At 42.9% G+C, this 285543-nt stretch overlaps 1 protein-coding gene across 5 annotated transcripts; it reads right to left on the bottom strand.

Moving 5' to 3' along the window:
* Positions 1-60175: 60175 nt before the first annotated feature.
* Positions 60176-239758, bottom strand: cdc42se2 (CDC42 small effector 2). 5 transcript variants are annotated; one of them, XM_080189667.1, is made up of 6 exons: positions 239479-239758; positions 136126-136222; positions 110482-110773; positions 76781-76885; positions 65459-65579; positions 60176-61238 (listed from the first exon to the last, which is right to left on the bottom strand). In XM_080189667.1, the coding sequence occupies exons 3-5, from the start codon at positions 110533-110535 to the stop codon at positions 65478-65480; spliced, it is 261 nt and encodes an 86-aa protein (XP_080045793.1). In that variant the 5' UTR covers positions 110536-110773; positions 136126-136222; positions 239479-239758; the 3' UTR covers positions 60176-61238; positions 65459-65477. The 5 variants fall into 5 exon arrangements, with proteins under 5 accessions (XP_080045793.1, XP_080045794.1, XP_080045791.1 ...); XM_080189668.1 differs by lacking the exon at positions 239479-239758 and adding an exon at positions 223940-223960; XM_080189665.1 differs by lacking the exons at positions 136126-136222; positions 239479-239758 and adding an exon at positions 122589-122880.
* Between the last annotated feature and the right edge of the window lie 45785 nt (positions 239759-285543).

Below are 285543 nucleotides of genomic sequence, written 5' to 3'. Positions count from 1 at the left end.
CACCCTCACTGTGCAAATAAACATTCTGCGTACATCTCCTTTAAACCTTACCCCTTGCACCCAAAACTCATGCGCTTGAGAAGTTGCCTCAAAGTGAGTGGAGGAACGACAGATGCTAACTTCTTAATGGCAGCCCGACCATGCTATCACCAACAGCTCACATCTCCTCAAAGCGGGTGAGGACCCGGAGGTCTGGCTTGTCTTTGCCCTCTCATGGATGTTATGGTCGGTCTTCTCCTGTGGAGACAGAAAGAAAGTCATGAAAGAAATGGTGGTGTGACTCTTGCAGAGTATCCCTTAGAGGGCAAGAGCAGAGGGGCTCTTGGGGGGAGTAGGAAGGAACTGTTTAGGGGTCAGGAGCTGGAAGCATGTAGGATGCTGGGGAGGGGAGGATTTGGGGGAAATTTGGAGGAAGATGCAAGATGCAGTTCAGCACTCATCTTTGCTGCCGGGATGAGATTATCGACTTTTTTCAGCATTGCTTCCTGGTTCAGGGGCCCAGTGCCCTGTCATTGACTGAGGCAGTGACTGCTTCCCAGACCACATTTCCATCAGCCCCCCCTGGGTCTGCGTCATCCAGGGGGGAAGAGGGTGCCCCGCCTCACCTCTGCTGCATCCAGGAGCCTCCCCAGGTCACCCTCAGAAAAACGGGAGGGTGGGGCGCTGCTTGTGCTCACATTGTCCCGTACTTCCTGAGTTTTTTTATGGAGCTGCCCCTTGTTAGGGCAAATCAGCTGGAGGCAGTTTGGTAGAGCATTCCAACAAGTTCCATGCAGTTTGCTTGTTAGCATTGAGGGGAAGGCAAGTAAGCACTTATAGGTGTGGCAGGAGGGGGAGGGGGTGTGCTGGTGGAGGGGCGGATGAGTGCCTCAATGACTGGGGGCAAGGGAGAGAAAGGGAGGTGTCACACAGCCATCGGAGTCAGGAGGAGATGGGGGCCTTATGCAGGAGGGTCTGGGGTAGGGTGACGGGGATCACTCTGCCTCAGGGTGGAGGGGGCTGGGTGGATCTCTCTGCCTGAGATCAATGGGGGTGACGGAGGGTCCGCTGCCACTCTGACTGAGATCGGTGGAGGGGGAAGGGAGGGTCCGCTGCCACTCTGCCTGAGATCAGTGGAGGGGAGTGGGATGTCTGCTGCCACTCTACCTGAGATCGGTGGAGGGGAAAGGGAGGGGCCATGATCGATCTGGATGGCGAGGGAGTGGGGGGATAAAGAAGTCAGTAATGTTATGGGGGGTGGGGCAATGTAGGGGGTCCGGGGAAGGCATTATCCGGCCCGGGAAAGGTGTGTCATGGAGGCATTATGCTATAATTTTTTTGTCTGCGCATGCACAGTTAGAGGCACAGATCAGAGCTGCAGGGTTTTGGGCATATTAAGCCCCGCACACAGGCTTCAGCAGCGCAATTTAGAATCGCTAATATTTTTGCAGACAGCGTGCCTATGGGAACACCTCAGAACCATAATAAATATAGGCGGCATAGTAATAACGCTGAGGGGCTCAGGCTGTGAGTATGTTCAATACATTAAATGTTTGAAGTGGAGACCATGCCAACATTTAAGAATAGGTTTGGTAGGTGGTTGAAGCAAAAGGAAATAACAGAATATGGGAACAGGGCATGTAGCTGAAAAAAATAAGGACCAGGAGGTCAACTGCTCTACTGCCCCATGCACCTTTAAATACAGATCTCTTGTTTGGTCTGCAGAGGAACTATTGAATTTTTCACTCTTCCACATGAATTGCATGTTCCATGCATGGGTCACTTGATGTGTGTGATATTATAGAATCGTGACAGTGCAGGAGGCCATTGGGCCCATCTAGCTTCACTGACAACAATCCCACTCAGGCCCTATATCCATATCCCCATGTATTTGCCCTGCTAATCTCCCTCATACTAAGGGACCATTTAGTATGGCCAATCAACCTAACCTGCACAACTTTGAGTTGTGGGAGGAAACCAGAGAACTCAGAGGAAACCCATGCAGACACAAGGAGAAAGTGCAAACTCCAGACAGACAGTGACCTGAGGCCAGAATTGAACCTGTGTCCCTGGCGCTGTGAGGCAGCAGTGCTAACCAATTTGCAGTGGTAAACACTGTGAAAATTGGCTTTAGTATTTTAGATATAACCTCACCAATACCTTATACAGAGAAAAGATCAGAATTTTGCTTCATAAGAATTTTCCAAGCAACAGAGCTCTTCACTTTCACAATGATCAATGGTGGGTGAACTGAGTTTATGGTAGGAGCTGATGATGACGGCTTTGATCTCCTCAATGCCTTGCTGGAGAATATTAAGGTTAATCTAAGATTGGATGTTGAGAGCACTTTGAAAGCACAGAAGCTTTAAAGGTGGTGAGAGAGCTGATCGAGTCGGATATCAAAAGCACACATATAAAAGCTGACTCCAGGTTTTCAGATGCCATCAAGAATCATAGAATCATAGAATCCCTATGGTGCAGAAGGATCAAGAGGGATCAAGTAGAAGAGGGAGAGTTAGCAGCATGATATGGGAAGTGGCACCAATGCTAGAGATACTGGCTACAGTCAGATAGATTAGAGCTGCATCAAGCAAGAACATTTGCAAAATGGTGTTTTGGAGAAGGACAGTGTGGTTGACTGTGTCAACTAAAGCTGGAAAGAGGTCTCACAACACCAGGTTAAAGTCCAACAGGTTTATTTGGTAGCAAAATCCATTACCTTTCAGAGCGCTTGCTGCTCCTTCGTCAGGTGAGTGGGAGTTCTAGTCAAAAACAGGGCATATAAAACAGGGCATATCTTTATATGCCCTGTTTGTGAATAGAACTCCCACTCACCTGATGAAGGAAGAGCAAGCGCTCCGAAAGCTAGTGGCTTTTGCTACCAAATAAACCTGTTGGACTTTAACCTGCTGTTGTGAGACTTCTTACTGTGTTTATTCCAGTCCAACGCTGGCATCGCCACATCATGTCAACCAAAGCTACACAGGATGATGAGAATGAGGAAAGATAACTTGTCAACTTCAAATTGAACACAATTTATGGGGGGGGAGGTGATGGCCTAATGCTGTTATCACTAGACTATTAACCCACAAATTGAGCCCTGGGGGCCTGGGTTCAAATCCCGCCACAGCAAATGGTGAGATTTGAATTCAACAAAAGCTGTCTGGAATTAAGAATCTACTGATGACCATGAAACTGCTGTTGATTGTTGGAAAAACCCATCTGGTTCACCAGTGTCCTTTCGGGAAGGAAATGTGCCTTTCTTACCTGATCTGGCCTATACATGACTCCAGAGCCACAGCAATGGGGTTGACTCTCAACTGCTGTCCAAGGGCAACTAGAGATGGGCAATAAATGCTGGCCAGTCAGTGAAGCCCATGTCTCACGAATGAATTTAAAAAACTTATACGTTAGGGTTATTACCATTTTAGAAGAGACCAAAGAGAATTGACAAAATTAAAACAGAAAAGATAGGCAAGGAGATTAGAGATGGCAACAATTACAAGGATCTTTGAGAAGAAAGGGAGGCTGCAAATGGTGCAGCAGTTACTGACAGATAGACCATGAGTACGATTTTCTATCGGTAAGCTCGTATTAGAAAAAGTTGTGTAGGGGTGAGATCTCCCTCCAGCCCTTTATGAGTTAAAGATTCCAACCTACTGCTTTGGAAATTCCTCATGTTTATTATTTTTATCCTTCGGGGGCAAAAGAGGTGACCTCATGATTAGCAGGCTAATCAACATTTCAATTCCCTAAAGCTTCAAAGACTGCAAGGTTTCTCCTTCTGGAATTGATTCAGTCCTCATTAATAAAAATCTATTTTAGAAAATCAAAATAGCAACACTATTAGTGTTTGGCTATCATTTGTACTTTGTGTTTTTGGTTCTTCACATAACATGCATAACACACCATTTTGGAAGAACTAGTTTCGTGGGAAAACATAATCCGAAACATTCTCTTCTATCGTATCTCCCCATTATGACATGAAATATAAAGCTAACTGCACTAACAAACGTCAGCATAAGATTACAATTCACTGCAAGCTGAAATCAACACACAATCTTTCAGATAGAACATTTTCACATCAGCTATCAACATTGGGTGCAATTTTTGAAACATTTAAAGTTTAAAGTTGATTTATTAGTGCCGCAAGTCGACTTACATTAACACCGCAATTAAGTTACTATGAAAATCCCCTAGTCACCCACACTGCAATGGCTGAGGGAGAATTTAGCGTGGCTAATGCACCTAACTAGCACGTCCTTCAGACTGTTGGAGGAAACTGGAGCACCTGGAGGAAACCCACGCAGACACGGGGAGAACGTGCAGACTTCAATAGACAGTGACCCAAGCTGGGTTCAACTGCAACTAGTAGAATCTTAAAGGGGCAATGCCTTCCTGAAAAAATATTTGACAAATCTTTTCTCATCTGTTTGGGAAAGGTAAAGACACAGTTATTTTTAAATGATAATATTATCCATGTGTGATACAATGGTAGGTTTTCATACATTTTGATCACCATATTGCCTATAAACAAAATGCAAGGTACACTTTAATGAAGAAGGCACCCCTTTAAAATGATTGCGTGGGATTTTTTGAAGAACTTTCACAAGGCAGCAATATCCTGAAGTCTGCAAGATGTCAAGATTGGAATCCAAAAGGTCACAGTCAGCCAAAAAAAAACCCTGGCTCAACATTACTGGAATAAAGACTTGATAACTTTATTGCCATCCAAATCCCAGACTGTCTTAACCATAGACTGTGATGTTTACTGAGCATGTCAGCAACATAATTGTAACAGTCAGGAGATCAGGCTAAACAATAGTTGAACATGACAGTTGCAGATATACTGGAAAATGTTCAGCATCTTATCTGACTGTAGCGCCAAATAATGCTTCAATTTTATCATTTACCTGGACATCATCTTTCGGATTAAATGCTTATAGCTAAGATCTAGTAGGTTGCTCTTAAATGTAGTTTGTTAAATAGAATGAGAATAAGAAACATAAGAAATAGGAGCAGGAGTAGGCCATCTGGCCCTTCGAGCCTGCCCCGCCATTCAATAAGATCATGGCTGATCTGTCGTGGCTCAGTTCCACTTTCCCGCCCTCTCCCCATAACCCTTAATCCCCTCTCTTATCAAAAACCCATCAACCCGCTTCTTGAAAATATTTAGCGAGGCAGCCTCCACCACTTCAATGGGTAGAGAATTCCAGAGATTCACCACCCTTTGAGTGAAGAAGTTCCTCCTCAACTCCGTTCTAAAACGCCCCCCCTTTATCTTGAGGCTGTGCCCCCTAGTCCTACTGTCTTTTTTCAGTGGGAAGAGTCTCTCCACCTCTATCCTATCCATCCCATTCATCATCTTATACGTCTCAATGAGATCCCCCCTCATTCTTCTAAACTCTTAACGAGTACAAGCCCAGTCTATTCAGCCTCTCCTCATAGCTCAACCCCCTCAACTCCGGTATCAGCCTAGTAAACCTCCTCTGCACTCCCTCCAAGGCCAAAATATCTTTGCGCAGGTGTGGCGCCCAAAACTGCACACAGTACTCCAGCTGCGGCCTCACCAATGCCCTATACAGCTGCAGCAAGACCTCCCTACTTTTATATTCAATCCCCTTCGCTATGAAGGCCAGCATCCCATTCGCCTTCCTGACCACCTGCTGCACCTGCAAGCTGGGTTTTTGCGACTCATGCATAAGGACCCCGAGGTCCCTCTGCACCGTCGCCTGCTGCAGTTTACTTGCCTGAATTTTATGCTGTGAGACAAGGGAGTAACTCGCTGTCCTTAAAACAGTCACGAAAAGGAAGCAGTCACAAGATCTAAGGTCATGTCCATCAACAGTAATTCATAAGTAAAGTAATCTGTATATATTAACTGAGCCTCTCTAATGTCAGTTTGTGGATTATGTCAATTAAAAAGATTTTTAATTTCTGACTGCAGCACGCTATCAGGTGTTAGATTATATAATTTAGCAAAAAAAAATTGCAAGAACCAAATGTTTCAATGATTTGACAACATTTGTTTCTTCAATAGGAGGCCGCCAGCTATGGAGGCAGTCTTCCTGTGGCCTCCTATGTGGTGGGCAGGGAATTGCCATTGGACTTGGAGTCAAGGGCTCCAAGGACCAAGAAGAGGCTGCTGGAGGCAATGCCACTCCAAAGATCTCAACACTGCTGCTGGCAATGATCCCCCTCCAAGCACCAGGACCTTCATGCTTGGCCCTAGTTTAACAACTGAATTGAAGAGGATGGTCACCATGGTAGGAGTCTCCTGCGCAATGAAAGGATACCCTTCTGTTTCCATGGCACTCGGCAGAATCATGGAGGAGAGGTTTTCCCCATCAGAAGCACCCTGAGAGATGCTGTCCATTAGCATCAACAGCTGCGCATCTGCTGCTGTAAGATTGATTTGCCCGTACCTGCTTTCCTAAAAGGGACTAGGGTTTGGGTGTGACTTCAAGCTCATCATACTCTGACCCTGTGACTGGGAACTCTGAGACAAGGGAGTGGAATCTGGGCAGAATGCATAGCTAGTATCCCATAAATGATCTGCTGGGTTTGGCCCTTCCAGACAGTTGCCACGCAGACAATGGAGGAAGCCATGTGTTCTGTAGACTGGGTCATCACTGTGTTTATTGCCTGGATGGACTACTCCAAAGTCCATGCCAGAGTATGCAATCTCTCTGGTAACTCTGCTACATCTCCATGAAACTGTACGACCGGTATCTGCCACCTGACGGATGAATCCAGAGACTCACCATCAGCCTGGAGCTCAGTTTCAAGATCACCTGCCGCCTTCGTCCAAATGTCAGAGGCCTGATCCATCTCAGTATCAAAAACTGTACGACTGTGATGTGCTCTCACCAGTTTGTCTACCCATTACAGCCAAATGGCGCATACCCACCTCAGAGCGTGGATCTGCGCTGATGCGAGGTGTGGAACAAGGGTGTGATGCTGCACCCTCTGAAGCATCCTCCTCCCCCTTAGAGATTAAAATTGGCACCTAGAGGCAATTGCCTGAAGCTGTCGGTATTGCATTAGTGGGGGAAACAATAAGAAGGAGAGATGGGGCAACTTCATCCTTTGATATAGTTTGCTCATACATGCATCCTCAGCACTGGAACGATTGGGAGATGTGAAGCATCCCTTCAATATAAAGGCACACCTTCTGACCACATGACATGATGTGGAGATGTCTGCATTGGACTGGGGTGGGTACAGTAAGAAGTCTCACAACACCATGTTAAAGTGAAGTTTTTTTGGAATCATGAACTTTCGGTGCAATGGTTCTTCATCAGGTGAGTTGATTCTTCTCCATGAGTCCAAAGGAAGAAAATATCATCACTGTATTGGTATATGCATTTGTTGAAGGTCCTGTGCAGTGAAGAGGCCTTGTTTGAACTTGTTTTCCAAATGTTGCTGGATTCCAGGGAAGTGCCGGAAGATTGGAAAACGGCTAATGTTATGCCGTTGTTTAAGAAGGGTGGCAGGCAAAAGGCAGGGAATTATCGGCCGGTTAGTTTAACGTCTGTTGTAGGTAAAATGTTGGAATCCTTCATCAAGGAGGAAATAGCGAGGCATCTTGAGGGGAATTGCTTGATAGAGCAGACGCAGCACGGTTTTGTTAAGGGGAAGTCGTGTCTGACAAATTTATTGGAGTTCTATGAGGATGTGTCTATGGCGGTGGATAGAGGAGAGCCGGTGGATGTGGTCTTTCTTGATTTTCAGAAGGCGTTTGACAAGGTACCTCACAAGAGGTTATTGCAGAAGGTAAGGGGGCATGGAGTTGGGGGTAGGGTGTTAGCGTGGATAGAGGATTGGTTGTCAAATAGGAGGCAGAGAGTGGTGGTTAATAGGTGCTATTCGGATTGGCGGTTGGTGACTAGTGGAGTGCCCCAGGGGTCAGTGCTGGGGCCTCAGCTATTTACCATTTATATAGATGATCTGGAGGAGGGAACCGAGTGTATGGTGTCGAAATTTGCTGATGACACCAAGGTTGGTGGAACGGCAAATTGCGAGGAGGGTGTGGAGAGTCTGCAGAAGGATCTAGATAGGCTGGGCGAATGGGCCAGGAACTGGCAAATGGAATTTAATGTTGGCAAGTGCGAGGTGGTCCACTTTGGTAGGAATAATGGTAGGAAGGACTATTACTTACGTGGCGAAAAACTGCAGCAGGCGACGGTGCAGAGGGACCTCGGGGTCCTTGTGCATGAGTCGCAAAAACCCAGCCTGCAGGTGCAGCAGGTGGTCAGGAAGGCAAATGGGATGCTGGCCTTCATAGCGAGGGGGATTGAATATAAAAGTAGGGAGGTCTTGCTGCGGCTATATAGGGCATTGGTGAGGCCGCAGCTGGAGCACTGTGTGCAGCTTTGGGCGCCGTACTTACACAAGGATATTTTGGCCTTGGAGGGAGTGCAGAGGAGATTTACTAGGCTGATGCCGGAGTTGAGGGGGTTGAGCTATGAGGAGAGGCTGAATAAACTAGGCTTGTACTCGTTAGAGTTTAGAAGAATGAGGGGAGATCTCATTGAGACATATAAGATGATGAATGGGATGGATAGGATAGAGGTGGAGAGACTCTTCCCGCCCAGAAAGGACAGTAGGACTAGGGGGCACAGCCTCAAGATAAAGGGGGGGGCGGTTTAGAACGGAGTTGAGGAGGAACTTCTTCACTCAAAGGGTGGTGAATCTCTGGAATTCTCTGCCCGTTGAGGTGGTGGAGGCTGCCTCGCTAAATATTTTTAAGACGGGGGTTGATGGGTTTTTGATAAGTGAGGGGATTAAGGGTTATGGGGAGAGGGCGGGAATGTGGAACTGAGCCACGACAGATCAGCCATGATCTTATTGAATGGCGGGGCAGGCTTGAAGGGCTAGATGGCCTACTCCTGCTCCTATTTCTTATGTTCTTATGTTCTTGTGCATGAAGATGTTGGCATATTGAGGTGCGAATTTGGTCCCCATGGCTGTTCTGTGTGTCTGGATGAAGAACTGGCTGTTGAAGGTGAAGACATTGTGGTTCAGGATGAAGCGGATGAATTGTAGAATTGCGTCTAGAGATTGGTGTTGAATACTGAGGCTGTTGCAGCAATGCTGTCGTCATGGCAGATGTTGGTTTAGAGTGACGATATGTTCATTATGACAAGAGGTGTTCCTGGTCCAACTAGTCCATGGGTGCTTTGTTTCTGTAAGAAGTCCGTAGTGTCACAACAGAAACTGGGGGTTCCTTGTACGATGGGTTTCAGGATGCCCTCAATGTAAGCCTATTTATAAGCCTTCAAATTCTCAAATCATCAATGCTACCTTCTTGCCAGCTCCCAACATTCACGCACCCTATGCTCCTCAGCTCCTTCAGAACTGTTTGCTGGAATTATAAAAATGTTTCCTTGGAATCTCACCATTCCAGGCTTTCCTCCTATCCTGCCTCAACTTATGGCTTGGCTCAATTTTTGACAATTAACTCCGGGATCACTTGCCCAATGGGTGTCAGGATGGCCAAGTTTGGTGGGCCACCTCCATCTGATGTTGTTGACCAGCTCCGCACTGGTGGCTTTTAATTGACCACCAAGTTTATTATGCAATGTCCCAGATCTTCTGGCCCTGCTGAGGTCTATGGCATTTTGTATGGCTCATCCTTCCCACTGCCAGGGAACCTGTGATGGGGAGTCATCTTTGGCAGGACTAGAAGATCCCAATGGTGGGAAGAGCTGGAAAATCCTACTCAAAGGACAGAAATTTCCAGCTCTTCACACCAGCAGGATTCTCTGCCCCCGCTGCAATGAACAAAAATTTGGCTGAGTGCCAAACTCTCCATCCTCGCTTGCAGCGGCAATGGGGCACAAACAGCTGGAATATTCCGGCCAATGTTTTTCAAAGACCATCCACGCACTTCTGGATCAGATTCCTGACCATTGCCGAGGTGCATAGATTTCAGTCCCAAGATTGTCTGTTCTCCCTGCGTTTGCATGTGTTTCCTCCAGGTGCTCTGGTTTCCTCCCGCAGTCCAAAGACATGTGGGTTAGGTGAGTTAGCCACGCTAAAAAATTGCCCCTTAGTGTCAGGAGGATTGGCGGAGTAAATTAGTAGGGTTCCAAGGATGGGACCTGGGTGGGATCGTTGTCGGTAGGCCAAACGGCCACCTTCTGTAATGTAGAGATCTATGAAGTGTTAAATTCAGGGGATATATATAAACTAAGTTGTTTCCTTGGAATTTAGAATACTAAGAAGTAATTTGATTGAAGTTCTCAAAATATTAACGGGAACAGCGCAGGTCGATAAAAAGAAACTAAATCTGTTGGTTTGGGTGTCCAAGGCAAAGAGGCACAGTTTAAAAATTAGAGCCAAATCACTCAGGTATGAAATTAAGAACACTTTTACACACAAAGGGTGATAGAAGTTTTGGAACTCTCTTCTGCAAATGGTAAATGATGCTAAATCAATTGTTCTTTTTAAATCTGAAATTGATCAGCTTTTGTTAGTCAAAGGTATAAAGGGATATAAAGAGGTGGATATGGAATTAGGTTGCAAATTAACCATGGTCTCACTGAAGGGTGGAACAGGCTGAGGAGGCTAAATTACCTACTCATTTTCATATGTGCCTCCGAGCACTGTCAAATGCATAATATCATATTCCGCATTGTTTATCTCCGGCCGTGGCTATGCGTGCTAGCTATTGGGAAAAATATTCCCATTTTCCAAGAAGTGGTATTCCATAATCCATTTAATTCACTGTTTGTTCTTCAGGTTATGAGGCAGCTGGGTCAGATATGTATATGAATCTGGCGAATAAATTGACTACCAGACTTGAACTTGGTTAAAAATAGAAATAGGTTCCTACACAGCACAATGAGTAAGCACATTTTCAGATACTACCTTGGCTGTCTTCTGTGTAATCGTTCAGAAAAAAATACAGCAACGTCTGTAGTGACGTGCAAAGAATACACTTCAGCGAATGATTTTAAACACTACCCATCAGTTCAAAACCAGGTGGCTGAGCGGTTAAAATTACCCAGGTCACTTGCTGACGCTTTGAGCTATAATTCAGTTGACTATGATTTCTTCCTTTAAGTGTGAGGATCTGATGAATGAGGAAACTGCTGCCATTTTCATACCAGGCTAAACCAGGTCAGATGAAGAATGGGGCATTAAGAGGCCGTGATCGGTCAGTTTTTCAATGTTCACTGTGAGTCCAGGAGAACCACAGCTTTGCCTCTGAGTTAGAAACACAGAAAAACTGCAGCACAATACAGGGCCTTCAGCCCACAAAGTTGTGCTGCGCACATCCCTAGTTCTGCCCTGAATGCCCCCCTCTATCCCCACCCCTTCACTCCCATGAAACACTGCATACTGGCAAGCAACCTCAACCAATCACATTTAACTAGTGATACGGTCCTCAAGTCTTGGAGTCAGTGCTGACGAAGGGTCATCCAGACTCGAAACGTTGGCTCTCTTCTCTCTCCACAGATACTGTCAGACCTGCTGAGTTTTTTCCAGCGTTTTCTGTATTTATTTCAGATTCCAGAATCCATGGTATTTTGCCTTTATCTGGGAGGTAAAATGACCTAAGTCAGATTTCAGGAGCAGGTGAGTTTCCAGCTCACCTCAGCCCACACAAAATTTACTCAGAGTTAAAATTGAAAATGCTGGAAATGTTCAGCAGATCAGGCAAAATCCGTGGTCAGAAAGGGAACCAACATTTCAGGTTGTGGTGACCCTTCATCAGAACTGAGGAAAGTTAGAAATGTTACAAAAATGGCTTTGAGGACAAGTAGAAGGGGGAGAGGGTGTGGAATAACAAAGGTGAGAGATTAAATGACAAAAGGTTTCACGGCACACAAGTCATAGAGAGTGATAATGGGTAAGGTAAAGAATCAGGGATGCTTACAGATGAGGTGTAGAATGTGTGCAGCTGTCTGAGTGCAAAGCAAAGAGATGAAGTAAAAACAAAACACCAAAAAAAAGTGAAGTGGAGACAGTGGACGTGATCTAAAATTGTTGAACCTAATGTTGAGTCAGAATGCTAGAGAGCGCCAGGATGAGAGGTGCTGTTCCCCAAACCAGCACTGAGCTTCACTGAGACATTGTTAGAGGCAAGGACAGAAATGTCAGAGTGGAAACAAGGTGGAGAATTATAATGGCAAGTGACAGAAATCTCTGGGTCATGCTTGCAGTCTGAATGGAGGTTCTCTGCAAAGTAGTTGCATTTGATTCTCCTATTATAGAGGAAACCACACTGTGAGCAGCAAATACTGTTGACTAAATTGAAACTAGCTTGAGTACATTGTTGCTTTACTTGGAAGAAATGTTTGGGACCTTCAATGGTAAGAAGGGAGGAAGTAAATGTGCTGTGGGGAAGGGAAAGAGTGTTGAAGGTGACTGAGGAGTGGATCAGTGTTCCACAGAGAGAACAGCTCCTTTGGAATTCTGAATGAGGAAGAGGGTGATTCTCCCAGCCCGCTGAGCTGCTCGAGTAGCGCAGTGGGCTCAGAGACATCAGTGATAGCCATTTTGCGGGATTCCTGCTGGCTGGGCCTCCAAGTATCTCCCAGCCTACATTTTCAATGCCAACTGATTTGCGCTGAAAATCAGCTTGGCAGCAATTTACATGTGTTACCATAGCTTTACACATAATTAACAGGTCTGAAACTGAATTCAACCCCACTTCCCCTGTTAGCGTTTCCCTGCCTCTCCAGCATGACGTCATGCAGGCAGCTTTTACAGCTGCTCTATAAAATTCAGGACTTGGCATGGTAAGAGGAGCAAAGAGGTAAGTGTTATGGAGCTGCAGCCCACAGAATGCAGGAGAGGTTGGAGGCAGGGGCTGGAAAATTTGTGGATGAGGTGGGGAAGTTCATTGAGTGCTGGAGATGCTATTCCCAGCTCAGAGATGTTCCTTGTTGTCTCTGTGGGATGGGGTGGGGGACTTTACTGAGTGCTGGCAGGCTGCTGTCCCCAGGCACAGGAATATTTCATTGTTCTGGCTGTCGGCTGGGGTGAGGGACTGCACTGAGTGCTTGGGTCTTAGGGAGTTGGGGGGGTGGGGGAGGGGGCACCATGTGCTGTTTGAGGGCTCATCATTCCAGACAGCTGGTGCATCAAAACGGGACACTCATGTTAATACAGACACTCAGACTGCATGTACTCTGATTGAGATCCCATATTGTGATATTTAGGAGGCGGTTCCTGCCCCTGTAACACATGCCTGGAAAGGAATGCTGTAGTAGCACATATGGCAATGGCTCAAGGGTGTGTAATAAATGCTCTCCCTGTCTGCCGTGTTGTTGGGGAGGTGAGGTCAAGGAGAACCCCATCATGATTATCATGATCCTGGGAGTGAGTGGAAGGAGTGAGAGCAGAAGTGCGTGAAATGATGATTGCGAGTTTCGCTGACTCATGCATAACAATACCATTCTGATCCCTTCTCTTCCTCGAATCCCAGTTCTTGTTAAGTATTCACTAAACTCTTGCATCTTCTCTCTTCTTCTCTCTGGTTCTGAACACTCAGCAAAGGCCTCACCCTTATTCCTCTTCCTGAATGAATTTTGAGCTTGACATGACACTTAGCCCTTCTTCCATCACCTCTGCCTCTGCGCCCACTTGTTCTGCCAGGAGTCTTCCCCTGCTTAGCCTTTTACCCACATCCAATATTCTCCCCCGCACCTCTACCACTCCTTCTGACCCCTTACCTTCTCTAGGGCTTTTCACTCAGAGCTGTCAGCATGACATTGGTTGTCTTCATTTTCTGCTCTTTTCACACACTCCAATCGGTCTCCCGCTGAACTGGTAGCAATCTGGCCTCTCAGGTCCAACCCTAACATGGTCAACAAAGCTGCTGGCAAGAGTGACATAGTTGGTACCTGGAGGACTGCCTTCAGCAGAGACAAAATGTCATAACTGACAGGGCCATTCCTGCTATTTAATCCCTTTCACACACTTACTCCCATTCCTTCTCCTCCCTCCCAGAATCATGATTGAACATAAGAACATAAGAAATAGGAGCAGGAGTAGGCCATCCAGCCCTTCGAGCCTGCCCCGCCATTCAATAAGATCATGGCTGATCTGTCGCTGCTCATTTCCACTTTCCCGCCCTCTCCCCATAACCCTTAATCCCCTCTCTTATCAAAAACCCATCAACCCGCGTCTTAAAAATATTTAGCGAGGCAGCCTCTACCACTTCAACGGGCAGAGAATTCCAGAGATTCACCACCCTTTGAGTGAAGAAGTTCCTCCTCAACTCCGTTCTAAACCGCCCCCCTTTTATCTTGAGGCTGTGCCCCCTAGTCCTATTGTCATTTTTGAGCGGGAAGAGTCTTTCCACCTCTATCCTATCCATCCCATTCATCATCTTATACGTCTCAATGAGATCTCCTCTCATTCTTCTAAACTCTAACGAGTACAAGCCCAGTTTATTCAGCGTCTCCTCATAGCTCAATCCCCTCAACTCTGGTATCAGCCTAGTAAACCTCCTCTGCACTCCCTCCAAGGCCAAAATATCTTTGTGCAGGTGTGGCGCCCAAAAATGCACACAGTACTCCAGTTGCGGCCTCACCAATGCCCTATACAGCTGCAGCAAGACCTCCCTACTTTTATATTCAATCCCCCTCGCTATGAAGGCCAGAATCCCATTCGCCTTCCTGACCACCTGCTGCACCTGCAAGCTGGGTTTTTGCGACTCATGCACAAGGACCCCGAGGTCCCTCTGCACCGTCGCCTGCTGCAGTTTTTCGCCCCGTAAGTAATAGTCCTTCCTACCAAAGTGGACCACCTCACACTTGCCAACATTAAATTCCATTTGCCATTTCCTGGCCCATTCGCCCAGCCTATCTAGATCCTTCTGCAGACTCTCCACACCCTCCGCACAATTTGCCATTCCCCCAATCTTGGTGTCATCAGCAAATTTCGACACTCTACACTCGGTTCCCTCCTCCAGATCATCTATATAAATGGTAAAAAGCTGAGGCCCCAGCACCGACCCCTGGGGCACTCCACTAGTCACCATCCGCCAATCCGAATAGCACCCGTTGACCCCCACTCTCTGCCTCCTATTTGACAACCAATCCTCTATCCACGCTAACACCCTACCCCCAACTCCATGTCCCTCGACCTTCTGCAATAACCTCTTGTGAGGCACTTTGTCAAACGCCTTCTGAAAATCAAGAAAGACCACATCCACCGGCTCTCCTCTAACCACCGCCCTAGACACATCCTCATAGAACTCCAGTAAATTTGTCAGACACGACTTCCCTTTAATGAAACCGTGCTGCGTCTTCTCTATCAAGCAATTCCCTTCAAGATGCCTCGCAATTTCCTCCTTAATGACAGATTCTAACATTTTACCTACCACAGACGTTAAACTAACCGGCCTATAATTCCCCGCCTTTTGCCTGGCACCCTTCTTAAACAACGGCGTAACATTAGCCGTTTTCCAATCATCCGGCACTTCCCTGGAATCCAGCGACATTTGGAAAATAACCACCAAGGCATCCACTATCACCTCCGCCATTTCTTTCAGAACCCTCGGATGCATTCCATCCGGTCCTGGGGACTTGTCCACAATCAGCCCCTCCAGTCTGTCGAGCACCGCCTTTCTAGTAACAGTAATGTCATTAAGACCCTCCAGTCCTACCACCTTTCCATCGCTAACACCCGGCAAATTATTCACGTCCTCCTCCGTGAAGACAGAAACAAAAAAGTTATTCAATACCTTAGCCATATCCCCATCCCCTACCACTAGGTCCCCTTTCTCATCCTCTAAAGGACCAACATTTACCCTAGCCAGCCTCTTCCTTTTTATATATTTATAAAAACTCTTGCTATCCTTTTTTATATTAAGCGCTAGCCCAGCTTCATAGTTTCTCCTACCCTTCCTTATCAACTTCTTTGTCAATCTTTGTTGACATTTAAACCTCTCCCAATCCTCTTCCCGCCCACTACTCTTAGCTACTCTAAATTCCTCCGCTTTTAGTTTAACACTTTCCTTCACCTCCTTCGTTATCCACGGCTTATTACCTCTCCTCCTACTATCCTTTTTGACCATCGGAATAAATTTCCGTTGAGTACCAAGAAAGATCTCCTTAAAGATCCTCCACTGCTCCTCAACAGATCCTCCCTCCAACGCGCTCTCCCAGTCCACATTCGCCAATTCTTCTCTCATCCTACCGTACTCCCCTCTATTCAAACAAAGTACGCGTGTCCGGGAACCCACTTTCTCCTCCTCCATCTGCACCAGAAACTCCACCGTACAATGATCACTCTCCCCAAGAGGATCCTTCACCACAAGGTCCCTAATTCTACCCGCTTCATTACATAGCACCAGATCCAAGATAGCTCGCTCCCTCGTCAGCTCCAACACACACTATTCGAGGAAACTATCCCGGCAGCATTCCAAGAACTCTTCCTCGAGCCCCCCACGTCCAACATGGGTCGACTAATCAATATGCAGATTGAAATCCCCCATAACTACGGCCGTCCCATTCCTGCACGCCGCACTTATTTGCGCGTTAACAGCCCGCCCCATCTCCAGATCATTATTCGGGGGCCTATAGACATTGGGTCCCGCTGTTCTCACCTTCTGCCCCACCTGCCTCTGTATTCAATTGATTTTCTGCTGATGTCTCCAGCACTCCCAGCACGATGCCACCAACAAAACACCTCTTCCCCTACCCTCCTCTTTCATCATTGCAAAGCGACTGTTCTGTCTGCAACAGCCTGGTCTGCTCCTTGTAATCCCAAACACCTTGTCCCTTTCCTATGGCACCATTTCATGTAAAGCCAGATGCAATGCTTGTCTTTATAACCACCTGTCTCATCATCCAAGACCCCAAACACTACTTCCAAGTAAAACAGCTATTTACTTGTGCTTTTATACTGTTCATAATATGGTCTCCTCTGCTCTGGAGAGACAAAGGCAGACTTTGGAGAACACCTTTGCTCAATCCACAAGCATGCTCCTGAGTTCCTCCTGTCTGTGTGGGATTTCAATTCTCCATGTAGCTCCCACTCTGACCTTTCTGTCCTCAGCTGCTGCGATTTCCAATGAAGCTCAACGCAAGCTCGAGGAACAGAATATCATCTTTCAATTCAGCACTTTCCAACCTCTCTCAACATTGAGTTCAAAAATTTTACATCATAATCTCTTCCTATATTTTGTTTCAGTTTTTTTTGGCTGATTTAGTTGGGCCTTTCTTTCTTTAGTCCTTTCAGCTGGCTGCTACATTGTCATTCACACCTCACTACAAAGTGTCTTTTCACCATACCCATTACCATTCCCTTTGACTCTTGTACCATGAACCCTTTGATCATTTAATCTCTCCTGCACTCCACCCTATCACAGACCTTACCCTTTGTTCTTCCACACTCCTCCCACTTCCAATAACTCGAAACCTATTGAATTTATAACTTTCCTCAGTTTTCATGTGGGATCACCACAACCTGGGAATATTAACTCTGTTTCTCTCCACAGGTACTCTCTGGTCTCTTGATTATTTCCTGTTTTCATTTTAGACTTACACATTTTGCCATATTTTGCTTGTGCATTGGTGTTAAAATTGGAGGCATATTTGAAGAATACTTACTCAAGGGATGTCGTGGGGAGGGAGGGGCTTCACATGAGGGAGTATCAGTATTGTTAATGATAACCAGAATGTAATGTATTAAATGGAGAGGAGTTTTGAGGGCTGATATGGTCTACTCCTATAGTCTATGTTATGTCCTTAAGACCTTCCAAGCGAACCAGGCGATATAAAAACAGAAAATGCTGGAAAATCTCAACAGCTCTGGCAGGATCTGTGGAGAGAGAAACAGGTCAACATTTTGATTCTGTATAGTTCTTCTTCAGATCAAGCATTTCCAATAATGATCAAGTTAACGATAGCCCCGAATTTCTTCCCCTCTGGTTCCTTCCAGGGATCTTTCGGTGACAACTGTAGGATTTCATAATCTGCTGCCATCAAATACATCTTCCAAGTGACTGGTGTTTACCAATTGCTTCCACTTAATTGCTGATGAGGCAAGTTAGAATGAGAGGACCCTTGGGATCTGCTGTTCTGATTGGATTACTGTGAGTATAGGAAGTCATCGAGTGCACTCAAGGCACTGTTGGATGAAGTAGAAGAATACTATTACTTAAGGTTCAGCTGGAATTAACCACTGGAAAATTATCGTGCATATCTGTGCATAATATTCAAAAAGCTAGCATAATACCTACATTCTGCACCAATCAATTCTGCCACCAATCTTCCCATCTCCACTGTTAGCAGATGACTCTTTGGAGGCAAGTTCTACTCTCTAAGAACAGGACATTTGAAAGGAACCCGACCACAGATGCACAGAAAAGGTACAGCCAAAGTCACATGAGCAAAAGAGTGGTCATGAAACAGGCTACACTGATGCTGAAGATGTGATTCTGATACCAGGAAAGCTCTGGGGGTGCTGATCAATCTACAGAGTGGTTTACAACATGTTACAAAACATAGGGCTACAGAGAGAACTAGAGAGCTGCAGGTGGAGAAAAATGATGACACTTTGCATCTTCATAGGAGGAAAAGAAGGAACAACAGTGGAAATGGAGGAGGAGGAGGAGGCAGCCGATGCGTTCAGGGTCTCTGCAGCCATTCACTCAGCTGTCAGAGATGCTTGGCCCAGGCTCATATAGGCACTTTTGGCTAACCTGAAACTGTGAAGCTAATTGGAGAGCCAATGTAGGCATGATGGGCTGAATAGCCTCTTTCTGCACCATAGAACCTTTGCGATTCTGTGATAATTCTGAATCCTATGGGCACTGTCCACGTCCTCACTTTGCCCCCAGAAGAAAGCATCCCCATAGTCAATAATGGTGAGGCAAGAGTAACTGCCCTCAACACCAAGGCAGCATTTGACTGGCATTAAGAAATCTTGCTAAAATTTGAGTTGGTAGGAATCGGCGGGGGGGAGAGTCTCACTAGTTGGAGTCACAGCAAGCAAAAAGGAAGACCACTAAGGTTGTCACTGTTAGAGTTAAATCACTTCAGTCTCAGAACATCATGCAGGAGTTCCCCATGGTAGTGTCCTGGACCCAACCATATTCAACTTCATCATCAATGACCTTCCTTCAATCAGAATATCAGAAGTGGGGGTGTGTTGACTGTACAATCTTCAGCACCATTCACGACTCCTCTGATGCTGAGGCAAACTGTGTCCATGTGTAGCAAGACCTGGACAACATTTAGGCTTGGGCTGATAAGTGGCAAGTAACATTTGCGACACACAAGTGCCAGGCAATGACCATCTCCATAAAAAAGAGAACACAATCATATCCCTTTGACATTCAGATACCTCATCATCACTGAATCCCCCACACCAATATCCTGGAGGTTACCTCTGACCAGATCCTGAATTGGATTAGCCATATAAATACTGTGGCTAAGAGAGCAGGACAGAGGCTGGGAATTCTGTGGAGGGTAACTCACCTCCCCACTCCCCAAAGCCTGTCCACCATCTACAAGTTACAAATATGATGGGATATTCTCCACTGGCTTGAATTATTTTGCTCCAACAATACTCAAGAAGCTCAACACCATTCGGGATAAAACAGCCCTTTTTGTTTGTATTCCATCCACCATCTTTAACATCTGCTCCCTCCATCACTGGTGCAGAGTAGCAGCAGTGTGTACCATCTACAAGATACACTGCTGCATCTCACCAAGGCTTGCAAACCCATGACATCTACCAGCTAGAAGGATAAGGGCAGCTGACACCTGGGAACAACATCAGTTGGAAGTTCCCCTTAAAACCATACTCCATCCTGACTTGCAAATGTATCACCGTTTCTTCGCTCAGTCAAAGTCCTGACACTTCCTTCCTATCAGCATTGTGGGTGTACCTATACAACATGAACTGCAGCTGTTTTAGAAGATGGCTGATGACATCCTTCTCAAGGGAAATTAGGGTCGGACAATAAATGCTGGTCTCATCAGCGACACCCACATCCTGTCAAAACAAAATAATGCTTCCACCTGAAGGACATCCACTGCTTATCTTGTATACCTGTCACATTATTTAACACAAGGCTCGATGGCCATTTAGCAAGCGAGAAGTACGTTGGAGATTCCCGGCTAATGAAGATTTAAAATAAAGTTTATGGTACACTGACAATAAGAGTGTCAATCTACCACACATTTAAATACCCATGTGACTTCTCTTGTGAAACTTCAACGTTTCTCTTTTCATAGAATCATAGAATGGGTACAGCACAGAAGAAGACCATTGGACCCATTAAGCCAATGCTAGTTCCCTATAAGACTAATTTAGCTAGTCCAAGTGCATTCTGTCTCATTTATTGCTTAAAAAGATCTCTCTCATGTTGCCTTTCATTCTTTTGCCAATCATTTCAAATCTATGTCCTCTGTTCCTCAGTCCTTCCACCAATGGGATCAGCTACACCCTGATGCTGTTTGGATCCCTCTTGATGTGAACAGTCTTATTAAATATCCTCTCAATTTTCTTTTCTCTGAGAACAATCCCAACTTCTCCAGTCAATCCACATAACTGAAGTTCCTCATTCCCAAAACCATTCTCATAAATCGTTTTCACACTTCCTCTAAAGCCTCCACATCTTTCCTGAAGTAATTGGACACCACTTACTCAACCTGCCCTACTCTTTCCAATGACTTGTGTACATGTGTTTCCAGGCTGCCTGCATTGCCTTTCCTTGAGCTTCCTATCAAGATGTACTCGTTCTATATATATCTGTGTTAGATTTCATTTACTAATCTCTATTCCACCAGCTTGTCTTTGTCCTCCTGGAATCCAACATTGTTCTCCTCAAATCAGGTTCTGTTTGGACGATTGGACAGTAGGTCTCTGCCCCCAGAAGACCTGGGAAGCAGTGGCCATTGCCGGGTCTCAAAAAAAGAGGACCAGGAAACAATTGACAGGTAATTTGTCAGCGAGGAGGTGGGAGGAGTGGTTTTCCAAAGGGCAGAATAGGACACTGAGGGGGAGCTAAGGGGGATGGGGGGAGGAGTGGAGGGGGCTGGGGTTAGGTGTCCAGGCCCAGGGCAGCAAGGAAGCCTGTGAAGGTGGCACTCCCGCCTTTTCTATCTAAGGCCCAACCAGGTATATCTGCCATGATTCCCAACTGGACCATAAGAGATGAGTTGGAATCTGCCTTCCCTGTCCAGCCTGACATCTTTGCTTACAAAAAAAAAATCCCTTCCCTAGCTGCCAGTGGGAGACCACCCGCATTTATCTGGTGGCCACCTAACCCGCATGGCAGGGGGTGGGGGAGCAGGTCGATCCACTGTTGGCAAAGAGCCAATGGCCCAATATATTCATATTTGAATTGGCCATCCACTATCTTGGAACTGGTTACGATGAAATGTCATCAGCCTGAAATGTTAACTATACTTCTCTCTTCTTAGATTGTGCTGACATATTTCCAACACTTTCAGTTTTCATTTCAGATTTCCAGTATCCACGGCGTTTTGTAAGAAATGTTTCACTTTGTATTCTTGGAACATAACTTTTGGTAGAACCCAGAACAGAGCCAAGTGATAATATTTATCCAGAAGTTTCATTGAATGTCCATAGAATCACTGTAGTGCAGAGGAGGCCATTCAGTCCAATTGAGCCTGCACTGACCACTATCCCACCCAGGCCCTATCCCCATAACCCCATGCATTAACCCTAGCTAGTCCCCCTGACACCAAGGGAAATTTAGCATGGCCAATCCACCTAACCCATGCATCTTTGGACTGCAGGAGGAAACCAGAGCACCCAGAGGAAACCCATACAGACACAGGGAGAATGTGCAAACTCCACACAGACCCAAGGTTGGAATCAAACCCAGATCCCTCGTGCAGTTAGGCAGCAGTGCTAACCACTGTGACACATGACACCAATAAAAGTATTCATTTCAGGAAGAGATACTGGAGGTGCTATTACAGGAAGTATAGGAAAAGGGAGAACTATTCATAGACCATAAAACCCTACAGTGCAGAAAGAGGCCTTTTGGCCCATCGAGTCTGCACCGAACACAATTCCACCTAGGCCCTACCCCCAAATATTATACCCACTAATCTCCTCTAACCAAAACATCCCTGGGCACTAAGGGGCCATTTCTTAGCATGGCCAATCAACCTAACCCGCACATCTTTGGACTGTGGGAGGAAACTGGAGTACCTGGAGGAAACCCACACAGACATGAGGAGAATGTGCAACTCTACACAGACAGTGCCCCGAGCCAGGAATCGAACCCAGGACCCTGGAGCTATGAAGCAGCAGTGCTAACCACTGTGCTACCATGCCGCCCCATTGGAGCAGACAGTTAACTCTCCGACAAAACAAAGATGCGAACCGCATAGATTAAACCAGTAGATCAATAGAGTCTACATGGTCTATAGCGTCAGGATAAAAATAAAGGAAAGGTTCAATGAAATCCTGAAGCATGTCAAAGTAAGTGTCACCTTTATGTTCTGAATTAATATTGGGGCAAAGTATGCATGGCATGAACCAAAAATGTTTGTTGCAGCACCCTCAGGAAGGTACCACGCAATGTTAATAAATAAGTTTTCTCCTTTCCAGCAAAAAGTACAAAATAACTGCAGAACACAGATTTTGCTTGGTCCTTAATTTGCAGAGTGGCATAATTCACTCGAATGCTACTGAAGCCTGGAGTGTCAAAGTCTGATGCATAAATGTAATCCCTTGAGTTTAGAAGGTTGAGGGATGTTCAAAGGATTTGATAGAGATCAGAATCAAATTAAGGGTTTTGTAGATATGGAGAAAATAAGCATGCCCATAATCTCAAACATGTTATGTTTCAAAGCTGGGGCTTTGTGGCTTCTCAGGCCTCAGATCTGCAATGGCGATAACACCAAAAAGGTAGTTCCGATACCCAATTATTCCAGCAGCGAATAATGATCATGGAAAGCACAACTTGGGGAAGTCTGAGCTACGTGTCCACAGTATGCCACTTTATGGAATAGGACATTGGCAACTGCCCAGCAAATTAATTCATGGAGCATTACTTTCCATCATGTTATGAAATTTGGCAATGCCCAGTGCCAAATTTCTCAGGCAGCCTCAAATGAAATCCTTCGTTGCAAATAAGACAGGATAGGAATTTCCCTATGTTACCTCCTATAAAATTGTCGTAACAATAAATTCTTGGAGTCTTTTTCTAATTACTTGGGATTTAGGATGGGCTTAGAGTTTCCACATGTGTTCCAATCTCCCACCGTAACTTGAGGAAGATCTCAGAAGAATGGTGTGAATGGATGCTTACCTATTTTTTTCCAGACTTCCAGCAAATCCTCCACTGAAGGTTTGGTGAGAGATTGGGATTATAACTGATGTTAGTTTTGCACCCAGAATGATTTGATTGTTTACTACATGTGTATTAGGGTTGCCAAAGTAACCAGGACAAACTTTCTGTAATTAGATCCTTATTGTTGCAATGAAGTCAACATATGCATGAATCATGCAATTGCATGAAATCTTGAAATAATTATTTTCTTTGAATTAAAGTAAACTTGCAACTTTGTAGTACTTTCAGGGGATGGGGGAAACTTTATCCATGGAGAAGTAAACCAGAAACTGATTTTGTATTGTTTCCAGTATTGGATTTTTATGGCAATGTACTTTTTTATTCATACCAATAAAAAAAATTCTTATCATCCCGCTCCACTAAATGTTCTTGGTGAAACTGAAAACAGAATATAGCCTTTGTATGAATCGCATTAGTACAAACTAAAGGAATTCTTAATGCATCCCTGTGTTACACAGCAAGATAAATCAAACTGAATTTTATTTGGCACTTCAGCGCAAATTTTTATCTTAAAATCATTTTCTTTTAGGCAGCCCATGCAAATACTCTATTATAAGTGAGATATATTATTTTCCAAAACAATCCAACACCTAACAAATTCCTATCAGACCATGCCTTGCCCAAATTAGTTCTTACATCACAGCAGTAATTGCGCTCAAAAAGTACTTCACTGGTTGCAAAATCCTTTGCCACAGCCTGAGGTTGATACTGTGTAAATTGAAAGTCTGTTCTTCCATTTCATTTTTATAGCAAATTCGATCAATCAGCAACAAGGAGGAAACTTTGCAATACATGGGGATAAATTCAACTTTGGCGAATCTCTTGACAGCCTGCACACCTTCAATAGAAAGGAAAATGGGTGAGGTCTAAAATGGACATCTAATCACCACCTGTCTTCTGCACCCGACCAAAGTTGAATTTTATTCCTCATAACTTTCAGACAATCTTGTCATCAAAACACAATATCGAATCACAGCAGAATCTTGCTTTCCAGGAGATTAGGACAATCTGGGATAATTGACACCCAAAGCTCCACATGTATGCTGGATTTCTGATGGCAGGAGTCTCATATTTGTTGTGGGTTCATAGGCCTGTGCCTTTATCTACCCCGTTTTGAGATACGTGAAAGGCCTGAGGCATTATTTTGAAGCTTTCACCAATTTTGCACAAGCCTATATGTCACCGTGTCATCAGATAACTGCCAATGTCCTGTTACCCAGCAGATTAATTCATAGAGCATTACTCTCCATCATGTTATAATTCCCAGCCAATCTCACACTTTCAGTTCAAGCCTCTAATGTGAAAAATAAGCTGCTAAGTCTTTCGCTAAAATAGAATAGCAGAAAATAGCAAGACAATGGTTGCTAAATTTGGCTTTTCACTCATAGGGCTATTACTGCAGAGAGATGGAGCAGAGAGAAGACGTGTGCAGATGGAGGGGGAGGAAGGTTCTCAGTAGATAACCGCACACACCTAGAATCTTCAGAAAGCATTTCTCACACTCCCACGTAAACCAGCAGCAGTGTCCATGATCGCCACATGTCATCAAGGAAATGTTCATTGATTTGCAGCCACACATCAGGGCAAGGTGAATGAAATCACAAAGCTTACCATCGCCTCCAATTTCTATGCTTCAGGAGCTGTCCAGGGTGGAGCCAGTGGCATCATCAACATTTTTCAATTTGCTGTACATTGGTGGATCAGGGACATAATTAAGTCTCTGTGCGCAAGGTGAGAGGCGTTCATTGTTTTTTTATCAAAGTGGAGAGAAGCAGGGTAAGCAGATATATAGCTATGCCAGGAGGGTGGGTCTCCCAATGATGTAGGGAGACTTTGACTGCATTATGTGGATGCCATATATAGAGGGGTGATTTGAATTTGAAATATAATTCATTAATAAAGTATTAAATATCATTCCAGCTTTTGTATTATCAATGCTATTTTTTAGATGGAAATTATCTAGAAACACCCACTCATTAATATGAATGTGATAATTCCATCATGATTGGTTTGCAGATGATGCTCAGAACATAAGACTATGTAATCTATATAGTAGATCTTTTCCACAAAGGATATCTAAATATTTTAACATTGACAATAATATTGCTGCAGATATCCCAAATCTACAAAATATAAACATAGATTTGTTTTAAGAACTCTACTTTCCAAGTGCAATGTAATCCTTAAAAATGATAACAAGATAGCTGATTGTCCACCAAATACTTTAACCAAACAGCTCATTGCCCTCTGATATCACAGTGGGAAAACCATTACTGCATTCTTACCAAACTCAGCTGTGGTTGAAATAGCCATGTGAGTCTAGTTAAAGTATATACTAAACCAATAAAGTATACTAGAGTGTAATTTTCTCCCATAATTGGTGGAATTCTTTCTCTCAGATCACAGCACAATTTCCTTTTGATTAGGCACACTTCCAGCGTAAGTCAACCCAAGTGAGCTCAGGAAAATCAAATGTAATGCAGATAGACTGGATACCAGCCCAAGAAGCCAGTTTCCAAGCAGGAAGAATCTCAAATTTCCCCAAATATGGACCATGATGGCAAAAGCGGTCGTGCCAAGAAAAGGGATTTTCTGAACTAACAGTAGCCAAAGATAGAGGATGGTTTTGAGTTACATCTGAGCAACAATGATCTGTTTGATTGCTTTCTGAAGTGACTTTGAAATCCTAAGCCCCCTTCAGTCTCAAACAGTTGGCAAACAAGAATATGTCCTGGACTTACTTTGAGTTGCATTCAGGAGTCTGATCCAAGGGCATAATAAACATTTTATGGTTGTGAAGCACGCTTTTCCAGGGTGAACAAAATAATGATGGGATTCTAACTGTTTCAAGGTGCATTTGGAAGCTTTTTACTGACTTTACATCCTGCGTCACTACAGAACTGGTGCAAGCTTATGGGAGTATTGACACAGATAGTTTCAATGTGGCAAGGCAGTCATTAGTAAACATGGCATACATAGACCTTCACAAAGAGTTTATAGTGTGGATAAGAGGAAAGAACATATGTTATCCTCTATTCAGATGAAATCACAATTACTAGGAAGTAATACTTTTTGTGAGCTGTGTAGATATGTAATGAGCCAGATCCAACAGTATTTTAATTGGTTACTAAATCCAATTACTGGTTACAGCTTAGTTGATTGGTGGATCAGCACTTACTGGCAAAGGGCAGACCCAGCACATTTCCTTAAACTGTGGGTATACTTTGCTTTGAAGAGCCAGTTTTAAAGACTTCTTGTAACCCAAAATTACAGTGATCAGAAAGTAAGGGTCAATCACCACACTGCCTATGGCCTCTTGAAGTCTTCTTGCTGTTCACAAGGGTCATACATCATAGAGTTCCATATCACAAAAAGGCCCTTCAGCCCATGGTGTCTGTTCCAGCCATTAAACATCTATCTATTCTAATCCCATTTTCCAGCACTTGTCTATAGCCTTATATGCTATGGCATTTCAAGTGTTCATCTAAATACTTCTTAAATGTTGTAAACGTTCCCACATCTACCATCCTTTCAGACAGTGAGTTCCAGCACCATTTGGGTGAAAACCTTTTTCTTCAAGACCCCTCTAAATTTCCTGCTCGTTACTTTAAATCTATGCCCCTCCGAATACTTCCAGGTTTTGTGTTATCTGCAAATTTCAAAACTCTGCCCTGCGCTCTCAAGTCTAGGTTATTAATATAGATGAAGAAAATTCAGCCTGAGTTACTGATAAGAGCAGTTGTAGGTCTTGACCATTCAAAATACTTGCATTGATTAGGGGTTAGTTTGCAAAATCAAGGTGCTTCTATTTATATACGAGTATGGGGACTAATTCACTGAACTTCTGTAACCAGAGATGTATGTGCCCTTTCTTTGTAACAAATGGAAAACTATGGTGTGTATGGATACAAATTTCCTTGTATATTCTCTCAGTGGGAATACTGTGCATGAGGAGAGAGTTTTTGGAACTTCAGAAATTGTTGTCCTTATTGTTAACTAACTTCTGGGAATTATATTGCTGTGTTAGCTTGTGATGAAATATGGGCCCGAATTTGACGTTTCGAGGTCAGATGCACACCCAGCATGAAAATTCAGGCTGTGATAAAAATAAATGGGTTAATATCCCTGTTAAAAAGCAAAGGAATTTTACATGATTGTGTTAAGCGTTTAACTAAGATCAAAGAGAGATATCTCAACTTGAAGCAAAGTGTGAATAAAATATATGTGAAATAGCTAACCCAATCTGTAAAGTTATAGGTTAAATTAAGAGCTAATTATGCCTGCAGTTAAATGCCTTAAGTAGGTATGTTCTGGTAAAATTGACACAGTATAAAATACCTAAGCTTCATTAAGCGATCTCGTGCAAATACTGTATACCTGTACAATTGCTGAACTTAATCAAACCACTTATAAGCATTTCTAATACAAAGCAGCCATGAAGCCAGAACACAGTTGTATCCGATTCCCTTGGTGTCCGTTATATAGTCATTAAACAAATAATATTGCAGGAAACACACTTGCCAAGAACATTTCACTTGTATTCATTAACTTTACTTGTCAATTACTTTTTCTTTTAAATCATGGAAGCCTATTTTAACTTGAAAAGAGAATGTGGAAAGAAAAGATGCCTCTGGCCAATTCAGTGCTTCGATCAAGTAAGGTAAAATTATTAAAGTTTAGAGGCAAGGAACACTCATTAAAGTAAGTAACATTGGAAGATCATGGGAAGTATTTCTGTCATGCAGGCTTTTCCTTGTGGGCATAAGAAAGCATGATGTAGTGGTATTGTCACTGGGCTAGTAATCCAGAACCCCTAAAGATCAGGGTTCAAATCCCATCATGGCAGATGGTGAAATTTGAATTCAATAAAAATCTGGAATCAGAAGTCTATTGATGTCGATGAAACCATTGTTGTAAAAATCCATCTGGTCCTTTAGGGAAGTAAATCTGTTATCCTTATCTGATCTGGCCTCAAATGTGATTGAATTTTAACTGCAATAAGTGCCCAGCCAGCAACATCTGAACAAAAAAAACCTAAACATTTACTGTCATATTTCAATGTTAATGGAAAATGTAATGTAGAGGAAATGGGGTTGGAAATACAGCTTAGAGTGAAATAGTCTGTGATCCATCTGGGACAGTCTGAGATGGGGCCAGAGTAACAAATGGAATAGATGGCAATAATATGGGGGGAATTAGACCCATTTTGAGAGAAGAAATGGTCATGTATAATTATCCTGCACTCAATTCCATTGAGACAGGCAACACAGACACTTTGTGCTTCCTTCTTATTCCAAGGATTACAGCTTGCAGCCCCATGCAAAATACACTGCTGATTGGCACAGGGGCCCTAGCAGCATGTGTGCTCAACATGGGGCTGAACTTTACAGCTTCTATTGTCCTGAAACTGTCAAATGCCACCCAAGATCAACAGACCTTCCAATTGTTCGCCCCTCACCTGTTCCGATTCCCATGGCGGGTGGGGCAGTAAAATTCTGACCACAGATTTTAGCAATATCATAAAGTCAACCTGGTTCTCTTAAAGGGAAGCTGCACATATTGAGAGATGATGAAGTTTGTTCCTGGTCTACAGGGTCTCTGTTAGGTTCCTGCTGCAGTGATGCAGTATCTCTGAATGTTGGCCAAGTCACCTGCTCTTGCCTGGAAGGATCCACTTGCAAGGAAATTGGAGGTGGCTGTGATGTTGATGGTCACTGGGTAGCAACATCTTCTCCCTGCTGTGTGAATGGAGCTTCCATTGAAAGAGGTGAGATAATACAGTGACTGCCTTTGGCTGAATTTGAAAAACCTCAAGCAATGCTGCCAGCTGAGGCTGAGGTCGGGCGTTGCAGCTGGAAGACCTTCGGTGGTTAATGCCTTCCTCCCGCTTCCTCTGCACAGTTTCCTCTACCTGCTGCCAATGCTTTATGTCACTTAGAGGAACTGAAAGCACCTTGTCTACAAGTTGCTTGGCTGATCCTTTAAGTAGTGCGAGTGTGGAGACCCTTGTGCAGTTGAGAGTGTTAATTGGACATGTGTAGTCCAAGTTGGCAGAAGATATGACATGTCAGCCACAAAAATATTGGGCGCAACAGTCTGCTCACTCTCCATGTTCCCAATGCACGTGTGGCATGCATGTGTTAGCACCCTTGAGCAGAAGGAAGCCATTTGGCCCACTCTGCAAGAACAATTTATCTATTCCCTTTCTCCTATTCTTTCCCCATAGCCCTGCTTATTTTTTTTGCCTTCAGGGGCTTATCCAAATTTCTTTGGAAAACCACAATTACCATCCTTATTCCAGATCCTAACCTTTCTTCACGTCATGTTTGGCTCTCTTAACAATCAAAATCTGTGTCCTCTTGTTCTTGACCCTCAGCTTTTCTTGAAAAATTCTGCCTGGACCCTTTATGATTTTAAACATTTCTATCAAATCTCTTAAACTTCTCCAAGGAGAACATTCCCAGCTTTTCCAACCTATCCATGGAACTGAAGTTCCTCTTCCCAGGATCCATTCATGTGAATCTTTTCTGCACTCTCTCTGAAGCCTTCACATTCTTCCTAAAGAGTGGTGTGCAGAATTGGACCCAATACTCCAGTTCAGGCTAAAGCAATGTTTTAGAAAGGTACAACATAGTTTCCTCGCTTTTGTATTCTCTGCCACTACTTACAAAGCCAAGTTCCCATTTGGTTCTTCAATCACTTTTTCAGCATGTCCTTCCACCTTCAAATATTTGTGTACATGCACCCAGTCTCTCTTTTCCTGCACCCCATTGGAATCACTTCTTTTATTTAATATTACCTCCTCCTTCTTATTACCAAAATGTATCACTGCACATCTCTCTGCATTAAAACATCATCAATCATGTGTCCTCCATTTCACCAGTCTATCTGTGTTCTCTTGAAGTCTATCACTATCCTTCTCACTGTTCACTTTGAATTGTGCCCTGCGTACCCAAGTCTATGTCATTAAAACCAGTGCCACTGATTCCTGCAAAATCATATGCCATTCTCTAATTCAATAAACATCCATACAGCACAATACTCTGTTCCTGGTGACTCAGCCAACTTCGTACCCATGCTAGCATGTCCCTTTCACCCTGTGGGCTCTGACTTAGCTGACCAGTATACTTCAAGAACTTTTTGGAAGTCCATCCACCTTCAGTAACCCTCTCTATTACCTCATCATAAAACGATGAAGTTAGTGAAACATGATTTATCTTTAACAACACATGTTGACTTTTCTTATTTACTTCACATTTGTTCAAAGGATTGTCCTACCACCAAGCTTGAGTATAGCATAACAATATCAACATAGTTATGTTTTCTCCCTGAAACCCGGACTTTCACCATGACAGACAGCCATGGCAAAATGCATTGCGGCAAAAATCCCAAAAATGGCCAAAAACCCAACATTTTCCAACTTTGCAGGGGCAGGAGGAGTGGAGTCGACCCAGGGTTCTTGCATGCATGATTTCTGCAAACAGTTGGCCATTTGCATCATCAACTGCCTCCATTGAACAGGGATTTAGATAGTTCAGAAATATGAATGTGCAGATTAGACCAAGTAAGAACAGGTTTGAACTTAGTAGATTTGTTTGGAAAGATAAGGGACCACTTTGGATAATGTCCTGGGACATCTTTGGGAGAGGTAATGCACCATTTGGGATTGTTTGAATTAAACACAATTATGTACTTTTATTGCAAACCTCAATGGAACTTTCAAGCTGTCGAAGAATTGTCTATCTGCTCAGCTATCGAAGAACAGTCAAGGATGTGTCCAAGGATACTAGGTGAGTTAGTACAGAGGGTTTAAGGATAAAGCAAGATGGGGGGGTGGGGGGGGGCATAGGTTGGGAGAGGGTTTATGAGAGGCGCAGGGAATAGCTGAACTCATGGGTTGTCATAGGGCTGGCATTAACGGGGCATCATGAGCATGTGGGAGGCTGAGGGGATGACTGGTGAGGGCTGGAGGAATTCTTTTTGTTTTAATCTTTTATTTGTTTATTTAAATGCAATGCAGGTGCACAGAGACAGGCCTTCCGCCCAGCCTGCCTCTGCAGACATTTCTCACATTTCCGCCCAGCCTCCACACATTTCTCACATATTCTGACTCTATTTTCAGCTGATCCACCACTCCCAACGCCACGACCCCCCCCACCCCCACCAACAATTGACCTGGGGGCAGATGTTTTTAAAGGTTGGATTCACAAAGCCAGGTAATCTCCTGACTCAGCAAATCTGACCTGGGAATGAAAATCTGGGCCACTGAAAAAATATACATCATAAGCCTTTTGCAAATTTGTCAAACAGAATTGTAAACTTTTTCCTTTAGATTGCTTTTCCAATTGCTTAAGAAATGATGAATTCAGGAAGTCTTCTTGCAATGTTTATGAGGTTGCACAAGAAAGAGAGGAAACATTGTGTTGATATTTAAACCTATAGATACAAAAACATTCTTCATCCATTTTATGTTTTATGATTTTTCCGTGAATCACCTTGCTTATACTACTTTAAAGGTGCTATATAAATACAGACAGAAAATGCAGGAAAATCTCAGTGCATCTGGCAGCATCTGTTGGGAGAGAGAATAGGGTTAACATTTCGAGTGCATTTGACTCTTCATCAAAACTGTGAAAGAAAATCTATTGAATATTATACTGCAGTTGGAGGAGATTGCTACAAAAGTGTAAAAGATGGAGGAGAAAGGCCAGTGTAAAGTTGTTCAACTCAATGGTTGAGTTCTGAGGGCTGTACTGTGCCTAATCGGAAGATGAGGTCTTGTACCTCCAGTTTGCATTGGACTTCACCAGGGCATTGGAACAGGCCAAGGATGGACATGTAGGTATGAAGACAAGGTGCTGAGTTAAAATGGCAAGCAACAGGATCCCTCTTGTCCTCGTTTTCCACCCCACCAGTTTCTGCATTCAAAGGATCATCCTCCAACATTTCTACCAACTTCAGCATGGGGAAAATGCCTCCACAAAACACATCTACCCTCACCACCCCCTCCATCAGCACCCTGCAGGAACTGATGTCTCCATGACATCCTGGTCCATTTTTCCATTTCATCCAACTCTCCATCCCATCCCCACGACACCTCCCCTTGCAATTGCAGAAAGTGCAACATCTGCCACTTTACCTCCTCCCTCCTTACCACTCAAAGCCCCAAACTCTCCTTTCAGGTTACGCAGTGTTTCACTTGCGCCTCCTTCAATTTTTATTTATTGTGTTGGCTTTTCCCAGTGGGTTCTCCTCTACACTGGGGAGGAGACGAAACACAGATTTGGTGATCACTTTGCAGGACACCTTCACTCATTCTGCAAGCCTGATCCCAATCTTCTTGTTATATGCCATTTTAATTCAGCATCTTACTCCCATGCCCACATGTCCAGCCTTTGCTTATTTTATTGTGTAAATACAAGTTGCTGTTATAATTTTTACTGAGTTGCAATCAGTAAGTGTGTGCTATGGTTAGCCATTGGCCTAGAAATTCAGCCATGCAGGACCTGTGGATGGCACGGTGGCACAGTGGTTAGCATGGCTGCTTCACAGCGCCAGGGAGCTGGGTTTGATTCCCGGCTTGTGTCTGTGCGGAGTCTGCACATTCTCTCTGTGTCCCCATGGGTTTCCTCCAGGTGCTCTGGTTTCTTCCCACAGTCTGAAAGACGTGCTGGTTTGGTGCATTGGCTATACTAAATTGACCCTCAGTGTACCCAAACAGGCAACAGAATGTGGCAGCTGGGAAATTTTCACAGTAACTTCGGTGCAGTGTTAATGTAAGCCTAGTTGTGACAGTAATAAATGAACTTTAAACTTTCTTTCAGATATTAAACAGACATCCAATCTTTCAATATGGTGGGCATGAAGCACATGCTTATAACAGACCAGCGAGATGTCCCCGGTTATATTGGCGGAGGAAGATGGATTGACATCAGATGGGGATGCCTGGATTATGTTAACAGCAGAACACATTCGTATAAGACCAATTTCTGTTTTCTAAATTCTTCAGCTCACCATTCACCATGTGCTGAACATGTGCACAGTGCAGCACTAGCTAACACAAAGGACATAAACTTTCTGAATGTGGAATCAGGAGGAACAGTTCCCAACCTCATGTTAAAAGCTCACAGGCCGCTTTCCCCAGCCCATCTCCCCTCAGAGTCAGCGGTCACCCAACCCCAGCCACTAATCGGCTTCTTTCAGCCACTGATCATCCTTTCCCAGCCACCAAGGACTGATCACATATCCCTGGGCACCAAAGTGCCCACACTGCCACTCCAATACCCAATCTCCCAGAGGCCACTGTGACACCAGCTGTGGTCTGAGCTTCAATGACAATTCAAGGGCAGCTCGGCGCAGTTTTCTGGCTCCATGGAAATAAGACCTGAGGCCCAATATCAGGAGCACCCAACTGGGCCACATCGTTCAGGCACTGGGCCTGCGTCCATTTGCTCCACGCGTGCCCAGTAATGAGCATGTGTGCATTTCTAGGCCAATATTTGAGTCTGCTGCTTTTTAACCTTTTTACCGATAGTAACTGCAGTCATCCACAACAAATTGCATTTGTTATAGAACCTTTAATACAGCAAGCATCTCAAGGTGGTCATTATCCTCTCGCAACAGTGTGACTCAGATTAATAACTCAGCAAGGAGAGCCAGTTGAACCTACTTTAACCTGTAATGCACCACTAGCCAAATCCATTTGGCAACTCTTTAAAATGACGGATATCCTCTCAGATTGCCCAATGGCCTATAAAAAAATGACAATGAATATCTAATTTTTCACTTGGCTGGAGCTTATGATTTATATTCTATTTAGGGCAGCTGTGTTACTAAATCTGAACTACGAAGTTTCTTTCAATATTATGTCTTAAACAGAGTACAGGTTTGTGATTGATGGCAGAGGGGTGCTAAGATTGCGACATTTATCTTGTTACAACTCTAATGCATTTATTGCTGTTATTACAGACTCAGTGCAGGAATGCCCAAATGTCCTTTCATGTCTCTGGGGTTAATTTAGCCTAACTCCCCCAGCAGGAAACTGCTGCCTACTTTATGCCCTGTCTGATTATACTTTCTATTGATATCAATATCCCATCAGGAAAGTGAGGTTAACCCCAGTGCTTCAGTTATTTTGGGCGAAATACAGTTGTCATATTCTGACAAGATATAAGAGCATTTCTAGAACATATTTATAATTTTTACCATTACCACCTGGGCGATATTCTGATGGAATGATTATCTCGTATGTTGAAGAACATCCCACTGTTCTGCCTACCCAAACAGCTCTATGGGTGGCACGGTGGCACAATGGTTAGCACTGCTGCCTCACAATGCCAGCAACCCAGGTTCAATTCCCAGCTTGAGTCACTGTCTGTGCACTGTACTCCCCCTGTCTGTTTGGGTTTCCTCTGTGTGCTCCAATTTTCTCCAACAGTCCGAAAGACATGCTGGTTAGGTGCATTGTCTATGCTAAATTCTCCTTTAGTGTACCCGAATAGGCACCAGAGTGTGATGACTAGGGAATTTTCAGCGTAACTTAATTGCAATATTAATGTAAGCCTACTTGTAAACAATAAATAAATACACTTAAAGTGCTGCTCCTTCTGTAGGGCAATTTATGGAACATGCAGCAAATGCTGACAAATTGGGCAATGCTATATGACAATATGCTTCCAGACCCATGTAGATGGTAGAGCCTCTGTTTCAGAATCAAATCATTTGTTTCATCCAAGCTGAAGAGATGTGTGTATTGTCCCTCTGCACCTCAGATCCAGCTCTTATTAAGTGTCAGCGGATAACCCTAGCACTTTAGCTAGCCTGACATCTGCTGTCTGGTCTTGAGGAGAGGGGGATGAGTACTGGCATCGAATAAAGGTGAACAACTGCCAGGAAAGCAGGTGCTTAGACCTCCATGATGTGCTTCGACCTGTCATTTCAATGGTGAGTGAGTGGAATCCTTTGCCGTTGTTGTTCTTCACCATGAAAGGCATGGTGGGTCAATTAAACTCCACACCCAGGTGATGTCTGTGATGCTAGTGACCCTCCCAATGGGACTCCTACCTGCCCCCTGACCTGCCCCCCTTCACATTCCCCAACATGCGCCCCTCATCATGACCCCCAACACGATCAACACCTACATGACCCCACAACAGAGCCCTCCCCCAGCATAATATTCTCATCATAATCCCCCTATATAGTCTCCCTGCATAGCCGCCACATCATGGCCTCCACAGGCAACGCATTTTAAATATCATTAGTGGGCCCAGGATGGAAATCTCCCATGGATGTGTCCCGCGTTTGTTTTCGGAGGAGATCGGTCATCAACTCATCAATCGACAATTCTGATGCGCCACAGCGAAAAACCACACTGACCTCCTCAGAAGACAAACACAGGACACAGCGGACAGAGTACCCTTCATCGTCCAGTACTTCCCTGGAGAGGAGAAGCTACGACGTCTTCTCTGGAGCCTTCAACACGTCATCAATGATGATGAACATCTCGCCAAGGCCACACTCCCACTTCTTGCCTTCAAACAACTGCACAACCTCAAATAGACCATTGTCTGCAGCAAACTACTCAGTCTTCAGGAGAACAGTGACAACAAAACTACACAGTCCTGCCACAGTAACCTCTGCAAGACGTGCCGGATCATCAACATGGATGCCATCATCTCACGTGAGAACACCATCCACCAGGTACACGGTACATACTCTTGCAATTCAGCCAATGTTGTCTACCTGATATGCTGCAGGAAAGGATGTCCCGAGGCATGGTACATTGGGGACACCATGCAGACTCTACGACAATGGATGGATGAACACCACTCGACAATCACCAGGAATGTTCTCTTCCTTTTGGGGAACACTTTTGCAGCCACAGGCATTCAGCCCCTAATCTTCGGGTAAGCATTCTCCAAGGCGGCCTTCATGATACACAACAACACAGAATCACTGAGCAGAAACTGATAGCCAAGTTCTGCATACAAGAGGACGGCATCAACTGGGATTTTGGGTTCATGTCACACTATCTGTAACCCCCGTGACTTGCCTGGGCTTGCAAAATCTCTCTAACTGTCCTGGCTGGAGACAATACTCACCTCTTTAACCTATGCTTAACCCTTTCTCCACTTACATTGTCTGTATCTTAAGACTTGATTACCTGTAAAGATTTGCATTTCAACCATTATCTTGTAAGTTGAGTTTGTCTTTATATGCCCTATTTGTGATCACAACTCCCACTCACCCGATGAAGGGGAAGTGCTCTGAAACCTTGTGGCTTGTGCAACCAAATAAACCTGTTGGACTTTAACTGGTGTTGTGCAATTGTAGGTTGTGCTTGTGGCAGTGTGATTTATAACTGTGGGAATGCTCTGCGCTGGGGAATTGACCTGATGAGGCCAAGGGGCCCAGGTTGGCACTGCCAAGTGGCAATGTCCAGGGGGCACTCCCGATGCCCAATCCCCTGGGGGGCCTTGATTACCACCTTCACTCCAGTGAGGTTGGGCATTTAGCTCCTCGGAAGTGAACCACTCCTAGCGGGGGGAAGGGAGAGTGCAAGGAAAGAGATGCTAGCAGGCCTGGGGATTTTCGTCCTGGGCCCACTAATGATATTTAAAAAGCATTGACATGGTAACTTAAATAATTTATGCAGCTCTGTGCCGATTTCTGGCGCAGAGCTGACGGCACTGGAAATCCGCAGATGTGTGGAAGCTGCTAAATGCCCTCTGTTTGAGTCTCCTGGCTCACTGTGCTACAAAAGCAGCGGACAGGACTGGAAGGATTGCCCCCTATGCCTTTTTGAGGCCCTTAGAGGCTTTTGGGGCAGCCAAATGTGTGGCTGCGACTGCTCTGGGAACATTATTCTCAAACTCCTCCTCTTCATTGGAAGATATTTTGTGGACTGCAGCTTCCTTTTTCTGAAGCTCCAATCCTCTCCTCTCTGCAGCACAATACTGTGCAAGGTGCAGCCCTCTACCACCATTTGGGGTACCTTTGCTGGTGCATTCTGAAGAGACCCTCCAGATTTGTCAAGGCTCTGAATCTCAAGTCAAGATCGGCTAAGGCAAGAGCTCTGTGTATCTTACTGGCCTTGTTCAGCAATTGTCCTTATGGTGATGTAGCTTTTGTTGTATCTCTCCATGACAGGGCTCCTGACAGGTATTGTCATCAGCCAGTTCCTCAGGTCTTAACCTGTGTCTCCAAGCTACCTCAGCCTCGGTCTCAGTCTGATTGGAGATGCAAACAATTGCGATAGACTTGGCTAGCACAGGAGGTAGGAGTTTCAGCAATATTCAAGAAATCTTGCACACGCACATTGTGTATGATACACCTATGGTGATTACAATTGATCTGCACATTGAGGGAGTGGAATTGTTACTGGTTAATGAACACTGCAGGATTATTTGATGGTACATTGATTGCCAGATGTATGCAATCAATACTCCCTAAAATCTGTGGAAGCCCAGTTGCTGCAGCAAAGATAAGAGCTTTCTGCATCTTAGTGGTCTCATCACTGTCAAAATGCACATATCAGGCAACGTCGACAAACATAGCATCTGTGACCGCAGATTGTAAGATACTGCAGATGTCTCCAGCTGATATTTAAAAGGTGCCATGGGCAATGAAATTCTGGTTGTCGTAACCCTGATAGCCAATGGCAATGCATGCCACCTGGCCCTCACGGAAGCGGGTTTGATGCAAAAAGGATGCTAATGTCAGCAACCAGCTGCCGTAAGAGCTGGTCTCCTGAGGCTCTGCTCCTTAGTCAAGTTGAGGAAGATACTAACTGCAAATTCTGAGACTGTTGGCATTGTTGCCTCTGCTGCTGCTGTTGGTACTTCTGTTCTTTTTCAGAGCTCAATATAGTGGCTACTTAAGCTGCTCCGACTCTGCAGTAAAAGCTAAGAGCGGTTAAGGGAAGTAAGGTGTAATCCAAGTCAAATCATTTCCAAAGAGTTATTCTTGTCCTGTAAATCAGGGAAATCACTCTCAATAAAAGCGTACAAGCCTTTCCAAAGGCATGGGGGCAGCGATTCAGTTTCACTATTTAAGTGCTTTCTAGCATCAAGTTTGATGCTTTCTAGAATGTCAGTTTTATTATCAATGATTTCCTGCTGAGCTCTTGACTTATGCAACCTGATGAAATGCACATGGATTGGAAAAGCTGTGTGATAGCTACGAAAGACAGGGAGAATGGGAGATTAAATTGCAACTTAACTGGTATTTAACATATTGATCTAACCCACTACCATCTAGAGTGTTTTCCTACTCACTTCCAAATGAGACCCTGTTAAATGTGGGTGAAAGTGGGAACATGTCAGGTTCCTCATCATTTGTTACAGCTTTACCTCTCATCCTGTACATACCTGAGTATGCCCACCTCTTCACTTTGGGGTATGGCTATAGGTCTTTGTAAAGTGCCCGAATTCACAGCATAATTGGTACAGACCAACATAAAACATACTTAATGTTGTTGATTCCTTCCACTCTTTAATTTGGACATCCAAGTTTTATCAACTGACAACATCATAGAATCCCTACAGTGCAGAACGAGGCCTACGGCCCATCGAGTCTGCACCGACTCGGAATTGAACCTGGGTCCCTGGCGCTGTGAGGCAATAATGCTAACCAATATAAGTTAGTTTTTGTCTTCACTACAATTCTGCCTTTAAAACTTTGTGGACAAATGCCTTACATATTGTCGGAAGTACAGTAATACACATCAGCTCGTGAAAATACACAAACATTTCATACCTCATCCCATGAGGTTGCTTGAAATACAGAACTGCTAATCTCGCTTGCCTCCAGAGAGTTTTTTTTAACCGATCTGATGACAACTTCCAAAGATATTTAATTTCAGTATGATTCAACAAGCTTGAAATCTGAGTCATTTATTGGTAACATGTGACATGAAAATGAACTCAGATTAGATCCCTGTAGAATATTGAAAGAAACAAGTTAATCCATGATTTCATTTTTTGCCATGAAACTCAAGACTGCTTTCAAAGCTGCTTCAGAGACTTTAAGAGAATTTTAGGGATACAATGAAATTAAAACCTTGAAGTATTGCCAGTTTCTTTGTAAAGGAAGCACAAGGGCTTCATAGTTGAAGTAACCTTAAAATTCTACACTCTGATTTTGCAGTTGTTGGGAAATGTAGTAACAATTTTAAACCATTTTGAAACTGCAATAGTTATAATTATCACCCAGGACGCAATAAATACATCTAGACCCAAATTGTTTTCGGCTACAGTGGTATTGGTTCAGTTGAATTGATTTATTATTGTCACATGTATTAGTATACAGTGAAAAGTATTGTTTCTTGCACGCTGTACAGACAAAGCATACTATTCATAGAGAAGGCAATGAAGGAGTGCAGAATGTAGTGTTACAGTCATAGCTAAGGGTGTAGAGAAAAATCAACTTAATGCAAGGTAGGTCCATTCAAAAGTCTGATGGCAGCAGGGAAGAAGCTGATTTGATTTTCTGCTGAGGATTAACCACTACCATAATCAATTAGCGAGCACTGGACTGGATTTTCATAGAGGTGTGGAGGCGCCTTAGCAATTTCACACCACCAGCTGGCATGCCACTCTGCCAGCATATTCCCATCTCTGGCCTATTTTGAGCAAGGCTGAAATGATGGGTTCACAGCTATGTTCCTGCCAACAACAGACAGCATATTGAGGGCATTTTTCACATGCCACCTAGAATTTTCCAGATGACATTTCCAGGTTTTGATGAGGAAATCCCTTGGTGCCAGACCTAAGGGCCAGCAATGACTCATTAAATTCCTGTTTTCTCTCAGAGCTGCAATTGCTGGAGTGCTGTAACTGCGGCCACAGGCTGTCTGTGGTGGTAACTTCCCTCTACATTGCTGGGCCGGCAGACGTGACCACATTTTATTCTTCAAATATTGAAAAGGTTTCAAGATGCATGCATATTGAGGAGCCCAGCAGCACCCAGCTCTGACAGTGGAGTTGCTGATATTCCAGTGTTGGATGACCTCCTATTGACACTTCAGGTTTGGAGCCTGCTTGCTGTCCTTAATCAGACAGGATTCCCGGAGGCAATCACTTAATTGGACGCTTCCTGCAAAATCTCCCTCTGGGTCTTGCTGCCAGTTCTGTGGCTTTGTGATCAACATTTTGACTTGATTTATTATTGTCATATGTATTGGTACACAGCAAAAAGTATTGTTTCTTGCGCGCTATACAGACAAAGCATACTATTCATAGAGAAGGAAAGGAGAGAGTGCAGAGTGCAGTGTTACAGTCATAGCCCAGGGGGTAGAGAAAGATCAACTTAATGCAAAATAAGTCCATTCAAAAATCTGATGACAGTAGGGAAGAAGCTGTTCTTGAGACGGTTGGTACGAGACCTCAAACTTCTGTATCTTTTTCCCGATAGGAGAAGGTGAGAGAGGGAATGTCCGGGGTCCTTAATTATTCTGGCTGCTTTGCCGAGGCAGCGGGAAGTGTAGACAGAGTCAATGGATGGGAGGCTGGTTTGCGTGATGGATTGGGCTTTATTCACGACCTGTTGTAGATCCTTGTGGTCTTGGGCAGACCAGGAGCCATACCAAGCTGTGATACAACCAAAAAGAATGCTTTCTATGGTGCATCTGTAAAGTTGGTGTGATTTCATCCCTGTGATGGGACTGAAGCCAGGAACAAAAATTCTCACCATTGACTAAAGCAACAATTATTAGTAGGTGGGCTTGATCAAACTAAACCAACAAGCTAGTTTCTGTAAACATTAAGTCCATTAAATATTTGAACCCCATTCTGACAGAAGCCCCTGTAAACCCTGCAGGAGCCAGTCAGAATGATAGCAATTCACTCAGGGTGCAACATTTAAGTTTACACAAAGATTGGAAGCATTGTCAACTATCATAGAATCATACAATGCAGAAAGAGGCCATTCAGCCCATTGAGTCTACACCAACCATAATCCCACCCAGACTCTATCCTACATATTTACCGACTAATCCCTTTAACCTATGCATCCCAGGACACTAAGGAGCAATTTAGAATGGCTGATCAACCTAGCCCACACATCTTTGGACTGTGGGAGGAAACCAGAGCACCCAGAGGAAACCCACGCAGTCACAAGAAGAATGTGCAAACTCCACACAGACAGTGACCCGAGCCAGGATTTGAATCCAGGTTCCTGGAGCTGTGAAGCAGCAGTGCTAAACACTGTGTTACCTTTGATGAGGACAGATGTGAACTTCAAAATGGCATTGGCATATTGGGCAGTCAAGTGGCAGATGCAGTTCAAGGCATAGAAGTGTGAGGTGACAGTATAAAAAAGGGAGAAACAACATGCACAAACAAGGGGACTTTGGTATCTACGTACATAAGTCACTAAAGGTGGCAGAGCATGTTGAGAGGGCAGTTAATTAAACACATGGTATCCTTGATTTTATTCAAAGAGGCATTGAGTACAAGAATAAGGAGCTCACATTGAACTTGTATACAACACTCTATAGGCCTCATCTGGAATACTGCATCCAGTTTTGGGGACTCTACTTGAGGAAGGAATTGAAGGCATTGGAAGAAGTACAGAGCAGATTCACAACAATTATTCTAGAGATAAACAACTGTAGCTGTGAGCATAGATTGGAAAGGTTGGGTCTGTTTTCCTTGGAAGGAACAGAAGGCTGAGAGGTGGCATTCAAGATCCTGAGGGGTACTGACAGAGTAAATAGTGAGACACTGTTCCCTCTCAAGAGTACATCAAGAACTAGAGGGCACAGATTTAAAAACTGGGCAAAAGAGAAGTGATATCAGTGATAAAAGAAAATCAGTCAGAGGGTGATTTGAGTCTGGCATGAACTTAAGATTGATGGAGGCATTCAAAATGGAATCGGATTGCTAACTGAGAAGAAATAATGTGCAAGGTTATGGGTATAAGGCAGGGGAGTGGGGAATTAGGTAGAACGCTTTTTCAACCAGCTGATGCAGGTTTAATGGGCTGAGTGGTCTCCTTGTACACTGTAAAGATTCAGAGGAGACAGTGGCCTGAATCTTCTGAGTAGCAGCAATGTTTGGCATATTGCCGCTCTGTGTAATCATTCTCCTAACCAGACCTTGCTGCACTATTCTTCCAACGTCTTCCGATCCTGGCTGTCAAAGAAATGCACAACTCAGCTTCCCCTGGGGAACTTCAGCGGAATGGAATAGAAACCGGGAAAGAGGACATGCCCTTTTTACAGGTAATCTGTTAAGTATGTAAAGTCCAGCCTTTTAATGAATGAATGGGTGATTGAGTGAATGTGTAAATGGATGAGTGGGTGAGGTTGGTATATGGGTGATGTTTGTAGTAGGGAAGTGGGTAGCTTGGATGGGTGGATGAGATGGTTAAGTAGGTGATGTGTGGTAGATGGGTTTGGTGGGATAGGTAAGGTGGGTTGTTGAGTAGAGGAAGGTTTGTGTCTGGTTGGTGTGATAGTCAGGTCTAGGGTGTAGTTGGGACTAGTTAGGATGGTAGTTATCAGGTAGGGGGGAGGGAGTTGTGTTGCAATCAGGTTGGGGTTAGTCAGGTCTCATCGGGGATTTGTCACATTTTTGCAGGGGGAATAATTGTGTGTCTGGGGGGGTAGTTGGATTGGGTTGGGGACTGTCAGGTGATTGGGGCTGGTCAGAGGTAGGCGGGGCTAGTTTACTAGGTCGGTAGTGTATTTGGGCCGGGGGGATGGTTAGATATTGGGTTGGTAGTTGGGTGGTTAGGCATGGCAGTTCAGATGTAGTTGGGTTTGTGGAGGGTAGTTGGACCAGGGGGCTTATTAGTTGTGGGGTGATCTGGTCTGGTCTGGGTAGTTGGGTGGTCAGGTCTGAATGATGGGAAGTTCTGAACGAAAGTCATTTTGGACTCAAAATGTTAATTCTGTTTCTCTCTCCACAAATGTTGCCAGACCTTCTGAGTTTTCCCAGCAAATACTGCTTTTATTTCGGATCACCAGCATCCAAAGTATTTTCCTTTAGTTTAGTGGAATGCAAAGCTTTCAAAACTGGGTCTCTCCACAATCTTGACCTTGTGACTGATACGTCTCTTCATGATTTCACATTTAACCTTGATGGCTTCGCCAAAATTGCCCTTTTAAATAAAATTATTTGGCTTCAGGGTAGCAACATTCCCTTTGTGGTTTCTCTCCTCCCACCTGAAACTATTTCAGAGGAACCTGATTCAATTGTTCCTTATCCGCGACACTAGTGCTCCACAAAGCTGTGTTCTCAGCCCCCTACTATAGTCTTTATACACCTATGGCTGTGTGGTCAAATTCCCCTCTAATTCGATTTTCAAGTTTGTTGACAACACCACTGTAGTGGGTCGGATTTAAAACAATGATGAGACAGAGTACAGAAATGACATAGAGAATCTGGTGAACTGGTGCGGCAACAATAATCTCTACCTCAACGTGAACAAAATGAAGGAAATTGCCTTCGACTTCAGAAAGCATAAAGGAGAACATACCCTGTCTACATCAACAGGGACAAAGTAGAAAGGGTGAGGGCCTCAAGATTTTTGGTGTCCAGATCACCAATAACCTGTCCTGGTCCCCCCCATGCTGACACTGCAGTTAAGAAAGCCCACCAACACACCTGCTTTCTCAGAAGACAAAGGAAATTTGGATGTCAGCTACGACTCTCACCAACTTTTACAGATGCACCATAGAAGGCATTCTTTCTGATTGTATCACAGCTTGGTATGGTTCCTGCTCTGCCTAAAACCACAAGGATCGACAAAAGGTCGTGAATAAAGCCCAATCCATCAAGCAAACCAGCCTCCCATCTATTGACTCTGTCTACACTTCCCGCTGCTTCGGCAAAGCAGCCAGAATAATTAAGAACCCTCCACACCCATGCTGTAAACCAACACCCTGGACATTCTCTCTTCTACCTTCTTCCTTCAGGAAAAAGATACAAAAGTCTGAGGTCACGTACCAACTGACTCAAGAACAGCTTCTTCCCTGCTGCAGTCAGACTTTTGAATGGACTTACCTTGCATTAAGTTGACCTTTCTCTACATCCTAGCTACGACTGTTAACACTACATTCTGCACTTTCTCCTTTCCTTCTCTATGAACAGTAAGTTTTGTCTGGATAGCATGCAAGAAACAATACTTTTCACTGTATGTTAATACATGTGACAGTAATAAATCAAATCAAAGAACAAAAGAGAAAAGTAGAACATATTTTTATAATTTATACATTAAAATTTTACCAAACACATCTTCTGGTTTATAGATTTTCCTCATTCGGATTTATAAATGAACAGAAATTGGGTCAGTTTTTGCAAATCCGATATATAACACTGGAGAAGTGAGGCCTGATGCTCCAAAGTCCCTCTGGCTGTGGGTGTGGATCAGGAGTTGAATCTTCACCTGATTTGCAAAACGTTACATGCTAAACTCCGGGGACAAATTTTCCATACCTTGGTAACATTCAAAGCAGGGGGAGTGAGAGAGAAAAATTTGCTGGAAAATGTAACACTGCGCTTGGCTATCTCAAAGCCACTTTTCCTAGATTGAAAAATGAGAGCAGTCCTGTGAAAATTAGAAAGGGGGTTTCACACCTAATGTGCAGTTGTAAAGAGCTGGATTTAGTAAAGTGGCAGGTATGAAAAGTACAGGGAGAGATGCAATAGTGAAACAGATACAATACACACCTAATCTGGAAAGTCAAGGGTCGTACAGCACCAATGGTGTTCTTTGTCTAATATTTTTTAGAAGCTATTGTGGTTGAATTGCATACAAACCAATAGCCAAAAACTCAGATGAAGGAAAATAAAACCTTCAAAGGGATGGAACTATCAATCTGTAAAGCAAAACAGCTGGGTAATTGAGCATGGTGGTAGTAACTGTGCTACAAAACAGATGTTCTAACAAGTATCACTCAGCTATAGGACAACCAATTAGTTTCAGTCAAATACAAATAGAGAAACAAATAAATCCTATAAGCATCTCATGATTTTGCGAGTTGTAGCTTTTTACAGTTAGATTGTTCTGAATGGCAGACAATCCATCTTTCTAGGGCTGGATTGCAGCTGGGGGCAGGAACTAGTGCAGGGCAATTTCAAAAACCCATTTCCGGAGGGCAACCCTACCTCATAGAAGTTTACAGCATGGAAACAAGCCCTTCAACCCAACTTTTCCATGAATGCTGTCCAATTTTTACCACTAAGTTAATTCCAATTGCCCATAATCTTCCTATACCTATCTTACCCATCTAACTGTCTAAATGTTTTTTAAAAGACAAAATTCTACTGCCTCTACTACTACCTCTGGCATCTCGTTTCAGGCACTTGTCACACTGAGAAAAAATTGTCCCTCTGGACCTTTCTGTATCTCTCCCCTCTCACCTTGAAAATATGCCCTCCGGTTTGAGACTCCCCTATCGTTGGGAAAGGATGTTGACTATCTAGCTGATTTATACCCCTCATTATTTTAGTGACCTCTTATAGATCTTATAGATTTTATAGATCACCCTTAAGTCTCCAATGCTACAGAGAAAAAAATCCCAGTCTATCCAGTTTTCCTTATAACTCAAACCATCAAATCCCGGTAGCTTCCCAGTAAATCTAATGTCCTTCTGCTACAATTTTCAAAAGGACAGGGGGTTGGGGTTCAGGTGCCATGTGTCATAGCTGAGACAACCTCAGCGGCAATGTGGCAGGTATAGTTTCAGAATCAGAATGGCTGAGGATGCAAGGCATGATGCCAGTGCCCCACCAACAGTTGTTCCCTCATCAGCCTCTTCGACTGCCTCAGCTCTTTCATGTTCATTGTTGGATGAGGCCACCAGATGCGATGCAGCTGACATTCATTGCATGCATCTTTGCACCAGTGATAACATTCCATGCAACAGAGAGTCTTACTTGTTCTGTGCATGTTGGCATGCTGCTCCTGCATGCACTCAGAATGGAAGTGCATATGGCTCACCATGAGAGAGGCCACTTTTTCAATAGAGATGTGCATGGGCTCAAATCCCTGAGCAATGCGCTGCATAGAATCCTCAATTGACTATCCATGGCTCTGTAATACAGCAGGGATGTCTGACAATAAGCATTTCGTCTACCTCTGACTGTTCAGAATAATTAATTCTTGATTGGGACACCAAAGGTCCAACATCTTCATTCTGTGGACTATGGCAGTAGCTGTCCTCCATCCTCTAAAAGGGTCTAACTCACCCTTCTCCTCCTACTCAGATACAATGTACTGCCCTGGTGCTGTTGGCCAAATCGAGATGACTGTATTTGCGTAGGTGGATAGTACGGAGGTAAGATATGACAGTGCAGGTTGTGTGCCGTTTGCCCCTGCCCATCCCTGCCCCTGCTGGGGAGATCAGCTAAGTCTGCATTGTTCCACTCTGAGGTTCACTGGCTGCAGGCCTATAAGAGACAAGAAAAAGGGGCTGATGACAACTCAGCAGGGGCATTAGCACAACTAAACCCATAACTGACAAAAGATGAACCACAGCACACATTGTGTATAAGTCTCAAACATGTCCTTCACTTAAAGGTAAAGTTAACAAATGATCCTGCTTTTTTTTTGGCTTCCAGCCTTGCCATCCCTCATGGCCCACCATGATGACACCACAGCAAAACAATTAGCACCTCCTCCAAGAGCTGATGCAGGTCTTACCACCCCACCTGCCCAATCCCCTCCTGCCTGCACTATCTCCTGGATATTCTGAGCTCCCTTCTGCTGAATGATAGTGAGTAAGTGATGCACAAGTTCATTATCCTCTCTCAGCTCTCACATCGTGAAATTGACTTGAGCTGTTGCACTCCTTGGTGATCCCCTTCTCATTTGTGTCCAGAAGGGAGGAGGCTGGCATCTCTGTGATATGGCAGGGCACTCTCTCTGATAATGTCAGGTAAAAGTAGGGACACACAGTCTCCTGAATTTGTGGATATGATACTTTGTATACTGTTAGAGGCCTGTCACCAAGGTGCCGCTTGTCACTCATCTTCCCATATTTTAGGAGAACATTAATGTTCTTGTGGCAGTGGACCCCACGTGCCCCCGACAGTTCACCTTCAACATCTCCGACTGCAACAATTTGGCCTTCTAGGAGTTCAGCAACCCACCATGGTTGCTGCTTGCCTTGTTCTATGTTTTGGCTCCAGGTTACTCCCAGCGTTGGCAATTGGTCTACCTTGGCACCAGATGAGCTCATCTGCATTTGAAAGTTGCATCGGCATCAGTGAAGCAGCCGTGAGGCAGGGTCAGGACCTGGAACTGCATCAGCAGGCAGCTTCCTGACCCAGTACTGAAACTCTATCCCAAGCCTCTGCAGCCAAAATGATCATCAGTGGGAAGAGAAATTCTAACACTGAAAACTGTAACAGATGCCAGTTGCGGGAGATCCAAAACACCCAAGTTGCGTCAAGTGTCAGGAACAGTGTCAGCTAGAACATAAAAATATCAGTGACGTTTCTCTGTACAGATGGCGGATATTGAAATCTAAGAATAGCACAAATCCATGTTCTTACTGGCACTTCCAATAAATTTAAAACATTGTAAAATCTGTGCAGTTTAACTTATTGCAGCTGAGTGATGTCTGTTAAATGGAAATTGTATAAAATTTCCTTGCAGGTCTCTCATTCATTTCACAAATTCAGAAAGCTAGATTTAGTCATGGTTACAACCAATTGCAGTCCTTCAAAATATACTCAACATGAATTGGTTAACATTGAAACATAGAAGATAGAAGGAGGAGGAGGCCATTCAGCCCTTCAAGCTTGCTCCATCATTCATCACGATCATGGCTGATCGTCCAACTCAATAGCCTAATCCTCCTTTCTCCCCATTAACTTAGATCTCGTTCATCCCAGGTGCTATCTCTTTTCAATACATTCAATGTCTTGGCATCATCTACTTCTTGTGGTAATGAATTCCACAGTCTCATCATTTTTTGGGTGAAGAAATGTCTCCTCATCTCTGTCTTAACTGGTCTACCCTGAATCCTCAGACTGTGACCTCTGGGTTCTGGATACTCCCACCATCGGGAACATCCTTCCTGCTCTACCTGTCTACTCCTGTTAGAATTTTATAAGTCTCCATGAAATCCCTCCTCACTCGCCTGAACTCCAGCAAAAACAATCCTAATCTAATCGATCTCTCCTCATACATCAGTCCTGCCAACCCCGAAGTCAGCCTGGTAAATCTTTGCTGCGCTCCCTCTAGAGCAAAAACATCCTTCCCCAGAAAAGGAGATCAAATCTGCACACAATATTCTAGGTGTGGCCTCATCAATGTCCTGTATAATTGCAACAATATCCTGACCTAGCAGGAGTTATGACAGGAAGGCTGTTTCAGCATTGGAATAAATCTCTACTGGATTTGGGGCTCTAGTTGCAATGGAAACTTTGGCACGTAAGTGAAAGGAAATTCCAAAACAACTATACATAAAAATTTGCATTCCAGATGAAGGCTTGACATTGGTTCAACCACATGAGTACAGACTGATTCCTTCATATAAAACTAGGCAGTGTAAAGTGCAAGACTGAGGGATTTGATGGGATCGTCTTGCCAACAATGATTCCCACCCTGGGTAATGTTCACCAGCTCCCTCCCCACACCACACACACATACACAACCTCTTAGTGCATTGCATGATTGAGAGATGTAGGCATAATGACAGAAAGGAGCAGGTGAGCAAAACATTTTCATTAAGGCCATTAAGTATTGGCTGTTGTAAAACAATCATTGCAGATTAGGGTCAATCTTTTCTTTCTGCAGTTTCTTCTGTGAAGCATTAGGGTTCTGTCCTGAGCCCAATCATCTTCAGCTGCTTCATCAATGAACTTTCTTACATCCTAAATTCAAAGTGGGGTTGTTTGTTGATGGCTGCACAATGTTCCATACCATTTGCCACTCCCCAGATACTGAAGCAGTACACATTCATCCACAGCAGGACATGGACAAGGTTTATGCTGAGAACTGCCAAGGAACAGTCACACCGCACAAGTGCCATACCACAACATCCTCACCACACAGGCAGTGATCATTTTGAACAAGTGAGAATTCAGTTATCTCCCCTAGATATTCAATGCCATTAAGTTTGCTGAATCTCCGAATATCAACATCCATGGGATTACCACTGACCACAAACTGAATTGGATTAATTGTATACTGTAGCAACAAGAGCAGGTTAGAGACTGGGAATTAGGCAGTGAATAACTCACCTCCTGACTCCCAAAGTACATTGTCCGTCCATAGAGCACAAGTCAGGAGCGTGATGGAGTACTCCCCACTTGCCTGGGTAAGAGCAGTTCCAACAACATTCATGAAGGACAACACCATCCAGGTCAAACTTACCTGCTTGACTGGCACACCATCCATCACTTTAAATAGTAATTCTCTCCACCACTGATATACAGAGACATGGCAGCAGTGGTGTACCATCTATAAGATGTACTGCAACAACTCACCAAGAGGCGTTTGACAGCATCTTCCAAGTCGCAACATCTACCACCCAGAAGGACAAGGGCAGCAGATGCATGGGAACACCACCACCTGCAAGTTCTCTCCAAACAAAATACCATCATGACTTGGAAATATATCACCATTCCTTCATGGTCAGTGGGTCAAAATCCCAGAACTCCCTTACTAACAGCATGGTGGATTGACCTACGCTACATGGACTGCTACGGTTCAAGAAGGCAACTCACCGCTTTAACAGCAATTAGGGTTAGACAATAAAAGTGCTGGTCTAGCCCACATCCCGTGGAGGAATGTAGAAGACATTGCTCCACAGTTACATGCCAACACTGAAACTTCTGTAAGTAGCTGGGCTGATGAATTCTGACAGGTCAGGCACATAACTAGGACAAACCAAGGTCGAAATCTTCAGGGTCCTTGAAGGTGATAATGGAGGTGGTGAACCCAGAATACCGTCAGGTGGAATGTCAACTTCAACCAATCTCAGCACTAGCAAGAAAGAGCAGAGCAGGTAGAAGGCAGGGCAGGAATCCAATTAAATGTTAAAAATTTTGCTTACAGCTTGTTGAAGGGGGTTGGATGGGGATATTTAATGGAAGTTGTCACCATCTGAACAGCTGAGAGAAGGCAGGTATACATTGAGGAGTCAATCAAGGCTGGCATCACTCTAGCCCCGGAAGAGGGTTAGCAGAGCAAAGGGGGGGATGTCAGCACTTGGTGGGTAGGTACCCTTGCTGCTGTACAAGTGGCAGGGAGAGTGGACATTCCTCTCCAAACTAAGCTGTCATCCCATTTTCCACTATCCCTTGGCATCACAGGGGCAAAAGAGCAGGAAACAAGGCTGCCAACCACAATGGCCAACTGTCTAAAAGGAAGGCAGCTACTCAGATGGTGGTGGCACACCCATCACTGTTTGGGTCTAGTGACGGTGAGGGGCTACCTACTCTGCAGGAAGCGAGGAACCCTGGGTATCAGGCAGGTACAAGATTGAAAAAAAGAGTGGCAGAAAGGCAACAGAAGCCAAACGCCCATGACAGGATCTAGTGCTGATGATGCAGCTACCTGAAGATGAGCGAGAACCAGTGCCACAGGAGACTGACTTTTCTGGCAGATGGACACAGGCATCAATGTCCTCGTCACCAAAGATCTCATATGTTGCAGCACTGGTTGTAATGTATTGCCAGCAGCCATCAAAGGCACTGTGGCCAAGAACCTCTTCTTCAGAGAACCTCTTCAGAGGATCAGCTGCAGATCTCACTGGCATCTCATCGAAGGGGACAGCTCATTGGCAGAGGAGGTAAGAGAGGCCCAGAAAGAGGCGGCAGAGAGAACTGATGCACAAGAGCCTCTGTGGCCCAAGGTGACTCTTCTCTGGAAAGAGAACCTCCCTCCTCTCCGTTACAGCCTCCAGGATTATAGATCCATGGTAGCATTGATGAAAAGAGAAGCTGCCCCGCCCTAGGTACTAGGCCTCTGGCTCTTCTGTGATATCTTGTTTCTCTTTGATAAAATGGAATGCTTTAATACAAACCGCAAACCTCTCCATCAGGCCCTGTAAACTCAGTGATGGCTGCCATTGGAGTACAATTAAATCCCACATTTCATCGAGCCTGCCTTTGTTCCTCCCCCCCAACCCTCCCTCTCCCTTTGCCTAACTGGACAGAAAACTGGTCTCCACAACAATTAAGGGTTTAATTCTCTTGAAAAGCTGGACTTTAACAAGTTTTCCCCTGGAGGTGGGTTTATGATCCACAACCAAACCCAGCCACTGTTTCTCCATCTCCATGATGGAAATTCAGACCCGTGTTCCTCCCACTGTTGCTATGGCAACAGGAGACATGGTGGATTTTTTTTTAGAAACTTCAATAATTCACACAAAATTTCAAGGTTACATTTAAAATTAATAATTTAACACTGGAAATGCCCAAAGGCAGCTTCCTCCCCCTCCACCCCCCACATAAACCCACTATCCTCAACAAGAGATTTTCTTTAGCCCAGAGTTGGAACTTTGATTTGATCTGAATGCAAGGGTTGCCACTCTGGTTGAGGTCAGCGCACTAGACACAATTAGAATTCAGCAATAATTTTCACCCTGTTCCCATTCGAGTATATTTTCCTGAAGGCATATTTACCACATGGGAACCAGAGGGAAAGCGAATTCTTCAGCAGATTTCCTAGTGACAAAATTCTGGAGAAACAGAAAAAGAGAATACGGAAGGCGATCTAGGGTTTATTCTTATATAAGAATCATATCATAGAATCCTTACAATGCAGAAGGAGGCCACTTGGCCCATCGAGACTGCACCAACCACAATCCCACATATCCCTGTAACCACCCTCGAGTCCCCCTGACACCAAGGGATAATTTAGCATGGTCAATCCACATAATCTGCACATTTTTGGAGTGTGGGAGGAAAACCAGACATGGGGAAAATGTGCAAACTCCATATGGTCCGAGGCCCAAGCAGGAATCGAACCTGGGTGCCTGGCACTGTGAGGCAGCAGTGCTAACCACTGTGCTACCCATAAGAACCGGTCAGCGAATTTATAAGCAGCCTTGAAGTATAAGCAGCAGACAAAAAAATCTATTTTTCAAACATGTTATGCAGCTTAAGCCATTAAAAATAAGTCCTATGCTAAATGTTTGCTTGGGAGGAGATTTTGTGATTTAGTGGTTTGCACTGGGAATGAGCGCATGTTTATGAGGTGACTGGGGACAAAGCTTGGTCCCTGCAACTTGGATGGCAAGAAATTTATCAGTAATCTATAAAACAGAAATAACCAAAGAACAGACATGCAAAAATTTAACCAATGGTTTTGAAAACCATTTTGAACTCCATGCGATATAAAAGATAACAGTGATAAGGAAGGACCATAGGAAAAGAGATAATCAGTCATGGATATATAAAGAAATAAAGGGGGGGGGGCTATCAAATTGAAAGAAAATGCACACAAAGTGACAAAGATTAGTGGGAAATTAAAGATTGGGAAATCTTAAAGGTTAACAGAAAGCCACAAAAGAACTTACAATGAAAAGTAAGATGGATTATGAGAGTAAACTAGCTCAGAAAATAATAACAGGGAGCAAAAGTTTCTATAAATATATAAAATGAAAAAGAGTTTTCGAAAAAGGCTAAGGTAAACATTGGTCCTTTAGAGGATGAGAAGGGGGTGTAATAACTGGAAATGAGGAAAAGGCTGATGCATTGAACAGGTATTTTGTGTCGGTCATCACACCACAAATAACATGCCAAAAATTGATGACAAGGCGGCTATGGCAGATGAGGACCTAGAAACTACTATCACTAAATAGGTACTGTTGTACAAGCAAATGGGGCTTGTTGTACAAGCTCCTGGTCCTGATGGAATGCATCCCAGGGTACTAAAAGAGATGGCAGGAGAAATAGCAAATGCACTAGTGGTAATTTACCAAAATTCACTGGACTGTGGGGTGGTCCCCACAGATTGGAAAACAGCAAATGTGATGCCACTGTTTAAAAAAAGAGGTAGACAAAAGGCGGGTAACTGTAGGCTAGTTAGCTTAACTTCTGTAGTAGGGAAAATGCTTGAATCTATCATCAAGAAAGAAATAGCGAGACATCTGGATATAAATTGTCCCATTGGTAAGAGGCAGCTTGGGTTCATGAAGGAAAGGTCATGTTTGACTAATTTGGAGGAATTCTTTGAGAACATTACATGCGCAGTGGACAATAAGGAATCTGTGGATGTGGTGTATCTGGATTTTCAGAAGGTATTCAATAAGGTGCCACACCAAAGGCTGCTGCACAAGATAAAGTAAGAAGTTTCAGAACACCAGGTTAAAGTCCAACAGGTTTATTTGGTAGCATGAACTTTCGGAGTGCTGCTCCTTCTTCAGGTGAGTGGAGGATTGGGTTCACAAACAGAGCATATATAGACACAGACCCAATTTACAAGATAACGGCTGGAATGCAAGTTTTAACAGATAATCAAGTATTATTTATATGTGCAGACAATGCAAGTGGCGAGAGGGTTAAGCACAGGTTAAAGAAATGTGAATTGTCTTAAGCAGAACAGTTAGTGAGATTTTGCAACACAGACAAGTTGTGGGGGTTACAGATAGTGTGACAACAACCCAAGATCCTGGTTGAGGCCGTTCTCATGTGTGCCAAACTTGGCTATCAGTTTCTGCTCGACGATTCTGTGTTGTCGTGTGTCATGAAGGCTGTCTTGGAGAATGCTTACCCGGAGATCAGAGCTGAATGCCTGTGACTGCTGAAGTGTCCCCGACAGGAAGGAAACACTCCTGCCTGGTGATTGTCGAGCAGTGTTCCTTCATCCAGTGTCGTAGCGTTTGCATGGTTTCCCCAATGTACCATGCCTCGGGACATCCTTTCCTCCAGCGTATCAGGTAGACAATGTTGGCTGAGTCATAAGAGTATGTACTGTGTACCTGGTGGATGGTGTTCTCATATGAGATGATGGCATCTGTGTTGACGATCCAGCGTGTCCTGCAGAGGTTGCTGTGGCAGGGTTGTGTGGCGTTGTGGTCACTGTTCTCCTGAAGGCTGAGTAAGTTTGCTGTGGACAATGGTTTGTTTGAGATTGCGTGGTTCTTTGAAGGCAAGAAGTGGGGGTGTGGGGATGGCCTTGGCGAGATGTTAGTTTTCATCGATGACACGTTGAAGACTCTGGAGAAGATCTCATAGCTTCTCCACAATGGGGAAGTACTGGATGAAGAAAGGGACTCTGTCCACTGTGTCCCACGTTTGTCTTCTGAGGAGGTCGGTGCAGTTTTTCGCTGTGGCGTGTCAGAACTGTCATTCGATGAGTTGAGTGCCATATCCTGTTGTTACGAGGGTGTCTTTTGGTGTCTGTCGTGATCCTCCTCAGCTGAGCAGATCCTGTGTATACGGAAGGCTTGTCCATAGGAGATGCCTTCTCTCCGGCTACGTCAAGGGCATCCTGAAACCTATTGTACAAAGAACCCCCAGCTTCTGTCACGACACTGCAGACTTCTTACAGAAACACAGCACTCATGGAGCAGTTGAACCAGGAAACTCTTCATCACAATGGATGTCTCTGCACACTACACCAGCATCCCCCATGATGACGGCATTGCTACAATTGCCTCAGTACTCAACACCAACAACTGCCAATTTCCAGACACAATTCTACAACTCATCCTCTTCATCCTGGATCACAACGTCTTCACCTTCGACAACCAGTTCTTCATCCAGACACACAGAACAGCCATGGGGACCAAATTCGCACCTCAATATGCCAAAATCTTCTTGCACAGGTTCGAACAAGACCTCTTCATCGCACAGGACTTTCAACCCATACTATGTATTAGATACATCGATGATATTTTCTTCCTTTGGACTCACGGCAAACAATCACTGAAACAGCTTCATGATAACATCAACAAGTTCACCATCAAACTTAACATGGGCTACTTTCCAGAATCAGCTGCATTCTTGGACACACGCATCTCCATCAAGGACAGTCACGTCAACTCTTCACTGTACCACAAGCCCACAGATAACCTCACGATGCTCCACTTCTCCAGCTTCCACCCTAAACACATTAAAGAAGCCATACCCCATGGACAAGCCCTCCATATACACAGGATCTGCTCAGATGAGGAGGATCACAACAGACACCTACAGATGCTGAAAAACACCCTAAGAACAGGATATGGCGCTTGACTCATCGATTGACAGTTTCAACATGCCACAGCGAAAAGCTGCACTGACCTCCTCAGAAACAGACACAGGACATGGCAGACAGAATCCCCTTCATCGTCTTGTACTTCCTCAAAGCGGAGAAGCTGTGACATCATCTCCAAAGCCTTCAACAAGTCATTGACGAAGACCAACATCTCTCCAAGGCTGTCCCCACAATACCACTACTTGCCTTTAAACAACTGCGCTACCTCAAACAAACCATCGTACACAGCAAACTATCCAGCCTTCAGGAGAACGGTGACCACAACACCACACAACCCCACCACAGCAATCTGTGCAAGACATGCCTGATCATTGACACGGATACCATCATCTGATGTGAGAACACCATCCCACTAAGTACATGGTACATACTCTTGCGACTTGGCCAACATTGTCTATCTGATACTCTGCAGGAAAGGATGTTCCGAGGCATGGTACATTGGCGAGACCATGCGGACATTAAGACAATGGATGAGCGGTCACCACTTGACAATCACCAGACCGGAATGTTCCCTTACTGTCAGAGAACACTTCAGCAGTCAAGGGCGTTCAGCCTCTGATCTTCAGGTAAGCATTCGTTTTCCAAGGCAGCCTTGAGGACACGCAACGCAGAATCACTGAGCAGAAACTGATAGCCAAGTTCTGCACACATGATCACAGCCTCAACCAGGATTTTGAGTTCATGTCACATTATCTGTAACCCCCATGACTTGCCTGGGGTTATACACATTGGAATTCAGAAAAATGAGGGGCGATCTTACAGAAACATATAAGATTATGAAGGGGATAAATGAGATAGAGCAGGCAGGTTGTTCCCACTGGTGGGTGAAGCTGTAACTGGGGGGCATTGCCTCAAAATAAGAGGGAGCAGGTTTAGGACTGGGATGAGAAGGAAGTTCTTCACCAAAAGGGTTGTGAATCTGTTGAATTCCCTGCCCAGTGAAGCAGTTGAGGACATCTCATTAAATATTCTCATGTATTTCATTAAGGTGCCATTTAAGGCAAAGATAAAGGAATTATGGGTTATGGTGAGCGGAGCTGACCATAAGTGGGTAAGTGGAGCTGAGTCCACGAAAAGATGAGCCATGATCTTATTGAATGGCGGAGCAGGCTCGAGGGGCCAGATGGCCTACTCCTGCTCCTAGTTCTTACGTAGAATCAATGACCAGAATTCTACCACCTCACCCGTGGCTGGGATTCTCCGGTCCCACCGCAGTGAATGGAGTTTTGGCCTAACATCAAATTCTCCATTCTTGCTGGCAGCAGTGGTGGGGTGAACGAGACCGGAGAATCCCGGTCATTGTTTGGATATGGTCAATACTACCATGATTGAGAAATCAATGTTTTTGAATAGTTACTAGGCTAGGGGAAAACAGGAGAATGATACAAAGCAGTTAGCTCGAGCAAAGAGCAGACATAGACAGCATCAGCTGAAACATCTTCCTCTCTGTCATATCATTGAATGATTCCTCAACTTACCTACTTGAGTGGCAATACTCTTCAGCCAATGACAAAAGAATACAAACACCATACACAAAAATAGACTGCACTCTGCTCAGTCCTTGTGGAAAGAATTAGATAACCTAGTAGCAGGTCCTGTGGTGTTGCTCACTGTTGTCAGGTGTAGCTTTATCCCATTTAGATTGCAGTTTAAGTGCAGTGGTTTGTCCATCAGTGCAATAAACATATTTACCAAAATCAATGAATGTACGCTATTTACACTTTCCTCCTCTCCTAAACCTTTTTCATTTATCTATTGGATAAAAAGCATATTGAGCTCCATTTCTGCTACAGACTTTCTCCCCTAATTCTGATTTAAATTATTTAATCCAATACCCTCTGCATTTTCTAACTTTCATGAAGGGCAACATGGTAGTGCAGTGGTTAGCACTGCTGCCTCATAGCCACAGGGACCCAGGCTCAATTCCAGCCTCGGGTCACTGCCTGTGTGGAGTTTACATTTTTTCCCCGTGTTTGCGCGAGTTTCCTTCAGGTGCTCCGGTTTCCTCCTACAGTCCAAAAATGTGTGGGTTAGATTGATTAACCATGGTAATTTGCCTCTTAGTGTCAGCAGGACTAGCAGGGTAAGTGTGTGGGATTACAGGAACAGGGCCTGGGTAGAATTGTGGTCAATGCAGACTCGATGGGCCAAATGGTCTCCTTCTCCACTGTAGGGATTCTATGATTAAGGTGCCATGTAAATGCACATAATTGGATTGTTCTGGTTCCCCGAGTGGATTTGCAATGTTTGCTTCAGACGGATGTACTTCATTAATTTTTTCATTTTAAGGTTTATTAGTGTCACAGGTAGGCTTACATTAACACTGCAATGAAGTTACTGTGAAAATCGCCGAGTCGCCACACTCCGCCACCTGTTCGGGTACACTGAGGGAGAATTTAGCCTGGCCAATGCAAACAGCATGTCTTTTCGAACTGTGGGAGGAAACTGGAACACCCAGAGGAAATCCATGCAGGCACAGGAAGAATGTGCAGACTCCACACAGAGCTGGGAATCGAACCCAGGTCCCTCATGCCGAGAGTTTCATTACTGAAACTTCCATCCTTGTATTTACCCAATTGGACAGGGAAGTGCCACCCCACACTTCTCCCCAACCCTCCACCACCTCCCACCTTTAAATCTCCAAAGGCCAGAACAAAACATATCGTTGATTATTATGAGCCAGGCCTGGCCAACTGATTGGGAAACCAATGTCTTACAGTCTGAAAAAAATCTCTCCTCTTGTGCTTGGACCTGTGTGTTGTAAATGAGAGAAATATTGCAGGACAATAATCACTCACCTGTACGGAGATCACTCATCCATTTAAATGTCTGTGGAATTTGGTTTAACAGCAGACATTTGGAGCCTGTAAAGTTGCGCTGAATTCCATGAAACTGCTTTCATTTTCATAGTTGAAATATTATAACCCTTCCAAAAGTTGTTTTTGGCTTGAATGATAGAATTATAAATCAGCTTCAAAAAGCATTGACGAGTCTCAGAATCCATGAGTTCCTCATGGAAATAAATCCGTGATCTCGCGCAACATAACCTCAGCAGTAATTTCTATATCTATCAATCTGCAAATTAAGCTTTTGTGTACTTTCCAAGGGATTCCCCCCCCACATCTATTGGAATTGAATAAAAATGATAGAATATTGGTTTAAATTTTGACATTGTCCTCCACTTTAAACCTAACTCCTCTTGTTGAAATGTTGTAAGGCCTTTTTCTGTGGTACGGTGGTTAGCACTGCTGCCTCACAGCGCCAGGGACCTAAGTTTGATTTCCGGCTTGGCTCATTGTCTGTATGGAACCTGGATGTTCTCCCTCTGTGTGGGTTTCCTCAGGGTGCTCTGGTTTCCTCCCACAGTCCAAAAGACATGCTGGTTAGGTGCATTGGCCAAACTAAACTCTCCCTCAGTGTACCCAAGCAGTGGGGCGACTTGGGAGTTTTCGCAGTGCAGTGTTAATGTAAGCTTACTTGTGACGCTAATAAATAAACTTAAAACATATTTCTGGCTGGCTAGCTGATCAACTCTTGTTCATTTCTTTCATGCTGGTCTGTGTGCTTCTACAGCGTCCAAATTCATATATTCTGCTTCTGAATGGGTTCATGGTGCTTCTTGGTTCAATTGCTGAACACACAGCTACAAGCAGAGTTGGAGAATTCTGTTACTGAATTGCATTTGGTAATGCTAGTGAGTTCACTCAATAAAGCCCTAAACTAACATTCAGTCGGTACGTATAATTAGTGGACAATCTACAAGAGATATGCAAGAGCAAATGACACCTTTATTTTAATCTGAAGTCACTTTGAAACTATAAGCCATTATGGACTAAACCGATTTCACTCAGGAATGAAGAACCTTTACAAAACTGTATGCATTATAAAAATATGCTAAATCAACTTTTCAGTTACGCAGCTGACAAAATGATTTGCCTGCACATGAATGATAAATTATATTTCAATTAATGGCTTGGCTACGGCAGCACTAAGTGATGACAATTTGCACACCCCTTTACATAACATTTACCACAGACAGCTTAGAGGACCAGTACTGGGATGCATTCAGATCAATCATAACAACATATCCCAAAGGCAGGCAAGCCACAGTATCCAGCTAATTCATTCAAATAATTATTATACTACGCATTCATAGTTCAAAAATACTTTATATCTTGGTGTCACACATTCTGTCACAATTTGTACTGCACTGCTCCATGTAATAAAAGTTTCCCTATTCTTTACACACACACGTTATCACAGCTTCCTGCAATTCAGTACTGAGCAAATTATTCTGCGTTCTGATGATTTGGCACTAAAATACTAGCTCTAAAATATTTAAACTACTTAAAATATTACTCGAGTCACATTTCACAGAGTACGTTCTTGAGTCAAGCCAATGTTTTGCCTACTGAAAACAAAGTTTTGATGCAGCTCTGCTCTTTAAAAATAAAAATCACCAAACCATGCACAATTATGATGAAACAGTGCAATATTAGTACATCACGAGTGGAATGGGAGAGAAAAAAAATATGCCTTTATAAACCTGAGCAAGATATTTGCTTTCTTATGCTGGACAGTGAAAGCCACCCTGTTGAACAGAATTTTCTCTGGAGTTTGTTCAGACAGCTCACAATATTGCCTTTGGCAACATGCACAATTCCATATCGTTTCCCCCCCCGCCCCGACCCACCACCCCTCCCCCCCAACCCCTCCCCTCCCTCCAATCTCCCAGAAAAAGTTTTTTTTTGTGTAAAAAGTTTAGTATTCATCCAAAGAGCTGCAGAGAAAAGTCTACAAAACTGTACAGAAATTGATGTGGGCTGCACTCTTGGGTGCTGGCAGGTTTAGAAATTCAGAATCCAGGCATTTTTCTATATAAAATAAAACAGCCGTTGCAATTCAATTAAAGGGTGATATGCAGAACATTACCACATCACTGCATTACTGCTGGTCTAGTTCCCTGCTCATGGTCAAATGCATTTTTTTTTAAAATCTGTCCATATAAAACGCAGGAGTATGCTGAATTGCACATTTACCACAGGCCATCTTACAAAAAAATGCCAGTTAATGTCTTTGATTTATTTTTGGGAATTAGATAAATTGAACAAATGTAGAAGTACGCAGGCGGCTAGGCTGAGGGGAATGGGACTTGGGAAGGAAAGAAGCAGGGCACTTGGCGAAGCTGGCATGCTGGCTAGAAGCTTGTCAGCAATAGTATCATCATTCCGCTGCAACAAATACTTTGGCATCGGTGAGCCACTGGACTGAGCTACATTACATGCAGTCATCTACCATGCTGACTTTCTTAGAGGGAGCGCAATAATGTAATTGTGCTTTCAGGTTCCAGACCTTCAGACATCCTTACAAATAAACTGTTATTGCAAACAGATAAAAAAGCTGCAACAAAAAAAAGGAAAATATGCTGCATGATTAGAGAAGGATGGACAACTTCAAAAATATATGGTAATGCTTTGCTCTGGTGCTGGTAAACCTTGAAGAGAAGACCATGCTAAAATTCCATTTGTATTCTTTTTAAAAAAATATGAGAAGCTATGTCCATAACTTCGGCAAAGGCCAAATCCATGCAAGTCACTGAGGGGGTGAGGTAGGGCCACCTCAATAATAACATCTTCAGAGCAGAACACGAGACTCCAATCGAAGAACAGCCACAGAAATGAGTGATGGGTTGTTGTTAGGCCTTTCTCATCGTGAAGAACTCAGAGAAACAGTCACCAAAGTTAAAAGGAGGATGAGAGGAGGAAACACATGAACTCAGGGGAATCTGTGGAAAAGAAAGCAGACGTTGTGTGAGTACGTGTCACTTGGCACAGCATCAACACCTTAGTCAGATTCGATGAATAATTGAGTTGTCAGGGCATTAACAACTTATATTTATATAGTAGTAAAAGTAAAACATTGAAGCTGCTCGAATTCTGAAATAAAAAAAGAAAACGCTGGATAATGAAGGGGATGGTTAGGGTAGAGGTAGAGAGGTAGGGTAGAGAGATTCTTCCCACTCAGAAAGGACAGCAGGACTAGAGGGCACAGCCTCAAAATAAGGGGGAGGCAGTTTAGAACAGAGTTGAGGAGGAACTTCTTCACTCAAAGGGTGGTGAATCTCTGGAATTCTCTGCTACCTCGCTAAATATATTTAAGACGCGGGTAGATAGGTTTTTGGTAGGCAAGGGAATTAAGGGTTATGGGGAGAAAGCGGGAAAGTGGAACTGAGCCACTTCAGATCAGCCATGATCTTATTGAATGGCGGGGCAGGCTCAAAGGGCTAGATGGCCTACTCCTGCTCCTATTTCTTATGTTCTTATAACCTCAGCAGGCCTGGCAGCATTTGTGGCGAGAGAAGGGGAGTTAACTTTTCGAGTCCATATGTCTCTTCTTCAGAGTTGAACACGTAGAAATGTGTTGGATTATATAGTTGGAGAGATGGGTGGAGAAGGTGGAGCAGAATAGAAGGTCAGAGGTAGGTGGGAGCTTAGGTGAGACTGACATGGACACAAGACAAAAGCAGTGCGAATGACAGCATTAAAGACTAAAACATGGTGCTGATAGTGGTGTAAAGGTGAGATAGCAGCACGTGTTAATAGGAAAACAAAGGTCAGTGCTCAGTGAAAGCAAAACTAAACAGTGTCAGGTGGCCCTGTGGGAGAGTGTTTATTGCACTGAGACAAGAAAGACAAAAAAGGGGTCAAGGTGAAGGAGAAAGTTCACAGTCTAAGGTTATTGAACTCAATGTTGAATCCAGAAAGCTGTAATGTGACTAATCAGAATACAAGGTGCTGCTCCTCCAGTTTGCCTTGGGCTTCACTGGAACATTGCAGCAGGCCAAGGATGGACATGTGGGCATGGGAGCAAGAAGCTGTGTTAAAATGGCAAGAGAAAAGAAGGCTGGAGGTCATATCTGTGGACTGAGTGAAAGTGTCTTGCAAAACAGTCACCCAGTCTGCATTTGGTCTCCCCAACACGGAGGAGCTGGCATTGTCAGAAGCAAATACAGTAGACCAAATTGAAGGGAAGTGCAAGTGAAATCCTGCTTCACCTGAAAGGAGCCTTGGACAGTGAGGAGAAGGTGAAGGTGCAGGACATTGAAGGAGTGGACGAATGTGTCATATGGGTGAGATCCCTGCACAACGTGTGTGTGTGTGAGTGTGAGAGAGACAGATTGTGTGTGTGTGTGTGTGTGTGTGTGTGTGTCTGTGAGAGAGAGAGAGAGACAGAGAGATGAGGGGGGAGATGGATTTCATGGTGGCATCATGCTGTAGTTTGTGGAAATGGCAGGAGATGATCGTTCTGAATGCAGAGGCAGGCAGGTTCAAAACAGAGGACAAGAGGTGCCCTGTCATGGTTATGGAGGGAGGGAAAGGGGGCAGGATAGAAGAGGGGGGGATCTTGGTTGAGGCAAAAGGCAAACATGTAAGAAATGCTGTTTTCAAAGGTGGCATCATCAGAACAGTTGCATACAGGTACAGAAACTCAAGAATAGGATGAATCCTTACAGGAAGTAGGGTGTGAGAAGCTGTAGTCAAGGTAGCTGTGGGAGTTGATGCATTGGTAATGAATATTGGTGGTCAATTTATCACTAGAAATGAAGATAGGGAGGTTAAGGAAGGGAGGTTCCTGAAATGGACCATTTGAAGGTGAGAAAGGGGTGAAAGTTGGAAGTAAAATCTATAAATTTTTCCAGATCCAGACAAGGGCATATAGTGTCAACGATATAGTCATTGATTTAATGGAAAACAAATAGTGGGAGAGGGTCTGAGTGGGACTGAAACATGAATGTTCCACATTTCCCATTTAAAGACAAGCATAACTGGGGTCCTTGCAAATATCCACAACCACACCGTTTCTTTGTAGGAAGTGAGACAAGGTAAAGGAGAAATTATTGAGTGACAGAATTCCAGATGAAAGCACAAAGAGCACTTATATAGTGTCTTTAATGTGAAAACGTGCCCCAAGGCACTTCAATGCCTTGAATCGAAGGAGGAAGAGTAACCAAAAACTTGATTCAAGAGGAAGTTCTAGAGGGCTGTCTTGAAGGAGTGCAGGAAGTTGGAGAGTTTCGTGGGAGCATGACCAATAATGGCAGAGTGAAGGTGTGGAGGCAGGAGGATGCACAAAATGCTAGAATTCTAGAAATGTAGCTCGACGGGTGGATGGAGGGCAGTCTGACTAAAGGGGGTTACAGAGGTAGGGATGGGGGTGAGAACATGAAGGTGAGGATTTACACAAGCACAAATGTGATGGCCAATTTCATTCATTGCAGGCTAGAACATGGACAGCAGTGTTCAAAATAAACTGAAGTTCAGGAGAGATGGGATCCAGCCTGAAGATCCCAAAAGAGATTTTTAGCAAGACACAGACTGAAGTGGGATAGAGAGAGCTGTTATAGAGGTGTGAGCTGTTATAGGCGTATGAACTGTTATAAAGGTGGAAATAATCCATCCTTATGAGGAGGATTGGGAACTCAGTTCAGGATTGAATAAACTATTAAATTTGAGGAAAGTATATTTCAACGTGAGACAGTGGCCGGGGGAGGGAGGCAGAAAATGAAACTGGTGATGAGAATACATGGCAAACAATGATGACTTTAATCTCTTCAATGTTTACCTGGTGAGAACTGCAGCTCATCTAAGACTGATTGAGAAGGCAGATGCAGTGAATAAATCAATCAGTGCTATAATTCTTTAATGTCCCAAAAAGGCATGATTAGGTCAGAATGCTGACTCCAAGGCTAACAACTTCCAAAAACGGCACTTCCTTGTTTAAATAGTCTGCCTGTATCATTCACAGGAATTTAAGTTTACAGCATGTCTATGTGGGGTGGGGGCACACAAAAATCAGGTGGGATAGCAGGGGAAACCATACCTCTCAAGAAATACTCCTCCTGTCAGTCTTGCTGGTAAAATACCAGAGGCCGGGATGCCCATGCCACATGGTAAGGTTGTCAAGTAAATGCTGGTGCCTTGGCTATGGGCCTGAATGCGCTCCCCACTGTTCAGCACCCTGTGCCCACAGGAGGAGCTTCCAGTCAAAAGCGCTACCCTTGTTTGAAGTCTCACCCCAGCCTCCTGACTGTTGCCTCCTTACCCTCAATGGGACATGTGACTGGCCCTAGCAAGGCTGCACCATTTACCTACACTGACTGCAGTTCCAACAGTGGCCAACGCTCCCAGTGACATTACAGAGCTGCCAGCCATCTCATCACAAGAAAGGTCTTGGTGGCAGGACATCGTCCCTCATTGGGGTGGAAGCCACAACCACAGACAATTAACTGCCTGATGACCATAAAATACGGTTGTGGTTACCTGGCCGAGTGGAGGTGAGCTCACCTAGGACATTTCAGTTGGAGGGCAAGGCCACGGTCTTTCCGTAAAATCTAGCCGACTCACTGCACTCTCATTTGAAGGATGCCCAATCAAATGAGATGAGAGGCTAAATTTTTTTTGTGCCCAGTATGTATCTAATGAGTCTGTGCTTTTAGCTGAGGTGGTCAAACAATTAGATGAAGGGGAAAAATAATAACAATAGAAAGATAATATTCCATTTTAAAAATATCAAGAGTGTTCAGAGTAAATGTTCAGAATAAACAGGTGTTCAGAATAAATGCTCCATAGCCAATTTTGAGTCAATGTTAAGTTTTGGAACACAGCTACATAAAATGTAATTCCACTTACAAAGCAATGCACATGAAGTCAGTAACTTAACATCTTAAATGAACTTTCAAAGAAGATTATAAATAGCAGACTTTAGAAAATTTCCCTGGGTCGACACCCATTGGACTGAGTTCAGTCTGAAGCAATTGCTTGTTAAAATGTCTCAGAGCGTGCACTGCCGTTTCAGTGTAACACCTTTATCTCAGTTATCCTGCTGAACAATCAAGCTCAAATTGTTTGTGATGGGCAGTTCTCGTCTCCTCACAGGCTGTGTGCCACCCTGTTTAGATAAGGCATTTATGTTCATCCTGGGAGCCAAACGCAAATTTGCACTTACCACAGGTTTTATTTAAACGTTATCCAGCCTTTGTGTCCACAAGCTGCATCTGAACGTTGACTGGGATAGGAGGACCTGCATAACCGCCCTTGGACTGCATTTGGTTTTGAATTGAGCTCACCTACAGATAAAAACAGAAAGAGGTCAGATGCAAATCGATGAGTTTTGACAACACTTGACCGCCACATCTGTCCCCCACCCCCCACGTGTTGTGAGAAGATGTCCATCAGTGAGCTCACTAAAACTTTCACATACTTCTTACTGAGCAAGTGTTCCATTGTCAGACTGCAAGGGTGAAGCAGACAATGACTGACTGCTTTTGTTCTCATCTGATGGTTACAGCTGAAATCAATGGCACAAAAGGCCAGAGATTTCATTAACCTCTGCTTAAGTCCCAGAACTTACAATTGGTCATTTTGAGGCGGAAGATAAATGGAAGCCTTGAAGCTGATGCATTCGGCAACGTGCTGAGGGGATAATGTCTGCCTTTCAGACACATTATTTGGTGCTTGATTTACCCTTTGATGATCGAAGGACTTTTTGACTTCCTCACAAGGGTATGAACAAATGGAATGTGCAGTCACCTTGTGCAATAATCTGTTCACTTTCAAAGCTGCATTGTTCACCTCGGAACATATACCACAGGAGATAATCCGCATATATCTAATGAGGCAATTAATTAACCAAATATATGATTTTGTTATAAAAAAGGCATTCTCATCAAGACAAGTATTTTTTACTGAGGGAAGAATATATATTGCAGTCACGAACCATTCACGCACAAATTTACATTCCAAATTTGAACGATCAAACTTCCCATCGGTCAAACATGCTAAACAGAACTTTAGCAACTTGAGAAATGCAAAAGAAGCATTACTACATGATTTCCCATTTTTTCTGTTATTCCTGCTAACAGAGCTTTTTCACCCACAGAAGAACCAAACTAGCTGTTAAAATCTGTACCAAAGGAACATTAATCTCTTCTCTGAGAAAGAGGCAGATGTCAAAAAAAATCTTGAAACTATCTTGTGACCTGAGATTTCTCAGTAATGGTCACATTCCAGGAAAGGACTAGACTCCTAGTTAATCCGTTTGCCCATTAACCACGAGCATTACAAAGATCAACAGCCTATCGGAATCATTCTGTATCTCTTCTTCCATCCGAAATAAATAGCAGTGAGAAATTTCCCTTTTGGTGAATCAATGTTTCATTAAGTTTAATTTTCCCTTTTCAGGATCTCAACTGTGCTAAGCACTCTTCCCAGGATCAAAAACCTCGGGGAAAGACAGTTGCTCCCAGGCCTCAGCTTTGGCACTCTGGAATGAGATGTTAGGAAGCATGTGGACGCAAGCCTTGGTCTGTTTCCCATCAGACCTTTATCTGCTTCTCCTGACTGCTTAGCCTGTCACTTACATAAACCCAGGTACGACATGCAAATGCACATCCTGACATCGCACTGTGGTCCAATCCACTGTATTTTCATTCTGTATGTAACATCATTAGGTCCAGTGTGCCAAAGGCAGCTGCAATTTGAAAGCTCAGAAAATAAAATGCGTCACAGCCAGAGGTAAGAGATGTTTTACTAAAATGCTGCAGCTTTCCAGAGGGATACCATTTTGAACCACGTATTGTTGGCAAAATGAAATCACAGATCGGAAGTTAATTTTGGCTGTGCCTCCTGCTTCACATTTACTGGTTATTTTTCCAGCTCAGGAAGCATTGAGTACAAACTGGAAATCCATGTGGAGACTGCACTCAGCTCTCCACAGGACAAATCAAATTCAGAAAAAACTATTTAACATCAACTCCCAGCAAGTTTTATCCAAAAAGGGAAGAAGGAATGGAGTTACAAATCTAATAGTGGATGAACATCATTTTCACACGTTATTTTTCCCACAGCCCTCAGTGACAAAACCAACCAACGTCACCCCTGTACATGTGTGTCTTGTATAGAGCAGAGGGCATCATGTACCATATTTCCGAGCCAGGAAAAACAAAGCAGTTTTTCTTGAGTGCGCAGGGAATGAGATTCTATAGCTGTGTCTGTGTTCATACTGGACTCTGAGGTCAACATCTTGACTCACTTTTCCAAGCGTGATTAACTTGAGCTTTTTTTCCCCCTCCCCGATCAAAACAATCAACTTGTTGACTTTTCATTGTTAAATCTTTGAAAGTTAATAACTAATTGGGGCTTCACAGAAATTTGACAATACATGTCAAAATATGAAAAATGCTCTGTCTGATTTATTTTAAAAAAATCTCAGACCTGCCCTTGTCGTCTGACATGTCAGTTAATACGTTCTATTGGAAAAAAGGGAAGCACGAGTTCTTCAGTGACTTTCAGTTGTACTTTGACAATATTGAAAATGCTTCAGCTACATTACTCATCACAGAACAAATCCAACGTCTGAATACTTGAACTGTGACCGAATTTTAAGAGATACCAAAGAAATGTATCTCGAAACAGAATCTTTATTTAAGACGCGGGTAGATAGGTTTTTGATAGGCAAGGGGATTAAGGGTTATGGGGAGAGGGCGGGAAAGTGGAACTGAGCCACGACAGATCAGCCATGATCTTATTGAATGGCGGGGCAGGCTCGAAGGGCTAGATGGCCTACTCCTGTTCCTATTTCTTATGTTTCTTATCTTGACATTGTCGTAGTTCTTTTTACAGATCAGTTTTAAACTTGACAGCTGATGTACTAACATATGTCTTGATGACTGGTCGCTTACTCCCAGACTGCCTATGACTATTTTAGCTGAAGCATTTTTTTTATGGTTAAAAAGTTACAGCACCTCCTTGGGGACAACTCAAAAGTTGCACAGCCTGAGGACTGGCGCAAACTGGAACAAATAAAGGCCAGACCTAATGTATAACATAGTTATGGGTAGGGGAGGAGAGATAAACTGAAATCATCAAGCCCATTCCTGTTTTGCTTATAATGAACGTGTTTTTTGGAGAAGAAGATAGGTGCGATTCTTAGCTCTTGGAGTGTGTGGTCAGCTGAAAGAGCCAGCAATAGACGGTTGTGCGGTTCAACAAAGATCATTCATACATTCAACATGAAAGTCTAAACACTATGTCAATCACTCCCACACACACAAAAAAAGTAGCTAAAGAAGGTGTAAACCAAAAGAATAGTTTGCAGTTTATGCATTGGGCTTGCAGTAGAAGAACAGTCACTGTGGGCTCAAGAAGGAAAGGAGTATATTTCCATTCTTGAATTGTAGTTCAGATGGGTCCAAATTGCTGAAGCCGGACGTCCAATTTATTGCAGGATTCCCTCAAAAAGATGAATGTGCAGCAGCAGGTCACAAAACTGGCCACTTGTGGTTTTCATATCAAGGAGACAATTTCTTTACAAGGGACTTTGGAGTTTTAGAATGAAGTTGGGAAGCTCGTTTTAGATGTGCAGCTTTCTTAGAGGCAAAGACGACACAGCTTTTTGTTACCGCTGCTGTCCTGCACAGGTCTTTGTAGGTCTTAAAACTCATTGTTTTCAGCCAGTTTCAGTCACATGACCAAATTTGGTATTATTCTCTTAGCCTAGTTGAAAGTCATCGCTGTACAATGAGATAATGGATGGGTTCTTCACAGTTACTTGGGATGAATTGGCTTCTGCCCAGTCCTTATTGTTTGGGTTCCAACTCAGATGACATCTGGACTTGTGTTTTTGGTGACTTTCCAAACAAAAACAAGTGTGAATTCCACAAATAGCATTTGTCTTGATAAATTATGTCCTCACCCAGTGTGATGCAATTGGGAACTTTCCAAAAACTTCAGATAGCCTCTGTTACCTGAGATTATCTGACTCTTGATGGCTACCTTAACAGTTCATCACTGTCCATTTAAAATAAGAAACAGTTCCAAAAACTTCAAGATTGATATTTAAAGTTATGAGTATGACAAAACTTTACCGGGCAGAACAGAAATAAAGATATTGTAAAGATTTTATTTTTTGGCTGAGGCACATAATGATGTAGTTTATCTAACAACTTACAACAATCTGAGGACCCTATCTGCTTCAAGCAGATGACCAACATCCCAGTACCTAAGAAAAACCAAGCAGCGTGCTTTAATGACTATCGGTTAGTGACTCTGACATCCATCATTATAAATCATAGAATCGTAGAGCCCTACAGTGCAGAAAGAGGCCCTTTGGCCCATCGAGTCTGCACCAAATACAATCCCATCCAGGCCCTACCCCCATATCCCTACATATTTTACCCACTAATCCTTCTAATCTATGTATCTCAGGACACTAAAGGGCAATTTTTTAGCATGGCCAATCAACCTAACACACATATCTTTGGACTGTGGGAGGAAACCCACGCAGACATGAGGAGAATGTGCAAACACCACACAGACAGTGACCAGAGGCGGGAATTGAACCCAGGTCCCTGGAGCTGTGAAGCAGTAGTGCTAACCACTGTGCCGCCTATGAAGTGCTTTGAAAGGCTAGTCATGGCACGAATCAATTCCAGCCTCCCGGACTACCTGGATCCACTACAGTTTGCTTAGTGCAACAGGTCCAGAGTGGACACCATCTCCCTGACCTTGCACTCAACCCAGAAACATCTAGATAACAAGGACACCTATGTCAGACTCCTACTTATTGACTATGGCTCAGCCTTCCCACAAAACTCATCTCCGAACTCTCTGGCCTGGGCCTCGGCACCTCCCTTTGCAACTGGATCCTGAACTTCCTAACTCACAGACCACAATCAGTAAGAATGGGCAACAACTTCTCCTCCACGATCATCCTCAACACTGGTGCCCCACAAGGCTGTATTCTCAAACCCCTACTATACTCTTTTTACACCAATGACTGTGCGGCCAAATTCCTCTCCAATTCAATTTTCAAGTTTGCTGATGACACCACTGTAGTGGGTCGGATCTCAAACACTGATGAGACAGAGTACAGGAATCAGATAGAGAATTTGGTGAACTGGTGCAGCAACAATAATCTCTCCCTCAATATCAACAAAACGAAGGCGATTGTCATTGACTTCAGGAAGCCTAAAGGAGAACATGTCCCTGTCTATATCAATGGAAATGAAGTAGAAAGGGTCGAGAGCTTCAAGTTTTTAGGTATCCAGATCACCAACAACCTGTCCTGGTTCCCTCATGCCCATACTACAGTTAAGAAAGCTCACCAATGCCTCTACTTTCTCAGAAGACTAAGGAAATTTGGCATGTCAGCTACGACTCTCACCAACTTTACAGATGCACCATAGAAAGCATTCTTTTTGGTTGTATCACAGCTTGGTATGGCTCCTGGTCTGCCCAAGACCACAAGGACCAACAAAATGTTGTGAATGTAGCCCAATCCATTACGCAAATCAGCCTCCATCCACTGACTCTGTCTATACTTCCCGCTGTCTCGGCAAAGCAGCCAGCATAATTAAGGAACCCACGCACCCTGGACATTCTCTCTTCCACCTTCTTCCAGCGGGAAAAAGATACAAAAGTCTGAGGTCATGTAGTAGCCCACTCAAGAACAGTTTCTTCCCTGATGCCATCAGCATTTTGAATGGACCTACCTTACATTAAGTTGATCTTTCTCTACACCCTAACTATGACTGTAACACTACATTCTGCACACTCTTGTTTTCTTCTCTATGAACAGTATGCTTTGTCTGTATAGCGCGTGCGAAACAATACTTTTCACTGTATGTTAATACATGTGACATTAATAAAGCACATCAAATTGTATTGCCATTTGAGGGGACTCTCAATGAGATTTCAATGTGGGACGACCAGTGTTTTAGTTCCTCATATTCATATAGAACATAATTTGCAGAAGGAGTAAACAGTACTCTACATAAACATACCAGAACTAAAAGTAGCAGAAAAAAAGGAAGCATAACTATTATCATGGCAAACAGGATTAAGCTAGCAGCTGTTATACAAAAAAAAACTTGATTTGAGATCTTTATTTAATAAAAGCTAATAGGTGACCATCAACATCCTCAGCTAATTTGAAGCAAAGAAACACTAAGTTCACAATTGGCACGTTATACTTCCAACACAAATCAAATTGGTGACCGTCAGTCCTACAGTAATTAGCTCGATACCAGTTTTCCACAGTATTACAGTTTTTAATGGGAGGTAATCCTTCACATATACAATGGGATCTTATGACCTCACTCAACTCAAAACTGTAAAATCCTGCCCCAGATTAACGAACATTTCCACGGTAACACAAGTACCACCTGAAGGAGCGGTTCTCTGCAGTGTTCGGCTGTGCACCGGATGCAAAAATAAATTTACTGCCTATAGAGCTGGATTAAAAAATCAGGAGGCAATCACATGATCAATGTTTAATCTTAGGATATAACTGTTTTTAGGAAAGAGCTGTGCGGATCATCAGCTCTCTCCTGTGCTTTTTATCTATCTACATATTAGCCCTTTATTAGGAGACAACTCTGTGCTGTTCCTGATGCTCCAAAAATATCCGCAATGCCAAACCAGCACAGACAACATGAATAGTATGATAAACTATTTTTAAAAAATCTGCTTTTAAAAGTAAGGGTCTATTTCTCCCCCCGCCCTCCTTATCATTTTAAATCATACCCTCCAGGTTTTGATGGCATTGATTGCTGCTTGTATCAGTTACAGCTGGGAGAACTGCTCACAGCCTTTATAACTTTACCAATTTAAATGAGCAGTGCCACATACAATGCTGATCTACATCCCTTTACAATTATCAATATCGATATTGGCCCAATGCAGCCTTAGCTGTGGCTGTTGAGTCACACCTCAGCCTTTATAATTGTAGCTGACAGTAACCACTGACTGAGACGTAACTCACATCCAGATGCCATCAGAAACAAATACAAAGGGTTTTCAGATCACTGTTCAGTCCGAGCAAAGCCACAAAACGAAACTTGGCCACTGTTTTCATTTCCTGTTATTTGAAATGTAGGCTGAGAAGTTTGGTGTTTATTAGGGGAAAAGAGATTGCAGTATATTTTGCTTTTTCAGGAGTGAATGTTCTTTTTCATTTGTGTGATACAGGGAATAAGACTACATTGAACACTGCCTTTGCTTGATTCAGACTATAAACTATCCATCTTATTTCTAATTGTACGAATTACATTTGTAGGGGTCGTAACTCTAGGGGGAGAAACTCTCACACCAGATCCACAGCAGTATCTCAGTGACTGAACCAAAATGGGAAACATAGCAACTGGCAGACTGGGGCAATGCATGCCCTTTAATTCAGTGTTAAAGCTGGTTAGAAAAGCTTTGCACACTGCTTGTGGACAGAAGGATGGGATAGAGACAGTGTCTATAACTGGAGCCTGGAATAAATGAGTAGCCTCATGTCACTGGGCTCAGTGTCCCTGCAAAATACTTCGGGTTCCCGTCAGGGTTACGGGGCAGGGGAGCATGGGCCAAGAGACATGTGTGTTGCAGCAAGGTTGCTAACTTACTAATTACAACCATGAATTCACTGGCAGTATTTGAGCTTCACATCATTGATCAGGTACAGGTGAAGCGGGAGCTACAGCTCACAGATTGATGACGTCGTCACTGCCTTTGTGCATGAGCAATGAAGACTTTCAATTACAAAGCTGCAGTGAATGTAAAATTAATTCCTCACAGTCGCCGCATATGCCAAACCTGATACTAATTCAAATTATTTTGCCAATCATATGTCACAGACAGAACGTGCGTGCTGTCATTGTCTTTGTTTATTTTGAATGGAAAGAGGCATGTCTTTCCTTTCCCTTGGAGTGTGTATGCCAATTAAATAACTTAGCAGCAAGCTTTTGTGAACTTAAAATGAAGAGGATTATTTATTCTGTCACACTCATCCTATCATGGATCATAGAATCATAGAACCCTACAGTGCAGAAAGAGGCTCTTCAGCCCATTGATTCTGCACCGAACACAATCCCACCCAGGCACTACCCCTATATCCCCACATATTTTACCCGCTAATCCCTCTAACCTACGCATCTCAGGACAGCAAGGGGAAATTTTTAGCATGGCCAATCAACCTAACCCGTGCATCTTTGGACTGTGGGAGGAAACTGGAGCATCTGGAGGAAACCCATGCAGACATGAGGAGAATGTGCAAACTCCACACAGACAATGACCTGAGCCAGGAATCAAACCCAGGCCCCTGAAGCTGTGGAGCAGCAGTGCTAACCACTGTGCTACCGTGCCGCCCGGAATTAATGTAACATCTCGGCAGCATATATACACAAGATTGCATACAGATGAAGGTGGTGCACTTCTATATACAGAGATTGATTGAGTTTCTAATTTATGATTTCTGGTTTTCCATGTTGCAGGCCTGTGGTTTCTTGAATGGATTTGATGACTTAAAATTGAAGTGAGCATCTTGTAAAGCAAAAGCTTCACAGCAGGTTGCAGGATTTCTTGTAGTTGAATATTTCAGAGATTGGTTCTCAGACGAACTTTGAAATTGGAATAGGTTAAGTACAGCAGTTGTTTGATGACTTGCAACTCGTTTGAGTCTGGTTCTCAGGACTGGCTGATGACTGTTATTTCTGACGGATCTGCGGGGTCCGGGGGTAATAAGGGTGAAATCCTTGAAATCATCATCAATTTACATGTCTGCTGGGTTACATCCAGTCTAGTTGGGGGAGGCCACTGTTATAAAATGAGAAGTTAGTAGTGGCCACCGAGTTTTGATCTTCCCTTTTGTCCAGTGCGAAACAGAGAGACAAGCAGTCTGGAAACTCCATAGAATTTAGGTTTAGTCCATCCTTAAACAAAGAGGTGTGAGAATTCCATAAATGGATGAGAGGTTCCTTCTGCATAGTCTATATATAATTAGGTATTCACTGCTACTGTTTGTAGTCCAAACGACAAACGTCAGATGATTTGTGGCAACCACCTTAACAACTTGTTTGTGTCAATATTTAAAAGCATTGACTGAAAGTTCATATATGCCATGCTAGTACAGGGCATGGCAAAAGCTTTTAAAGGCCTGAGATCTTAAACTTTGAAGGCCAAAACTTCACAACCTCACTGAATTTAAAAGTGATTAGACATCACCAGAAAATATAGTCATTCTCACAATCTTTGAGGCACACTGCAGCCTGCAAGAACTTTTAGCTTGTATAACTATAGCCCCATTCCATTTTTACCAAGGCTTTTTCATTTTTGCCACAAAAAAACTTGGGAGATAATTTATTGGAGAGAATCATAATATCCAAATTCAGTAGTACTGGCCTTTCACCCTTGGAATAAGCATTTGAATCCAGCCCAAATTAATCTGTCAAAGTATCATCTCAATTAGTACAAAATTGATACCAAAGATACAATATTAACCTATATAGAAAACAGAAATGAAGGAATTTTTAAACAGATTAGATAGCTGGGTGAAGAAAATGGAAATGCAGGGACTTGGACACTGAATGGGTACATGAGATGATTTCTATTAATGTGGAGGATAAGTAGCAATGCAGCCCTGTTGCACTAAAAATATTTTGATTTCATGTCATAATTTTTGTGTGTGCTACAACTGGTTTAAAATAATGTGGTGTGATACTGGCTTTGAAATTGTGGTTGCAATGACAGAAAAAATTGTCAGAGTTCATCATCATTACCAGGCAAAACTGAAATTTGCACAAATGTGGTTACATGTGAAAATCTGCAAGCTACTGTCAGAGACAGCCTGCTCCTTCATAGAGTGACACGTTGCTGTCTTTGCATTGCAATTAAAAGCGTAACCAGTTCCATCTTTTATTCTTGCTGCAAGAACAAGGAAGATGTCAAGTCTTGCTTTATCAGCAGCAACTGTGATTTTAACAATTTAGTAACTCAAATTACTGCTAAAACAGCAGTAAACTTACGGACCCAGAAAAGCTATATTTCCAAAGTGTGGAGTGTAATTTCCTTAAGAGTAGGATTTAAAGTATTCACGATTTTGAAAACAATGAAAACTAATGTAGTCTAGTGCCTCCATCATTGCATGTGCGAGTCCCAATCTCTATATTGCTTTCTGCACCATGATTAAAACGTGAATGACAACCCCTACTTTTTACTTCCTGCTTATGAGAATTTTTCAATCTGACTGGCTGTTCAGCCTGCTTGTCCCCTGTGCTGTTTTTGGACACTATAAGTGGTGCCAAATACAAATTTACATTTAAAATAGAGGATGTCTAAGCACGAGAGCTTGTCTAAATTTTGTGGACAATTCTTCTTGAGGTCAGTGGTGAGTGCTGGGCTGGTGACGCGGACCAGAAAATGTGCGCCGGTATTGATAAAGACAGTGGTGCATTGTATTAAATTCTTTGATCCACTCTTTTTTTCTGAAAAGCCAATAACCCAGTTGGATTAAATACATTAATGCCTTCATTAAACTAGCATAGATGCTCATTTCTAGCATTACACCACAATTTTAGCCCAATTATTGGAGTAAAGCAGAATTGGTAAATATCCTGCTTTGAATGCAACTGAGCAATATACAACTAACTGAAGGGAAAAATTAAAATACTGCAGGTGCTAGAAGTCTGAAATAAAATAGAAATGTTGGAAAAGTTCAGCAGGTCCGGCAGCATCTGTGAAGAGAGAAACAGAGTCTGTATGACTCTTTTTCAGAGCTGAGTGATCTGCAGTAACTTCACTGGTCACATTCAGGAAAATGGCAGGATAATAGACTTGCCCTCAGTGATCCCAAGCAAGTTTTTGTTTATTCATTTGTGGGACATGGGCGTCGCTGGCTGGCCAGCATTTACTGCCCATCTCTAGCTGCCCTTGGAGGGTAGCTGACAGTCAACCAAATTGCTGTGGCTCTGGAGTCACGTGTAGGCCAGACTGGGTAAGGAAGGCAGATTTCCTTCCCTGAAGGACATTAGAGAACCAGGTAGGTGAGGAGGAAATCCACAAGGATTTTGACTGCTAATCACTGTAGAGTGATCCCTGATGGAAAGTGATTAAGGGATACAGAGCAGAGGCAGGCAATGGCGTTGAGGTACCGATCAGCCATGGCAAACAGGCCCCGTGTGGTTGAATGGCCTATCCTTTTCCTACGACATTGGATGAGAGCAGGGTCAGATTTGGCTATGACAAATATCTGTCAGCACTCAATTTCTTCATTCACGTATAAAGAATGGGAAGATTGTTGAATTACTGTAGAGGTGATAGTACACATGGGGAACACATGTCCTGAACATGTCTATGCTTTCACGGTAAGACAAAATTAGAAGTGGAGGACAGAAAGGGACAAAAATAAAATACATCGAGATAGATTACATAAAGGACTATTTCAGCCCGAAGTCAAAGCTATCCAATCTGTTTTTTTATATTTACTTCAAAGGGAACTGTTTGTACTCACGGAGTTCATTCCACTATTGAAAACATCTCCTGATCCTACATGGGCCGTGTGAACAAAGTTTGTCGGCTCTCCTATCATGCTTCGGTCAATCCGCCGTCGCCGCTTCTAAAACAGAAGAGAGGGTCGTCAGAATTCTCTCCCCATTACACAGCTCACAACCACAACAAGAAGAATGTTTCAGTTTCCATTATAGTTACTGTACCTGCTTCCAAAAGGCAGCGACATTGAGACACATTCACCACCTTAATAAACACAGGCAAGTGTTTCCGGGATTCTGTTCAAATTCTGCTCCATTATAGAAACTGAAGAACTGCCAAGTCTAAATGGTCCTTGACTTACTAACGGCTTCCATTTTAACCACAACAGTGTATAAACCAGCACACTGATTGTGTGTGTGGTTTGTGTCTAACGGGGAACTGGCTACTAGTGTATTGATGCATATGCTGGTACAGTACAGGGTCTTTGAGATGTGATCCCTTGTCAAAGAACTGCAACACAGAAGCCCAGATCTTAACCTGCAGCCTCCATTTGGGACAGGTTGGAAAGCCCGCAGCCTGGCTTGATCCTGGCCTCCATTTTTCATTATTCTGAACTGCCTCTCCTTCCCCTTCCCCCACCCCTCCTTCCCCCTGCTCCAAAGCCAAAAGGAAGAACACAAAGCTGGTTGGAGGCGACATGTATTTACGCAGAAGCTGGACTCAACGAGTAGCCATGGAAATGGTCCCTTGACATAAAGTTAGTCCCATTGAGGAGAGGCTTCCTAACAGTAACCAGTGCTGGAGGAGAGATTGAGATGGCCAGGGCTGGAAGCTTGAGGCTAGAGTACCTGCTCCTCACAAAATACTTACGTTTCTGGTCACACTATTGCCCATCTTGGAGTTTCACTGAGGCACCAATGCCAAGTGAGCCTCCTCATATCACAAGTTAAAATTGCGATTGTAATATTATTGGGCTTTGACTTTGGAATGATAAGCAAACCCACCTGTGCCCGAATTCTGTTTGATAAAAAGAGCAGGGAAGGGGGCAGCAGGGAAGGAGGGTGCATTACCCCACATCACCATCTTAACATCCCACCAATCCTGTTCACACCAGCTAGGCTGTGTTAAAATCAGGGTTACAAAGACTAATCTTGCTAATGAAATTCCAAATCTGTCTTCCAACTGTTCATAGTCAACTCTGACAAGCAGTTACACACTCTGGGCGGAGTCTTCCAATATATTTTCCAGTGTCAGTTGCAGAAAGAAAACCAGTGCAGCTCTCCAGCTGCAGCACTGGTTGCTGTCGGGGCGACAAGGAAGTCCCGGGGAAGAAGACAACATATAAACACATGGGGCGGCACGGTGGCAAAGTGGTTAGCACTGCTGCTTCACAGCACCAGGGACACAGGTTCGATTCCTGGCTTGGGTTGCCATCTGTGTGGAGTCTGCATGTTCTCCCTGCGTCTGCGAGGATTTCTTCCGGGTGCTCCGGGTTTCCTCCCACAGTCCAACAATGTGTGGGTTAGGTCGATTGGCCGTACTAAATCGTCCCTTATTGTCAGAAGGACTAGCTAGGGTAAGCGCACATGATTGTGGGGATAGAGACTGGGTGGGATTGTCATCGGTGCATACTCAATGAGCCGAATGGCCTCCTTCTACACTGTGGGATTCTACGATTCCATGCCCATCGCACTTAGTGTTGAAAAGTGGCATCGTTCTTTGGTGCTACTGAAATTCTGACCCAGTTTTCTGGTTTGGGGTTCATACTGAATGGTTGATTCCCGATAGCGGAGAGGGGGAATGTCAATGGCCTGGTGCGACAAGTCTTCACAGTAATGCCTGGGATTTCTGATCAGGAGGGCAATGAAAACAGAAGCTTCATAAATAATTCTAAATTGTTGAACTACTCCCAACAGTCATGTCAATGGATTGTTCCATGTATGTAACATAAACCATACAATATTTGATTGTAAAACACACTGTTTGCTGGATTCAACAGGCTTAATTGTCATATTGCGTTGGCCCTGACAGCCACATAGTTAAATTGACAGCCAAGTATGGCACTGAGGGCAATCAAAATCAGGAGGATTTAATTCTCAATCTGATGTTGGACAAAATTGCTGTAATATCTAGCCTCAGTAGGCCTGACCAAGACAGTAGGGATGCTGGAAAGGCTCAAGCATCCATGGCACTTGGGGGTGGTTGGGGAATTCCACAATCTTTTGGCAGTTGTGCATTACAGCACAGATCCACCTTTTCAGCAGAGGAAGATTAAAGGACCCAAGAGCAAGAAACAAAAAGCGTACAAAGCCCACATCACTATTTCCCTGCTGCACCCACATAATTACCACAGCAAAGCACATTTTCCTTAGTAGTCACTCTGTGGGCTGCTACAGTTTATATTCAACTCTATCTTAACGGGCAGATCATAAACTTTGTCAAAAATTGTGCAAATGCAGTACAGATGACAAGCTTGTGTATAGGCCTTTAATTTTGGACTGAAGAATTCCATACGGATTTTTTTTAAAAAACAGAGACACTAGCCCAGGAAATAAAAGCACAGCTATTCACTGAAAGTGGAAATATGTATTTATTCTGTTTAACCTGTGGATTCCATTCACAAATAATTTTGTAAGAGATTTCCTTACATACACAATACCATTTCCTATCCTTTCCTCTGAACTTTGTCATAAGCCTCTAGAAAAGTGGAAAGACTTTTTTCAGTCCTCTGCAATGACTACAAACAGGAAAGTGTGTGGTGCATCTGAATTCTGTGTATTTGGACAAAAACATTCTCCATCAGAAAATTGAGACAGCATAATTGAAATAGCAATAAAATGGATGCATTGCCAAAATTGGCTGATGCCCGGTGAGGTCCTGGCCTTTCAGGTAAGCTTGCCATTTCAAGAGATGAAAATCCTCAACAAAACTGTGTGAGGTAATGGTAAACCAAAGGCCATATAACCCAAGGAATCTATCAGGGAGCAGAGTGGGATATCACCCTAGTAAGTGTGGGCCTTCTGTACCCAGAGCCACCTGAGGAGTTGATTGTAGGCATAAGGCTTCAAGTCCCCTGTATGGTTTTAACCTGTAAATAGAGGAGTTGTGTTTTCCCTAAACCGATGAACAGGCATCTTTACACTTCCTTTGTTCACTATTTATACCAAAACTGAGAATAGAATTTCAGCCAAAAACATCTGTGCAATCAATCTGGACGGAATTGACAAAAGCTGCTCAAAAGGATTGGGGAATTTTAAACCCAAGTTACACCTCAATATATTTGCGTTTTCCACAACCTCTTACACCGGTTTAAGATTAAATTCACTTAGCTCAGATCCCGCCCATAAAATTGTCCACATCTCTTAAAGAATATTCACATGACGGCCCTATGTCATTGAAGAACCAGGATATAGAGCAACATGTGACCTGCAGGCTACTGTTAGTGGTGCTGTTGTATCCCTAGTGTTTTGTTGAAGTCATGTGTAATGTGTATATATACTGGTTCTAGTCTTTAAGTAAATAGAACCTACTTATGGTTTACCAATGCTGCGTGTGAGAGAGAGAGACTGGTGGAGTTTGTGTATAGAAGCCAGAAACACGACAGCCCGCAGATCGACACTGCGAGATTCTACCAATTACGCAAGTTCAGGGAGGCTCTTCAAGTTGTGCTCTTTTCTTGTCTAGGTCCACAAAAGTAGTAAAATTTTGTAAAATGTATTTTCATGTTAAAAAAATTACATATTTATTAAGAAACTGACCAGCGCATGACAATGAAGGTACTATTTAGTACTTAAAAAATATATTTTCAGCAATTTTCAATCAGGTTACACACCATCACTTCTTTATTAAAGAAAGATTATTTGCTTAAAAATCCATCTTCACGGGTATTAATAAAATTATACCTGGTTACCTATCTTGAATACAGTGAGGAATTTATCTTAATGGAGGAAAAACGTCAATTATGTGATATGTGCTAATCCGTGGGAGATTTGCTCTGGGGCTGAAGCAGACTATTCATAAAGTATGTTTCCTGTGACCTCGGGATGAGCTTCAAATGACATGGTCTGTTCTATTGCTAAAACCACCTGGTCCACCTCTGTAATACTGCCCGACTCAGCCCTGTCGCAGGTCATCTTCTCCTGACACCCTCACCTATCCCTTTGTTACCTCTAGCTTTCGGTTATTCTATGAACTTATGGCGTCCTCCATGCTTTACCTTCCATTAACTTGAGGTTATCCTAAACTCTGCTGCCTTTGTTCTTAATGCAACAAGCCCATTCACCCAACACCCTTGTGCTCACTAATCCAACTGGCTCGATTTTTAAAATTCTCGTCCTTGTTTTCAAATTCCTTCTTGGTCTCACCCTTCTCTATCCCTATAATCTCCATCAGCATTTCAACCCTTCGAGATATCTGCACTTCTCTGATTTTGACCTCTTGGGCAGACCAATTTTAATTGCTCCACCAGGGGCCAGCTCCTAAAGTTCTGGAATTCCCTCCCCACACCTCACTTTCCACTTTTAAGACCCTCTTGAAAGCCAAATCTCTGACCAAACTTTTGATCATCTGCCTCAATATCTCCTTCTCTGTTAGGAAGTGCCCTATTTTGTTTAATAATGCCCTTTCTGAAGTGCCTTGGGACATGTTGTTACATTAAAGGCATTATATTTAAATAAGTTGGTTGTCATTGGTGATTATGAAAATTAATTTTAGTGAAAATTTGGACTGTAACTTAATCAGTGCAATTTCAAGAGCGTCTTGGGTGCAATTTCACAACTGAGCCTAATACAGAAACTGTACCCCTCATTCTTTATAGGCAGTTACAATTTTACTTTAATTAGTGACAAGAGGAACTAAATATATCTGGGTGTTTGGGCTGTTCAAGGCAGCTCTTCGCCTTGCCCTCCTGCGACCAGATGGCAAGTTGAGATTACGATTATGTTTGTTTTCTAAAAAAAAAGCACTTTTACACCCACTGTATTCTTGAGTTGGCTGTGACTCCTTGCAATACTTGCAAGATATATGAACCAAAGATAGGCCAAATCCTATCTTTTGCTGCATATACTGTGAAACCTGAATCCTTCCTGGCCAAATCTCACGTTTATTTAATCAGGAGCGTGAACCAATTGGATTCCTGTAAGATTGTTTGACAAGAGGCGAGATTAGACCAATTAACACAAGCTGATGCAACAGGAAAATAAGCACAACTCAAACCAACCCATCCAAGTTTGCATACATGTAATTACAGAATAACAGTGGAACTACTTTGTTTTTAAAGGTGAAGAAAAATACTTGAGTGGGCAAATAGATACTCAAGTTCCTCAGCGCCATGCGAGGTATGGTGCTCGGATTAGGTTTTTGGGCAGAGCACTGGTAACATCTCTTTTAGACAATCAGTCAATGATACAGCACAGAGCAATGTTCAGTTGATTCCAACAGAGAACAATCTTTTCCACTGATTTTTAAAATTCTCACCCTCGCTTTCAAATCCCTCCATGGTCTTGGCCCTCCTGTTCTCTGTAAAGTCCTCCAGCTCTAGGGCCTTCCAACAGGCTTGCATTCCACCAACTCTGGCCTCTTTTTGTATTCCTGGTTTTAATCACTTTACATTGGGAGCCAAACCTTCACCTGCCTGTGCTCCTAGCTCTGGAAGTCTCTCCCTTAATCTTTCATAGATCATACAGGTAAACAGCATAGAAAAAGGCCCTTCGGCCCATCACATCTGCACCAAAGACAAACCACTTAAATATTCTAAATCCATTTTCCAGCACTTGACGCATAGCCTTGTATACCTTGATATTGCAAATGCACGTCTAAGTACATCTTAAAAGTTATGAGGGTCTCTGCCTACCCTTTCAGACAGTGAGTTCCAGACTCCCACCGTCCTTTGAAAGAAATGGCCAGATAATCAGTTTTAATGATGTTGGTTGAAGCACAAATATTGGCCAGAACACAGAGGAGATCTCCCTTTCTCTTCAATGGTGTAATAAGATCTTTTACACTACATTTTACATCCTGGACATATTTTCTTCAACCTTCTTCTGTTGGCTGGAAGATACAAAAGTCTGAGGTCACGTACCAACCAACTCAAGAACAGCTTCTTCCCTGCTACTGTCAGACTTCTGAATAGACCTACCTTTTATTAAACTGATCTTTCTCTATATTCCAGCTATGACTATAACACTACATACTGTACCTTCTCCTTTCCTTCTCTCCTATGTACTCTATGAATGATATGCTTTGTCTGTATAATGCGCAAGAACCAATACTTTTCACTGTTTACCAATACACATGACAAAAGTAAATCAAACCAAATTCTTTTACGGAGGGTCTGTTTAAGGAAATTAACAAGACTAATTAATTCTGGCACCTTTATATAGGTCACTGGGGGCAGCACGATGGCACAGCAGTTAGCACTGCTGCCTCATAGTGCCAGAGGCCTGGGTTCGATTCCAGGTTTGGGTCACTGTATGTGGAGCTTGCACATTCCCCCAGTGTCTGCATGGGTTACATACGGGTCTTCTGGTTTCTTCCCGCAGTCCAAAGATGTGTGAGTTATGTGGATTGGCCATGCTAAATTGCCCCTTAGTGTTAGTGGAACTAGCTACGATAAAAGCGTGAGGTTATGGGAATAGGGCCTGGGTGGGATTGTGGTCGGTGCACACTCGATAGGCTGAATGGCCTCTTCCTGCACCATAGGATTCTATGTTTTTCTACACTCCTTCTATAGAGTTCACAACAATACTACACCATCTGATTCTCCTGATCAGTTAAATGAGCTTCAATCTATTCCCATGACTCAAAGATAAAAACAAATCAAAATGATCTTGGTTTCCAACCAATTATTGCTTGTAATATGCTTCTAAATAAGGTGCAGCAATTTGTTTTCAATCATCTCCCAAGCAGAATGTTTCAGGAATTATATTGAACTTGAAACTACAGACAGTCATCTGTTAAGATAGAGCAAAATGTGACCATACTATAATTCAACACCTCATCCCTGGCCTCCGTCTGCACTGTAGGATTTATGATCCAAAAGAGATATACCTGGTCATGTTGAATCTCCCTGGATGCAGAAAATACAGGAACATTTTTGAGGCTCTCTCACTGGTGTGCAACCTTCCATACCCAATTTCGGTCTATGGTACCGAGGTGATTCAAGATGGTTAAATGCAAATCCAAAATATTGCAGATGCTGGAATCTCAACCCCCTCTCGAACCTTCTGCCTTCTTTTGAGATGCTTTTTCAAACCACTTCTTTGACGTAGCTTTTAGTCATTGTCCTGATATCTCCTAAAGTTGCTCAGTGGTTTTGTTTCATAACGCTGTTATCAACAGCGTTGGTGTATTTTGCGTGCTTTATTACATTAGAGGTGCCACAAGTTGGTGTTATCAGAATTTGAATTGCAGGACACTTGGCCACCAGTTTTACTGAAAAATAATTTTTGAATTTCTTCCTATTAAGCAGCATCTATTCACCAGCACCCAATCAGCCCAACCACAATTCGACCATTTTTTCAGCACTGCACACCAATCTCATATCAGGCTTTCATCATTAGATTACTGACAGGAAGACCCACCTTACAGCGAAGCAAAATGGACAAAAATTGGCTAATCATTGAAACAAAATGCATTCACATTTCCTTCCTACAGAAATACCTGGAGTGAAATTCTTTCGGAGATTGCAGTGTGATTGATAGTCCTCCTACACTTCTACTTTTCCCTGGGGTTTTGCACCATATTGGCATTCCTCACTGCAGGAGAAACAGTCACACTTCCTAATGGCAGAGACAGCAATAATGCTGAAAGACAGCTGTCTGCGAGTGGTTACGTAATGTGGTCTGAGGCTGGATATTTCAATGCAGAAAACAGTACAGCTAATTATAGGAATGTTGAAAACATTCATGATGCCCCCTGAAAAATCACAGCACCAGTACTGACTTTCAGGGCAAGTAAATTGATCAGACTGCTCGCCCATCACAACAGCTATGCAAAGTAATTATTCCGCAGAGTGATCAAGTTTAATAAGTATGGCACCTTGGATGTCATTTCCACTGCTGTTTTTAATATCTATCATTTTTTTCCCCCAAATGGTTTTTGGCGCAATTCTCTTCATTATTGTGCTTTCTGCATGGTTTTATCAGTTTCTATATGCTATTTAAACTAATTTAAATTTACCTAAAATCAAACCTCTTCCAAATATTTTAACAGAGAACGGCGCAATATTAATGAATTGTTCACAGCAACACACAGAACAACCTTACAGTCAATGAGTAATAGTCCCAAGATGTATCGGACTAATAACAAAAATGCCCTGTTAGGAACTCTCTCAGTTAGCCAAAACATGCACTGTCTAACCAGCAGGAAAACTCAGATCTGCAAAATAATTTCTTGAAGTGGAAAGATAAAATGGGAGTTCTCTGCCCGCACAAAGCTTTCCAATTTCCCACATGTTGCATTTACAATACTGACAAGAGGTTTGCACTGAGGCACCTTATTTAAATCTGCCTAATGGGTGTACACAACACTGGAGGCACGCTTTGAGCGTTGGTCAGATACACAATGTAGGAGGGAACAGGAGTGCTGACTCTGTTCCTGCAGTACACGTCAATGGCTTCTTTTAAAAATGGACGGTGCAAAATCTGAAAAATGTTCAATATTTTTGGAGTAACAGGCCACAGCTGAGGATCAGAGATGAATCCCATCATTCCCTGGTCAATAAGCCAGCATCTCTCTTCACTGCATCATCAAATCAGAATGAAGAGCAGAATTTTTTGGATGGAGAGGTTTCCCCACCGTTAATTGGCTCAAAGCGAGATTCCCATCCCCATCTGGCCTTAAGGACTCCTGGCCAATCCTGATTGGCTGGCAGCTCTGTTGTCTCAAGTTCCAGTGCTGCTGGAACCACAGCCAGTCCCTCAAGAAGCTAATGGACACCTTACTAAAATCCGGGGCTATGACAAGGCATGGCCTGCAGGCTCAAACTAGGACTGGTGAGGGGTGTAAAGAGGAATGGGAGGGGGGAGGGATCAAGGGCCCCCAAAGGAGGTAACTCCCCCTCCTTCCCCTGACATCAGTCCACATAGCTAAAGCTGCTATCTGCTTAGTGTTCATATATTTCCCCCTTTTGCTGCTGTGTCATGAATCAAATATAAAGTTGAAATCAAGTTGAAACACACTTTGCATATCAAATCACTGAATGACTGATCTTATGGCCCTTACAGGGACAACTGAAGGCTGCGTGCAAAACACACCAGGAAATGCAGTGCTTACTGTCAGGGTTTGATACATGCTCCTCCTGCCCCCAACTGCTGCCAATTCTTCTGTGCTGCTCCCAACACCCAGTGCCCTACCTAGTCCACGTCCCACAGAGGAGCTGCCAGATCTCACACCCCCCTGATCAGCAGGATGCATCTTACATTCACTCAGTGTTGACAGCTCACTGAAAATACTCCAAAGGCAGCCAACCATGAAAACTGGGCAAGCCTTGTCCATGCAGTCGGGTTTGCAACTTCAAACTTCTGGCAGAGGGACCCGGACGTGCAAAGGTTCAATACCTCCCCACCCCCCACTGTTCATATTATAGACTAAGAGCTGGACTTAGGCCGATGATCCAAGGATTTGAGAAATCACCATGGAAACCCCTGAACATATTCAGCATTATGGCTCAGTGAAAATTACCAATAAACCTCACAGCTCTGCCCTCATTTATCTCCTAGGGTGTGGAAGGTGTGAAGCTGTTACTGATATCACACAATGGACATAATGTTAAGGACACTGTGCTAAAAACACTGGGAAGGCCTGTAATCACAAGCAGACGTCAACTCTGGCACGAATTACCACATTTTATCTTGCTGAGTGTAGTATTTGCCTCTGCATGGAATGTCCCTAAATGTACTTTCCTCGTGCTGGAGAGGTCAATGTGTAACGAAAGCACTAATGTGCTGGAGGTTCTTCTTCCTGTTTAATTCAAATAGCAAGTGGAGCTTCTCAAAAGTACACACATGTATGTCTGCCTCAGTGTGGTTTTTTTTATATGGTTTTGGCAATGGGGACAAAGAAGCAACAGACAAAAAGGAAAAAAGAATCAATTTTCATGCACCCCAATCAACGACAATTACAAGCAACCCTCAGAAACAGCTTATTATCTTGGACCAGATCTTCAATACAATCTGGTTATCGCAGATTCAAGACACTTGCTAAGAAAGTAAAGCCAAAAATAAAGAAAATATTTTCCAATATCTATCTATATCCTAATATTCCCAGTTAAGATGGAATAGGAAAAGGATGGGAATATTTGGTTTTATTTTTGAAACTTAAATGCCTGAAAATAGCGTCAAGCTCATTGTGGATTTTTTCAGTGTTAATGTCATGCATTCAAATTAATTATTTTTTTAGAAGGGCCAATATCCTGCCCCAGACCTTGCGTCGTGTCCGACTGCCCCGGATACATATGAATTAACAGGCTGTGGTCAGCACAATCAACGCAACCTTGGAAGATTCCACTGATTTCTCAATAACCCACCAAGACATCAATAAACAAAAGAGACAAGTAACTTCATTGAAACACTTGTCTATTTCATGAGGCATTCCTTTATTCACCTTTGAAGATCTTTCCAAATGTTGCTCCGAATTGGACAGCCTCAAACACGGTCTACCTAGCAGGATTTCAATCTTGTCTCCCAAGACGACATTCCTCTGGATTTCCAAGCCTGCACTCCAACATTAACTCTCAAGCAGAACTTCAGCTGTGCCGAGCAGTACATTACTGCTCCAAAGGAGAACTTTCACCTTGGCGGCCCACAGCAGGGAGTCAACAAACTTCTGCTGCTTCCTTAGATCTTCAGGGCCTTTTTTGAGCCCCTATTACTTCAAATTTGCCAACCACAGCCCTTGTTCTGCTTGACGTCTCTCTCTGCTGCTCTCTCTTTTAATCAGGACCTCTCCGTGTCCACTCTGCCTATACCCTATCTGCGACTCTACTTTTGGGACCTCTCTCTGTCCTCTCCCTGGGACTGCTCTCAATATGGCGCTCCACTCCCTGGTCACATGATTTGATTTATTTTATTCGCAGGTGCAGCGGGCCCATCCTTGGCCCAAACAACCACAAACCAGCCTATTGCGCATGTGTTGCCCACTCATGATCCATTCATGTGTAGAAGCTCCCAAAGTCTGCCAGGATTTGGGCGTTCCATTCCCCTGCTTGCCAATAAGGTAAGTTTGGAATCACATAACCAGTATATTTGCCTCCCACTGAATAACCCAGCTTTGGGTAGACTGCACTGGACCATAATACCAACTGATAGATTCTGAGGATGCTGACGGAAGCAAGAATCATTTTACTATCTTTTCAAGAGTTTTGCAGGCAGGATATCGGCCCTTCTAAAAAATAATTAATTTGAATGCATGACGTTAATACTCAAAAAATCCACAATGAGCTTTATGCTGTTTTCAGGCGTTTAAGTTTTAAAAATATAAGTAAATATTCCCATCCTTTTCCTATTCCATTTTGACTCAGCATCTCGGTTCGTCTCCTCTCTTTCTGTGGGCAAACATTGAACCTCGCATTGATAGCACAGACCCTGTCACCCCTTCTGGTCAAGACCAATATCAATCATGGATGCAAACTGGTTTTCAACAGCTCCACATCCCAGTTTAGCAGATCAGCTCAGTACACCAGACCCTTGTCACTTTGAATCAAAGAATCTTAAAATCCCTAAAGTGAAGAAAGAGGTCATTTGACCCATCGAGTTTACACCAACAACAATCCCACCCAGGTCCTATCCTCCTAACCCCTGCTAATCCCCCTGGCACTAAGGGGCAATTTATCATGGTCAATCCACTTAACCCGCACTGTGGGAGGAGGCCAGAGCACCAGGAGAAAACCCACGCAGACACGGGGAGAACGTGCAAAAGCCACACAGACAGTAACCCAAGGCTGGAATTAAACATGAGTCCATGGCACTACGAGGCAGCAGTGCTAGCCACTGTGCCACCCTTGAACGGGTTGAACGCCAGTGCTATATCAAGGCTATATACTTTGTTTACATCAGGGCTATAAATTTTGTGGCTCCAATGGTTCTCTTTCTATGCCTTTGCAAATATAGGAATCCTTCCCAAATCTCTAAGCCAGGTGAGCAAAGAAAAATGCAGCGAAAACAAGAGGAAAAGAGACTGAGAAAAGCAGTGGAAAAGAGCAATACGGGATTTCTTTTATCATCTCTTCTTACAGATCATTTGATGCGTTACAACTTACCACTTCTACATATGTTTATGGTTTTAACATGAGACCATGTCCCTGGTACATGGCCTGTGACTGAAACTCTCTCACCCAAGGTCTGTCCAATGTTAACAGTTCAAATTAAACCAAGCTGGACACACTGCAGTGTGCACCCTCAAGCTACTACAGCTCTGGTAATTCTCAAACATCAGTGTGTTGTGCTCGACATGCTTACGCATATTCACAGCAGGGACTGGAATTTTATACTGCCAAAGGGGATGGGAGTTCCGCAACACATCTACGGTTACACAAATCTCAAACAGGAATATGGTTATTCTGTATAGTTTGAGGCCATCATGCTGAAAAGGTAAAGTGCTCTGATCAGGTCGTGGTTTGAATATTGCATTCTGTTCTGATCACAGAGACACAAGTGAGATTATCCAAATTTAGAAATGGTGCAGGGAGGAGCCATAGGATGCTGTTCCTCAGAACTAGTGACAGTTAGAAAAACTGGGATTTTTCAGACTGGAAAGGAGACAAATTTTTAGAGGATTTTATAGATTTATACAGAATACAGAAAAGGTTAACTGTGAGCACTAGTTCAAGTGAAAGCTTCAAAGGTCCTTTAGACTAAAGGTCAAGTTGACATTGGAACAACAGATAAAAGCCAAATTTAGAACCAAGTTTAGAAACGTTTATTTGTTGACAGCGTGATTAATACCGAGAAGAGTCCTCCAGGTAGGAGTAGGGGAGTGAAGGCAAAGACCTCAACTTATTTAAAAGGCAGAGTGATGTTATAATTGGGGGGGGGAGGGGGGGGGGCACAGGTTTTTTGTAGGAGGATGAGCTTTATGGGTCTCATCTGTACTTAATACTGTAAATGTTTGTCACAGTTACATGTTTCCAGATGACAAGAGTGATCATCTCTCTCCCACTTCAGCAAAGTGTTGTTTTAAATCAACTCTTTCAGGGAGAAAAGCCAACAAGCCCTCTTGATAGCTCAATAAGGTCCTGAACCATACAGAGTAGAAAGATTCCAAGTTTGATTCCAAACAGTACCAAGCATCATGCAAACCAGCCTCCCATCCATTGACTCTGTATACACCTCCCGCTGCCTCGGCAAAGCAGCCAGCATAATTAAGGACCTCGTGCACCCTGGACATTCTCTCTTCCACCTTCTTCCTTCAGGAGAAAGAAACAGAAGTCTGAGACCATGTACCAACTGACTCAAGAACAGCTTCTTCCTGGTTGCTGCCAGACTTGTGAGTGGACTTACCTTGCATTAAATTGATCTTTCTCTACACCCTAGCTTTGACTGTGACACTACATTCTGCACTCTCTCATTTCCTTCTTTATGAGCGGTATGTTTTGCCTATATAGCACGCAAGAAACAATACTTCTCAGTGTATGTGTGGAATTCATGACCACAGAAAGCTGTTGACGCCAAAACTCAAGGAGTAATTAGATATAGCTCTTGGGACTAAAAGGATTAAAATATATTGGGGGAGGGGAGGAGGAGGATCAGGATATTGAACTTGATGATCAGCCATGATCAAAATGAATATTGGAGCAGGCTTGAAGGGCTGAATGGCCTACTCCTGCTTCTATTTTCTATGTTTCAATGTTTGTATGTTTTTATCTCATCACAACAAGGAGCTAACATGTTTGAAGCAGCAAAAGAGGAGGCCACAAACTGGTGAGGAGGACTGATTCTTTGTCCCCCGCCCACCCACCCTCAGACATATTGTACAATTTATCCATTTCATAATGTAACAATAAAATGGAGTTCCTTTTATCACTGCCCCCCCACTGTGTGCATGTTGGTGTTACTTCATAAGATTCGCATAACGATTTCATTTTATTTCTGGGAGACTCCTAAGTTCCCACACTAGCTGCCAAGCTTGTAAGTGTGCTGTTCTGAAGCTTAACATATTGTTTTGCTGTAAAGAAATCTGATTTATATTGACCCTGGGAGATGTATATGTGTCATTTAGATTTATATCAGCTATGTGAGGGGCCTACGTTCACCTCCAGCTGCAGCAGGTATAAATATGTGGAGCCCTGGTTCACAGCAGATGCCTGAAAACAATAAAATCACTCAAGTACTTGATGAGATTCAGCTATTTTCAAAACGAAACAGTGGAAATAGTTAGAGGGGGTGGGGAGGGGAGGTGGGAAATCCCTCTGGGCATGGAATGTGTTTAATGGATTAGCTGCATACTTGATGTATGAGAAAGAAAGGGGAAAAGAATGAGGCCAAGAGAGCAAATTCTTGCCCCAATTTTTGGGGCTTAATATATGGTGTTAGGATGGCTGACTGAAACTCCATATAGAAGACGGGTCACAGCCAGCAATGAAACTGACGGTGATAAATATGTCCATCAGGACACTGAGTAAATCAACAAAGTGATTGTGGCTCCATAGGATAAGCTTAGCAATGGGAATGGAGCCTCACAAAAATCAGCCCTTGTCTTGATGAAGAGGGTAAGCTTTCTAGTGCCTCAGTGTCAGGCAGCTGCTTGCATACATGGTTTCTGTGTATAATCTACACAAACTGAGATCAGAGCTGACAGCAATCGTCAATCGTTTCATACAGGACGCCAAGGAGGTTTGTTAAGAACAGCCTCTAACGGTGCTCCATAGAACAGCTGCAGGAGTCTTATTTTGTTGCGGGGTGGAACTGTGGGGTTGTGCTTTCTTCTGAAATGGGAAAATGTACTTAGCCATCAATCTATTTATTTATAATCTATCTCCTATCTATTTAGAAGGGAGTGGGGAGGGCTGAGAACTGTTTAAACATTACTGCTCAGTTACTGGATGTGTGCACTCACTCTTAGCATTAACCTGAAGCATGATTTTGCCAGCAAAAGAGTGAACAAATAATGGGTACAGCGTAAGTTACCCATTTTGCTCTGTTGGTTTTCCATGAGAATCCGCACATATCTAAAATCTTATTCAACATGTAGCTGTGAATCAAACATCATCCACCTATTACTCTTATGCTTAACTTGGTCAGAGGTGTACTGCGCCATATTAGTTAGTGATGTCTTGGGTATCAGAACATTCACAGAATATTCTACGGAGAAATAAGCTGAATTTTTAAAAAATGTTCAGTAATATCGCTGGCACAAGGAGGTTGGGTGTTACATCAGCAGAAACCAGGCTAAATTCTTCCACCCCTGAAGGTTTCCTTTGGCACTTGTTGTTAGTGGCAGTGTTAATCATAGTGATCAATTTTTTCTGCTAAATATTTGAAGCAAAATCTCTTTAGTTTTTCCAATGTTGTCCACAGTAACTTCATTGCAGTGTTAATATAATGGCATAGTGGATTAGCACTGCTGCCTCACAGCGCCAGGGATTCCTGGCTTGGGTCACTGTCTGTGCGTAGTTTGCACATTCTCCCTGTGTCTGCATGGGTTTCCTCCTGCAGTCCAAAGATGTGCGTTTGAGGTGGATTGGCCATGCTAAATTGTCCCTCAGTGTCCAAAACATATAGGTTAGGTGGAATGGCTATGCTAATGAGTCAGAGGAGAAGCTGGGCAGACTGGGATTTTGAGGGCGGCACAGTGGTGCTGCAGTTTCCTCCCAGTCTAAACATGTGTGGATCAGGTGGATTGCTAAATTGTCCCTTAGTGTCAGGGGATTAGCTAGGGTAAGTGTGTGGTGCTGTGAGGATAGGGCCTGCGTGGGATTGTGGCCAGCGTGGACTCAATGGGTTGAATGGTCTCCTTCTGCACTGTGGGATTCTATGATTCTTATGACCCTAATAAATAAATTTAAACTTAATTTATGATATAACTAAAAACAGAAATCTCAGAAATCTTGCCGGCAAGTTTAGGATGTTCTTAACGGTGTTCTCTGGAAGCTTCCCAAATATCACCTTTTATTTTTAGCAACCAGGAGGTCAAAGCAAATCAAAGCCTCCATTATGAATTAAATGTTATTTAAGTGCAGTATACTAATGAGATATGTTACTATAAAACTTTATTGCTTTCTAAGGAACTACAGTTGCTAAATTATCTTGGATGCACCAATGTTTGTTCACCTCACAATCTAACTGAAATATTTTTCAAATAAACTATTTATCCCGTGAAACCTCCAGTAATCCTGAGTCATTGCTCATTGGGCTTTATTGTGTGATATTTCTCACCAGAAGATAAATCAGATTAGCACGCTCCAACTGTTAGTACAGTGAGGACCTTATAGGCAGAATTTGAACTCTTAGTCCCAACCTAACAAGGCAGATGTACTTAGAGGAAACGGCAGGCATGTTGTGATGGCCAGGTCATAGATTGAGAGTTGTAAAAGATTTAATGACTGCACTAAGACCAAAAGGTTGAAGGTTAGATCACCCACAGGTAACATCTATCATTCTCTCACTTCCTTAGCCTTCACTTGTACAGCACCCTTCTGACTAACATATGCTTTCTTTCCTCCCTCAATCTCCATCTCAACAGGCACCACTCAGACTCAACCTCATCCTATTGGCCTTCCGTACCCATTTCTCACAGCCACCCTCCGCAAATGATCTTGTTCCATCCTCATAACCTCATTCCAGTCCTCACAGTCAGAATTCTCTAACTTTTCTCATTGCAGAAGATGGTGCGCAACTTCAGGGAGGGGCACGGAGCCTGGGGTGACGATCCATGTGGAGTCTGCACATTCTTCTGTACCCGTGTGGGTTTCTCAGGGTCCTCCGGTTTCCTCCCACACTCCCAGGATGTGCAGGTTAGGTGGATTGGCTATGCTCAATTGCCTTATAGAGTCCCAAGATGAGTAAGTTAGGGGGATTAGCTACAGTAAATGTGCAAGGTTAAGGGGATAGGGCGGGAGAGTGGACCTGAGTAAGATTTTGTTTGGAGACTCAGTGCAGAATTTATGGGTCAAATGGCCTCCTCCTGCACATTGCAATTCTATGGCAAAGACTTATTAGTTTCACACTGGGACAAACTGTGAAGTGAATCCCCATGTTAATGACATTGTATAAATGCTTATTTCAATGACTGAATAAGTTTTTTTTGAATTCCTCATCTTGCTACAGTGTAGGAGCAAGAGCACAGCGGGTAGTGATTGCTTAATAAAGTCGTCACACTGAGAAGTCGACAAAGATTGAAACCTGTAAACTTGTTAGCCACAGTGAAAGGCCTGTGTTGTCCGGATCACTTCTGTCAGCCTGTAATCACTTGTTTCAAAGCCATTTGCGATTTCATAGAGTTACTTTGAAGTGGCTTAAAGTTTACCAGCCAGCACCTCAACTCTCTTGCTTTCAGCCTTCACTGTAGCATGGGACTAACTAAACAGCAGCAGCCTGGGCCTCTGAGGAGGGGCAGGCATACCAGTAACAACTAAGAAGGACAACAGTAGCACCAAGAGCAGCAACAAAACCTTCTCCATTTACCCTGGATAATAGCCTTCCAATGAATGGGATGACTAGCTTTGAAGAAAAGGAATGGGTATGAATGTGCCAGATCCTCAAAGGGTAATCTTCTCCTCCAGGAAGTCAGTCACTGACTCCCTGTGGTATAGAGAGTACTTGTGACAAACATGACTGCACAGAATAAAGATGTTATAGAAGCAAGTTGATACCTGATGCAGAAATGTATGATCACTTTAAGGTGCTCACAAAATAGCCAGACATTGAGCTGAGGCCATCTTAATGGGATTGAATAGATGTATTGATTACTGCTAGACGTATGGAAATTCTGCCAATTCTGTGAAGCCACCAGTCCCTTAGGTTTAAGTGGATATATCTGTGGGCTAAGGTGAGGTAACTGGCAACATCTTCCAAAAGGAGTTGGTGGCACCAGGCTGTGATATCCTGAAAGTATCTACAGTAAATCACTGGAGGCAGCCAGAGACAAAGAAATTCAGTGTTCTGGTGACCTTGATGGCCACTGGCAGTGTATGCAGTCAGTCTCCTGAGAAAGAGTCTAGTTTTAGGAGGCGACAGATGTCTGTCATGACTGACCGCTCGAGCTTTCATCTTCTGAGGCACTGCTGCTCTGATATATTCAGTAAGCTGCCCATACATTATTGGCTGGAGGTATTGCTTTCTTCTTATTGGGGCTCTCTGCCCATCTTGTTCCTTCCTGGAAACTGAGACTATGGAGTAGGCAGCTGCTGGTGGTTTTGTTGCTGCTCTTGGTGCTACAGTTCTCCTTCTTGCTGCTGCCTGCCCCTCCTCAGAGAAAGGCAGTAAAATGTCTCACAACACCAGGTTAAAGTCCAACAGGTTTATTTGGTAACAAAAACCACTAGCTTTTAGAGCAGCTTTTGGTGCTCCGAAAGCTCGTGGCTTTTGCTACCAAAAATCCTGTTGGACTTTAACCTGCTGTTGTGAAACTTCTTACTGTGTTTACCCCAGTCCAACGCCGGCATCTCCACAACATGATCTCCTCACAGGCCCAGGCTGCTGCTGTTTAGTTGGTCCCATGCTACATTGAAGGCTGAAAGCAAGAGAGTTGAGGTGCCGGCTGGTAATCTTTAAGCCACTTCAAAGTAACTCCATGAAGTCGCAAATGGCTTTGAAACAAGTGTTTACAGGCTGACAGAAGTGATCCGGACAGCACAGGCTTTTCACTGTGGCTAACAACAAACTTACAGGTTTCAATTTTTGTCGACTTCCCAGCGTGACAACTTTAATAAGCAATCACTATCCACTGTGCTCTTGCCTCCTATACCCTGGCGAGACACAGAGATTGTGGGTACCCAGATGCTGGCTGTTACAGCTACAACACTGGGTTAAAGTTCAACTGAACTAAATGAACCCTTTGAAAATTTGAATTTGTTTCCTGAAAGCTGCTGGAGGGGAGGGGTTCGCTCGCTTGTGTCTGAAACTGCCTGGGTGAAACCTGGAACAGCGCAGGATGACCATGTTTTCCCGATCGGGGGTCACTTTTCCAGAACTTCACCCTGCTCTGACCCTGTGTTCACCTCCACTTTCCCATTAATATTCTCCGCTAAGGATCAGTAAGGGGCAGTCTCAAAGCATAAGAGCCTGAACAAGAAACTCCATTCTGACAGTGTTAAAGCTAGCATGTTGACCAGTGGTTTACTGTAACTGCAAATACTTGGTCAAAATACGGAAACCTAACTTAGCAACGTGATTTAACAACCACAAGATGATTGCACCTTCATCACAGAAACCCTACAGAGCAGGAGGCCATTTGATTCTGCACTGAGATCCTATTCCCACAATCCCACACAATTACCCCGCTAATCCCTCTAACCTACATATCCCGGGTCAGTTTAGCATGGCCAATCAACTAACCTGCACATCTTTGGACTGTGGGAGGAAACCCACGCATACATGGGTAGAACATGCAAACTCCGCACAAACAGTGACCCAAGCCAGGAATTAAACCCAGATCCCTGGAGCTGCGAGGCAGCAGTGCTGACCACTAGGCCATTTGCCTTGTTCTTGTTTCATTTCCTCACTTATGGATTCTTTGGACATGATTTTCACAGTAGTGGAGACTCTGGATACTTTACAAAATGGCTATTGGGATCTGGAAGTCCTGCTCCATTTCCAACAGATCCTATTTTTGCTGGGAATGATTGGGGGTGAGATGTGACTTCCACATGTGAGAATTCCAAAACTAACAGAGCCATCTGAACCCAATGTGGAGTCCAAACTGACCCCATTTTCACTGGAGCGAGGACCTTATTCCGCAGCGTAGGAGTGACGAATATTTAGAGAAGTTATAAATATGCTTCAAGTCAGATAAGGTCTGTCGAACTGTCAAGCTGGGAAGTTATTTCAATGACAAGTCCATACAAAAATTGAAGTGGGTGGGGGGAACATGGGTAGGCATGGGTTGACAGGGAGTTGAGGGGGTGTCAGGGCTGTAGAGTATCATGTCTCATAGGTCAGAGGTGGGCCTTTTAAACAGCCCGTCTTGGCACTTGGCAGCCCACAGCTGTTTCTGATTTGTGTCCAGGGCTTGCAAGCTCACTCCATTCCACACCCACCCTTTGGAACCAAGGCCTCACCATTCAGAACTCTTTCCCCCCCAAGAAACTGCCCCCCCCAGGCAAGCCAGGAGATTTCTGACACAATCTAGTTGACTCAGGGATGAAAACCCTTAGTCTGCCTTCTTGCTGGTCTTTCCTTTTTTTCTTGCCTATCATCTCTTTTCCTCTCATTGTGTCCTCCTCCATTCCTCTGGTGCTATGCAAGTACAAGTTATTATTGTACTCTTCGCTTACTGAAAAAGATACAAATGCAAGTATGAATAGTGTTCAGCATAAGTTGCAACACTAATTCTTATAATTCAGTGCCATTCGGCTTCTCGCCCACCAGCTGTGGTGCTGTGGAGGTGGTGAGCTGCCGGGGTAGTTTGATCTCTTCACCTTGGCACATGCAGCAGTGAAGTATTTGCAGCATGCAGCACATATTGGATAAAACTGTCTTTAAAATTCTTTCCCCTGTTTTTTTCACTCTGGGGAGGGGGGTGTTGGGAAGCTGACCACTGGATATTTATGGCCATTTAAAATTCCTGGTAACTGGACTGATACTTGTTCAGCAAAACACAAGCGGCATTCCGTGCCAACAAGGTTGGCATGAACGCTGACACACCAGGGGGGGTATTAAGCTCTTTACCTAATAGGTCACCAGTTGAGTAGCTCTCCAATAAATCTCGCCAACTGGAACACATTTAAATGCATTTTTACACAGCGGGGAAGCTCATGTAGTTTAATAAAATGTAACAAAAAATCATGCTAGTTACCATTTTTGACAGCATCGTCACTTGTGCGGATTGCAAAAATCTGCTTTTGAGGTGTAACATTTTCTGCTTCTCGGCTTTGTACAGAAATGTGACAGTCAGAAGATAAATCATAGTTCAGAAATGAGCTCAGAATAAATAAAATTAGAATGATAACTCACAGGCCATTTTGTACTGGAATCAACATTCAGATACTGACAGTTTATATTAAATGTATGTACAGGTTTTTAGACAATCCTAACAATGGCTTTTGATTCAACGTGTTAATGTCAATTACAATGAAGAGTTATTTCCTGCTTTTGCAACAGACTGTCAATGGGGACCTTATGAAGTTAGTCGATTGGTGATTAAATTTCCGGTCAAATTAATCAATTAAGGAGCTTGGAATAAGTGTTGTCCCGAAGCTCTGGGGCTGATTTCCATCCATGTTGCTGGGTAGGCACAGGGAGCCAATGCATTGGATGGCGTTATATTTATTGGTCTGTTTTCTCTCCCTGTCCCCGTGATATCTGGGTTGCTGCCATTTTGGTCAGGATCTTTAGAGGGTTAATGAGGGTGAAAGGTGTTGGGGCCCTGTTGACTCATGTACATCAGGGTTGTGGAACATAAATTGGACCTTGATCCCATTTTGACACATCAATGAGTGGAGAAATGTCTTCGTGAAAACCAACCTTGAAGCAGGGGCCTCAAGCAGGATGTTTATTTGGTTACTCAAAGGGACGTCACCTATTTCAGATCTGGGTAAAGCTTGCATATTTTTTATTGTTATCTAATACATCAGGCAGTAGGCAACACATGCAAATTTCCTGTCCACCATAATGGGCCCTAGAAGATTGAGCAGCACCTGTTTAGATCAAACTTCTCGGTCATTGTTTCTAATTGTACATACAACGTGCTATTGGAGACGTCAATCCAGATTCTCCACTGGCATGTCAAAACTCTGCACTGGGCATTCTTGTGTTCTTTTCTGAAGTCGAGTAGGGGGAAGATGCAGAAACACCACCATTTAACCCTGTCTCTTAGAACTGGTTTAAAATCAACACAGGAAATGATGCAAATTTAAAGTGACGGCAAATTTATGAAGCACAACAGGATATCTGTCAATGCACTCGACCACAATTCTTCCTCCTCCAGTCAAGTAGCAGAAAACCAGATGCAAAACAAGTGATTTTGAAAAATAAAAATACACCAGGTAGTGATGCACAAGCTTATACTTCTGTTTGCAAACAAACAGCGATCTATAGTAGCAATGCAGGATAATGCTAAACTTCACCCAGGGTTTTAGCACACACCATGAATATTTAACTTATTGTACATCTCTTATCTGCTTCGATTAAGAGAAACAAATTTAAATTGTGTAATACTCCACCCAAGTAATTTCTCTGGGGTTAATAATGCAGTTATCCCAGGTCAGGCTGCTTCTCTCTCTTTATGTCCCATTGATTTAGGAATTGGTGATCAGTGGATTCTACATTTTCCAACCTCTGTACAGGGGGAATTAGACCAGCCCCTGATGTTTTGTCCATCCCATCAGTTAGCCCTGTTCTTTATCTGCCTCTTAGTCCATCACCTTCAACTTTTCTAGACAGTAGCAACTTTTTCTGCAATGCCTGCATCATTTACCCACAATATGTTTGTTGCATTTTTCCCGAACTGTAGTCATTACCAGAAGGGCATGTATGCTTTGGAGAGGGTGCAGAGAAGTTTACCAGCATAATGTCCAGTCTGGGGGGTTTTAGACATGAGGAGAGGTTAGCTAAACTCGGATTCTTTTCACTCAAAAAATGGAGGCTGAGGAGAGACTTAATAATGGTCTACAAAATTATGGGAGGCATAGACAGGGTGGATAGTCAGAGGCATTTTCTCAGGGTGGAAAGGTCAACTACAAGACGACACAGGTTCAAGGTGAGAGGGGGAAAATTTAGCGGTGACGTACGGGGCAAGTTTTTCACATAGAGGGTGGTGGGTGCCTGGCATATACTGGCAGTGGAGATGGTAGAAGCAGGCATGTTAGCAACGTTCAAAACGTATCTGGATAGACACGTGAATGGGAGGCAAACAGAGGAATAGAACTGCATATGGGCAAGAAGTAGTGGGTCTAAATAAGGATTAGGAGTCAGCACAGGCTTGCTGGGCTGAAGGGTTTGTTCCTGTTCTGTAATGTCATCTTTCCTTCCTTTCTTCTTTCTTTATTCTTATCCTGCTAATTTTCAACACATGTAACATCATATAACTGAAAAACTTCTGGGCCTTTTCTTACTTTAGTGCTCAAGATACAACTTTTAGTCAAATTGTGTGTGTTGTGGTGTAGGCAGGTTCACAACATAGATGGCTGTGATGACACCAAAGTAATGAAATAAAGGTTGGAAGGAATACACAAAGTCTGTCCACTTGCAGTCACTGGTTTTACACTATCATACTTGCCACCATCTACCCCAATGTTTCTTAACCAGATTTAGTTATAGTATGAGAAGCTGTAGCTCAAAGCAACCATAAGCAATATAGGCCGCAAACTTCCATCCTCATTTGCGGCTTGGATTTTCTAGTGCTGGAATGCCAAATTTTCCATTCTCGCTCGTAACAGGTCCTGGCATGGACGAGACTTAGAAAATCTTGCCCACAGTGACCAAATTCCCTTAGACAACATATGCTAAAGAATGATATACTAATAAGCATATATATGAACGTCCAAATTAGGAGGAGGAGGCCATTTGGCTCTTTAAGCCTGCTCTATCATTTGATTATAGATCTGATTGTGGCCTTAACTCTTACTCTCCTGCCTACTCCTAGCCTTTGATTCACTTGTCAGTTAGGATTCTATTTAGCTCGACTTTACAAATATTCAATGACCCTGCCTTCACTGCTCTCTGGGGAAGAGAATTTCACATACTAAGGACTCAGCAAAACATATCCTCAAGTCCATCTTAAATCCCTTACTTTTAAACTTCTTAATCATGAGCTGTATCCACAAGCCAACTTTGTGTGATCCATGTACCAGGATATTCTGATTCCTCAGTACCACTGAGTTCTAAATCTTTCTCTATTCAAATAAGATGCTGCCTTTCTATTCTTCCTACCAAAGTAGATAAATTCACATTTTCCCGTACTATACTCCAACCAGCAAATTTTTGCCTACTAATTTTACCTATCTTTACAGATTCCTTATGTCCAACTCGTAACTTACTTTCCTACCTTTCTTTGTGTCATCAATAAATCTAGCAACTGTACATTTCGCTCTTTCAAACAAGACATTTACATAGATTTATAAGTAGTTGAGGTCTCCGGACTGATCCTTGTGGCATTCAACCAGTTGCAGTTTACAAATCTGCAAATTACTCACTTATTCCTACTCTTTCATTTCTGTTAGCTAACCAATCCTCTGTCCACGCTACCAGTACACCGAACATAGTAACTTTTGATGTAGCACCTTATCAAATGTCTTTTGGAATCCAGTAGACCACATTTATAGATTCCCCATTATCCACACTGCTTGTACTTGTTTCAAGAACTTTGATAAATTAATGAAACATGATTTCCCTTTCACAAAACTATACTGACTTTGCCTGATTACACTGAAATTTTTTAACTATCCTGCTTACCTTCCTGAATAATAGATTCCAGCAATTTCCTAATGACAGATGTTAAGCTAATTGGCCTGCAGTTTCCTGTCTTCTGTCTCCCTCCTTTCTCAATAAAAGAGTTGCATTTGCTATTTTCTGATCTGATAGGACCTTTTGAGAAACTAGAGAATTTTAGAAAATTATAACTAATGCATCTATTATTCTTTTAGAGTGTGGCACAGTGGTAAGGCTGCACACTGGTAAAGGCGGCACTGTTAGCACTGCTTCCACACAGTGCCAGGGACCCAGGTTCAATTTTGACCTTGAGTGACAGTCTGGAGTTTGCACATTCTCCCCATGTCTGCATGGGTTACCTCAGGTGTTCTGGTTTCCTCCCACACTCCAAAGATGTGTAGGTTAGATGGTTGGCCATGCTAAATTGTCCTTCATGAGTCTCAAGATATGTATGTCAGGAGGATTAGCGGGGTAAATACGTGGGGCTACAGGGATAGGGCCTTGGTGAGATGCTCTTTTGGAGAGTAGGTGCAGACTCAATGGGCCAAATGCACTGTAGAGATTTTATGCCTTGTCAGCCTTTAGTTCTAATAATTTTCCCAGTGCTCTTTCCCTGGTGATTGTTTTAAATTCCTCCCTCTTCTTCACCTCTTAATTTACAAATATTTCTGAGATTTTTTTTGTGTCTTCTACAGTGAAGATAGACAATGTCTGTTGAACGCTTCCACCATTTTGTTACTTCCCATGATTAATTCCCCAGATGCATTCTCTAGAGGATCCACTTCACTTTAGTTCCTTTCAAAAACTCGTAGAGACTCTTACTATTTGTTTATATGTTTCCAGCTATATTTTTCTCACAACTCTAAATTATCCCTCATTATTTTAGTTTTGTTGGTTTTTAAATTCTGTTCAATCACCTGACCTGCCACTGATTGTTTCAGAATTCTTTTCTCTCTTTGAATCTGATACCAGCTTTAACATCCTTAGTTAGCCATGGAAGATGGATTCTTCACCTAGAATCTCTCTCTCACACTGGAATGAGTCTTTGTTCAGTGTTATAAAATAACTCCTTAAAACGTCTGCCAATGCATCTCTACTGCCCTACCCTTGAATTTCCCGGTTGACTTTATCTGGCTGGCTTCATACCCTTGCGAGTGCCTTTATTTAGGTTTAAAGCGCTAGCCTTCGACCTATTCTTTGCTCCCTCAAATTGAATGTGAAATTCAGTCAGGTTATGATCACTGCTATCTCAAATAAGCAAAAGTGAACCACAGACTGGGTTCTCCGACCTTTCTCATAGCTTTGATTTTCCAGTCCCGCTGCAGTGAACAGAGATTTGGCTGACGTCAAATTCTCCATTTTTTCTGGCAGCAGTGGCAGCGTGCGAACAACTGGAGAATTCTCCCCCACAGCCAGAGCTGGAGGATGTAGGAGAAAGGAAGATTCTGGATATTCTTCAATTCCTTTTATGGATTGACCTCTTTATACAGGGGGCTGTGGAAGAGATATATTGCATGGGCTCTCTCAGAGTAGTGTAGGATAAGGGGCACCTCTGCTCAACTGCAATCAAGTGCCAGGGTTCCCAAACGCATGGGGCAGGCAGGTTCCCAAGATGCACCATCTGTCAATCACATCAGGTTGAGGATACAAACTGGGGACTCAACTGTGCTACAAACTTGACTTCAGTGTTCTTTTACTGCTTGGCTGCCCAACTTTTTACCATATATGTGGGTTTCCTCCCATGGTTCAAAGATGTGCAGGTTAGGTGGATTGGCCATGCTAAATTGCCCCTTAGTGTCAGGGGGACTAGCTTGGGTAAATGCCTGGGTTATGGGGATGAGGCCTGGGTGGATTTGTGATCGGTGCAGATTTGATCGACTGTATGGCCTCCTTCTGCACCGTTGTATTCTGTTATTCCTTCCCACCACCCACCCAAACAGCGGCAGAAAGGCATCTTCAATCCCATGTTACTTTTAGGACTGTCACATTTAAAATTTCCTTCCCAGATTAGTGACCGGGTTACAGGAAATTACTTTTATAAATTTGTATAGAATTTTAAAATGTGAGTTTTAAAAAAATACATTTGTTTTTACACGTTTATGCCACTAACGCTTTGGATTTTGACAATTCTGTGAATAAACATGTTTTAAAATATATTGAAGCAGAAAAGTTCATGTTAGTAAACATATGTAAACCCAAAGCAGTTCCGAGTAGCTGGGAATCCCCAATATCTACAAGGGTCGAACTGTTCTCCTGGATTTCTCAGTATTTACTGGATGTTCTGGAACAATCTGACATATATTTTCACACTGTTCTGTGAGATTTCATGCCACACAGTGAAGATAAGAGGACACTACGCGAATGATTCAGTAAAATAAAATCACATCAGTCTATTTCACCCAGTTTAATTTTTCTGCTAACTTGAATCAGATTAGACGCCATATTTGGGGATTTCAGGTTCCCTTGAATGATTTCTTATTTATACACTGTAGCAAATACAGCCTCAAATAAAGCATACAGGGCAGCATGCTGTTTGTTTGGCATTGCTGTGAAAATATGCTTACTGCACAAATACATTCCTGTGGCATGTCCAGGTAGTGGACATTTATTCTTCCTCCTCGCCACACATTTCAAGACATTAGCACACGAGGCTCATGTTGCATTACTCAGAAAAGTATGGAAACCACATCAACCAGCTGCACAAAATTTAGATGATACACCCACCATACCATAACCACTATCCTACATGACATCAACCACTCTGCAAATGGTTGTATCAGCAGTGCACTGTAGCAAAATTAAATTTACACCCAAGATAAACAGGAACAAAAAACATATATATATTTACAGCTGTCATTTACATACAGAGGTCCCAGTATAAAGATTCACATGTCCTAGTCTAAAAAAGGATTTAATTCCCTCTCCAAGAAACATCCATTAGACTCGCCAATGTACTTCAATCAACTGAAAACTCTTGCCTTGATCTCATCTGTTGTTTAACCCAATAATTTACCAATTATTTCCTACTCAATACCAACCTAGATTTTTTTTTAAACAGGAGTAACGATAAATGTTTATGTAATATAAAGATGGAGTGAATCCTGCAAATGCACATGTAGTTTGGTTTAGGATCACCGTGTGCTTGAGCAACTGCATCATCTGTACATTCTCAGCTTTAGCCCAGATACTCAGAGCCTTATCTATCTCTTATGAGTACCTTCTCTTCTGATTGCACACAAGTACAGGAAACTGGCTGATCAGTAAATTTGCACATACTCTCGGGGTCATTTTGACTTTGACATTGTGCAAAATGGATTACATAAATGTTTACATAAATTTTACCGCCAAAATTTCCACAAATTTAAGAATCGGGGGGTGGGGGGGGGGATGTAAAATGGGCTGCTAGCTCACTTCATCCATTTTACAAATCAATATTTCTCCTCATTTCTTTGTAAAATAAAGTGAAGCTAAGTCTGTGGGCATTCGCACAAAAACAAAACCACCTGGGTTTTCGATTCCAGGCTGCATCACTGATGAATGTTAACGCATATGAATGATACACTATTTTTCCCCCTCAAAAATCAATGGAAATGAAAATTGGCAGAGATGTAAGTCATGTAGTCGACTCGCTATCATCCATTTGACAATATTGCAGAGTCAGGATTACGCTCAACATGTGTAAATCTACTGAACAGCAAATCTACAACGAGAAGCAAAATTAAATCCAGGCAACTGGATCCACTAAAATAATCCAAGCACATTTGACATGTTATACCAGATTGACAGGTCCAATTAATTCCCGCTGGCCCACACTATTTTTTCCCAGCCTCCTTTATAGAGCGCAGGCAGCCCTCTGGTACCTGGTGGCCAGATGAGCACTTATCATGCGTAGGCGTAAACAAGTGGCTATTCCACTATTTCATCAGGTGCAGGAATCCAAAACTGAGTTTGCTTCAACCTTAAGAGTTGATGGGTCAGCAGTGGAGCTGTTAGTGTTGTCCTGCTCAAGATTGAACTACCTCAGTAGAGAAACCTGAATGTGGGATATCTGATCCGTATGTCTTGATGTAGCCCCAGGTGTGGTGCCTTCAGCCACAGCCAATTGAGGAAGCTGTTGAATCATATTTTTAGGGCCACAGCCATATGGTAAGATACATGTTCTTATGCGTTTTATCAAACACAATAAGCTGTGAAGCTCTCCTGATGCAAATGTTCTCTAGTCAAGTGCTTTTAAAGTAACCACAAATATCTTCTAATTAGACACGCGTGCGAACCAAGACTGAAAGGAGAACGCATAAAATTTCCATTTACCACCCCCTCATTTTCTCTAGCTTATTTTGAGCTGTCTTTATGTAGATTTCTCCTTCTGTATCACATCAGGTAGTTCTGAACATTAAAGCGATTGATTTCGCACGACAGATCCCTCAATAGATTGCCAGATTACTGCCCCATCCTGGTTTCTTTCTTATTACAGACAGACGTTGCGGTGGAGGCATGTTGCAGCAATGCTGGCATGTTTTATCATTAAGATGCTGCAAGTGGAAATGTTCCTAACATATCCAGGGGGATTTAATGGCCTAGATTATTAACAATTCCTCCTGCGTGTCAGGACTTTTATGCAGCAGAAAGTATGTTGCTATTTTGATACAGTGGTTCATTAGTTCAACGTGATTCTCTTCTCTGTTAAAAAATCCAGCACTTCCTCCTTTCAGGGCTCAGTACAATTTTCAATTTTATAATACACAGCAAAATTCTTTAAAAAAACTGTTGCTTGCCTTCATGCAGAATGTGTTTGCAATGGAATAATTAACAATATGATTCTACCTATAATCTCTCAGACTAAGCTAATATGATCTATCCTGATTCTGTTATGCGCTAAGCAGCATAAAGTAAACCTATGTGGGCTCTCTGTGGTGGCTGCCTTCCATTGTGAGTGACAATAGTTGGCGCGATTTACGTTAAGCATTGCCGGATGTGGCTCTGGAGCTCTACTCTGACATGTCAGTCTCTGCCTCATTTGCTGCGGGGGAGGTCAGTGGGCTGGGAAGGTGCACAACTCATTGGCCTCTGTTTCCTCTGGGCTTTCTCTTCGGCCTGCTGAACTTTTCGCTTCTACTTGTCCCTTCCAAACGTGCAGCCTCCAGAGACCACGGCTGTCAGCGACCATCTCCCAGTTGTCTGTATCAACGTCCCCCAGCTTCATGTCTCGCTCGAACCATTGCCGAAGTCGCTGCCTTATTCCTTACCCTGACGGAATCTGCATGCTCCAGACCTGAGTTGGTGACCTTCTCCTGGCAAGAGATGGCAAGGACACACTGGGGACACAGCGAAGGTGAAGGCTGTTCAACCTTTTCTCTTGCCCAGCATGTTATCCAGGTCTCAGCACTGTAGAGGAGTGCACTTTGGATGTAAGCTTGGGTAGTCCTCGTCGTTTGGGTAGTCCTCAATCAGGTTGCTGCTGTTCCACACACTGCGCCCTTTGATGATTACTGACTTGTAAATCGCTCACCTTCTGGGGTCTGCCCATCAATGATTTGAGATGCAATGTCATGAGCATTATTCAGAAGAATTTAGAATCAAAGTATTTTCAAATAATACACTTCCAATAATGGGCAAATAAATCAAATTACTTACAAAATGCCATCGCTTTTGAAAGCAGTACAAGCAATTTTCAGTTTAAACAAAGTAAAATCAATGACGTTGAAAAGTTGAACTACCAAGGTGGTACATCCCATAATGCCAGTATGTGATTTCTAAAGATCCTGGTTTACTAGTTAGGACTGGTTGCTAGATGTTAGGGATTGTAATCTGAACCAGTATTCTAACAGCATGTGGAACTTTTAATTGCAAATATTTAAAGTAAAATTTCAAGAGGTCTATGTTTTGCATTAAGAATCTCAAGATCTGAGAAAACAAAGAACTAATCCTTCCTACTAATTACTTTCTGATAAATACTACTGTAATTTTTAATATACGAATTTCAAAAATAATGAATTATGGAGTGGAATTTCAGACCCTGCCCCGATGTGTTTCTTGGCAGCAGGTGGTGGTGTGCCTTTAGCCAGTGACAGGACATTCTGGTCCCAGTGCTGTCAATGTCATTTCCCGTTGAATCCATCCCCCCCAATCTGGGGGTGGGGGCACAGGAAGCTCTCCCCCACCAGCTCAGGGTCTGAAAGTCCCACCCTTTTCTTCTTATTTTAACCCGCCACACCTTATCACAGCATAACGTTGGATGCATTAAAAAGTTTACCTCTGCCACAGAAGTTGGGCAAGGTAATATTTTCATCCTGCTCTGTTAAATATATATTTCAAAAACTTACGGATGGATTTGTGGGCCAAAATGTTTTTGAAGATGTTGATGAGATGGTAAAGGTTAGCAAGAACACCAAGATAAGAGAACCTGTCTGCTTTCTTTCTAACAGTGCCACGCATCTTCTGCATCGGGACAAGACCCTGGGTTTGTCATTTCAGCTAAAGGATGACATCTGCAACTTAGTGCTAGAGTTATCAGTCTAGATAATGGGGTGGATTTTACAAGGGAACAGATAACTTGCAGCCAGTCCCCACACCCAATCTAAAAATGGTAGGCACTGAGTTAGAGAGGGGGAAGCCAGAGTGAGGACACCACAGGCTAAGGACATCATAGGCCTCGCGAGGAAAGTGTATCACAGGCAATGATTGCAAAACTCAAGTTAGATGTTGCAAATATTGAAGGCTTCCTTCAGCACAATATGATATATAAAGATGATCAAAGGGATCAGGCAGATAGGACACCCTTGTCCCTATGCCCAGTTTCTTATCATTGAGACAAGACTGCTTCCAGTGACCATGAGATACCCAGAAACAACTCCCTCCGCCAATTCTCCCTCCAGCCTCTACACAGTCTCCCTGATCAATAATTGGGAATTTCCTGGGGGGGGAAATAAACTGGAATCGTTGAGTGGTACAGAACCGGACATGAAATCTAAATCAAAAAGGACCCATTAGTCTTGAATCAATTTAAAACCAAACCCAAACCACTCTTCCTGTTTCATCTTGAGACAGCAATGTCTGTCAAGCAGGAAATCTCCTAACATCAAAGCGATGGGAAATATATGTTCAGAGTCAGTGCAGGCTTGATGGGCTGAATGGCCTTCTTTTGTCCTGTAGGGATTGCATGGTTCTATAACATCCATGTACTCAGCTAACAACTTGGCAAATTATAAGTAATGGAAGGGAATTTTTTTTTATTTGGAAGTATCCAAAAGTTACATTTCGCAGAAGTTTAAAATGAAATTTTTCCTTTTCTTGGTCTGATGCTTTCTTTGATAAAAGAGTTGGCACAAGGTGTTATCTTCAGCACAGTAACAAGATGGAAGGAGTGCTGGAGTGGCACAGTTCACAAGAGGTCACATCGGAAGCAATGCATGACAGACAGCTGACTGATTTTATTCATCCAGATTGGCCTTAATTAGAAAACGAGTGACTAATTAAGGAATGCATTTGTTAAAAGCTTTTTTGAAGAAAATAGACTCAGTACAATCTTGAGAAAACAGTTTCTGAGAAGATATTGTAGCAAGGATCTGGATAGATTTCTTGCTGTGCAACGCATCTTGCCAAAAGGATTAATCTATGCCTTGTGTTAACAAGTAGCAGTGCACATTCCAGGATATTATATCCTCCAGTCAGCCAGAAGTTCAGCAAGCACTTCGTGGTGTGAAGTTATCATTTCAGTTGGTCTACTGCTATATTTCATGTGCTAACAATAATTGCTTTACTCTGTCCCCACTATTACTTTTGCTTTTGGCCATTGATGGACATGAGGAAGTGAGGAAATCAGACATTGGGGCGGAATTCTCCCAAAAAAATTCTAAGGCCGAATTTTACTGTCCCGCCTGCCACAGGAATCAAAGCAGATGAGGGACAGGCTACGGGAAGGTCTGTTGACCACGGGCAAGATTTTATAGATTTGGGATGAGAGAGGCCATAAAATCCCACCCTAAATCTCGAAAGCTGGAGTATTTCACACTGGTTTTATCAGAGGGAGTTCAGAGAAGAATCTCCCAAATTCTGTGCACTGCAGAGGCCACCAGCATGAATATCAGTAAATTTCAGGGGACAGAATCTATCCATGCTGGAGAGGCTAAATTCAGCACGCTGAGGGGGCCACTGCGCATGTACCAATCTGTTAAGACTGAGATTTGCCCATGCTCAGGTGGCCCTGCACTGATGCCACTCGATTGCTGGGCAGCTCAATCGCTGGCCAGCCCCACGATGACAGAACTCCACCCCTCCTCCCCCCATGGCCCAATCGCTGACCCCACGACCATTCCCGGGCGAACCCCAGCCCCCCACTCTGAATCCCCCCCACCGCAACCGCCCCCCCTCCCCCGACAGTAATCGACCATTCCACAATTCAGACCCCCAGCAGGCACCCCCTCCTCGGCTGACCCCCTCAGCCCCAAGCACACCCTGATCGCTGGCCTTGCTGCTTCCCCCACCGATCCCTCTGCAGAGTTGTAGCATGACTCCACTTGGCTCTGCCTCCATCATACTCCACCCCTTGACACTGCCCAATCCCCAATGGGCTGTACCAAGATGTCCCCTGGGCATCTTGCAGATAATGATGTCAGGCAAGGGCAGCGGCAGCACTGGACAAGGGTGGGGGTGAGGAAGACGCATCTCGCTGGGCAAGGATGGGGGGAAGCAGAGATAGTGCTTCAGACAGTGATGTCAAGGCAGATGCAAGAGGAAATGCTCTGCAGACAAGTGATGCCAGATGGTGGAGGGGAAGTCCACAATGCAACAGGATGCACACCGAGTGAAAGTGTAGTTCAGCACAATGGTTTCAAAAAATGGAGCCTGCTGATTGCTGGATGACTGGAAGCCTTACGGAGATTGTTCTGGCCCATCAAAAGGCAACATATTTACACATTCTACAACGCATGCTCTTATCAAGTGATAGTGAATAATTTGTTTAAACAGGAGTACAAAGGCAGAGTTTCAAATGATGACACTTGACTGAAGTAAGTTCCACAGTACTTGAACTAGAAAATTAGAAAGGAATCAACGTTCCTCCTCACCATATAAGGCCATTGTTATTATTTAAAATGACAAATCTAACATATGCTGACTTTTTCTCTGAAACACTGCTTTGATAAATTGGTTGGTGTGTGGGGAGTGCTTTTTATCAAAATTATGAGAATTAGGTCACACTTACCGGTTGAGGCTGTTCCGCAATACAGCAATTGAAACACAACCAGAATTCACTCATGATTTACAGTCCAACGCCAAAATGTCCTTTCAGTGGCACAGAATCCAGATTCTATATCCCAGCGTGGTCCAGCTGTCCTTCACTGGGCAGGTAAGCGTGGGCAATACTGAGATAGCAAAGTTCCTTCTGGGATAGGCAAGCAGTAAATGGTGTAGCTGTGGGAACGAGCCAGCCGGTCCGTGTTGGAAACTTCACTGAGGATTTGGGTCACCTCACTTCCGGGGCTCAGAATGATGACCTGCAAGAAATTAAAATGAAAGTAAGGGTGAACAAAAAGAAATGATGAACTGTTGAGTGTTAACGGTATGGATTATCATTAACTGAAAGCTCAACAGTCTGTTACACCATCTATACTCACACTCTGCGGCAAGAAAAAGGCAGATAAAACATCACTAGAGAGTGTTTGCCAGCTTGTCTAAATTGGGTTTTAAAAAATCTCAAACATAATCACTATTTCACACGTACCCCCAGTCCTGATTTCAAAACATCAAAGCAGAAGGAAGAGAAAAGCAAGTTGGTGCAACCAAGAAAATGTCTAAAGTCTGGCACCAAACACTTTTTTTTAAACACAGCCTGAGAAATCTCTTTTTTTCCCCCTCTCACTTGGTTGAGTCAGGAAATATTCCAGGTATGAAGCTTCCCTGTAATGACTGACAGCAGCTTGGGCTGGCTATCAGCAGCACTGTGTGGGTCTCCCAGCGAGTGTGTTCAAGAGGGAGGAAGGGCTGTGACTGCACTGCAGCTTGCGAAGAGACGAGCACACGGCAGGTGGGCGGGGAAGAGTAGGCATTGTGCAACTCTACACACCACCCTGAGAAATTAGCTTAGCTTAAGGCAAATCGAGAGGCTGCAGAGAGCAAAAATCTCACCCTGAACGTGGAGCAGCAACATGCTCTGCTTAAAGGCTGCTGCAGTGGCTAAACATGAAGTCATTCTTACATTTGGATGACCAGTTTGGTTACAATTAAACAGGCTCATTACAGAATGATCCCTCCCCCTGAAGCTGCTTCCCTTTTCAACAAGGCATCTAAAAATAAAAGCACTGCGTGACACAGATGAACATATTCTATCATTTTAAATGATTTAAATCTGATTTTCAATATCTGAACTGAGAAATTATTTCTGGAAGTGTTTGATAATTTTGACACTTGTTCAGGAGTACACTTCCAGCTGGAGAATAGGGGCACTGGCTTTGCAAGCCACAACTGCTGACCGCTGTGCTGTTTAGCAGCGGAAATGTTCTTATCAGGGACATGCAGATGATCCCTAGAATCGTGGCTAACCACACAAGTAAAAAGGATTGCTGTTCTCAGATGCATTCTGTTGTAAATTCTTTCCAATTTCTAATCCACACTACAACATTGTAGCATAATAGTATAATAGCAACTCAGATAACAAAAGGAACTATTTCCATTTTTAAATCTTTTTCAATGGTTTTTGAATTACTGAAACAAGGTGACTTATTTTATTTCTTCTATTGATTACAAGCAATTTATAGATTTTTTGAGACAACTTTTGCACATTTCAGACTTTTAATCTGTCCCAACTCTCTTCCCTTTACCTCTTCTATTAATTCATCTACGAATTTGGTAGCAGTCACCAAAACTAGGCTGGCCAGCGTTTATTGCCCATTCTCAGTTGCCTCTGAGAAGGTGGTGGTGACAACTGAGTGGCTTGCTAGGCTATTTCAGAGGGCAGTTGAGAATCAACCACATTGCAGTGGCTCTGGAGTCACACATAGGCCAAACCGGGTAAGGACGGCAGATTTCCTTCCCTAAAAGGCCATTCGTCAACCAGATGGATTTTTCCGAGAATCGTTTCATGGTCATCAGTAGATTCTCAACTCCAGATTTTTTTAATTGAATTCAAATTCCATCATCTGCCAGGGCAGGAATTGAACCCGGTCCCCAGAACATTAGCTGAGTTTTGTATTAGTAGTCTAGCAATAATACCACTGAGCCATCGCCTCCTCATAACCTATTAGTGTTCTTAGATAGTTATGTAATAGAACAAGGCTACAAAACAAAGTCAAGCTATGGCTTCCACTTGCTCCCTATGTCTTTTTGGGCCATTGCTACAGAATCTCTCCCTCCCATAAGAAGCTCTCTTGCCAGTACATGCAAACTCCGCAGAGAAGGTGCAAACTCTACAGAGTCACCCAAGTAGAGAATCAAACCCGGATCCTTGACGCTGTGAGGCAGCAGTGCTAACCACTGTGCCACCATGCCGGCCTCATCTGAAGAGCCTGTTAACAGTTGCTGCACATTCCCGGGGTTCATTTGTCTCTGACTAATCTTCCAATCTTGCTGCCTGCCCGATCTGCTAAAAATGCCTCTGTCCACATTCCTTTTGTGTGTTGTACTGACGCCTGAGCCCCAGCTTGGAACAATCTAGAAAGGCTGCACTCAGAGTCCTTCCCCACTTTGTCACACTACAGAATGTCCCCCCTTGACATTCCTGGAAATGACTGCTTCCCCAGAAGTTTTCTTTTTAAAAATCAGTGGACATTAGATTCAAAGAAGTGTATTTTTCTGGGAAACAAATACTAGCAAAGCCCAGGAGCTTATCCACACACAACACTTCAGCATAATTTACCCACAATGTGGTGGATAAATTGTTGGAAGGTATTTTGAGAGATAGGATCTACAGGCATTCAGAGGTGCAAGGACCGATTAGGGACAGTCAGCATAGCTTAGTGAGTGGAAAATCATGTTTCACAAAGTTAATTGAGGTATTTTTGAAGGGGTAACCAAGAAGGTTGATGAGGACAATGTAGTTGATGCTGTCTACATGGACTTTAGCCACGCCTTTGATAAGATACCGCATGGTAGGTTGTTGCATAAAGTTAAATCTCACAGGATCCAGGGTGAGGTATCTAAATGGATACAAAAGTGGCTTCTTGACAGAAGTCTTTTTACTGTGTTTACCCCAGTCCAATGCCAGCATCTCTACTTCTTGACAGAAGCCAGAGGGTGTTGCAGAGAGTTGTTTTTCAAATAGGAGGTCTGTGACCAGCGATGTGCCTCAGGGATCAGTGCTGGGTCCACTGTTATTTGTCATTCATATTAATGATTTGGATGAGAATATAGGGGGCATGGTTAGTAAGTTTGCAAATGACACCAAGGTTGGTGGCATAGTGGACAGTGAAGAAAATTATCTCCAGTTGCAGCGGGATTGTGATCAACTGGGCCAGTGGGCTGACGAACGGCAGATGGAGTTTAACTTAGACAAATGCGAGGTGATGCATTTTGGTAGATTGAACTAGGGCAGGACTTAATTAATAGTAGAGCATTCGGGACAGTTACAGAACAAAGAGATTTAGGGGTACACGTTCATAGCTTCTTGAAAGTGGAGTCACAGGTGGACAGAGTGGTGAAGAAGACATTCGGCATGCTTGGTTTCATCAGGCAGAACACTGAAATCAGGAGGTGGGTCGTCTTATTGAAGTTGTACAAGACATTGGTAAGGCCACATTTGGAATACCGTGTGCAATTTTGGTCACCCGATTATAGAAAGGATAGTATTAAACTAGAAAGAGTGCAGAAGAGACTCACTAGGATGCTACCGGGACTTGATGGATTGAGTTATGAGAGTCTGAATAAACTGGGATTTTTTTTCTGTGGAGCATAGGAGGCTGAGGGATGACCTTATAGAGATCTATAAAATAATGAGGGGCATAGACAAGGTAGATGGTCAATATCTTTTCCTAAAAGGTAGGGGAGTGTAAAACTAGGGGGCATAGGTTAAAGGTGAGAGGAGAAAGATACAAAAGCGTCCAGAGGGGCAATTTTTTCACAGAGGGTGGTGAGTGTTTAGAACAAGCTACCAGAGGTAATAGTAAAGGCAGGTACAATTTTGTCTTTTAAAAAGCATTTAGACAGTTATATGGGTACGATGGTTATCGAGGGATATGGGCCAAATGCGGGTAATTGGGATTAGTTTAGGAGTTTAAAAAAAAAGGGCGGCATGGACAAGTTGGGCCGAAGGGCCTGGTTCCATCCTCTATGACTATATGACAATCCAGCAAAGCACTAAATAAGAACTAATAATAAACAATTTCTGCCATCTTTTATATATTCTAATTCCATTTTTTATATATTCCTCAAAGGAATTATCAAATCTTTAATAAGTCATCTTTTTTACAAATTTCCTCCATGAAGCTTAGTAGAAGATTCAAACCTACATTAGTGTCCAACTGATGGGCACCCAGCTCACAACATATTTTGCTTCTGATATTACTTTAGTTTGGAATTGCCAATACCAAGGTATTTCCTTGTTTTTTACTTTGTTAGGGGCATAATCCGTGCCCACATTTACACTTAATTTTTTTACTTGTCATAATTTTAATGGGTGGCATGGTGGCACAGTGGTAGTGCTGCTGTGTCACAGAACCAGGGACTCGGGTTCAATCCTGGACTCGGGTGACTGTCTATGTGGAGTTTGTATGTTCCCCTTGCGCTTGTGTGGGTTTCTTCCCACACTCAAGGTGTGTGGGTTAGATTGATTGGACATGCTAAATTGCCCCTTACTGTCAGGGGGAATAGCAAGGTGATGGGGCTTGGGTGGAACTGTGGTCGGTGCAGACTTGATGGGCCAAACGGCCTCCTTCTGCACTGTAGGGAACAAAACGTTACAAATGTTTGTCTCCTTCCTAACCAGTGTCTCAGAAGTCCCTCTTAATACTCTTATAAGAAGAATAATCAATAAATGAAACAATGAATATAAAATGCCAAGAAGAAATGTAACTAATTACATTAAGATATCATTCCCAGAGGTGATGGTGTACCCCAGCTCCGAGGGAGCCCACCGGTTGTGAAAGGTCTGAAGCATGCCAGCGGCCACTGCATGCTCCCTCTCTAAGGCTACTTAGTTGCAAATGTGGCCGTGGTACAGGGGCAAATCTCTCTTTATATATGCTCAATCAATGCCCTGTGTATCCTCAATCTTGATAATACAATTAACACTGAATTGGAGTTCTAGCATCCCTCCAGGTTTCAGCACATGACCTTCAATAAGAAAGGTTTGAACTCGTCACACAAACACTTCAACTTTATTTAAAACCTCAAAGTGCTCTATTTACACAATGCTTAGAAACCTATGTCAGACTCCATATATGAATGATTCATATGTGAGCTTTGCAAGTACTGTACTTCTAGTCTCCTGAGTGCAGTAATGAGACTGAAAAGGACAGCATCATTTCTTGCAAGAGGTATGGATCAAGCTTTGATTTTGTCAGGAAAATCTGTCCTTAGCACAAGAATAGTAAACACTAAAACATCATTTTTGGCGGGGGCTGCTTCAGAAAGGTTTGAAAGATTTCAAATTTATGTTGACAGATACGAGGTGACAGACACAAAGACATCTTCAAGTTAGTGGTGATGTTGCTAATGCGTGCCGTTAACCCCGGAAAAGTGTTATTCAGTTTGGTCCAAATAATAATTCTCTTCAAAATAAGTCATGTGCCATTTGATTGTTCCACATATATATCAGCATTGCAGATTGCACAAAATGGAGCAAACAGATTAGACATGCTGGACAAAAAACTGTCCAGTCATACTAAGGGAATCAATTTGTGTTGGAACATCTTAATCTGCTGAACTCTGCTTTTGTATTTTAATCAGTGCTCGAAATCAAAGATTAGTCCTTTAAGCTAGTCTTTCTCAGATGAAGTGCTGAAATTGGATTATCTGTAGAGACATTATTCCCAACAGATCCAGATGCAATAGGCCCGAAAGATCATGGGCAGCGATCCTAGGAACTACACAGGGAAGGCACCCGTCAGGATTCTCCAATGTTGACTCTACCTATGCAGGGTCAGTGGGACATTTCATTCATGCCAAGCCTTGGAGAGGCTGAAGGTGAGGACACATCCAGCCTGGGAATACCGGTTCCAAATATGCCCCCTCCAAAAAAAAATAAAAGTTACACTCAAAAGGCGTCTTTCAAAACCACCAGATGTTTCGAACTATTTTACAGCCAATGAAATACTTTCGAAGTATAGTTACTGTTATGCTGTAGGAAAAGCAGCTGCCAATTTACACACAACCAGACTCCCACAAACAGCAATATGATTGTGACCAAATATTTGTTTCTCAATGCTGACTTAGGGATAAATATTGGCTTGGACGCCAAGGATAACTCATCTGCTCTTCAAAATAATGCCAATGGATCCTTTACATCCATCTCTGTGAGGACAGAGGAAGGCCCAGTTTAAAGTCTCATCTGAAAGACTGCACTCTACAGCCTTGAATTTTGTGCTCAAGTACTTTTGACTCAGGGCAACAGTTGAAACTACATAAATGCTTTCATAAGGAGATGGAGGTTCTGCTCCTTCTAAAGCTGCACAGGAAGTGGCACATGCAAGCCTGGCTTTTTTTTCCTCCATTTGGTCAGAGCTGTGGCAGGACAGTGCCTGGATTTTTGCTCCAGTCCAGAGTTTCAAAGTTCAATTTAACTACGCATAGAAATTACAACATAGAAATTACTTGCTCTGTCCAAATCAGCCATGTTGTTGTTTTTTCTCCACATGTACAGTAATCTGAATCCCATGTTCCATCTAACCACCTTTCTTTCTACAATAGGCCTGCAGGGCAGCATAGTGGCACAGTGGTTAGCACAACTGCCTCACAGTGTCAGGAATCTGGATTCAATTCCCGGCTTGGACCACTGTCTGTGCAGAGTCTACACATTCTCCCCATGTCTGTGCGAGTTTCCTCTGGGTGCAAAATATTTTTGTTGACGGGTAGAATATGCGGTTTTAAACTCAGATGCAACAGAATGCCAAGGTTTTGGACAACCGTGTCTCTTCTGCTTCCAACTGGTTTCCAAAGGACTTTGAGCCTTTCCCAAAGCCAGTGGAGCTGGTTTTGAGGACCTGAATTCACCAGTATGTTGAAAATTGGTTGAGGTGGAGCTGGGATAAAACTCAAACGTCCTCAATCACTCTCAGTGGATAACAGAACATAGAAATCCCGGATTTGGTGAGTAACTAGACACCGGATTTCAAGCCTGTGCAGGGTAGAAGCAGTGCGTGACTTGCGAGGGATCACACAGGATTTGTTTCCTATCACATGGATTGTTTCCAAAGAACGTAGTTGCCTGAAGGGATGTAAATGAATGGGCTGCCTGTTGCATCTTAGCAAAACGTTTGCCTGCATTTACTACAAAATTCAAAGAGTGTTTAATGTTGGTTAGAAATTTACCAGAGGATTAGCTCAAATGCTTTAGTGTCCCTGTGGTTGCTAATATTCTGACAACTGGTATAACTTCCTATTCAATACCTGCCGCCCAGCTAACCTTCATTCAGGAAGAGGTGAGGATTAGCAGGAAAGTGATCGAGTCATGTTTTGCACTGGTGCCTGGAGTTACCCCACAGAATGTTAGAGTCTTGAAAAGAACAGTAGCCCTGTTTACAGTTGTTCAGGAAGGGTAGATCAGATCATAAAGGAAGTGCTCTGCATCATGGTCACAAATAGAGGTTTGCATGTTGAGATGAATATATCGCAATGCAAATGACTACTTCCATGCAGGACTGAGGGTTTATAAGGTAGCATCCAGTGGCAAACTCACAAACGGTGAAAGGTCTGCATTACCATGGAAAATTAGGTCAAAATCATTAATAGAAAAATATTGCAGTTGCTGGAAATCTGAAATAAAAAGAGAAAACATTGGAAAAACGCAGCAGGTCTGGCTGCATCCTTGGAGACAGGAACAGAGCAAACATTTCAAGTCCGACATGACTCTTCTTCGTAATGCTGGAATACCTCATACATGTGATTTAAACTGGTGAATGTATATTCATGAAACCAAACCATTGGCTTTGTTCACCTTTTAATGCTCCACCCTACTCTACTGACTTAGCAACAATTTCTATCAACCACAACTCATGCACCACATTCATACCCTCACCACACCCTCGTACACTTAGAACTGCTGCACGTTTTACACATTACCAATCATGACAGGCACCTCACCCAACACACTGCACCACATTCACTGATCCCCTCCCTCCTGCAGGACAAGATAGTCTACATGTACAGGAAGCAGCACCCAACCAGCTGCATGTTGTCATTGATGGTGCCCGTCTCATCCATCGCTGGTGCAGTCACGACTAAGCCTGTGACCAGGGTTGAAACCATGGAAGGTGACAACATGCTTATTGATAATTATCCTTCTCACATCCCACTTTGCCCTCATTCCATAATTTCTTACAAGCTGAAGATGCAGTTAGCTCGCCCCTCTTACTTTCCGTCCTTCTCGTCACTGCTGCTCATACCTATGTGTCTTTCTCCTTCCGCATATCCAAGAGTTGTAGTGGTTGAAGAGTAAGAGGTGGAAGAGGAAAAAGTGACAGAAAGAAGAACCGGTCGCTCATCTCCACAGCCACCAGTTCAGACAATGACACTACATACTTTACAGGGTATTGCTTCGATGTGGGATTCGCACATGGTGAGCCACCTGGCATGAGTGGGATGTTGCCAGGACAGGAGAGAAAAGTACCACAGATGCCAGCTTGCTGGAAGGCGAACTCACACAGGATTTCTGCTGCAATGGACTCAGATGAGGGCTTTGATGGAGTGATGTACAGTAAAATGCTGGTGGGCATGCACGCAGAAACGTTTAGAGCATTGCAAACCTATCAGAAAGATTACAGGCATTGTGGAGCATGGAGGAGCTTAGCAGCAATTTTGCATACATCTTTACGTTGAACTTAGAAGCCCTCCTTTTCAGTGTGGAATTGGCAATGAATTCCACTAACACACTTACTGACCAAGTCACGGTGCAGCATCAAAACACAGCACAGGTAGAATCCTGCCAACGTCAGAGTACAGATGCTCAGATTGTTTCCCTCATGGCCCTGAACACCAGTGTACAACGGAGTTTGTGATGACTCATAGCACTCCAGTCATCTGTCCTTCAACACATTAGATTGTTGCGGTCTGGAGCCAGGCGATGTGATTCTATGGGAGCATGAAGCTGTATCCTCTCAGCATGACACCACTGACCCTCCATCAATGTGCCTAATGCTGCTCAGTCAGTCAGCCCAATCTAATTTAGTTCAGTTATTAGTGTCACAAGTAGGCTTACATTAACACTGCAACAAAGTTACTGTGAAAATCCCCCAGTCGCAACACTCCAGTACTTGTTCGGGTACACTGAGGGAGAATTTAGCATGGCCAATGCACCTAACCAGCACATCTTTCCAACTGTGGGAGGAAACTCACTTCCTATCTGACCCTTCCTATCCAGAGTTAGTGCAACTCAAAACTTTGTCTTCTAGAGCCAGAGCCTTGTTTAGATGGCATCTGCAGTTAGCCATGTTGTAGCCACTGCGGTGGCACTGCATTGCAGCACTAGGATAGGAAGTGGCTAATGGAAGATAGGGATGAAGGGAATGCACAATATTAATTAGTTGAGTTTGGTATGGCATATTGGACAGTTTGATTGAAAATATTGGTTTGTTTTGCAATGACTTTTGTTGTAGCAAAATGGCCAAATGGATACTGTAATGGTTAATAACAGAGAGAAGGTAAGGAGTGGGACTCTGGATGAATGGAAAACTGGATTGTGCTGCAGTCAGATGAGTTGATCAGGAAAAGCCGAGTGAGAAAGAGCCACGTTGGTTTCTTCCTCCCTTCCTTCTCAGTTGTTAGCTGTATACCAATGCTGTGCTCTCGCCAGGATAGGGCTGTGTAGGATGCAACAGATGACAATGAATCATAAGGCATGTTTTGAAGAGTCTGCCAGAGCTGCTCCTGAGGAGTCCAGCAATGGAAACTTTACTTAAGCACGCCAATGCTCAGTTCAGTGCTGTTTTGCGTGGCAGCATAGCTCTTGTTACATGGTTGTTGCTCATGTGTGTGTGGATGGTGCACTGGAATCGTGTGCTTGGTGGTTTACGGATAGCTCTCGCCACCCTGTAACCACCTTCTGGTTTCTCATTGTGGCTCTAATGCAGATGCCACAGTGGATTGGTGAAGAATAAAGGAACCCTGTCTGCAGCTAGGATACTGGGCATTGACTGGCATCTTGCCCCTGGACGTAGGGGAAATCGGTATGGTTTTTTATTTGTGTTGTTGCACAAGGCTGCTTTAACAGTGCAATCACGTGATCACTCTGATATCATTGGGTATTTTTGCGAGCTCTGTTTCAGTCAGGATCCAGTCGTTGTACAGCGAGCAGCTCTGAATAAACCTGCTCATTGTTTTCTACAAAAACCACATGCAGCAACTCTTAATTCTGTCAACGTCTAAAGCAGCAGATACAACAGATACCTTTGTGGTTCTGGTATATATCTGCATTTACATATGGCTCCCACAAAATGACAAGTAGGCAGTCAATGGCATCCTGAACCACCAGGGTGCCGGTCGTCCTGGCAATGTCAAGTTCTTGCCCCACCTGCTTCCACCTAGAAAGAGAGAAGCACAAATATTGACAGGGTATCAGTGGCCTCCCTTACTCTGTGCTGAACGCCTAACTACAAGAGGTTACTGATGTCACCTGCTCCAGCCTGGAAGGAAAGGAAAAACAAAACTTACATTTACATCAAACACTTATCATGACTACCAGAGGCCTCAGAGTGTATTACAATCAATGAAGTATTTTTTGCAGTGTAGCCACTGTTGTAACGTAGGAAACTTCAGCCAGTTTCCATATATCAAACTCCCATAAACAAGGTGACCATCGTTTCCCTTTGTCATATTGATTGAGGGACAAATATTGCCCAGAACACCAGCGATAACAGCCCTGCTCTTCTTTGATATATGGCTCTAGACTCCCTTCCATCTGAGGGGGCAGACAAGGCCACACTTTAACGTGTCATCAAAAAACAGCATTTCTGACAGTGCAGCACTCACTCAGTACAGCACTGAAGTCCCCACTTTGATGTTTTGTGCTCAAGTCCTGGAGTGGAACTTGAACATGGGACCCTGTTACTCAGAGGCAAAAGTGCTACCAACTGAGCCACAGCTGACACTGGTGAGGAGTCTGATGCAGAGAGATGCAGGCCACTTCTACAGCTCCTGGCAATGCTGCCCTCATCCAGCTCTGGGCTGCAGGTCTGCCTGCCACAGGTACACATTTCTGTGACCATCTCCATCATCAATGACACACACAAGGTAACTTGCGTGCGTGTGAGCGAGAGCAGGAACATTTAGGTTGAAAGTGGCTCTATTAAGAAATAAGTCAGAGTGTCATCATGAGATGCCGCTACACATTTTGGGCACATACTCGTAACAACAGTGTTAATGACCTGCCCAAAATGGCCTCAGACGGGCCACCACCAGGAGTACATACATGCAGCTCGGATGTTATGTCCAACTCAAAGCGGCACCTACAGTTCCAAAAAAACGGACATTGTGCAATCCAGTTTTACAGCCCCAGTTTCTTCCCGAGATTACAAGTCATAGTGCATCCAAAGTCATCCAGTTAGAATGAAATTGCCAACTCACGAGCTAGATGTGAAAAGTTTTGTGTGCGCAATCAACTTTAGGGAACATACCTGTCTGATTAGGTTGAAGTCATTTGAAGCTGGCGTGGGATTTTACAGCCTCGTTCTCCCCAAAATCGTAAAATCCCGCCTGGGGTCAACGGATCTTTCCAGTGTCTGCCCTGATTCCTATGGTGGACGGAGCGGTAAAATTCCATCCCCTGTCTCAACACTGATGCCACAACTCACTCTCACACCTGAAGCTCCCGGAAGTTACAGCTACTGCCAATTTTCTTTTTTCCAGCCCGTTGTGCCTATCCTATCTAGACAGGATCGGAAGCAACACATTCTTTTCCTCTATATACAGCAGCTAAAAATGACAATACTCAATGCAACCTCTGATATTGCTTGTTTTTATGGTTATGAAGCGCCTGCATTTAAAACTACAGTAATGCACTGTGTGATGATAAACGGTGTCTAGACATGAGAGACGATTCTTGCACAGATGCCCTTTTCATTCAGGTCAGCCAAATGCGGAGCTATAATTAACAATCAAACATACACAGGGACCAGTGTCTTTCCTGCATAGGTCTTTTGATTTTAACTGTTGCTTAAGTAAACTAACCTCAAAAATGTTGTAAAGGCGAGCTTTGAAAAATTGGACACATTTGGCAAGTTCCGTCATTATTCAAATCTCAGCTGCTCGAAGCTGCATCGGAGCGAACAACACTCGGGCTCTTGTTCCCCGTGTTGGGCGCTCTGGTTGCCCATGCCAGCAGTTGGAAGAATCTCATTGGTTCTGGGCTAAGGCCACGCGACACAGAACGATGATTCAGTTTCGTCAAAGAAAGCGAAATGACTGAAGCGGAGCATCAATGCATTCTTTGCAAAGATGTATAGCCAGGTTCATAGCAAATTACTTCAGAACCCTTTTTTTTTATTTCTGATTGATGGAATGCGGTCATTGCTGGCTGGGCCAGCGATTGTCGTCCATCCCTTACTGCCCTCGAGCAGGCGCTGCTGAGTTGCCTTCTTGAACTGCTGCAGCCCACGTGGCATAGGCACAGCCCCCTGTGCTGTTAGAGAGAGTTCCTGGATTTTGAGCCGGTGGCGCTGATGGAACGGCGATACAATTCTAAGTCAGGATGTTGTGCGGTTTTGTAGGAGAACTTGCAAGAGTTCTGGGAGGGAGGTTGCAAGTGGGAGGAGCCGGCAAAACGGGAGAGAAAGAGAGAGAGACGGTGAGTGGGAGGTTTGGCAAGCAGAGAGGGGCATAGAAAGAACCACAGGAAAGACAAGTGAGGACTGGAAGCGACCCATATCATGAATACCATTGTCAGAAGTGGAAACACTCTTGGACTCTTTCAAATGGTATCTCGCATGTATCTGCTGCAGAATAACTATTTGGAAGCAATCACAAACTCAAGTTCCACTCTACTGAGTCCCTGATGCAAGCGTATGGTACATAAAGGTGACAAGTGGGGGCTGCAACATGACAAAATCAGGAAAAGATAGTAAAATCTCAATAATCCTTGGCAACCCCTTTCAGTGCATTAAAGAGGAATTGCTGGCTTTGAATTAAAGTGCAGGGTTGGATACTGAGGAAAGCAGCCACAAAAATAAACTTTTCCAAAGATGAACATTTTAAAAATGAATAGCTTTTCAGCTCAGCCCGTTCTACAGATCATACATAATGTAACATTTCTTTAGGTCCAGTTCGGGAGTAGAAATATTTCTGTGAAGTCAATCATATTGAGTATTCTCTTGGGGGCTGAGTAATGCAGACCATGCAGTGGCATTGTTGCAAATTACAGTAATCAGGACAATTCACTTAATAAATGTACTTATCACAGGAATGCAGCTATAGTAGCTGCCTACTGCTTAGGCTTACTTACACATCACAGTTAACTTCATTACAGTATTAATGAAAGTCCACTTCAAAGTTTATTTATTGGACACAAGTAAGGCTTACATTAACACTGCAAAGTTACTGTGAAATTCTTATTGAATGGCGGGGCAGGCTCGAAGGGCTAGATGGCCTACTCCTGCTCCTATTTCTTATGTTGTTATGTTCTCCTAGTCGCCACAGTCCGGCGCCTGTTCGGGTCAATCCGCCTAACCAGCACATCTTTCAGAATGTGGGAGAAAATTGAAGCACCTGGAAGAAACACACGCAGACACAGGGAGAATGTGCAGACTCCACCCAGACAGCGACCCAAACTGAGAATTGAACCCGGATCCCTGCCCCTGTGAGGCAGCAGTGCTAACCACTGTGTACTTGTCGCTAATAAATAAACTTTATGTCACAGAGGGTTGACAGTAAATTAGAAAAAAACAATGTTCATAATTAATAATAATAATTTAGTGTTTGAAATCGAAACTACAATTTCTAAACATGCTGATGAACCAAATTGGACAGGATAATCACCACTGAGGACAAATGTAACAAACTGCAAAAATAAACTTGCAGTTAACTGGAAAATTAATTTCAACATGGATCAGTGAGGAATTAGGAGGTCAAATTACTTGGAAAATAAGCATCTTAATAGGATAGAGGAGGAAAGGCATCTAGGAGTACAATCACACAAGTCACAAAGTTACATACAGGTCAATAAGGCCATAACAAAAGCAAACCAAATGCTACGATAGAATTAGAAAGTACCATAGTTATGTTAATATTGTATCCAAGCTTGGTTAGGCCACACATAAAATACTCTCTACAGTCTGGTCACCATATGTTAAAAATAAAGGCACTGAAGAATATAAAAGTGATTTAATAAGGATGATCTCAGAACTGCAGGATTATATCTATCAGGAAAGGATGAACAGGCAGAGTCTCTTTCCTCTCAAGCTGTGAGAACTGACCTCAGAATAGAAGTATTTAAAACTATGAAATCTTTTGGAAGAGCTCACATAGATAAGAGCGTTTCCACTTATGACATTGGTATTCACAACATGGGCCTCTTACAGTCCTCACTCGACTTCCCTGTGGTTCTTTCTACGCCTCTCTCCACTTGCCAAACTCTCACTCACTCTCTCTCTCTTCCGCTTGCAGCCCCCTCCCATTTGCAATCTCCATCCCAGACTCACCCATTTGATGGCTCTCTCGCTAGCTTTCTCCAACTTGCTGCCTTGCTCTAGAGACCTCACTCACAGAGAGGGTCGTGAGGGGGTGGGAGCGGGCGTGCGCAGAGGGTGGGGGTGAGGGGGCGGGTGGGGGCAAGGGGATGAAGGAATTTGGGAGAGGGCAAGGAGGTGGTCAGGGGGATGGGTGGGGGGGCTGAGGGGGAGGGCAGGCGGGTCGAGGGGGAGGGCAGGGGTCAAGAGAGGGAAAGAGTGGGGAGAGGAGGGAATGAGTGGGAGAGGCAGTGGCAAGCAGGAGAGAGAGGTGGAGCAGAACCATGTAGAGGTGACATGATTCTTGGTTTCTGGCTGGAGAACCCCACACAAACCAATCCCATTTCACTCAGGGATCAAGTCCCAACATTCTACTGAATGGCTGTGCCCTGTGGATCTGGTTCTGCTGTTGGCACAACAGTCACCATAGTCCTAATATCATCACTGAATCCCTGGCACAGTGAGTGATGGCAGGAGGGAGGGTGTGGACTAGGGGGCTGTGGGGGAGAGGCTTCGACAGCAAAGATTGAGGGTTGCTCTCAACGACACGTCTTTCCTGATGCTGGGTCCCTCAATCTGGCACTGGGTGCCTTTGCAACAACAAGTAGCCCTGCATGGATCTGTTTGTCCTGCTCACCACACAGAGAGACCCTCACCCACTGCTGGGTTAATACCAATTAAAGGTCTCAAATGGCGGAGGGTTAGGAAGTCTGTCCGTAGGCTTTCCCATTATGGACTTCATCAGGGTAAGGGGTAACAGGTGGAGGTTGGGGGGTGGGGTGGGGGAACCACCAAACTCACCACAATGGTGGGCACAAGATCTCACCCTCAGTGGGTGGGAGAGGCTGCAAGCTGAGCAGAAGCTGAAAGATGAGCTGGGCTGAGTGGATAGAGTGAGTGGATTATTAAACACATTAAAAGCAGTCCACTTGGCTGACCGTGTACAGTTACTCATGCAGTTATCTTTCGTAATCAAGTTTTATATTTTGCGCAGCAAGGTACTTTTCTGAAGAAAGACATTGCCATGAATCAATGAGGGTTTTTAAATTCTATCTGCAGCACAGTCTAACATTTCCCAGTATTGTAATTGGCCCTCACTAATTTTCCACTGAATTTCACTGACTTATAAAACAAGAGCGAAACAAGAGACAATCAACTCAAAACAATCACTGAGAAGTCAAACAGGAAATTCAAAAAATCCCCTTTAGCCCAGGGAGTGGAGAGAACACAGAACTTGCAGCTACCTGCAGAGTGGTTCAGGTGAATAGTTGGGATATCTTTAAGGCGAGGTTAGATAAACATATGAAAGTAAAGAGAGGATTACCCTGATGAGAGTTAGAGGACGAGAATGAGAGGAGAGTTGAATGGAGCATATGGATTGGTTGGGCCAAATAGCCCAATTCGTGCCATCTATTTGATACAATTCTATGAAATACAAAAGGCAAATCTTTAGAATTTAATTCTATGCTAATTTGTTCTTCTACCTCTTAAAAAGAAGCTGTTTGAATGTTGTCACTCCATTCACTGGGTTATGGCCCCAGCTTCCTTGGAGAGCATAATTGCAACAAGTTGACAAGATCACTAATTGCTAGGTGTGTAAAGCAATTTGTCCAGATGGTAGGCGGGTAGCTGTTTGAGGTGGTAAGTTGGGGAGGAAGTCTTTTCCGTCATCATTCACTTGTAAAAAGTCTCCTTATAAACATGCAGTTCAAACCCAAGGGTAAATATTGAATAAGCAAGCTCCTGTATCTGGCAGGAAACTGTTGTATACCTAAAAGCACATTTAGGAGCCCCTCTGTGTGACTGTACAAATTCACAAACCAAATGGGCGTTGCTGCTTTTGTTGGCTGGGTGTACTGAGATTCTCACCCCAATTTACCCCATTACCCCAGTCAACAAAGTAATAGAAATGGCCTCAAATGTTATTCTTACTCCTAATTTCAAACAATACGCAATAATTATGATATAGAACATGTCTGTGTATTGTACTAAATAAGCTTTATACTAAATAATACATTGGAGGTCCTCCAGCCGTGACTGGAATACAGTTGTCATGGAGAACTGGTCATATTATAATGTGTGAATCCTTAATGGTGCAGTTTATTCTTATTCCTATAAATACCAACATTTATATCTTCACTTTTACCAATTTTTATATACCCACTTTTTCTCTTCCGCTTCCCTGGTGAAATACATTGTGAACCATATGTCTTCAGGCGCTGCCACTTGCCTTCTGGATAACTGTCATTTCCAATTGGCTGATCATTTTGTTTGGAATAACTTAACACAGATGAACTAAAGGAGACTTGGCATACTGGTACAAGAATACGAAAATTAGCATGCAGGTACAGCAAGCTATTAGGAAGGCAAATATTGGCCTTTATTACAAGGTGATTGGAGTACAACGATAAATTAGTCTTGCTACAGTCATAAAGGGTTTAGGTGAGACCGCATCTGAAGTACGGTGTGACCTTTTGGTCTTTAAGGCAGCCACTTAATAAAAAATATACTTGCATTGGATGTGGTACTGCCAAAGTTCACTAAATTAGTCCTTGTGATGAGGTGAGAGACTGAGCAAATTGGGTTTATTTTCTTTGGAGATTAGAAAAATAAGGCTCTCTCATTGAAGCCTACAAAATTCTGAAGGGGCAACAGGCAGGGTGGACACAGAGGTTGTTTTTATTGGTAGAGAAGTCTAAAGTGCAGTCTTGAACATGATCATTTAGTACTGAGATGAGGAGAAATTTCTTCATTCTAAGGGTTGTGATTCTGTGGAATTCTCTACCCCAGAGGGCTGTGGCTGGTCCATCATTGAATAATTAAGACGAGAGACAGAGAGAATTTTGGGAATTAACAGATATAGGAAGTCGGTGGGAAAGTGGATTTGAAGGTTAACCATGATCGTATTGAATGATGGAGCAGGCTCGATGGGCTGTGTGGTTTACACCTCCTCCCATTTCTTATGTTATGCATGGAAAGAGAGATGCGTTTGGCGGGGCTAATTCCTTTTCTTAGTTTCAAAACGTTCTACAACATGTTTTAGCGGCATTTCTGGACTGTGCACCTCAGGAGAGGCTCTATGATCTACACAAAAAGCCAGCTATCCTCAAAATAGATTGAGCAACTTTTGGACTGTTACAGTTGGCCATTGTAGCATGTATGACATCAATGGTCATTAGAGACCTAAGTTGTTCACTGCGTTGGATACAAAATACACTGTAAATTAAAGAGCCTTTTTTTGTACGATGATATAACGATTATAGTTAGAGTGGACAAAAGGATTTGTTGTACATTGATCACAACCCATGCTGTTGGTTTTGTTCTGTTTGGTGGACTTTCTCAAGTAAGGGGCAAGTCCCCCCAGTACTGTGTTCCTGGTGGGTGCCGGTCTCAAGTAACTGTCCATTCTGGGAAGGTGAGAAAGTCTGCTAAAGACTGGAGGGCACCAAAAGCTCAGAGATGCCACCCTGTACTCCTCTTTGTGCAGGGTTGCCAGAACAAATGCATCCTGCACTTCAAAAGGTTTAAGCTGCACTCAAGACCAGAACTTTCAAAGTGCACCCCCCATTCACTAGTAACCATCGACTGCTGATACTCCACTCAGCCTCAAAATCAGGGACCTTCCAATATGGGAATTCAATATTCCTAGCCTTGAGCCCGTCTGCATGAATGGTTTGTTTGGGCAGTTGGAGGTTCTATCACTATAAAGTCAGACAGAATTTCTATTGCTGATCAAATGCCATATTTATGTTTTATGCTATCACGACAACACAGTAGGACTATGAGAAAGGGAATCATTAATTTGTTCCTCTAATTCCTCAGCTAATTCAATTTCTAACTTTCCTGTAATGCACACTAAAAATACATGGTGTCAGTTTGTGATGGAGACAGGAATGGGACAAGCTGTGATGTGCCATGGTTGAACAATCGAATAACACTCAATGTCTGAGTTTACATCAAGAAGGGACATGTGGGCAATGTGTTGCTGGCACCCAAAGAACCATATGCCAGCATAAATTAGCACCTCCAGGAAAGGAAGGAAGAATGTTGTTGGCCTGCATACCAATTTACACATTATTTCAACAGCAACTCATTGTGTGAACTCCTTGACACATTCTGACATGTAAATCTTCCTGAGCCTCTATACTAGCTGACATTACAAATGATTCTACTTCCTCAGGTGCAATGTCTCTGCCTTTCAAACCACAATCACCATCTCCGCCTCAAAAAAAATCTTTAATCCGCCTCCTTGAAAACTATCTTTCCTTTGCCAACTTCACTTTCCTCCCAAAAGTCATTGAATGTATTGTTGCTTTCCTGAACTGTGCCCATCGCAACACAACTCTTCCGAATGGAAGGTGGAGGAACAGAGTACGTCCAGGGTGCGTGGGGTCCTTGATTGTGCTGCCTGCTTTCCGAGGCAGCAGGAAGTGTGGGTAGAGTCAATGAATGGGAGGCTGGTTTGAGTGATGGACTGGGCTTCGTTCACAACCCTTTGTAGTTTCTTGTGATCTCGGTCAGAGCAGGAGCCATGCCAAGGGGAGCAGCAAAAGGGAGGAAGCAAGTGAGAGGAGTTGTAAGGAGGAGTGCTGGGGAGAAAAGCAACAAGCTGGAGGGTCAGGGAAGGAAGTGGTGAGTGGGAGAAAAGTAGTGAATGCTGACATGGCTTCAGGTTCCAAGAACTGACACGAGGGAATTCTGATTGTGAATCATGCCAGGCTGGGCTCCATCATGAGGGAGGCTACCAGCTTTTTGCCTGTGTGCTCGAGAGGCAGTAAATTTCAACTTGCTACCAGGATATGCATGGTTATAATAATTAAGTGGTTGGTACTTGGACAGTTGGTGACCTCACAGCCTAAAGGAAACACTGGTCCCGGGGTCAAAAGATGGCATGGATGAGGGTTTCAGCAGATGAGCTGAGTGATGGTCAGAGTTGGGTGATGCCACAGAGGTGTTGGAGCAGATCTGTGGTCTGAAGCTTGGCTGAAGGTCAAGCATAAAAAAAAGTTGTGTATGTCTGCTTCAGCTTCAGACTGTTCCCAGAGGGAAGAATGAAGATAGTGGTTAGGAAATGGAGTTTATGGCAGAAAGATTCAGACGCTTACAACTCAAATTTTCTTCATAAATTTTAGGATGTTTGTGGCAATTATTTTTAAAATTTAATGAGGAGCAAATTAAACACAAAAAATAACCTGCAAAGGCCTTGCATGCATGGCCACAAGGTTTAAATCTTGACTGAATTTAATCTGTCCTTTTGATCTAAACACTACCATGGAAACGGCGCAATTATTCAGTCTGCATCATCAAACACACACAGGCAGGTGGTTGAGCTTGTTACAAGTAGCCTCAATTCAAAGACAAGTTACATCAGAACAAACACTCCACAAGGCAAATGCACAACTCTCCACATTACCTGAACCTTGTAGGTCTAACTGTGCAAAGCAGGAAGCTGCAATCCTTTATAAATCACATCAAAAACAATAGAGAACTCCTTCAGAATGACATGTCAGTTCTTAAGAATTGGCTAAATAGTTGGTTAATGATAACAAGAATAAAAGGAGTATGGGAACATGCCAGGGAGATTAAACAGTTACAGTCTGTTTGATATATGCAATCCATGTGATGTTTATCCTCAATATAAGCTACATTTTTTGTTTAATCTCCCTGGCATGTTCCCGTACCCCTTTAGTTTTGTTATCAGTAACCAATTATTTATTCAATTCTTAAAAACTGACATGTTCTCTGCTTCAGTCATAACTCTGGTAGTACATTGCATAGTCTCACAATTCTGCGTAAATAGGTTTTTCTGTCTCAAATGTCCTTTATTTAATTTTACATCGAAATCCCATTGACCTATCCCCCTCAATCACCAGAAGTAGTCAGTTCCTGTTAGTGACCCATCCCCTCATGGCTTTAAACACTGCTATCAAATTATTTCTTAATTCACTTAACACAGCTTTTCTTTAATTACTTTTGACCCTATCCAGTTACACAGCTAGTTACACATCTTGGATACCAGGAATCCTAAATCCCTTTTCCATATCATTTAAGGTGGTTTACTTTAAAAAAAAGCCAAATGGACTGCATCACATTGGGCAGGATTTTCTGGCCACGCTCACTCCAAACTCGGAAAATCCTGCCCAAGGCCTTTGCAAGGTCTGTGTCCCACCTACTAGGGTTCCACATGGATGGGAAAATTATGCCTATTGATTTCCATCATCTTGTCAATATCCCACTGTAATGTCCATTGCTCCTCGTGGGCTTCATATTTAAGTTTAGTCTTTAAATTTGGACACCACTCTCGCACACCTACATACACATCATTGATATACAGAGTGAACAAAAAGAGTCCCAGAGCAGAACCTTGCGGGACACTGCTACCTACTTCCAACTATTGAGAAACTGCTCTCAACTCCTACTCTTTTCCTTCAAGCAGCTTTTAATATATCTCACAACCCTCTCATTACTTCTTTACCCCTTAACCTTCTCCAAGTCTCCCATTTACCATTTTTCTGACTGATCATTAAGGCAAATCTCTAGCTGTATTGCCTGTGTTCTTTACGCAGTACCCTTCAGTAGTGTTTCGATTATATGTGATGTCTCTATATAAAATGAGTTAGAAGCAAGAGGAACCTCGGAAAGCTGATGCAGGAGAATACTTATAAACTTACACATTTCAAGGTTTACCGGTATCAGTTATTCCTGGAAACATCTTTGCCTTATGTGTGTTGATTTCCATGGTCCTACATTAATCTGTATTATAGCAAGCCTGGAGATGCCTGAACCAGATGTCTGTGTCTTTTGTGCATGTATTTCTTCGATGGGGCCATGGGATTGGGTGGGGTTGACATGAATGGTATGGGGAGAGAATGGGGATATTGATGTGTGAGGGGTAAGGCTAGGGGGCCTAATATTGAACGAAAGATTGACCCAGTTTTTCACTAACACCAAACTGCCTTGTTGCAGCGCAGTTACTTAATGAACTAGCGGGTGAAACGACTTTACACTTGAAATCAGTTTTGTAATTCAATTTTTGCAGGAGGATCCATTTCAGCTCATTGGTCATCTTGTGTGATCTGCTGTGCGTGAGAGTGTCTTAAAAGCCCATACATCATCTTGGCAAGGCGGCTCATATCATCTGCTTGATTCCATGCACAAACATATATACAAAGCTAATCCTAGATAAGTATTTCTGAACTGAAAAATTCAAGTTGACTTATAATGTAACTATACTCCTAAATCTGCATTTATTATCTAGAAAATGAGGCGGAGCGAGTCAGCATATGGCTGAGTGAAGGCCTAAACATGTATTTTGGTGTTGAAGAAAGGAGGGTGTCTTATACACCAGGTCGGCTTATATGCCATGATCCATGGTAGTTCACTTTTAAAGGCTTCAGTTGATTTTAATTCCAGTGTTGTTTATGGTAGGACATTGCAATTCTAACAACCTCTGTATAAAAAAATCTTTGTTTCTCCCTTTGTTCTTTTAGTGCTGATTTTTAAGTTATATTCCTGTGACCAACACAGCGACCCGGTGGAAATAGTTTATCCCATTTCACAAAAAATGCTTCAAAACTTTGAACTCCTCTTTTTAGTTTTCTCTGCTGCAATAAAATGAGCCTCTATCTGTCTTGTAACTAAAGTATCTCTTCCCCTGCATTAAAAAATATGCATTATATTGTGTACTTTCATTTCATTGTCAATTAATTGATTTTTAATGCCATCATTGTGGTTATGTATTGTATGGAAACTGAGTGAAGCCCAGATAAAGTAAGTTCTGTAGAATCATAGAATCCCTACAGTGCAGGAGGCCATTCAGCCCATCCAGCCTGCATTGAAAACTCTCACCCAAGCCCTATTCCTGTAACCTCACATTTCCTTTCCAGTCCCCCTGACATTAAAGGTCAAATTAGCATGGCCAATCAACCTAACACTTCTCATCTTTGGACTATGGGAGTAAACTGGAGCATCCGGAGGAAACCCATGCAGAATGTCACCCGAGGTTGGAATTGAACCCGGGTCCCCAGCACTGAGAGGCAGCAGTGCTAACCACTGTCACCCATGGTTATCCACTGTGCTGATTCATGATGGCTCACACATAAAGAGCATGCTCTTGGTTTTTGTGGGAGTGATTCCCAGCAATAGTCTGTACCATCAAGAGTGGATGGGAGAAGAGGGGAAAATAATACAGTGGCATGGATAGAGGAGTCATCCCCTAGAAAGTAAACTGCTTCACGAATTGTTGCACTCAACAAGGTGCAACCTCTCAATGTTGAGTGGACTACATTGCCCATGGTGAGTACGCAGCATCAGAATTATGCAATCCAAAAAGAATAGCAGCAGAGAAGGAGTCTTTCAAATTTCCCTCAGTAAACCATCACAATCAAATTCTGCCAAATAATTCCTTACCGTAAAAGGATGCTTCCAGTTCTGACATTCATTCAGCTCTCCTATGTGGAATTAGCAAGTGGCTTCACATTGTCCTCTAACTCAAAGTTATCGGCCCACACTAGCAACTTGAACAAACTCAATCACTTCACAAAGCCACTAAAGGCAGCAGAGAGCTAATCTTCAACGCCATCACGTGAATTGGAGTCAATTACAATCCTTGGAGATAAAAGCACATTATGCTCAGCAACTGCAAAACTTAGCTTAGTTTAATAAACAATTTTAATAATGTCTTGTGTCTGCACATAATTGAGGCAGATAATTTTAGAACTGGACTGTACTGTATAACTGGATCGAGGGGATTCATTTGAACTATCTATATTGTGTCCGTGCACACCCATGTGTTCCTGGGCAGTCAGCTGTACATCAAAATGGCCTGTCAGAGGATGAGAGATCTGACAATGTCTCCAATGTTTGTTGGAGTGAAAATGGGACTAACTCTGAATGAGAAGATGGAGTCTGCCCCTTTATCCTTCTGTATTATGTAGACTGAACTGTCACATTATAAAAGGCATCTTTCTTTCATAATTTATTGCTGACAAGTCAGTTACATTACACAGAATATTTTGTTCTACGAAATGATCGTTTAAGATGAAACTAAATTTGTCATTGAGGGCAGGAACTGCACTCAACTCTACAGTTTAAAAGATGTTTCAATCACACAATGACCTACTGTACAGAAGCAGCACAGTTAAGTCAGTTGCTTTATGCTATTCATCTGGGAAGTAATTGGCAGCTAAGAATCTGAAAGAGAAGACGACGATGGCAATGTACTTCATTATTTAAGTATTCAAGCAGTAAAACCAGAAGAGGATAGAGCCCATTTAAAGTTAAAGTTTATTTATAAAGTCACAAGCAGACTTACATTAACACTACAATGAAGTTACTGCGAAAATCCCCTAGACGCCACAGTCCAGCGCCTGTTCAGGTACTCGGAGAGAGAATTTAGCACGACCAATTTAGCACATAACTAGCATATCTTTCAGACTGTGGGAGGAAACTGGAGAAAACCCACGCAGACACAGGGAGATTGTACCAATTTGGCACAGACAGTGACCCAAGCCAGGAATTGAACTGATGTCTCTGGTGCTGTGAGGCCACAGTGCTAATCACTGTGCCGCCATGCTGCCCAGTCTAATCTAGAATTTCCCTATCCCTGCAGAAGGTAATGCCCCATTCTAGGAATTTTAGAAGTCCAAGTGGTCCAATATTATCTCACTGGAGTAGCCGTTCTTTGTGTAATCCTGATCAACAAACCTCATCAAACTGTTTTACTGTTGATCCTAATCTCTATTGATGTCTGCTGTTCACACATGAATGTTGTGTCAGGCGAGAAAAGCTGCGTGAAACCTGCTGGATTTATAGCCGCTGTCTCGGCTGATTTAACAGCACTCTGCAATTTCAGAATGCTGGTGGGGTTCGTATAGCCAGCTGGAGGGGTGGGGCGTAAACACACTGGCAAAGCTGAGATTGGGGCACCGTCTCAGTGTAAAATTTAAGCCCCCTCCACCCTTCACAATGGACATCAGGGTGGCAGCACCAGGGCACTGCCCAGCCCATTTCCTGCACCACCCAGTACTACACTGTGCACCCTGGCATGGTCTTCACAATTGTTTTTTGTTTCTGAAAACCAGTAATGAATCGTGCTGGTGTGACGTCATGCTGGGTGAGTGGGAGGACAAGGCTCAGGCAGACGTTACGGTGTCAAGGCCAATAAGTAGATGTTAATTTATTAAAATTTACATTACTGATGGGGGGGAATGGAGAAGATCTCAGACTGCGATCTCGTCAGTACAAATTCTGTTTTTGGCTGCTTGAGAGATTTAGTGGCCGTTGCAGGGATTTGCACTGTTGACCAACAGAGCCCCTAAATCACAGCCTTGTTCCCTCGATTATGAGTCTGTGAAGCAGATTTAGGGCAGGAACCCGGGCTATGTTTCTTAGATGCACTGAGTTCAATTCTGGAGCTCTTACCATCCTATCAACTGTAACTAGTTAACTCAACACCGAGGGATCTCCCTGGTCTTTAAGGTTCAGTTCCACATCCAAAAATAGCAAATCCATCAGATCAATCCTTCAGGTGTTTCTAGTAATTTCTAGCCTTTCCCCTTCCACTCCTGAAGACTTTGACTCTTTACCAACATACTATTCATCCACATGATCGCCACAGTTAAACCTGATCTTAATCTTAACGCAAAATCTAAAGGTCACTAGTGAGGATGGAAGAATATGCAAGACACCAGAGTCAGAGAGGATAATTTGATGAGGGAATTGTAAGCGTGGAGCAAATTTATAGGCCATGAATACTTTGAGCAACAAGGATGTGACTAGATCATAACTTTAAGATTGAATCAGCATTGTCGCTCCCAGCTCAAAGTGAAACAAACATTGAAGACTCCAAATTCTCACACACTAACTTCTCAAACTGAACAGATCTCTCAGTTCACTCAAGGTTGTAAATATACTGTGTTGACCATTAAGTTTGTTACTAAGTAACTTATTTAGTGCCTGCAATAAATGTAGACATGTTCACAACTGGTGAACAGATATAAATAATTAACTTATACAGATGTACAGACTCTGAACTGAAAACTTACTGATTCACAGGTTCCAACAAGCTGATCGGACAGTTTTTACACGGCAGTAATGCTTCAGGAAAGGATCAAGATCTTGGACTCGATTTGCTTCAATTGGCTGAGGAAAGAGAAGTAATAGGTGAGTTAAATGAAAAGCAGAATGTGAAAGCATTCCTTTACAACTGCCATTAGCACAACAATGTCGACTGTAGTACAATGAGGAAGTGGTGTAGAATATGCTTTCTTAAAAAAAACAGGAATTGTGGATTCTGCTGAAAAATGATGCTCAACACAAAGAGATTCCTCCCAAAGAATGAATCACATGCAATCAATCAGCTGAGCTAGGCAGTGGAAACTGCAACGTAAATTGACAGAGATGGCAAACATGGGAATGTGGTCAGCGTGCTGATGAAACTCAGCAATCGGGCATATGAAAGTTAAATGCCTTGGAGTATTTCTGTACTTTCTTACAACCTCAGTGGGAAGGCTTTTGGGTCAGACAGACCTCTTGCTTTGCCACTTCTTGTTCGGCTCACATCCAACCCTTGTTGCCCTTATGAAGGGATGCATTAGTGGTTCTAGTGGTCTAGCCAGGCAGACACTTTAAAACAAAATGGGATATGTTCTTGAGAAGGGCTATCGGGAAAAAGGAGGCAAGTGGGATTAATTGCTTAGCTCTGTTAAAGAACTGGTACATGCACAATATGACTAAGAGGCCTCCTTCTATACTGTATTTAATTCTATGCCTATTTCCACCACTGAGTGCAACCATGCATCTTGTCTAATAAAAGAGTGTAGACAAGGGTAATCCAATCCTTGTTTCTTCCACGGAGTAACATGTGCAAAAATTAGTAAATGTAATCTGACTTTTTCTTTTAGTTATTTCATTTTAGGCGTCCCTGTTTCCCCAAATAGCTCCATCCTCCTTTCTCCAAAGGCAGAATAGACTAAAGATAGATCTCGAAATAGGCCATTGGAAAAGGCAGACAACATCAAAAGAAATGAACAGATGAGAGAGCTTGCGCTGACCACGACAAAGAGGTCACAACAGGAATAGACAATTACTTCATATTTTCCAGCCTACATCGGCACCAGGCTGTCCAAGGTCACAAATAAAGTACCGGTTAAAAGCTGGTTAAAGCTCTATTACTCTGCGTGAATAATTCACTGCAAAATTTATCAGCCATTTTACCAGCTGTCATAATCAATTTTTAAATATTGCTACTACTTTTGTCCATATCACACCAATCACTGTGTTTCAAAGTAGTTAGTTGTGTATCAAGGCCTTTGAGATGTTTTTGGGACATGTAAGGGGGTGAGTAATAGATAAATGCAAGCCTTTTTTATGTACCAAAAGCAAAGCAGCGCGGTGGCAAAGTGGTTAACACTGTTGCCTCATAGCGTCATGGACCCAGGTTCGATTCCTGGCTTGAGTCACTGTGCGGACTCTGCACTTTCTCCCTGTGTCTACATGGGTTTCCTCCAGGTGGTATTGTTTCCTCCTGCAGTCCAAATGACGTACTGGTTAGGGTGCACTGGCCATGCTAAATTCTCCCTCAGTGTACCCGAACAGGCGCTGGTGTGTGGCACCTAGGGGATTTTCACAGTAACTTCATTGCAGTGTTAATGTAAGCCTATTTGTGACATGAATAAATAAACTTTAAACCACAAACCAATGCCAAAATTGAAGGACTTCAGAGTTTTCCCAAATGCTTGTGTTCATTGAAGAAAGCTGACCAGAAGACAGTGCGGCTGCAATATAAGTACTGCCAGCCATTTTAACATTTCTTCAGCCAACTGCCCAACCAGTTGGGGCAGATATATAGAAAATGGTGAGAGAGTAAATAGAGAAAGTGTCCCAGTTGCAGCCATACCAGAGGCACCTACAAATAATACAGGAATTGCCTGACCCGAGAATTCACTAGTGTATTTATGAATTCACTTCACCGTTGTTATGCAGAGTTGCAGGAATTCAGGCCCAGTATGTTTAAGAATCATTGAGGGGCAGGGTCTTACTGTTTGGGAAGTCACGTGCTGTGGCGATTTGAGAGAAACACTAGAGCCGGAATTCTCCAACGTCGCCCGCAGCTGGGATTCTCCAGTCCTGCTGCAGTGAATGGAGTTTTCTCCATTCTCATTGGCAGTGGGGCGAACGAGCACTTGGTTGAAAATAAGTTTTAAATGTTGGGGACAGGGAATGTATGAATAGGGCAGCTGACGCTCATGATACTGCAATCAGGGCTGCTGACAAGTATCTAATATTCCTTCATAGCCATCACGGGAGTCCACGGAGGGGTACTATACGATGGAGCAGGTTACCAGGGACAGTTCTAGATTTATATATGAGAATCAGTGTTTTAAACTGGAGGTGAGGGGAAACCAGGAATGAGTTTAGGACACAGTAAGGACAAGCTGAAGTTTACAGAAGTGATGGGCCAGCTAAGAATGTGGTGAAATAATCAAGTCAAGAGGTGACTAAAAGGCACAGGAGATGATTCAGGGTCAAGACATCTTTTTCCAATTAAAACGTGAACTTTGTGGTCGGGTTATGGGTGAAGCTGGAAGATGTCAATTCAGATCCATTGCAGCATCACCCATCGCTGAGGGGCCTGCAAAGTATCGAATGGTAATGGTAAATATAATAGTGTCCAGGCAGTTTAGGCAGGATTTACCACAGACATAAGAGAATTGCCATGCAGGAAGTGAGCTGTCATAAACAGGAACTGCAAGCAATGACACTATTACACAGCAGGCAATTATCATTAAACATGATATTGCTTAGGATTTCAGATGGTGTGTTTTACTGGGGTAGCCAACCATTGCCAGCAACGAATCCACCTGTCAAGTAAAGGCAGGAGCAATACAGACCAGTACAGTACAAAGCACCACGTACATGCTCTAGTGCAGGGAAAAGTGCAAGCATTTCTGAATAGGGTTGAAACAGGTTATGGATAAACTCATAACATTGCAAAAGATTCATTACCCTGCAAATCATGACTACAAAGTGCAGGTAACCAGTTTGTATACATGCATTCCAGTAGTCAGTTGGCCAACACTATCCCACTTTTGAATTACTGCGGGAAAGTAGATTGCATATTTCTAACCTTTGCTATTCCCTTCTCTTCCCCCGTTTTCTCCAGCCTAGGACAATTCTGATATCTTAGAACCATGGAATCCTACAGTGCAGAAGGAGGCTAGTCAGCCCATTGAGTCTGCACTGATGGCAAAAGAACACCTTATCCAGGCCCTATCCTCGTATTTACCCCATTAATTCCCCCAATCCTACACATCTTCGGAAACAAAGGGGCATTTTAGCATGACCAGTAAATGTAACTTGCACATTTTTATAGTGTGGGAGGAAACCGGAGCACCCGGAGGAAACCCATGCAGACACGGGGAGAACGTGCAAATGCCACAAAGACAGTTGTCCAAAGATGGAATTGAATCTCGGTCCCTGACACTGTGAGGCAGCAGTGCTAACTACGGTGCCACTGTGCCACCCATCTTCCAAAACCCATGGACTCTACGATCTGTAAGTGAAAAGGCTGCAGCCCCAAGGATGTACCAACTGCCAGGTCCTACAACAAGGCATCTTCCACCCTGATTTGGAACTTTATCACCTTTCCTTTACTGCCATCAACTCCTGGGACTCGCACCTGAATACCATTATATGTGTACCTACACAAGACTACAAAGGCTCGAGAAGGTTCACACCTTCACAAGGCTAATTAAAGATGAGAAATAAATGCTGGTCTTACCAGCGAGGGCCACACCGCATAAGCGAATGAAAAGAAGTGTTAATCCTGAACTGTTGTTTGTCTTTTCTTCAGATGTCGAACAACTGTCTTCATTCAAAGACTTATCACCACAACAACAAAGGAAAGGAACTTTATTTCAGAAAAATGTAAATTCCTGCCTCTAAAGATCAACACTTGAAATCAACAGAAATGACGTCAGGGCAGGTGAGAGCAAATTGTGCCTGAAAACTAGAGGCTGTCAGGAACCCAAGGGATAAAGTTGGGCAGCACGATAGCACTACTGCCTCACAGCACCAGGGAACCGGGTTCGATTCCAGACTTAGGTGATTATCTGTGTGGAGTCTACACATTCTCCCCATGTCTGTGTGGGTTTCCACCAGGTGCTTCGGTTTCCTCGCACAGTCTGAAAGTGGAGTAGCCATAGTAGATGTGTGGGGTTATGCAGACAGGATGGAGGGAAGGACCTGGGTGGGATGCTCTTTCGGAGAGTCAGCGCAGACTCAATGGGCCGAATGGTCTCCTTCTGCACTGTAGGGATTTTATACACTCTTGGGACTCAGAGGAAGAGGCCAGGCCAAGGAAACCCAAAGGACAGCTGGTGTGGCCTCCTCACCCTAAATGCTAGTCTTGGCTGCCTGTATTTGCTGTGTGCCAAGTTTCCTTGGCTTCCTCTTTAGCTCCGACATCCAACTCAACTTTTCCTTTCATCCACCTGTTCTGACATTACACCCACTAATTTTGGACAGGGGAATGTCCATGCTTTATTCAAAAGAGTTAAAATAGCTCTGTGCTATCCACATAGCAGCCTCTCCCACCCACACTGTCACCCCCTGGTTGAAATCGACCCCACTGAGTTTGAAATTGGAGATATCTCAGAAGAGTAAACATGTGGACAAACTCACAATTAACTGATGATGACTACATTTGAGGCAATTGCACCTGTCCCCATGATATTGAGCCATTATTGCACAATGTATTTTTAAAACCCTACACACGGTGCTGAATCTATTGTACTTGTAGTGCTTCCTGTATATACTCTTGACAGGAATCCAGAAGGTTCATCTGACAACTAACAGAGGCATTTGCTTCAGCAAGTTCACCAATTCATTAACAGCTCCATTCAAACATCCAAAATCCATACTCCAAAGTACTTCCCAGGGATTGAGAGAGGAGGTTTATTAAGTTGCTGCTTTCTTCCCCAGTTGCTGTCAATGCAGCACGTAGATCTCAATGTTACGAGTACTTCTGGCCACATGCAAAGTACAGGTTTCCTGCTTTGTGCTGCTGACACTTCACTTTTAAAGGTTAAACGTCATTGATGTTGGTGTTTAGAAATCAGACACTAAAGTATGAACTCACAGCCAATGCAGGGGCGCATCATTTCATGCTTTATGACATTAAGGCCATTCTTTGCAAAGGAAATGTAAATAAACTCTCTTCAAAAAAGTAAAATGAGAATGCTTTGGAAAATAACGCTGGGGATACATTTAGAAGACATCAGTTCAGTTCCCTCCTTTGCTTTTTATGATCGTATGACTGAAAGCTCATGCACTGCTTCACTCTACTGGCTTGCGTGGAGATGGCCAGCCGCATTATTTCTCCTTTAACTGGAAAGAAATTCTCAGTGGTTTAACATTTTAAGGAAGTTACTTTAACTGCTGTTTGCATCTTCATCTGTGTACCTAAAGCAGCTTAAACTTTGAAGCAGTTCCTTTCATTCAGGGCTCCTGCACTCAGCTCTCTATGGAGCAAACCTTGGCAGGGAAACATTCCACGCTGCATGAACAGACACTGGCATGTCCGGCCTCCCCCAAGTAGCAAGCAGCCATCTCATAGACAGTATAAATCGGACAAATATTTCCTTCTGTGTTATGCGCCTCCGTGGACTTGCACCAAGTCCGAACTTTGCCAGAAACAGACCAGGTGAAAAGTGTCAAGGAATCCGAAGCAGTGAATGCTAGATCTCAGTAGGAACACAGCAAACTGATGCACACCGAGCCTTCGCATCCAAGGCAATCTGGGATAAACGGCAATTTCTCTAAGAGTTTTACTCATTCAAAAGAAGTAACAACGCAATTTCCTCTCAGTGAAATTTATCTGAAAGTCTACTTCTCGTGAACCTAATGCCATGTCACATCCAATAAAGCAAAGAGCCATGTATTGAAGTCAGTATCCAAGAAAGCTATCCCCTGGGAATTTTCACCTGAATTAGTGTCATTCTAAAATAATCCAAAACCAGTTATTCAAACTCTAACTCTTTCTAGCTGTTCAACCTGCAACACCGCTAGAATCTTCTACAGAAAAACAAACAGTATTAAAGTAATATGCAAGTAATTAAAACGGTGTCTGCTGTAACGTCACACATACACTAACACACACACCCGAAACAAAGATTGTTCTACCTCTCAGCCTTTCTTCTGTACACTCCTGATAACACCACTTTTTACATTCAGTTTAATTTACTTGGCTGTAAATGGGACAATCACCAGCCTTGTTTGAAGAGCTGCACCAATTCTTCACTCCTCAGCCCCGTTGCCAGGGCTGCAGCTGCCGAGCTGATCCTTGTCAAAATGCAGGCATCAGGACAAAGGCCTTTATTATCTCCCCTCAGTCCACACAAACAGCGAGGACAGTACACGCCCGTGACAAAATGTTCAAACATGCTCAGCAACTCCATCACGGTATATTTGCATATCAATTGCCCAGAGCAGGGCTGTGTGAATATTACCCAGACGTAGACATTAGAAGGCCACAAATGCATCATCAGTCACTGTCCCAATTGCTTTTCAGGTTTGAGTTTTAATAGGGGTAGAATAGGGCACTGGCATGTTGCCAGTAACACACTATCAGTCAATTTGAGAACCAATTTTAAAAGGCAATATTACAGCTGGGCTTCACTACTACAAAGAATTGAAAAGATTGAAATATGTTGACTTTAGTCACAGATCTCATACCCCATATGCAATGTGTCATTTTCATTATAATCTTGGGCAATTCATAAAAATATACAAAATCAAAAGCTGCTAGAAAAGCACAGATGGCCAGTTCTCATACAAAGGAGATGAGGAGAGATATTACTTTTGATGTAAACCTTCATTGGTTCCGTTATCGAAAATGTTAACTCACTTTTCTCCCTCAGGTGCTGACCAGCTTATTGTGCATTTCCATGATTTGTGGGATTAATGTTTTTTAACCGGCAAACGGCCCAAACTTGGGAAAACATATGAGCAAATCTGTGAACGTAAGTTGTCAAATGATTGAGGGAAGCCTTGAGAAATAAGCAAGTTAGCATTTCAAAAGCAATGTACAGTGGACATTAATTTGCAAGACAGTATTGAAAAAAGAAAGCTGCCACAAAGTGGGGACTGTTGCACAGCAGCGGATTTTAAAACATCCACATAAATGGCACTCTGAATAATGGTTATTAAATTTCAATTCTAGAAAATTAATATCTAATGACAAGTTAATAGATTGCAAAGTGACCTAGGTGTCATGGTGGAACAGTCACTGAAGGCTGGCATGCTGGTACAACAGATGGTGAGGGAAGCTCATGGTGTGCCAGTCTTCATAACAAGACAATTTGAGTATCGGAGTAAGAACGTCTTGCTGCAGTTATGATGTGGGTATGCCGGCGTTGGACTGGCGTAAACACAGTAAAAAGTCTGACAACACCAGGTTTTAGTCCAACCTATTTATTTGATAATATACTCGCAAGCTTTCGGGTCAGCCCCTTCGTCAGGTGAATGGAGAGAAAACTGAGGCCAGAACTCTCCATTCACCTGACGAAGGGGCTAACCCGAAAGCTTGCGAGTATATTATCAAATAAATAGGTTGGACTAAAACCTGGTGTTGTCAGACTTTTTACTGTGTTGCTGCAGTTATACAGGGCCTTGGTGAGGCCATACCTTGAGTACTGTGTGCAGTTTTGGTCTCCCAGTCTGAGGAAGGACATTCTTGCTATTGAGGGAGTCCAGCCTGATTCCTGGAATGGCAGGACTGACATATGAAGAGAGACCGGATCAACTAGGCTTGTATTCACTGGAATTTAGATGACTGAGAGGGGGTCTCATAGAAACATATAAAATCCTGATTGGATTGGACAGGCTAGATATGTTTCCGATGTTAGGGAAGTGCAGAACTAGGGGTCAGTCTAGCATAAGGGGTAAACCATTCAGGATTGAAATGAGGATGAGCGTCTTCACTCAGAGTTGTGAACCTCTGGAATTCTCTACCACAAAGCTGTTGGGGTCAGTTCATTAGATATGTTCAAGAGGGAACTGGACGTGGCCCTTGTGGCTAAAGGGAACAAGGGATAAGGAGAGAAAGCGGGAACGGGATAATGAGAGTGCATGATCAACCATGATTATATTGAATGGTGGTGCAGACTCAAAGGGCCGAATGTTTCTATGAAACACCAGCTCCATTTGAATCACATCTGTAGGGACAAGAACTCAGAACAAGCCAAGCACCGCTGCTACTGTATAAACAATTTAGATAGTGTTGTGCAAGCTGGAAGAAACTATGCCATTAACCACGACTCCAGTAACTCCATGGGAGCTCAGTTAGTTTAGAAATGCAAATTTAGTTGTTAAAAATAATTTCAAGTTATGGTTCAAAATCTCTTGTTTCCGGTTTTGATAGATATTGGAGCAGATACCTACATGTGCACATAAGAGTCTTGCTAGGGTTTTAATTGGAAAACTACTTAATTCAGTTGCGCGATTACCTACCTTCTGTTGGAAGTGATACAAACAACATACAAACTCTGTGCTGCCAGTTAGTTATAATGATTGTGTTTGCAGTCGTGCTAGTGAGTGGCTGCACGGCTCAGCAGGAGGTCCAAACCTGTGCAAGTCCAACACCACATAAAGCTGCATGTCTTAAAGGGTGCTGTCGGCGAGCTGAATCGGGGTGAGAGTGTGATGCAAAATGACGTTGACAGCACGGCTTCAATTCCTACACTGACTGGCTTTCCTGGAGACCTACCCCCTCACTTTGACTCATGCTGGCAGAGTGAAGCCCTCAAGCTATCAACATATATAGGCAGCGATTTTACTGGCTCACCCCACCTATCGATGGTTGGAGTGAGCCGGTAAAAATCGCCCGAGAGCCGAGAAATCAGGATCGCGCCCGATTTCTCGGCTCTCGCAATCTTACGGGCACCGGATTTCCGGCGTGGTCAGCCTCTCGCCGGAAGTGGGTGAGAGGCTGAATAATTGATTTAAATTTATTTAAATGGTGATTTACATGGCATTAACGAGCACGGCATTCAACGGTCCGGGCTCACTTCCATTTGTGTCCTGGACGGGAGGGGCCGTCTCCAGCGAGGAAAACACCTGCTCTCCACAAACAGGGAACAGTCATGTCGGCCTCGTCGGTAGAACTGGAGGCCACTGAGGCCTCCCAGGGAGGTTGAGGGCCAGGATGGCACCTAGGCAATGCCCACTACTCAGTGCCGGGGGGTACTGCGCATTCTATTGTGTTCAGTGCGGGAGAGCCCACTATCGCTCTGCATGCAATCAGTTGGGCGTGGGGTGGGGGTGCGAGCGGTCTGGACTGGGAGGAGTGGGTGGGCGGGGCAGGGTGAAAGCAATAATTCTGGGCAGTATAGGCCCCTCGATTGAGGGGTGGGGGTGCTTCTTTGAGGCCGGCAGCAACAGCAGAGGCCTGACAGAGCTTTCCCTTGCCGTCAGGCCTCTGCTGCTGCAATTGCACGTGCAGCCATAGAAATTGCACAGGCACAATAGCTCCCTCTGCTGCTTGATCAAGCTGGCTGGGGAGTTAAGCCCCGCCCACTGTCTTTTGCAGCTAGAAACAGTCCAGCCAATTTTTTCATGCACTAAGTGCATAGGATTTAGGGTAAAGAGTTGTATAACAAACAGATCTGCAACTCTCCCATTATCATGCTAGCTGGACGCTTACAAATTTTCTTATAAAATCACCCCCATAATCTCCCTAATGGAGGGAGAAAACTATGGTCCCTTGTGGATGAAGACTAATGACCTTATTTTATTTCTTAAAGGCCAGGTGCATTCCGGCTATAAAGGCTGAAACTGTTTGAACAAGAGTGGAAGACCCAGGAGGCGGAGCAGAAATGTTATTACAGGCCAGGTAGCAGTGGAAGACATTGATGCAGATGGTGGACAGGAGGAGACTGAGAGCCCAGCTGCCCCAGAGACAAATGCAGTGGGAGCAGGAACCATAACAGTCTATATCAGTAGACCCAAGGGCCTGGATGCAGTGCCAAAGGACATTTAATGATCTCACAAGTATGTTCAAGGTCTGTGAATGCATCTTCGCATCTCATACACACAAACTGCACAACCAGCCTCTCACACTGTTGCATTCAGCATAGCCCCATCAACTGCTGACCAACAACACCCATCAACTACAATTCATAGCTTTTTATAGTCACCTTGCCCTCTCACACATTTACCGTTGCTGGAAGTCATATAGTGTATTTGCTTGGCAGTAATTATGACTGAGCACACTATTAAAAATTCACTGACACCCGGAAGCACCAGCACTAACCTTCACTGGTGTATTTCATGAGCAATTGGTAGTTAAATACAGCAACTTCATGTCTTTTGTGCATTTGAAAGTCAAATCACTCTGCAAGGCTGTGGAGGAGCAGGACAAATTGGACAGCAGCTTCTGATTTCCACGCTGCTGTCCAATTTACTCATTAACAGGGAAAGTGTTTGGACCATCTTTAATGCAAAATCCTGGCCAACGTCTGTTCAAAATTAAACTGTACTCCCAGCAAACCTCAGATGTAGTTACAGTACAACTTTACAAAGTAATGGAAGCACAGGTTTGATGTTAACAGACACCTTTTGTAACTAAATGTCAAGAAGGCAAGGACAGTCAGGACAGTGCCATAATCTGTACCTGGTTGCTGGAGGACAGGGGAATGTAGCTAAAGTACCTCCAAAGCTCTTTGTGATAGAGATTTCCTTCTCCTGCTATATTCTGTGCATCTACTTGGAGCTACTTAAATGCAGAGATGAGTGAAGTAATACATTTGGTTGGAAAAGTGAGGAGAGGCAATTTAAAATAAACGCTACAATTCTGGTATGAAGTGCAGGAGCAGATTGACCTGGGGGTATTAGTGCACCAATCATTGAAGTTAGCAGGGCAGGTTGAGAAAGTAGTTAATGGGGCATTTGGAACCTAGGGCTTTTTAAATAGAGACACAGAGTATAAAAACAAGGGTATTATGGTGAACCTTCATAAAACAAGAGATCAGCCTCAACTGGAGTATTGTATCCAATTCTGGACACTGCACTTTTAGAAGCATGCAGAGGTATTAGAGAGGGTGCAGAAAAGATTGATGAGAATGCTTCCAGAGATGAGGAATTTTAGTTATTTCGATCAATTGCTGATGCTAGGGTTGTTCTCCTTAAAGAGCAGGTTGACAGGAGATTTGATCGAATCATAGAATCCTACAGTGCAAAAGGAGGCCATTCGGCCCATCAAGTCTGCACTGCCCACAATCCCACCCAGGGCCTATCCCCATAACACTATGCATTTACCTTGACATTAGGTCCTCCTGACACTAAAGGGCAATATTAGCATGGCCAATCCATCTAACCTGCACATCTTTGGAGCGTGGGAGGAAACCGGAGCACGTGGAGAAAGGCCAAGCATACGTGGGGAGAACACGCAAACTCCACACCGACAGTGACCCAAGCTGGAAATCGAACCCAGGTCCCTGGTGCTGTGAGGCAGCACTGCTGACCACTGTGCCACCCCCAAATACAGGTGGCCAAAATCATAAGATCTAAACAGAGTAGATAAGAGTGAAACTGTTCCCATTGGAGGACATTAATGAACGACAAAACAACCAAATGCGGATATGAGGGAGAAATGTCTTTGTGCAGCGAGTGGTTAGGATTTGGAATGCACTGCCCAAACTGTGGTGAGGGCAGATTCAACTGTGGATTTGATAAGAGAATCAGACAATTACCCAAAGAGAAAGTTCTGCAAAGTTATGGGGAGAACGATGAGGGAGTAGGACTAGTGGAGCTGTTCCTGCAGAGGACTGGCACAGATATTATGGACTGAATGGTCTCCTGCTGTGCTTTTGTAACCATTCTATTATCCAATGATAAACTAGAGCTGGAAATAGGGAAGAACTGCAGCGTTGTTCAGAATTCCCTTCTTCTGTAAAGTTAGGAGTGATTGATGTTCCCTCAGAGAATTGATTCACAGGAAGGCATAACCACAGTGATATTTTTGATTTTGGCACTTTTATTTTCTCTATTACTGAGCGTTTAGGAGGGACATGACTCATGCTAATTTATCGTTCCTACAGGATTCATCTGTGCAGATTTTCCATCTCTTAAATGAACAAAAAGAAATTCCTTAGCATAACATTGTTTTTATTTCCCCCAGTTCGGACCGTCCCAGAATTCAATGTCACAGTTTATTGACACTATATAAACAGTCTGCACATGTCATTAAGGATACCGTGTGAGTGATTTTCATTTACAAGGTCAAGGCAAAGTACACCTGTTACGTTGCAAATGACGACCCAGAATTTTCCTTTAGACCAGAGCCACACATTGTAATCCTGTACTGGCAGGATCATTCCACTTCCCTGCCCAATCACAATAAAAGGAAGCTACTACCTAATCTGCTGCCTAATTATCAAAATGTTCTGAATTTAAAACGAAAACACCATTTTTTTAAAGTTTATTTGTTAGTATCACAAGTAGGCTTACATTCACATTGCAATGAAGTTACTGTGAAAATCCCCCAGTCGCTATGCTTCAGCGCCTGCTCGGTACACTGAGGGAGAATTTAGCACAGGCAATGCATCTAACCAGCATGTCTTTTGGACTGTGGAAGGAAACTAGAGCACCCGGAGAAAACCCACACAAACACAAGGAGAAGGTGCAAATTCCATATAGACGGTGACCCATGTCAGGAATCAAACCCGGGTCGCTGGCACTCTGGGGCAGCAATGCTACCCACTGTGCCACCATGCCGCCCACAATTTATTTTACTCTTTCCTTGTCTGAATGCTGAAAGCCTTACTGGAAGGCTAATTAAAATAAAAACTTATGCAATAGTTTGTATTTTCCCTTTTTCATACTCAATATGGTATTTTGTATACATTTTTTCCCCAGTGTTTGCAACTTCAGTCCATTACTGGGTTATTTTAAGCTTTTACTTCTAATATTGTTTTGAATGGGAATCAGGGTTTAACTAACATTTTCCTGTTTCACAGAATGAGAATGTTTACTGACACACATGGTGAGCAAAAGAGCTTGAATGATGTAACCAGAAGAATTTGTATTGACATCTTGCCTTTAAATATAGAAAAATATCCCAAGTTGTTTCTTAGAGGTTTGTGCAGAAACTGAGCCAAAGCAGGGGATGTTATGAAGGGTGATGAAAAGCTGGGTCAAATGCATTGATGTTAAAGAAGGTGCTAAATGAAAGGAGGGAGTGGAGAAGGGGAGGAAGTTAGGGAAGGAATTTCCGAGAATGGGGCATAGAGAGCTGATGGTAGGTTCTACCAATCATAGAATCCCTGCAGTGCAGAAGGCAGCCATTCGGCCCATTGAGTCGACACCAACAACGATTTCACCCAGGCCTTATCCCTGTAACTGCTCATATTTACCCTGCTAATCCTCCTGGCACTAGTGGTCAATTGAGCCTGGCCAATCCACTTAACCAGCGTATCTTTGGAGTGTGGGAGGAAACCAGAGCACCAGGAGGAAACCCATGCAGACAGTCACCCAAGGCCAGAACTGAGGCCTGGTGCTGAGGCAGCAGTGCTAACCACTCTGCCACCATACATGATTAGATGAAATAAAGGACTGATGCACAAGGAACCCAAGCCACAGAAACAGTCGTTAAAATATCGGCTAAGGAAAGGCAACAAGGAGAATTTCTAAGTTCGAGATATTAAGAGTGTGACACCTGGTGTAGGTTACAATATAGATAGCTGACTTGTTGGTAACCTGAAGGAGGGTGGAGGATGGGTAGACTAGTAATGAGGCTAAATTGAGGGAAGAACGGGGGGCGGGTGATGCCATAGTTGGTACAGAGATATAAGAAGGCAGTCTTTGTGAAGGAAAGGGTATCAGATTGGAGACAATTTGCAGTCTAACAGGACGCTGATGTGAACCCTCTCATTCAGTTCGCGATAGTGGCAAATTGTCAGCTAATAAATAGCCCAGAAAGTATAAAATGACACGTCACATCATGGATGCAGATTGGTTGGTTTATGATAATTCCTTGTAAACCTCACCAGCCCTATTAACAAATGGCATCACAATGAGAGGATGAGAAAATGGATTTATAAACACTTCTTAAAAAAATTAGATATTTGCAGTCTTTTTGTAAATTTCTACAAAGCCAATTCCAAAGTGTTTGTGTCTGGTTAGGAAGTACATTGACATTCTACCGACAGAGTAAGATTCAAATTTCATAACTGCCATGTAATTGCTTAGTGAATACAATGTTAAACATAGGTTATCAGTATAGTATTTCAACTGCTTCAGGGAGGTCTTTCTTTATCACCACCACTCAAAAGTCCCTGCGGCTATTTATATCGTTCTTAGCGGGTCTAGTATGCAAATATACATGGTCACTGCTGGAACAACCTCTGATTGATGTTGGCAAACATTATAAACACACAGAGCTGTGTAATGCTGAAGCCTCTCAATTTATATGCATTATGCAAATCTTTTATCTGCATGCACCTGTGTCAAATCACATCTTTATGCAAACAAGGTCTGGAGACAAATATGAAAAGACGTTTGTAATCGTCCATGATAACTTCAACCAATCAACTCTTCAGAAATCAGTTCAGCATTGACCACTATTTGCATGTTACTGACAAAAACAACATAGGTTTAGGCCCTGAATTTAATGCCCCTGTCCACTAGAATGGAGTGGGAAAGCTTTTAAAAATGATCAGCGAGATCTGATTCTGGAATTCCCATCTCTATTCCCACTCTGGTCCAGCCAGCTCCACCACAGACACCCTCCCCCGCTACTTCCAAGGAATTGGGCCAGCTTTTGCAGGAGAGGTGGTTCACTGTTGCTGTGTTGGGCCTACCCTGCCTGTGGAGGTGCCAGACCAGACTCCAGCCTATGCTTCATCCCTAAATGAGAACGGGGCAAGGCAGACTCCCCCCATTGCAGAGACAGAATTACTGAGCTCAGTTATCACCTCAGGAACCATCACAAACTAGTTTTTACTCTTCGTCAATCGCAAGATTAAAACAGTTTTAGAGCAGGATTTCTACATTCCCTCCAAATTTTACCCAAAGACAAAGTGAAAATTTACAAGTCTCCCAAAAAACATGTTGCAATTTTCCACCTAAGGGTTTCTATCAACCCAAATTCAGGTAATTCTACACCAACCACCTTATCTGGCTTACTCAATCCAGCTGCTCTGTGCAAAGATGTTTTTACAATAAGAAGTCTCACAACACCAGATTAAAGTCCAACAGGTTTATCTGGTAGCAAAAGCCACTAGCTTTCAGGCCTCTGGCCCTTCATCAGGTAAGTGAAGAGTTCTGATCACAAACAGGGGATGTTTATGATCAGTACTCTCCACTCACCTGGCGAAGGGCCAGAGGCCCAAAAGCTAGTGGCTTTTGCTACCAAATAAACCTGTTGGACTTTAACCTGGTGTTGTGAGACTTCTTACTGTGTTTATCCCAGTCCAACGCCGGCATCTCCACATCAAAGATGTTTTTGACAGATACTGCATCTTCTCTCCCGCCTTTCCGCTCTACAGCCAGAGAGAAATTTTCCTGGCTCTGCTCTTAACGCTGTTTAAGTACGTGTTTGGATGGATGAATGATACCACAAAAAAGGGAAAACCACATTTAGGAGTGTGTAAATAGGGGCACAGAATACACTAGTAAAAATCTTTGATATATTTATACAAAACGTTGCACTGGCCACAGTTACAGTAATCTGTGCGACTTTGAGCAACGCATTGTCCGCCACTCTCAACTGTCATAAAAACTCATCTGGTTCATTAACGTCCTTTAGAGGTGGGAATCTGCCATCTTCTCTGGTCTGGCCTGGAATACACGTGACTCCAGATGCACAGCAATGTGGCTAACTTTTAAATGTCTCGAAATTGCCTAGCAAACCACTAAGTTGTATCAAACAACTATGAAGTCAAAAATGAACTAAACCGCACAGACTCAGCATTGACCCAAGCGCCAGAAATGACAATAGCATACCTAGTCCTGTTGGCCTTGCAAAGTCATCTTTACTTGTGCCAAAATTAGGAGAGCTGTCCCACAGACTTATCTTCTGTAAGGTATGACTCACTGAACATGACAATGTTCCAGACACCAACATGGGTGTGTCCTGTCCCACTGACAGGGCAGATCCACCACTGGTGGGGACACAATGGACACAGTTGGGAAGGGATTGCTCTGGGAGTCTACAACATCAACCCTGAACCCCACAAAATCTTATGGCATCTGGTCAAACATGGGTAAGAAAGCTGCTTGCTGATTACCACCACAACTCTACCCACCCCTTTAGCTGATGAATCAGTTTCTCCTGCATTTTGAACACTACTTGGAGGAAGCACTTTGGATGATAAGGGCGCAGAATGTACTTAGCATAGGGGACTTAAACATCCATTACCAGCAGTGGTTCAGTAGGACCACTACTGACAGAGATGGCAGAGTCCTGGACTGGGTCTGTGGCAGGTAGTGAACACTGCCCAGTCCATCACTCAAACGAGCCTCCCACTCACTGACTCTGTTTACACTTCCTGCTGCCTCAGAAAAGCAACCAGCATAATTAAGGACACCACGCACTCCGGATATACTCTCTTCCACCTTCTTCTGTAGGGAAAAAGACACAAAAGTTTGTGATCGCGTACCAGCCAACTCAAGAACAGCTTCTTCCCTGCTGCTGTCAGACTTTTGAATGGACCTACCTCGCATTAAGTTGATCTTTCTCTGCACCCTGGCTGTGACTGTAACACTACATTCTGCACTCTCGCATCTCCTTCTCTGTGTGTGGTATGCTTTGTCTGTGTAACGCACAAGAGACAATACTTTTCACTGTAAGTTAATACATGTGACAATAATAAATCAAATCAAAATTGGTAGGAGCGACATCCACATAGTTCTTGAGGAGTCAAAGTCCAGTCTTCACACTGAACATATCTGCTATTTTGTTTGGTGACACTTACCATGATAATGGGATAGACTTTGAACAGACCTAGCAACACAAAACCGGACATCCATGAGACGTGGGAGGCTATCAGCAGCATCAGAATTGTACTCAATCACAACCTCATGGCCCAGCTCATTCCCACTTTAACATCACCATCAAGCCAGGCGATCAACCCTGGTTCAATGAAGTGTTCAGGACAGCATGCCAGGAGCATGCTGAAACTACAACACAGGACTACTTGTGTGCCAAACAGCAAAAGCAGCATGCGATACACAGAGCTAAATGATCCCACAACCAAGAGATCAGACCTAAACTCTGCAGTCCTGCCACATCCAGTCATGTATACTGGTGAGCAATTAAACTAACTGAAGGAAAAGGCTGCACAAATATCCCTATCCTCAATGACGGGGAAGCCCAAAGCATCAGTGCAAAGGCCAAGGCTGAAGCATTTGCAACCATTTTCAGCCAGGAGTGCCAAGAGGATGGATGATACATCTCACCTTCTCCAGAGGTCTCCAACATCGCAGATGCAATTCAATTCATTCCACGGGATATCAAGAAACAGCTGAAAGCACTGGATACTGTAATAGTACTGAAAAATTGTGCTCCACTAGCCAAGCTGTTCCAGTACATCTACAACACTGGCATTTGGCCAGCAATGTTGAGAACTGCCAAGGCATGTCCTGTACACAAAATCCAACCCAACCAATTACCACCCCATCAATCTACACTCGATCATCAGCAAAGTGATGATAAAAAAATTATAGGAAGGACATTAAACCCATGCACGTGTACTGTAGGTCCACAAGATGTCACAAGGGTTGGGAACCTGCAGTGATGAGGAAAATCTTGGCATTTTTGGCAAAAGTTTTCAAAATTATAAAGAACTTTTGATAAAATAAATGGAGAAAACGGACAATATTTGAAGCACACATAGAATGTAGGGAAAAAGCAGCAAAGGCAATGTGCTCTTGGATGGTTCTAGCAAAGAGCAAGCATAATTAATAGCCTGAATGGCCTCTTTCTATCCAGTAAATATCTATGTGTCTTTTTGCCTGCATAACTTTAATTATCCAAATACAGAGAATCCTCAGACTTAAGACACAATTGATTCCCAAAAACTATGTTGCAAGTCAAAAGATCATAAGTCAGAACCAATTTTCCCAAACGAACAATGAACGAAGACCTGATATCCTAATTTCGCTGAATAGTGAAAAGTTTGAAATCTTGCTTCAGTACAGTTGCCTTACACTAGTGAATTTTCCATATGCCTACACTTTCAAAACAACTTGCATACGATATCTGAGAAGCAATTTGCCCTTCCTGAGATTGCGAAAGGCGCAACATAACAATTGGTAAAGACCAGCAAGGCAAGGCACTGTAAAGTTAGTCAAAAATTAGTCAAAAAGTCAAAACATGGTGTAATTTATAAAGGTTGGGAGTCCCATTCATTGTAACTTGAACATTGCAAAGTCAAGGACTGCCTGTATAGTCTGCGACAGTAATAATGTACATAGCAGGCATAAAGACAAATTTTAGTTTCTCAGGAGATCGGTATGTTTCTGCTCCAAAGAGGAAAGAGGTGTTGCTGGATTTTGGTTTCGGGGAATGACGGGGTCAAGTGGATCAAATGGCAATTGGAAAAAGTTTAGGGAACAGTGATCATAGTATCAAAGGTTTCGATTAGCCATGAAAAAGGATAGGAGCAATCCAGAATAATAGTCATTAACTGGGGGAGAGTCAATTTCAGTACGGTGAGATTAAATCCTGGTAAATTGGCATGAAGGATTGGCAGGCAAAACCATAACAGAACTTCGGATTGTTTTTATTTAAAGTTTATTTATTAGTGTCACAAGTAGGCTCACTTTAACACTGTAATAAAGTTACTGTAAAAATCCCCATTCTGGCACCTGTTCAGGTACACAGAGAGAATTCAGCATAGTCAATGCACCTAACTGTGAATGGTTAGCACTGCTGCCTCACAGTGCCAGGGACTGGGTTTGATTCCCAGCTTGGGTCACTGTCTGTGTGAAGTTTGCACGTTCTCCCCATGTCTGCGTGGGTTTCCTCTGGGTGCTCCCGTTTCCTCCCACATTCTGAAAGACGTGCTGGTTAGATACATTGACCCGAAAAAGTGCCAGACTGTGGCGACTAGGGGAATTTCACAGTAACTTCATTGCAGTGTTAGTGTAAGGCTTACTTGTAGCTAATAAATAAACTTTAAAAACTTTTACCAGCATGTCTTTCGGACTGTGAAAGGAAACTGGAGCACCTGGAGGAAATCTGCACAGACACAGGAAGAATACGTAAGCTCCACACTGGCAGTGACCCAAGCCAAGAATCAAACCTGGGTCCTTGGCACTGTGAGGTCAATAAAACACTGGCTCAGCCTCAACTGGAGTATTGTGTCCAATTCAAAAAAGTTGTGAAAGCATTGGATGGGATGTAGAAAAGATCTATAAGATTGGTTCCAGGAATGCGGGACTTCAATTATATGGATAGACTGGAGAGACTGGGGTTATTTCCCTGGGTGAGATTCATAGAGGTGTTCAAAGGCATTAGGGATCTGGACAGAATAGATTGACAGAGTGTTCCTTTTGCAAGAAAGGTCAAGAAACAGACCATACCAATTTAAGCTGAATGCCAATGGCAACAAAAGACAACATTTTTCATGCAGTGAGCTGTTAGAATCATAGAACCCTACAATGCAGAAAGAGGCCCTTCGGCCCATCGAGTCTGCACCGAACACAATCCCACCCAGGCCCTACCCCCATATCCCTACATATTATAGCCACTAATCCCTCTAACCTACACAACCCTGGACACTAAGGGGCAATTTCTTAGCATGGCCAATCAGCCTAACCCGCACATCTCTGGACTGTGGGAGAAAACCGGAGCACCCGGAGGAAACCCACACAGACACGAGGAGAATGTGCAAACTCCACACAGACAGTGACCCGAGCTGGGGATCGAACCCAGGACCCTGGAGCTGTGAAGCAGCAGTGCTAACCACTGTGCTACCTTGCCGTGTAGTAGAGGACATGCTCCTGTCTGGGTCTGGAGAGTGTGGTGGAGACAGATTCAATCATAGCTTTCGAAAGATAATTGGTAAATTAGCTGAAGAGGAACATTTTACAATGCTGCGAGGAATAGGACTTAGTGAATTTTCTTGCAGAGAGCTGAAAAGGATATGAAATGGCCTCCCCCTAGGCTGCAATTGTTCCTTGATTCTATTCTCTTTGTGCCAGCCTCTTTGCTTTCTTTTTGATACTGTCTGCCCTTTGAGCTTTCATACAGGCTGCAAATAGGTTGAGATGTCTTTTGGGGCTTATTTTTATTAATTCATGAAAAGTGTGCATCACTGGCTGGCCAGCATTTATTGCCCATCTCTAATTGCCCTTGAGAAGGTGGTGGTAAGCTGCCTTCTTGAATTACTGCAGTCCACGTGGTATAGATACACCCACAATGCTGTTAGCGAGGGAGTTCCAGGATTTTGACCCCACAACAGTGAAAGAACAACAGCATATTTCCAAGTCAGGATGGTAAGAGTCCTGGAGAGTAGTGTTCCCATGTATCTACTGCCCTTGCCTTTCCAGATGGTAGTGGTTGTGGGTTTGCAAAGTGTTGCCTAAGAAGCTTCAGTGAGTGCTTTTTGGAGATGGTACACACTACTGCTGTTATGCGTTTGGTAGAGGGATTGAATGGTTCTGGATGAAGTGCCTATCAAGCAGGCTACTTTGTCCTGGACAGTGTCAAGCTTCTTGAGTGTTATTGGAGCTGCATTCATCCAGGCAAGTGGAGAGTCTCACAGTCCTGACTTGTGCCTTGTAGATGGTGGGCAGACTTTGGGGAATCAGGAGGAGAGTTTGCTCACTGCAGAATTTCTACCCTCTGACCTGCTCTTGTAGCCACACTATTTATATGGTTGGTTCAGTTCAGCTTCTGGTCAACGGTAACCCCAAACATGTTGATAGCGGGCGATTCAGGAAAGATAACATCATTGAATGTTATGTAATGATGCTTAGTTTCTCTCTTGTTGGAGGAGGTCATTGTCTGGCACTTGTGTGGCACAAATGTTACTTGCCACCTGTCAGCCCAAACCTGGATACGGTCCAGGTCTCGTTGCATTTGGACATGGACTGCTTCAGTATCTGAGTTGTGAATGACACTGAACATTGTGAAATTAGAGAACATTCCCATTTCTGACCTTATGATGGAAGGAAAGTCTTTGATGAAACAGCTGAAGCCGGTTGGGCCTAGGACACTCCCCTGAGAGACTCAGCAGTGATGTCTTGCAACTGAAATAACTGACCTCCAACAACTACAACCACTTCCCTTTGTGCCAGGTATGACTTCAGCCAGGACAGAAAACCATTACAAAGGCTTAAAGAGTTTTGGTCCTGTTATGACAATTTTCTTTGATTGCTTCCATCCATTTAACTTTGACTTACTGACATTTGTTCAATGCCACTGTGAGTGTATTCCTGATATCTATCCAAAATATTACACTAATAACTTGATCTGGGACATCTGGGAGAAAACAACTCACTTCCATTTCAATCCCTTGCTACCCTACCAAAAATAACTCTGGCGTAAATTATGCCAATAGAGGAAAATCTAGACCATTGGTTTCCAGCTGGAATTTGATTTTACAGTTCCCGTTGATTTATGGCACCCTAAACGTTCATAATTCACATGATTCTTGACAGTGGGTGTCAGTAGACTATTCAACCATATTGAGGGAGGCAGCACCTCACAGGCAAACTCCATCTTGCCTATGCTCCTCATGCACAACACTTCCAGGAGAGACCACATTCCATCCAACTGGTCCCCCCCTCCCCCACCGGGTACAATTTGACATTTTCTTTTTAATTACATGAATAATAAGCTTCACTGCAGTCCTGTCACGCAAGGGACCTATGTAACATCTAGAATTCCAGCACTAAATTGCTGAATGCACTGATTTATGAAACAGCATCGCCACCCCCTCAGAGCATCGAAACTACCAAGCAATGCTAAAAATAAGGCACTTCAGAATAATTCCCATGTCAGAACCAGCACAGCCTGGAAGAAAAGAAAAGCATAATCTAAACTTAGAATCAGGTCAAGTGAACAGTCTGAATAACTAACAGTGACGTACTGAAGCATCTCGGCCCAACTCAGTCACAGGAAAGTAGAAGTTGTGCAAAAGAATCCTTTTTGGTCATTTCTATAAGGAAAACCTTCAATATTACTTGATAAATATTATACCAAGGACAACAAAATGTAAAATGTAATCTCAATAGGTTTCCGATTTAATTTTCCTTTCTTAAAACAAGGTCAGAGCCGTAAAAAAATCCTCAAAAACCTAACTTTGAAGAATATAGATATCGACTGCTGAGTTTAATGCAGTCTGAAATCTACCAGGTTTTATCAAGTTAAATCCAAGAATAAATTAATTGGTTAGAATTTATGAATTTCAGTAACAATCTGTGGAAATGACGGCTAATGTATTACTTCATTCTACACGCACATACTATTTATAAATATAGAACACCATGATACAAGCTTTTTATAGAATATCTGGAGGATCTCATTAGCAACAAATTGAAAAGGCTGAAAATTATTGTACAAAGTACTGATGCGAACAGATTTTCAATCCATGATAAATAAGTTTCTTTTGCTGGATTCATTGATATTTTATCATCATGAATGTTGTGAAAAGTTAGTTGGGCATCATGAAAAGCAAGACCCTACAAACTAAGAAGTGCTTGATAACCCAGAGGTTTATGGCCTTCATCATGAGAAATTGTTACAAGGGTAAGATGGGTATAGAGGAATATGGGCCAAAAGCGGGTAATTGGGACTAGTTTGTGGTTAACAGAAAGGGGCAGCATGGACATGTTGGACTGAAGGGCCTGGTTCCATGCTGTAAACCTCTATGACTCTATGAATGCCCTCTAATTTTCTGCTTTGAACACACACAATGGCTTTGATTGGGATAGGAGTCAGACCTGACCTGGGTTAGAACTAAATTGCGCTTTTGGAAGACTTTTGGCTTTGGCAACAGACTGGAAAGTTCATTCCGAAGGACAAGAAGCCCCAAGGGGGAGAAGAGGTTTCTTAGTTAACAAGATCTGCCACTTTCTAAATTACATGCATAGATCACAGTAAATATATATTTTCATCACTGAATTAGTTGCACATTACACTAAATATCGTGAAGGAATGTCAAAGTGTACAACTGTAATTAATTATTGTACTCAATTTTGGCTTGATTTTGGGTCCTAGAAAGCTCAATGGATTAAATCCATACTGTAACTGCTCATCCAGATAAAATAATGCCCAGAAGGAAGAGGATGCCGCTCATTTTGGCTAATCGCTTAAGAAAAACTTGTGCATCCATTGCATAGTCTCCTAAATTATTCTAAGCTTTTCTGCTTCCAACCCACTAATCATTCCGAGTGCTGACCACCCTCAGCATGAAGAAATAATTTCTCCTCGTTGGTTTCATGCTTATAGCTGAAGAGGTCAAGTTTCTCCAGCGTACCTCATAACCCACTGCACTGACACAAGGGATCAGCGTCATGGTGACCAGTCCCTTTAACCATCAACAATCCAACAATGGGTGGGGGAGCACTGATTGCGCTCATCAAGGTGATGAATGGCAACTGTGCCAAATGCTTTCCACCTGATCTTCACACCAGTCGGGCTCTTGGAGCTCGAGTAAGCATTACAGGCAGACTGTAACTCTTTCACGACACCCCAGAATCATTGTATTGCTGCACAAGGCCACATTCAAAATGTTAATTCTTTCCACAATATCAATTCGAAAGGAAGGATGTTCTCTTCTCTAAACTGTAACTTTGGCTTTTTTTTCCAAAGCGACAGCATTATAACCTCAGTTGTTTGAATGTGACAAATTTAAAACCAGTTACCAAAATAACTGCATAAAAAGTAACTATTATTACCATTTATGTCAATCAAACTCAATTTGGCATTTTGTATGCAATCTCATGCATCAGTGTCCACCCATCTACGTTTTGAATATATATGCTATGCTATTTGTTTCCTTCTTATCCTTAAGGCAACAATTCTCCAATACCTCAGCAAAGTGATGATTACTACTGGATAGTGCTGAGTAGGTGCTGACTTGTTGGATCGTCGATCGTGGGGACAAATGCTATTGAGTTCAATCCTGTCCTCATTCAATACCATATAAGTGTACTTTCTAGTGGGGTCACAAGATAATAATGACATAAACGCTGGCTGACAGTTTTCCCTCTCCAAGCACAGGCCAAATACGTTAACTGACGATTCCCATTCTGTTTGGATCAATAATACTCCTCAGATCATCCATCCACAAAGCAATAGGGCCTTAAATCCTTGCTATATACAGTCATTCGAACCTATGTGTACTTCATTTTAGAAATGTCAATGCTTATTAAGGCAAACAGGTGACAAATCAGAAGTTATTCATAATCCAGTTAGACAGATGGAATGGTTTCTCACCCACCTATCCTTCTCATGCAATTCTGCTGAGGTAACATGTCTGAATTTTCACTGCAGTACACTCTAGGCTACAGATCTTGTGGTGCAAGAATCTCTGGGATAGAAACTCCAGGTTCAGCTTCCACTTCAGGACTTGATGGCCATGGAGTGTGGCCAAAGAAGTTGATTATCAGCCAGTGAATCCTTCCAATAGTCCTGATGGCAGGCAGTAACAATGGGAGTGTTTCCTGGTCAGCCAAACTGCTGAAGGCAATGGCAAATTACTGCAGTAATGTGCCAAACATAATCATGGATCAATCCAATGGGAGTCCATGGTAATATCAAATGCAGTGGTTTTTTGCCTAAAAATGATATACTTGGGCCTCCAATTCACTGTCAACCGTCACCAAAAACAGATCAAGTAGTCATTTGTCACATTGCTGTTTGTGTGATCATTTAACAAAAAGTCTATTGTGTTTGCTGACATTGCAATAGCCACTGCATTTCTCAGTAATTCATTGTATGTAAAATGCTCCGAGGCTTCCTTTGGCTACACAGCTCATCAAACCTCTGAGACTAAGTCCAAACCTGAACATGAGTTGAGAAGATGTTCAGCAGCAGCTATCATAATCCATTGTACAGGACTGTCATCTATTAGTTTCTTTGTGAAAGAGATGCCTTTGCAAAATGTGCCATTGAAATTGCAGAATATTTATGAATAGTGTGGGTTAGAGGCATTCACATGCAAATTACCTCAAAGCATTTTCTTTGTTTTTAAAAAAATAGTGCAAGTTTGTCTTGACAATTTTGATTTAAGTTCATCAATAAAATTAACCTCCCATAGTTACAGTTGGATCGCTGTTGAAATCTACGACCTAGCCGGAATTGTTTGAAGATTGAAATCAACCTTTGAACATCAATACATTTAATAAAGTTTCAGGCCATCCATCTCAAATTGCAAATAATGTTGAGCACAGAATCTCAATGTAAATGCTACTACAAACTGGGGAAAAAATCCAATCTCTTTTGGGCCTTCCAAAGGATCTGAATAAATTTCACATGCACACTTTTAATTAATTCCAGACCTCTGATATATTTGAATTTTCTGTTTGCCTAACACAGTCGCAGGTATGAGAGCTCATGAATTATTCCAAGTCATTTATTTTCTTTGCTGAGTTGAGCATTGTGTTTGAAGGACTCATTGTTTAATCAGTACATTTGAAAAAAGCACCCCAGCAAATTACTGCTGGGCCCTCCAACCGCCTCATCCATCAGCTATGCTTGTTTGTGAACAATTGCCCCAACGTATAGAATATATTTCTCTTCTCGACCTTTTGGCCAAGATCAAACATCAGATCAAGACCAAGATGGGGCGCAATGCCTTATCTTTTCAGCTTGGTTTTTGTTTGTCTTTCTTGTGGGGACCTTGAATTGGATTCAATTGGGATTTGGTTTTTGGAGCAAACAAGGAATGGATTTGGGTTTGCCCAGACCATTCTGAGCTTTGGCTTTGTAACTTTAAGGATGGAGTAAAAACATCTCTAAAATATACAGAATAAATTTCACTTTAACAAGTTATTCATCTTATTTAATTAAAATCTACTGTGCAGAATGAGGCCATTCAGTCCATTGAGCCTGCACCGACCACAGTCCCACCCAGGCCCTATCCCCATGCATTTACCCTGGCTAGATCCCCTGACACTAAGGGGCAGTTTACCATGGCCAATCAACCTAGCCTGCACATCTCTGGACTGTGGGAGGAAATCAGAGCATCCAGAAGAAACCCATGCAGACACACAGAGAATGTGCAAACTCCATACAATCACCCAACCGGGAATTGAACCCGAGTCCCTGGTGCTGTGAGGCAGCAGTGCTAACCACTGTACCCCCGTGCCACCAATTAATAAAGCTTGAAAATACTCTGCAACTGAAATTCCCATCATCATGTTACTGTTTCCTTCTACAACTCAGCATTAGGATGTTTGTGGAGACTCTTTCCTCAATGTTGACGATAAATGTACCATTCAAAAACGTTTCTAATTTGTACAAGGCCAATTAACATTCTTTATAGTGTGCAAGTGATTTATCAATAAAACAATATAATCGCCTTTAGTCGTCACAACTGATTTAACAAAGCCAAGATTCAGAGTAAAACATTATTCAAGTTGGTAAAAAAATATTACATACTAATGTTACAAGGCAGAGTAGGATCAGTGAACTAATTTCAGCTGCAAGTTGTGCTTTTCAATTACAGTAAATAGCTTTGCATCCTCTATTGGGTTTTTTTTAATGCTTTCTGGTTCACTAATATCATGATTTTTCAAAAATGGATGATTAAATTCAGATGTCAAACTCAGCTGCTAAATAGCCAAGTACTCAGAGCACATTCTGCAGTTTTCACTTCAATGATTATACTCAAATATTTTGGACAGCTTTCTCCATATTGGGGAATGTCAAGAAAGCAGATGCCAACCAGGGCTCACAAGTTGTAATGTTGGGCTTGAGGAAACAACTGTCCAGTGTGATTGAGTTCCAACATCCTCTCCATTGAGAGAAGCAGTGAATGCTCACAGAATATCAAAAGAAAAAAGGGATTCTTGCAAGCCAATGAGAAAATATTTCTTTATTCACAGGATGTGGGCACTGGTGGCTAACCCATCCCTACTTTCCCTCGAGTAGGTAATTCTCAGCCTCCTTCTTGAGCCACTGTCATACATGTGGGTGCACCTGCAGTGCCATTAGAAAGGGAGTTCTTGATTCAGTGATAGTGAAGGAACAGTAATGTAGTTCCAAATCAGGGTGGTGTGTGGTTTGGAGGGAACTTGAGGGTGGTTGTGTTCCCATGCATTTGTTGCCCTTGACCTTCTAGATAGCAGTAGTCACAAGTTTGGAAGACGTCATTGACGAAGCTTTGGTGAGTTGCTGCAGTACATCTTGCAGATGGTATACACACAGCTGCCACTGTGCAACAGTGGTGGAGACAGTAAATGTTCAAAGTGGTGCATGAAGAACCAGTCACGCAGCTGTTTTCTTCTGAATGGTGCTGAGTTTGACTATTGTTGGACACTCATTCCAAAAAGTAGAGAGCATTCTATCACACTCTAGACTTGTGACTTGTAAATGGTCGACGGTTTTGGGGAGGCAGGAGGTGAGTTACTTGCCGCAGAATTCTAAGCTACTGATCTGTTCTTGTAGCCACGGTATTGAAAATGGTTGGTCTAGTTCAGTTTCTGGTCAATGGCAACATATTGGTATTGGAGGATTTGGCGATGGCAATGCCATCGAATGTCAAGAGAAGGATTCTCTCTTGTTGGAGATAGTCATTGCCTGGTACTTGTGTGGCATGAATCGTTTCTTGCCACTTGTCAGCCCAAGCCAATTGTGTCCAGATTTTCTTATATATGGACAGACTGTTTCAGTATCTGGGGAGTAGTGAATAGTGCTGAACATAGTGCAATCATCAACATATACCCCCACTCTGACCTAATGATAGAAGATCATTGATGAAGAAGGTGAAGATGGTTGGATCTAGGCCACTACCCTGAGGAACACCTGCAGTGACGTCCTGGGGCTGAGATGATTGACCTCAAACAACTATCTTCTTTTGTGCCAGGTATGATTCCAACCAGTAGAAGATTCCCCCCCCGGTTCTCACTGACTCCAGTTTTGCTACGGCTTCTTGATGTTACACTCGGTCAAATACTGCCTTGATGTCAAGGGCAGTTACTCTCACCTCACCTCTGGCATTCAGCTATTTTGTCCATATTTGAACTAAAGCTGTAATGAGGTCAAGAGCTGAATGACCCTGATGTGAATAGTGAGCAAATAATTGCTCACTAATTGTCACCTGAAAACACTGTCAACAACACCTTCTATTACCTTGCTGATGACTGAGAGTAGGCTAATGGGACAGGTTGGACCAGTTCTACTTTTTACTTGGAGCGAACGCTTGGAGTCAGCTCTTGACGAAGGGTTATCCTGACTCAAAATGTTGGCTTTATTCTCTCTCCACGGATGCTGTCAGACCTGCTGAGATTTTCCAGCATTTTCCAATTCTGCTTTTTAATTAACTGGACAATTTTCCACATTGTCGGGTAGATATCAGTGTTGCAGCTGTAGTGGAACAGTTTGGCTAGATGCATGTCTAGCTCTGCAGCATGAGTCTTCACTACTTTTGCCAGAATGTTGTCAGGGCTCATAGCCTTTGCAGAATCCAGTGCCTTCAGCCATTTCTTGATATCACTCGAGGTGAATCAAATTGGCTGAAGACTGGCATCTGCGACGCTGGGGACTGAAGGAGGTTGCCAAGATGGATTATCCACTCAGCATTCCTTGTCTTATTTTTTGCCATGCTGTTCTCAGCTCCCTCGTCATTGAAAATGGGGATATTTGTGGTGCTTCCTTTGCTTACGTATTAAGATGTTTCATTTTGTTTGCTAGCTTTAAGCATCAATTTTAACATTAATTCCTGAATGATATCATCCACGTACTCTCATTAAACGGATATACCAGCTTAATGTCAATTTACAGTAAAAAAAAGCATTAAAAAAATACAGCTGGCCCACAGAACTCTGCCATACTTTGGAGACACAGTAAGAAGTCTGACAACACCAGGTTTGAGTCCAACTGATTTATTTGATCGTAAACGCACAAGCTTTCGAGATTTCCCTCTTCGTCAGGTGAATGAAGAGTTCTGGCCTCAGACAGAGCATATAAAGCACAGACAGTTTACAGGTTACTGATTAGAATGCGAATCTTTACACCTAACCTGCTATTCAATAGCTGGTGTTTACCCCAGTCCAACGCCGGCATCTCCACATCATACTTTGGAGACTGCAGCATGAACCAACAACCCTCTTGGACCATTTTATCCATTTCTCAACTGCCCTTAACAGCAAGAGAGCCAGTCTGTGCACCAGTCTTACTGCTTTCAGTGTCTGTATCTTGATACAACTATATGGGACAGGCCAAATAGACAAATGTGTCTTTAACTAACTGTCAAGTTTTGTATGTTTTCAATGCTGGAACAGAAAAACTAAACATTACTTTGACATAATTTTGGTGAGGGCAAAGATATTAAAGTTTATAGAAGCAAATCAGTCGATGGAGTTAAGGTACAGATTCGCCACAATCTCACTGAATGGCCCCTTCTGTGTTGTATGATTATTTGAATCGGCCCAGGTCACTGTACACACTTTATATTCTCAAGTTACAGAGTAGCAAGTTGGCATTCCACTGTCCTGATTGAGCTTTCAAAAGTTGGCAGAGCAAATCAATTCAAGGAGCGATGAGGGACCCAGGCCACAGGTGAGTGAGGGCAGGATGGGGGTCATGGGGAGGGGGATCATTGGCTGGGAGGGAGGGTAATGGGAAGAAAGAGCAGGGAGGGAGTTCTCAGTGGGTGCCCCACCCACCCCTACCTGATGCTGGGTTCCTCAATCAGACACCGTTAAATGAGAGGTTCCTCCTAAAAGCCCACAGGCAAACCCATTAGGATTTGCTTCCTACTAATGTTGAATACCAGTGGTGGCAGAATGAAGTCCTTAAGTGGGCAATTACAATCAGCAGCTGGGTAGGAAGGCTGTTCAAGAGCTTTCCCCATCCCAAGACCTACCATGAAATGGGGACAGTAAGGTTGTAGAGTCCCCACCCCGTACCCTCCCTTCCTCCCACAGCTGGACTTGTGTGTGCACTTCGGATCTCCTTATCTAAGGAAGGTTAAACCTGCCATAGAGAGGGCAGAGTCAAGGTTCCCCAGATTGATTCCTGGGATAGCAAGGTTGTCATACGGGGAGAGATTGGGTTGACTGGGCCAGTATTCACTGGAATTCAGAAGAATGAGGGGGGGTCTAATTGAAATGTACTACATTCTGACAGGGCTGGACAGAATAAATGCAGGGATGTTATTCCCTCTGGCTGGATTCTCTACAACAAGGGGTCACAGTCTCAGGATATGGGGTAGGCCATTTAGGACTGAGGTAAGAAATTTCTTCACTCGGGAGGGTGATGAACTCATGGAACCTTCTACCACAGAAAGCTATGGAGGGCAAATCTCTGAATATATTTAATGAGGAAATAGATTCCTAGACCCTGAAGGTGTCAAGGGGAATGGGAAAGTGCGGGGGTTTGGTGTTGCAATAGAGAATTGGCCATGATTATACTAAATGGTGGAGCAGGCCCAAATGGCCTACTTCTGCTCCCATATTCTATGTTTCCACGTACTGCTCTCTGCTTCCTGCAACTGGGGAGCATTGAATTCCAATCAGAAAGAGACGGAGAGATGAGAAAGTGTCATTTAATGACACATGAAATCTGATGCAACTCAACAAGATTCAAAATGGAACTGCACCTCTTGCGCAAACAACACTCTTTTAGTTTGCTTCCTTGTGCTAATGAGGATGTGAAGTGAAGTGGGACCATCTTGTTTGCTCTGATTCAGCTTATCAGAGTTTGCTTCAATTGTTCTCTATAAACTCGGCTGAGTAAAGGAAAACCATTATCAACAGTACTTAGAGAAAATGTTGAAAGAGCTTGATAAAGATCTTCTTTGCGAATCAATATCCATATTCCAACAAGGCAGTGAGAAAAGTCAGCGTGTTTTTAAAAATCCTCAACCTTCAGAGACAGAAATCCGTCAGTAGAGTGAGAAAATTTTAATTTTGCTCGGCCAAACTCCTGAGGATGTGAATAACTACATGCTTCCAAACTAAAAGCTAGGTCCCACAATCTCCGACACAGGCCAATCAATCACTGCTCTCCCCAAAACAAAATAGGAATTCTGAAATACTAAAGGTCCTTTTGGCTTGTATTCTGACTTATTTCATACCTGGGTTTGTGACCTACATCAACCAAAACTCCAACAATACCACACATTTAAAATTCTCCATCATGCTGGTATTTCAAACCATAGGATTGCTCCATGGTCAAATCCCTCTCTATCTTAGTAACCTTCTCCAGCCCAAAAATTCTCCTGAGGTCTCTGCATCCCTAATGTCCTTTGCCCCATTGCTGGGTCCTCATCTCTGGCATTCCCTTCCTCTCTCTCCTTTAAGACACTCCTTAAAACCACTTCTTTGAACTTTTGGTCCTCTGTCCTTACAGCTCCTTTGTGCAGCTCAGCGTAAAACTCTGACTGATAAAGATCTTGTGAAACGCCGTGAAACGCCTATTGTATTAAAAGCACTATAAAGAATACAAGCTGCTGTTCTCGTTTTAGGGGAAGGTGGAAAATTCTCACTGATTTGCTTTCACCGCTGGTGTCCTTCAGCCTCCAGTGGAGCTGGTGAGCTCAGTCAGAGCTATGGAAAAGTGAACCCACACTACTGCCAGAACAAGTCAAGCTGGGTCATTCATATTTCCAAGTGTGGATAGTGGAAGAACTACTCTTCTGTGGTCAGGGCCACTCTTGTGACATAAAGAGACCTTTATATTAGTCAGTGCAACTGTTGTTTTGTAGTTAACGGTTTCTAAAATATTTAATTCCAAAATTCAGACGATCTGATATTCCAGCCCCAGTTTAAGGACAATTTTTCTAGTCACCATCGAAAGCCAGGGCACACATTGGTCTCTGGCTGTCTTTCTGTGATGTGGAGATGCTGTTTCTCTGCGTCTCACACACACAAAAAACAGCAACTGACTACAACTGGAAAAAGGAGAGGGAGGTGCACGAACAACATCTTTTTGAACAGGGGGCAAGAAAAATCTTGTAATCAGGCAACTGTGATCAGAATTCAAGACTTTTTTCCTCCCGCAAAAAATTGTTGGCAAGCATTCAGTAAGGCCTTTGACAAGGTCCTGCATGGGAGGTTAGTTTGGAAGGTTCATTTGCTGGGTATACATGGAGGGGTAGTAAATTGGATTAGACATTGGCTCAATGGAAGAAGCCAGCAAGTGATAGTGGAGGATTGCTCCTCTGAGTGGAGGCCTGTGACTAGTGGTGTGCCACAGCGATCAGTGCTGGGTCCATTGTTGTTTGTCATCTATATCAATGATCTGGATGATAATGTGGTAAATTGGATAGCAAATTTGCTGATGATACAAAGATTGGACATGTAGTGGACAGTGAGGAAGGTTTTCAAAGCTTGCAGAGGGATTTGGACCAGCTAGAAAAATGGGCTGAAAAATGGCAGGTGGAGTTTAATGCAGACAAGTATGGAGTATTGCACTTTGGAAGAACAAACCAAGGTAGAACATACAAGGTAAATGGCAGGACACTGAAGAGTGCAGTAGAACAGAGGGATCTGGGAATACAGATACGTAATTCCCTAAAAGTGGCATCACAGGTTGATAGGGTCGTAAAGAGTGCTTTCGGTACATTGGCCTTTATAAATCAAAGTATTGAGTATAAGAGTTGGAGTGTTATGGTAAGGTTGTATAAATGATGTAGAGATACTGGCATTGGACTGGGGTAAACACAGTAAGAAGTCTCACAACACCAGGTTTAAGTCCAACCAGTTTATTTGATAGTAATACCACAAGCTTTCAGAAATGGTGTTCCTTCGTCAGGTGTGTGGAAGGTTCTGATCAAGAAGGGCATATAAAGACACACATAGTTTAAGAATACTGATTAGAATGCAAGTCTTTGCAGTTAACCTGCTATTCAAGTCTTAACGATGCAAACAATGTGAGTGGAGATAGCATAAACCTGTTGGACTTTAACCTGGTGTCGTGAGACTGTTTACCCCAGTCCAACGCCGGCATCTCTACATCAAGATTCAGTGGGTCAGGTGTCATCGATGCAAGGAACAACCATATCGACATCTTGGGCAAGTTCCCTTGGTCAGTATACACCCAGAAGCTAAACTCAGCTGTTTGCTGTGGGCGGCACAGTGGTTAGCACCCAGGTTCAATTCCAGGCTCAGGTACTGTCTGAGTGGAGTTTGCACATTTTCCCCGTGCTCCAGTTTCCTCCCACAGTCCAAAAGATGTGAGTGTTAGGATGACTGGCTGTGTTAAACTGACCCTCGTGTGAGGGGATTAGCAGGGTAAGTGTGTGGGGTTACAGAGATAGGGCCTGAGTGGGATTTTGACCAGTGTAGATTCGATGGGCCGAATAACTTCCTCTGCATTGTAGGGATTCTATGGATGCTATGATTCTCTGCAGAAGTCACTGAACACAACTTGTGTCTCCAGCACTTTCAGTTATCTCAGATTTTCATCATCTGCAGTCTTTTTGGTTTTGGTCACTATCTCTCTGCCTGTAGGTTCTAACACATGGATCCTGTAAGACTGGGGGAAGGGGGAAATGATGCCGAAAAATAAGGTTCCTTTCCCCACTGTCCATCTGTACCTTCAAATAGATCAACCAGAAAGGTAGTAATAGTTCCTTCTAACTAAGAAGAAATGCATAGAAGCAGAGAATAAAAACAAGTATATATTGTACACTACCCATAGTTTCTGAAACCTATCCAAGTCACTCAAAGAATACAGCGCCGACAATTTTAAGAAGCACCAAATGTTTTGAATACCTCGACACCTCGATGCTGAAAGTCTGTGGTGTGAACAAGTTACAAAATGGAGTGGTCTTGCTTTGAGGAGGTGACAGTGATCTCTCATTACAGAGTAAACTTTGACAGTAGCTCACTGACAGATGCCACAAATGTGTCCTAGGCAACAACTTGCAGTCCTTTCACAGAGAAACAAGTTTCCTACCACTTACCACCATAGGATCTGCTCAGAAACTACACCATCTGCTCAGACTCTAGTTCTGGCCACACTGGGAAGGAGGAGATGACAGGAAAAGTAAAGAACTTGCATTAATTTAACACCTTTCGCGACGAGATAATGACTGGCTGATTATGATGTTGTTCGAGGGAGGGATGAATAATGGTCAGGATATTGGGAGAACATCATAACTCCTCTTTGCTTAGTACTGTGGGACCATTTACAGTCCTCAAGAGGGCAGAAAGGGTCACCTCCAACATGGTTGCACTCCCTCAGAACTTTACTGGAATCGCAACTTTGATGGTCATAGAATCCCTACAGTGCAGGAGGAGGTCTGCACTGACTCTCTAGATCTTAGCTAGACCTTCACCCTCATCCTACCCCCGTAACCCCACACATTTACCATAGCTAATCCACCTAACCGACACACCTTTGGACTGTGGAAGGAAACCGGAGCACCTGAAGGAAACCCACGCAACCATGGAGAGAATGCACAAACTCCACACTAACAGTCACTCAAGACTGGAATCGAATCTGGGTCCCAGGCGCTGTGAGGCTGCAGTGCTAACCACTGTGCTAACATGTCACCCACGTTCTCAAGTCTCTGAAATGAGGATTAAACCTCGGATTCTGGCAGTTAAAAGGAACAGGGTAGACTAAATTATATTCACTTTTCCACTGTTTGATCTCATTGGATAGAGTGGGGTTCCTCTCATTTGAGCACCACAGCAGCTTTTTTCCTTTGTTGGCATGCCATCCACATCTGAATGCCGAAATAACTCTGGTACATGTGTAACTAGGGCTTTGGAATCTACACACAATTAGGTCATAATGAGCGGCATACCAGCCTGAAGCCGGTATAGGACAATACTCAAGTACGGGGTCCCTTCCCCCATCCAAAACTCCCCTCAGCCTGCTACAGAATAAAACACAAGAGAACAGAAGCATCAGTCAAGTCTCTTCTGTTCCACAATGGTCCTACAATCACTGCTTTAATCAGCAAACTTTCCATACACCAGGAGAGGGGGGAGGGAAGGGGGGTTAAAATTCCACTGCTTGATTATTTTACCAGAAAAGCTGACATTTCCTCATTTATTTGCACAAACCTTTCAGTAGCATTAGAAATATAGATAATCACAAGGCTAGTTTTGAGGCCTAACAAAAATCACATTCAGCCTCTGCAGGGCAATGTTTGCCTTTATTACATATTTAGACGGATTTAGTGGTGGGCCCCAAAGCCTGTACAGATTGAGCACTGGTAGTCCTATTCCAAAATACGTTGTGTTTTACATCTGGAAACCAAGCAAAACATGTACCAGTAATTAGCACTGCTTGCATTAATGACATCATACATTGTACCAAAATAATGTTGACCCTGATGGTTACCACATTTGGCTACATACTGGTGGGCACAGGCCGTACAGTCCCTACACTGTAGGAGGTCGTCATTCGGCCCATCAGATCTACAGTATCCCAACCCAAGCCTAATCCCCGTATTCCCACATATTCACCCCACTAATGCCCCTAACCTATACATCTTGGGGCACTAAGGGGCATGTTAGCAAGGCCAATCCACTTAACTTGTACATCTTCAGAAGTGGGGGGAAGCCGAAGCACCCAGAGGAAACCCACGCAGACACGAGAAGAACATGCAAACACCACACTGATAGACGCCCAAGGCTGGAATCAAACCTAGGACCCTGACATTGTGAGGCAGCAGTGTTAAACACTGTGCCAACATGCCACTTTTTAGATCCAAAATCTGGTCTCCCCCCCCCGCCCCCCGATGTGTCAGATCGTCTCCATTTGATTTTGAGTGTGAGCAATTGAGTTAGCGACATTTCCCACACGTTTGCCCACATTAAGGCTTGCGATATAAACTATTTACATCGAGTTAAACCTTCTCAAAAGAAGGAAAGGGTCATACTATACAAAGCACCATCGGGTGCCAGGAAAAGGAGAGCCAGAAAAGTGGAGGGAGACATTTCCATGGGCTCAATGTTTCTTTGCAACCTTTGAAGATTCCTGCATTAAATCATCCACACGTCTTCAGGGCAGCAATAATATGACACGCAGGAACTCAAAGGCAGTTGCTTTAATCCGTACCAGTAAAGGGCAGCTCATTCGCTCAGCCAACCTACAAACAGAGATAGCCAATCAAGAACGCACTTATTGCAAACACAGGTAAAGCTGAGTATACTCAGTCTGGCTCTCATCCAGCACCCGCCCAAGTACAATAACCTGATAGCTCACAGTGTCTGATGAATGTGCAGGAAATGCTTTGTCAACAAGATCCAAATCTCACTAAATGAGGTTTCATTTGATAGCAACCTCCTTCACTGCTTTAGTTAAAATGAAAGAAAATACACAGTGCATAGCAGCTCATGCAAAACAAATAAACATACTTATTAAAAAGGAGGAAATTACAAACAGTGCATCGTTGTCCTTGCAAAATAAATAAATGTACAATATACCAGAAATCTGAGATTTCATATTTGGACTTGAACCAGGCAAGATTATCCGTTTTAATGGCTCAGTTAGGGACCTGGCCAAGTAAAATGGGGTTGCAATACACTCACAATCCCATTCCATAGTGGATTCGTATTTAAATACTTAAATCCTTAAATCCCTGCCCCACATGGTGTAAACCTGGTGTGTGTGTGTGGGGGGGGTTTAAAATGGAGCATGAAATTTAGCCATTTCTTTCCCATCCTGATGTGGCCCACTATTAATTCAAATTGCAGGCAGCAAGGATACCTGCTCTGACAGGCAGGGCTTTCCAATAAGTATGCGGATCAAGTTTCAATGATATCATCAGGGCCTGACCTGCCATTTTAACCCTAGACCTGAGTGTGGGAGCAATGCTAACTTCCCCACCAGGCAAACCCTGAGGGAACGGCAGCCAGGGCCAAAACAGCTCCAGCAAAGCACAGTTACAAAAATATATTTTAGTTTCCATGTGGACTGCACATAGTGACACCATTCAGAATGAAGCTATTTGAGTAATTCTGCTGACAATCACGCGCTGCTCTAACTGACTAAGATTGATTTTACACACACAATTTCTATCTAACTATGCTCCATTTACTGCATTTCGTTGGTGAATTCATCATGTTTTTAACCAGACAAGCCGCAGCCGTTTTGGTCATGGGTTTTGCTTGCTGCAGACTCTTATTAAATAGACAACAAATAAACTGTTGACTGTAAAATTCATTGCTTAGTGCAAGTTCCACCCACCCCCTACCCACTGAATGACACCATGCCAACGGACAATCCAACAGCCTGGAGGTCAAGGAAAACAACTCTGTTCCTCCAAATGGCAGTAAGAAACCTTGGGCCACCCCTGCCCCATGTTTCCAACCCCACTGAGGGTTAATTGAAAAGAGAGGGTGAAAGGGCGGGGGGGGGGGGGGGGGGGCGGGGGCAGTGAGTGATTTTACAATAAATTTCAGGGTAGCACAGTGGTTAACACTGCTGCCCCACAGTGCCAGGGGTCCGGGTTTGATTCCAGGCTTGGGTGACTATCTGCATGTTCTCCCTGTGTCTGTGTGGGTTTCCTCCAGTTTCCTTCCACAGCCCAAAGGTGTAGTGGTTAGGTGCATTAGCCATGCCAAATTCTCCTTTAGTGGACCCAAACAGGCACCAGAGTGTGGCAACTAGGGGATTTTTCACAGTAACTTTATTGCAGTGTTAATGTAAGCCTACCTGTGACACTAGGAAATAAACTTCTCTACAGAACATAACTATTTTCAACAGTCACCAGCTATTCTCACTGTCCAGCGATCGATCAGATGAGTCATAGGAAAGAGAAGGCAGCAGCTGCAGAGTTGTCAAAACACACAAAATGAAAAATAATTCTTTCATTTCTTTTTGCTTCCAATGAGAACAAGTGGATAAACATGACTATCTTTCCACATTCGTGCAAGACAAGAGCCCACAAAGTGTTCTTTGTCATTTTGCTCCACTTTCCCCATTTCCACACTTGACAAGATTCAGAAAATGGAACGAACTAATTAGAAGATTTCAAAAGTTAATAAGCAGACTTCAACTGAACCACGCCAGTTAAATAAACCCACAACAATTAATTATTAACAGACAGGCCTCAGAGCAAAGGCTCAGTTGGTTAAATCAGCAAACAGCTGGGGTATTCAGGTGCAGAAGGTGCTGCGTTTGATTCACAGTCTGTCAACTGGACACAATAACCTCCCTGCACTTAGAGAAGATCAATCCCCTCTCAGCTCCTGACTGCTGATGACCCTAGCTGACCCCGTACAGATACAGACTTTGGAGGGAGTGAATTTCGGCACAGCTTCTTCCACAGTCACCTTATTGACAATTTTCTCCCAAGTTTTGGGAGGACATTCGGGAGAACGCTGGAAATACATCCCTCAGGTGAGGACAGGACTGCATTGATTTGATACCCTTCAAAGTCAATAAGACGTTTAATTGTTTAGTTTATTTGTTGGTGTCACAAATAGGCTTACAATAACACTGCAATGAATTTACTGCAAAAATCCCCCAGTCAACAATCAAATCCCGATTCTAACTCAGGCCCCGAGTTCAGTTTATGAGCCTGGGTCATTTTAATTACAGAGCCTCATTACCATTGTCTACATCAGTCTCAACATGAATGGCATGCTGGCTTCCATGCTAGGGAAGGAAATGGGACGACTGAGAAGTCTACGGCCATGGTCCCAGGAACTCATGAGAGATCACCGGGATAACCCAAAGCTTCCCTGTGAGGTTGAAGATTCTCTTGCCCTCATGCGGACAATAAGAAGTTATATTTGCTGATGATCTTGACCCTCTTTTGGGCTTTATCTAACAAAATGATAGTGGTGATGACAGTGCCACAGGGATGGGGGAGGGGGGCATTCTTTCCAGGGGATTATAATGCTTTTGGTCTCATTGTGCTAACGGAATATTTAAGGACTCCACTGAGGTAAGGGAAATACTAACTTTACTCTAAAGCTGCTGCCTTTACATTGGCCATGCTAAATTCACCCTCAGTCTATCTGAACAGGCGCTGGAGTGTGGCACTTAGGAGATTTTCACAGTAACTTCATTGCAGTGTTAATGTAAGCCTACTTGTGACACTAATAAACAAAATAACACACCTTACAGTGGCTTCAGTTGGTGTGATGTCAACAAGACAGAGCAAGATCATGAGACATTGCATTACTTCCTATGATTATGCACAGTGTCTCATCAGCCTTGTCACACATTTAGAATTAACCACCTTTTCTACAGCAACAGGGCACCATACATATAATAAAATTGTTTTGGAGCTCAAGTTAAATCATCAGAGCTTGCTTTTTGCACTTAACGAAGCCTCTGCTTGCCTGTGGCAAAATGGCACACAGCACAGGCAGATGCATCATGAACAAGGTAGATATCACATTGCGGATATTTTAACCCAAAACCCCCACACTGAATGGGCAAAGAGAAGGGTTTTTTTGCTGTCTTGCTGTTAAATATAAAACAGTAACACAGTATCAATGGAAACAGGAATCTTACACCACTTAGCCCATTTGTGCCTTCAAGACATGAGGGGAGGCAAGAAAGGAAAAAGTTGAAGAGAAAGAATAAAGTCAAGAGTTGCTGCAGTGAATGTGACCCAGAGTGCCAGTTCTTGGACAAAATGAAACTGCAAATGCGACAAAAGACTTTTAACTTCCGACAGTCACTCACAAAGGAATTTTTCCATGACATTCAAGATTGAACAGTCTCTTTGCAAGTAGTACAAACACGAGCCATACATGATATTAACTACAAATAAAACAAAACTAATGACATCTGTCAAACAGCTGTTTAGATCTGAGTAACAAGTCAACCGGTGAGTACCCCGAGGACACTGAAATGTTAACAGAACAGTCAGGGTGAGCTGAGTGTCTGTCCTGATCCTGGTGAGAGCTCACAGCTTCTGAGGTTTGCTCCAGACTAAAGACCTTCTTTATAAAAAAAGAGATGTCTGGCTTCTATTTCTAAACTCCAGAGGGAAGTGAAAGAGAGAGAGTCAAAAGTGACTCCCCACACAAACTAAGCAAGGTTAACCCCAAGCAGAGTAAATGTGAAACAGATGTCGATTGACACAGACTTGAATTTTTTTAAAAAATTATTCAATTAAATTTGAACTTCCAAAAAAAAGTTAATGCACTGGCACTTTTACACTGAAGGAGATCATGCTGCTGGTCAGGGAAGCTCCCTGCGATCATTCTCACTAAGACAAAACAGGGGACCTCCCTTAAGGTGCAATTTCAACATAGACCAAGATTTTCCACATGCTGCAGTAAAGATTTTACTTCCTAATGTTGCGGAAATACAATCCTACCCATCAGTGATAGATGTCTGGCCTCTGCAGGCTCACATTGCAGCGGCAGGGAATGGGCTAAATCAGGGAAATCAGCACACAGGAGCTACAAGCTTCCAGTTAAGCACTGATCTCCCAGGAGGAATCTGTTTAAAGCTCTCACTACAGCGTGGTGGTCAGTCATGGACTCTCAGTTTGAACAAAATCAGTTGGTCAAGGGATTAATTCCCAGTATTGGAGGATATAAAGGCCTGCCGGTTACAATCTGAAATGGAATGCGTGTTCACAAAGGGAGGGTAATGAAAGTGTTTTCAAGGTAAACAAAACACTCGGGGGCACTCTCTTCATTGACGAACATTGTCAGCATGCAAAATTCTCGCAGATGTTTAGGCTACGGCTCTGGAGGAGCCCTTGCAAAGACTGCTGTGGCACTGTAACAGCACACATATGCTGCTCCTCACAGGAATGAATACACTTTGCGCCTTACTGTGTGGACATGAAACTTTTCCACCTGTGTTAAGGCAAACAGATTCTATCTGCGTAAAGCGTCTTCTCTTAAGTGCCTGAATGAAGATTTACAGCAGCGGGAAATGCCATTAAATCATTAAGCCTAATGAACACAGCAATGGTGGCAACAGAGTTTGTGTCAAAATGCAACATATCCCACAATCATCATTGTTGATGTTGTGTGGCTTGTCAATAGTCTTAAAAAAGTTGAACCAAATTACAAGTTAGCACAACTGCTTCAAAATGTAGATAGAATTTCCCAAAAAAGAACAGTTATTTCCTTTTATAGAAAGAAACCCTCCCTGATTAAGCTGAGATGGGGTTAATTCAATGGTCTTCTTCACATTCGGCATGGATGAAGAAAATGCCCACGGGCACATTCCTTGCCAGCTCCAGGAGCAAATGTTTGGAATGTCCCAGTGTCAGCTCCTCCTTGTAAAAATAACAACCAGAATAGCAGGAATTGTGTGAGGCAATCACTGTTGCCATGGACTCAGACAATGCAAACCACCAGAGGGGGAGGAGGAGGAGGAGGAAAATAATCCCAAATAATTCTGACTACCAACAGGCCCTGAAAATCAATCCAGCCTCAAACTGTTTAAATCCTGTCGGATTGAATTGAGGAGGCTCCATCATCAAAGAGGATACAATGGAGTCACTGTACATTGAAAATGTAACATCTTCAAGCAAAGAACAGTTAGGGGAGCAAAAAAAAAATGCAGATTTAAACAGCGGAAGTATTGGACTGCAGTTTAGCTAACTCAAATATAATTAATATAAATGCTATTGACACTCAGCACATGTCAATCAGCCCACTTGTATTCCTCTCCTCATTTGAAAAGACTGACTAATTCTGGATTGCTTCACTGAGGCCAGCAGTCATCCAGCTTGTCGAAAGAAAGTGTGACTATTCTTCAAAGTGTGAAGCAGAAAACTGTCTGAGAATGGGATTGTGTGCTGACCATTCCTCTGATGCAGAGCTCTAACATCAGCACACATCCTTCATCAGATTTCTATGCATCTCTGATTTCATTCAGTTGCCAAGTTGTTGGTGGCAGAGTTAGAATCAGAGGTTTACAGCATGTAAACAGGCCCTTCGGCCCAACTTGTCCAATCTGTTGTGGTTGCTGTTGATGCAAAGAAAATATTTGCAACACATGAAATGTAGTACTATGACCAGAGAAGACACTTCAGTGTGGTTACCATAATTATTGCTTCAGAAATGTGACGCTGCAGTTGCTTGACTTCAATCCATCTGGAGTAGTCGTCTACGATGTTCAAGAACATCACACCTCTGTGTTCAAAGAGGTCTATCTGAGATACCATGATGAGAAGGAAGATGACCTGAATGGTTCTCTTATCGCCCAATGATGGATAGCTTAAGTAATGAAGGTTGATATTATTTCTCCCAGTAACTTTGAGGAACCTAGCCCCAAACTGAGTATCTTGATTTGGCTTGACATTTTGTGAGGTCTGAACGTCTCTCATACAATTATTGTACAAAAACTCTCGAAATGACCACTTTCACATCATAGATGAGTAAATCAGCAACTATATTGAGGTGTCCTCTCTGTTCATTGTACTGTCTGAGAATGGGATGGTATGAATGCTGATCATGCTTTATGCAATATTCTCTGACTTGATAAGATTTCTGTACATTTCTTATTTCATTTAGCTGCTGGGTTGTTGCTGGTAAAGTTGTGATTGATGCAAAGGAGATATTTGCAACATATGAAAGTTAGAACAATGAGCAAATAATGGATTACAGTATGCTAATTAACACTCAATAGAGTGCACTGATTGCCATACTCTGGGCAGCCTCCCACGCAGTGGAAGCAGTCATCTACCCGATCCAGAAGACAATCTGGCTGGTGAACCCGAGTCATTTGCCAATTCCCATCCTGCCTAGCAGAGTCTGAGGGACCACCTACAGGAGTCAAAATCCCAATCACCTGCACAGGAGGAGGAAGAGGGCCCAATCTGGTAGACTCGTGAAACCATCAGACTAGTTGTCGATGTGAGAAGAATGGAAGAAAGAAGGACAGCTAAGAGAAAGAAACAAGGCTACAACACATCAGCTTAAAGTTGTGGTTTGTTTAATATTCAAAACATAGAAGTACAAATGAGAGACTTGTAAAGTGTTATATCGAATAGTGGGTTGTTAATTCTAATAATTTAATATGTAGGTGTCCAGATCACCACTAACAACCTGTCCTGGTCCCTCCACGTGGACACTATAGTTAAGAAAGCCTGTCCCACCATCACAATTTTGGGAGACGGAGGTTTAAGGTTGCTGCCTCCTGTCACTGGTTCGCCCTCCCCAGCAGCCTGTCAACAGAGCCGCATTTTGGCAGCAGATTAGGAGCTCACCTGGAGAGTAATGTGAAACATGGCAGCCAAATATATACAGAAATGGAAACTCAAAAGAGGTGAAAATCCACATTTACTTTGGACAAGTGCTCAAGGCCTTACAAACTGGCATCAGCATCCTGAGTTCAGAGACAGAAATTGATCATCGTTCTCCCTCCCTTCCAGTCACATTGTGAGAGAAGCTGTATGTACTAACTGGGATTGCCCTGAGAAGTTTATTTTATAATCGAAAGTCAGTGGTTGAAGAAAACTGCTGAATCGGGCTCTTTCTGCAATATGGCCAAATTAATTCATATCCCACTAGACCTTTAGTGGCTGCTACAATAATAGAAGATAAACTTGATATTTGTCCAGTGCTAACCTTCTGGTTTAGAAATCTGTCTTGCAGCCATGTGAGGAGCTGTTTTTACCCACTGCCCTGGGTAATAGTTAGATGATAAGATGTCTCACAACACCAGGTTCAAGTCCAACAGGTTTACTTGATAGCAAAAGCCAGTAGCTTTCGGAGTAGCTCCTTCGTCAGGTAAGCACTGTGTTTACCCCAGTCCAACGCCGGCATCTCCACATTATAGTTAGATGGGCCATCTAAGTGGATTTCTATCATATGCGTGGCAAATCTCTGGAACAATGAGCAAAAGGAATTCAATGTAAACCAAGTAAAAAGTCTCACAACATCAGGTTAAAGTCCAATAGCTTTATTTGGAATTATGAGCTGTCGGAGCACTACTCCTTCATCAGGTGAGTGAAGAGCTAGGTTTTCCTACCTCTCCACTCACCTTATGAAGGAGTAGTGCTCCAAAAGCTCGTGATTCCAAATAAACCTATTGAACTTTAACCTGATGATATGAGACTTCTTACTGTGCCCACCTCAATCCAACGCTGGCACCTCCACCTCAATGTAAACCAAGAGTAACAGGGAAGTCTATGAACATAAGAACTAGGAGCAGGAGTAGGCTCTATGACCCCTCGAGCCTGCCCCACCGTTCAATAAGATTACGGCTGATCTCTTTGTGGACTTAGCTCCACTTACCCGCCCTCTCACTATAACCTTTAATTCCTTTACTATTCAAAAATTTATTCAATGAGGTAGCCTCAACTGCTTCACTGGGTGGGGAATTCCACAGATTCACAACCCTTTGTGTGAAGAAGTTCCCTCTCAACTCAGTACTAAATCTGCTTCCCCTTATTTTGAAGTTATGCCCCCTAGTTCTAGTTTCACCTGCCAGTGGAAACAACTTCCCTGCTTCTATCTTATCTATTCCCTTCATAATCTTTTATGTTTCTATAAGATTTCCCCTCATTCTTCTGAATTCCAATGAGTATAGCCCCAGTATGCTCAGTCTCTTCTCATAAGTTAACCCTCTCAACTCTGGAATCAACCTAGTGAAGCTCCTCTGCACCCCCTCCAGTGCCAGCATATCCTTTCTCAAGTAAGGAGACCAAAACTGTACACAGTACTCCAGGGATGGCCTTACCAGCACCTTATACAGCTGCAATATAACCTCACTGTTTTTAAACTCCATCCCTCTAGCAATGAAGGAGGAATTTCATTTGCCTTCTTAATTACCTGCTGCACCTGCAAACCAACTCCTTGAGATTCATGCACAAGGACACCCGGACCCCTCTGCACAGCAGCATGCTGCAATTTTTTACCAATTAAATAATAGTCCATTTTGCTGTCATTCCTACCAAAATGGATGACCTCACATTTACCAACATTGTACTCCATCTGCCAGGCCCTCGCCCACTCACTTAGACGATCTATATCCCTTTGCAGATTTTCAGCATCCTCTGCACACTTTGCTCTTCCACCCATCTCAGTATCATCTGCGAATTTTGACAAATACACTTGGTCCCCAACTCCAAATCATCTATGTAAATCGTAAACAACTGTAGGTCCCAACACTGATCCCTGAGACACACCACTAGTCACTGATCGCCAACCAGAAAAACACCCATTTACCCCACTCTTTGCTTTCTGTTAGTTAACCAATCCTCTATCTATGCTAATACATTACCTGTAACATCGTGCACCTTTATCTTATGTAGCAGTCTTTGGTGCAGCACCTTGTCAAATGCCTTCTGGAAATTCAGATACACCACATCCACAGGTTCCCCACTGCACATGTAATGTTCTCAAAGAATTCCTCCAAATTAATCAAATATGACCTGCCCTTCATGAACCCATACTGCATCTTACCAATGGGACAATTTATATCCAGATGTCTCACTATTTCTTCCTTGATGATAGATTCAAGTATTTTCCCTACTACAGAAGTTAAGCTAACTGGCCTATAGCTACCCGCCTTTTGTCTCTTTTTTAATGGTGTCTCATTACATAGAACCAGATCTAGGATAGTTTGCTCCCTTGTCAGTTCCATTACATACTGTTCAAGGAAGCTATCACGGATACATTCTATGAACTCCTCCTCAAGCCTACCTTGACCGACCTGGTTTGACCAATTGATATGTAGATTAAAATCCCCCACGATAATTGCTGTACCATTTTTACATGCATCAGTTATGATGCCACTATTTGATGGTGTCACATTCACTGTTTTCCAGTCTGCAGGAACCACTCCGGAGTCCAGAGAATTTTGGTAAATTATCACTAGTGCACTTGCTATTTCTCCTGCCATCTCTTTTAGTACCCTGGGATGCACTCCATCAGGACCAGGAGACTTGTCTACTTTTAGTCCCATTAACTTGCCTAACACTACCTCTTTCATGATGATAGTTTCTAGGTTCTCACCCGTCATAGCCTTCCTGTCATCAATTTCTGACATGTTATTTGTGTCTTCCACTGTGAAGACTGACACAAAATACTTGTTCAATGCCTCAGCCATTTTCTCATTTCCAGTTGTTACATGCCCCTTCTCATCCTCTAAAGGGCCAATGTTTACATTTGCCACTCTTTCGTTTTATACATTTGTAGAAACTTCTGTCATCTGTTTTTATATTCTGAGCTAGTTTACTCTCATAATCCATCTTACTTTTCTTTATAGCTTTTTTCGTGGCTTTCTGCTGACCTTTAAAGATATCCCAATCTTCTAGGTTCCCATTAATCTTTACCACTTTGTATGCATTTTCTTTCAATTTGAGGCCTTTCTTTATTTCCTTAGATATCCAGGGCTGATTATCTCTTTTTCTACAGTCCTTATCACTGGTATATGTTGCTGAGTACTGTGAAAGATCGCTTTGAAAGTCCCCCACTGTTCCTCAATTGCCCCACCATAAAGCTTTTGCTCCTAGTCTATCTTAGCCAACTCCTCCCTCATCCCTTTATAGTCTCCTTTGTTGAAGCACAAGCCACTGGTATTGGATTTTACCTTCTTACAATCCATCTGTATTTTAAATTCAACCATGCTATGATTGCTTCTTTTAAGAGGATCCCTAACTGCAAGCTCGTTAATTATTCCCATCTCATTACATAGAACCAGATCTAGGATAAGAACATAAGAACATAAGAAATAGGAGCAGGAGTAGGCCATCTAGCCCTTCGAGCCTGCCCCGCCATTCAATAAGATCATGGCTGATCTGTCGTGGCTCAGTTCCACTTTCCCGCCCTCTCCCCATAACCCTTAATCCCTTCTCTTATCAAAAACCCATCAACCCGCTTCTTAAAAATATTTAGCGAGGCAGCCTCCACCACTTCAACGGGCAGAGAATTCCAGAGATTCACCACCCTTTGAGTGAAGAAGTTCCTCCTCAACTCCGTTCTAAACCGCCTCCCCTTTATCTTGAGGCTGTGCCCCCTAGTCCTACTGTCTTTTTTGAGCGGGAAGAGTTTCTCCACCTCTATCCTATCCATCCCATTCATCATCTTATACGTCTCAATGAGATCTCCCCTCATTCTTCTAAACTCTAACGAGTACAAGCCTAGTTTATTCAGCAGCAGTTTATTTATAGCTTATTTATAGCTTGCTCCCTTGTCAGTTCCATTACATACTGTTCAAGGAAGCTGTCGCGGATACATTCTATGAACTCCTCCTCAAGCCTGCCTTGACAGACCTGGTTTGACCAATTGATATGTAGATTAAAATCCCCCATGATAATTGCTGTACCATTTTTACATGCATCAATTATTTCTTTGTTTATTTCTCGCCCCACCATGATGTCATTAGACTACCCCTATCAGTGACTTTTCCTCCTTACTATTTTTAATTTCCACCCAAATAGATTCAACCTTTTTTTTCCATAGAATCTATATCATCTCTCATTACCACCTTGATGTCATCCTTAAATATCAGAGCTACACCACTCTCTTACCTTACTGTTGGTCCCTCTGAACAGTTTGATACCCCTGGATATTTAACTCCCAGTCTTGACCATCCTGCAGCCATGTCTCTGTAATGGCCACCAAATCATACCTGTTTTCAATGACTTGTGCTGTCAACTTATTTACCTTGTTTCGAATGCTACAAGCATTCAGATAAATGCCCTTATGCTAGTTTTTGTACTTTCTTTTTGAATTCTAACACTTCCATTAATAACATCCCCTGAGTTCTCCTTCCTTTTAACTTTTTTCCTGATTTTAGATGTAGTTGGAACATTCTCCCCACGTTTTGTCCTTACTCTCTCCTACTCAGACTCCTTACATAGGTTCCCATCCCCCTGGCATATTGGTTCAAACCCTCCCCAACTGCTGTAGCAAACACTCCCCCAAGGGCATCAGTCCCAGTCCTGCCCAAGTGTAACCCGTCCAATTTGTATAGGTCCCACCTCCCCCAGAACCAATCCCAATGCCCCAGGAATCTGAAACCATCCCCTTGACACCATCTCTTCAGCCTCGTATTTATCAATATATCCTTTCATTTCTACCCTGACTAGCACATGGCGCCGGTAGTAATCCTGAGATCACTACCTTTGAGGTCTGATTTCTTAACTTTCTTTCTAGCTCCCTGTATTCTGCTTTTAGGACTTTATCTCTTTTTTTTAACCATGTTGTTTGTACCAACATGTACTACAACCATTGCTGTTTGCCCTCCCCCTTCAGAATGTCCTGCAGTTGCTCCAGGACATCCTTGGCCCTAGCAACAGGGAGGCAACATACCATCCTGGAGTCTCATTTGCGGTCACAGAAATGCCTGTCTCTTCGCCTTACAATTGAATCACCTATAACTGTTGCACTGGCACACTTTTTACCCCTCCTCTCTGCAGCAACACCAACCATGGTGCAACGAGTTTGGCTGCTGCTGCTTTCCCTAGAAAGGTCATTCTCCTTAATAGTATCCAAAGCGGTATGTCTGTTTTGCAGGGGAATGGTCACAGGAGATTCCTGCACTACCTGCCTATATCTCTTGCTCAGTCTGGTGGTCACCCGTTCTCTTCCTGCCTGCGGAGTCTGAGCCTGCGGTGTAACCAACTCTCTATATGTGCGATCCACAATACTTTCTGACTCACGGATGCTCCATAGTGTCTCCAGCCGCTGCTCCAGCTCTGAGACTCGAGCTTCCAGGAGCTGTAGCTGGAGACACTTCCTGCACACCTACTGATCCAGGGGGCTGGAACTGTCCCCAGCCTGCTACATGGTGCAAGAGGAGCAAACCACGGCTCTCCTGTTATGTCTTACCCCTTTAAATTAAACTTTCAAAAGGTGTTTTGTTTCAGATATATACAATTTTATGGTATGATGGCTGAAAATATAACCAACAAGCTATTATAATATGAAGTTAACGGAATTGAGGGATGGCGACCCTGTTACTGAGCTCAACAACAGTAACGTGAGGTGAGGTTTTCCGCAGCCAGTAACACCATTGTGCACTTTATCTCTGCACATAACTTTCCAGAAATGTGGACAGTGGATAAGAAATGGAACTAACTTGTGTCTAGTGGGAGCTCACTTCATGCTGGAATATTCTGCCAAAAGTTAAAGCCAAGGTTTGCATTAATAATAACTAGTTGAGCAAGCAATGAGGACTGCTGAGGGTACGGAACCATATAACCAAAATTCATAGAAACCCTACAATGCAGAAGGTGGCCAAACGCCCCATCGAGTCTGCACTGACAACAATTCCAACTGGGTCCATAACCCCACGTATTTATCCACTAATCACTCTAACCTATGTATCCCAGGGGCAATTTAGCATGGCCAATGCACCTAACCTGCACATCTTTGGACTGTGGGAGGAAACCGGAGCATCTGGAGAAAACCCACGCAGGCATGGGGAGAACACACAGACAGTTACCCAAGGCTGGAATCGAGCCTAGGTCCCTGAAGCTGTGAGGCGGCAGTGCTAACCACAGTGCTAACCCAAGAAGGGAGTCAGCACCTTCCGAAAAGAAGAAGGAGGGCAGAAATCAGCAGGATGTCCTATCACCATATTCACCAATGTGCAGAGTCAACTGCGATATCATCAGATTTAATCAAAATCTAGAATGTTCATAAAATCCCTACAGTGCAGAAGAGGCTGCACCAACTCTCAAACTGAGTATTTTACCCAGGCCACTCATCCACCCGACCTCTGCAATCCCACGTATCTAGTCTCACAATACCAGATTAAAGTCCAACAGGTTTATCTGGTAGCAAACGCCACTAGCTTTTGGAGCTCTGCTCCTTTGTCGGGTGAGTGGAGAGTGAGTGGGGAACTCACCACTCACCTGACGAAGGGACAAAGCCCTGAAAGCTAGTGGCGTTTGCTACCAAATAAACCTGTTGACTTTAACCTGGTGTTGTGAGACTTCTTACTGTGTTTATCCCAGTCCAACGCCAACATCTCAATATCATCCCTCATATCAACCGTGGCTAATCCCATCTAACTTACACATCTTTGGACACATCGCGGCAATTTAGCATGGCTAATCCACCTAATCAACACACCTTTGGAGTGTAGGAGGAAACTGGAGCGCCCGGAGGAAACCCATTCAGACCATGGAGAATGTGTCGACTCCACACAGCCAGTCATCCAAGGCCGGAATCGAGCCTAGTGCTGTGAAGCAGCAGTGCTAACCACAGTGTCTCTGGCATAAATTTTAAAACTAACACTTCAGAGTATAAAACTGTATCCAAGGAAACCCTCCTGCACAAGCAATGACTTACCTGAGAAGAAAGAAATGAAACTAGACTTTTGTGCAGCTCCAGTGTCAAAGCACATCTTGCGTCACTCACAAGGCAAACAATTGCTAAGACTGTTTGCCTTTGCTGGATGAATTAATTGAGCTCACAAATGCAGGCTGCCAAGCAAACAGATAGCCTTTTTGTTTCTTTGTTTGTTTCCCTTTGATTCACCATTGTATGCAGCTGAATTTGCTCAAACAAGTCATGGAAGAGCAATGATGCAGTGCACTTGACAATCTGTAATAACTTTGCTTCATGCAGATTCATAAAGACACCATGTCGCTGTCCAGTGACTGTACAGAAAGCTAACAATCAAACAAAACAATGCAATACCTAACTGGCACAGCACAACTGGGTTGATCCAACGGTTTGAAGGCAGCCAGTATATTTCCATGGTATTTGGCCTTGTGCGAATGGTAACACACTTACTGAAAATTTCTCATTAACTGCTTCAAGTCTCTGTACAAACAAGATGAATTGTGCCAGCTTTAGAAGCACTTTTGCCACTTTCATCTATTTAATGAAGTGCTGACCTCTGCAGAATAAGTAGGACATTGAACTGATATTAATTCATATGCTACTGCAAGGCTGCATCAGCTTTCTTTTCCAATGAAGGAAATAATGTATATCCCAATTAATAAACCCAATAAATATCCAATTACATAGATGAAAATCAATGAGCTGCCCAAAGCTATTCATTTCTCTCAAACTGAAGTTGACAGCTTTCACAGATTGCAAAACCTCTCTTTAATACAATCTATCGGTTTGGATTTTGGCCTCGGTAATCTCCAACAATAATTAAAATCTAAAGGAATCAGATTGCGTGTGTACAGAATTAGACATTCAGTGCCAGAGAGGCTGTTCGTCAGTAATTAAAACTGCTAGGTCATTAAAATTCACCATTTCTTGGCATACCTGTGAGGACTTTGTGAGGTAAAATACCAACAGGCGGGAAGGTGATGGATGAAGCATCCATCACCAACATGATTTTAACCACTTCCCAGCCCACTCCCAGGGGGAATGCATAAATATTTGGCCCATATCTTAACCCACTTGGGGGCAATATGGCTAGGCCCTCTGCCATTTCCATACTGACTTCCCTCCACAACTTAGGATGGAGCTCATTCAGATCAGATGTTTCTACTTTGAGTACTTACCAACTGTTTAATGATAATTATTTTAATTAATATTTAATTAAATTTGGTATAAATTAATGTTAACCTACCCAATTTCTTTACTATCTCTTCCTTTACTGTGACATCGGCAGCAACTTCAGTAAAGACAGATGCAAAGTACTCTATTAATACCTCAACTTTGTCCTGTGACTTCACAAAATCTTTTTGGTCCATAAATAGGTTCCACCGTTTTTTCACTAACTTTTACTCATTATAGGTTTATAAAGAGTTTTGGTTTCACTCTTATGTTAGTCACAAATCTATTCTCAGACATGCTTTTGGGTCTCAGCTTTATTGCCGATCTGACATCTTTTATAAGCCCCTCATGCTTCAATTCCTCACAGGACAGTAGAAGTATCTAGGTTGTTCTCGAGCCTACGCATGCCATTTCTGCGAAAGCCAGCAGAGCCTCCAGATCCGGAAGTTTCAGTTCTTGCCACTGAGATTGTGATTTTGGATCTTCTCTGCCCCTCGCCAGCGACATCATCAAGTTCATGCCCGTTAACCGCTTTACATGGATTTATGTAGATTTGTATATAACTAACCATCCCCTCTCGCAGATATTGAGGCCTCCTTGAATATTCAAATTGCATGATTTACAACAAGTCCACTTTGATGTGTGGAGTCTGTATGGGCAATAAAGGTGAGTGAAGCCTTCAGAGGAGAGGGACATTGCCAGGCAGTGCGCTGGCAATGCTCCCTGTCATTACCCCTCAGATGTGGAGATGCTAGCATTGGACTGGGGTAAGCTCAGTAAGAAGTCTCACAACACCAGATTCAAGTCCAACAGGTTTATTTGGTAGCACAAGCTTTCGGAGTGTCGCTCCTTCTTCAGCTGAAGAAGGAGCGACACTCCAAATGTTTGTGCTCCCAAATAAACCTGCTGGACTTTAACTTGGTGTTGTGAGATTACTTACTGTGATGACCTCTGAGCACAGATTGGCACTGCCGGGTGGCAGAGTCAGTTTTCTCACCAGAAGCAACACACTGCAATCTTCTGATAAAATTTCATCCATTATAAACTATAAGATACTTCAATGGCATATTAAAGCAATAATAAATTAATAAAATAATAAATTAACAGATTTAATAAAATAACACCTCTCCCACTGTATCCTGCCTACCATTTTCACATTCTTCTTAACACATGGTTGCAAGTCTTGCCATTGTGTAGGTCAACAGTAAGTCTATCTGAGCAACAGTAGTCAGTCTGCTTAATGTACAACAATTCACACGTCATTTTAACTTCAACTGTGGCATATCAGCATAAACACATCAAGGCATTAAACATTTTGTTCTCTGATTTATTTCTTTTAGTCGAGTTCTTGACTTAGGTTGGGGTTTGGTTTCTAGGTGCTGGGTAATTAATTTTAGGTTCCTTCATCATGTTTAATCATTGGTAGAAAGTGGGAAGCTGTCCTGCTACGTAGGACCATCAAGGACAGCCCAATCCTGCTCTCAGTCAACTGAGCCATTCACTTCCTCCAACACCACTGGCAGCAATGTTCACCATATTCAAGAATTACTGTGACAATTCACTCTGCCTCCTTTGACAGCACTTCCTAAACCTCTATCATATAGAAAGACAAGGGCAGCAGATGGATGGAAACATCACCATCTGCATTGCCCCTCCAAGCCACATTCCACGCTGATGTGAAATTATATTACTGTTCCTTCACTGTTGCTGGCTCAAAATCCTGGAACTCCTTAACAGCACTTTGTGTGTTTGCACCAGATGGACTGCAGTGGTTCAAGAAGGTGCTGACCTCCTCAAGCGCAACTAGGGATGGACAACACATGGTGGCCTAGGACCAATTAAAGAGTCACTACGAAACTCATCACAGAACAGAGATCAAGCATACGCCTCTTGCTTTAGAGTCAGACAGTCCATGTCCTTGGTCAGAAAGGTCAAGGTTGAAACCCCAGTACTGCAGTGAGGGAGTGCTACACTGCCCAGAGTGGCACTGTGCCAATGTGTGAGAGAGGGAGGGAGAGAGAGAGGGATGGAGGGAAGGGGGGGAATGGAGGGAAGGATGAAGGGAGGGATGGAGGGAAGGGGGGGAATGGAGGGAAGGATGAAGGGAAGGGGTTGGGGGGAGGTAGAGAGGGATAGAGGGAAGGGGGCAGGGGGAGGGAGAGAGGGATGGAGGGAAGGGGGTGGGGGCAGAGAGAGGGAGGGAGGGAGGGAGGCAGGAAGGCAGGGGCAGATGGATGGATACACACATAGCTCTGCACCTTTATTCAAATTTTACAAATGTGCCTGTCCTGCTGCAGGCCCCCTGGGAAGCTCCTGCAGAGCGTGGCTTCCGCAGACCCCAGTTTGGGAACACCTGGCTTACCATTTTACCTGAAAGACAGGTGTGAAATATATTCTATGAACTCAAGACAGCAACTCATTCCCTTTCACATGATTTACCAGCAGTTAGGAAATCAATCACATAGCAATAATGTTCATTCCCAGCTTGAAGGTATTAAAAGTGAACCTGCTCACAAGTGCTGCATGCATTTCGAAATACAAACATAAAATATGCAATAAACCATATCACAGACACATTACTTGTGGTCAGGAAGGCGAATGGGATGCTGGCCTTCATAGCGAGGGGGATTGAATATAAAAGTAGGGAGGTCTTGCTGCAGCTGTATAGGGCATTGGTGAGGCCGCAGCTGGAGTACTGTGTGCAGTTTTGGGCGCCGCACCTGCGCAAGGATATTTTGGCCTTGGAGGGAGTGCAGAGGAGGTTTACTAGGCTGATACCGGAGTTGAGGGGGTTGAGCTATGAGGAGAGGCTGAATAAACTAGGCTTGTACTCGTTAGAGTTTAGAAGAATGAGGGGAGATCTCATTGAGACGTATAAGATGATGAATGGGATGGATAGGATAGAGGTGGAGAGACTCTTCCCGCTCAAAAAAGACAGTAGGACTAGGGGGCACAGCCTCAAGATAAAGGGGGGGCGGTTTAGAACGGAGTTGAGGAGGAACTTCTTCACTCAAAGGGTGGTGAATCTCTGGAATTCTCTGCCCGTTGAAGTGGTGGAGGCTGCCTCGCTAAATATTTTTAAGAAGCGGGTTGATGGGTTTTTGATAAGAGAGGGGATTAAGGGTTATGGGGAGAGGGCGGGAAAGTGGAACTGAGCCACGACAGATCAGCCATGATCTTATTGAATGGCGGGGCAGGCTCGAAGGGCCAGATGGCCTACTCCTGCTCCTATTTCTTATGTTCTTATGTTCTTACTTACTTTTACAACTTCTGAACATATTAAAATCAAACCTGTCACAGTTAAATTCATCCTTCCATCACTACGTACTTTTTGACCGGCTAACAGTGTGACAAGCATTAAAACATTCCGATTGCATCTGGATGTTAAATCAAATAGCACCATCTAGAACAGAATTCACGCCAAGCAAACTTAATATTCAATTTGAGTTGTACCACCAAAAATAACAGATATGCAATCATGTATCTGGAGCATAAACACTGGTACTAGACAATGGGGAACCAGTGGACGTGGTGTATCAGGATTTCCAGCAAGGTGCCGCACCAAAGGCTGCTGCACAAGATAAAGGTGCACAGTATTACGGGTAATGTATTAGCATGGATAGAGGATTGGTTAATTAACAGAAAGCAAAGAGTAGGGGTAAATGAGTATTTTTCTCATTGGTGATCAGTGATTAGTGATGTGCCTCAGGGATCCGTGTTGGGGCTGCAATTGTTTACGATTTACGTTGATGATTTGGAGTTGGGGACCAAGTATAGTGTGTCAAAATTCACAGGTGACACTAAGATGAGTGGCACAGCAAAGTGTGCAGAGGACGCTGAAAGTCTGCAAAGAGATATAGATAGTCTAAGTAAGTGGGCAAGGGTCTGGCAGATGGAGTACAATGTTGGTCATCCGTTTTGCTAGGAATAACAGCAAAATGGACTATTATTTTAATGTTAAAAAATTGCAGCATGCTGCTGTGCAGGAGGACCTGGGTGTCCTTGTACAGGAATCTCAAGGAGTTGGTTTGTTAGGTGCAGCAGGTAATTAAGGCAGCAAATTGAATTTTGTCCTTCATTACCAGAGGAATGGAGTTTAAACACAGCGAGGTTATGTTGCAGCTGTATAAAGGTGCTGGTGAGGCCATACCTGGAATACTGTGTACAGTTTTGGTCTCCTTACTTGAGAAAGGATATACTGGCACTGGAGGGGGTGCAGAGAAGATTCACTAGGTTGATTCCGGAGTTGAAGGGGCTGGCTTATGAGGAGAGACTGGGGCTATACTCATTGGAATTCAGGAGAATGAGGACAGATCTTACAGAAACAAATAAGATAATGAAGGGAATAGATAAGATAGAAGCAGGGAAGTTGTTTCCACTGGCACTGAAACTATAACTAGGGGGCTAAGTTGAGGATGAACTTCTTCACACAAAGAGTTGTAAATCTGTGGAATTCCCTGCCCAGTGAAGCAGTTGAGGCTACTTCATCGAATATTTTTAAGGCAAGGATAGATAAATTTTTGAACAGTAAAGGAATTATTCCAGGCAGCACAGTGACACTGGCAGCATGATGGCACAGTGGTTAGCACTGTTGCCTCACAGCGCCAAGGTTCAATTCCCAACTTGGGTCACTGTATGTGTGTTTTTGGACATTCTCCACATGGCTGCATGGGTTTTCTTCAGGGGTTCCAGTTTCCTCCTATAGTCCAGAGATGTGCAGGTTAGGTGGACTGGCCATGCTAGATGGGTCCTTAGTGTTAGGGGGACTAGTTAGGGTAAATGCATGGGGTTATGGTGATAGGGATTAGGTGGGATAGTGATCAGTGCAGACTCGATGGGTCTAATGGCCTCCTTCTGCACTGTAGGATTCAATGATTCTATGAATTAAAGGTTATGGTGAACAGGTGGGTAAGAGTCCATGAAAAAAATCAGCCACAATCTTATTGAATGGCACAGCAGGCTCACGGGACCAGATGACCTACTGGTTCTAAGTGTGTTATGTTCTTACTGACCTGTTGGGCGGAATGGCCTGTTTCTGTGATGTAACTACTAAGTAATAATTGTGCACTGTGTGGGTTATGCAACAAAGCTGTTCAATTTGTAGTTGAATCCAGTTGGATATCTTAAATTGCCAAGCAGTATCTCTTATTTATCTATAAGGTGTGTATTCATTGTTAAGATTTAATTGAGTTATTCTAGTTACTGGATTACTGCGACTTTAATTTCTTCCTGAAACTATCTGACAGCAATGTATCCATCTGTTTAATTCATTAACTATTTAATGGGGTTCACTCACTGAGTATTCTGAGGAGTCTGGAATGGTTTTGCTTTCTGAAGCCAACAGCTAAATCTCTCAGGACTACACCTGCAATAATCTTCCCTCAGCGTGTGTGGTACGTATATGTTTGAAAGGACAGGGACGGGAGTGGGCAAAATCTTATTACTTAGCACCAGGCTTGAACAAATACAAGCCAGTACAATTCCTTTTCACTCACAGATCACAAGAAGAAAACAAACTGCTGCTTTACCTGCAGATATTTATAAAGGGATTCAAAAATGTACATTAACCTTTCTAGGGCTGAATCACATTATTTCTGCAAAATAGGATAAGGAAATGCGTCAAGTTTGAAAGCACGGAAAGGCAACCTGGACGAAAAATAGATAATAATGCTGGCACTGCTCATCAGCCTAAATGTTCCCACTTAGTTCAGGTCAAGTACAACATGTTCCACTGTGCCAGTAATATCACTATCTGATAGTTCAATTCCTTCAAAGGCTTCCTTCAATGACACCAAGCCAAAAAGAGATTGGGGGTCAGGTCATCTAAACTCAATTACGTAGGAAAAACCTTTCAACTCAAATATATTAAAACAGAATAATATCTAGTTATGAGTATTCCTGCCATTTAGATCAAGATAACAAACAAGTGTGTGTGTGTGTGTGTGTGTGTGTGTGCGCGTGCGCACGCTCCTGCCATTTAGATGAAGGGTAATGGATATACTATTCAAAGAGCTAATTAATTTGGATAAACTGAATCCAGCACTGGCAGCTTTGAAAAGTGAAGAATTGCACTGGAGAAAATTTACAGGATATTGCTTGCTTGCAACATAACGGTAAATACTTCAGTCATCTGTCTGTTTTCATTTCTTTTTACATATATCACAGGTTTTTGTGCGAGTTTCAGCTCAGATCAGTGTCAGTAGTTCTGCCACACACTCAAAGGAGATGGTTACAAGGCCCTAGTGCAAGACATGTGCAGGTAGGTCATAAAATCCCATAATGCAGGAGGCCATTTGGCCAATGGAAGTTGCACCAACCACAATCCCACTCGGGACCTATTCCCAAAACCCATGCATTTATCCTAGTTAGTCCCCCTGCACAAAGGGGCAATTGAGCATGGCCAATCAACCTAACCAGCACTTTGGACTGTGGGAGGAAACCGGAGCATGCAGAGGAAACTCACGCAGACACGGGGAGAATGTGCAAACTCCGTACAGTTGGTGGCCCAAGCCGGAATCGAACCACCTTGAAGCAGCAGTGCTGACCATTGTCCCGCATGAAATGCATCCAGGATCCTGCCAGTCTATCCAGATAAACATAAAGGATGCCATGATCCTATTCAAAGAGCAGGGGAGTTATCCTCCTGTCCTTACCAACAATTTTTCTCAACCAACACTACCAAATCAGGCTCACTGTTCCTTTATCTCATTGTGAGACCTTATTGTGCACAAATTGGCTGCCATGCATGTTTATACAACAGAGACACACTGAAAATAATTAATTGTGTACCATGCGCTTTGGGATGTCCCATGGATGTGAAAAATGCTATATTGATGCAAGTTTTATTCCCTATAAATATTTACATACACAATGGACTTGACTCGTAAATTCTTCATCACACACAGTTCTGACAGAATCAAGATGATTTCCTCAGGCTTCCTCAAGTCTCAGTAAACGTACTTCTCAGTGAGGTACTGGACTGCATAGACTCTTGCTTCAACCTTCAGTTTATGCTGCTAAATTAGTTGCACTTGACTAGTGAGGCTGTGAGGAATGTTACTCTGCACAGAAATGCCAAGAAGTGGGGAAAAGAGAGTTCCATTCCTGATCCCTTTCTCTGACCTTTGCTGGAGAGGACAGATGTGCAGTCAGGGGGACACACTCCTGAGCGCTTTGTACTGCTCCCCACCCCGTGATAGTCTAGAATGGCCACACCTCAGGAATTATACCTAAACACAAAATACCCATCATAAGAAGGTGAAGATAATTTGCTGACAGAACGCATGTGGTGGTTAGATTTTTATAACACTGGTAGTGGGAAAAGGTTCAGAAATTAAACCTATGCTATTAATTAAACTAATAATAACCATCTGTACATTTAGATTCATAATTTTCACAGAACCATAGAATCCCTATAGTGTAGGAGGCCATCCAACAACAATCCCACCCAGGCCCCATCCCCTTAACTCCATGTATTTACCCTGCTGGTCCCCTTCACACTAAGTGACAATTTAGCATGGCCAATCAACCTAGCCCGCGCGTCTTTGAACTGTGGGAGGAAACCGGAGCACCTGGAGAAAACCCACACAGAGGGAGAATGTGCAAACACCACACAGTCACTCAAGGCCAGAATTGAACACAGATCCTGGTGCTGTGAGGCAACAGTGCAACCTATTGTGCTGCCATGTACCAAATAATGAAATAGTACTGATGATCAAGCAGGATTTGCGGACCAATCTCTAGGTGGGAGAAACGAACAGATGTCAGCCTGTATCATGGCGATTTGGCATATCCTTCTCCTCCTTATTCAAGGGATGGTATGGGCTTTCCTTCCTTTAAATGAATCCATGTGGTACCTTGTCAAAGTCCATGTAGATAACATCAACTGCACTACCCCCGTGGATGTTCTCCCAAGATTTTGAGATTACTGATTCATTTTCAGCCATTGAGTAATCTTTTGAATTATTTACATACATAAATTACTTGCCATGTCTGTTAGAAATATTACATCGCTATACAAGTGGATAAATGTTGAGTCAATGCCCCATGCTACAAGTGTCAAAACTACTGGGGTTTTGAGAAGTTGATTTATAATTTACAGATTGCCAGAGGTGTTGCTGTCAGATAAAGATCAGACAGTTTACATCAAACTAGTTTGAGATGTTTCTGTGTGAAAGGCAGTTAAATTCTCCAGTACCAGTATATAACCCAGCATCAAATGGTGCCACCAAAAGAAGTGTAGAGATTGTGTAAAGCTCTTTGAAGAATTATTCACTAGACTATTTTCTATTCTCTTACAGAATAACCCCAGAGTTTGTAACAGGTTGTTCACCTTACGAGTATTTAAACATGCCCCTAGGTCAAGGTTTAGTTTGCTTAAGCATAGCGTCAATAGTAAGAAAAAAGTAAGACTACCTGAAGATGAGTCATAATAGACCAGACATTAAATTTAAAGAGATTTCAGCGCTCGTCAAACGGTCATGGTGAAAAAATGATGAGGATAAGTATGTGATAGGAGTTGTTGATAAGAGATTAGGTGTATTCACATATCTGGTGAAGACTAAGAGATACTCTGTCAGTAATGTGCAGCTCCCTTGCTTGAAAGAGAAAATTTGACAAAGGGAGAAACCTCCTTTAATCCAAATTCCTCCTACAGTCCAAAGCGAACAGCAGAACGAAAGTGAAAGTCTGCCAGGATTACAGAATCCACCAGTGGAATAAAGTGAATCAGGATCTTTGACAAAGACAAGTCAATGTCACAGTGCCAACCATAAACTGGAGTGAGTAGTCAAGGTCAAAGTTCATCCTTGACACATGCAGGGAAGTTGAGTGAGCAGAGTCAAGGTAATGGAAGAAGATACCCAGACAGGAAGAGAAAGGAGCCAGATGGGATAACTGAATGTTGGAAGAAGAAAGAAATAAGTTGTTCTTTTCATTACTTTATGTAAAATGATTATTACTTTGTTAAGGACTTACTGTTAAAGAAAAACTGTGTATGTAAATTACTCTGGAAATACTGGTCACATGTTTAACTGTGATTACTGCAACCAAAGATTTGCAATTCAACCTGTTAAATTTCAGGTACTGGTGATGTCAGTTTGGTCACATTGTATTCTTGGGAATTATTGGTTTGTACTATTTTACATTTTAATGTACAATTTCTTTTTTAAGTGGGGAGAGCGTGTAATCTGTTGCAACAGCTAAGTATTTTGTTACAAAAACAGGAAATGCTGGAAAATCTCAGCAGGTCTGACAATATCTGTGGAGAGAGAATACAGCCAACGTATCGAGTCTAGATGACCCTTCATCACAGCAGTTTGTTATACTGCCTGTCTGATGGAGAGGTGTAAATAAAAACACATTGCAATGAATATGACTAACACGTGCGCAATCTACAACACCTCTTTCAGCTGATAAGGCATTGCACCTGCAAAATTAGAAAGTAAGGACTTTTACATAGATTTTGAGATATAACGTAAAGGTCATGCTTGTTAGCCACTTTATCATGACATTTAACTGTCCTACAAACAGTAGCTGTAACCTACAACAAACCTTATCAACAGTCCACCCTGCAAGTTGTCAAGGATATTTCAGTTGGTATTTTGTTTTAAAAAAGAGATAACTAAATAAACAAATAACTACAAATAATGTTTCGCTTTTAAACTGAGATGACTGATATTTTAACCATTACGATGTATAATCTAAATATTAAGCACAAGATCATTACTCAGCTGATACACATAGGAACCTATTTAAAAATGATAATCAATATTTAACATTTGGAGAGATCCTGACATCAGAATGACACTACAACAGTAAAGTGAGTCTGAATAATACAAGAGAGGTACCTAAATTTATCAATGCCAATTTTAAGCATGAAAATATTTTACAAATGATGGATTAAGCCAAACAGTGGTGATAGTAAAAGTAGATGCACTATGGAATGGTTCCAGCCTCTTCTGTTTCAATTGCACTGACAGATGTGGTGGTGGTGAGTTCAGTTCCACAAATCACCTATGGAATGAGATAAACTACAAGTGGGGTGGAGTGAGTGGATCAATCACTCCAGTCCATCATTTGATGCTCTGTGGAGGGTATGGGCTGTTTGTTAAGAGTGATTTCCCTGCTCACTTTGGTCTCAACCCATGTCTGTCAGGTCAACAGCAGAAAAGTTACTAATTGGGTGGATGGGAAGAGAATGCTAAATCCCAACTGATACCTGGGAGAGTGGGGAGAGGTATCACGTCCAGTAAAGATATCAGATTCCTAACTTTCAAGAGAGATTGAACAGTTTAGGCCTATACTCTCTGGAATTTCGAAGAACGAGGGGAGATCAAATTGAGGAAGACAAGATGATAAAAGGTATGGATAAAGTAGGCGTGGAGTGGATGCTTCCTCTTGTGCGACATTCTAGGACAGGAGGTCATAATCTTAGGATGAGGGGTAGCAAATTTAAAACAGAGTTAGGAGAAACTACTTCTCCCAAAGGATTGTGAATCTGTGGAATTCACTACTCTAAAGTACAGTGGATGCTGGGACAGTGAGTAAATTTGAGGAATTAGGCTGATTCTTAATTGGTAATGGGTTGAAGGGTTATGGGGAGAAGGCAGGAAAATGGGGATGAGGAGCATATCAGCCATGATCAAATGGCGGGGTGGACTCGATAGTCTGATTGGCCTAATTCTGCTCCTATATCTTACGAATTTATGAGATGCTGACTTAACTCGATGTGTGCTTTTTGAAACTGAATTTAAGAAAAGGACAATGTGTTGAAAAGATGGCCCCCCAAGGGTCAGGTGACCCTTTGTTATTTCTGCACTTAACTCAGATCTCCAAAAAGTTCTTAAAATGTAAGTCACCATGGATGGAAAACTATCCTTGAAAAAACATTTTAAATGCAAAACCACTTGTGAATTCACACCTCCTACTGATTGTATTCAGAAACAATAGCACCCCACCCCTGACACCACCCCAACCCCCCCACCCATCCCAACACCACCTCCAAACTCAGTGTCTGTGAGCTCAGCATTTCGCCAGGCTTAAGTCCAACCGATTTATTTGATAGTAATCTTGCAAGCTTTCGTGGTTTGCCCCTTCGTCAGGCAAATGGAGAGTTCTGGCCTCAGACAGAGCATATAACAGCACAGAGTTTACAGATTACTGATTAGAATGTGAGTCTCTACACCTGACCTGCTATTCAAGTCTTAAAGTGGCCAACAATGTGAGTGGAAGGAGCATTACGCCCAGGTTAAAGAGATGTGTATTGTCTCCAGAGTACAGTAAGTGAGGTTTAGCAAACCCAGGCAAGTCACGGGGGTTACAGATAGTGCGACATGAACCCAAGATCCCTGTTGAGACCATCCTCATGTGTGTGGAACTTGGCTATCAGTCTCTGCTCAGCGACTCTGCGCTGTCCTGTGTCGTGAAGGCCGCCTTGGAGAATACTTACCCGAAGGTCAGAGGCCGAATGCCCGTGACCATTGAAGTGGTCACCAATAGGAAGGGAACAGTCTTGCCCGGTGATTGTCGAGCGATGTTCATTCATCCGTTGTCGTAGCGTCTGCATGGTCTCCCCAGTGTACCATGCTTCGGGACATCCTTTCCTGCAGCATATTAGGTAGACAACGTTGGCTGAGATGCAAGAGTACGTACCGTGTACCTGACGGATGGTGTTATCACGTAAGATGATGTCATCCAAGTCGATGATTCGGCATGTCTTGCAGAGGTTGCTGTGGCAGGGTTGTGTGGCGTTGTGGTCACTGTTCTCCTGAAGGGACATGTTGAAGACATTGATGAAGACATCTCGCCAGGGCCATCCCCACACACCCACTTCTTGCCTTCAGACAAATACACAACTTCAAACAGACCATTGTTTGCAGCAAACTACCCAGCATTCAGGAGAACAGTGACTTGAATAGCAGGTCAGGTGTAGAGACTCGCATTGTAATCAGTAAACTGTCAGTGCTGTTATATGCTCTGTCTGAGGCCAGAAATCTCCATTCGCCTGACAAAGGGGCAAACCCCAAAAGCTTCTGAGTTTACTATCAAATAAATCGGCTGGATTTAAACCTGGTGTTGTCAGACTTCTTACTGTGTTTACCCTTGTCCAACGCCGGCATTTCCACATCATCAGCTCAGCACTTCACAGACAGATATGGAGAAACCAGTTTATCACAAGCAGGTGGGCACAACCACCATTCATCCCCCATCGTTCAGCAATGTCTTCTAACTTTTAACAAATTCCATTGCACCAAGAACCTACCAGGGACAGGCTAGTCTGGAAACCAACAGGACAAGGCAGACCATTCCTCTTAAAAAGTATGGAGTGCTAACTGAACAACCAGTAAGTCCAGGCAATAAAGAGAGAGAGGCTAACATCTTCACTTGAAACAAATTACAAAAACCCAGCCACATCTTCATCTGAAAACCTAGGAGGCTTGCAAATTCCATTTATCCAACATACAACGAGAGAGAACATATCCAGGCCTGCAATGCATGCTTCTTAAAACACTAAATTTAAACACATGATACGCTTTTTACACTTCTGTTAATAATCTAAATGTGGGCTTTCTCTCTTGAATCCTTCATGAGAGTGTGTGTGTCTGTGTGCGTGAGGGATTGAGTGTTTTTGTTGTGTTTACATTTCAGGGTGTTGCCTGAATAAACAATCATTTTATTCTGATTATATCGTACCTGAAAGTCTGCTTCATGTCTATTATTAAAATAACACTCCCTCTACAATAGACATGGTGTTGCAGACATCTGGGAGGTGAGAGGAAAGGGGAAAAGTTATCCCATCATCAGCTCTCCAGATCTACAAGAGGCCATTGGTCAAAATATTTGTTAGTGGGGGGCTGTAGATGATAACGAATCAAGATGCAGAATTGTGATCGATGGGGCGAGGTGAGGAGAGATGTTGGAATGTTGTTCAGTGTCAGAGAGAGGATTAAAAGCCGGAAGGCTACTCATTACAATACCAGCGCCAGGACACTACAGCCTGGAATGTACAGGATCTTTTGACTGCAAACTATCAGTGTTCTGTGTCATTATCCGTCTGAAACTCACCGCAACTTCACAATTTAGCCCGAATGCAGATTACTACAGGAAACCAATGTTATTTGCCACTCCTTCATAAATGGCACAGAGCCAGCACTCATTGAAACCAGCTGATCTGACAAAAAATTCCCAATTTCAATCTCATTATTTTTGTTAGGAACCGTATTGAATATTAAGCCTTATTCCATGAGGTACAACTGGGTTTTAAACATAGGTCTGAGTAATAACTTCTCACCAACCGGTGTGGCACTGAAGAAAAAACTTTGCATATGCAGAATGTTGTTAAATTACTCCACCGTGATTCATTCAAATTTTTAAACTAATTTTTCTTCAAAGTTTGTCAGCTTCTAGCTAAGTTCCATGTGTATGTACCAAGCTTTATTTCACTCCCTGTAAAATTGATTATTAGTGTTTTTCATTTCTGGATGGCTGTCTATGGGAATTCTTTAATGTGATTGGTTGCTTGCACAACTTGACAACATTGCTGCTCCATGCTGTGAATCCCCTTGAAAAAAATGCTGCAATCAATTGCTTGATCAGAGAGATAATGTTTGTCCTAAAGATCATGAGATCTCAGTGTGCAGTTTTCTTCAGGGTCAGTGTTGTTTCATTGCTGACCAGAATCACAGGCCAATTTTGTGGACAGCAGCAGTGATATTGGGTGTGGTATTGATGGCCTTCTGCACTGTAGGAATTCTGTGGATTCCAGGTGCTCATGCACATGAGGACTGGGCGGGGACAAAAAATCTCAATGATAAAGTTGCAAACACAAAACTTCACTTCTCAGTTATCGACACGGTTGCTGATCAACACAAATTAGTTGCACAAGTGCACTCAGCATGCATATACATCCAGATTCAACCAAACCGTTAGTCTTGCCTCTTAATACACTATACATCTCCTGATGTTTCAGCAGCAAATGCTACCTGACATTTAATAATACCAAAACCTAATCAGAGCACTACCGGCAGGTGTAACATATACTGCAGGTGAATGTTGATAACTTTATATTGCATTTTTCCAGTGGACCAAAGCAGCACATGTATTTTCAAATGAAATGTTTTGATCCACTAACCAGTTGTACAATATAAAGGATAACAAGTCAGACAACATTCAAGCTATTTTAATGGAGATAAAAGAACAGACCTCTTCTAGTGCTCCAACACATGTTAGTGGCACATAATTACAATAATAAATGAATCACTCATAAATAGACAAACCACAACAAGAATGATATCTAAAGCTCACACTGGAATCTTTTAACAGTACGGCAATGGCCACATTTGATTATTGTGATCACAGACAACCCAAGCAACACTTCAGTGAATTTAACCAGGATGTAGCATGAACCAAATCGACTAAAATCTTGCCTGCAACCTAAGGTAATCACTAATTTAATTTTAAGGTGTTCAAAATGCTTTAGAAATGTTGATATCATCTTATTTTGGGATTTGATGTTGGAAAGTTCACGTGTACATTATTTCTTTTTAATAAGTGTCTCTTTGAAACCAAACGCTCAAAGGATAATTATACAGATTTTGTCAAAATAATTTTTAAAAAATCACAAATTGGCTTACCCATCTAGACCTGACAATCCACTGCCCCAACAGTAGCTACAAGGCTGGAGATGCCCTTGTATGCTCCAGTTCTCAACTTTTCCAACAGGTTTGTCTGTGCTTTCAAAACACAGAATGTCGAGCCATTGGCAGGTAGCACTAGCAAAACAAGGAATCTCCAAATTCTGTTCTGAAGCTGTATGAGAATAATTAGTAAATTTTTAAAAAATGCCTGGATTAAGCCAGATTCTCCAAACAATAACAGAAGAGTGATTAATAAGACTGCTTCCTGATCGTCATTACAAACAGGAAACAGGCTCAGTAATTCCATTTCATTGGGAGTGTAATGGATACTATGAATGCCCTGCTTCTGGATTACGAACAATGCGACTAATGTATGCTCTGAGAGCAAGTGTGAATCATTTTCAAATAAGCATTTTTAATATGAACTAAAGGTTTCAAAAATAATGCATTCACATTGAAGGTGACAATGAAAAGGTTTTGGGTTGGGGGCCCTGCACACAACACACAATGCAAACAGGTAACGCCATAATTGTTTCAGGAGTAAACAGCTTCACTTCCAACTTAGTATATTGACTGGACTCTAAACTATATTTCTCCCATTCATCTGTGCCAAGACCATGATTTACTGCCTTCTTTTGTGAAGGGTTTACAAGACAATGAGGAAAAACTAACTTAGGGGCCAGTTTGGTGCATGGTTATTTCAATGATCCAATTAAATGTGGTGTTATGGCCACTTGACAGGAAAATTGGTGTCCACATTGAGAACTCAAAAAAGCCTTCCCATGCTTGATTATCATAAGCAGAATATTCTATCATTTACCGCACTGCCACAAATGCACAGGCAGTTAAAAATGCCCATGTTATGTTGCAGAGTGAAGAATAAGATCAACATTGAAGAAAATATCAGTCACATATCTGTCATGGGTGACATAGTGGCACTGCTGCCTCACAGAGCCAGGGGCCCCAGTTCAATTCTGGCCTTGGGTTGTTGTTGGAGTGGAGTCTGCACATTCTTCCCATATTTGTGCGGGTTTCCTCCGAGTTTTCCTGTTTCCTCCCACAGTCTAAAGATGTGCAGGTCAGGTTGCATGGCCATGCTAAATTGCCCCTTAGAGTCAAGGGGAATAATATGTAGGGATACGTAGGGTAAATACATAGGGTTACAGTGATAGGGCCTGGGTTGGGTTGTTGTCAGTGTCAAAGGGGCCGAATGGCCTCCTCCTGCGCTGTAGGGACTGTATAATTCCACAATGCATCACAGAAAGTACAAAGCACCTTTCACATATTCGCCTAGCATGTTGCGTCCCTTCAAGCTGTGATGGCCAAGAGTTGCTGAATTCAAAGGCAGTTACACGCAATGCACACCATAGTCCACTGGGGTCAAATCTGATACTGTTATCTTTCAATATTGTGGCATAGCATCCAGCTTACAGCAACTTAAACCCTGGATCTCATCTCCATTTCCTAGAATGAGTTTATGTTTTAAAAAGATAAAAAGCACAGAGGCCCAACTCAACCCGAGACTACAAGTAAAGCGAGAACTTATACCAGATATGTATACTATCATATACAGGCATTTCCTCTATCTACTGTATATATTATGAATCCACTGTCATGACACAAACATTATACAATGCAGATTAGGGCTCCTCAGAAAATGGCAAAATAACTTAGCTAGGAATTTACAGAATATACACCACACAACAGATCAGAAACTGGTTGATGACCTAATATCTCAGTTGATTGGCGGACAATGGGAAGGTCTGTTGTGTTCAGGAGGGATTTTACGGTTTCGGGATGAGCAAGGTCGGAAAAGCTCGCCTAGTGTCTCTTTTGTGGGATTTTACTGTGCGAAAACTGGCTGCTGCGTTTTCCTACATTAAGACAGTGGCTAGATTGAAATGTATTTAATCGGTTGTACAACACTTGGGGTCATGTGCTATATTTAATGCAAGATTCTTTCTTCAGTTTTATTTGAGATTTACTCTCACTTTCAGATTAGGCTAAAGTGTAATATTCATGTTCCCAAGTCTAAAATCATCAATAGAAATTAACCATGTAGCAAAACTGACAATTGTATTAATGGTGTGGCTTTAGTCCCAACTGACTGCAAAAGAAATCTCACTTCCACCTATCACCACAGCTGCACCTCTCTGCATTCCTCCGTCTCCCCCCACCTCCTGCATTAAGTTTCACATAAATGGCAGAAACAATTGCAGTAAACTCTCTGTTTGAATCTGGTTTTTGAGTAAGTGTAATAGAATACACGTGAAGTCAGCTGTGTGTGTGTATACAAATGTAAAGAACGCAGCAAGATTAGGCCATTTAGTGCCTGTTCCCTCCACAGGCCAGGCAGAATGTGTCCCACTGTGGAGGCCATTCAACCCTTCATTTGTGCTCCCTTAGTTTGAGAACTGGTACAGCATGTTTACGTGAGTGCAATCTTTTATTATCTGACAGGCACGTTGGTGATCTTCATAACGAACAGTTAACAAAAACTGTTTAGGAATAATAAAACTAGAAGCAAAAACAGAAATCACAATTCAGACTCCCCCCTAAAAACTGATGCATATCTGATCCCAACTGCTGTCCTGTTTAACCTGTTCACAAAAATGCTGTTTCAATATTCACAAAGTTATAGGGTGGAATTTCCTCTCTCCCACCCACCATGGGAATCAGAGCGCGCAGGGGTGGACAATGCAAAGGTCGGTTGATTTCAGGCAGGATTTTCTGACCTTGGGGCGAGTGCAACCAGAAAATCCCACCCAAAATTATTGATCTAATTTCCAATTGATTTGCACAGACACCTCTTAACTTGGCAATAAAAAAGGTTTGTGAAGATTTGGAGGTTACCTGGCAAGGAGAGGTTTCATCTTGCTGCAGCAATGCCCACACCTAAACATTGCACAAACAGATTGTCTTATCGCCCTCATACAAATTCAACAGCTCACAAGGAGACACAAAAAAAAAACTCCTGGCCCTGTAATCAGAAACCCATGAATCAAAAATTAATTCAAATATCACATAAATATGTAAGTTTTTCAATTCAATGGAGGACAAGAAAAATGTTGGATGCGAAATGTGAACTGTAGAGTTTCTCTCCACACAGAGCAGTTTTTAATAAAAGATGCACAGTCATATTCACTAACATGGGATCTTTAGTGTTAACAATCCTTTATAAAGTTCTAGCTTTTGCTGTCTTAGTTTGAATGATTATATTAAGCAACCTGGTTACGTTCCATCTTGCTAATCAACCATATCATTCACCCTGGCCTACTCAATCACATGCTGTGCTATTGTGTTTTGGACATGCAAATTTACCAATATTCCAAACCTCTCCACATGCCAAACTAAAATGTAAAACACACTTTGGGAATGCAATCAAATTCGCTCATGGCACTTGCATACCTCCAAGTCTTTCTTCAGTGAAACCCCAACACATTCAGAAAAATATACTTGCTGAACATTCACATGGCAGTTTGATAATGCTAACAACAACTTGTGTTTATAACACCTTTTACAAAGTGACAACTCTCAAAGCCCTTCACAGGAGGATATGCCGACAAAAATTAACATTGTTAAAGATGATGATCCTGGGCTGCATTTTCATCCTAGAGGTAGTGGGAGTTAGGAAATTTGCCAGCTCGGAGCACTAGCTTTGGTAGGAAGTGCCTGGAAAGTTGGGATTTTTGTTTGGGGCAGGGACATGGTGCTAACTGGTGTCAAGTCCACCAACATCCTGAGGTGAGCCACTGAAATGACTCACCTCAGATGTGGGACTTCAGCCCAGCAGCTTTATTTCATATCCTGCACCTGAGACCTCATCCCACACAGCCCCATCCACACGCCCCATAAAGGTAATTCATTCAGAACTTTCTAAAAGAAAACTGCTTTTACTACAGCCTATAAAAGTGTCAATTATCCAGTTCTTTCAAGTATTAATAGCAGAAACTATAAGCACTTGACACCTCTTTATCTTATATAAATAAACATCGTGCTTGGCTGAGAGCTGACTTCCATTTGTCTGTTGAAACAGTTGCACACAAGGGAAATATTGCTTGATTGGCAGTTCTCTGTCATTCTGTCAAATGCACAGTGAATTAATGATATCTTTAAAAAGCTTTTTCACACATGCCTTTGTTACTGGCATGGAGGATATAAGGGGCTACTGAGGTTGGGTGGTAGGACAGTTGGCACAGAGGAGGTTAGTGGCGATAGATGGAGAGGCACAGTTTGGCAAGAGAGTAACCAGTTAAACTAGGCTTTCAAAAGGATCACTCATCCAGAGTACGCACGGGGTGTTACGGCCTCACTCGAGCAAGACTGGAAATTCCCGCCTAAGGACAATGGACATTTCCATTGTCCATCCCTTGCCCACTCTGATTCTGTGGTGGTAGAATTCCGGCGAATGTTCCATGACACTTCTGAGGGGCACTGAACCACCAGTCCTCGAAGAGTTGACCTGACTCCATGAGAAGTGCAGAGATGCCTATCCTTCCAATGCAGCTGGCCAGGTCAGAAGTGTAGTATGTGGGCTTGCAAACCACACCAGCACAGACCCTTACCCTGCACTGACAAAAATTGTGGCGCGGGAATCGGGTCCCACTTACCATTTTAAAAGTCCACAGAGTCTCCCTGACTCCGTGAAAATCCAGCCCATTAGGAAGGTGATTTAAAACTTGACCACAAGATCAGTTTTAAAGAAGGCTTTAAAAGGAAGGAGGAGGGGCAGTGAAGTTTAAGAGGACGTTCCATGGCTTTGGGTCTAGACAGCTGATATAGGGGGAAGGCTGTGGTGGATGTATTTGAGGTTAGAGCTAGGGGGCAGCACGAGTGCTCATGATATTATGGCTGTAGATTACAGAGAAAGGTCAATTAATTATAGCCTGTGGCAGCAAATGCCTTTTAGCTTTGAATTGGTCTCCCACAAAGTACAAGAGTCACATCCTTCTTCCAGTTCTATAAAAGGATTGTTTTATTTAATTCCATTCCTCTATACTATTTTGGGGTTTACAGGCCTAGCGTGCAACAACAACTCTGAAAAGGCATTAAAAAAAAGTCCTTCCACCCCGTCCCATTAAAAAGAGATCAGAGTCATGAGGGAAACTCCTAGTTATCCACCTCAAATAAAAATCCTTTTCAGGCAAGGCTAATAGATACGTGAATTTCTCTCCCCCAAAAGACTATGGAGGATAAAATGACTGGAACTTGCGGGAAAGTATGAGATTTTTGTAAGTGAAACGGAGCAAAGGCAGGAAGGTGGAATTGAGATGCTGATCTACTGTGAATGATCCAACTGGATGACAGCGCAGGCTCCACGGGCTGAATCTCCTACACCTGTTCCTAATGTTCCTCTGTTCCTAAGATTCAATAGGTTGACAAAAGGAATTGTCAAATGTGCAGCATTGCTGCCAACTTTTCTAGCACTAATACACAACACATTCCAAATGTTACTGGCACAACATCAACTGAAACTAGTGACTGAATTTGCATTCACATTCACTTGGTGATGAGCATCTGGGGAAAGGGTTGTACGGTGCTACCCGGGTTAAAGCGAATCCGTGACTGTTACACCAAACATCCAAAATCACAGTTTCAAATGTCTTGGGTGGCAACATGAGCTACATTGAAAATGTTGTTTGATATTGCGGCTCATGTGTGAAATATCCCACATGCAGACTAAAACAAAGCCTAGGCTTCCTTATGGTTTTGTCACAATAAAGGTGCCGGCCAAATCAGATAGAAAGAAACTCCTTCTACCGGGTTTACTTGCTCCAGCCTTGGCTACCTTACAAATAAAACATATTGGACCATAACATTAGAGCTCCAGGGCAGAGTTTGGGTGTCACAAAGATGCACTGGGGAATGCCGCCGGCTGGATGTGTCCCCAGATAAAGATTGCACAGCAGTGCCCAGGAACTTCAACGCATCCCCTCGCCCCCCCTCCCCACCCCACCAGGCCCTGATTTGACACCCACCCCCTATCCATCCCAGGCCCTTCCTGACCTGCCCAATCCAACTCCACCCTCTGCCCTCCCCACCCTGACCTGACAGCCCTCCTTAAAAATAGGGGGCATAGCTTACTGGCCTTTGACGGAGTAGGCCTTGGGAATGTGCTGCGCCTTACAGATCTCGCCAGGTCCGAGTTGGAAAGTGGGACAAAACAGAAGCATCTGGATCTCAAGGTGGGTATTTTCGAGTAGAGTGGTAATCGACTCAGTTGGTACTCCATCGGAATTTATAAGCCAATGTTTTCCAGTAATTCTGAGCTGAATTCTGGTGGTGTTCTTCCTCAAAATTGCCCCAAACAGGGATAATAGCCATTGAGTCAGGGTGCTGAAGTTTATGATGCTTTATCATTTGGCACTGCTGCCTCATAGTGCCAAAGACCCGGTTCAATTCCCAGCTTGGGGTCACTTCTGCGTGGAGTTTGCACCTTCTCCCTGTGTTTGCGTGGGTTTCCTCCGGGTGCTCTGGTTTCCTCCCACAGTTTGAAAGACGCGCTGGTTAAGTGCATTGGCCATGCTAAATTCTCCCTCAGTGTTCCAGAACAGGTGCCGGAGTGTGGCGACTTGGGGATTTTCACAGTAACTTAACTGTAGTGTTACTGTAAGTCTATTTGTGACTCTAATAAATAAACTTAAACCATCCATCGACAGCCTCACTGGTTCCTGCAATTAGCAAATGAGTCATTATAAAATCTTTGCACATCAATTCTCAGTATCAGAAACACAAAGACTTCCCTTTGAGAAGGTGCCGCTTAAGCCTTTCAAATTTGCTGCTGTAATTCCGCAATGTGCTTCTGCCTCCCATAACATTACAGATATAACTTTTTAGCAGTTCAATGTCAAATAAAAAGAGGTCTTTGCAGGGACATTATGTGATACAGTATCCGCATGGGGTAGTACAAACGGCAGTCAGAAATTTGATCCTCAAGTTTGACATTCTGATATCAGGTATCCTATGTGCAAAGATGCTGCCCAACAAGCAGGGGTAAAACTTGCAGCATGTTGGCACAGTGTTCTTGACCAACTCTATCAGCCAAATACCACTCTGGCAGAAGCATAAGAGCAGCTGCCCATCCGCTCTCTTGCCCGCAGTTGGCAACCAATTCCATACCTCAAGGGCAAAGGGATGAAAAAGCTTTGTTTTTTTATTGGAAGTGGGGTACATGCCAGCACAAACAAAATTCTTGCAGTACTTAAGCTCATTGATATAACAGGGCCTCGCAATCTAAGAGGTTAATTAAAGTCAGGTGACATGGTGCAGAAGGTTCTCAGTTTCTGAGCTCAGAAATTATTCTAATTGTAAGCAGAAGACGTCCGTTCGAGTCTGTTACATTTTAAACACTACAAAAAGGGCAGAATGTTAATGTCAGGAAAGCATAATCCAAAAACTCCAACCCCCATTCAAATCATAGGATATTAAAATATAGGAACATTCACAAATTAATAAGCAAAATTCTGAATTCTAGTATACTTTAAGGATCACATTAAATTTGTCTTCCTGTGTTAATATGCAGCTAACTCCATCCTTGGCGTAATCAGAGCCCCATTTCCTGCTGAAAAATGAAAACAATGATTTACTATGTGCCTCTGGAAATGAACTGTTAATTAATTTTCTATTTCATTGTGCAGTGATATTTTATAGACCTGAGTGGTTTAAGCATTCTTCTTTTTTTGTGCTGCCTTCCAAGTATAGCTAGCTTGGGATGAAGCTGAGTGGGGTGTTGTATTTCTTTGCCAAGTAGGCATGACAGTGAATTTCACTCCACACAGTGTGCAATCAGAGACAAAGGTGAGTACACCAATCCAGAGCTTACGGATGGGAAAGATAAATTGCCTGCAAAAAGCTGAGAAAGCAAATATGCACCTCTAGATCATAGATATAAAATAAAAATATTTATTTTGTTTTAATTTTATAACTGCATAGTACTTCAGTGTATAAAGAAGAAACTAGAAACAAGAGAGGAGTTGAACCTACTGCTGTCTAACTGGATCTGCGGCATGGTGGCACAGTGGTTAGCACTGCTGTTACTCAGTGCCAGGGACCCGAGTTCAATTCCCAGCTTGGGTCGCTGTCTGTGTGGAGTCTTCATGTTCTCCCCACATCTGTGTAGGTTTCCTCTGGGCGTTCAGGTTTCCTCCCAGTCTGAAAGACGTGCTGGTTAAGTGCATTGGCCATGCTAAATTCTCCCTCAGTGCACCCGAACAGGTGCCAGAGTGTGGCGACTAGGGGATTTTCAGTCACTTCAGTGCAGAGTTAATGCAAGTCTACTTGGACATTAATAAATAAACTTTAAACTGAGTTATTGAGCAGACAGGATCAATAATGTTCCAATGCCTCAAGTTTGTAAAATCTATAAAGGAGAACTGTAGATCCATGTCTACATAGTTCATAGAAGCCTCAACCCTTGGCTGCATCTTGTATTTTCTTAAATTATGAACTGTTCACAATTTGAAGACTCTAATGGAAATACTAAATTTGCAACATTAGCCTTCGGAAAGTTAAATTAGGGATGCCTGTCTGATAACTCTGCAGCTCAGACTAAGACAGGTTAAGGCCGTCCAATTGAGACCGGACTGTGATGTTTCCTGTAGTCAATCAAATATGCTGCTGACACTCGTTGTCCCAGACCACACATGAGCTATGACCAATGGGACAATGTGCCAGACAGCCACAGACATTCATGAACCCTAGCCAGATTGAAGGGAAAACTGGGGGGTGCGGTGGGGGTGGGGGGTGGGGGGGGGGGGGGTGCGGGTGCGGGAAATAACTCTTATTTCCCCTCCATCTCACTAATTTATGAATTGGGAGCCTCCGACAACCAGCCATTCACTGACCACTAAATGTCATGGTGAAATCTCCTGAGGTCAGATTTATTATATATGCTCAACGAGCTTCCTGCCTGGGTTGGCCTTTTCTGCAGAAGTTTGCAGCTTTAAGACAGATTTAAATTGCAAGCAGCTGCAACTCTTAAAGGCTGCAGCGTGTCTTTAAAGTGGCAGATACTTGTTGCTGGGCAGGAAAAAAGAGAGAGGAATGGATGAAACAGCTAAGTTCTATTCTTGGATACGTTCAGGTGGGTCCCCTTAAACGACGAGCAAAGAAAGCTAGGTTAGCAGCTGCCCATCTGCTCTCTTGCCCGCAGTTGGCACCCAATTCCGTACACCAAAGGGGCAAAGGGATGAAAAAGCTGTTTTTAATGGAAGGCATCTACCTCCTGTGGTTGTCGGGGATAGTGCATTCACCAGAGGACCTGAAGACAGATAAATAGATTCAAAATTGTGGAACATTTATGTATTGGTTAGGTTGATAACCAAGATTCAAAATTGTGGAACATTTATGTATTGGTTAGGTTGATAACCAAGCCCTTACCAAAATGTTTTTGTCCAAGCATCACATATTGCAGATGGCTCAGTTAATTATTGAACCTTCATGTTGCGATGGTAGTGATTAGATATTTGAAAAAGTACCCTAGCAAAGCTCACAATATTATAACTAATCTGCATGTCCATGTACTCACCTAAAACCTCAAATGATCATTTGGCTCTTGCTCTTAAGTGATGTTCTGTTCAATCTTTCCAACAGCTCCAAGAAAAATAGGGTGGTACTCGTAGGGGACTTTAACTTTCCCAACATTGACTGGGACAACCATAGCATTAGGGGCTTGGATGAAGAGACATTTGTTGAGTGCATTTAGGATGAATTTCTCATTCAGTATGTGGATGGCCTGACTTGAGAGGGGGCAAAACTTGACCTCCTCTTGGGAAATAAGGAAGGGCTGGCAACAGAAGTGTTAGTGAGGGATCACTTTGGGACCAGTGACCATAATTCCATTAGTTTTAAGATAGCAATGGAGAATGATAGATCTAGCCAAAAGTTCAGATTCTAAATTGGGGCCAGGCCAGTTTTGAAGCTATTAGACAGAGACTTTCAAAAGTTGATTGGGCGAGTTTGCAGGCAGGAAAAGGGACATCTGGCTAGTGGGAGGCTTTCAAAAGTGTGTTAACCAGGCTTTAGGGTAAAGACATTCCTTTCAGAGTGAAGGGCAAGGCTGGTAGAAGTAGGGAACTCTGGATGGCTCAGGATATTGGCCCTGGTCAAGAAGGAGGAGGCATATGACATGCATAGGCAGCTGGGATCAAGTGAATCCCATGAAGAGTATAGGGAGTGTAGGAGTAGAGTTAAAGGAGAAATCAGGAGGGCAAAAAGGGGACACGAGATTGGACTCTCCTTTGCCTAATTTGCCAAAACAAAGAGCTTCTACAAATACATAATGGGCAAAAGAGTAACTAGGGAGAGAATAGGGTATCTTAAGGATCAAGAAGGTCATCTATGTCCAGATCCACAAGGGATGGGTGAGATCCTAAATGAATATTTGTCTTCAATATTCACTGTGGAGAATGGTATAGATGTTAGGGAACTTGGGGAAATAAATAGTGATGTCTTGAGGAGTGTACATATTATTGAGAAAGGCAGCTGGAAGTCTTAAAGCGCACCAAGGTAGATAAATCCCCGGGACCTGATGAAGTGTATTCCAGGACGTTGCAAGTCCCCTAGCAGAGATACTTAAATCATCAACAGCCACAGGTGAGGTGCCTGAAGATTGTTGTGCCCTTAAGAAGGGCTGCAGGGAAAAGGCTGGTGAACCTAATGTCTGTAGTGGATAAGTTGTTAGAAGGCAGTCTGAGAGACAGAATCTACAGGCATTTAGAGAGGCAAGGACTGCTTAGGGACAGTCACCATGGCTTTGAGAGTGGAAAATCATGTCTCATGAATTTGATTGAGATTTTGAAGGGGTAACCAAGAAGGTAGACGAGAGAAGTGCAATCGATGTTGTATACCTAGACTTTAGTAAGGCCTTTTACAAAGTACTGCATGGTAGGTTGTTGCAAAAGATTAAATCTTAAGGGATCCAAGGTGAGCTAGCCAACTGGATACAAAATTGGCTTGATGATAGAAGACAGAGGGTGGATGCAGAGGGTTGTTTTTCAAACTGGAGGCCTGTGACCAACAGTGTGCCCCAGGGATCAGTGCTGGGTCCACTCTTATTTGTCATTTATATTAATGATTTGGATGAGAATTTAGGAGGCATGGTTAGTAAATTTGCAGATGACATCAAGGTTGGTAGCATAATGGAGAGTGAAGAAGGTTATCTAGAATTGCAACAGGATCTTGATCAGTTGGGCCAGTGGGCTGACGAATGGCATTTAATTTAGATAAATGTGAAGTAATGCATTTTGGTAAATTGAATCAAGGCAGGACTTACTCAGTTAATGGTAGGGCATAGGGGAGAGAACAGAGCAAAAGAGATCTAGAGGTACAGGTTCATAGCTCCTTAAAAGTGGAGCCACAGGTGGACAAATTGATAAAGAATGTATTTGTCATGCTTGGTTTCATTGGTCAGAACATTGAATACAGGAGTTAGGATGTCTTGTTGAAGTTGCACAAGACATTGGTAAGACCACACTTGGAATACTATGTACAGTTCTGGTTACCCTATTATAGAAAGGATATTAAGCTAGAAAGAGTGCAGAAAAGATTTACCAGGATGCTACCGCGACTTGATGGTTTGAGTTATAAGGAGAGGATAGAGAGACTGGACATTTTCTCTGGCATGTAGGGGGCTTGGGGTGATCTTGTAGAGGTCTACAAAATAATGAGGGGCATAAAATAGATGGTCAACATCTTTTCCTGAAGGTAGGGGAGGCTAAAACTAGAGGGCATACGTTTAAGGTGAGAGGGGAGAAATACAAATGGTCTAGAGTGAGTTTTTTCATCGAGGGTGGTGAGTGTCTGGAATGAACTGCCAGAGGCAGTAGTAGAGATGGATACAATTTTGTCTTTTAAAAAGAGTTTAGACAGTTACATGGGTAAGATGGATAGGGATTTGGGCCAAACGTGGGCAACTGGACTAGTTGGGCCAAAGGGCTGTTTCCATGCTGTGAACCTCTGACTCCATCCCAGCATTGCAATACTCTTTTGCTGGACCAAATGTCACACAATTAGGAAGCAAGATACAACTGCAGCAGCACTTCCCCAATCAACAGGAACAGACTATTTTGGATATGATGGGACTGGAGAGCTTGCAGTGGATTGGGCCACGGCCAAAGTGGGGCATTCCTCGGAGCTCAGGGTCAGTATTGCATCCGTCTCATTATCTGTCATCCCATTACTCATTCACATTACAGCAAAACAATACGGCACTCGCAATTAGATATCCAAGTGCTTTTTAAAATGGTGCTTTTTGTCACCATCCAACAATTCTTATTAATTATATATTACTTGTGTTTAAGTGCACGCAGGTGCTGGGTATTAACAGCACTTGTGCTGCTGGAAATAGAAACAGACTGAAACTGTGATGGTTTTGTTAAAGGGTCTAGGACTGTCACGTATATCTCTGAAAATAAGTTTATTAAAGCCTATAAAGATTGGCTGCAGTTCTATCCTTCACAATCGAGTTTTCTGAAATAGAACACTCTGCCTCTTTCAAATGAGAGATTCAAGTGACATCCCTTGAATCTGCACATCAATACACCCACTCCAACCTTAGCCAACACCATCACAACTACATCCATTTCATCAGGGTGGGTACAAAAGGTCCAGCAGGACATAAATGAGTGAAGGAAGAGAGAGCTTGCATTACAGCTTTCATGACCTCAAGATGTTCTAATGCACTTTATAACTATGAATATTGCAGCTACTAACAACATCCAATTAAGTACTTCTGAAGGGTGCAGAGTGAAATTTTAGGGAGGTGGCAGGAGTCTCGGCTGCTGGTGAGACCCCTGCGTTGCCTCGCTTCATGAAAGCTGCCACATCACTCAGGCTCTTAACAGGACCATGGTGGGCATTCCCCCAGAATCAAGAAGCTGGAGGGCAATTGTCCTGCCCACCAAGAGCTGTTGGTTTGCTGGACAGAGGCTGGGAACTCCTCGGTACTCAAAAGCACAACTGGGCAGATGATGGCTGCTGCTCATACTACACCCATCACATGAGTGATGGTGGAAGGGTGTTTTTAGCAGCAAGTGTTGAGGCATTAATGTTCCCGATCAGGCATTGACTACCTTTTAAGGTCTGACCTTGTCAGGTCTGATTAAATGAAAATCTGTCACTGAACTCTTTTGCCTGCAAAGGTGATTCAGCAGGATCTTCTTCTAGTCTCTTTGTTTGTATCACGTTTGGCTCTTGGTTATTCGCAGCTACAACTCTCCTCCACCTGCTTCTTTTTAATATCTCTTTGGGTGCCATAGAGCATGCACTGAACTACAAAAGGATCTTCAAAGTCTCAGTGAGCCACATTGTAAGATGCTCAAAGCCAGACTTGTGAAACATTACTTTAAGATGACTGTGATGTGTTTGATATCAAGCTGAATGGCTACACAAACAGATTACATCCGCACTTAGCTGCTTAGCAATCAGGAATTAAAAAAAAATAACTTTTGAGACACGGAAATGACGAATAAGACCAGTATTTATTGTCCATCCCTAGATGCTCTTGAGATCAAGTTAATGGGTTCCCTTCGTGAATGGCTGCAGTTTGTATAGTAGAGTGTTGGTGGCTGGAGAATTTCATGATTCGAGCAACTAATGAAAGCATACATTGCCATTCTATGTTATTAGTATTGGTGGTGTAATGAAAAATGTTAGCTGGAAGTACATATATGTTCGAATTCAAGATTTTAATTCAGCAACTCCCTTTAAACCTGAATAGTGCAGTTCCTTCAAGTATCTCCAGTTTACATTGATGTGTTGATGTTGCTGTTCTTAATATTCCCTTGAAGATAGGATTCTCAGGGGGCTTGACGGGGTGGATGCTGAGACAGGTAGGACCGGAAGGTATAATCTCAGAGTAAGGGACAAAGATGAGGAAGAATTTCTTTTTTCGGAGGGTGGCGACTCTATGGAATTCTTTACCAGAGAGGGTGATAGAAGCTGGGTCATTCAAGGCTGAGATAGATAGATATTTTAATCAGTAAAGGAATCGAGGGTTATGGGGATAAGGTGGAGTTGAGGATTAAGACATCAGGTAGTCATGATCTCATTGAATGGCAGAGCAAACTTGATGAGCTGAACAGCCTACTTCTGTTCTTAAGAAATAAAATAGCTATTCCTTTAAGGAAAGTTATTTGAGAAAATATTTATGAGTTTATGTTTTACTTTGTTTTGTTCTGACATTTCATTAAAAAATTAATTATGGTTACTTTCAACTATTACTAAGATTTGTTTCCCTGAGATTTCTGGCTGCAAGAATGTCTCAGAGGGAGGGGAGGGTGGGAGGACAGGAGGATGGGGGGGGGGGGGGGGGGGGAGAGGAGGGGGTACTGGTGTTGCTGTGACTTTCACAATGGACATGCTCTATAAATAGACAGCCTAGCCAATCATAACCCCCACCAAGCACCAGAATGTGTCTGTAATCATGAACCTTGGGCCTTAATATAAACTGTGAGTTCGCTTAACACACTGCTTACAAATAGTCATTCACGGGTATGATTGTAACTATAACATGCCTTCATCTGAACAGACAATGTAGCCCAGGCTAAATTTCATCACATTTTGTCAACATACCTTCTTGTGTTATTAGTACCCTAAAAACTCTCATACCCAGGGTTCAAAATGGCAGTGGAAAAATGTTTCAATTCCATTTGTTTGCACACTTTTTTATAAAAAATAAATTGTTTTTGCGGACTGGTTTAGTTGTTTTCACATATCTTTTGTGATTTTCATTTGATATTGCTCTTTTCTTTCTTTAAGCATATCACAGAAGACCTTTCTGCTCATTACATTCTAGCAAAATCAGTAATGAGATACAACTGCTGTGACATTATGACTATAAAGTACACTCAAATTTAATGCAGACATGGGACATGAAATTTTAGTTGCAATCGTCTCCTCCGATTTGACTGTATACATATTGCAACATCTGCTGGACCCAGTGGATTGTCCATGCCACATATCTGATAATTTCCCAGCCTGCCTGGCTTCTGGAACACAGAAACCAATCAGCTACCTTCCATTACAGCTGTGTCATTAACATGATACAATTCAAGGGAACCACCATATCTATATCATATCATGCGTCAGCTGTGACTCATGTGGTAGGACTTTCGCCCCTTAGTCAGAGGTTGTGGGGTCAAATTCCATCCCTGGACCTGAGCATGGATAACAAGGTAAGCACTCCAGTGTAGCACTCAGGATAGGCTGTACTGTTAGAAATGTTGTCTTTCGGGTGAGACTTTAAACTGAGGCCTTATCTGCCTTCTCAAAAGCAAAGGGGAGCTAACCTCTGGAGTCCTGATTAACACTTGTTACTCAATCGACATTATATAAATAGTGGAACCATACAGTGCAGAGAGAGGCCATCTGGCCCATCAAGTCTGTACCGAATCTGAAACAGGACACTGCCTCAGCGTTCCCTGCTGCCCTATCACTGCAATCCCATGCATTTACCACGGATAATCCAACTAACCAACACATCTTTGGACGTTAAGGGGCAATTTAGCATGGCCAATCCACCGAACCTGCACATCATTGGAAAGTGGGAGGAAACCCCTGCAGACATGGGGAAAAGGTGCAAACTCTACACAGATAGTCACCCAAGGCTGGAATCGAACCCAGGTCCCTGGCACTGTGAGGCAGCAAAACTAATCACTGTGCCAAAGATAGACGTTGCTATTTCTAGGAGCTAGTTGTGTACCAAGTGGCTGCTGCATTTCCTACACTGCAATGGCGGCTACAGTTTAAAAATATTTCATTGGCTGTAAAGTGCTTTGGGATATTTAGTCATGAATAATCACCAAAGGAGGTATTCGACCTGTCATGACTGGGCCATCTCTCTGAAAGAACAAGTCCGCTAGTCCCACTCACCAACCTTTTCCCCATATCCTTGAAAATCTTTCTCTCATTTGGGTGGCATGGTAGCACAGTGGTTAGCACTGTGGCTTCACAGCTCCAGGGACCTGGGCTCGGGTCACTGCCTGTGTGGAGTTTGTACATTCTCCATGCGTCTGCGTGGGTTTCCTCCGGGTGCTCCGGTTTCCTCCCACAGTCCAAAGATGTGCGGGTTAGGTTGAGTGGCCATGCTAAATTACCCCTTAGTGTCCTGAGATGCGTAGGTTAGAGGGAATAGTGAGTAAAATATGTAGGGATATGGGGGTAGGGCCTGGGTGGGATTGTGGTCGGTGCAGACTCGATGGGCCGAAGGGCCTCTATCTGCACTGTAGGATTCTATGAATCTATTAGATTCTTACCCTTTTGACAAACCAGAACTGAAACTCCCTTTTCCACACTCTTTAGGTAGCGTCTTCCAGATCCTAACCACATACTCATTTTTCTCATGTTGCCAGTTGTTCAAATTGGTACCCTCTTGTTCTTGACCTTTCCGCCAAGGAGAACAGTTTCTCTCTATCTACTTTGTCCAGATCCTGCATGACCTTGAAAACTTCTATCAAATCTCCTGCCAACCTCTTCTTGAGAGCAAACAGCTTCAGCTTCTCCAACTGTTTAAGCTTTTTTATTAGTGTTACTCGTAGGCTTACATTAACACTGCAATGAAGTTACTGTGAAAATCCCCTAGTCGCCATACTCCGGCACCTGTCGGTCTACACTGAGGGAGAATTTAGCATGAGCATGCACTTAACCGGCAAGTCTTTTGGACTTTGGGAGGGAACTGGAGCACTTGGGGGAAACTCATGCAGACACGGGGAGAGCATGCAGACCACTGACAGCGACCCAAGTCGGGAATCAAACCCAAGTCCCTGGCGCTGTGAGGCAGCAGTGCTAACCACTATGCCACCATGCCTCCCCTGTTCACATAACTGTAGCTTTTCCTCCCTGAAACCATCTCACAAATCTCACCTGTGCCTTCTCTCAAGCTTTCACATTCTTTCAAAAGTGCAGTGCGCAGAATTGGACTCAATATTCCAGTGAACGCCAGACCAGTGTTTTATAAAGGTTGATTCTAACATCCTTGCTTGTGTACACCATGCCTCTATTTACAAAGTCTTATGCCTGTTTGACCACTTTCTCAACCTATCCTGCCACTTTGAATAATTTGTGCACGTATATCCATAGATCTCTATTCTGAGAGCTGTGCCCTATTTTTGTATTGCCTTTCCTCATTCCTCGAACCAAAATGTACCACTTCACGCTTTTCTACATTACATTTTATCTGCCATCCCACCAACCTGTCTGACTTCTTGAAATCTATCACTATCCTTTGTGCAGTTCAAAATCCTTCCAAGTTTTATCTCATGTGCAAATTTTGAAAGTGTCTGCACACCAAGTCTAGATCATTAATAGAAATCAAAAAAGCAGCGGTCTCCAGTCCCAACTCTTGGGAAACTCCACTGTGTACCTCCCTGCGTCTGAAAAACACCATTCACCCCCAACTCTCTATCCTGTCACTCAACCAACTTTGCATCCAGGCACCCACTGTCCCTTTTACTCCGTGAGATTCAACTTTGCTGTCAAGTCTATTAGATGACAATGTAATCAATGCCTTTTGGAAGTCGTGTACACCACATCAACAATATTACCATCATTAATTGCTTCTGTTTTCTTATCAAAACACTCACTATAGTTAATTAAAGATAATTTGTCTTTAACAAATCCACGCTGGCTTGCTCCAATTACTCCAAATGGTCCAAATGACTGTTGATTTTGTCTCAATTTATAATCTTAAAAGTTTTCCCATCACCAAGGTTAAAGTGACTGGCCTCTAGCTGATGGGTTTTTCTGAAACATTTTGAACAAGGGAGTTAAATTTGCAATTCTCCAGCCCTCTGGCACTAACCCTAACTATCCAAGAAGGATAAAAGATTATGGCCAGTCTCACTGCAATTTCCATCCTTACTTCCCTGAGCATCCTTGATGGAATCCCATCTGGCCTTGGTAACTTATCACTTTTAATACAGCCAGCCTTTCTGATACCTCTTTTTAAATCAAGTTTTAGACTATCCCTTATCTGAATTGCTTCCCTTATTTAAACTATGACTTTGACATCTTCCTCAGCAGAATGGATTTGTTTAGTCTGTCAGCTATGCCCTCATCCCCATACAGAGTAACAGATGGTCCCTAAACAGCCTACCCCATCCGCATTAGTATTTAGTATATGCTTATAGAAGACTTTTGGATTTCCTTTTGTATTACCTTCAGTTTCTTCTCTTATTCTCATTTTGCCCCTCTTATTAGATTTTTTCCACTCCTCTGAGTATTCTGTATTTAGCTTGGTTCTCACCTGAATTATTAACATGACGTGTCATCTGGGCACTCTTTTTCTGCTTCATCTTAATCTCAAACTCTTTTATCATCCAGGAAGTTCTGGCTTTTTTGCCCCACCTTCCCCTTTTTGGAATATTGCTCGACTGTACTTGAATCATCTCCTCTTTGAAAGAGATTGCATTGTTCTGCTACACTTTTGCCTGCCAAACTTTGACTTTGGTTTATCTGGGACAGGTCTGCCTTTGCTCCACTAAAATTTGTCCTCCTCCTGTCTGGTATTGTTCCTTGCCCCTTTCAAATGACTAACCTAAATCTTATGATCACTGTTCCCTAAAAGTTCCCCAACTGCCCTTGCTCCACGTGACCTACCTCTTTCTCAGAACAAGATCCAGCAAATATTCCTTCCTTGCTAAGCCAAAAGCAATTGGATATAGAAAAAATACCTGAATCACTGTTCCTCCTCTCTGCCCAGAACACTATTCCTATCCCAGTCAATATTAGGATATCAAAGTCTACCATTATCGCTACTCTAGTTTTTGCACCTTCTGTAATTTCCTGTAAATTTGTTCTTCCAAACCTTTCACACTGGTTACTGGCCTATAGAATACACCCATGAGTATACTGGTACCTTTACTGTTTCTTAACTGTAAATAGATTTAGTCTTCAAATCTTCCAGGGCATCCCCAATGGCAAAATTAATTTATAGGAATGGTGACATAGTGGTTATGGTGTTGGACTAGTAATCCAAAGATCCAGGCTTAACACTCTAGAGACACAGTCCCACAAATTCAATTCAGAAATCTGGAATTAAAAACTAGCTAGTAATATTGCTGTGAGGTTATTGGGTTGTCACAAAAAAAATACAAGGGCTTGCAATGCCCAACAGTAGCACCATTACTGACTGAGCTGACAAGAGTATTGGAGGGCATATCAGCCAGATTGGGCCTGCAGCAGGTAGTGAGGGAACCAACACAACAGGAAAAACCTACTTTTCCTTGACCTCCTCAATCTATCGGTCATAAATTATCTATGGCAGTATTGGCAGGGTTGACAACCATTCAATCCTTGCAGAGGCAAAGTCCTGTCTTCACAATGGGGATAACTACCATCATGTTTTATGGTCAAAAGAGAAAATGCTGGAAAATTTCAGCACGTCTTGCAGCATCTGGAAGGAGAGAGAAAAGCCGACGTTTTGAGTCCAGGTGGCTCTTTGTCAAAGCTTTTCCAGCATTTTCTCTTTTGGTTTCAGATTCCAGCATCTGCATTTTGTCATGTTCTATGGCACTACCACGGAGGTTCAATGAATACTACAGGGCAGCAATTAAGGAACAGCACCAGGCATACCTAAAAATGAGATCCCAACTTGCTGAAACTACATCAAAGGAGTACTTGTATGCCAAACAGTGGAAGCAGAAAATGATAGACGGAGCTAAGCAATCCAAAAAAAATCAGATAAAAGCTCGCCAGTTCTGTCGCATTCAATCATGAATAATGGTGGACAGTTAAACAACTCACAGGAGGAGGTTCCACAAATATCAATGATGAGGGATCCCAGCATATCAATGCAAAAGACAAGACTGGAGTATTTTCAATCATATTCAGCCAGGTGTGGTAAGTGGATGATCCAACTTGGCCTGCTGTGCAGGTCCCCAACACCACAGATGTCAGTCTTCAGCCAATTTGATTTACCACACATGATATTAAGAAACAGCTCAAGATACTGTACTGGATCAACAACCTGACTTTAGTGTTGAAGGCTTGTACTCCAGGACAAGCCTCTCTGCTAGCCAAGCTGTTCCAGTTGAGCTATAACACTGGCACGACCCAGCTAAATCTATAAAATTGTCCAAATCTATGCTATTCTCAGGATATGTCACTCTCGCCAGTATTCAGAACTAAACACTCGCTGGAGAACAAAATACACTGGAAGGACTCCTACACGGTCTGCCTGGTCATCCTTTACATGTCTGCTGACCAGCGACATGCAAAGGCCTCCCCACCCACCCCACCAGCTCCCCCAGCAACGGCAACATGTACAAAAAGTGGCCATTACGATTATCAACCAGAAAGAAGAGCTGGATAAGAAACAAGACAAAATGATGACAAGCGTACACCAAAACAGCCCATAACACGGGGAAAATGGAAAGTAGCTGAGAAAGGGAGAGAGTGACAAAGAGACACAAAGTGGTCGTAAAGGAGAGAGAGAAAGTGGTCGAGAGAGAAAGTAGTCGAGAGATAGGACAAATTCTGATCACAGCATGCTGAATTAGCAGCAGGAAGAGGCAAGAGCCCAATTCTTAGATGTCTATTAGATGTATAGGGCATTGGTAAGGCCGCAGCTGGAGTACTGTGTGCAGTTTTGGGCGCCGCACCTGCGCAAGGATATTTTGGCCCTGGAGGGAGTGCAGAGGAGGTTTACTAGGCTGATACCGGAGTTGAGGGGGTTGAGCTATGAGGAGAGGCTGAATAAACTAGGCTTGTACTCGCTAGAGTTTAGAAGAATGAGGGGAGATCTCATTGAGACGTATAAGATGATGAATGGGATGGATAGGATAGAGGTGGAGAGACTCTTCCCGCTCAAAAAAGACAGTAGGACTAGGGGGCACAGCCTCAAGATAAAGGGGGAGGCGGTTTAGAACGGAGTTGAGGAGGAACTTCTTCACTCAAAGGGTGGTGAATCTCTGGAATTCTCTGCCCGTTGAAGTGGTGGAGGCTGCCTCGCTAAATATTTTTAAGAAGCGGGTTGATGGGTTTTTGATAAGAGAGGGGATTAAGGGTTATGGGGAGAGGGCGGGAAAGTGGAACTGAGTCACAACAGATCAGCCATGATCTTATTGAATGGCGGGGCAGGCTCGAAGGGCTAGATGGCCTACTCCTGCTCCTATTTCTTATGTTCTTATATTAGCAAAATGATGACTGAATAATTAGTACAGGATACAACATGCTGAAATGTTGCTGATGGCTGTCTAATCTCATTACTCTCAAGCGACAGGAAAGGAAAATAAAACTGCAGATACTGAAATCAAACACTGAAAATTCTGGAAACACCAAGCAGGCCAACCAGAGTCTATGGAGAGAACAGACAAGTTAACTGCTCAGGTGTGGACTCTTTATGATATTACAGGTGGGCAATATCCCAAGAAAAGCAAATGAAAAGGAGCATTGAAAGACAAAAATAACTGGATGTTTGAATGGAAAATAGGTAATAGTTAAATGGCAGAAGTAGTATTAAAATGAATCAGTAAATGTTACAGAAGTATACTGAAAGAGATAGACTAGCCATCAGCAACATTATTTAATTTTCTTTCACGATCCTTCACTGTTGCTGGGTTAACATCCTGGTGCGCCTTTTCTAACAGCACTGTCATGTATCCATGCCACATGGGCTGCATGAGGTTTAAAAAGACAATTTATCACTACATTCGCAGTGGGGAACCAATGCCAGCCTTGCCAGGAACACCCACATATCCGCCACTGGGTAATTTAGAGTTTTTGCAGATTTTTTGTTCACCTTTATTGTGGACTGTCTGCCCATTATAGACTCCATCTAAATTTCCTTTCCATTGGAGTGCATTCCATGCCTGTAATGGTTAAGTGCAGGACTTTAGTGAAATATTAATTTTAACTTTGAAATTTGAACTTTTGTTAAGAAAATATAAAATACGATAAAAAGTGAACTTTGTAACCTTTTGAGCTATGACAATATGAATATTAATTTTCCTATTAGTGTGGAAGACTTGAAAGCAACCTTATAGAGTCATAGAGGTTCACAACATGGAAACAGGCCCTTCGGCCCAACTTGTCTATGCCATCCAGTTTTCACCACTAAGCTAGTCCCAATTGCCTGCGTTTGGCCCACAGCCTTCTATACCAATCTTACCTATGTGACTGTCAAAATGATTTTTAAAAAAGAAAATTGTACCTGCCTCTGGAAGCTCATTTCTGACACTCACCACCCTCTGAATGAAAAACTGCCTCTCTGGACCCTTTTGTATCTCTCCCCTCTCACCTTAAAACCATGCTCTCTAGTTTCAGACTCCCCTACCTTTGGGAAATGATGTTGAGTATCTATCTTATCTCTGGTGAACAGTAAAGATATGACACTGAATTGGGTTATTTAGTTAAAAAGATTAAAAAGCATCACGTGATAAGGGTGGTGAACACGAAGATTCATTTGTATGGGTGTTTTATTGGGTAATTCCACATGGAAATGAAAACTGCCACAACGTGTCTGGCTATAAGTGACAACATTACAATTCAGCAATTCTAATATCAGCACTCAGTAAAATGTGCACCAGTCAGAGGTGAAGCTGAACCTTTCGTAAGCTCTGGAAATGCCACAACTAGAGTATCACTTCCAGTTCTGGTCACCACGCTTTAAAAAGGACTTAAGAATCCTTGAGGAGATACAAAGAAGCTTACCAAGCTGTTTCCAATGATGAGGGATTTCTGCTGTAAAGTTAGATTGGAGAGACTGGGAGTGTTCTCCTTGGAGCAAAGGAGATTGGTAGGAAATTTGATCGAGGTGAACAAGATTATTTCAGGTTTAGATCAGATAGACAAAAGGAAAGCAATTCCCATTACCTGGTGGCACAAGGAGTAAGATTTTGGACAAGAACTTTACCCAACAACAAAGAGTTAATGGTTGGAACTCACTGTTTATGAAGGTGTTGGAACTGGACACGATCATTGATTTCCACAGGAAATTGGATGGGCACTTGAAGGAAGTAAACTTGCAGAGCTACAGGAATAGAGCAGGGGAATGGGGCTGACTGGATTGCTCTATGGAGAGCCAATAGGTTCAATAGGCCAAATGGACTCCTTCTAGCTCATAATGACTTTAGGGTCAGGGTTTTCATAACTGAGGCGGGTAGCTCAAGTGGGGGAAATTATCTCCCCATCAATAGGCGCTGTAGATTTACAAAGGACAAATGAGCTGATTAAAAACTTTCTCAACAACTCAATGATTGTAGGATTCATCTATTTAAACCCTTCCTCACAGCAAATACTAAAGCACCAGCCTGATAGAGATAGAGCAGCCCATCAGCAACAGTATTTAATTTTCTTCCACAATCCTTCACTGTTGCTGGGTTAACATTCTGGTGTGCCTTTTCTAACAGCACTGTCGTGTACCCATGCCACATGGACTGCATGAGGTTTAAAAAGGCAGTTCACCACTACATTCAAAAGGGAGATTTAGAATGGGCAACCAATGCCAGCCTTGCCAGGAACACCCACATATCCACCATTGAGTAATTTAGTCTTTTTTGCAGACTTTTTTTGTTCACCTTTGTTGTGGACTGTCTGCCCGTTACAGACTCCATCCAAATTTCCTCTCCATTGGAGTTAATGAGGTGGGGTGGGTGGAGAATTGGCAGCCAAGCCAGCATGTGCGCATTTCCTTCACTCTGTGCCCCCACTAGGCTGGTGAAAAAGACTCATTTTGACTTCTAAAATATAGAAACTTTAACCAGGCCTTCCCCTCCCCACAATACCCACCATCCCCACGGCTTTCCAGCATTTCTGCCTTTACTTCACAGGTCAAACATTTTCAATTTTTCTTTTCATCATTCCTAGCCCAGTTCAATGGTACGATTTCAACAGTTTCGCTTAATTATTATGCCACTTAATGACAAATAATGACCAGATTTGTTTTGTTGTGGACACGCATCTGTTGGGAGTCGAATATATTAAACTGGTTTTGTTTGGAGGCTTTCCAGCTGTCAAAAATGTTGGCAGTTATCATTGCATCTGTGTGGCTCCCAGAAACAACAGGCTGTGTGAGAAATCACCTCACCACCTAATCCACAAACAAATTCCAACGCTGATTCACAGAATACTACAATGCAGATGAGGTTCTTCGGCCCATCGCGTCTGCACTGACGCATGAAATGCCCTGACCTGCCCAACTAATTCCACTTGCCAGCCCTTAGCCCATACCCTTGAATGTTATAACATGCCAAGTACTCATCCAGATACTCTTTAAAGGGATGTGAGGTCTCCAAAGATCAAAAGGTACTATTTAAAAATTCTCCATCTGATGGTCAACATTTCAGGAACACTTCTCGCTGAACTTCAATGCAGTTTGCAAATTTACCCTTCAGTTCTTTCAAAACAGCTCTTTCTAATTTTATAATTAATTTCAAAGCACCTCGCTTTTCAGGTATGTAACAAGTCTGAATCTTGTGTGGTTGCAGCATGTCCAAACCACATTTTCAAAAACACTGACAGAAATGTTGGAGCATGTGAAATATTCACGATGGACGAAACAACTTTAGAGAAATGTGATGTATTTTCTCCACTTATAGCCAAACCTCCTGTAAACGGTGACGGTGTCACAATCAAGGTGCAGTTATGGTCAGATCGGATGCTGCCATCAGTTCAATGTAACATGTAGTTTATAACTTCCTGATCGACACAAACTGCTGTCTAATGGCATTTCTCCAACATGCATTACTTTCACAAAGCACTTCACACATGCCTGCCAAAACAGTGACTTTGATAACTGATATTCTGCGGGCAGTAATTCTTCCTGTAAAGCATTGGATTTCCCCCATCTCATGTTGAATACGTTAGTTTTCTGGAAACTTCTCGCTTGAACCATTTCCTTGTCCCTGCTGAATAATTGGACAGGTTTAATCTTGGCTATCAGTCACACAAACAGTCATTTCCGGCTTTAATCAGGCTCTACCTCTTTACGTGTGCACACATGGTCATGATCAGCAGGCTAGGTGGCTTGCGTTTTTTTTATATGTAAGACAGGGATTCTCCATCTGCTTGTTCCTCATAGTTGTTCCCTTTCACTTGGGAAAATAAATAAAGCAGATAGCAAACTGGGAAACCATCTTGTCAGCACTGATAGCCAAAGGCTGAAAGTAGACCATCTCTGAAAATGTCTTAAGAACAATAGCTAACCAACAGAAACTGTAATGTCAAAGCACGAACAACACTGTCCTCAACATTTGCAGGGTCTTGATTATACCTGTCATTTAATTCTAAATTTAATGCCAAACAACATTCTCAACAAAAGACTGAACCAATAATACTGTTCTTCAAAGGCAGAATACTGATCTTGGCCATGCTAAATTGCCCCTTACAGTCCCAGGATACGTAGGTTAGAGGGCCGCCAGGAGTAGAGATCATAATTTCTATCCTTTTGTGGAATGCAGGCATCGCTGGCAGAGACTGCATTTGTTGCCCATCTCTAATTGCCCTTGAACTGAAAGGTTTGCTAGGCCATTTCAGAGGGCAGTTAAAAGTCAACCACATTGTTGTGTGTCTGGAGTCCCATGAGTCCAGTCCAGGTAAAGATGGCAGATTTCCTTCCCTAAAGAACATTGGTGAACCAGATGGATTTTTACAATAATAGATAATAGTTGTCAAAGTCACCATTACTAAAACTAGCTGCCCTCTTGGGATTTGACCTCAAAGCATTAACCCTGTATCACTGTTCAGTGGCATTACTACTATGTCAATATCTTTTCCTTAAATATTGAATAGTCACAAATAAATTCAATAAAGAATTCAGGAGAGCCCTCTTTACACAGAGTGTGGTCGGAATGTGAAACTTGCTGACACAAGGGGGGTGATTTTGAGCCCACGTTAGCCGTCAGCATAAAGCTGAAATGGACCCAAAATCTTGTGACAGTCAGGAAACAAGATTCTTACCAGTGAGACCTTGTTTCTTGGTGTTCCATGCAGTTTTCCCATGACGTAACAATGTTCCTGCCCTTTAAATTTTAATAATATCATTATAATGCTTCCCCGCAATTTGTCCCCCTCATTGAATAGTCATATCATGTGACACCTCGTCAGTGAGGTTTACAACAGGAGTTTAAAAACTTACTGGAAACCCAAGGCAAGACTGGAGAATTTTCCCCCCGTCGGTGTCAACAGCTGGAAAATTACTGCCGCTTTGGGGCTTTTAGCTTTTTTGTTAACACAGCGACAACGTACAAACCGCCATTCTCAACTTATGATGTGGAGATGCCGGCGTTGGACTGGGGTGGGCACAGTAAGAAGTCTAACAACACCAGGTTAAAGTCCAACAGGTTTATTTGGAATCACGAGCTTTCAGAGTGGGTCCCAATCACTTGGTGAAGGAGCAGCGCTCCAAAAGCACGTGATTCAAAATAAACCTGTTGGATTTTAACCTGGTATTGTGAGACTTCTTACTGTTTCTCAATTTATACCTACAATACCTCCCAAAAACTTTGTAACAGAGGACCAAGTGTACATGTTAGTTTAAAAACTGGTTTAATGCCTGGATAGTTCAGTGACTTTATTGGCACAATACTTAACCATGCAGACCAGAAAGATTGCAGGTTTAACTTTGCTCTATATGGACTTCATTCAACCAAGGCAGTGGCGCAGGTGCTGCAATTTTATTCAGGAGGGAATACAACAGGATTTCAGCTCCTGGTGATGACAGAGAGAGAACAGGATTGGGCTTGGCTGTTATGCCTTCTGTGGTCAAACAGCCCATTAATGCTCCCTAGCCAGTTCACAAATGAAGGACAGTCACACAGATAGGGCTCCAGGTCGCAGCTGACATCCTTGGAACTGTGTGCAGAATTTAACGTGGTCCTCAGGAATGGGCTGCAAGGCAGGGAGGGCACGTTTAGAATCAGGAGGGAGTGAGGGGGATGTGGGCCCATCACCTTCCTGGCACCGTGGAATTCTCTCAGCAGTAGGAAAGGTCAAGGATGGCCCAATCTGGTTTGGACTTGGCCACTTAAGGGCCAATTCCTGTTGTTATTGCCATTCTATCTGCAGCAGGGTGCCCTTCTCCACACGGGAAGACAGCCCTGTAAAATCTAGGGGCCTCCGTCTGAACTTATGGGTGGGAAGAATGAGGATCCGTCTGATCAGGCACCCTCTGAGAGACTTATAAAGTCACTGCTATTATTTATTGCTTAGACACAAAAAAGGGGAAATTTGCAGGGCTATTGTGAAAGGGCAGTGGGCTTGGTTTAGTTAGTAGCCATCTCAAAAGAGCCAGCACAGGCACAATGGGCAGAAAAACTTCTGTGTGCTGTGTGATTCTGTAACAACCCCAGGATATTAGATATTTAATTCAACAGGAATGAAAAGGCTAAACAAGGAATGGTAGTAGGTGTGTTTTAGGAATTTCCTATGTAATTGGGGGGAACTCCATAATTTGCATAACACTCATCTTTACCTTCCATTATTTCACAACACTTTGCTTCATTTGCTGACATTTACCGATTATTCCATTTTGGCACAAAATAATCGCAATTTTCATTACTGTCAATACCCACCCCACCACTGCCGCATTGACATCCTGCAATTTAAAAGGATTAATCAGGTTAAAATTTAAACAAAGATGTGATTTTTTTTATTTCTAGTAAGTATTGCAAATCCCCAGTTATATTTTTTGTGGGGGGGGTGGGGGATGGTTGTTTCAGTTTGCTGTACACCTAACTTGTTTCTATTTCCACATTTTACAGAGTGCTCTTACCCAATGTCACGACCTGACACAAGCATGAAATGTTGATGTGTTCGCCCTGTTACTAATTAATTGGCTGCAATTAAGATAACCACAATTCTTCTACAATTTTCAAATCAGTCCAAACTCTTCTAAAAGTGAAAGCAATTGCACGTTCCAGTTCACTTAAGACTGTCGAGCGTTTTCTCAGCGTGTGGAACATGCCGATCTCACTAACATTTATGCAAGAAATGTTTCACAGATGACAGAGGATAATCTTCAGCCCTGTGTTCTGCTTCAGCTGCGAATGTGAATCAATTTGGAACTTACAGCTGTTTGGGATCATAATGTACAATCTAAAAGGTGTGAATTTATTCTTGGATGCTGGTTCTGACTAAAATACTTCAGCTCCTGGTCTGAATTTAAACCCAGTGCATTCCTATTTAGGCTACACAACTGAATTTGGTACTAAATACAAGCCAGTAACACACTATCATTTGCCCAGGTTCTCTGTTAAACACTATTAAAATACCCAAAGAAATTAGAACGCCATAGTAATGAAGCTGTACTGAATGGAGAGAACGGAGGCTGTGCCCTGTGACTCTCCAATAGGTTGTTAACTGTAATTAAGTGTGTTCCTGGAGGTTTTATCACATCACTGGCCCCCAATGCTCCAGCCATTAGTCAGCCAACATATTCATCCTTGTAACATACTGCCTTCCTAACCAATTGGAAAGCAAAAGGACTCATTGCCCAATTTGAGGATGTTTGACTTCAGCCAAACAGCCGCTTTTTTCCTCCTCATTTTCAATCTTTTTGTATCCAGTAAAGAGAAATGTTCAAGAAAAATCTTTTTGATTGTCCCAATTCCTTTTCTCCAGGGAGCACAGAACAGTGTCCTGGAGCTTGACCTTCAATTTGTGGAGATACCAGGCCAGTCCTGGGCACTTGGCAACCTTACTCTCCAATTACCGAGTGACCCAATTTTAACCATGTTGCTCTGTGGACCTTGGTGGAGACTGAGCCTGTTCAGGAAGAAGGGAAGCTTACAGAGTGTCAGATAGATTTTGACATCCAGGCTGGTAACTGCCTGCCCATCACAGTGGAATTAGGGTAGGAGCAATTCTGAGCTCGGGGTTTCCTTTAAATGGGAATCGTAAGCTATGGGCTCAAAACAGCTGTCCTGGTGCAGACCACTGGAGGAAGGAGGATGTTAGGCTGGCAAAGGAATAACATTAAAAAACTTACAGCCTACAGCAACTGCCTTAAACCATGCCCCATCCATGTATACCCCAAAGTTGCAGTATGGCATGGGACACAATTTCCATGAGCAAGAAGCCTTAGTCTGGTCACCCCAGGGAAGGCACTTTTCTAAACAGCAGCAAACAAATTGTCAGCATTAATGGACGCTAAGTCTACTGACACCATTTTGAGACCATATGATCACTGATTTCAGTTAGCTATAATTGGCAGGGGTGTGGTGGGGTGGGTGGGTGAGGATTTTGACAATAACATGCCTTTCTTGACCACTTAATTGGAAATGTGCACCACTTGAATACTTTTGATTTTCACTGTTCCCCATGTGATTGCAATTAACATCTAAAGTGCTGGTGATGTGCAGGGAAGATATATTACGATCACACGGCAAGGGATGTTTTTCAGTGGTGAAGCCCGCTGTCAGTTGACCGGTCAAGCCTCCTGGTCAAAGAGAGGCTCTAAATCTGGGCACAACTTTCCCGCCCACTGCAATAAGGCTTGTTGAAAGTACACAGGTGACATGGGAGTCTTTTCAAAGCCAAACTTCACTTGTAAATCTTTCACATTAAAGTGGCATCGCTTTATTCAATTGTGCATCATCACTCGGGAAAAGGACTGGAAAATCCTGCTCCTAACATTTATGTAATGCTTTCCCCAATCATCGGATATCTCAAAACCGTGTACAGCCACTAGAGTACTTTTGAAATTTAGTCACTGCTGTAATATGGCAGTCAATTTGCACACAACTGCCCCTAACATGAGTGTGGTAATGAATAGATAATATGCTTCTGTGATGCTGATGGAAGGATAAGTATTGACTAGACACCAGGAATAATTTCCCTCTTTCTCTTCGAAGCAGCGCCAAGGGATTTTTTTTACATCCACCTGAGCAGGCAGATGGGGCCTCAGTTTAACGTCTCATCTGAGAGACGGGCACATCCAACAGTGCAGTACTCCATGGATACTGGAGTGTTAGACTTAATGTTAGCGCTCAAGCCTTGGATGGGAAATTGAATCTTAGAAGCAGGTGACTTAGATGTGACAGTGCTACCCACTGAGCCACAGCTGACATGCGATAGAGAATTAGAATGCTTATTGAGTTTAACGTTCCATTTTTCAGGATGTTTCAGTGAAACATTGTACCCAATAAACTCTACTGCTAGATCTGGTATTTTGTCAAAATCTTCACAAATTGGGTACTGAAGTGTCACTTTACTAAGTGCAAACAAGTAATTGGCCTCCGAGAAATTAAAAATATGTCATTTGTAATTCTAGCCCGCTCTATGCCACTTAATCCTGCATATGTAATCAGTACTTAATAATCGTATCATGGCACATCTGCACCCTAAAGGATGAACAGAATTAGCTGTACTGTAGCCAGATTTGCTGACGATGTAAAGATAGGTGGGAAAACAAGTTGTGAGGAGGATACAGGATATAGACAGGTAAGTGAGCGGGCAAAAAATTGGTAAATATAGTAATATGTGAGGTTATTCATTTTAGCAGGAAGAAAAGTTGAATATTATTTTAGTGGAGGGTGACCGAAGGATGCTGTGGTACAGCAGGATCTGAGTGTTTTTGCATGTGAACCAAAAAACATTAGCAGACAAGTGCAGCATACAAGTAAGGAGACAAATGGAATGTTGGCCTTTACTGCAGGGAAGGTAAAGTATAAAAGTGGGGAATTATTATTCCAACTGCACAGAAAATTGGTGAAACCACTACACTGGGATATTCTATAGTTTTGGTCTCCTTACTTAAGGAGGGATATACTCGCATTAGAAACAGTTCAGAGAAGATTCACGAGGCTAATATCTGAAATGAAGAGGTTTGTCTTATGAGAAAAGGTTGAACAGGTTGGGCCAGTCTCATTAGAGTTTAGAAGAGTGAGGGGTGAGCTTATTGAAACAAAATTTATTGGAGTTCTATGAGGATGTGTCTAGGGCGGTGGATAGAGGAGAGCCGGTGGATGTGGTCTTTCTGGATTTTCAGAAGGCGTTTGACAAGGTACCTCACAAGAGGTTATTGCAGAAGGTCAGGGGACATGGAGTTGGGGGTAGGGTGTTAGCGTGGATAGAGGATTGGTTGTCAAATAGGAGGCAGAGAGTGGGGGTCAATGGGTGCTATTCGGATTGGCGGTTGGTGACTAGTGGAGTGCCCCAGGGGTCGGTGCTGGGGCCTCAGCTATTTACCATTTATATAGATGATCTGGAGGAGGGAACCGAGTGTATGGTGTCGAAATTTGCTGATGACACCAAAATTGGTGGAAAGGCAAATTGCGCGGAGGGTGTGGAGAGTCTACAGAAGGATCTAGATAGGCTGGGCGAATGGGCCAGGAAATGGCAAATGGAATTTAATGTTGGCAAGTGCGAGGTGGTCCACTTTGGTAGGAACAATGGTAGGAAGGAGTATTACTTACGTGGAGAAAAACTGCAGCAGGCGATGGTGCAGAGGGACCTCGGGGTCCTTGTGCATGAGTCGCAAAAACCCAGCTGGCAGGTGGTCAGGAAGGCGAATGGGATGCTGGCCTTCATCGCGAGGGGGACTGAATATAAAAGTAGGGAGGTCTTGCTGCGGCTGTATAGGGCATTGGTGAGGCCGCAGCTGGAGTACTGTGTGCAGTTTTGGGCGCCGTACTTACGCAAGGATATTTTGGCCTTGGAGGGAGTGCAGAGGAGGTTTACTAGGCTGATGCCGGAGTTGAGGGGGTTGAGCTATGAGGAGAGGCTGAATAGATTAGGCTTGTACTCGTTAGAGTTTAGAAGAATGAGGGGAGACCTCATTGAGACGTATAGGATGATGAATGGGATGGATAGGATAGAGGTGGAGAGACTCTTCCCACTCAGAAAGGATAGTAGGACTAGAGGGCATAGCCTCAAGATAAAGGGGGGGCGGTTTAGAACAGAGTTGAGGAGGAACTTCTTCACTCAAAGGGTGGTGAATCTCTGGAATTCTCTGCCCGTTGAAGTGGTGGAGGCTGCCTCGCTAAATATTTTTAAGACGCGGGTTGATGGGTTTTTGATGAGAGAGGGGATTAAGGGTTATGGGGAGAGGGCGGGAATGTGGAACTGAGCCACGACAGATCAGCCATGATCTTATTGAATGGCGGGGCAGGCTCGAAGGGCTAGTTGGCCTACTCCTGCTCCTATTTCTTATGTTCTTATATACGATTTTAAGGGAGTGTGACAGGCTAAATGTTTAGAGGGTGTTTCCTCTTATGGGGGAGATCTAGGTCTAAAGAGCATAGTTTAAATTAAGGTGTCTCTCATTTAGGACCAAGATGAGGAAGAATTTCTTCAGAAGTTTATAGTTTCTGGAATTCACTTCCGCAGAAACCAGAGGAGGTTAGGTCATTGAATATGTACAAGGTGGAGTTGAACAGATTTTTGATTGACAAGGGGGTCCAGGGTTATGGGAGACAAACAGACAGTGGTGATAAGCAAAATCATATCAGCCTTGATCTTAGTGAAGGGCAGTGTAGGCTTGATGGACCGAATGGTCTACTCCTGCTCCTACTTCCTATGACCTTAAGCTTTAATGGTAAATACTTTCACCTTCAGCTGGCATTTTGGTTTTGTTGTTGTACTCTCTAGTAATCATGGGGTCACACATGCTCTCTAATGATTGTGGGGAGTCACATTAAAATCTGAGACATTAAAATGGGGTGACTCTGGGAAGAAGTTTGGGAAGCAGTGATCCTATCTAATTTAAAAATCTGATCAAAGAGATAACTGCATCCCTGAATCAACTGTAAAGTCAGAAAGAACATCTTGGCCTTGTATACATAATTATGGAGAAACAACAAACACAGATGCGTAAAATGTTTGTGAATATAGTCATTAAGTTGGTCCAACCTTGCAACTTCACTGATGCAGAGTCACTGTCAGGAACTTGTATTGGGTCAGCACTGTGGCACAGCGATTAGCTCTGCTGCCTCACAGCACCAGGGAGCCGGGTTCAATTCCCGGCTTGGGTCATTGTCTGTGTAGAGTCTGCACATTCTCTCCGTGTCTGCATGGGTTTCCTCAGGATGCACCAGTTTCCTCCCACAGTCCGGAAGATGTGCTGGTTAGGTGTATTGGCCATGCTAAATTCTCCTTCAGTGTACCCAAACAGGCATCGGAATGTGGCGACTTGGGGATTTTTACAGTAACTTCACTGCAATGTTAATGTAAATCTACTTGTGGCACTAATAAATAAACTTTAAAACGTAAAAAAAACTATGAGAATTAAAATGCAATGTTTATATTGAATAAACAGATCCTTAGATGTTAACACCACTGAAAAACAGCTAATTTCCAACAACAATTTGCATCTACGGACTGCCAGGTGCTTCATAAGAGCATCAATCAGACAAAACCTAACACTGATCCAAAGAAGAAAGCTAATATTAGAACAGGACAAAAGATTGGGCAATGAATCAGATTTTAAGGAGTGTTTTAAACTGCGCCCTCTTGATCCCAGATTCCCCAAATACTCTCTAAGGGCAGGATTTTCTCATTCTGCCTGCCACAGGTATTGTGGCAGGTACGACATGGGCCACGCAAAGATCTGTTGGCCACAGGAGGGATTTTCCAGCTTTGGGGTGAGCACGGCTGGAAAATCTTGTCCCAGGTTGAACATTGGAAAAGCTGGTCTTAAAAATGGGTTGGATGTTGCTCTAACTAAGTGCCTCTAGTCAAGGTTAAGATCCATCTATTTCTGACTCAGTGCACAATTTAGACAAGGTACTTTACAAGGAAGTTGTTTGCAATAGAGAACTTTGGCTACAGAGAAAGGTTGGATAGGCAGGGGATGTTTTCCTTGGAACAGAAGAGGCCGAGGAGAGATTTAATTGAGTTGTATAAAATTGTGAGAGGTTTAGATAAAGTAGATATGAAGGAGCTATTTAGAGAGAAATCAATAACCAGGGGGCACAGATTTAAAATAATTGATAGAAGGATTAAAGGGGGGATTTAGGGGAATATTTTCAGCCAGTGAGTGGTAGGGGTCTGGAACTCGCTGTCTGAATGGGTGGTAGAGGCAAAAAATACCTTCATCACATTTTAAAAGTCTTGGAAGCAGTTGCTGTTGAAGTGCTGTTACCAAGGTTACAAGCCAAAAACAGGAAGGTAAAATTAGGCTCACTTTTTAGGTCAGCAGAAGACCTAAAGGGCTTCTCCAAGCTGTAAATATACAACATTTCCATATTTGTGGGCAACAACCCAAAAAAAATTATTAAAACTTCGCAATTCTTTAAGAGACCAAATTCTTCCAAAATTGGACCCTTAACTTCTTGAAATACTAACAGCAGCACATCAATGGAAAGCACCCCAAGCTGAATGAGTTCCAAAGAAGTCACATCGACCTTTAGTATTAACTCTGTTTACTTTTCCACAGAAGCTGAGTGGCGTGCTGGGTTTTTCCAGCACTTTGTTTTTGTTTCAGATTTCCTTCATCCATTTTGTTTCTAGTTTAATTCACTGCCACACATCCTGAGATTCACACGTAGTGCCATGTCTGCCAAGTGTACACACTCAAACTCTCTCTCAGCACCAACCCACCCTATCTGTCCTTGTCCACAGTTTCATTTCATTCTTCGTCTCATTCAATACCTTAAAAATTAACTCTCTTACTTGCAAACGTTAAGGAACACGAGCTCCAACAACTTATTGGTACCGATGAACCTCTCGCCCAGTCCTTCCTCCCTTCTGACCCCATTGCTTCTTCTAATCCCAGCTCTTGACATGTATTCACAATACCCTCTGACCTGCCCCTATCTGCTCTGACACTGAAATCCCTGCTAAGGTATGGGGCTCCACTTTATCTCCTTGGACAATTCTGATCTCTTCTACTGTTGTCTTCATCTCCATGTTCATGTCTTTGGGCAGAAATCCTCCTTCATGCTGCTCCAAGAACCTTTTCACCTGTCTCCAGCATTCTTCCTCCACCTGGACCCCTCCCTCTGGCCTCTTATCCACTGTCAGTGTGATATCAGCCACTTAACTTGTCTCCTCCTGAACTTGCTGCATTCCATTCACTCAAGTCTCATCCTGACTTTGTTACCAAACTAGCTGATATGATATTGTTGTCTGGAATAACAACCTCTACCTTGTTGAGGCTGAGTGCCAATTCTCATACACTTCTTCCTACCTTAAACCCTCTCCCCCTGGATCATGACCCCTGAGCTGAACCCATCAAGTCATTGTTTCCAGGGCTGGCAATGCCCTCCTCCTCTGGAGATCTTCCTTCCACTGTCTCCAACCTCCTCCTCTCTTTCCCAAAATCCACAGTTATATTGGACTTCAAACATTGACCCTGTGGCACGGTGGCACAATGGTTAGTACTGCTGCTTCATAGCACCAGGGAAGTGGTTTCCTCCGGGTGCTCCAGTTTCCTCCCACAGTCCAAAGATGAGCTGGTTAGGTTGAATGGCCATATTGACCCTACTGTCAGGGGGATTAGCAGGGTAAATATTTGGGATTGCTGGAATAAATAGGACCTGGGGTGGGATTATAGTGGTGCAGACTCGATGGGCTGAATAGCCTCCTCCTGCACTGTCAGGATTTTATGTTTCTCTCTCCACAGATGCTGCCAGACTGGCTGAATGTTTCCCGCACTTTGTTTTTATTCCAAGCTTAATCACACCTGATAAATGGTTCTCTGGAAACACCTAGACTAAGAAACTGAAGACATTTGACGTAGGGTAGCTACATCTTCATGTGATACAGACAGCAAAATGTCGCCAACCTTCTTTTATATTCCCCACTGCTAAGATTGGGAAAATTAATTGGCAAGAGGGAAATTGGAAGGGGGGTGGCGGGGTGCATGATTCTTTTTCTCCCTCTATACAAACACTGGCCCAGAACAGCAGCAGTGGTTATAATATTTAAACTGGATTTTTCAGCAACTTTTTCCTCTGGCCAGGATCTTTATTCATGTTTTGCATTCATTCTACCTTCATGTCAGTGTTTCATTATTGTCATTGGATTGGATTTTTAGTACCGATTACAGTGGCATTTATACATTTAAAAAAAAAACCAAATCTTGAATAAAATATCTAAAAGCTCACATTCCAAGTCAAGCAGCAAACATTCGGGAGAATGGAGGCATTAAACAGAGTTTAAGAGCCATTCAACTACATTCTGACTGGTTAGAGAAACTGCCCTTACAAGAGATTGATAGATAGGGGAATGTGCGAACATGCATTAAGACCCACTTTTAACAATGAGAGAGTAGAGATTTAAATGGTCCCTAGTGTAAACAGGGAATTACTGTCAGTGTGAAATGTTGCTTAACAGGGATAGGTACAGACAGTGGTAGAGGAAGCTCAAGTGTGGGGGGGATGGCGGGGAGGGAAGAAATAATACATGGTCGTGATAATAAAGCAGGTGTAGTGATAATAGGAAGCAGTGACCGGAAAATCAGAGCTTATCTCTGTCACCAGCAGCATGTTCCGAGTTACTGTGGAATTTGGGAATGGGTCACCTGTCAACTACTGTACAATAAAAGACTGGAGAGAAAAGATTCCTCCTAATACCCCGGTGTGATCAGTAACCAAATCACCAAACCCGCATCAGTCTGAAGATTACAACAAACCATTTTGAACAAGTGGGTGAAAGCCATTGAATTTACACACTGAATAAATACATTGAGACAAAACCAAATCATGCTCTGTCAAAGGCTGCCTTAAATGTGACTTCAAATGAAAGATTGAGAATTTTTCTGTGTGCAGCCAGTGGTCTTTTTATATTAAGGAGAAGTCTCCTGTCCCAGGACTGAGGGATGCAGTATGGACTGAGATTTGCCGCAAAATCTCTGAGCCTCCAGGCTAACAGCGCTGTGAAAGCAGGGCTGATCCCTGAGCCACACATCGCTGCAGACACTATACACCCTCCTCATACATCTCTGCAGTACACCCATTCATCAGCTTCACATAACAGTTACAGGATGCAAACCAGAAATACCTCTTCCACTCCACAGAGCAGCATTTCAGGACGAATGCCATCACCTCCCCTCAGCCCCTGAACCCACTTCACACACACATACACAATAAATAAATACATTAACCTGGTGAAGGAAAGAGACACTTAAATCAAACACTGGCAAACATGCAAATAATCTCAGTACGCGGAATAGTAAATTGTTAATGCTTAGCAATGTCACCGCGGTGGATTGCAGAAATCACATCAAAGCCCCTTCATGCTGATATTAAAATTGAAAAGCCATTCATGTCAAGAAGCCCTCTCTGCAGAAGTGAATGGGAATCCCTCCCATATCGTTCAGCCGGCGGGAGCAGAGAGGGTAGAGATAGATAGATATTAAATGAAAGCCCCTCGGTAAGGGAGAGGGTGAAGTTGACACACCTCAGTCAGCCTTGCCTTGACCGTGCGCTGTGTGTGGGGCACAGAGCGCTGCTGAGCTGCACAGCCCCCCTGTCTCACTCACTCACTGTGCCAGCACACAGCGCTTCACCCCACTCTGCCTCTCACTCTCTGCCTGGCCTCTTCTCTCCCAAAATCCGCTTCAGCCTCAAAGCATTGCTCCAAAACAGGAAGATGGCGACTCGGGGCTTTCCTCGGAGAAGACTGAAAAAAAAAGCTCCGCCGCCTGCCAGAGGAAAGAAAGAAAAACCGAAAGGGCGAATAATGAGGGGGGTGGGGAAGGAGGAGCCCCAGCAGCCAGTCCCCTCCTCCCTCAGAGAGGGCCAGCAGCGCCTTGGCTGGTCTCACTTGGGACAGCACCACCAAGAGGCTTTTTTTATTAAAAACCCTGCCTTTCACCAGGGCCAAGCACACTCAACAGGGAGGAGAAACAACACACACCTGGGGATGTGGGATAAGATTCTGCAAGTGTGTGAATGGTTGGCATACCAACATTATGGTCCGCATAGCGTTTAGCACTGCCACCTCACAGTGCCAGGGACTCCAGGTTCAATTCCCAGCTTGGGTCACTGTCTGTGTAGGGTTTGCACGTTCTCCCCATGTCTGCGTGAGTTTCCTCTGGGTGCTCCGGTTTCCTCCCACAGTCCAAAGATGTGTGGGTTAGGTGGATTAGCCACCCTAATTGTGCATTAGTGTCGGGGCATTAGCAAGGTAAATACATGGGGTTGCAAGGATAGGACCATGGTGGCATTTATTTTTTGGTGCAGGCTCAATGGGCCGAATGGCCTCCTGCTGCAATGTAGAAATTCGATCACCAGAGCCCCCAATCTGCATTCCTCCTATTTTGGTCCTTCTGGCATCCCTGATTTTCTTCACCTCATCTTTTGTGGCCGTGTCTTGAACAGCCTAGGAATTGCACTCTGAAATTCCTTCCCGAAATCTCTCAGCATCTCCATCTCTTCTTTAAGACGCTCCATAACAATGACTTGTTTGACCAAGCATTTTGTCATCTCGGGCCCTATTTTACCATTTTGATTCTAAATGCTGGGTGGACTTTAAACTGGGAGTGCTTCAGGTCCGACATTTAGACCCATTCTCAGATGCCCCTATATGCACTCTGCCTGAAAAAATAGCAGCAATTCTGAATCGCAGTGTAGAAACTTGTGGGCAGGTCTCATCGCACTCCAACTGTGCATGTGCAGAAAAAAAATTTTAAAATGCTCCCCTACCACATTGCTCCCGGCCGGATAATGCCTCCCTCTGCCCCCCCACCCCCCCACCCCCCCACAGACATTGCCCGCCCCCACAACATAACTGAATCCCCCCATTCCTCACACCCCCAGACCGATTGTGCCAGTCTGCCCCCTTCCACCTCCACCAATTGTACACAGAGTGGGAGTGGGCTTCCCTCCCTCCCCACCACCAGAGAGCCATCTGACCCACACCCCCCCCCGCCACCGATCTGAGTCAGAGAGCTGCCGCAAGCTCTGAACATACCTCCTCGGAAGCTGGAAAACCTGAATCGGACTTTTGCGGGCCATGTTTGTTTCGTGCCGAATCTGGACGGTCGAATGCGATGGTAAAGGGGGAAGTACTGGTAAGTTCGGACATTGCACCCGTTTTGAATGTGGTCCTGATGGCAGCCATTTTTGGCCATTGGTAAAGGGGGAATGGGCGCAGAGGTGGGTGTGGATCACGCTACTGCCTCATGCCCAACTTTACCAAGTATTTGCACCTGAAAACAGCCTCAACCTGATGGTAAAATCTGGCCCCTAGTGTTTCTTTGTAAATAAAAACAGAAACTGCTGGAAATATTCAGCAGCTCAAGCAGTAACCGTGCAGACATAAACAGAACTACATCTTAGGTCAATGACCCTGTGTCAGAATTAATTTCTCTTTATCTGGCTTCATGTCAAATTCTGATTTGATTTGCTATTGTCACATGTATACAGTGAAAAGTATTGTTTCTTGCGTGCTAAACAAAGCATACTGTACATAGAGAAGGAGAGGGTGAGAATTTTGTCTGATTATCTTTCCTCTTCAGTTTATTTATAAGTGTCACATGTGGGCTTACATTAACACTGCAATGAAGTTACTGTGAAAATCCCCTAGTCACCACACTCCATTGACTGTACCGGTGTACTGAGGGAGAAATTCTCTTGCCCAATGCACCTAACCAGCATGTCTTTGGCAAAAAAAAGGAGCACGTGGAGGAAGCTCATGCAGACACGGGGAGAACACGCAGACTCCACACAGACAGTGACACAAGCCAGGAATTGAATCCCGGTCCCTGGCGCTGTGAGGCAGCCGTGCTAACCATTGTGCCACCGTGGAGCACTTAGAAATTTTTTTTTACGTTTATAGGTGCTATGTAAATGTAAGTTGCACCTTAATTTACAAATTGGTCTGGCAGAAACTCCATTGCAGAGTCTCCTTTATGGGTGTGTGCCTCACAGTCTGTTGGGAATAAGGTAAAACTGATGCAAAGTCTCCAATTTCAAACCTCAGCAGACAGTATCAGCTTGTGCCAAAGCAAGATGGAGAAAGGCTGGGATTCAATCCTGGACAATAACATGACTCCAAGTTTATAACTGTTGCAATTCCACATGAGCATGTGTTGGGAGAGGAGGAACATACTTTAAAATACAAACTTCAGGTGTCCGATTTAAAAAAAGGTACAAATTTTACATTCAAAATCTACTCTGTCCTGCCTGAAACTAAAATTTGAGATTAGTTGTAGGAAATTAGTTAGCTGTATTAATGTTGAAGGTATTGTTTACTCAGTCACAGCTTTCTGTCCCAAATGAAACATTTGACATCAGAGTTTCTACAACATGAATAATTTAATTTACATTTAGACGCAGGATAAATGCTACTTTGTTGTTTTATTTTTTCTTAAGATGGTCTCAGCTAGAAAAACACAATGACCGAGTATTTTAATCCTTTGTTTACTCACTTTTACCAATTGTGATATACAATTACATTCCTTCAATTAAAATAGATATCTGGCTGTGTTATCCATTAGAAGCTATTTTTATAGATTGAAGGGTAGAGGACAAAAATAAACTTATGTTAAAGTAGAAGTTGTATAAACATAGTGGATTAGTCTACTTACTGTTCTTTCGTCTTTGAAATTAGACTCTGAATCCAAGTTGTTATGATAAATGTCTTGTTTCCCTGCCTGCTAGTAGCACCTTTTGTGAAATGGGTTTGAACTATATTATAAATCTCAGCATAGCATCCTCTCCTTTCTCCTTAAGATAACAAGCCCTAAGAGGGCATTGGCAATCACGGACTTCCATTGGATTAGTCCATGATTCGGTTTGGCAAGATACCGTAGTGGTTTACTGTAGTGGCCTTCTGCAGTACGACTGACCAGGAAACTCTGCTGCCCTTACCACCTATAGTCAGGTGTATTGGAAGGATTTACAGACTGATAATCACATTATAACTCACCTTTCATGACCATCCATAACTGTGTGGAGTTTGCACGGTCTCCCTGAGTCTGTGTGTGTTTCTTCCAGGTGCTCCAGTTTCCTCCCATAATCTGAAGGTGTACAGCTTAGATGGAATGGCCATGGTGAATTGCTCCTTGGTGTCCCAAGATGTGTAGGTTAAGCAAATCAGCCATGGTAAAATGCATAGGGTTACAGGGATAGGGCTGTGGGATGGGACTGGGTAAGATGCTCTTTAAGCTGGTGCAATTTCGATGGACTGAATAGCACTGTCGGGATTCTATGTTTGATATCACCTGCTCCACTGCCTTCATGGGGTGGTGCGGTCTGAGTAACGCTTTGTTCAGATAAGAACATAAGGACATAAGAAATAGGAGGAGTAGGCCATCTAGCCCTTCGAGCCTGCCCCGCCATTCAATAAGATCATGGCTGATCTGTCGTGTCTCAGTTCCACATTCCCGCCCTCTCCCCATAACCCTTAATCCCCTCTCTTATCAAAAACCCATCAACCCGTGTCTTAAAAATATTTAGCGAGGTAGCCTCCACCACTTCAACGGGCAGAGAATTCCAGAGATTCACCACCCTTTGAGTGAAGAAGTTCTTCCTCAACTCCGTTCTAAACCGCCCCCCCTTTATCTTGAGGCTGTGCCCCCTAGTCCTACTGTCCTTTCTGAGCGGGAAGAGTCTCTCCACTTCTATCCTATCCATCCCATTCATCATCTTATACGTCTCAATGAGATCTCCCCTCATTCTTCTAAACTCTAACGAGTACAAGCCTAGTTTATTCAGCCTCTCCTCATAGCTCAATGCATGTGCTAGCTCAATGCATTTCCTGACCATGCCATTCTTTTTGGACTCTTTATGCAGCACAAACTATCGGTGGAACTGAGTCAATTAATCTCATGTGATACATGACTGGTAGTTTACTGATGACCTGGCAGTTATTGTACATTGTTCATCTCTGGGGACTGAAGTTGGAGGACATGCACTTCTGGGCCAAGTTGAATGAGCCTTGATGGGTTGCTATCTCAAAGTCCTAACAATGGCCTTAAATCCTGATTCACAATATGAAGATCTTACCATTTTCTGTGGAGGATTCCACACTGTTGCAGTATAATGTCAGTGTTGGTGTTAATATTGTTATTGCTGGTTCCGTGACCATATTACTTGGATTGAATTGTAACTTATTGATCTTCCTGACGTGCGTAGTCCTCAATCAGGTAGCAGGCACACTGTTGTTCACAGAGAAGGGCTTTTGTTGCTTGGAGCTGCAGCAGCTGGCAAAGTGGTTCATTGCCACATTGATTGCATATTTTTTCCAACTGTTTGGAGGTGCTGGCCACTGCAGTTAGTGCAGGGAACCCCCTGCACTGCAATAACTTCATTTTCCCCACCTATTAGATTGAATGGACTTGGGTGTTTTGGTTGGTGGAATGAAAAATATGGCAATTGAAAATGAGGTTCACAACCCAAAGACATATGGCTTCAAATTTGTTCAGGATTCTCTCGGGATCTTCTTTCACGCCATTGGTTTGGAAAGTAAATGATTGAAATTTTGCTGACGCTTTGGGACCCATTCAACAAAGTGTGCGCTTGTATCTATTTTGGCTTGTTGTAACGCACTGCACCACAGAATATGAGCCACTCCTGTTTAAACTCCTCCCAGTTGTCTGCCACAGTTTGATTGAAGGTTAATTGGTCGATCGTTGAAAGTCCTTCTGCCATGCTGCCAGCCCTGTAACTTTTCCTGTGGTTCACTGAATCACTGACTGTAACAAGGACTGGAATAACATTAAGTTTAAATGACCAACTCTATAGCTGTGAGAAAAACTTGTGCTGTGCCTGAGGGCCTGGGAAATATGGTGCACCCCTGCCATGTGATGCTAGACATGTTCACGTGACAACCTAATCTACAAAAGTGAAAGCTAGACCCCAAGCCTTAAATTATAGGGATAGATTACAGAAAGCAGGAATTAAGGTGGTGACCAAATGTTTTTAGGGAAACACGGAAGGTTGATGGAGAAAATTTATTTCCATTGCCAGGAAACCCTATGATAACCCTTAAAATTAGAGCCTGAACTTTTAGCAGTGAAACTGAAGCGCTTAACACATAAAGTGCAGTAAAAATGTGAAACTCTTGGCAAAATGCAGTTGATGCTTGAGGAGCTAAATGGCCCACTCCTGTTCCTATGTTCCTACAAGGATCACCTGTTTGGAAATGGTTTGATCTAGATGAAGAAGCCACAATAGAGCTTGAACTGGTCCAGCTAGAACTGCCTGCCTTCAGCCAGGTCAGATAAAGAGCAATGTATTCATGTTTATGGTCTACAGATTTGAGGCTGGTGATGTCAGGGTCATGATGTCATATGGAATATGAGCAAGTCAGTGCCAGAAAGTTGAGAAATCAGAAAAGGAAGAATTTTATATTTAAAGATTTTAAGTAGATTGAAATACATTCCTTTATCATTATATATTAGACCTCACTTCCAACATACACTTGCCTGAGTAAAAGCTTTCCTGAGATTTTCAACTATTTAAGTCAGCCAAATTTATTGACTACATTCTGTCTTCTTGTATTAAAATTTTTATTGAAACTTGTAAATTGCATTCCCAAGGGTCCTGGGTAGAACTGCAACAATAGAATTGTATGTGAATAGGACTTGACACTGCTTTCAAGGGATTTTTCTAACATTTTACTAGAAATCTGACATGACAGGTTCCAATGTTCAAAATGGAAACTAACCACTGGAATTTGAACTGCCTTTTGGAGATGAGGTGGGAGGGCTGGATAAATTGCAGTGGAAGGTATGGGAAAGGAAGGTTAATGTCTTCCTAACAGCACAGCGAAAGGCAGGAACAGCAGCAGCTTGTGTAGTTCTGCATGGTCTGTTAAATCAATGACTGCCCAAGGGATTTTCAACAAATGGGAGATTTATTAACTAAACATTCAAACTCTTATTAACATACCTACTCTGCCCAAGGTCCTGGGTAATTCTGCCAAGCTCTACCTCTGGGACGATCCAAGTAACCATGTCATTGTGTAGTTGCGTGTTGACCCCTACACTCTCTCTATTTGGTTTGGCCCTCCAGTGGTGTGAGATGTAACAGTGTACACATATAATTATGTACATCTAAATATGTGCAAACAGAACAACAAATTTACAAAAGCGTACAACAGTCCGTACAAACGATCAAACACCAATTTGGCTCATGTAGTTGGTGCATAGTCTGTGTGTTCATTGTGTCTGCTCCTTCCTCTTTCAGGATAAGTGAGGGGAATAGCAAAAATAAAATGGACAGAATGAATTTGGTCAGTCCAAATGGATTATGACATAATGAAGTCCCGATACCACATGTTGGGTCTGTTCAAGCATCTGGGATCTGTATCAACACCAACAGGTGCAGGTGGGATTGTCCTATCAGCAGTGTGCATGTGGGTGGCTATGCAAGGTACATCATTCATAGGGTGTGAAGGTTTTGGACTTATCATGCAGGACTCCAATGGTGTCCATGGTGTGGGAGGCGCATGGAACCCGAGGTCCAGGAAAGGTGGTTGATCCAAGTGATCACCTGTCAGCCACTGGAGACCACCACACAGCTGTTGCGCTGCAGAGCCTTGTCATTGACCACTGCTACTTGTCATAGCCTGTGATCTGCAAAGAGACCATTTGCCCAAATATTGTTAAGAAAAGAACTAACTATTCAATGTGGTTTAATCCTGTGAGGTCAGCTATTCCACCCAGTCTCTAGTGGTACTACACCCAACAAGTCCATCACAGGCATCCTGGATTGGGTACAACTAAGGACAGGACCAAAGATTTGCTGTTTTGGGTACAAGTTCTGGCTGCAGCATGGCCTTGGCGATTGGGATCATGGCCCTGGTGCATCTAAAGAGCTGTTAAGCTGGTGAGGGCAGAGCCTCTCATGGAAGATTACATTGGCTTAGAAATGCAGCATAGAAATCAGTGTCATCCTGCGTGCACATTTTCCAGATGATGTTTGACGGAACATACAGCTCTCTGTGAGCCTATTGGACTGTGGATATAAAGGCTACTTGTTACATGATGAAAGTGGAAGCAAAGGTACGGAATCAGTTGAGACAAGTTGGCGGGCATCGCCGGACATTAAATTTTGCAGAATGCCAAGCATGACAAAGTATCTTGAGTTTCACAATTACCAAGCTGCTGGTTGAACTTGGCAAATAGTCCAGTTTGAACTGTCTAGAGTGTGAATCCACCAATATCGGGTGTTGGTTGTTGTCCCATTCAAAAATGTCTGCTGTCGTGAACACCTACAGTAGATCTGGGACCTCATGTACGCATGGGGCTGTTTTGTCTGGTGTGGTGTAAGCACGCTACAAAGCAAGCAGCTGGAGGTCTCTATCTCTCAATATCAGTTTGCATGCAGGTATAGTATAGCAATTCTTTGGCCCAGTCTTAGTTGTATCCACTGGGTGTAGTACCACTGAAAAGTGGGTGGAATGATGAATTGCTGACCTCACAGGATTAGACCATCTTGAATAGTTAGTTCCTCTCTTAACAACACACAGAGATCATGAGGAAGCTCTCTAGAAGATTCTGGGCAGCTTTGCACGATGACATCATGCAGTATGTGACACGTTGCTGCAGCACCTTCTCCAATTCTTGGATGCAGAGTGAGGAAAGTACCTCTATCTCTACAATGTCAATGTCTGTCTCATGATCAGCCTGGACTGTGGTGGGTAGAAAGGCTCAGGAGAAAGGAATTGGCTATTCAGAGTTACTCTCTGCACCCGTACACCACACTGATGTTCCTTTAACATCATGTATTGTAGCTGTGCAGATGCAGTGTGAAGAGACTTCTTCAGGATAGCTATGGTCAGTTTCTACAGTTGCTGGATGGCCACAGATGAAGTCTCAGGACTTCTGACACGAAGAAATTAGGGCAAGGAACTCTTTTTTGATTTGCGCAGACCAAGTTTGTGTCAGTGAGCGCCCTGGAGGTAAAAGATATTGGTTGACCATTTTGTATGCGTGCTGCACCAAGTCCATGCTGTGACGCGTCTGCTGAGATTAGGACAGGAAATTGGAGTAAAACTGCTGGAGATGCCAATGATCATTGATCACACCATTCGCCGTTCTGATGTAGGAGTTGCTAAAGTGGTCCAGTGATTTCACTAATAGCAAGGAATGAATTCTGAGGTAATGTCAGACCCAAGAACCGCTGTAAAGTGTGTTTATCCACCGGAATGTCCATGTGGCATATCACTGCTGTCTTCTCTGGATCGGTTTTACACCATCAGTCAGATGCTGCACCTGGCCGAGCCCAAATTGACACTTTGCAGGACTGAGATTCAACCTGAGATCCCGGGCTTTGTTTAGGACGCGATGAAGACACTCATCATGTTCGGCCACAGTACAACCCCAGATCAGTATGTCATCAAACTATGAGCTCAGGTAGTTGATCTGCAAGGAGCTTTTCCAAACAGTGCTGAAAAACCTCTCAGCTGGTAACGATATCATTTGGCCTTTGGAGGAAACGGTGCCTGACTTCTGGGGATATGCATGTTGTTAATCTTGAGGATGCTGGATCCTGTGGCATTTGCCAAAATCCGCATTTTGCATCTAACGCACTAAATAGTCTTGCTTGCAGTATGTCAGAGATGACCTGTTCATGGGGTGATGTGGCCTGAGTAGTGCTTTGTTTAAATGTACACGGTCAATATATACCCTGACTGTCCCATCCTTCTTCACCATGCCTACCATTACCAAAACCCATTCTGTGGCCTCTTCCACTGGGTAATAATGGCATTTTTGTAGCTCTTTGATTACCCTTGGCCTCACTGCAATCAGTATTCTTCTTGATCATCTCATTTCATATGATATAAAATGATTGACTGAATCAAAAATATCACTGTTTTTGACATCTCTGGGCCTTGAACTTGCACAGTGTGGACTTCTGGGCCAAGTGAACGACCCTGAATGAGACGCACTCCTGGAGTCAGAGTTGTGGCTTGAGATTTTGGGCCACAATGTGGAAGTCGAAGTTTCCCTGTATGCAGTGAAATGTGGCCACGTCCTCGGTGGTGATTGTCAGCCACGAGGTTGGACTGCTGGTTGGGAGCCAGAGTTGCCTCAGAGTCTATTTCTCACAGCTTGTTTCTGGATTGAACATTGCACTTTGCCCTTGTGTCGGTTTTGACTTTTAAACTTAGCAATGGTTGAGATTATGTGTAGTCTAGTGAATATTTCTCCTTTGAATGGCTGATTCTACACTTTCACAATTTAGCATGCGCGATTGCATCGATAACACCTTGGCTGTTTCATTCAGATGACACTGTGATTCACTGATCCTCGTGACATGCCTGTCCCTGGTAAGGTGACTGGCGTGGGTACAGCTGGCATAGGAGAGAGAGAGAGAGCTGTCATTTGGGTCCACAGCATTTGGCGAAGTGATTCCACTTGCCACAGTGATGACACTTCTTTCCAAAGGCGAAACATTGTGCCCTCTTTGGAGGGTGTTGACCACTGCAGTTGGTGCAGGGCATCCCTGAACTGAAAGTACGCCAGTGCCCTGCCGAAACAGTGCCATTTCCTGCCAAAACTCTTCATGCATTGTTTCAGATTGTTCATCAGTTGTGCACAGCAATTGCTGGCTGCTGTAGTTGATGCAGAGTGCCCCCTGTACTACACATACTTCTGTTTCCCTTCTAAAGCATGCTGTTTCCTGTCTGAATTCTCTGTTTGATCTCTGACTGTTCATTTAAAATGTACATTTCTAAAACAGACTATAATGTCAAGTCCTTTCTCTGTCACTATTTTCTGAGTACATCGTTTTCTATGCTCCCTATCAACTGACCTCTTAACAAATTTGTCAGTAAATGCTCCAAATGCACCTTTAGTGTGCCCATGTAGGACTGGGTTGATTTGAATGGTTTTTGTTTAGTAGGATGGTATATTATATTTTTAGGATAATTGCAAGGTCCTCTCCATGTTCTTCGGAATCTAATTTAAACAATCTAAATTTCATAATCACCGCGGGGCATGCTAACTTTAACAGGGTATGGGCTTGTATCTTTTTATTCAGCACCACAAAAAGGTCATTCACTCCTGTTTGAATCTGTCCCAATTGTCCACCATGTTCTTGTCAAAGACAAGTGGGTCAATGTTTCAAAGGCCCTGTTCAACACTGCCAGTCCTCACACCATGTGGTTCTGCAGGTCTGTTAAATCAATAGCTGAACAAGGGACTTTCAACAAATGGGAGATTTATTAATTCATAGAATCATAAGATCAGAGAATCCCTACAGTACACATGGAGGCCATTTGGCTTATCAAGACAGCACTGACCACAATCCTACCCAGGCCCTATTCCTGTAACCCCCATTTACCCTGCTAATCCCGCTGCGCTAAGGTCAATTTAGCATGGCCAATCAACCTAGCCCGCGCATCTTTGGACTGTGAGAGGAAACTGGAGCACCTGGAGGAAACTCATGCAAATATCAGGAGAAACTGCAAACTCCACACTGAGACCCGAGGCTGGAATCGAACCTGGGACCTGGCGATATGGGGTAGCAGTGCTAACCACTGCGCCACTGTGCTGTCAATTAAACGTATGAACTCTCATTAACACACTTAGTCTGCCCGAGGTCCTGGGTAATCCTGCCAAGCCCACTTTCATGATGCTCCACGTGACCACATATCACGCAGTCACATGCCCACCCAGTCTACAGTTCAACTGCCCACTGCCTGGAGGAGAGCAGCCAGTAAAGTTACTTAGCAGGACTATTAACGCCATTTCACGCATCTTCCTGAATTTTACCGGTGTTAGCATGTCCATTCACTGTGTAAGTAGACCGCCAGGTATACTGTGGCTGGTTCCCAGTGGCTTCTTGGGAGATGTAGTCCCTTTATCAGTGAACAATGGCCGATGACAGGATCCTAAACAACACAGGTCACCTCCACAGCTTCAACACCACAGCTGCAGGGTTCAGCACTCCAACCGCTGAGCCCCATCTACAGGGTCAAATCATGACATGCTGGGGCCATAAGCTATGTCCAATTTAAAAGGTCGCATACCGTAAAAATAATCCTTTATTATTCTCATAGAAAGAACACTGAAAATATCGATATAAAAGCTTTATATTTGTATATATACAAAGGCGAAGACACAAAGAAAACATCTAATTAAAACTAAAACATGTCTTACAAAATATCTGTTTGCTTTAAACAATACTTTGAAATTAAAATAGGTTTACAATTTAATAATTGTTAAAAATGAAAACTTTTAATTAGCACAAACAGGAGAGATGTTAAACAGATCAGAGGCTTATTAAATGGAAGTAATAATACAACCTGAACTCACTATGACTTGTAACTGTGCAGCCATATATACTGTATGCATACTTTTGTTGTATTAGAACACAAAGTCCATATTTAGAGTTATTTAATATCCGATTAGGATAAAACTTGATATTCAGTCAGTTCTATTTCTTATTTAGATTCCTCTTATTTTTCGAGGTCCTAAGCTGTAGATTAATTAGTTTGAGTTTAAGTCCAGAACTGCCTGATAATGTGGCCCTGGCACATTTAAGAAAAATGCTCCCTGGCCCTTGAAGGACACCTCAGAAAGGATACACTCAGTCGTAGTCTCCTCTATCGATTACATTGCTAAGCTGCCGACATTTTAATTGGTCCAGCAGCTCAGAGCCAAGCCAACATGAATAGACAACAAAGAACAAAGAAAAGTACAGCACAGGAAAAGGCCCTTCAGTCCTCCACGTCTGTGCCTATCATGATGCCCTAACTGAAAATAAACCTTATGCCCTTACTCGATCCCTATCCCTCTATTCCCTCCCTATTCATGTATCCATTCAGATGCCTCTTAAATGTTGTTAATGTGCCTATCTCCACTACATGCTCTGGCAGCGTGTTCCAGGCACCCACCAGTCTCTACGTGAAAATCTTAACCCCGCACATCTTCCTTAAACTTTCCCCCTCTCACCCTGAGCCCCCTTGTAATTAACACTTCCATCCTGGGAAAAAGTCTCTGACTATCCACCCTCTCTATGCCTCTCATAATTTTGTAAACCTCTATCAGGTTTCCCCACACCTTTCATCTTTTCAGTGAAAACAATGCTCGTTTATTCAACCTCACCTCATAGCCAAATGCTTAATAGAGTTCAGACCCGTGCAAGGTCCTGGCAGTGAGATCCATGAGATCCTCATAAGTTAACCCCCTCATCTCCGGTATCAACCTGGTGAACCTTCTCTGTACTCCCTCCAAGGCCAATATATCCTTTTGCAAATAAGGGGACCAAAATTGTGAACAGTACTCTAGTTGCGGCGGTGGATGGATGGAGTTAATGTTTATGGGTGGGGTAACAATCAGACTTTTTTTTCCTGGATGGTGTCAAGCTTCTTGAGTGCTGTTGGAGCTGCACTTATCTAGGCAAGTGGGGAGTATTCCATCACACAGCTGACATGAATCTTGAAAGATGGTGGCGCCATTGGGAAGTCAGGAAGTGAGTTATTCACTGCAGGATTCCTAGCCTCTGACCTACTATTGTAGTCACAGTATTAATTTGTCTAGGCTAGTTAAGTTTCTGGTCATTGGTAACCCCAGGAAATTGGTAATGGGGCATTCAGCAATGGTAATGCCACTGAATGTTAAGGGAGATGTTTATATTTGCTCTTGTTGGAGAAGACACACACAACAAAAGAAGAATCATAGAATCCCTATAGTAGCAAAGGAGGCCATTTGGCCCATCAAGTCTGTGCTGACCACAGTCCCACCAAAGCTCTGTTCCTGTAGTCCCATGCATTTACTCTGCTAATCCCCCTGACACTAGGGTCAATTAGCATGGCCAGCCGACCTAGCTTGCACACCTTTGGACTGTAGGAGGAAACCGGAGCACCCAAAAGAAACCCACGCAGACATAGGGAAAACATGCAAACTCCACACAGACCATGACGCAAGGCTGGAACTGAACCTAGGGCCCTGGCGCTGTGAGGCAGCAGTGCTAACCACTCTGCGATTGTGTCACCCTAAGAGGGGGAAAAACATGAAAATGAGCAAAACGAGAAAAGGGACGGAACAACAACTGCCTAAATCAACAAAGAGTGATTCAATACCATGTGTACAAGCAAGCAAGGACACAGCTCCTTGCTTGAACACTATGTATACATAGTTCTTATAATTAATAAATACATACAGTTAGCCTACTTAAAACTATGAAGAGTTCACTAAGAGCTACCGAATGGTATCCAACACCCTACAACATCGTCAATATGCTAAGTTCTAGCATGTCCTGTCTACGTCTCTCTCTTTCTTCCTTTAGAATGCTCTTTAAAACCTAATTCTTTGACCAAGCTTTTGGTCACCTTTCCTATTACCTCTTTGGTGGTTCAATGTCAAATTTAGTATGCTGACACTCCACTAAAGTGCTTTAGAATCTTTTATAACCTTAAAGGCACTAAATAAATGCAAGTTATTGTTGATTGCAAAGTTCAGGTACAAATAGATGGAGCTTGCGCTGTGCTGACTGTGACCTGTTGCACCAGATGCAAAGCAGCCCAAACAGCAGCCTTTAAAGGGACCCAGGAGACCATTCAAAAGTCAGCCAAATAAATCTTTCACTTTTCCTTTTGTGTGCTGAGGGAAGGCAGAAGGAAATGGAAGTATCAGCTTTCAAACTTCTTAGTGCCAAAGGTCAGCTGTGGTCTGAAACTTGGCTTCACCTCCTAGTAGTCTTACTGACTCAAGGGCCCAGAACCTTAAAATTAAAGCTAGGCAGGTCAAGTTTGACACAGGAAGTACTGCACACAAAGGAAGCTGTTGAGGCTAGGCCAACTGAAAATTACAAAACTGAGATGCTTCAATTTTTGTTAGGCAAGTGCATTAAAAATTACAGACTGAGACAGCTATATGGAGCTGCATGCAGGTACAATGATGATCTAATTGAATGGTATAGGCTGATGGCTGAATGGCCTACTTTTCCTCTGGGATGGCGCTATGGAGTGGTGCAGGGAATAGCCCTTCTTACAAGTATCTTGTGCAACACCTTCTAAATTTCAATGATCACATAGGGATTGTTTGGAGACTCACACCTGCCATCGACTGTACCTACTGTACCTCCACCATTCTATCTGCTGTTTCATCATCTCTTCCATCCTTAGCCTGGATGGGTTGAGATGTCTTGTAAGGTCATCCAAAAGATTGCTGAATTTTTGTCTGTAACCATTATGATGCTGTTATTTATCATTCCTGTGGTTGGAGGTTAGACTGTTTGTAAACTTTAACTTTTATTAAACATTAGGCTAACCTATACCCAGTACAGCCTCAGCACAATGATCTCTCTGTGCTCTGTTGTCATGTGATCTTGTATCACTGATGATATAGACCGTATTTGCATAATTAACATTTACATTTTATGCTACAGTGATGCTCCCTTTAAATTCTACTTACACACAATTTTCCTGCACTGTACTCGCCAATGTGTGCCCCAATCCTATCTCAGTCTGCAGCCAGGATTGTAAATAATTATTCAGATTAGCTTTGAGATTTGAATGCTATTCACTCTTGCACTAGCTCTAAACTGAATGCTATTCAGTCTCGCTCTAGCTTAAAACAACTTTGTCCTAAAGACAAATAATCAGCCCTCACTACTATATATGGTAAATGCATGGGAGAGAGCAGAGGCAGATGCAGAGAAAAGATCAAGGGAGAACAGGGGAGCTACTTAAGGTAATGTGCAATTTAAAACCATTAGTCCTTGAGACAAGCTTGATGGACAGCAGAGTCATTTCTCGACTAGTGCTTTCTTATGTTCCAACATGACTCTCAAATTCACACAAGGAAAGCTCTGGGGTCAGTAGTTACTTCAGTGAATGTTTATGAATGTGATATATTTTGGGAACAGGAAGAACAATTTGTCCTGGCACAAGGGAATTGATAATGTGTATCAATCTAAAAGACTCCTGATGAAAGCATATAATCAAAATAAGCGATTGGCTAAGTCAGTTTGGTCAGTACTCAGTACAAAATAGAGAGTTTAAGCAGAAACCTGCGGGTAGATTTAAGGCAGAACCTCATTTAGAAGGCCGAGTTCATCTTCGTCGCCCCACCCCCTCCCCCACAGTGTCTTTCACAGCAATGGAGACAGTTGCCATTGGCCGGTGGTGGGTTCCTATGGTTCCACCATTATCAATGGGGCTCCTTGTTATTTGCACCCTGTGGCGCCAGGGAACATGCGGTGGGGGTTCCAGCAGGACTGGAAAATCCAGCTGGCAGAAATGGCTGGAAAATTCCAGCTGTAGAGCAGAAGTTAAGCCTCTTGAACCTGTTCAATCATTCAATTAACTCAGGGCAGATCTGCACCTTAACTTTCATTTATCCTGTCTTTGATCCAGGTAGTGATTCTTTCACCTATCAATCTATCAATTCCTGTTCTAAAAATTTCCATTGACTTTATACCCATAGGCCTTTTGGGCAGACAGTTCTAGATTTACAATTTTCAAAGAATCATAGAACAGAATCATAGAATAACCTTTTGTGGAAATATGTTCCCTAATTTCACTGCTGAGAGGCCGCACTCTGATTTTAAGATTCTGCTCCCTTGTTCTAGATTCCCCCACCGAGGAAATAGTTTCACTCTACGTAACCTATTAAATCCCTTTATAATTTTAAACTTCCTTCATAATTTATGTTTATAATTTATTCCTTATCATTTAAAACAACGCAATTAGCACTCTCGAACAAGGATAGCATTGGTGCAATAGTTAGAGATGATCTTAGTTCAAGAGATCATGGAGATGATTCTCCCATCTCACTGTGCTGATCGTTTAGCGTAGCGGATTGGGAGATTTCAATGGGGCTGGATTAGTCAGATCCACGCTGGGCATCCAGCCCTGAGCACGTCTCCCAGCGCCGGATTTCTGGCATCGTCGGCTCAGCACTGGAAATCAGCGCAGTTGAATAATTTATTCAGCAACTAATCTTAATGTGATTTCAATGTAATAACGAGCCCGGGACTGAAATCTCCAGGCCCACTAGCTTCTGCCCCGCCCCTGGCTTCAGGAGTATTTCACCCCAGTTACTGTTAGGGGCACTGAGCATTTTCTGGAGCTATGGACTGACAAGTCTTTGGGTCCTGATGGATTTCATTCTAGGATCCTACAAAAGGAGGCTAATGAGATAATAAATATATTGGTGTTAACTTTCCAAAATTCACTAGAACCTGAAAAGATTCCATCAGACTGGAGGGCATTAAATCTAACCTTTCTATTCAATGAAGGAGGGAGGCAGGAAACAATAGGCCAGTTAGCTTGAAATCTATTGTGGGGAAGGTGTTGGAATTAATCATTAAGGAGATTATAGCTGAACAGTTAAGGAAACTCAAGATGATCGGGAAAAATCAGCATGGTTTTGTGAAAATAAATGTAGATAAGGGGAGCTTGAAATGTGCTGCACTTGGATTTCTGAAAGGTATTTGATAAGGTGTCACATCAATAGTTATTGTGGGAAATAAAAGCTCATGGTGTAGGGAAGAATATATTAGCTGTGGAAAGAAGCTTGGCTGGCAAAAAACAGAGTTTGTGCATAATAGGTCTTCTTCTGATTGACAGGTTGTGATGAGTGGGTCCTGAAGGGGTCTGTGCTTTTACAACTCTTATAATTTATACCAATGACTTAGATGAAGAGAGTGAAGGCATGTTGCTCCAGATCATGGGGCTAGCTGCAACAGAGCCCATAGCATTCAGCATCATGGAAACCATTCATGATAACGGTATGTTGCCATTCTTTCTCAATACCCACTTCATTCTCATTCAGCTATTTGACAGATCTGCAGGTCGTGTGGCTTTCCACACCACATTCCTACAACTATATGCCATCAGATACTCAGGAAGTGCCATGGCTTATCCAGGAGACAAAGAGCAAACAACTCCATTGATGAGAATGCATCATGACTTGATGTAATACTTTCAGGCACCAGCTCAGATACAGGAACTGTACATATCTTACAGTTTTAATATGGGTTAGGTTCAGCATATGGTGATTCAGCAGACAAGACTGGGCTTTAGCCCCAGGCCTGGTGGAAGAGCAGTTCATGTGCCAGCTCACTGGAGGGCAACGTTACACATGGGCTTCGATGCAGGGCACTCCACTGAGCAATTTAATGGGCAGCATACAGGAGTGCCCACATACTGAGATGCTTGGTGCATTGGCAGGTCAGTGGGTGGGTGGGTGGGAGGGAGGATCCTGCCTGCTGTTGTACACATGTACAAATGTGCAAAGTTAGCTGAAATGTTGTAGTTGAACCTGCCTACTCTGCAAACTTCAAGCATCTGCACTCAATGCTCCAAATTAGAAGCTGGAGCAGCCTGCACCAGAGTGTATGCATGTGGTGTGAAGCCATTCTAGATCCTAAACAGCACCCATAGCACCAGAAACATGGGCACTATGCAATCAAATTTGCTAGCCTCCATTTCTGCTGCTAATGGAGCTCCATCCACTTCCCTCCTGTGTAGTGGCATGACAAATAGAAAATTGAAGAAAGGTTTCTTAGTTGTAAAATTTCTTCTTTAAAGTTCAAGCAAACTAAAAGTGATATTACTCATCAGTTTTATCACATTAAGCATCAATACAACAATGATACACTGTCCTTTGGCAATGATGCCAAACCAAATGACACGAAGATTGATGGTGGTGCCAGAACTCTCCATTCACCTGACGAAGGGACTAACCCCGAAAGCTAGTGAGTGTACTATCAAATAAATCGGTTGGACTTAAACCTGGTGTTGTCAGACTTTTTACTGTTGCTGAAATTGCCAGGGATTATTAGAGGATTCAACAGGACAGAGATAGATTGGAGACTTGGGCACAGAAATGGCAGATCGAGTTTAACCTGGACAAATGTGAGGTGATGCATTTTGGGAGAATCAAATTTAGGTATGAATTATATTGTAAATGGCAGAACCCTTAGGAACATTAACATACAGAGGGATCTGGGTGTGCAGATCCACAATTCCCTAAAAGTGGCAACGCAAATGGCCAGGGTGATTAAGAAGGCATAGGGCATGTTTGCCTTCATCAGCCATGGCATTGAGTACAGGAGTTGGGAAATTATGTTGCAACTATATAAAACCTTGGTAAGGCCGCATTTGGAGTATTGCATGCAGCTCTGGTCATTACATTACCAGAAGGACATAGAAGCTTTGGAGAGAGCACAAAGTTCACCAGGATGTTGCCTCGTCTTGAGGGCGTTGACTATGAGGAGAGGTTGAATAAACTAGGATTGTTTTTACTGGAAAGATGGAGGCTGCAGGGAGACCGGATACAGGCTGACAAAACTATGAGTGGCATTGACAGGGTGGATAGTCAGAGGCTTTTTTCCAAGGGTGGAAGTATCAATTACAAGGGAGCACAGGTTCAAGGTGAGAGGGGAAAGCTGAAGGGAGATGTGTAGGGGAAGTTTTCACACAGAGAGTGCTGGATGGCTGGAATGCATTGCCAGAGGATGTGCTGGAAGCAGGCACATAAGCAACATTTAAGAGGTATCTGGATAGTACATGAATAGGAAGGGAATCGAGGGATACAGACCCAGTAAAGGCATAAGAATTTTTTTAGTAGGGGCATCATGATGGGCACAGGGTTGGAGGGCCGAAGGGCCTGTTCTTGTGTTTAAAAAGTTTATTTGTTCACGCTACAAGTAGGCTTACATTAACACTGCAATGAAGTTACTGTGAAAATCCCCTAGTCGCCACACTCTGGCGCCTGTTCGGGTACATTGAGGGAAAATTTAGCATGACCAATGCACCTAACCACCATGTCTTTGGACTGTAGGAGGAAACTGGAGCACCTGGAGGAAACCACGCAGACACAGGGAGAATCTGCAGACTCCGCACAGACAGTGACCCAAGCTGGGAATCGAACCCAGATCCCTAGCACTGTGAGGCAGCAGTGCTAACCACTGTGCTACCGTGTGCTGTACTTTTCTTTGTTCTTTGTTCTAAATCCCAATGTAGAATGGATCTCCATTTGCTTAGCTACAATGGAACAAAAGTCTGGTATGATTCCAGCAGTTAACACAAAGCTGGGCCTCAGTTTTATCCTCCTCTAACGTTATTGGTTTCCCAATTGCCAACAATATACCCTGGCTGCGTCTTGAATGTGGAATCATCATATAAACTTGCTCCTTTAAAGATAACTAGAGTAATTTCAAATGAAAATGTTCTAGGGCTCTGATATTTGCTTTCTCTGAACACCAATAGCAGTCTTTCAATTATATGCTTGTAAAACCTATATATCAGAAGTACAGCTCAAAAGATAAAACTCCTTTTTCTTTAATGCTGGTTTTACATTTAAATAGTGTATTCAAGGAAAAAACTCTTCAAAAAAAGGAAAAGCAGAATATTCATCAAATTTGAAGGGCAACATTAGAAGGGAATATCCAGAATTTAAGGCAGCAGAAAGTATGCCATTGTTTTTGATGGTAAATCAAACTATTGCTGATTACTCCAAGAAGGTATCAAGCCAACCAAAAGGGAAATGCAGATGTCAATGTTTTCATTAGTTACATTGTGAAACTGAGAAAAGCAAAGGACCACTGGATACAGAGGTAATATTTCCTCTGAATCAATAAACAAACATAGTGAGGTTGACAACTAGGCATGCATTATATATTATGTCTCACTATTACATTATGCACCCATCTGTGCGGCATTATGTAATGTCTCTACGGAGGAAACAACTGGGAGAATTGTTTTTACTTAAATGGGTTTTTCAGGTATTTGTGATGCAGAATAAAAGCACAGGACATGTGGGTCGCATACAGATTAATGAAATGTTTAGAGTGAATTGTGAGGAATGTACAATATAGAGATTTAGATGATATCATAAGCCATTAGAGTAAAGCTTCAGGAATTTATAAATGTTGCCTGGGATTATATTACTTGACTTTAGTTCTCCAACTATTATTTTGACTTGTGGAAATTATTGACTCCGAGTATTATCAATATTCCAAGCTTCACATTTTTATGAAGTTATGGTGTGTGCATGTTAGAAGTCTTGTTGATGAGATCAAATGCATTATGTAATGTTTATTTAAAGGGCAAGCCTAAGACCACAAGAAACAGTCACCATGGATTTATATATAACTTGTTGTGCTTTATAAACTGGAAATCTTTGAAGTTAGTTAGTGGATTCACAGGAAAAGATTTACTTAAACTTGCAACATGCATTTAATTAAGCTTCACATACAACTTGACAAGGGTTAAGGTTGTGAAATTAATGGCAACTTAACTCTTTAGATTGAAAACTAGTACAGTGACATTGATAAATGGAACATGCTCTAGGCAGCAATGCAGGGGTGCTTACTAATCCACGGAGTGTTCTAGGGTGGTCTGCTTCAGGTCTCCTGTTTATCATTATTACCTTGAATCATAGGAAGGCAGGATTTCAGGAATATTACAAACTTTGTTACCACACTACATGGCCAGGTGATGAATACAATAGAGAATTATAGCATTTAAAGGATCTGAATCCTAAAAAGATGAATTATATACATGAATGGGAAAAGGGTTAGATAAAGTAGGCTCATGTAGAGCACAAATAGACCAGTTGGGCTGAATGGCCTGTTTCTGTGTTGTAAATCCTATGTAATTCTATGCAGAAAGGGGACACTTGCACTCATTCTTCCTCTCAGGCTGTGTCAGCTGGAAGAGGCAAATAACCTGTGCAAGTGATTAAGATCATCAGAAAGAAAGAATATAGCCCCATTTGCGCAAAGGAAGTCAAACTGGGACTGCGTTCATCTATGTTTGCGAGTGGGCAGGCTGGACACACAGAATTTTGCAAAGCTCTTTAATTTGCATTGCACATGAAAAACAAGTCCAAAGAATTTGGTCTGTGGATTAGGGGAAATTATATCAAGCCAGCAAGCATGAACTGGTAAATGGAGACTCAGTGTGGAGGAGACTGTTTCCTTACCTGAGGACCAAATGCCAGGCAATGACCATCTCTAACAAGAGAGATTCTAACCGTCAGTCCTTGACATTCAATGGCATTACTATCGCTAAATCTCCCACTATTGACATCCTGCCAGTTACCATCGACCAGATACTGGACTGGACTAACCATATAAATACTGTGGCAACAAGAGCAGTTGGAGGCTTGTAGTCCTGGAGATAGTAACTCACCTGCTGATTCCCCAAAGCCTGTCTACCATTTAAAAGGTACAAGCCAGGAATGTGATGGAAAACTCTTCATTTGCCTGGGTGACTGCAGCTCCAACAGTACTCAAGAAGCTTCACACTGTCCAGGACAAAGCAACCTGTTTGACTGGCACCTCAACCACAAACATTCACCCCTTCCACTACCAACAAACAGTGGCAGCAGTATGTACCATCTCCACGGAACTCATCAAGGCTCCTTAGGCAGCGCCTACCAAACCCATTATCACCTAGAAGTACAAGGACAGCAGAAGTACTGGACACACCACCACTTAGAAGTTCCCCTCCAAGTCACTCACCATCCTGAATTGGAAATATATCACCATTCCTTCACTGTCATTAGGTTAAAATGCTGAACTCCCTCTCTGACAGCACTTTGGAATACCTTCAGCACAGGGACTGCAGTGGTTCATGTGGTCTTTGTATATATCATTATTATTATCACCAAGGGCAATTAGGGATGGGCAATAAATGTTAGCCGCATCAGTGATGCCCACATTCCATGAATAAATAAAAAGGTGTGGTAAAATTTTGTGACAGAAATATATGCAATGAGGCAGTGCAGAAAGCTTAGGAGCCATAGGAATTCATCCACAAAAGAAGATTGCCCCTTTTGAATTCAAAAATGACATCCTGTTAGAACGTAGATATAAACTGCACGGGTAGAGGTAATACAACAATTTAATATTGCCTCCTTGGTCAGTTTATAGATATTATCAAAGAAAATGGACTCAGGTTTATATATATCATTACTATTAGGGTCCAGAAAGTATGGTATAAATACAGGTGCTCAACCCTGAGGAGATAGCGCATAATTATTATTAGTTTACGATTCTCAATCACTTTCTGAGTCATCACCGCAAGGCAACATTTTGTGCAGCAGGAACAAGACTCAATATATGTCTTTTTTTCTTCACATTCTTTTGCGCAAAAGCTGTCACTAATACTTTGCACAGAAATATATGGAGATGTACTTTGGAAGAATACTGGCACTTCAATCAGTATACATTACTTTGAACTATTTTCTATTGAATCCAAGCTGCGTTACTGGCTGTATAATGTCCTGATCAAAAACACTGCCTACTCCTACTGCTGTAAGACAGTCAGCCTCTGCCAATGCCTCAGTCCATCTGCTACAGAGTAGAACTCATAATGCTAGGTTTCCATTCCATTTGCACTTGACACATTTATCCTGTTACGGATAAGAAATACACACTCAATTCAGCTGGGACACTTCCATTAGTACACAAAAATGTGAATGGCATCATAGTGAGCATCCTTGGAAATTAAACATTATATAATGCAAGATAGTCCCTTCCTCCAGGCAAAATTATAAAGATGAAACATTCTGTGATCCTTCAGGAGTGCACTTTGAAGATGAAGGTCTATATTTCAGGCACCATCTAGCAGGCTAAAAGTATTGTCAGGAACATGGTCAGTTTTAACTGAGGAGAAATATCGAGGTTGTGATAAACATAAATGGGGCAAATGGGGAAAGGAAATTGGAGCTTAAAAATTCTGCAGGTATTTCTTGCACTTCTCAAGATTTTGACAATTCGACTTCAGTGAAATTTGTTTTAATTTATATTAAGATGTCGTTATTAAATTTGTTTCAACTTATAATGGATCCACAATGTACAGTTCCTGAGGAAGTTGATTCTAATTTAGATGACAGTGCTCCACATATCCCACATCACTAGGAGACAAGGGAAGATTGTTCAGACAGTCCAGTAAGCATTCACAAATAATACATTGTGAGGAACTCAGTGGGAGTTGGTGGACAGGACCCCAGACCCAGGAAAATCATAGCTGGTTTAAATTACAGCCAATTCCCAGGCCCAAAAGCGCTGAGGAAGTGTTAGAAGCCAAAACTTTGACTTCCTGCCCAGATTAGAAAGCAGACCAGCTGCAAAGATCTTGAAATAAAATCAAACAAAAATTAAGTTTAGTGCCAGCTAGTTTCAAAAGAAATTTCTAATCTGAAAACTGCATTTAGCCAAAACAGGGGAAGTATGTTACATTATTTTCTATATTCTGAGGATATCAATTTAGAAATTAAAATTCACGATAAATATTTGTTCATGTATGTAAAATAGGTAATCTTGTTTCTTCATAGTTACTCTCATCTCATTAGAGTATTTATCAGTCCACCTTCTGGAAGATACGAGAAATTCATGTGGAATTATATGCAAGTTTAACATCCAATTTATGTAATGTGAGATTTCATTGTTGTAACTCCTGGGTCAGATTATTGTGTGACTAAATATTATGGAATGTAGGTAAACTCTGGTACACTGAAGATAAAGTTTCACTTATTGAAACCTACAATATTCTGAATGGGCTTAATAGGGTGGATGTTGAAAGATTGTTTTGCAGGTTGCGGAGTCTAAAACATGGAGGTGCAGTCTCAGAATAAGGGCTAGTCATTTAGTATAGAGATGAGGAGAAATTGCTTCACTCAAGAAGTTGTGATTGTTTGGAATTCTCGGCCCCCAGAGGGTTGAAGATGCGTGATGATCGAATACATTTAAGGCTGAGAGGGACACTTTTTTGGTCTCTCAGGGAATTAAGGGATATTAAGAGGAAACTACAAAAGATTGTGAATGTAGCCCAGTCCATCAACCAAACTAGCCCTCTGTCCACTGATTCTGTCTAGACTTCCTACTGCCTCTGAAAAAGCAGCCAGCATAGTTAAGGACCCCATGCACCCTGGACATTCTCTTTTCCACCTTCTTCCATCAGGAAAAAGATACAAAAGTCTGAGCCCACATACCAACCGACTCAAGAACAGCTTCTTCTCTGTTGCCATCAGACCATTGAATGGATTTACCTTATATTAAGCTGATCTTTTTCTACACCCTAGCTATGACTATAACTCTATATTTTGCACCCTCTCCTGTCCTTCTCCCCTATATACTCTCTGAATAGTATGTTTTCTCTGCATAGTGCGCAAGAAACAATACTTTTCACTGTATCCCAATACATGTGACAATAGTAAGTCAAAATGAAAAATACAAAAAAAAAATCAAAATCAAATGGGTAGGAAAATGCAGTTGAAGTCCAAGGTCAGCCACAATTGTATTGAATGGCAGAGCAGGCTCAACGGGCCACATCATCTACTCCTGCTCCTATTTATGTGTTCTTGTGTTCTTATGGGAGGGATTGGTGCTGCTGAATCCATCTGAACATGTGGTGCAGGACCAAATTTGTCTGTCACATAATGCTTTATCACAGCTATGATCCACCACAGAAAGACTCACATGGGAGGTTGCATAGGGCACTGTCACTGGACTAGTAATCCAGAGACCCAAGGTAATGCTCTGAGGACTGGTGTTCAAATCCCACCACAGCAGATGGTGAAATTTGATTTCAATAAATATCCAGAATACCATGAATTGGTTGTTGTAAAAGCCTATCTGGTTCACTAATAATCTTCAGGTCAAGAAATTTGCCATTCTTGTGACTCCAGATTCAGAGCTACATGGTATGACTCTGTTCAGTTTGAGGGCAGTTAGGGATGGACAATAAATGCTAGCCCAGACAGTGATGTCCACATCTAATGAATGAATCAAAAAGATGGTCTGTCAAGTGTCCAGCACAGAGACAAATTTGACAAAATGCATTTTGGAAGTGACTTTCAAGTTGTGTGTGGTCATCAGATTGACTGACAGCTATACGCCCTATTTAGTCTTAATGTGGAATGGAAAATTGGTTAGGACGTAAGCGTAGCATTCAATTTCATAATGTGCGTCTTATGCGCTTGTTGAAAGTTACTCTGTCATCTTCTCAAAACAATGGTTAAAATCCCAGGTGGTTTTCTTTGTAATACAATCAATAGTGCTTTTGTTAATTCTCATGGTTATGAATTAATTACATCATTCTTCTCAGCAAAACCCCAATTAGTTTTTTGTGCATTAATATTAATGTTTTTTTGTACCTTTTGGTACTTTATTTCCTATCAAAAATCCAATTTGGTCCAAGCTGAGTCCCTACATGATAGACATTCCAGATCCAAGATGACAAGACAGTCCATACTCATGTCTTGGGCTTGATCAAACCAGATTCAAGCTGACAGGATGAGGCTTGCACCCCTTCCCAGGCTTGGTCTAAGCTTCATCTAAGCCAAAAGGCCAAGATGGCTTTTTAAAAAATTCCTTTAAGTGAAGCCTCAGTGTAACCTCATTACTTTGAACAAGAGCAGGATTAAAAACTACACTTAACCTTATCCAAAAAGCTGAGAATATTAATGTTAAGACTTGAAATCTCAAGTCTTAACTGACCTTTTGTCATTGACTATAAATGTAGATCTTACTTAAGGTTTATTACAGCTCACTTTTGGGTTCACCTAGGAGGTTACCACGAAGGGATCAGAAGACAGCTGAAAGATATCTTACACGAGTTGAAGACTATGGAAATGTGCTGTGAAGCTCAATTTCTTATTGATTAAAATTCAATGATATTTGCAAGTGTTTTCAGTGAGTCAGATATATTGAATATTCAATACTATAAGAACAGTGCAGCAACTCTTCAACTTACTTGTCATTTTGCACTGGTGTCCCACGCCTGTTAATTCAATGCTATCCTTTGCTTTAAAAAATGAACTATCCACTAGTTTTATTACATAATGAAACATTAGAAGATCACAGGGGAAGACAGCAAGAAACACCATAAAACATTAAAATACTATTGTAATGTACCTGATCAAAACCGGAACACCATCCCATCAGTGTGGTGTTAGAGACAGGCTGGTTATTGGCCACTAATCATTGTGCAAACTGTGGAGTTCTCTTAGACCATATGTGTGAAGGAATGATCACAGAGGGGATTCAAAATCATTGTAATGTCACACTTTAATTACAGGAGAAGAGGGCCCACAGAGAAAGAGAAAGAGGCATGGTGGAAGATGGTGTGCCAAACCTGGCAATCCACAGATCCAGAGAGGAAGAGGTGTTACAGCGTACAGCTGATGAATGGAGCTAGTCCCTTGGTAGAGGTGAAATTGGAGAAAGGCCACTGGATGATGAGATTGTAAGAAGAACTATGTACGTTTGAAAGAGATTTATGTTAAGAGGACTAAAGGGAGGGTGTATGATATCTGGCATGTTGTAATGGAAGAGGCATTAATGGTCTCTGAATTTGAACACTCTCAAGCAACAGGAAGAAAAGAGTGTACCCTTGATGGAAGCTGTGAAATGCAAACCAAGATTGGCATCTTGCAATTCTTGGACTGCTACCAGTGTGGAAGCTTCTCTCTGTGTACTCACCTCAAAGGTTGAAAATGACATTAACCATTCCTACTTTGGTCCCCTACATGGGTGCAACATCAGCTGCTGGTGCTGCCAGCCCAGAGGATCCCACACTAACCTCAGAAGGAAAAGGAAGTCTCAGAGGGTGTAGCGTTACATCCTTGCTCCGTACCCAGCACCAGCGCATCTCAATTGGGAATTGTGCCTCGGACTGAGGGAACCACAAGCTGAGGGCACCTCACAGCTGCTCATGAGGCTGCCAGAGACTGAGGTGCAGCAGACCTCTGGCTGCTGGAAGATTGCCAGAGGAGAACCAGATGTTGAGTTTCAGACAGATGATGAGCATCTGGATTTGATGTAATGTGACAGAGACTGGATGTCCAGCGTGAGGTGTGTGGTGCAGATACTAGAGTAGATGCATGTTCTGGCATGGATATTGGAGGTGTCTATCCAATAATGAGCGTTGCGATCACCCATCAGAATGTAGGATTCCTCCATTAACAGACTCCAGGCTGGACAGCAGCAACCAGCAGATTAATGAAGCAATAATGCATTCCGAGCTGCACTCCAGCACAAGGCGTGCAATCTATCCGGCCCGTTGTGCCAGGCTTGGTACATCAAGCTGGGAAGATAGCACATAAGGCTTTCACGCTGGGTTTGAACCAGTCTCACGCCAAAAGCCGTCTTCCTGGCCTTGTTTTGTCAGCATGATCTGCTTCGCACCCTTTATGTCGCCATTCTCTCCCGTTTTCTCATTCGGTCGGCAGTTAGAAACTTTTTCATCAGTTCGTGCCCAATATCTCTGTGCTCAGGGGAGCAGACTTAGGGTGATAGGGGAACAGGAGCCGGAGTTACCTCCAGGCCCTGGCCACCCTCAGGAAAGCTGCCAGTGCCAACTGGATCTCAATACAGACAGTGAGCAGCAGCTTAAACCACGTGGGGACCCCTCTCAGGATAGTTTTGATGGGGACATCCTTTCCTCCTCCTCCTCTCTGTCATTGGCACAGATAGCCTCAAGTGCCGAGGTGACAGATGTACCTCCTGTCACTGACAGGATACATCCACTATGCTGGATCAGTCATAGCCTCAGGCAGCTAGAGGGTGGCTGTTAAAATCATCACAGACGGGGGGTGGGGGGAGGGGGTGGTCTGAGGGACAGAAGCCTGTCTCCACCACAGCTACAAGTGGATGTGGAACACCATGCTGCAAACCCTGAAAAGAATCAAGAAACCCGCCCCAGTCAGCACCCTTCAGTGCACATGGTGAATTTATTATTTGTATCAATTTACAAAGGACAATATCCACTCATAGTTTAGAAAATTTTACAGCTTTCCCTTTCACTGCGTCCTCTTTGTCATTCACTGCTTCTTCAGCTCTTCAGTCAGTTTCTTGTAGCTTTTCGTTTCCTCCTGGAATGTAGAACTTCGCTGAGACGCCCCACCAACTGGTTCATATGTTTGTTCAGCACGATGTGGAATTTCTCTTCATCATTTTCCAGAGAATAATCCTTGACTGAAGGAAATTTTACAACCTGTCCTTCAATGGGTTTTCCTTTTCTTTCTGAAGCTCACTTGCTTCCTCTTGAGTCTCCCTGTAATTCATTGTCTCCTCACATGTCTACCACTGTGTTTCCATTCTATGTTTAAGACAATTTTTGTTTCTTCATGTTGCTGAATGGTCACACATTCCTTTTGCATTTGATTTTGAAGAACAATCAACTGTCCTTTTGACTGTTTATTCTCTTGTTCCCCTCCCTTTGAGGTATTTTGTTGCCTTCTGCTGAGTTGCCCTCTCTCTCTGGGGTCTCTTGTCCTCAGCACGGTTGCTCACTCTCTGGAGTCCCCAGTTGCCCACAGCAGAGTTGCCTTCTATCTTTGGTCTCCTGTTGCCTTTGATGGAGTTTCCTTCTCTCTGAACTCTCTTCTAATTTTCTGTCCATAACCATTTTCTCTTGCAGTTACTGCTTTAAATGTTGTTAGCTCTTTAAGACTGTGTGCAGTTTTTTACCTTTGTTGCAAAGATACAGTAGGCATTCCTCTGTCTTTTTTTGAGGCTTGTTGCTGGGCAGATCTTTGAAAAGGCTTTGCAGGTGTTACTTGTAACAAAGATATCAATGTAGGTACAGACTGACTGTTCCAGCTGTTGTACAGTTTTGCACTGCAGTCAGCTTGAAGACTGGCTATGCTTATTTTAAGACAAGAGGTTGAATAAACTGCCCTTTCTTTAACCCAACAGAAAATTGTGAAACAGCAGTCAAGATCCCTGCTGAAAGGGGTTCCCTTTCTCTTAAACTCTGCAGACTTCTGTATTTAACTCTGTCAGACTTTCTGTCCTGCAGGTTTTCCTCTTCTCAACTTGCCTTTTTTCCAGTTCTTTTTACTGCAGCTGTCTTGCAGCTTGTCAAAGTTCCTGGGTCTGTGGAACTGCCATCAATTCTACAATGGGGTAGCACGGTGGCACAGCGGTTAGCACTGCTGCCTCACAGCACCAGGGACCTGGGTTCGATTCCCGGCTTGGGTCACTTTGCGGACTCTGCACGTTCTCCCTGGGTCTTCATGTGTTTCCTTTGGGTGCTCCAGTTTCCTCCCACAGTACAAAAGATGTGCTGGTTAGGTGCATTGATCAGGCTAAATTCTCCCCCTGTGTACCCGAACAGGTGAAAAGTCTGACAACACCAGGTTTTAGTCCAACCTATTTATTTGATAATATACTCACAAGCTTTCGGGGTTAGCCCCTTCGTCAGGTGAATGGAGAGTTCTGGCCTCAGACAGAGCATATAAAGCACAGACAGTTTAGAGATTACTGATTAGAATGCGAATCCTTACACCTAACCTGCTGTTCAAGACCTGAAGTGGCTGATAATGTGAGTGGAAGGAGCACTGATCACAGTTTAAAGAGATGTGTATTGTCTCCAGACAGTACAGTAAGTGAGGTATTGCAAACCCAGGCAAGTCACGGGGGTTACAGATAGTGCGACATGAACCCAAGATCCCTGTTGAGACCGTCCTCATGTGTGCGGAACTTGGCTATCAGTCTCTGTTCAGCGACTCTGCGCTGTCGTGTGTCGTGAAGGCCGCCTTGGAGAATGCTTACCCGAAGGTCAGAGGCTGAATGCCCGTGACCACTGAAGTGTTCGCCAACAGGAAGGGAACAGTCTTGCCTGGTGACTGTCGAGCGATGTTCATTCATCCGTTGTCGTAGCGTCTGCATGGTCTCCCCAATGTACCATGCTTTGGGACATCCTTTCTTGCAATGTATCAGGTAGACAATGTTGGCCGAGTTGCAAGAGTATTTACCACGTACCTGGTGGATGGTATTCTTACGTGTGATGATGGTATCCATGTCGATGACCCAGCATGTCTTGCAGAGGTTGCTGTGGCAGGGTTGTGTGGTATTGTGGTCACTGTTCTCCTGAAGGCTGGGTAGTTTGCTGCGAACAATGGTCTGTTTGAGGTTGTGTGGTTGTCTGAAAGCAAGAAGTGGGGGTGTGGGGATAGCCCTGGTGAGATGTTCGTCTTCATCAATGATATGTTGAAGACTCCGGAGAAGATGTCGTAGCTTCTCCGCTCCGGGGAAGTACTAGGTTGGACTAAAACCTAGTGTTGTCAGACTTTTCACTGTGTTTACGCCAGTCCAACGCCGGCATACCCACATCATACCCGAACAGGTGCCAGAGTGTGGAAACTAGAGGATTTTCACAGTAACCTCATTGCACTGTTAATGTAAGCATGCTTGTGACACGAATAAATAAACTAATAAACAATGTAAGTACATCTTCTTGTTTATAATTTTTTGATCACCATCTCGTGAACTGTGTCATTAAAGTTTTTGAAATTTTCTATGGCGAAGCTTCTTCAACCTTTTCAAGTTTTCTTCTTAGGTGCATGACTCTCTAGTTCAGCTTCAGTTTTTCAGACCTTGGAGTGTTGTTCTGGGTTCATGCATTTAGTTGCCATCTTTCTGATTATGGTATTATCTCTGATATGATTTATTTTAGAAACTTCCGACACTGCACACCATGTTATAAAATCTTTCAGAAGATCTCACTGCCATTAATCATGTCTTATTTATGGTTTCATTTGCAGCCACTATGTTTTATTTTGGGTTCTTTAGATATCTCAAAAAGGAGAACTTAAGGCTTGTGTATTTAAACATGAGCGCTTTATTTGTAGTTGCTAACTATTTACAGATCTGAGGTAAGGTCATGCGTGGAGCTGTTCCATGCAGCTAGGCTGCTTACAGAGTTTTGTTTTTAGACTGTTTCTCAGAGTCCCTTATCATGTGACTCTGTGCAACATACCATGGGTGGCGATATTCTCCAGTTCCACATTAACCCTTGCTCTGTAAAGTACCTTTACATTACAATTCATTCCCTAACACTACATACCTCACTGGAGGATCTATCTCCAACAGAATATACTATGCCTACAGCAATGCTGCAAAGCTACGTCTACCTTTCTGAAGACAGTGTAATGGTCAATATCACTGATAGATCGAGGGATTCATGCACTTCAAGGATTTCCATGTCAAAAGCCTGCAAGCAGCCTGTCCTATAAAGGCAAGCATACACCTTCACCAGCCTAATATCCAGACTGACAACCAACAATGAAGAAAAATGAGGTTTCCATCTGATTGTTTCAAGTTCTGGGAACATATTACAGCATCAGGGATGTTTTATAGCAGTCGATTACACAGTGGAAGCCCACCCATCCACTATATAATAGTTATAACCAGCATGATAATACAGGTTAACAACCTGACATCATCACACTTGATATGACAATATCATCACACTAAAACAGTCCCCTTTTCAAAATGTGAAATTCTGTCCCATGAAAATGAAATCATAATTTGCATATTAAGGTATTTTGATGATGTACTTAGCAGGGTAAAGGGGAACTAGTGTGTGGAGCATATTTGGAATTTCAGAAAACTATTCATGTGGCCTCACGGGACATTGAGACATGAGATCAAATCTCATGAAATTGGTGCAATATTTTCCTATTGATTGGTCTTGTGGCGCAGTGGGTAGCATCCCTGCCTCTGAGGCGGAAGGTCTGGATTCAAGTCCTACTCCAGGACTTGATGACCAAGGAAAGTGCAATTATAATGTAGTCAAACAGGTTGATGATAAAATATATACATAACATGCTAAGAGCAGGGGAGTGATGAAAAGAACATTAAAGCTTCTGCCATTAGTATCCAGAGCTCTGTGTAAAAAGTTCACAACAACTTGGACTCCCTGAGTGAACTGTAACACACCATTACCATGAATTGTTAAGAGAGAAGACAGAAAGTAGGAATAAACAAGTGGTTTTTGGGATGGATGGATGAGATGGAAGGGTGTAACTGATTGACTGTTACAATGATCAAGTGGATAAGTAAACTATCAGAAGGATGCAAAGAGATATTAACTGGTTAAATGATAAGGCAAGGAGATGACAAGTAAAGTATAATGTGGGAAATGTGTAAATTATTCACGTTGTTAAGCAGAATGGAAAATCAGAGTATCTTTTAAAAGGGAAAAGTTAATGTTGATATTTAAAGGGATTTGGATGTCCTTTTACAAAAATCACTGAAAGTTAACATGCAAGTGCAAAAAGCAATTATGAAAGCAAATGGTATGTTAACCTTTACTGCAAGGAGGTTGTGTTAAAGTGAGGTGGCTGCTGTTATATAGCCTATGGTATTAGATTATTATGGTCTTTTTATCTAAGGAAAGATAAACTGCCTGACAGCGGTTACAAAGAAGGTTCACTAGATGGATTCTTGGGATGACAGGGCTGAACTATGAGAACAGGTTGAATACAATGTGGCTACATTCTCTAAAATTTAGAAGAATAAGGGGTGATCTCATTGAAATGTGTAAAATTATTGGGGGGGGGCTTCACAAGATAGGTGATGAGAGGCTGTTCTTTCATCCTTCTGGAGACCCTGAACCAGGGTCATCCTTTTCTCTGGGAGGCAAGAGAGGTGATTGCGGAGCCTCTGGCTCTGATCTTCAGGTCGTCGTTGGTCTCTGGTATAGTACCGGAAGATTGGAGGACAGCAAATGTTGTCCCATTGTTTAAGAAGGGGAGAAGAGACTTCCCTGGGAATTATAGACTGGTGAGTCTTACTTCTGTGGTGGGTAAGGTTTTGGAAAGGATTATTAGAGACAGGATTTATAGTTATTTGGAGAGTAATGAATTGATTAGAGACAGTCAGCATGGTTTTGTAGCGGGTAGGTCGTGCCTTACTAACCTTATCGAGTTCTTTGAGAAAGTGACCAAAGAGGTGGATAGGGGTAAGGCAGTTGACGTGGTGTATATGGATTTTAGTAAGGCGTTTGATAAGGTTCACCATGGTAGGCTTCTGCAGAAAATGCAGATGTATGGGATTGGGGGTGATCTAGGTAATTGGATCAGGAATTGGCTAGCAGATAGGAGACAGAGGGTGGTGGTTGATGGTAAATATTCGTCATGGAGTTCAGTTACGAGTGGTGTGCCTCAGGGATCTGTTTTGGGGCCACTGCTGTTTGTAATTTTTATTAATGATCTGGATGAGGGTATAGTTGGGTGGATTAGTAAGTTTGCTGATGACACCAAAGTCGGAGGTGTGGTAGATTGTGAGGAAGGGTGTCATAGTTTGCAGGGTGACTTAGAAAGGTTGCAGAGCTGGGCCGCGAGGTGGCGGATGGAGTTTAACGTGGAGAAGTGTGAGGTAATTCATTTCGGTAGGAATAACAGATGTGTTGAGTATAGGGCTAACGGGAGGACTTTGAATAGTGTGGAGGAGCAGAGGGATCTAGGTGTATGTGTACATAGATCCCTGAAAGTTGGGAATCAAGTAGATAAGGTTGTTAAGAAGGCATATGGTGTCTTGGCGTTTATTGGTAGGGGGATTGAATTTAGGAGTCGCAGCGTCATGATGCAACTGTACACAACTCTGGTGCGGCCGCACTTGGAGTATTGTGTGCAGTTCTGGTCCCCACATTACAGGAAGGATGTAGAGGCTTTGGAGAGGGTGCAGAGGAGGTTTACCAGGATGTTGCCTGGTATGGAGGGGAGATCCTATGAGGAGAGACTGAGAGATTTGGGGTTGTTTTCGCTGGAAAGAAGGCGGCTAAGAGGGGACCTTATTGAAACATATAAGATGATTAGAGGTTTAGACAGGGTGGATAGTGATAGCCTTTTTCCTAGGATGGAGAAAGCTAGCACGAGGGGGCACGGCTTTAAATTAAGGGGGGGTAGTTATAGGACTGATGTCAGGGGTAGGTTCTTTACCCAGAGGGTGGTGAGGGACTGGAATGCCCTGCCAGCTGCAGTTGTAAATGCGCCTAGTTTGGGGGCGTTTAAGAGATCTGTGGATAGGTTTATGGACGAAATGGGATTGGTTTAGATTAGTGGGTTAGTGTTGTTTTTTTTTAAAAAAGCTGGTCGGCGCAACATCGTGGGCCGAAGGGCCTGTTCTGCGCTGTAATGTAATGTTCTATGTTTTAGGATTGATTGTGGAAAAATTTGTTCACTCCAAGGATTGTGAATCTTTTGAACTCTTTACCGTAGAGTGTTGTGGATGCTCTATCATATACAAGACCAGCTTCAATGGGATTTTGGGCACTAAGGGAATCAAAGAATCTGGAAATAGTGTAGGAAACTGGAGTTGATGTACGATTTCAACCATGATCCTATTGAATAGCAGAGCAGGTTTCGGAAGTTTTATGACCTATTTGAGATGGATGTTTGAAATGATCCAATTCAAGGAGGGAATTTTAGATTTTGGATCTGGACGATTCCTTCAATGAGAAGTGCTTGGGGGATTCCAGAGAAAATGGTGTTAGGGTGAGATTATCAGGCTATGACTGAGTCAGTAAGAGCAGAAGAAGGGCAGGGGCAGTTTCATTCGGTTAGACACATGGAGGAGGGGCATTGGAGCAGGATGGTGTTCTCAACTGTATCAAAAGGTGCAGACAGATCAGAAAGTATGAGGCAGATAATACTCCATCACCACTTATTTCATCATTGCTCTCCTCAAATGGCTGTCCTTCACGTTGGAAATGAGGTGATAAGCTACACTCTTTCCTTTTGCAACCAATTATTGTTCTCTTCAATAACTGGCTGTTCTAATCACATAGCATGCATTTGTAACTTTGATTAGGGTTATTTTACTGCTGCGACAGGAACACACCTGATCAGAGATTTTGTCATGCATCCAGTTGTTGGTACATTTACATCAGAGGAATAATATCTACTTATCGTGTAACATGTTTATTGCTGAAGGACACAGCAGCAAAAACAGTTGCAATAAATACCACTAATAACCTGTCAAAACCTAGTCACATTGGCTTTCAGAGAAGAAAGCATCTATCTTAAAGGAATGGGTCTGGGTGGACAATGCAGCTGATGAGCTGACACATAAATCCATCTTCATTGCTCACAGAGGATGAAGTTTTCTAAAGGTTGAATGCTTGTGATCCTCTGCACAACAGACAACATTCTTTGTACGCGAACTAATACAAGAAATAATGAATCTTCTGTGAACTGCATGTTGTCAATATCTCATGACTACATTAATTATCAGCCTTTCATATTAAATATAACAATGTACAGTATTCTAAGTAGATTTTTCTTCATTAGATTTGCCTGTTTCTGGAAAGATCGAGATTACCCTAGACAGCCCTGCCAAATTACTTGCGCTCTAAATCTTGAAAAGCCTCCTTCAAAGACAACTAGATGATTAGTTTTTATGTTTTCACTTTTCTGCTTAGCTTCTCCTGCAAAAAGCTGTCGTTTTTCATTGGAAGGTGATATTATAAGATAATTTTTGCTACTCTACAGCAATCAATGTTTCCTCTAAACTGTGCGGATACCAGGCCACACAGTAACCCGGAATGTCTACTGCAGTGTGCCAAATGGGTCGCACACTACCCATGTTGCACAGTGATCTTAACAGGATCACACAGTGCAATAAATAGGCCATGGCGAGAGGCTTGGGGCACAAGTTGGCATGAAGGGTATGAGTGGCCATGGAGAGTGGTAGGGGTGGGATGGGGGTGAGTGGTAGAGGGCCTAACTGTTCTTATTACAACGGGGGCAAATGTCCCAGAGAACCAAGGCAGGCTTTCTAACCCTGCCCACCACGCTGGCTGCTTAGGACAAGCTTCCGGAGCCATTGGCTCCAACCCTGTCCCACACCCACCACCCTAGAGCAAAAATTGTGCAATTTGGTGTCCTCTAAACTGAGATGAGTCTGCCAAGTGGGGAAATTTTCCAATTTGACCTACCCACCTCGGTAGTGAAAATCTGGCCATTTCCAAAGGTGCTGGTACACATTTTACTGTTGTATTTTGGGACTTATGGAAGCAATGGGACAAAATTTCTAGCTTCTTCAGTCTGGTGCATGTGCAAGATGTGACCTTGGTGGGACATTCAGTGACTACATTATTTGAATGAGGTGACTGACTCAACCTTAGATATTTTGGCATTTCCAGTAATAAGGGGTGAAAGACAGCCATCTCCTGACACTTGAGGTCGAGTCCATGGCTAACTGGACCAAGGAATGAAGATGTAATAATGTATAAAGTCATACGTTTTATCTTGATTATCACATTTCTATTCTAAATTCCTACATTTGCCATGGAAGCTGCCTGTGTAAACTTGTCAGGGTGTAATTATACCTTCCTGGTGCTGCAGGGTGTTTTTTGTGTGGGGGTAGGAGGGAATGATGGAATTAAAACATAATAGCCTTCATTGAGCGCCAAATTCTCCGTCCTCACTGGCAGAAGGGCATGATCGGCCAGAGAAATCCGGCCAATATATTTGCATAAGCATGCATACAGATGTTGATAATGGAAAAAGTTAACAGCACTTCCATTCGGATTCAAGATATAAATTATTGTCTTTCAATTTTTGTTGTCTGACGTGACAGCATATGCGGGATATCAAATTTTGTGTGATAACAATAGGAAGATGGGCAACTAAATGGTATAATGAAGAATATGCTATGGTAGAACAACAAGGCATATGAAAGAAAGGCATCTAAAATTAAAGTAACTGAAAATTCAAATAAAATGGCAAAAATTGGGGGTTTTCAGGAAATTCTAGAGGTTTGGCAAATGAAAATCAGAGTAATTGGGAATGGCTGGAAATTCACCCATAAATCCAGACTCACTCCTGTCTCCCTGCTCCTTAAGGCTGCCCTCATTAACAGATTATCAATTAATCCCATTTTGTTGCACAATACCAGGCCTAGCATAGCCTGCTGTTCTAAGAAACTATCCTGGAAACATTCAATTAGCTCCTCATTTAGTTGACTGTTGCTCATCTGACTTTTCCAGTATGTAGATTAAAATCGCCCCTCATTATCACTGTGCCTTTCTAACAAGCTCCCATTATTTCTTCCTTTACACTCTCTCCTATCAAGTGGTCACTTTTAAGGGGTCTGTACATAATTCCCACAAATGACTTCTCGCTTTTACCATTTCTCATCTTTATCCCAAACCATTTCTACACCTGGTTTCCTGAATTTAGGCAAATCCTCTCTATTGTACCAATACCATAATTAATTAAGAGATCCAACCCTCCAGCTTTTCCTTGCTTCATCTCCTTTCTAAATGTCCTGTATCCTACAATATTCATCTTTCAGCCATTCTCTACAATACCAAATCGTACTTATGTTATTTCCATGTGCACTCTCAGTTCATCTGTTTTATTTTGAATGCCTTGTGCTTTCAAAGTTTTTAGTTTTATCCTCTTATTCTTTTTGTAATATCTAATCTCATATGTTGATTTACTGTTAGATTTGCACTCTCTATCCATCCCTGTCGTGGTCTGTTTTTAATTTCCCGTGATTCTCTTTTACCTTGTCCCTACTGTTTGATTTATGACATCTTCCCAAATTTGCTCCCTTGCCTCTGCTACTTAAAGCCCTCTCTACTTCCCTAGTTATGTGGTTCACAAGAACAGTGGTCCTAGCATGGTTCAGGTATAGGCCTTCTCAATGGCACATATCCCACTTCCCTCAGTATTCGCAAACTAGAACCCACTTCTCCCACACCAGTTTTGAGCCACATATTCATCTCTCTAATCTCATTAGTCCTATTGTGATGCTAGTGTGCTTTTAAGAATATTCTTTTAAATCATGTTCTCAGCAGATTGTAAGCAGTTTTCCTTTTCATCGTGCCACCGTATGCTTAGCAGTCCTTCTATTGATGCTTCAATGGTTTAAATGGGGTTTTACGACCTTTTGAATTATTGGGGGAAGATTGATTGACAAGTCAAAGTCAGGTGGTTCCTCCACAGCATAAACCAAGGATTCATTATCAGTTTTGGTTCAGAGTCAAAAGCTGTCCTGGTTTTCAAGTTGCAGGCAGGTTTTCTCTCTCTCACACCCTGGTATTTTAAATTCTGCTGACTAGCTGGAAGCAGGTCTTCTTTGTGTTCCTGGAGTGAAAATTCTGCTTTTGGTGGTTTGCTAGCTAGTAACTAAAGTGTCTCTGTCTCTTTAAGTGGTTTGCTGAGAAAAACTAGAGGTCTGCTGGACGTTATAAAGGAAGTCAGAGTTTCAATTTTCCAACCAAAGGATTAAGTTCCAACACCACGTGAGCATTCATATTTTCTGTTTTAAGTCTGTGGCAGCAGTATATTTTAAGGTTTGTTTGGTTGAAACATTTGATATAGTTGTTAAAGTTTATACAATCTCATTGCTTTTTTTCTTGCTTGTAATGAGTAAAAGTTATTGCTATATGTTAACTGTAATCTTAAATAAACTTTGTTTGATAAAAGCTCCCTTGTGGGTCATTTGAAATACATCATGCTTACACTAGTCAAATTCAAATTGCGAAACTTAAGATCCAGGTGCACTTCATAAAACACTTTGGAGTTTATGACCTACATTATAACACCACACCAATTTGCATGTGACTCAGGTAACGATCCAGAGATTATGACCTTTGAGGTTCCGCTTCTTAATTTGATGTCTAGCTCCTCATACTGTCTATGCAGAACCTCCTTCTTTGTCCAGCCCATGTCATTTGTACCTACATGGACCACAACATCCCCCTCCCACTGTAAGTCTCTCTCCAGCAGGCAACATAGTCATCTGGACTCACGTTTGCTGCAGAGAATGTTGTCAATCTCTCCAATTATATTGCCACCTACTACCACTACACTCCTAATAACTTCCCCTGCTTGAATGGCTTCCTGTACCATGGCCAGTTAGGTCATCCACCCTGCTACGCCACTGTCATCCAAACAAGCTGAAAAACCTCAACACTGTTAGACAATTGTAAGAGATAAGGCCCCTGCCCTCTGTGTCCTCTTACCTACCTCACTAACCATCACACGCTCCTGTTCTTGACCACTTACCAAATCAGAAGACCCTATCCTAAGGGGTGCAGTCACCTCCTGGAACAAAGTGTCCAGATAACTTCCCTCTCATTGGATGTGCTATAGTGTTTGCAGCACGGCCTCCAGCTCAGTAACTTGGAGCTGAAGTTCCTGCAGCCACAAACACTTATTGGATTGCATCAGTCCCAGAAGCTCCCACATCCTGCAATAGCAGTAGATCATTTGTCCTGTCATCTCCAAGATGTGTTAATTAATTAGTAATTGTTGATAATCAACTTATAATTAATAAATCTTATACCACCCAATAGCTTTTGACACTGCCATTGAACATTACAACACTGATAAAACATACAGTTTATAATAATAACAGTTACTGATTAACCTGCCCATTCCACTGCACGAACATGGAAATTAAGTACTGCAGGCTGAAAAGGAGAAGAGAAATAACACTTCCTCCCCACCTTTCACCAAACTCCCCACTCACCACACTTCACTACTGGCAGTAAACCTGACCTAAAGCATCTTTTTCCCCCCATGTGTCACATTCCCACTTTGATTCCCAAATGTGCTCACTTGGTCTCTCTCTCACTCAGGCCGAAATCTTCCCTCACTGACCACACGCCTCTTACTGATCATGCCCATTAAAAGTCCCTTTCCTATATAGAGTTGTAATGGGTCAGTCTAGCTCAGTTTCCTGCTTCGATAATTAGCATCTGTTCAGGCAAGTGATTTCAGGTGAAGTGCGCACAATAGCACAACCCAATCAAAAGTCCAGACCAAGTGTGTCAAAGTGCAGCAAATATTAGACAATTAGTTTAAAGTGATAATCCTATCAGCATTCTGAAGGAATCCATAAGCATTTATGACAACATAAAATTGACTGCAATAACAGTCTTGTAATTAATTTCCAACCATTTGCTATCTTCAATATTTGTGTTTTTCACCATCTACAAGGCAGAAGTCAGGAGTGTAATGGAATATTCTCCACTTGACTGGATGAATGTGGCCCCAACAACACTGAACAAACTCATTAGCATGGCTTTAAATTAAGGGGGGGTAGTTATAGGACGGATGTCAGGGGCAGGTTCTTTACCCAGAGGGTGGTGAGGGACTGGAATGCCCTGCCTGCTGCAGTTGTAAATGCGCCTAGTTTGGGGGCATTTAAGAGATTGGTGGATAGGTTTATGGACGAAAAAGGAGTGGTTTAGATTAGTGGGTCAATGTTTTTTTTTAAAAATAAGACTGGTCGGCGCAACATTGTGGGCCGAAGGGCCTGTTCCGCGCTGTAATGTTCTATGTTCTATGTTCAACATCATCCAGAATAAAGCAGCCTGTTTCACTGATTTGGCAAGGCTTCTTCAAAGCACCTTCCAAACCTGCAAGCTTTACTACAGGGCTGCAAATGCACAGGAACAGCACCATCTACAAGTCTCCCTCCAAGTCACTCATCTCTCTGGCTTAGAAAATATATCACTGTTGCTGGACCAAAACCCAGGAACTCCCTTCCTAACAAGCGTGGTTGGTATACCTACAGCACATGCAATAGAGGAGTTCAAGAAACTGGCTCCACCACCTTCTTAAGGGCAATTAGGAATAGATAACAATGCTGGCCTTGTCAGCTCACATTTCATAAAACATTAAAATGGGTAGCATTGTATTGAGGATTTGTGGTTTAGTGAACAGAAACTGAACAGGACCAGGGATCCAAATCAAGTTTTCCTATCTAGTTAAACCTTCTTATTGTCCACCAACTGTTGTGAAAATGAAAGTGTTGTCAATTGGCATTATTTTACAAGTAATATTTTTAGCACGGATCTTTTCCTTCATGGATGGAGTAGTATCTGCCACTTTTTAGTGATGTGTTTAGATGTCTACAATTATTGTAGCATATTTCTTGGCTCCAAGTAGTGTTTAAGACATTGATTTTTGACAGGGCATGACTCAATATGTCTCTGCAAATAAATGATGACATTATTGACGCTAGTGCTGCAGTCAAAACTGTGAGGACACAGGACAGGTATTGTTTCAGCAAGTCTGCTAAACTGTAAATTAAATGCTTCTTCCAACATCCCACACTGGCAGTCACTGTAAATGCTCTGATTGAAATTTGGCAACCAGAATGGTTGTGTATGCACCAATCTTGACATTTAAAAAAAAAAGGCAGGGTTTTTGACTGAGGATTATTATTCTCACAATATATCAAGGACAGAGAAAAGCCTGAAAACTTTAAAGTTTTGAATTAAGCAATCCATTCAACCCATTTCTAAACAAAGGAATATTGCTTGTCTAATCATGTTCATCATTTCCACATACAACCCTCATGGAGAATATAAGGGCAAAACATAGCACAGATTTTCTTGTCATTTGGCTTACCCTTAAAGCAGTTGGGAATCCTTTTCCACTTCTTAAAAGATGAGTCTTTTGGGGCTTTATATTTAGTTTTGCAACAACAACCTACATTTGTACCACACCTATGGAATAAAGGAATATTTCAAGAAATCTCACAAGTAGGAGAAAACTAATTCCAATCTTTCCCTCCATATCTCTTCATATTTTTGGTAACAAAAATCTATCAGTCTCAGGGTTAAAATGATCTAGCATCAACTGCTGATAGCAGAAGAGGATTCCAAACTTCGACCACACTTGGGTGATATTTAAACAATGGTGCATTGCTCCTGACAGCGAAACTGGAAGCCATTTCCACTTTCACGTTGGGAGCCAGCACCCACACGTTTCAAATTAAAACTCAAAGTTCCAGTGGCGTGCATTGGAAACACGTACAATCATTCAGTAGACCAGGATTCATTTGTGGACTCCACCAGAGACTTTTCAACTGACACAAAATTTGGAAGCATTGTAAACAGTGAGGAGGGTAGTGTAAAACTTCAAAAGGACATGGACAATCTAATGGAATGGTCAGACAAGTGGCAGATGGAATTTAACACAGAAAAGGGTGGATTCCTTTTGGGAGGAAGAACATGGAGAGACAGCATAAAATGAAAGGTATAACCCTAAAAAAAGGAGTGCAGGAGCAGAGCAACCTGGGTGTACATGTGCTTAAGTCATTGAAAGTGACAGGTTGAGAGTGCAGTCAGTAAAGCAAACAATATTCTAGGTTTTATTAATAAGGGCATAGAGTATAAAGCTAAGAAATTATGTTAAATTTGTATAAAACATTAGTTTGGCCTCGATTGAAGCATTCCATCCAGTTCTGGATGCCCCACATTGAGAAAGATGTGAAGGCATTAGGGAGATGCACCAGAATGGTCTTAGGGATGGGGAACTTCAATTACGATTGGAGAAGTTGGGACTGTTTATTCTGGAAAAGAGAAGTTTAGGACAAAATCTGATCGAAGTATTCAAAATCATGAGGACTCGGGACAGAGTAGAAAGGGAAAAACTGTTCCCATTGGTAGAAGGATTGAAAATGAGAGGGCACAGATTTCAGGTAATCAACAAAAGAAACAATGGAGACACGAGGAGAAACTTCTTCCCACAATGGGATCTGGAAAGCAAATGTCTGAGAGTGTGGTGGAGGCAGCTTCAACCGAAGCATTCAAGAGGGATTTGGATAGTTATCTAAAAAGGAAGAATGTGTTGGGCTATGGGGAGAAGGCAGGGAAATGGCATTAGATAAGTTGTTCCTACCGAGAGCTGGTGCAGACATGATGGGCCAAATTACCTCCTGTGTTGTAACAATTCTATGATAGAATCAGCAGGAATAATTCAACTTAGAGCTCTGTAGCAATAGTGCAGGTTTTAATTCTTGCTCACAGTAAACTGATGGACACATAGTGGTATTGGTGCTGGAATAATAATCCAGAGACGCAGAGTAATGCTCTGGGGATCCAGGTTTGAATCCCACCATGGTGATGCAATTTTAATTTGATAAAAACCTGGAATTAAAAGTCTAATGATGACCATGGAACTACTGTTGATGATTGTAAAAACCCATCACTAATGCCCCTCAAGGGAAGGAAATCTGCTGTCCTTATCTGATCTGACCTACATGTGACTCCAGATCCACAGCAATGTGGTTGATTCTGAAATGGTGTAGCAAGCCACTCAATTCAGGGGCAATTAGGGATGGATAATAAATGTTGGCCCTGACAGTGACACCCACATCAAATGAATGAATCGAAGAAAATATTCACCTATGAGAAATCTGTTTTATAATTATAGAAAACGGCTTTAAAAAATCAACGCTGAATCATTTTATTGGTGTGGTCAGGTGTACAATAGTCAGTTTCTTAGTAAATTCAATTGTTTTTGACATGAGAAAGCACATGTAATGGCACCTTGCAATGTTGACCTGGGTGCATGTCCAGAATTGTGCATAAGCTCTGATCCAGGTGAACTGAATCTTGAACCAACAGAATACATCACAGAAAACATAAGTATGAGTCATTTTAGTAACACTCATTTCAAGTTTAAAATATCCTGGTCTTTGGCATTGGTTTGGTTGATTCCATCCTAATTGCACTGATAATACTGGCCCTCAGCTCCTAGAACTCATTTACATAATCTTCAATCTTTCTGCACAGAGTAACTAAAACATGTATTTTTTTAAATAATTAAACAGTTTAAAACTGTACATGTTTTGGTATAAATTCCAAAATGATTTATGTATATAAAAAGGATTTTTTTTCTAAACCTGCGTATCACATTCAAATTTGTCAGAAACAAGAGGATTATGACAAATAATATTCTCTAAAATACATTCATTACGACCTAACACTGAATCTGAACATGCAGTCTCTTCGCCTGAGGCTCAATCTTTGGGCACGTCCTCAACAAAGCATTTTGACAGGAAAAGAGGCATTTTACATTTAGTAATCTGGGCCATTACTCTCACTCCATTTGTTATTTTAGAACCATTCTCAGAATGTTAACATCTGAAGGTGGGCCACAGTATTCCAGCTGGGAGTTCACGCCAAAATGTTTGGATTTATTTTTTTCCCCACTTGTATCTGCTGCCACCGAACAGGTGTCGAAGAGAAAGACTAGAAAATAAAGCGAAGCTTCGGAAACATTTTTCAGCAAGAGAACCCCGTTTTGCAATTTTGAATCATTTCTGCACCCACTGATCATCTTATTCACCCTCTGTTTTGTTCTGCCTCCCTGTGACACATTGTTTCCTGAGTGAAAGGGTGGTTAGGTGACTATCCTTCAACATTTCCCTGCCAATGACCACAGTGAGCAGATCACTAAGAAGTGTATGAGATCAACCCAAGGTGACACCATTAACTCCCTAACGATTTGACTATCCTGGTATGTAATGACAGATTTCATTTCACGTGCTGACAATCAGAAATCATTGGCATGATGCACCACCATGGAAGTTAGAGCCCCACAGTGTTTTGAAGAACTATCAAGAAAGGGTTGCCATTGAAGATTTCCTCAACAGTTCAGGACCTTTGCTAGCAGCTACAAACACTTCTAAACTATTTTACATTCAAAAATCCCACAAACAAAATCCCACAAGAATATTCTCTCAAAAAGATCTATCCAATAATCTCTGCAAGCAGCTGAAAATCCTGATAAATAGCCTTTTAAATGGCCATGTCAGGACTTGTAGCCGCTGTAATTGGTGGATGAGAACAGGAGATTCAGTCAGATGGTGAGGTTGGAAAATGGCAGCATCGGGATGACATTACTTATCCATGATTCATGGAGACTTTGACTAGCAGATTAAAGTTCTGGGGAAAACCTAAATTTCAAATAATAAAAAGCGGTCAGTGGGCAGAAGAAACAAATATCTTATTTTACTATCTGCTTTTGCCCCATTTTTGAATACAAATAGGATGGTAAAGAGACAGGAATCACCTCACTGTGTCTCTGGCATTGACAATCTTCAGCATAAAGCCAAGTAAAGAAACATCTCAATTATGGGATGAACAAGCTATGAACAAAATCTGATATCTCTGCATAGTAAATTATTGTTATGGTATTGCAGAGATCAGAGAAATGGAAATGGGGTCAAAGAGCAGAAAAAGCATTCCATCAAATGCCTTTGACCTCATTTTACGTTGTCAGCATATCAGACAATATTTTGTACCATCTAATGAGTGTCCTTGTAAAAGAAAATAGAGAATATTTAGCATTGCCATTGCCACAAATTAAGTTCAACATGTTTCCCTCAATGTCTCCCTCAATGTCAACAAAACCAAAGAGATAGTCATCGACTTCAGGATGCATAGTGGAGAACATGCCCCTGTCTACATGAATGAGGATGAAGTAGAAATGGTCGAGACTTTCAAGTTTTTACGTGTCTAGATCACCAACAACCCAGACTGGTCCCCTCAGGCCGACACTATTGATAAAAAAGCCCACCAACGCCTCTATTTTCTCAGAAGACTAAGGAAATTTGGCATGTCAGCTACGATTCTCACCAACTTTTACAGATGCACCATAGAAAGCATTCTTTCTGGTTGTATTACAGCTTGGTATGGCTTCTACTCTTCCCAAGATTGCAAGAAACTACAAAGAGTCATGTACGAAGCCCAGTCCACCACACAGACCAGCCTCCCATTCATTAATTCTGTCTACACTTCCTGCTGCCTCAGAAAAGCAGCCAGCATAATTACGGGCCCCACAAATCCCGGACATTCTCTCTTCCACCTTCTTCCAAGGAAAAAGATACAAAGGTTTGAGGACAGGTACCAATTGACTCAAGAACAGCTTCTTCCCTGCTGCTATCAAACTGTTGAATGAACCTAACTGACACTAAGTTGATCTTTCTCTACACCCTAGCTATGACTGTAACACTACATTTACACTCTCTCCTTTCTTTCTGTATGAACAGTATGCTT

This window comes from Carcharhinus amblyrhynchos, chromosome 5 (assembly GCF_965287045.1).
Source record: "Carcharhinus amblyrhynchos chromosome 5, sCarAmb.v2.hapA, whole genome shotgun sequence".
Lineage (NCBI taxonomy): Eukaryota > Metazoa > Chordata > Chondrichthyes > Carcharhiniformes > Carcharhinidae > Carcharhinus > Carcharhinus amblyrhynchos.
Note: the sequence above shows the minus strand (reverse complement) of the source record. Positions and strands in the feature narration are given on the sequence as shown.

Excerpts from the sequence above, each read along its gene's own strand:
- cdc42se2 (XM_080189667.1), bottom strand. The coding sequence starts at position 110,535 with ATGAGTGAATTCTGGTTGTGTTTCAATTGCTGTATTGCGGAACAGCCT. Across the intron at positions 76,886-110,481 it reads TTGCGGAACAGCCTCAACCG|AAGCGGCGACGGCGGATTGA; the intron begins GTAAGTGTGACC and ends CTTCTGTTTTAG. Across the intron at positions 65,580-76,780 it reads TCAATAGTGGAATGAACTCC|GTGAGCTCAATTCAAAACCA; the intron begins GTGAGTACAAAC and ends TTTTATCTGTAG.